This window comes from Peromyscus maniculatus, chromosome 20 (assembly GCF_049852395.1).
Source record: "Peromyscus maniculatus bairdii isolate BWxNUB_F1_BW_parent chromosome 20, HU_Pman_BW_mat_3.1, whole genome shotgun sequence".
Taxonomy (NCBI): Eukaryota; Metazoa; Chordata; class Mammalia; order Rodentia; family Cricetidae; genus Peromyscus; species Peromyscus maniculatus.
The window spans coordinates 24453224-24731156 of NC_134871.1; the positions used below are offsets into that span (position 1 = coordinate 24453224).

A 277933-nucleotide genomic window follows, 5' to 3' on the forward strand; every position below is an offset into this window, starting at 1 on the left:
CCTTGTCTAACGAACAAACAAACAGATCGAACCCCCAGAAGACAAAACAGAACAAAATCTAGGGGCGGGAATTCACAGGACGGGTGAACACCTGGTGTGTTTGTTATAAAGAGAAACGCAGACAGCCGTGATGCCGTGCGGTCCGGTCCTTTATCATATGTGCCCGACGCAGGACTGTAGGAGGAAATACATAGAAGTGCCCCTCCCACCCTCTTAGGAGATGATTCCAGACCACAGGTGGGCCGACCCCATATACTCTGTGATTCCGTACATATGCACAGCTGTAACAGCAACAAATAAACACAAAGAGAGGAGCCATTTTCTCTTTTTAAATCATGGCTGCAATGATTATGTGATTATGTTAAGAACTATTTCCTCTAGTTTTACGGTTTTTCACCTACTTAGCAAAAAACCCTTCAAGCCCAACAGAAATGACACTTTCTGCCAGTCTTCACATTCTCCTGTAACCGAGACAAGCCACTCAGAGATCTCACCCTGCTTTTCTCTTGTCTTGTGACAAATTTATTGCTATCTGTCTTAGTTAAGGTTTTTACTGCTGTGAAGAGTCACCATGACCACGGCCACTCTTATAAAGAAACATTTAATAGAGGTGGCTCATTTACAGTGCGGAGTTCAGTCCATTATCATCATGACGGGGAGCATGACGGCCTGCAGGCAGACATGGTGCTGGAGCTGACAGTGCTGTATCTTGTAGGAAACAGGAAACTGACTGACTGTCACACTGAGGGAAGCTGGAGCAAAAAGAGACCTCAAAACCCGCCCCCACAGTGACACACTTCCTCCAACAAGGCCACGCCTCCTCACAGTGCCACTCCCTTCGGGGGCCTCTTCTTTCAAGCCACCACCCACTCTGTCTATCTCTGTCATGATGTCATGGACAGTTGTGTTGGCAGTTTTTTTTCTGTGGTCCTGCATCAATTACCTCATCCAAGGCCCAAGGAAGTCTAAGAATTGTAACACAAATTGCTAAATGGTCTTTTTTTTTTTTTTTTTTTTTTTTTTTTTTTTTTTTTTTTTGGTTTTTCGAGACAGGGTTTCTCTGCGTAGCTTTGCGCCTTTCCTGGAGCTCACTTGGTAGCCCAGGCTGGCCTCGAACTCACAGAGATCCACCTGGCTCTGCCTCCCAAGTGCTGGGATTAAAGGCGTGCGCCACCACCGCCCGGCGCTAAATGGTCTTTTTATAAAAAAAAAACAAAAAACAAAAAACCCTGAACCAGATATTGGGGTTAAATGCTGAAAGATCAGAGAGACAAAGGAACAAGCCATCTCACCAACTCCACGAATCCTCCGACTGAATGCCTCTGAGTCCTCAGCCGAAAACTCTCCTCGCCAAAAGGAACTCTCAGCCAAAAAGCTTTAGTTCCTGTCTCCTCACGCCTTATATATCTTTCTCCACCCAGCCACATCACTTCCTTCCTAGTGCTGGGATTAATTACTGGCATGTGTGCTTCCCAAGCAAAGGCCTGAGATCTCAAGTACTGGAATTAAAGGTGTGTGCCACCACTGCCTGGCTCTGTTTCTCTCCTAGACTGAGTCAATCTCATGTAGTCCAGGGTGGCTTTGAACTCACAGAGATCCAGACAGATTTCTGCCTCCTGAGTGCTAAGATCAAAGGTATGTGCCACCACTGCCTGGCATCTATGTTTAATCTAGTGGCTTGTTTTGTTCTCTGATCTTCAGACAAATTTATTAGGGTAGACAATATATCACCACAAGGAATAGGGCGTAAGAAGAATCTAAGAGCCAAACAATGAGAAGACGTGCTGTGAGACGCTGTCTTCTGGTCACGTCATGGCTGCTGTACCCAGGAGCTCCCAGCAGCAGTGGCCACTTACTGACACCAGACAGAGCAGGTCAGTAGCCCATTGTGGGGGAGGGAAGGGCTCGTAAGGGTCCACTCCTTCCAAAGGAGTAATAGACAGTTAACGGTTGCTAGAAGATGAAAGTCGTGTTCCTCACTGGTATAGACATGGGTAAATTGCTTTTGTTTAAGTACAAAACTGCCTATCCATGCTCATGAAGACAACTCGAATCAAATTCAGTGGATCACTAATAAACAAAGACAAGAACATAAGTGTGGCGGGTACTTACTGGGAGGAGAGGGATTTCTAGGGAGGGGAAGAGGATGATATGGGAGTGTGATTAAAGGCCTATCTATATAGAGATAGAGATGTAGGTATAGGTCTAGATATAGACATGTGGAAGTATAAACAAACTTAAAAAGTAAAGCAAAAGGCTCCACCAAGACTGTCACTTCAATCATTTCCAATTCTCCATGAGGAGAGCTGTCTTTCAGGGTTTTTTGTTTTGTTTTGTTTTTTGCATATAAAGAAACTTTTATAAATGAGTAAGAGGAAACTCACCAATCCAGCAGAGGACCTGAATAAGCAGTTCCCAGAAAAAGAAACACAAATGACTTTTAAAGTGAAGAATGCTTAGACTAGATGATGGTTAGAGGGGAAAATTTAAAGTTGTATAAGAAATGCAATCTGATCCACAGTCTGGCTTGGCCACAAATAATATTTATGTAATATTAATACTCTAAATGTAACAGGCTCAGTGAACAAAATGGACTTGGAATGTTCTAGCTACAGACCTCTCTGTCACTTCAATTCTACAGCCCCACAGTATCAGACTCTACAGCCTTTCTAAGGACTCTTGTGTTATTAATGAATAGTCTCCCCTACCTCCTGGGGAACCCAAAGTCCATTTTAGTCTAATATCCTAACAGCCAGTTCTGATCCAATTTCTACAGCTCCTTCCCATTTGGGCTGACATGACTTCAAGCTTGTGATGGGCAAAAAGTGTGGGGAGGGATGCCAAATAAAATACAGCCTGCCCAACTAGATGCAAATTCCAGAGAGGAACACATACTTTTCGGGGAACCAGGTCCCAAAAAACACACAGGATTATCCTCATACAAAAAAAAAAAAAAAAAAAAAAAGCACCCATCATTTCAAATTAAAAGTTAGCTAGGCCCCCAGGTATTTTTAGACTTATTTTTTATTTTTTAATCTGAGTGTGTGTGTGTGTGTGTGTGTGTGTGTGTGTGTGTGTGTGTGTGCCTGTGCACATGTGTGTATGCCATCTATGTGCAGCTGCCTACAGACAACAGAAAGGATGCTGGTTTCTCTGGAGCTAGAGTTACAGGAAGTTTTGAGCCTCTCACTGTGGGTTTGGAAATTGAATTCAAGTTCTCTGAAGTACTCTTAATGACTGAACCATCTCTTTGTTAGACCTGGCAACCTTGGGCACAGAGTGAATGTCCTTACACGCCATCTCCCTCACTGGGCTGTCTGTGATGCTCCAGGATGAAGACATGGAAAGGTTGCACATAATGGCATTACGAGCTCTTGACTTGCATGGCATCATCTGCCATGAGTGCCTTCTGGGAAGGTGTCATGTGAGCAAGGCTGACTCACAGGACCTGAGTGGTGACTGGGGATATTTTAGGTGTATTGACCAGAGCCCTGGCTTGTGGAAGACTCTTTGTGGGAGTCTCTTTTCACCCTTCTGGATGGCATTGTCAATGGTGTGTGTGTGTGTGTGTGTGTGTGTGTGTGTGTGTGTGTGTGTGTGTTGAAAGCTTTCTTCTACAGGCTCTGACCCACAGAATACTATACTTCTTCTCCACTTCACCTTGAAAATCCTGCCCTGCCCCCACTCCCCGCCGCCCGAATCTCCTGCTCTACCAGTCTCTAGGTGTGAGTCCTCCCAAACACCTGGTGAGACACATTGGTCTTTAGGGAGTCCCTGGGGAGCTCACTAAATTGGCCTAAGACACACGAGAGGTGGTCCTCTCCCATCCAGTACTAAAAGTAGAGAGGAGAACCCAACACCGATGACACTGTCCAGAGCAAAGCCATTACCTTCTCCCTAGAGCCCCAAGAAATTCTCAGTCACCTCCTTTCTGGACAAGAGGTACGAAGTGGCCTTGGCTAGGATACTACTTGGGGGCCATTCCTTTGCAAACCCTACGTGGATGGTGAAAAGTCTCTGCTTAGGATAAGAGGGTTCTTTATGCCTATTGTTTCCAGCTTTGGAAACTTCATTAACTCTCAGAGGCATAAAAGTCTATTTTAACTGTCTATTACATAACTAAGATGGTTCTATAATTATATTGTGAAGATGATAAAAGAGAAAGTGTTCATGGGGGGGTAGGACTGTCATAAACCAAAACTTTCAGTTGTCATAACACAGAGGCAGAAGGAAGTATCCCAAACTGAGATTTCACAAAACAGATGTATAAGCACAGGAGTTACAAACGGGGAAACAAATACCAGTAGGAAGAACCCAAAATTGAAAATATTTGCCTTTAGGGCTGGAGAGATGGCTCAGAGGTTAAGAGCACTGGCTGTTCTTCCAGAGGTCCTGAGTTCAATTCCCGGCAACCACATGGTGGCTCACAACCATCTAGAATGAGATCTGGTGCCCTCTTCTGGCCTGCAGGCAGAACACTGTATACATAATAAATAAATAAATCTTAAAAAAAAAAAAAAAAGAAAAAAGAAAATATTTGCCTTTAAAAAGTAGAACTGGGGACTGAAACTGAACTGAGGATAATTTTTTATTATAAGCACTTTAGAATTAATTTTGACAATGTATCATTTTGATTGTCATCAAACATTTGAATGATAAATTTTGCAGGTCCTGCAAATTAGTATACAATCAATAAAAAGGAAAAGGAAGGGATTTCCTGGGACTGTACCTTAGTGGTAGAGCACCTGTTAGCATGTGTGAGTCCCAGGGTTCGATCCCTAGTACTCTCTCCCTTCCCCCTACAAGAAGGTTGTGGTGGTTTGGAAGAAAATGCCCCATAGGCCCGTGGGGAGGGGCACCATTAGGAGGCATGGCCTTGCTGGAGGAAGTGCGTCACTGGAGACAAGCTTTGAGATCTCAGATGCTCAAGCCAGACCCGCGTGCATTCTCCTCCTGCTGCCTGTGGATCTGGATGTAGAACTTTCAGCTCCCTCTCCAGCGCCATGCCGGCCTGCACAAGGCCATACATCCCACCATGACGATAACTTCTGAATTGTAAGCCAGCTCCTTATAAAGGAAAACATGGTGTCTCTTCACAGCAATAGAAACCCCAAGACACAGATCTATGAAATAACAATCTCTAACATTTATACAGTATTTTATGCTAATTAGTTGTAATCTCAAATTCTGGACCCATGGTGAAGGGGCTCTGACCGTTTGAGCTTGGTAAGCATGGCTCTGGCAGGCCTTGCCCTTCTCCCCGATTCCCTCTGCCTTGCTAAAAACCATTTAGATTACATTCCTAAAGTTAACCACCAAGGTCTATTCCCTTATTTGGCCACTTCCTCCTCCTGAGGCTGACCACCAACGTCCAGTTATCAAAGTATTGAAGTCCAGCAATCAAAAGCCCCCTTTGGCTCACCTAATTAACATGCCCAATGAAAAGGAAACACTTCATCCTACCCTGGGGGCTTCCCGTGTTACCAATATAAGCTGCCATTTTCCTGTGTGCCATGTGTCTCCCCTCTATCTAGAGGAAATTCTTTGTCTCTCTGGGACAAACACGCCTCCTCCTGTCCCCTGGTCCCCTCCCCTTCTCCACTGTCCTCTACCTCTGTCTCTTATTCCCCTCCCTCTGTCCCTCTGGGGCAAATAAATCTCCTTTGTGCTGAGGACGTGGCCTTGGGAATCCTGAGGAGACACTTTCTTTTCCTTTCAAGCAGACTCACTGAATCTAGGTGGATTAGCATCCTAGGGCTCAGTGGCTAGGCCAAGAGAAAGCGATTACCACCATTCTGTAGGCTGGAAGTCAGCAGTCCAAGCGTGGGCGAGATTGTGTTTTCTCCGAGAGAGCCTGAGGGAAGAGAGAGCTCCAGGCTTCCAGCTTCAGGAAGTGCCAAAACTTGCTTGGCTTGCAGCAGCGTAACTCTGCTCTTCACAAGGGTTGCTCTCTGAGTGCATGTTTATATCTCCATGTTCAAATAGTCCCCCTTTAAATTTCTTAAGATTAGTTCATTTATCTCGTGAATGTTGGGGCGGGGGTGGAGGTGGGGGGGCACGTGTATGGAAGTCAGAGAATTGATGGAAGTCAGTTCTCTCCTTCTTCTCCCATGTGAGGTCCAGGCATCAAATGTGCATGTCAGGCTTGGCGGTGAGTATTTTCACTCACTGAGCAGTCTCTCCAGCCTAGTCACCCCCTTTTAATAAGGAGCCAGATATACCATACGTACTACAGCTGACCCTAACAACTTGACTACAGTTTTTGAAAACTTTATTTTGAAATAGATTAAAATTTTGAGCTATTAGAAGTTAAGATATTGACACACCTTTTTTGAGGAATACAATTTAACCCATAACCCCATGCAAGGACTCAAGGAAGCAGACAATATCGTATGTGAGAATGCTAGAACACAGAGAAATTAAGTAATTCTCCCAGAAGACAAGGCTAAGAATTGGTCGCATTGGAGTTGAAATCCAGCAAGCCTGATGTCCAGATCCTGAGTTCCTAACAACTAGATCCACACTCCAGGAAGCAGACAAAGCAAGAAGCATAGCGAGAGTGTGATATTATTGGTGTGAAAAGAAATGGAGGGTTGGGGGGCTGGAGAAATAGCTCGTCAGTTAAGAGTACTGGCTGCTCTTCCAGACGACCCAAGTTTGCTTCCGGGTTCCCAGCACACGGCAGCTCACAACCATCCCAGCTGCAGTCCCAGGGGATCCGAACTCTCCTCTGGCCTCTGTGGGCTCCAGGCAAGCACACGGTACACAGACATCCATGCAGGCAAAACTTCCAAAATAGGCGATAAAAGTAAACAAATCTTTAAAAACAAACTAGGGATGAAGAGGCTGAGGCACAGCTCTGTGGTAGAGCATTCATCCCCCAGACATACCCAAGGCCCTGGGTTCGACTCCTACCACCAAACCAAACGAACTGCCCACAAATATCTACTGAGTATTTGCAACATGTCACGAGCTGCTCTGGGTGCTGAGGACAGGATGGTGATAAGGAGATCCTGTCCTCAGAGGACGTCCAAGGACAGCGACTCTCTCCCACACCAGGGTCAGATAAGTACATGCATACCCAAAGAATCAAATGCCATAACCTGGTTCCGATAAGAGGTTGGACAACAAGATCCTCCACACTGCAAGGTCACTCTGTCCTTTATCATCACAGCCTCCCAAGTACCCGTTCCAAGGCCGTGAGCAGACCAAGGGAGGATCAAGCTTGCCACCTCTCCCATTTCACTTTGCCATCTCTGACAACATTCACGCTTCCCAGATCAATGCAGTGGATACAAAAACAGACAAACAGACACAGCTCTCTCCTCAAAGAGAACAAGAACTGTTCTAGAGCCAATATGACTGACTGAGGCCCCTAAGAAGATGGAGGTAAATTACCCCGATGTTATGTTCCTGTGCGGAAGCAATTCTCTGAAGTTCTCTATTTGCAGAACAAAGACAGTCACAAATCGAGGCAATTTTAAAATACATTGATGGGTACATCAGAGAAGCAGGTGGCAGCCAGGCAGATGTGCCCCAGATGTTATCTGTTAGGGGTGCTCTTAGCCCTTGAATTGGCGTAAAACAGAGTTTTGCTACGTTAATATCTTCCAAAGATTTTTTTTCCTTAAATCTATTTGTCAGGATGTTAGTTCTGTTACAGAAGGAGACAACGAATAGCTCTTTGAGAGGCTAAAAATAGACCAAAAGAAATAGCAATCAGGCTATTAGATCAGCAGCATTCCCAACTCGCCATCATCACTGGAGTTTTTATGAGTCTATTAGCCTATGCAGACAGCTTCTGTCCAGGAATTCTCCTTAGCACTCACTGCTTCCTACATCATTCCCTCCCCTGCCTACCCCTACTGAGAACTCTATACTCCAGCATGGACACTGCCCCAGTACCCCGAACATAAGGGCCAGTCTGGGTGGCTTAGAGCTCTTCTGAAGGTTCAAACTATGGAGACAAATGGCATCTCAGCACAGAGATAAGTCAGGACTGGAGATAGAGTTCAACAGGCAGAGTGCTTGGCTGGTCTGCATGGAGCTCTGGGTTCCATCCCCAGAACTGTATAAACCAAGTGTGGTGTGCAGGTCTATACTCCAGCCTGTGGGAGAAAGGAGGCAGGAGGGTCAGAAGTTCAAAGTCAAGCTTCGTTACATAGTGAGTTCCAGGCAAGCCTAGACTACATGAGACCCTCCCTCAAAAATGAGAGAGAGTCAAAAATGAGATGAGGGAGGGAGGGAGAGAGAGAGAGAGAGAGAGAGAGAGAGAGAGAGAGAGAGAGAGAGAGAGAGAGAGAGAGAGAGATGGCTCAGTGGCTAAAAGCTTGGTGCTCTTGTAGAGAATTCAGGTTCAGTCCCCAGCACCCACACAGCTCACAACTGTCCAAAACTTCAGTTTCAGAGGATCTGACACCCTCTTCTGACCTCTTTGGACATGAATATATGTGTATGCATGTGCTATACATATGTGTAGTGGAACACTCATACATACATATTTTTTTTTTTCAAGAAAAGAAAGAGAATCAGAATGGAGCATCCTCATCCTTGTTCCTCACCTTTCTTCTCCAGTGGCACCCAGATCCTGTGGCTGTAAAGAGGAAAAGGGGTGTAGAGTAAGCCAGGGTACCCCCTCTTCTCAAAGACATCACAAGACATACCAAGCAAGACATCACACTTCTCCCAAGTGGAATTCTACCTCCAGCTTTCAGAAGAATTTTTTTTCCTTCCTACCACCAACACAAGGGAAATGTGAGTTTAAGCTACGTCTTCTGCTTACTAAATGCTGATTTCTGTGTCCTCCTGTCCAGCAGAGCCAGTCAGCATGACTGCACAGAGCGTCTCCCTGACTTTACATCCCATCTTTACAAAGGTAGCATTGGGATGAGGCTGTGCCTAGCTGGAACACATACAGTGTGAAGAGCAGAGCCTGGCTGTGATGGCTGTGAGCACTCAGGAGGTGCTGGGAGTGTCCCAGCCTGACACCAGAACAGTGTCAGTGTCATTGCAAAGGACCACAGAAACTAGGCTGGGCCTGGTGGTTATGCCTCCAACTCCAGCACTTGGGAAGTTGAGGCAGGAGAATGGCTAGTCTGGCCTACATGAGAGACACCATCTCAAAAATTTATTAATTAAGAAAGTAAGTAAGTAATCAAAATAACACCTACTTCTCAGTTGGAGACCAGAAGCTGGGATCTTCAAGGCCAAGCTCCCTCTGGCAGCTCTAGGGAAGAATGCCAGCTTCTCTCACTGGTGTCTAGTGGTTCCAAGCACTCTTCGCTATTCCTTGGTTTTTTGTCCCACCCCCCAAACTCTAATTGAGTCATCGCGTGGCAAGGTCTTCCTGGTGTAGATCTGTGTCTGTCTGTGTTCTACCACAGAACTACGCCCCCATCCCCCACCCTTGCGTTTCTTATAAGGACACTGGGTCTCTTGGCCTTAGGGTCCAGCCTGATCTAGTGCAACCTCCTCCTAACTAATTACATACAGAATGGTCCTCTCTCCAAACAAGGTCACAGTCTGAAGTTCTGAGTGGACATGATTTCAGGGGAGCCAAGAGAGAAACGTGACTTGCTGTAGACACACCGGCTTCAGGGACTGAGTCTGGGCGAATGGCCACACTTGGCTTCTTTCCTCAGCGTGAATATGCAAGAGTTCACTAGAAAAGAAACGGAAGTCAGGAGTCGTGAATCAGCCTTGTTTCACCGAGGCAGTACAGAAGATGGGGGTAAACACATGGGCCCTCCGGCACTGGGCTTGGGTGGGAGTATAAGTGAACTTACAAGATGACGCTGGTAACTCTTGTAGGTTATTTGTGTATGTTTTCTTTTTGTTGTTGTTGTTTATTTTTTTTTGTTTTTTCAAGGCAGGGTTTCTCTGTAGTTTTGGAGCCTGTCCTGGATCTCACTCTGTAGACCAGGCTGGCCTCGAACTCACAGAGATCCGCCTGGCTCTGCCTCCCGAGTGCTGGGATTAAAGGTTTGCTCCACGACTGCCCGGCTTGTATGTTTTTATATGTGTGCAGATTAGCATGCACATGTGTGTGTGTGTGTGTGTGTGTGCGTATGGAGGCCAGAGGACAGCCTAGCTGTTGTTCCTCAGACACCATCCACCTTGGTAGATTTGTTTTGTTTGAGGAAGGGTCTCTCCCTAGCCTAGAACTTGACAAGTAGCCTCCCCAGAACTGAGATTCTAAGCCAATATGCTTGGCTTCTGCTGCCCCCTCTCCACAACAGAGTCTCACTGTGTAGATCTGGCTGGCCTGGAACTCACAGAGATCTTTCTCCCCCTGCCTCCTGAGTGCTGGGATTAAGGTGCATACCACCACATCCAACATCAAGCTCAGCCTTTAAAAAAACTTTAAAATACGTTTTATTTATTTAATTCAATTTGTTTGTGTGTGTAGTGCGTGCATGTGTGCTTGTGTGTGTGTGTAGTGCATGCATATGTGTGTGTGTGCGTGCGTGTGTGTGTGTGTGTGTGTGTGTGTGTGTGTGTGTGTGTGTTTATACACCGTAAAGGACACTTGCAGAAATTTGTTCGCTCTTTTCACCATGTGGATCCTGGAGATCAAACTCAAGTTGCCAGCTTGGCTATAAGTACCACCTCCCTGGCCCCCACGTCCCACTTTTTAAAATGTGGGTTCTGGGGATGGATTTAGGTCCTTGAAGTTGCAGGAAAACACTTTTCCACCTGAGCCGTTTCCCTAGCCTTCTCATAGGTTATCGCAAAAATCAAAATCCATGATACATGTCACACCCCAGACATGCTCGAGCATGCTGGCCACACTGGAAGGGTTGCCCTTGTTGATACATGTCACACCCCAGACATGCTCAAGTATGCTGGGCACACTGGAAGGGTTGCCTTGTTGATACATGTCACACCCCTAGACATGCACGAGCATGCTGGGCACACTGGAAGGGTTGCCCTTGTCATCATTAGAGTTTCCTTTCAGCCGGTCACAGGATGTAGAGTCATCCTGTAGGACGCTCATCTGCAGTGAGTCTGTGAGCTATGACGACATGCTGTCCACTGCAGGACTCAAGAGTGTGGCTGACATAAACTCCGACGTAACATCCTTCGTTCAACACTTGCACGGCTCCCTGGAGAAGTTTTCCCTTTTTCCTTACTCCTCCCAGGCCACTTATCGCTGAAATAACAGCCCAGTGGCGGTCCAGCTTCACCCAGATGCCAGCCGACATGTGATCTCAGACATCAACAAACGGGTTGCTGGCCTAAGGCGCAGCACTGATTCAGATGGCAGGGTCACAGCACGGGTCAGCCACCCTTCACGACCTGCATGCTAGAAAGACCTTTCTTAAGGGTGTGCTAAACATGAGACTCAAAATAAAACTTGTTATGAAGTAAGCCAAGAGACTCAGATGTAGCTAGAGTTTTCCTGCCTGGCCCACAGTCAGGACAAGTCTTTGTCACCCGCCAGTCCCACACCCGCTCAGACCCAACCAAGTAAACACAGAGACTTATATTGCTTACAAACTGAATGACCGTGGCAGGCTTCTTGCTAACTGTTCTTTTTCTTTTTTTTTTTTTTTTTTTTTTTTTGGTTTTTCAAGACAGGGTTTCTCTGTGTAGCTTTGCGCCTTTCCTGGAACTCACTTGGTAGCCCAGGCTGGCCTTGAACTCACAGAGATCCGCCTGGCTCTGCCTCCCGAGTGCTGGGATTAAAGGCATGCGCCACCACCGCCTGGCTGCTAACTGTTCTTATAGCTTAAATTAATCCATTTCTACAAATCTATACCTTGCCATGTGGCTCGTGGCTTACCAGCATCTTCACATGCTGCTTGTCATGGCGGTGGCTGGCAGTGACTCCTTCTGCCTTCCTGTTCTTTCTTTTCTCCTCTCTTTTAGTCCCGCCTATACTTCCTGCCTGGCCACTGGCCAATCAGTGTTTTATTTATTGACCAATCAGAGCAATTTGACATACAGACCATCCCACAGCACTCAGAGGCTGGGCATGCTCTGATCTGAAATCCACCCTCTCACGGGGCTGGGAGGCCTCTCCTCAGACCAGTCCTAATAATCGGAGAGCTGTTCACAACACCTGCTCTGTTCAGAACCGCTGATGCCCAGGGCAGATAAAGGAGCAGAAGAAGATGCTGGGGACCTGCTGCCTGTGTGATCCCATTTATGTTATAACAACCACAAACCAGTGTGTCCCTAAACCCATAAAGAAGTGCACACAGCAAGTTCACTGACATGAAGTGTGGTTGTCTCTCAGGGGTGGAATTTAGTGCAATTTCCCTTTTCTCTTTCTACTTCTTTTTCACTGTAAGTCCCAGGATCATAAGAGCTTTGTTGGAATCTACAAACACACATCATTTTTATAGCCCAGGAACAACAAAAACTGTATTTTTTCTGAAGACTAATACAGCTTTTCTGAGACACGCAGAGCCTCAGCTAGTCTCTGTGCCTCAGTTCCGGCTCTGTAACTCTCTGTACACCTCAGGTTTCCCATCGTAAAGCAGAGATGGGAGGAGTCAGTATAAGGTTATAAAAATTAAATTCATTAACATGTGTGAAATACTTGGAACTCAAAACACCGGAATATTTAGTGCTATTTGTAGGTGGGTTTTCCCCAGAAACAGGAACAAGAATATGCAGAGACGAAGAAAGAGAGATTATAGAACTGGGCCCCATGATTATAGATACCAGCAAGTTTCATCTGCATTCTGCAAGCTGGAAACCTGGAAATCAGTCCAGAGCCTTGAGTCCTCAGGAGCCGACGAGTCCCACTGGAGCCGCAGGTCGGGGTCCATTGACCCCTCCCCCTGCCTTCTTGCTCCATCCAGACTCTCAGAAGATTGGGGATGGGCATGTCCATTGGTGAGGACCATGCCTTCCACCCAGTTTACCCACCTGAATGCTAATCTCTTCTAGAAACTTCCTCACAAAAGCCTATAAATCATGTCTCACCAGTCATGAGAGTCCTTTCCCGGGTGAAGCCAACACACGCCACTGCAGATGGTGGCGGTTGGTGCTGCTTTTGTTACAGCCCCGCACCAGGCAATGGTGCAGGCAGAACAGGAATTACGGGAGCAACAGCAACAAATCGCTGTTGCGAGGCCGTGAGCCAGACGAGTGATAATTGGAAAGAGAGCGGCGGTAATTGTTGACACACGTCTACTGGGGGCCAAGGGAGCGGACTGTTAGCGCAACCGGCAATTACTTGGCAACCACAAGAAATGTTTTGTTGAGATTTTTTTTTTTTATCATTTGTGTGTGTGTGTCCCTGTGCACAGGTGAGGGCCCAGCTGTCAGAGGCCACCTTTGTAGAGTCCATGCTTTCCTCCTCCTTCACGTGAGTTCCAGGCATTGAACTCGCGTCTTTCAGCTTGAGCAGCAAGTGTCCTACCCACTGAGCCATCTCACTGGTCCAGGAAAAATAGGCTTCTTCTTTTGAGACATGGTTTCTCTGTGTAACTACCCTGGCTGTCCTGGAACTTCCTTTATAGACCAGGCTGGCCTCGAACTCATAGAGATCCGCCTGCCTCTGCCTCCCGAGTGCTGGGATTAAAGGCACATTAAAAGGATTAAATGCCTGGCTAATAGCCTCGTTTTTAAATTGATAAATTTCAAAACCACGTTCACGGGTCATAATGAGACAAGCAGTTCTCATGCCTTTGTGATGCAGGTTGCTTGTACAAGCCAGTAAGGATGAGCAGCCGGAGGGGAGAAGGTAACAGCAAATATAATGTAACTTTTTAGAAACTGCAGGGAGGGGCTCGTCACAGCACACAAGGGCACACACTGGGTGTGTGCAGTGCAGTTCAGGACTCCGAGTTCTGCACGTGGTCCCCAACCTCAGTTCCGTATAGACAATACTTGTTTGTGGCTCTCCCCAGTTCCACTCCTAACTCAGATGCTTCTGCCTTCTGCTGCTCAGGGCATCCGGACTTGAACTCCTGGTCCGGGTTATTTCATTTGCTGACAGCTGATGAAGAATGTGGGGCGGGGGGGGGGGGGGGGGGGAGCGAGTCACCCTTCAGGCTCTGAAGAGAGGACCCTGGTGTACCCTCATCCCTGTGGAAGAGAAGCCCTGGGCATGAAAGCTCATTAAAGACGTACAGGACATTCAGCAACATTACCATTCCACACAGGCCAAGTTAGTCCTTAAATTCCACAGTTTACGTAAGCACTTTTCACTAGCCACGTCAAGGCTGAAGAGGGGACCGCCATCAGTAGGATGAAAAGCCTTATGAACCCACCCCAGAAGGAACCCACTCTTTCAGGCAGATGGACAATTTGCTACCTGATGTCAACTCCTGACAAAAGATACACAGAAGTACTGCTAAAAACCAGACAAATGCAGATTCTCCAAAAGGGACAAGGTAGGCACATAGCTTTAATCCCAACATTCCAGGAAGCAGAGAACTCTGTGAGTTCAAGTCCAGTCTGGTCTCTATAGAAAGAAAGACCCTTTCCAAAAACAAACAAAAACAAAAACAGGACCGTGGTGGCGCACACTTTTAAGCCCAGCACTCAGGAGGCAGAAGCAGCAGCAGCTCTCTGAGTTCAAGGTCAACCTGGTCTACAGAGCAAGTTCCAGGACAGCCAGAGCTATACAGAGAGACCCTGTCTCAAATAAATAAATAAAAACGAACAAACAAAAACCCAAACAAAACAAAAAACACACAATGAAAGTTTTTACTTAAAAATTATTTTTATATACTTGCATAAATTAATTCTTGTAACTGTTAAATATACAATTTTTTTTCTAGGTAGCATGTGGCTCGGTGATATATGTAAGCAGGTTAGTGTTGTGTCATTCTGCTTTCTTGTACTCTATTAAGAAAATAAATAATAACTCAGAAATTGGTGGGAGCCTGGTCAGCTCCCCGAGCCCCACGTCTTCAACCCATACGGCCCAGGGGTCATTTTGACTGGAAGGATCAGGAGCGGCTGTGCCCATGAGTACCCGAGTCAATCACCTAGGAATCTGTGCTGCTCTGCTCCTCACAGCTCTTACGATGGAATCCAACATAAAGGAGCTGCTAGGCATTTGCGAGGCTGTATTTGCAAACCACTGAGCGGCACCCGGAGAGCTGGGAAGAGGCCGTCCTCTGTGGCCTGAACTGTGAAATCGAGCACAGTAGGTTAAAGCATGAATATTCAACAGTGAAGGAGACCGGCAGGGTTGGCTGTTCAGGGCAAGCACTGAGGGAAAACGTAAGCAGAGCCCACCAAGCAGAAATGTCAGCCAACTACGTTTTAATCTTGACTCCTCCACACAGCCATTCCCAATGTGTGAGGAGACCCTTGGAGGCTGTCATGGACACTCCAGGAGTTCGGATTCCATCGATAAGACCTTCCCTAACGGAGATGGGTGTACCCGAGTGTGCCGACACTGTTAAGGATTCATCTAATGTAACTCTGCCTGCTTGCATCCCATGTTTATAAACAGTCTGCTAATTACTCCAGCATCCCCTGTCAGTGCCTCTGCAGGGAAATTCTACAAAGAGAATATGGATGCCATGTATTCTCATCTTCATAATAATTATCTTTGACGTTGTAAGTAAACTTATTGTTATTCAGTTTATAATTTAGCTTCCAATACAAGTAACTACAGAGAGAAACTGGGCTGGCTACCTGCCTGCTTGGGTCGTCTGTTTTGCTGTTGTATGGAAACTCTCCGTGGGCACCCCCTCCTGGTCTGTAAACAGTCTGCTTTAGAGTCTCAGGGCTCACCAAGCACCTGTGGAACCCGTCCCTGGGAGATGAGTCAGTGCTGTATTTTATGTCTACTCCACTTCCTGGTCCAGATGAGCATAGTTGACAGGCTAGGTTTCTATATACCAGAGGCAACCAGTGGACCGTGGATTTGTCTTCTGCGGTCAGTGAATTCCTCTCATCTTTTTCTAAGACATGGACTATAATAGAATTTACTGATATTATCCTATTATTTGAACACAGAAGTGTTAGGTCTGAACACCACGCGCCATCACGCCAGCCAAAGCCAATGAGCGCTGCTTGATACGCCTGAGCTCGGGTTTTTATGAATGACAGTGTTTTTACCGTACTCACCCCCCACCCCCAGCTCTTAGTCACCCAATGGTTTACTTACAAAGGAGAAAGATATTGTTTCCCTCAATCTTTGGATTGCATTGTGTTAGAATGTCACATTTTAAAAACTGCTTTTTGAGTGGCTGATTTGAGTTTCATTTAAAAAAAATTGTTGAATGACTCTTAGCTCCGGATTAGGAGTAGATTTTTAGTGTATGTGCTGCTGAAGCGAGCACAGAGTAGATTTTTAATAATTTCTGAAATGATCGTAAATATAACTTCTGCCATTTTGTACTGCGTATTTATGTGAGATGGCATTCTCGGCAAAACACCAAAACCTCAATCAACGCTGCTAAACCTTGAAGTGGTTCCACATTCTGCAGTATGAAATGTTCAGCCAAGATTTAATTCTTTCTATGAAAAAAAGCTAAGCATATTCATCTCATTAGCATGTAATTTTCTTTTTATCTTTAATAAATGGTGAGTTTATATACACACCAAAGACTTGCTTAAAAATAAATCTCTATGATTTATCACTGGTAAATGTTTGGTATATATACCTACTTTATATCCCTACATACCCTGGGTTGTATAAATTTTCTTGCATGGAGAGGGGTCACCGGAAGAAGACTTTAGAAGTCCTGGTCAAAGATGTCACTAGTCCAGAGTCATTCCACTGAGCCCGGCCCAGCTGAGGGCCATAAAGCCCATGCCTAGCAAACAAGTGCTTTACATTGGTGCACACAGATGTCTCCTCAAGGTGGGAAAGAGTCTACCAGTATCTTCTAGTGAAACTTACCTAAGCCTTCACCTTCTCAAGATAAGTACAGGTCTGAGAAACCCAGGCTTATGCTTGCTTCCTTCCTCCCTTCCTCCCTTCCTCCCTTCCTTCCTTCTTCCCTCCCTCCCTCCCTTCCTTCCTCCTTCCCTCCTTCCCTCCCTCCCTCCTTCCCTCCCTCCCTTCCTCTCTCTCTTTCTCTCTTTCTTTCTTGGTAGTGGATGAATTCAGGGCCTCATGAATGCTAAACACAAATTCTAGCATTGACCTATACTCCCAGTCCTATGTACATTTTGTAACTATTTTTAGACGTTATTTAGTAGTAGACGTGTGTGTGTGTGTGTGTGTGTGTGTGTGTGTGTGTGTGTGTGTGCTCAAGAATGCATGATGTAGGGTGGGGACACTCGTGTGTGGAGGCAGTTCTCTCCTCCCACCTTTATGTGAGTTCTGGGGTTCGAACTGAAGTCACCAGGCTTAAACTGCAAATATCTTTATTCAGAGTCATCTCACTGGCCCCACATTTTATAAAGTAAAACTAGCTGCCTTTTGCATGAAACAGCTAACAAATCAGATTGTAGTCTCATAAATAAGAGTTTTGTGGGACGGGAGTGACAGTCTAACAGTTCGGAGCTCTTGGTCCACAACCAGGGGACCAAAGTTCAGATCCCAACCCCCTCCAAAAGTTGGCCATCCGGGTAAATGACTGGAACCCCAGCTATGAAGGGAGTGGGGAAGGCAGGTCCTGGGGTTTGCTGGCTTCGCTTGCCTCACAGGAGTGGAGAGAGTGATACTGAGTCTGCCTTCCATGTGCGCGCACATAAGTAAAAAGGTTTCTACTTTTAAAATTATATTCTTTTGTTTTAAAATTACTGTGACACACGCCTTTAATCCCAGCCCTCAGAAGGCTGAGGCAGGTGGATCTCAAGCTCAAGGCCAGTCTGGTTTACAGAGTGAGTCCCAGGACAGCCAAGGCTACACAGAGAAACCCTGTCTCAAAACAAAACAAGAAACAACAAAATTAATTAATTCATTACTGTAGATTCAAATGCGGTTATGGTAAGTAACAGAGATGCCGTTATTTCCCCAGTTCTTCTCAGAGAAAACACATTGCCCTGTGCTAGGAGGACAAGCAGGACGCACAGTGACAGAGCTGAGATAATACACATTTCCAAGGCCACGGGCTTATCACCAACTCTCTCACAGCCAAATCCTCCTCTCCTTGGTTCACAGCAACCCCAGATCTGCTCTCCATTTGTATCATTTTAGCATTTCAAGAATGCTACATACAGGCCTGGAGAGACCACTGAGCTGGTCAGAGCACCGTCTGCTCTTCCAAAGGGCCCGGGGTTCAATTCCCAACACCCACATGGCAGCTCACAGTTGTCTGTAACTCCACTTCCAGGGGACCCAACACCCTCCTCACACAGACACACCTGGATCTAAGCAATCCTCTGCCTCAGCCTGAGTATCTAGAACTACAGGCATACGCCACTTCACCAACTTCTGGTTGACTTCCTTAAAAAACTGTAACCAACTTTGACTTCCTGCTATAAATCGGCTTGGATGTGGTACACGTTGTGGAACACTGTCTCCTATAAATACATAAATACATACATACATACATACATACATACATACATACATACATACATAAATAAGAATGTTCTAGCCCTCAGGAGCTGGCTTTTTTTAATTCAGTGTATTCCTCTGTTCATCCATTTTGTTACAAATATCAAAAGATGGCCCTTGCTTGGCATGGTGACGCACACCTTTAATCCCAGTACTGGGGAACAGAGGCAGGAGGGTCTCTGGAGGTGTGAGGCCAGCTTGGTTTCTGTAGTGAGTTCCAGTGAATGAAAAAGGTAAAGAATGAGGGAACGACACTCTGAGAGACAGATGGATGAAACACAAAATCAAACAAATGGGTATGATGCTGCTGGGTGTGGTTGAGGACAAGGCTTGCTGGAGATATGAGGGAGAGAACGGCCAGAGGCATCTGGAAGGGCCTTGAGGGGAGAGAGGGGGAATGGAAGAGGAAGAGGAGAGGAAGGGAGCAAAGAGAGAACCTGGGAACCCAGAGACCAAGAGGCTAAGAGAGCAGACCTGCTTAGCAAAAATGGCTGGGTAAGACAGGCATCAGGGAGGCTGGGGGAAGGGAAGGAAGCGCAGGATTGCCTGGCAGCCAGCGTCCACTTTGATATGTTAAGTAGGCACCTCAGTCTTTTGTCCCGAGTTTGAGCGCTAACATCCAGGTCACCCAGGGCTACATAGTGAGACCCTGTCTGAAAAAAAAAACCATAAAGCAAAACAAAACAAAAAATCATGGCATGGACATATCACAGCTTATTCTATTGTTCATCTATTGGAGAACATCTGGCTTATTTCAAAATCTGGGCTATTATGAACCAAGTGCCTATAAATATTCATGACAATTTTTCATTAACATAACTTTTCATTTCTCTGGGGTAAAACCCCAGGGGTGAGGCTGCCTCGTCACACGGCATTTGCATACGGCGGCTGTTTGCGGGAGAGGCTGTCTTCCTTTTCGTTTGCATCAGCATGTGAGTGTGACTCAGTTCCTTGTGAGCATTTGGTATGGGCACAATTTGGTGTTAGTCATTTTGAAAGGTGTGTAGTAATGTCTTACTGTGGTTTTAATTTGCATTGCCCAAATAGATAATAATGTTGAACATATTTTGTGTAGTTAATTGCCATTCACTTATTCTTTTTGGTAAAATGTCTCCTTGTTGATTTTTCTTTTTTCCCCTTATTTTTTTTAAAGGTTTATTTAATTTTTAATTATGTGTCTGTAGGGGAAGGGGTGTGTACATGTGGGTGTAGGTGCCCATGGATGCCTGAGGTTTCAGATCTCCTGGAGATCTGGAGATGGAGTTTACAAGAGTAAACCAGACTTGAGTCCTCTGGGAGAGCAGTAAGCCTTTTAACCACCGAACCACCTCTCCAGCCCCCTTTCTTCATTTATTTTAACATGTGTGTTGTGCATGCGTGTGTGTGCATGTGTGTATTTGCCTGTTATGATGGACTATATGTGTGCATGTGTATATGTGTGTTGTGTATGTGTGTGTGTATTTGTCTGTTATGATGGACTATATGTGTGCATGTGTATATGTGTGTTGAGTATGTGTGTGTGTGTGTGTGTATGTGTGTGTGTATATTTGTCTGTTATGATGGACTGTACTTTCAGAGTATGAGCCCAAACACAACATCCCTTAAGTTGCTTTTTGCCAGGAATCTGGCCACAGAAAGAGAACACTAAGCGACACACCCACCAATCACTCGGCAGCTTTACACCTTAAATAAGGTTGTGATCTACTTTGAGTTGGTATTTGTACGAGGTCCATCCCATTTTTATTCACTATCATATTGAATCACTCCAGCATTTTTGTTAAAAATATTGAATTCCTCTTGCACTTCTGTAAAGACCAGTTGGACGTATTTGAATGATTCTCTTCGTAGGTTTAATCACCCAGTAGTTTCCTAGTCGATCTCAGCCCGTTCCTCTGCCAACGCCACATAATCTTGACCTATGCTGCTGAACGTTGTTTCCAAGGTCTTTGGGCTTTCCTCCCACTTTGTTCTTCTTTTGAAATTTTCTTTAAATAGTATTGTCATTTTAGAATACTACCGTCTACAAAGCCTTGAGGGATTGGGAGAGGAATTGCACTCAGCCTTCATAGTAGGTTGGGCAGAAGTAACTAACAGCTTTACTCAAAAAGTCTTTCAATCGGTGAACATGGGTTATCCCTCCTTTCATTTAGATCTTTGATTTCTTTCATGAGTAGATTTTCATTCAAGTGCTGTACATGTTTGGGTACTTATACCGAGAAATTTCATTTCTGAGTAATTATAAATGCTATTTTAAAAATTTGGTATTCATGTATCCATTTCTTTTTAGATAATTACTATTATTTTTGATTATGTATATGTGCATGTATTTGTGTGGGGGCATGTACGTGAGGGTAGATGCCCTCAGAAGCCAGAGGTGTTGGATCCTCTAGAGCTGGAGTTACAGGCCATTGTGAACCGCCTGACAGGGATGCTGGGAACTGAACTCAGGTCCTCTTCGTGATCTTAACAGTTGACACATCTCTCCAGTCCCATTTTTGCATGTGATTTCTCGTCTAGCAACCTTAATGAACTTGCTTGTTATCTGTAGGTTTGTTTCATTTGTGGTTTTGTTTTTGGTAGCTTCCTCAAGGTTTTTATGTAGACAGTCATCTCACATACCACCAAGGCTGGTTTTCTTTCTTCCTTTCCGGTCTGTGTGCCTTTCTTTCCTTTCCGATCTGTGTGCCTTTCTTTCCTTTCCGATCTGTGTGCCTTTCTTTCCTTTCCGGTCTGTGCGCCTTTCGTTCCTTTCCGGTCTGTGTGCCTTTCTTTCCTTTCAGATCTGTGTGCCTTTCTTTCCTTTTCTAGCCCCCTGCACTGCCTAGAAACCCCCCACCCCCACCCCACTTGCCCAGTAAGACAGGTAAACACAGGCACCCTGCTCTAATTATTTTTGAAACAATGTCGATTTTTGTTTGCCTGTTTGTGGATTTTTGTTTGCTTGTTTGTTTCGTGTTTTTGTTATTAAGTGAGGGTCTTGTGTAGCCCAGGCTGGCTTCAAACTCACTATGTAGGATTCAGATATGCACCACCACACTGGCTTCACTGGGTTTTAATTCACAGATGGATGTGAGCCTGTGCTTTTCATTCTTCATCTACCACATTAATTTCATTTGTTTTTTTACTGTAGGAGTCTCATGCCTCCTCAACTGGGCCTCCAACTTCCGGATCTAAGCAATCCTCTGCCTCAGCCTGAGTAGCTAGAACTACAGGCATACGCCACTTCACCCAACTTCTGGTTGACTTCCTTAAAAAACTGTAACCAACCTTGACTTCTGCTATAAACCCGCTTGGATGTGGTACTCATTGTGGAACACTGTCTCCTAATCCTAGCAACCATTGCCGTTTTAGTCAGAGAAGCTGAGATTACCCACAAGTGCCTCTCAATAAGGCCAGGCCTGTTGACAGTCCCTCAGAGAAGGGACAGGTGAGGTACGGGAAGGTCATTAGTCCTTACCAGAGGGGCCAGTGCCTTGTTCCCAGCGGCGTCCATCTCTCAGCTGTGTGTAATCTCATGCTCTTAGGCGGCATCATACCATACAGAAGCCCAGAGGTTTACTGAAGAGGGGACTCCATTTATGTTGCTATGGAGATGAACATCCATGCCAGGATGAGACTTTCCGAGTGCTGTGGCTGCTTTGAGGCCACCCACACTCCTGTAAGTGGCCCCTCACTCATGCTCTCAGGAGGCCAGAAGCTCACTGGTTCACTCAGACATTGTTTCCTGTGGCATGCGACCAGAGCTCTGAGGTAAACAGACATCTGCTTACGCCTCCCACCCCAGCAGAGGTTAACAATGTATGTTTTGAAAATGTTTGGCTAGTTGCTTATTGAGGACTTTAGTGTCTCTATTCATGAAAGCAATTGGCCCATGTTTTCTGTTGTCCTGCTTTTGTTGAGGTTTAGAACTGTTATATAAATGAGACACAGGTGGTCTCTGTGTGCTGGCCCCCAGGTTAGTTCTCCACTGTGGCCCACTAACAGGAAACTCAGAATTTCACATGTCCAAATATTTGAACAATAGCTTAAACAGCAAATATTTAGTCATTTAGAACCCCTCCAGCTGCTTCTCACAGTCCATGAAGCCTCATATATAGTTATATAGTTATCTCAGATAGTTATCTTATATAGTTATCTCATATAGTTATCTTATAGTCATCTTATATAGTTGTCTTAGTTACCTTATAGTTATCTCATATAGTTATCTTATTAGTTATCTCATATAGTTATTTTATAGTTATCTCATATAATTATCTTATACATAGTTATCTCATAATTATCTCATATAGTTATCTTATAGTTATCTCATATAGTTATCTTATAGTTATCTCATAATGTTATCTTATATAATTGTCTTAGTTACCTTATAGTTATTTCATATACTTATCACAGTTATCTCATATTGTTATCTTATTAGTTATCTCATATAGTTATCTTATATATAGTTATCTCATAATTATCTCATATAGTTATCTCATATAGTTATCTTATAGTTATCTCATATAGTTATCTCATAATGTTGTCTTATAGTTATCTCATATAGTTATCTTGTCCACACTCACCCACTGATGCCCTCTCCAGCCCTCTGACTCAGAGGCTCCCTGCTGGGCCACTGGACCACATCCTCATCTTTGAGGAATCTTTGGCTCCTCCTCCTGCTCTTCTGGAGGTGGCTATCTCATAAGAAGCCTCTGTCACCCCATGCTCTAAGTTACTGTGTCAGCTCCCTCCAGCCCCCAACAGTTAACTTCATGAAATGAACTGAGACATATTCTGTTTTCTAGATGACATCATGTAGGCAGGTGCCAGTTTTAACTTGGAAGATCTTTTAATTAAAATTCAATTACCTTAGTTACAAAAATGACTCAAATTATTTATTTCCTATTGGTATGCTAGGGTTTCTTGCTTTTTGGTTTTGGTTTTGTCAACTTGATATAAGCTAGGGTCATCTGGAACCTCATTTTGAGAAAATGTCTCCACCTACCTGACTGGCTTGAAAGCAAGCCTGTGAGGCATTTTCTCGGTTGGTGATTGATATGGGAGGGCCCAGCCCACTGTGGGTGGTGCCACCCCTGGGCATGTGGTCCTGGGTTGTATAAGAAAGCAGGCTGAGCAAGCCAATCAGCAGCATTCTGTAAGTTTTCTGCTTGAGTTCCTGCTTTCCTCGGCTTCCCTCACTGATGGACTATGACAGGGATGTGTAAGCCAAATAAACCCTTTCCTCTTCAAGGGCCTTTTGGTCATGGTAATAGATCAAAAATACCTCAGTAATAGGGGTCAAACTAGGAGACCAGGTAAGAGCTCTTGGTTTCTGGTTTTAGAAAGTACCCATGGCCAGGCATGGTGGTACATGCCTTTAATCCCAGGCGAAGATAAGCGGATCTCTGTGAGTTTAAGACCAGTCTGGCCTGCATAATGAGTTTCAGGACAGCCAGCATTATGTGGCAAGACCCTGTCTCAACACTAACAGACAAACAACACGAGAAGTCCCCCATTTCATCGAAATGTAAACACTGTGTGCAGTGTTGTTTGCGGTAATCTTTAGGGCCCGCCTCATTTGGGGGTGGGGGGGTGGGCTTGCAGACCAGACATCTGTTCTACCTCTGATCTATGTTTTGCAGCCTTTGTGTGACATGTTTGATGTGTGGATGGTGTACAATTTGTGTTGTTCCTACTGTTCAGTTCTTCTTGATTTATCCATCGTACTACTGGTCTACCCACTGTGACGATCTTTTTATAGACATATCTCTGGTTCATTATGTTTTCCCACTGATTTCAGTTCTTATCTTTATTACTTTCCTTTTGGCCTTTTCTAGGTTAGAGGAGAGTCTTCCATGTTCGCAGTGCTGAGAAATAAACCCAGGACCTCACACTTGCTAGGCAGGCCCTGTACCACTGAGTTACAACCCCAGACCTTTCTAATGTGTTGTTGTTTTGACGGGGAGGGGGAGAAGCATGACATTCTGTACCCCATGTGGCTTCCACTGACATCACAGAGTGTGGAGAAGCCTGGCTGCTGCTGGCAGAGGTGAAGTCCTACTCTGACACCACCCCAGTGGGCAAAAAAGTGTCTCATTATGGTGGAGAGGGGTAATGTGGAAGCACAGGCTGCCTGTGTGGTATCTGCTGCCGATTCTGGGGAGCAGCTCCTGCTCTCTTGAAGGAGTGGAGTCCTCAGGTCCCTATATGGCCTCTTTCACCCCACCCTGGTAGTGGTTTTAAATTCGCATGGTACACCGAGCATTTGCTTCCCAGCCCAGTGACAGTGGATACTCTGGCTTGTTGAGCCTTTTCTAGCAGTGATGGATGGATGGGGGCCACAGCTTCTGTGGTGTTTGGCTTCAATGAGAGCCCTTTTCGACTGAAAGTGTTCTGTTCTTGCTTGGCTGTCCCTGTTCAGTCCTTGGCTGGGGAGAGCACGCTTTTGTGGGAGCCTTTTTTCTTTTCTTAGCCTGTTGGCATTTCGAAGTTGTTGGCTTGCTCCCTTCCAAATCCAAGATATATTAGGCAAAGAGAAAACACGGGGAACTCGCTGCCATGCTGTTCCTTGGATCACCATGTCTGTAGGTGATCTGTCTCTTCTCTATAGCTCAGCTGTTTTACGTTTCTGATTCTGTTGTTTTTGCTGTGCTGGGGCCGAAGCCGGGACCTCAGGCTACACTCCTGCTCCATTATGTCTGTTTCTATACAACACTCTCGGGTTTCAGTTGTAGGGAAATCGCTTGCAGTTACTGGCCACCTAGTTACTTATGCTGTGTGCGCTACTCGAATGTTGGAAGACAGCCGTTCTGGACTTAGCTCCCTTTCCACCCATTTGGCGGCATGGTCTCTTTTGTTATTCCTACTGAAGCTCTGCCTGTGTAAGCTTTCAGCTGATTCTCCTGTCCCTGCCTCAAACGCCAATAGAAGTGCTAAGATGTGAGCTTTTTTCTTGTCTTTTTTTAATGGGTTCCGGAGTTTGAACTTGGGTCGTCTCATCTGGGCGGCCTGGCAGGTCTGTTCACCCACTGAACCGTCTCACCAGCCCAGCCTTCCGACTTCCTGTTCTTCCTTCCTTGACATGTGGTTTTCATGACAGAGTTCTGAAAGACAGACAGCACACCCAGTTGTATAGTAACAATGCCTGGATATAGACACCCTTCCCAGCAGCCCCAGCGGAGTCTCAGGGAAAGAATTTGTTGCAAGAGAGGCTAAGAAAGGGACTGTTTATTCTGAGTGGCCATGTGACCATGTAACCATCAGTCCTACTGTGAATAGAAGGGGACAGCAAAGAATGGCGGACAGTCCCCATGGTAGAGTGCATGAGCATGTGCTGAGCCTGGGTTCAAACCCTAGAGCTCTCCACTGGATAACAGCATCTGTTTCAAGAGTAAGAGCCAAGCCAGTCATGGTGGCAAGTACCCCTAATCCCAGCACTTGGTAGGCTGAGGCATGAGGAGCAGATCAAGCCAGCCTCAGTTACATGGCTACATAGAGAATTTGTCGTCGCCCACCAGCAGGCTGGCGATCCTTTAGATACCCCAAGTAAGTGTGAGTGGAATCATGAACCCCAGAGGCTTATGTTGAACTCAATTCAGATTGCAGCGTGATTAACTCTTCCACGGTGCGTGTGTGGGAAATACAGAACCACAAGGCTCTTGCAGGGACAATGACACTTGGCCAAGGTACCAAGTTAAGACTATCAATAACCCAGTTTCCCTAACGTTAGCAGAGATCCCAGTAACCAATATACCCAAATTCTCTAATACCCCCTCAGAAGACAGACAACATGAGGATACTTATTTGAAAAGTCTTTTACCATTGTAAAAAGGGAACAAACCAAACATTCAAAGTTCATGATTTCACCTATCTATTTGCCATGACACAGGAGACTAATGACTTAATAGCTGTCTATGAAATTTACCCAAATAAAAATCTACCTCTTGAGGGGCTAGGGGTAGACCTAGGCTGGTAAAGAGTTTGCCTAGAATGCACAAACCCTCAGTTCCACCCCTAGTAATGTGTAAGCCCGGACTAGTGATGCACAGTCATAATCCCAGCATCAGAATTCGAGAGGAACAGGCAGGAGATCGGAAGCACAAGGTCATACTCAGCTACATATCACACATTGTAGCTAGCCTGGGCTACATGAGACCCTGTCTCAGAAACAAAAACAAAATAAACAGCTGGGAGACTGTGTTAGGAAGATTGTTGTGTATCTGAATGCTTGAGACCAGCAAAGGTGTGTTCTCCCCACCCCCTTCTGTGTGTGGGGTGTGTGTGTGTGTGTGTGTGTGTGTGTGTGTGTGTGTGTGTGTGTGTGTGTTTTATAGGAAGAAATGAAAAGTTCACAAAGCTTTGAGTGCAGGAACCAGCTTAAAACAAAACAAAACAAAAGCTTTTAACTGTGGACTGTCATCTCAAATGTAGTTTAGTTGTGGCCAAGGAAGATGAAGACCATGCCAGTCCAAGGACCACAGGACACAGGATAGAAAATTCCTCCCAGAGAATAGAACAACCACCCAATGTAGTGTATGAATGCCTCGGGGATTTCAAAGGTTTTATTGGCCAGAGATGGCTGTGTGTCATTTCTCTTCCAGACTTGAGTACTTAATGTAGTGATGCTGGGTTCTACTGCCTTCCTGCTGTGTCCACAGGAGCTAGGGTGGGGGCCAGAAGCTGGTAAGTGCAATGCAGACTCAAAGCTTCAAGTGGCTACTTCTCTGGACCAGGACCCAAGTGCTGACAACATACAGAAAGTCACATCCAGAAGACTGTGTCACACTTGATGTTGCAGATCCTGACTTTAAAGGAAACACTAAGGGAAATGACCGGGAAGCCATTCCTGAGTGCCTATGCTCTCTCTGGCTTAGGGACCGCGAGGCTACATTTAGAGGGGAAACCATGTGTGGACTGTCTCCTGTCCACAGACTGTATTGCGGTCCCAAAGGACAGTTTGTGACTTTGGACCTGTCTCTAAGACCACAAGTGCCCTTATGAGCGGCCTGCTCTTATTAGCTCTTCATACATGCACTTGTGGTTTCAGACAGGCATGGATGGTACCTGCAGGTCTCCCACACTCCGGAAGATGTTAAAATCACGGAATAGAAGGAGTCGTAAAGTCTACGTCACTGAAAGCAAGAAAAGGTGGATTATGGGATGGACTGCTGATGGGCTGCTGGTATTGACAGCCGAGGGAGCAGAAGAGGAAAAACTAAATCTCATTGTCACAGATAACGCTTTCTAATCCAGTCTCGGGGACTAGAAGATAATGAGCCATGGTCTCAGATAAAGTCTCTGACGGGCCAGTTGGCTTTTCTGTACCAAGCCATAGATGAATCCTACCTATGCAGACCATCACTAAAGAATTCTTCCCACTGCTAACATCATACCTCAAAGTTCCGATCCTACGTGATATGTGGGTATCATAATATGCCTTAATATATGGAAGACTTTTGCATAGTATTTTTCAATAGATGAATCAAGCAAATGGTTTTTCATTAAACTTGCGTCTGTAGTATCTAAGTGGGAAGTGTTTAGTCATTGTTTGTGTATGAATATGCCTTACAAATACTTTCTGGAAGTCCCTGATTATCACACTTCACTAAAAATACATCAGGAGTGAACAGAGCAGGACCTCTTACATGTCTTAGGTTGTCATTTAAAAGTGTCTTTAATGCTAAACCGGAAAAGAGCAAAGTAAACCTAAGATCATAAAAAACAAAACAAAACGAACAAATGAAAAAAAAAAACAGGCTAAAGTTTTTCAGTCACTGATGGACTGTCATGGGCAAGGGCTTGAAACTCCAGATGAGGGGGAGGGCCGGCAGTGGGAGAAAGTGATGGCCAAGGCTTTGTGGGGGCTGCCACCCAAAGATTTCAGAACCTCAAGCTACATTGTTACTTAGATCCCGGAAGCTGGACGGCTGATTTCTAGCTGCGTCAGAACATTTCTTCAGTTATGGACTATGCCAAGAATCTAATGAAAGCAATAGACTTCACTTTCTGTGTGTGTGCACACACACACACAACTTCTGTACACTCCATTTGATTACCTTGGAGATGATTTTTGCTATCTAATAGGATTATGAAAAATAATCAATCTCTCCCTCCCTCACCCCTAGCCACCTCTCTCCGACATAAGCTTTGGTTTTGACGCCCAACCTGGCTGCTAACTCCTGGGCTCAAGCAACTCTCTCCATCACTGGAATATCTGGGATTACAGACACAAGCCACTGCGCCTGACAAAACAATGCTTTTCTAATTGGTCTGATATTTTTTCAAAGCAAGCATAATTTAATGACCACTGTTGTTTATTGTTTTTACTCTTTGGGGGCCCACCAGCCAGCTCCCAAATAAATCACACCCTGAAGCTTATTCTTAATTATAAATGCCTGGCCTTAGCTTAGGCTATTTCTTGCCAGCTTTTCTTAACTTTAAATTATCCCATCTACCTTTCCCTCTGGGCCTCTACCTTTCTCTTACTTCTGTAATCTTACTTTCACTCTTATTCCGTGGCTGGCTGTGTGGTTGTGTGGCTGTGTGGTTGTGTGGCTGTGTGGCTGTGTGGCTGTGTGGCTGTGTGGCAGGGTGGCTGTGTGGCAGGGTGGCTGTGTGGCTGTGTGGCAGGGTGGCTGTGTGGCTGTGTGGCAGGGTGGCTGTGTGGCTGTGTGGCAGGGTGGCTGTGTGGCTGTGTGGCTGTGTGGCTGTGTGGCTGGCCCCTTGAGTCCTCCTCCTCTCACTTCTTGATCTTTCTTCTTCTATTATCTTTCTGCCTGGCAGCCCCGCCCATCCTTTCTCCTGCCTTGCTATTGGCCATTCAGCTCTTTATTAGACCATCAGGTGTTTTAGACAGGCACAGTAACACAGCTTCACAGAGTTAAACAAATGCAACATAAATAAAAGTAACACATCTTAAATAATATTCTACAACAGACCATTTCTTAAAAATGTAAGTAAATAAAAAATTTTAATTTAAAATAAATGTTGTGTAGAAACAAGCTGGAACAGAAAGTAAGGTTTAAGTCTACACAAAAATAATTTCAATGGAGCCAGGCAAAATGGTGCACACCTTATAATCTCAGCATTTGGGAGGCGGGCATGAGGATCCCGAGTTTGAGATTACCATCAGGTAGACCATGAGACTCTGTCTCCGAATAAATAAGTAAGTAAGCAGGACAAGCATTCTCCCTAGTAGACAATTGACTCTGACGTGTGCATGGATGGAAAAGGATGTTGCGTGTCACCAAGACTGTGCCAGCACATGGCACCAGCAGTTCTCTGGCCAGCTGACGGTGGGCTTGGACCTTCATGGCTCTTCAAGTTGAATTTGAGTTGCTTTGCTGTTCCCAACCCAGTGAGGTCATCTCTGGCAAGATCCCCCTTTGTCAAGGGAGAGTCATTTTCCTCCTGAGGCAGTGAGGCAGAAGTAACACATGCCGGGATTCTCAGGGTGGTTACAGTGTAACCGCAGAAACATCCAGAAAGTAAGCGGCTCTCAGCCAGTCAGGCCTCTGCTTCAGCAGCGGAGCACTGGGCTCCTCACCTCTCCAAGCCAGTCCTCTGAGGAAGATTCGGCTTGCAGGGAGTTTTGCCTCCTCCAGCAGAACTACGGCAGTGATTCCAAGACCTTGACAGAGGTGGACCCAAGCTACCTGCCTCAGCACTGAGCACACTTCTTCTACGCATGACTCGTCTATCAGTCCACAGCTAATGTCACAGCTTGTTTCAGTCGGCTAGGTTGACAGTGTTCTGCTCCTGGGGCCCAGGACGAAGCTCAGCAGTGCAGCATGTACAGAGCACATACCAAGATCCTGGGTTTAGTCCTTACCTTTTCAACAAAGGATTGCTACAGCAAAGCCAACAAAAATAATCCTGTTTCATAACATGCCCCATGACAGCTAGAATTATCCTCCCTCTGTCTGTCTGTAGTGTGCTTCCTCTGTCTGTCTGTCTACAGTGTCCTTCCTCTATCTATAGTGTCCTTCCTCTGATGGGGGAATGTCTTTCTGTATGCTGTGAAAATATGTTGCTCTGATTGGTTGATAAATAAAGCTGTTTGGCCAATGGTGAGGCAGAATAGGGTTAGACGAGGCATTCTAACTAGAGAGGAAGAAGGAGAAAGGGAGAACAGAGGAGACGCTGCCAGCCACCAACATGAAAAGCAAGATGTAAAGGTACCGATACGCCATGAGCCACGTGGCAAAGTATAGATTTATAGAAATGGGTTAATTTAATATATAAGAACTAGATAGCAAGAAGCCTTCCATGGCCATAGTTTAAAAATAATATAAGCCTGTGTATGTTTATTTGGGACCAAGCGGCTGCAGGATGCAGGTGGGAGAGATTCCACAAGACTGGAGAAAACTTCTGGCTACATTCCTCCGTCTGTCTATAGTATCCTTCCTATGCAAGTCTGCTTGCAAAGACTTTTCCATGCTTTAGTGAAGTTAGCCTATCTATATTCATTTATTGATTCATTCATATTCTCTCTTTCTCATTTATGGTGCGTGTGTGGGGCATGCAGTTGTGGGGAGGCCAGAGAAGACATCTAATGTTGAGACACAGTCTCTCACGGAACATGGAGCTGATCTGGTGGCCAGGAAGTGACAAGGATCCTCCCATCTTACTCCCCACAATGCTGGAGTAAGGCGTGATCTAGGCTAGGCCTGGTTTTTACATGGGTGCTGGGTGCTCAGGTCTTCAGGTTTGCACAGAAGGCTGTCTAACCCATAGACTCCTATTTTCAGCCCATATGTGTAGCTGGAGTTTTCTCCAGGCCTGCCTGGCCCACAGTCAGGACAAATCTCTCTCACCTACCAGTCCCTCAGCCGCTCAGACCCAACCATGTAAACACACACTTATAAATTGTATGGCCGTGGTAGGCTTCTTGCTAGCTGTTCTTATATCTTAAATTAACCCATATCTATTAGTCTATAAGTTGCCACGTAGCTCGTGGCTTACCGGTACCTTACATCTTGCTTGTCATGGCGGTGGCTGGCAGTGTCTCTCTGACCCAGCCTTCCACTTCCCAGGATTCTCCTCTCTGCTAGTCCTGCCTATACTTGCTGTCTGGCTACTGGCCAATCATTGTTTTATTTATCAATCAATCATCCACAGCACTTCCCCTTTTTCTTTTTTTTTTTCAAAAAGGAAGGTTTTAACTTTAACATAGTAAAATTACATATAACAAAACAATTATCAAGCAAGAATTACAGTTACAATATTAAAGAAGATATCCCATCTATCTGATATTTGTGAGTCTAAGGTTTTATATCTAACTTATCTTTTATCATAACTGAGGAAATTATAACCATTTAGTCTTCAACTAAATCAAAGACACCAGAAGGATGTACTATTACCTGAGAAATGGGAGAAGGATGCAAGCAACTTTTGGGAGTCTTACAGGGTAGACAGAGACAGCTGGCAGCCTGGACAGTCACCTAATGTTCCTTCGTAAATTTGGGGCATCTGTCTTCAGCCCATAGGTCTAGAGTTTCTCAGTCATTTTTTTTCTGTGTCCTGTAGAATGTTTGGCAGTTTCCTCTGTGAAGCAGGAACATGAAGGACCATTTTGTCAAGCAAAGTTCAGTGGTCACCTTTCTATGGGTCCTGCATGTCCAGTTGATCAAGGCAAGAACAGTTTCTTGCCCAAATGGCTATTTTTGCCAAGGTGAAGATAAACTCCATATGGAGTGTCTTCGATGCCCATCCTCCTCTCTGAAGTAAATTGGTGCTGCCAGGAGCAGACATGTCTCATTGTCCAGAAAGTCTAAATTTTTAAAACATTTTAAATACCATATTCTGTAGATCTTTGAAGTGTTTGAGGATTACCTAACTAATTGAATTATATCTATGCATACCTAGAAAACAACATGACTATAAGTTTGACTATCATAGAAGAACAATTATTAATCTGTATATCTTAATTATCCATTACAATTTAAATGAATTACATAAACATAATACCTCAAATGAGAATAGAAATATATATACAGTATAATAAAAATTAAGTTTAAACTTGTATCAATAAACAAAAATCCATAGCAATGTAAAACATTTTAAACAAGTTGCTCTTTAAAAGTAGATTCAATAATCTACCCTTTCATCCTATCATATCTATATCATATCCCCTTTTCTTCTTTAGAAAGAGATCACATTTATAATCAACCTGATTTAAATAAAAATATTGGTTTTTCTCTCTGTCCCACACCAGAGGGCTCTTTTGATATGGGACAAAAGAATTTCTTAACCTTTTTTTTTTTTTTTAGTAATATGTTTGGGTTTAGAGAAGGAGTGAGCCAATTCCATCTCCAAAGCCAGCTTGGTATATTTGGGAATTTGGGCGTAGCTTCTCTTACTACTTCCTGCTGGAGGAGGGTGCTGTATCTTATGGGGACACAAAGAAAATTTTAGGATTATGGAGTAGTCCCCAAGGGTCTATCATCTGAGCCAGTTGCCTTGAAACTGTTCTGGATGTTGGTGTCATTGGGCCATGGTGTCATTGGAGACCTTTCAGGGGGTCTTGGCTGGTCAAACCTGATGTATCTTAATCTGGAACAAATCCATAGCCTCTGGCTTTCTGTGGAAACAAAAGCAGAACCTCCTTTCCAAAGCAACATATCCTTACATCCAAATTTTGAAGTCAAGGTATCTTTAAAATATACATATTGGCTTAACTCAACAACTTTTACAATCAAAAGTTTTTTAGTGGTTAAAAATCCCAAAGACAATACAATCCAGATTCTCTGTGTGTACTATCCATCTTTACATGGCTTATTTTTTATACTACCTTTACTATTTCTTTAAAGACTTTATTTTTAAAAACTATCTATTTCTTTATATAACTTTTTTCTCTCTTTCAAGCCTACGTACATTTTTACACACATTGTAAAGCATTTAAAGTCTTGTTTCATCTGAATCTGTCTTATTGTGAATCTATTGTTTTAGAATGCAGCATTACTAGGGCTAGAATAGCGGCTTTGGCTGGTGGCTCCACCCACCTCAGCTTCCCAACATGGCGGTGGTATGTTTACCACCAGTTCTGGGCCACCACCAGCTCTGGGAGCCATCAACTCTTAGAAACAGTGGTTCTATGCTTCTATCAAAGCAGTGTGTAGCCCAGAAACCTTTTTTTTTTTTTTTTTTTTTTTTTGAACTAGCAACTTGAGAGAGACAACTAGGAAGCTGTTTTTAGCTCCATAAAATCTTTTTTCTCAGGTTTTAGGTGGAAACTCTTGCCAACCCATTGGGTGCCATTTGTAGCTAGAGTTTTCTCCAGTCCTGCCTTGCCCACAGTCAGGACAAATCTCTCTCACCCACCAGTCCTGCAGCTGCTCAGACCCAACCAAGTAAACACAGAGACTTATATTGCTTATAAACTGTATGGCCGTGGCAGGCTTCTTGCTAGCTGTTCTTATATCTTAAATTAACCCATTTCTATTAGTCTATAAGTTGCCACGTAGCTCGTGGCTTACTGGTACCTTACATCTTGCTTGTCATGGCGGTGGCTGGCAGCATCTCTCTGACCCAGTCTTCCACTTCCCAGCATTCTCCTCTCTGCTAGTCCCACCTATACTTGCTGCCTGGCTACTGGCCAATCAATGTTTTATTTATCAATCATCCACAGCACATATATATGTATGTTTTGTTTTGTTTTTTGGTTTGTTGAGACAGGGTCTCACTATGCAGCCCTGGCTGTCCTGGAACTCACTGTGTAGGCCAGGCTGGCTTCAAACTCAAAGAGATCCTCTCTGCCTCCCAAGTACTGGGATTAAAGGCATGTACCATTATATCAAGCCTTATATTTAAAAAAAATAAACCCAGAAAAAATTTATACCTTCTGTCTTAGTTAGGGTTTCTATTGCTGTGAAGAGACACCATGAGCACAGCCACTCATAAAGGAAAACATTTAATTGTGGCTGGCTTACAGTTTCAGAGCTTTAGTTCATTATCGTCATGGCAGGACATGATGGCATGCAGGCAGATGTGGTGCTGCAGATGGAGCTGAGAGTTCTACATCTGGATCTGCAGGCAGCAAGAGAGACTGCCACACTAGGGGTGGCTTGAGCATATATAAGACCTCAAAGCTACCTTCACAGTGACACACTTCCTCCAACAAGGCCACGCCTTCTAATAGTGCCACTCCCTATGGGCCAAGCATTCAAACACTTGAGTCTATGGGGCCATGCCTGTTCAACCCACCACACCACACTTTTCCTACCCTCCCTCCCTCACTTCTTATACCCTCCCTTTCCTTCTCCTTTCCCTCTGCCTTCCTATCCTTTTCTCTTCCCTCCTTTGCCCCCCATGTTACAAGCATTGTGCCACTGAGCTACACCCCAAGCCCAGCAAATGTCTTGTTTAAGGCATTGGTCTGTACACAAACACCAGCGTTAACTCCAAAAGGCTACAGAAAGAAATGTCTGTGTTTTCGTTCTTCTTCATGCTAAAGGGAGTGGGGAAATTCCACTTTGAAGTGGAAGAACCAGGACCGACAATATCGTTCAGTGGGTAAAGGTGCTTGCTGCTAAGCCTGATGATCCAAGTTCAATATATGGCGTCCACACTGTGAAAGCGGAGAGCTGGGTCCTATAAGTTGTCTTCCAAGTACAGGCATTCTGTGTGAGCACACACACTTACAAGCACACCAAGTAAGTAAATAAATATATTTAAGTATAAGAAACCACAAGAAAAGAATAGGCCACACTTGAAGCATATTTGAGGTGGGTGTTTCTCCTGTGTGTATGTCTGTGTGTCATGAGCGTGTGGCGCCCTCAGAGGCGAGAAGAGGGCCTTAGATCCTGGAACTCTGGTTACAGATAGTTGTGATCCTCCAGGTGGGTGCTGGGAAGGGAGCTCACCAACCCTCCCCTCCTTTTTCTGAGACATGTTCCCATTGTATAGCCCAGGCTGGCCTGTAACTAACTCATCCATCTAGCCCAGGCTACCCTGTAACTAACTCATCCATCTAGCCCAGGCTGGCCTGTAACTAACTCATCCATCTAGCCCAGGTTGGCCTCAGACTCCCAGTTCTCCTCCCTGTTTTTTTTCTGGTGCTGGGGTTGAGCCAGCAGGGTCTTGGATATGCTTGGCCAGCACTACCCACTGAGCTACACATACCCCAGCCCTTTCCAATCACACTTAGCACTGAAATCAGAACTAGAGGGATGAAACTTTGGTCCCACTACACTTTCTTTCAACATTTTCCAATTTCAGCAGCGAAAGCAAAAATTCAAAATAATCCAATATATTTTATTTAGTTCTCATCAGTCGTGAATTAGTTTGGAAATCTTTCGCCCTTATATCTGGCTCTGGGTTTTTTAATTAAAAGACCATTTAAGAAAAAAACAACACCTGGGAGTTCAAGGTCAGCCTGGGCAACACAGTGAGACCCCCATCTTAGACAGACCAAGTAAAAGGAAAGCAGCATTTCTGTTTTCTGTGGTTGGCTTGATAAATACATTGTACATTTTTCTCTGCACTGTCAATCTCCTTGAAAATTTGCTATGGAGAATAATCTTGGGGGTTGAAAAGACAGCTTGGTAGTTAAGAGCACTGGCTACTCTTATCTGCTTTTCTAGAGGACTGGGTTCAATTCCCAGCACCTACACGGTGGCTAATAACTGTTCCAAGGGATCTGATACACAGACACACATTCAGGGAAAACACTTATACACATAATTAAAAAAAAGTAAAAAGCTGGGCAGTGGTGGCCCACATCTCTAATCCCAGCACTCAGGAGGCAGAGGCAGATGGATCTCTGAGTTCGAGGCCAGCCTGGTCTACAGAGTGAGATCCAGGACAGCCAGAGCTACACAGAAAAACCCTGTCTTGAAACACCCTCTCCCCTCCCCCCCCAAAAAAAATGAAATTATTCTGGCATTCTGTAATTAACCTGTCTTTGTCATTCCAATGGCTATGAATTTATATTTTTGTAAATCAGCTGGAGGACATTTCAAACCACTTTTGTAGGATAGGCATAGATGCACACCTTAATCCTAGTACTTGGGATGTACAGGCAGGAGAATCAAGAGTTCAAGGCCAGCTAAGCCTGTGTGAAAACTTGTCTCAAGAAATCACTTTCATATAGAGAACAAATGAAATAAAAAGCAATTCCTCCCCAGGAAAAACAAAATACATTCACCCAGGAATGATGGGCATATTCTACTTTTTTTTTCTGGATGATCTCTTGAATAATAGTATTACCATACAAATCAATATTTACTCTTAAGTTCCCACATGCGTTTCACCTGCTTTATGCTTTCCGCAACACCCAATACTTCCTAAAGGTTTGCTGTTGCTCTGCTGGCTGGAGATCAAAGCCACTGCCTTGTCCATGCCAGGCAGACACTCTAACACCGAGCTACAGCCCTCGTCCCTGGTGTCTTAGTTACGGCTTCCATTGCTGTGATGAAACACCTTGACCGAAAAGCAACTGGGGAGGAAAGGGTTTATTTGGTTTACACTTCCATATCACTGTTCATCATCTAAGGAAATCAGGACAGGAATGCAAACAGGCAGGAACCTGGAGGCAGGAGCTGATGCAGAGGCCATGGAGGAGTGCTGCTTACTGGCTTGCTCCTCATGGCTTGCTCAAACTGCTTTCTTATAGAACCCAGGGCCACCAGCCCAGGGGTGGCACCTCTCATAGGGGGCCCTTTCTTATCAATCACTAATTAAGAAAGTGTCAGCCGGGCGTTGGTGGCGCACGCCTTTAATCCCAGCACTCGGGAGGCAGAGCCAGGCGGATCTCTGTGAGTTCGAGGCCAGCCTGGGCTACCAAGTGAGCTCCAGGAAAGACGCAAAGCTACACAGAGAAACCCTGTCTCGGAAAACCAAAAAAAAAAAAAAAAAAGAAAGTGTCCTCCAGGCTTGCCTACAGCCTTGATCTTATGGCAACATTTTCTTAATTGAGGTTTCCTCCTCTCAGATGACTTTCAACTCTGTCAAGGTGGCATAAAACTCTCCAGAATAAGGCGTGAGGAGACAGGAACTAAGCAGCACCCCTCAGAGGTGAGGAACCAGAGGCTTCTGATTTCTCTGTCTCTGTCTCTTTCTTAAGTAAATGAGAATAAAAAGTCCAAATAATAATATTGCCCATAATCCATATTTCCACTATTGAAAGTCCCTTTAAACTTCTGTAATTACAACAAAAATATATACAATTATTATGATTTTTTTCTTGCTTTTTAAAAAAAAAAACTTCTTTATGGTTCTGAGGTTATGTAGTAGTTTAAGAAATGTCTTTCATAGGCTCTGGTATTTGAATACTTGGTGCCCTGTTGGTGGCATTTTTGGGGAGTAAATACATCACTGGAGGCAGGATTTAAGAGTTTGAAGCCTAAAATCACTTCCAGTTTGCTCTTCCTGCTTTTCACTTGTGTTTGAAGACATGTGCTCTCAGCTTCCTGTTCCTGCCACCATGCCTCTCCCACCATATGGACTCTTATCTAAAACTATAACCCAATAAATCTTTCCTTCCATAAGTTGCTTTTGGTTACAGTGTTTATCACAGCGGCAGAAAGGTAACTAAGACAGGATGGAACACGCGACCTCAAGAATACCAGGCAAGTGCGCTCTACCGCTAAACCGCACCTCGGTTCCCTTACTATTGCTAAGGTTCCTCAATGCAAGCGAACCAACAAACAATGCCCTGGCTGCGTCTGGAAAGCTGTTTCGGTGAAGGGCTGAACCAAGTGCCTTCGGAACCCCTCTCCATCCACCTACTGTTCCAGACAGAGCCATTCTTCTCCGTGAGCACCCCGGACAATGTGCCTGACACCCTGGAGGGCCTTTCCTTTGGGGACTCACCTAGTGCTTTTCATCTGCAGCTCAGGGTTGCTGCCTATGAGAAGGTTTAGTTGGCTGCAGAAACAGTTTATCGGCTAGATGGGATGTGAAATAGTCTCCCTGCTGCACAGAAGTCCCTGGATTGTTGATCTGATATGTTTCCATCTTTACGTTTTCAATGCTAAAACTGAACTGTTTGTTTCGGGGTGATGACGGTGAACTGAATGGGCAAAGCAGGGGACAGGAAGTAGGCTGGCCTAGACAGCAGGGCCATGACAGCCAGGGTGCCTGCCATAACATAACAGTGTCTGGAGGGACTGCAGACACTAATGTGTGCCTACTTCCAGCTGCAGTCGGGGTGTGTGTGTGTGTGTGTGTGTGTGTGTGTGTGTGTGTGTGGTGGGTCTAAACTCAGGCCCTATGCCTGTGCCGCAAGCACGTTACTGAGCCTTTACATTCCTTTTTATTTGAAATTTTAAATTTCTTCACCAGCATATATAAATATATAACATATGCACCATTGTAAAAAACTATAAGATTAGTTATTGCAAGCATCTGCCTGACGGAACACATTTTTGTGATACGATAAAAGTTTTCCACATTATAATGTATAATGGGCAGGTTATTTTCCTTTCCAAATTATACAAAGGAACCAAAAGATCTGGCAGGACCAGAATACTCTCAATGGAAAGAAAGCTGAGAAAAGAAAAGTTGAAAATAATAGAAATGAAAAATCAGGAAGAAGGGCAGAATAGGAAATGGGGAAAACTCGGGACGGTTTCACAGACTCCAAAGCCAGCATCTTCAGGGTAGGCACAATGGCCCACACACCTAAGTTCATCACTTGGGAGGCTAAGCAGCAAGCTTGCCTAGAGTTTGAGTCCGGCCTGGTGGAGGGAGAAAACAGACATCACAGCACTGTCCTCTGAGCTCTCTCTATGCACCATGATGCTCCCAACCCTTCACCACATCACATACAAGAAGAAGAAGAAGTAATTTTTTAACCCCCAAAAGAAAAAAGATTAAGAAAAATATAATTTTCTAGATTGTAGGTACATAGCCTGACTAAAAGTTAAATTCAAATATAACTTTATACCCAGTAGAAAGACATGAAAAAAATTCCCAGGTCCTTTTTTTCTTGTTTTTTGGAGACAGGGTTTTTCTATGTAGTGCTTACTGTCTTGAACTTGCTCTGTAGACCAGGCTGGCCTCAAAGTCAGAGATCTGCCCGCCTCTGCCTCCCAAATGCTGGGATTAAACGTGTGTACCACCACCGCCAGCTTCCCACAAACTTTTAAGGAACCCTTGTCAACTTCTCTGATTATGAGTGGGAAATTGATTTTAAATAGCTTCTGAATCCCTTTGAAGAAAAAATAAAGCTACATATATTCTTTCCCATCATACAGTTTCATTAGAACCTTAGAGATTTTTGCACAGCAAAAATTAGTACAATTGGTCTGTTTGTTTGTTTTGAGGCAAGGTCTCGTGTAGCCCAGGCTGGCCTCAAACTCTCTATATACCCAAAGATGACCTTTAACTCTTGATGCTCCTGCCTCTGACCTCCCAAGTGCTGGTTTGTAAGGTGCCGGGCTTGAGCCTGCTCAGAACTCCGCCCACTGAGCCGCATTCTCTAGACCAATCAGGTACGTTTTGACTGTTGGAGTATAAAACATTTTAAGGCAAGCTTTCATTTTGTTCCACAAAGTCTGCCAAATTCTGTCTAAAGCAAAGCAAATCATCCAGTTGTATAAAATTAGACACCACTGACATGTCTTCTTTCATGAAACCTATTATAAGTAGACATTTGTGTGTGAAAATTAAAGTCGCAGCGGTAATAAGAACTGAAAATGAACTAATCGAGTGGTTCCAACTCATCAGAAACAAAAGCCCAGTGAGAGTGCTGCCTTATGGGTCATGCAAACAAAAACCCAAAAGCATAAGTGAATTCTCTGATTACATAATATTTTGGAAGGTTACTGGAGTTGCTGAAGATCAGAGGCATTCAGTTACTATTTCAGACGCCCTTGTGATATTCTGAAGGCTGAAGCAGGGTGTGGTTAGGAGGTCATTTTTCATAATAGAAAACACAGGCACGGACATCTTAAGAGAAAACTATAAAATCAACTGTGAGTCATATCAGTAACATAAGATGGAAATATTTGATAGCGCAACAGCGCTAAGTAGACGGAAGCAAGACGAGATGCATGGTGGGAGGAGCTTAAGTTCCGAGACTTTACATTTTCATGCACTTAATTGGCTAGTTTGTTTTTTTTTTTTGTAAGTATTGTGTTTTTGAGGAATTGTTCTAGGCAGCAAGCCAGAGCAGGAAATAGAAGATTAGAGAAGACCGCAGTCAAGGCGGACAGGCTCAGGCACAGAGCAGTGGAAAGGAAGGTGGAAGGTAGGAGAGAGGAACTGCCAGACTGGGACCAGCTTGAGAGGATCGAGCCTTCTAGAGTGGGCGGCTAGAGACACACGGGCGTGCGGTGAGGGGATTTTCAAAACTTGTTAAGTGGTTGCAGACACTGAGATTTTGTGTGGTTTTGAAACTTTCATCAGGTGGTTTATCACAGAGAGAGAGAGAGAGAGAGAGAGAGAGAGAGAGAGAGAGAGAGAGAGAGAGAGAGAGAGAGAGAAAACAGAAAAGATCTATGACTCGGATTCAGTTTGCGGTCTGCCGCTACAGTATCAGAATGGGGAGACATTAGTATTAATTACCGAGTGCTGCCTAATCTGCATGGAGTCATTATTCGTGCCCGAAGGAACCCAGTGCGGCAGGTACAGACACCACTATGATGCAATGAGGAAACTGGGATGACTGACAGTCACAACTTTGAGTGTCAAAATGTGTCATATGACAGATAAAAGGGACAGATGTGCATAGACGATGTAGTATAGACCCACTGCTCAATTGTATAAGGGAGGAGACATTCAGCAAACAAGGCGGGCTTTCAGAGACTGCGGAGGTCAAGCTAGGGTTTTCGTTGAGCTTACCTTGCGTTCTTTGAACATGGCGGCTCATATTTGTCAGCCTGATGCCTAGGTCCAAACCCTCAGGTTTCACTGAGATGGCTGGAGATCTTTGAGACTTGCTGTTTTGTTTTTCTGTGTTTCTACTCACAGTAGGATTGGGTTCTCTGGGCTCTGGGCCTTTGGGTGTATTAAAATGGCTGCAGGGATCTCCCTACTCTTCATTTGAGCACTGAGTTCTATGGAAAGGGTTTGTTTCCAGAGCACACAGATGTTTCATAGCAACGGAAGCACAGATGATGGGATGTGGGTATACCAAGGGGTACAGCACTTCCGTAGCATACCTGGGCACTGGATTTGACTGATCTCCAGGACACAGCAACAAAAATCTCACAGCAGAGATGCTTCTGCTCTACAATTGCCTTAAGTGTAATGTTTGTGCCTTCTGAATAGCTGAGATGTTCTACACTTGGTATACATTATTTTAAAATCAGAAAGAAATACTGTATGAAGTGTAATGGATAGAATGTAGTCTGTAGCACACATAACTCGCATTAAACGTGCAAGCACCCTGGAGAAGCATTGGCGTCCTCAGCTCTAACAATCGCTCCTCCCTGAGTGGTTTGTGTCTCAGGTTTCCTGCTGAACTGGAAGGTCCTGTGGTTCCAGCTCTTGGAAGACCCTCTCCAGACACGTGGTCATCTCAGGATGAGCCGGCTCTCCCTTTCCACGGTCTAGACTTCGATGAAACATACTGAATGGTGTGTTTGGGAAATTCCTCCCAGGACTGTCCGGTCAGAATTCCTCCTCTTCTCTGAGGCCATTGTTAGGATTCTGCCACTCCAGCTACATGACCCCACACGTGCAGTTCAGTAGCTAAGTAAGGGGTCTTACGTCTTTTGTCATCTGTGCGCTGCGTGATCACGAAATGTGCACAGCATGGTCACGCAATCAGCGCATGCAAGGTGCAACTCCATAAGCCCACCTGCGCATGTGCAGGGGAATCCTTAAACAGCCAGACGCAGACTTCTCCCCTCTCTTCTGTTTTCCCCTCACCCTCTCTCTCTCTCTCTCTCCCACACATGTTTCTGCCCCAGGCCTGGCCACGCTCTCTTCTGTCCACCCCTTCCTCCTGATACTGGGTTTGGTCGTGCCTCATACCTCGAGCCTCATGACCTTTCTGCATCGTAACCAGCAACGCTACCGGTTATTTAAAACCAACAACCATCATCCGTTACCCTCTGGTTTAGTGGCCGTTTGTTCAATTTCTATTGATTGCCTTTAAGATTTTTTTTTTGAGACCAAGTTTTGCTCTTTAGGCCAGAATGGCCTAGAATCCTCTATCTTCTTGCCTCAGTCTCTGAGTTCTGGACTAGGGAGTACAACACAGATCTGGCCCATTTCTCCATCTTTACACATCTTCAACAGGGTTAGGACTGTTGAGTGACTTCTAGTTATTCTGCTCCCCAGTTCTGTATTTGCTCTGTACTGCAATTTCATCTTTGGGACTTTCTGGGCGAGTTGTTAGTGTTCTTGTCTTACCTATTCAGTACTTGTCTGGATTCATCCAAACGTTCACTGATTTGTTCGTCTGCTCTTATCCGAGTCCCATGTCTTCTGACATGCCTCTCCCAGGAAGCCCTGCTCCAGGTTCCCTTGCTGGTGGAGTCCTGGAATACCCACAGTGTATGAGCCTCTACCACAGCAGGTCAATTTTGTGGGCAGCTAGCTGTTTCCTCTCACACTTTGGAGAAAGCATTTCTTTCGTTTCTGCCCATCTATCGCTGCTTTGGCTGTCAGTTCAGGGTTCTTTGTAGGCAACTCATTCCTTTTGCTCTTTGGCACTTGGAAATTTCCTAAGACACGTCAACCCACAAACTTGATTTGCTTTCTCCTGTTTGGAGCTCAGTGTGCATCTGAAATGTTCTATGATAATCTCATTTTCTGCAAGCTTTCCACCAGGACAGCCCAGGGCTGAGACATGTGTATATCTGTTGACTTCTGTTGGAATCCTGTGCCTATCACTGGCCCAGCAGCACATGCTGTGTTAATGTCTGAGCGTGAAGAATTGCAAATCACAGGCACAGAATAATACAGTGAGCCTCAGACTCCAGTGAGGAGTTCATGGTGAGGAGTTCCAGATGTTAACATTTCTAGGCAGTGCTGGGGATCCAGTCCAGGAGTTAATACATGATAGGAAAGCTCTCCACCACGGAGACATATCCACAACCAACCTGTCATGACAAAGGTTCTGTTACCTCCTGTGAAGAATTAGTTTAGAGCAAGCTCCAGAGCTGGGCACTGGCAGGTCAAACTAAAAATCAGAGTGTGAGACTAAAGTTTCAGATCACCAAACCAAGAAATGAATTGTTTTCTGACCTTCGAAGAAATCAGGAAGAAAAAAGGTCACCAAATTTTCCATGCAAACAGGTTTCAACTGGCATGACAATGAAAGTCTCTGCCTGTACATGGAAACTAGCGTTATGTGGTTACAATTATTTTTTAAAAATTATTGTTCTGTTTCCCTCTCCACAAAAGGAAATTAACTTTGAAATGACCAATCTACCCTTTGCTCTCTGTTCTTGCCTATAAAACCGAACCCCTTACTGGGTGTGGTGGCCCACACCCTTAATCCCCACACTCAGAGGCAGGCTGTTAAGTCTGTGAGTTCAAGGCCAACCTGGTCTATAAAGTGAGTTCCAGGACAGCTAGGGCTGTTACATAGAGAAACCCTGTCTCAAAAAACACTGGAAAAAAAAGAAGACGAAAAGAAAAACAAAAACAAAAAGAAACAAATCAACAAAAAACCCAAAATGACCCCGCTGCTCAGCTCACTGGAACATTTATTTTAGGAAGGTGGTGTGGTGGTTTAAATAAGAATGCTCCCCACCCATAGGCTCATGTCTTTGAATGTTTGAGTCCCAGTTAGTGGACTGTTTAGGAAGGATTATGGGGTGTGACTTTACTGAAGGAGGTGTGTCATTGGGGGTGGGGCTGAGGGGTAGTCTTTGAGGCTTCAAAAGCCCACACCTGACCTAGTCTTGCTAGCTAGCTGCTTGGAGCTTGTGGATTGGATGTGAGCTCTCAGCTGCTGCTCCTGTGCCATGCCTGCCTGCTGCCACACTCTCCACTCTGGTGACAATAGCCTAACCTCTGAAACTGGAAGCAAGCCCCCCAGTAAAATGCTTTATTTTATTAGTTGTGTTGGTCATGGTGTCTCTTCACTGCAATAGAAGAGTGTCCCAGACAGGTATGTTTCCCTTTCTAGAATGCCAGTTAAGCTAGTGAAGATCGGCTGGGTGCTTGCTTTCATTCTATCCTGTGACACCCCAATCGTTCCGGAAATGGGGTGCGCGTAGCCCTCCCACTATGCCTCCTTTTCCTCTGCCTCTTTTGCAACCTTTAGATCAGAAACACTTTCCCACCTAGAAAATGGGCAAGAGTCCCACCTTGGCGGGGATCTCCCATCACAGAGTTTATGGATGAAATATTTCACTCCAGCAACAGTTAGCTGTGTCTTTTAAAAAATGATTACACTTACATACTATTTTATTTTATCTTATTTATGTGGGGCGTGTGTGTGTGTGTGTGTGTGTGTGTGTGTGTGTGTGTGTGTGTGTCACAGCACACCTGTTGAGGTCAGAGGACAACTTAAGGGCATTGGTTCTCTTCTTCTAAGAGGCAGGTCCCAGAGATTAAACTTAGGTTGTCAAGTTTAGCGTTGAGTGCCTTTATCTGCTGAGCCACCTCACCAATCCCCCAGTTCCCTTTTATCCTGATATTTACAGGTTCATGTAGAGTAAAGTTTAAAAAAATACCGGGAACTCTTGCTGGGGCTAAATCTCAGCTACATGTTATTTCTTTTCTATTTGGGTGTTAGGGATTGGACCCAGGGTCTCACACATGCTACGTGTGTGCTATACCACAGAACTCTGCCCCTGGCCATATCACCATATTTTAGGGATTCCTCAGTGTCACAAAGGCAACCCTCCTTGGGAAGTAGGGCCTAGTGTGCATATCTACCTTAGACTCTCTGTTTCGATTTGGCTTATACTTATTTGGATGAAATTTACTATAAAAATGGATCTAACAATTGTTTGCTAATGGGGATATTTTGAGGTTTTTCTTGTTAAAGTGTGGTGATATTTCATTTGCTCTCTAACAAATAAAGCTTGCCTGGGGATCAGAGGACAAAGCCACACAGTATATTAAACATAGGTCAGGCAATGGTAACACACGCCTTTAATCCTAGCATTCGGGAGGCAGAGATCCTTCTGGATCTCTGTGAGTTCAAGGCCACACTGGGACCAGAGCCAGGCATGGTGGCACATGCCTTTAATCCCAGCACTAGTTAACCATAGAGGTCTGGAGGTCTGGACAGACAGACAGGAAGTAATAGAGCTGAGCGGAAAGAGGAAGTGATGTATCTGGGCAGAGAGAGGAAGTAAGATGGCAGGGCACAGAAAGGTATATAGGCGTGAGTAAACAGGAAGCAGCTCTCTTGGGCAGAGGATTTACTAGTGGTAAGAACTAGTGGCTGGCGTGTTCTGTTCCTCTGATCTTTCCACTTTCACCCCAATATCTGGCTCTGGGTTTTTTATTAATAAGACCTTTTAAGATTCATGTGACATTAAGGTCAAATAAATGTTGCCCTAGGGTATGTGACTTTCTTGAGGAGTAATTGTAATGACTCAGATAAATACTAAATGACTAACAAGGGAGAAGAGGCTTTGAACTTGTAGAATGACAACCGAGGACAGAAGGAAGGTGGGGGGTAAAGTCTGAGCTCACCTCCCGGTTTTGAAAATCATCAGTTCCTGAGCTCAAAATTCTTCTAGTCCCTGAGTTTGCCCTAGATCAGGTCACAAAATCCCACCAATCCCACGCCACCCTGGAAAGTTCTGCACCCACCCCACCCCCAAGAAACCCTCTGTAAAGCCCGCCTCCTGCTCTGTTCCCTGCGGCTTCTCCCCAGCAGAGGCAGCCCTCCTCTTGAGTCTCCTGTTCATCTCACAGGAGGTCTGTTGTGCGGGTGACTCTGGGGTGATCCTTGGCTCCCGACTGCCAGGATATCGTTCCCTCCAGAGCTGCAATGCTTGCATTGGGGAAACCTCCCCTCTTAGAGCTGCAATGCTTACAGGCCATCCCTTGTTCCCTCTCAAGTGCTGGGGTTAAAGGCCTGCACACTACATCAGGCACCTTTCTGTTCTTGGTCTGCATTTAGCCTCTTGAGTTTCCATTTAATCTGTGAAAAAAAGATAGCATACAGAGAAGGAAGAAATGAAGGATGGATACACGTGTACACTGCAATTATGAAATTCTTCTGGGATGATGGCACATGCCTTTAATTGCAGCACTAGGAGGTGAGGCAGGTGGATCTCTGTGAGCATGAGATCAACCTGGACTACAGACAGTTCCAGGAGACTCAGAGTTACATAATAGAGAGAACCTGTCTAAAAAAGGAGGGGGGAGTACTGGGAGATATTTGATTACACCATGAACCCCGAGTTTGCATTTACATTGATTAAATAAAATTAACCTTGGGTCAGGAGGCTGAGTTAGCACCTAGCTGACCGAACAAAATCATAGAGCATCAGAGGGCATCAGGGAGAGATAGAGAGACACAGGAAGTAGTAGGGAGGAGATTGGAGTGGCGGCTTTTTCTGGTTTGGGGAAGAAGCAGAGGAACGGGTCTTTTGGAGATGCTAGCAAGGAGAGAAGGTTAGCTAGTTGGTGTTTGAATCTTAGATGGTCTTTTAATAAAAAAATCCTTGTAGCTAGAGTTTTCCTGCCTTGCCCACAGTCAGGACAAATCTCTGCCACCCGCCAGTCTCACAGCCACTCAGACCCAGCCAAGTAAACACAGAGACTTATATTGCTTACAAACTGTATGGCCATGGCAGGCTTCATGCTAACTGTTCTTATATCTTAAATTAATCCATTTCCATAAATCTATACCTTGCCACGTGGCTTGTGGCTTACCGGCATCTTCACATGCTGCTTGTCCTGGCTGCGGCTGGCAGTGACTCCTTCTGCCTTCCTGTTCTTTCTTTTCTCCTCTCTGTTAGTCCCGCCTATACTTCCTGCCTAGCCACTGGCCAATCAGTGTTTTACTTATTGACCAATCAGAGTAATTTGACATACAGACCATCCCACAGCAAAACCTGGTACCAGATATTGAGGTAAAAGCTGAAAGATCAGAGAAGCAGCCACAGCCAGCCTCACCTCTCCAACTCCTCAGCTGATCCTGTTCCCAGGAATCCTCAGACTGAAAGCCTCTGAGTCCTCACCTGAAAGGGTCTCAGCTGAACTGCTTTAGTTCCTGTTTCCTCAGGCCTTATATACCTTTCTCTGCCAAACCATCACTTCCTGGGATTAAAGGCGTGTGCGCTTCCCAGTACTGGGATTAAAGGTGTGTGCAATCACTGACTGACTGTTTCCAGTGTGGCCTTGAATTCACAGAGATCCAGACAGATTTCTGCCTCCCAGTAACTGGATTAAGGGTGTGTGCCACCACTGTCTGGCCTCTGTGTCTAATCTAGTGGCTGGCTCTGTCCCCTGATCCTCAGGCAAGCTTTCTTGGGGTACACAATATATCACCACAGCTAGTTGCTAATCAACCTCTTTGAGCTCACAGGTTGTCACCTCAGCCTTTGAGTTTTGAGTCTTATTTATAAAAAGAATGATGGAGGTTTAGTTAAAGCTCCCTTTATCAGCAGCGACAGGGCCGGTGCCTGGGGGAACAGAATTCTGTCAGGCTGCTGCTATAGATGCAGGCCAGTAACTGTGGAGTCTCAATTGATAGCTGAAATAGCAGCAGATTAAGGCGCAGCCACTGTGCCGAAGTTAAAACAACGGGGGGTTATGAATTGCTGATTTTTTACACTTGGAACCTTGAGAACTTTAATTCAGCCAAAGGAGGGCACTGGAGCCCACCTTTAGTCCTCACTGATTCAATAGCCTGGGCCCTGTAACACACTCCTCAGCATCTGGTGGTGGCATCGCTCATAGCACGCCAGTATCTGTGCGTGCTCAGGGGTCACAGACAAGGCTAGGCTATTTTTCCTTCTGACAGAGTATATGAGATCTATTTACTAGTCTGTGGGAGCAGCCACTAACTAAAGCATGTGGTGCTATTTGTGAAGCTGCCGCTCTTGCTGTGAGGTAGTTCATTTCCCTCCTGTAACCCTGTCACCCACTTCTGATCATAAAGCATAAGGTCAGCACATCTGCTCTTGTCATTTCTCAGCTAACTGTAAATACAATGTGACCATTCTGGTGTTTGCAGGAACTAGGAAAATCCTGGCTGGCTGTGGCCACGGTGATGACTGCACAAAACATCTGTTGAATAAATAAATAATCATCCAAGTGTTCTGTCACAGACTTTTTCTGGGGATTTTGACACACATCTATTCACCCCAGATAGGGAGCTCACAACAGACCACAGTTCGGATACCACTGAAGTCCAACTTTGTGAACCATGAGTTTTATTGGGGTTACTTACAGGGCTGTGGGTGAGGGACTTACTTACAGGAGCAGAAATGACCCAAAGACAGCTGCATCACCAATGCCCACCCCTGCATGAGTGACAGTTTACAAAAGCTGGGAAGCTGGAGCCAATTCTACAGTCTGCGGGCAGCTCAACCAGCTGCAGGGTGTCCTCTCCAGGTGATGGGGTTGGTCTAAACCTCTTCTGGGCAGCTCAGCCCCCTTCTGCTTCTTGCAGGCAGCTGGTCTGGTCTTAGCGTCTTCTTTGCAGCTTGGCTTGTCTGAGGAAGACCCTCCCAGGCCTACTGTTTACTCTTGAGATGGAGGAGCCTAGTGAATCTGGTCAGTTTCAGGGACTTCCAGAAGCTATTTTGAGTTGTTAACCTTCTGTCTTAAAGCCTTCCCAGCAGGATGGAATGTTTCAATCCTGAGGAAACTGATACACAGCACCAAGGTAAAAGTTATATAATAAAATAACATGGCTGAGAATTTTAAATGTTAAGATAATTAATATTGACAATATCACCCATAGGGGCTGTTGAAAATTGAATGAACTGATAAACGAAGATGTAATGTTACGTGTTGTTATTATTATACAGATACTACACATATCTAATCTTCCTGGACTCAGAACATGCCTCTGACCGCTGGAGTGCTGTGTGCCCTGGAGAAGTCTCCAGCGCTGTTTCCTATCATCTGTGATGTATGGCTCCAGGAATGTCACAAAAGGTTTTGTGGATTTGTTTGTTGGTTAGTCTGTTTGTTTGTTTGTTTGTTTTTGTTTTTCTTTTGTTTTTTATTTTCTTTCTTCTTCTTTTGAGACAGGATCTCAAGAAAACCACGCTGACCTCAAACTTGTAATGTTGCCAAGGATGACCTTGTGTTCCTGTTCCTCTTGCCTCTACCTCCTGAAAACGGGCATTATAGGCATGTGCCAACACACCTGGCTTACACTCTCTGATGTTATGAAGTCCAATTCAAATGTCAATTTTTTACTATTTGGATGATTGGTACACAGCAGTCAATGGACAGACTATTCACAGGGTGCATGTTATTACTCCAGGAGTGATGATAACATGTTTGAAAATATATACCTTTCAGGATGGGCATCAATATGGGGCCAGAGCATATAGTTGTTGGAGGTATGACTCACACGAAAGTGCCAGGCTAGAACATTCCAGCCACAGAGGCTGGCAGAATAAAATCTGTGGGAAACTGTATTGTAAACACCTGGAAAGCACTTTGGCGGACAACTCTTCCCATGACTCCGAATGGGTAGCAAGCCCAGGAAATTCACATTCCCCAGTGGTTTTCCTAGTAACAACCTTGGACTGGGACTCAGAAGCTAGCTTGAGGGCCCAGTTGTACTTTCTGACTGTGTGGTCACAGGCAAGTCGTTTATCATGGCTTAGCTGGAAAAGAGGAGCTATCAGCCACTCTGCAGGACACTTAGGAGACTGAAGTCTGTATATGTAATGTCACTGTGTAGACAGCAAAGTACTGGACAAATGCATGTGTTAGCATTCTTCCCAGACACCAGGGCCGATGTTCCGATGTAGCAGCACACCCCCTTCCCCAGTAAACGGCAGAAGCAGAGAGAGAAGGGGGAGACTTACACATCCACCAGGGAATTCATGAGCTGGAATTGCTGCTGGCTTTAACTCATATAGGCATGCTAGGCTGGGTCCAACATACAGCTGTCATGGCTGTGTCTGTTTCTGAAAAATAGAGCTGTGAGGCAAGCCAAAGGGATTATTTCCTCCTCAGAAAATCAAGTCAGTGAGAGGAATCCCAATGACAGCAAAGGCCTCACAGGGTGACCATGGTGTTATGGTATGAAAGAAAATGGCCCCCAAAGGGAGTGGCACCATTAGGAGGTGTGGCCTTGTCGGAGGAAGTATGTCTCGTGGAGGTGGGCTTTGAGGTCTCATGTATGCTCAAGCCATGCCCAATTCGACAGTCTACTTCCTGTTGCCTACAAGATGTAGGTGTCTCAGCTCCTTCTCCAGCACCATGTCTGCCTGCATGCTGCCATGTCCCACCATGATGATAATGAACTGATCCTCTGAACTTTCAGGGAGCCACCCCAATTAGATGTTTTCCTTTATAAGAGTTGCCGTGGTCATGGTGTCTCTTCACAGCAATTAAAACCCTAACTAAGACAGAAGTTGGTACCAGGGACTGGATATTGCTCTGATAGGCCTGACCATGCTTTTGTTTGGAGGAATATGGACTGTGGGACTGTGGATCAGAAAAGCATAAGTGCTGCTTGATGGGCCATCCTAGTAGGAATGTGGAGCAGGGAAGACATCGGTGCTGAGTGTGATCTGATGAACTGTGGGGCTGGCGCAAGAGGTTTCAGAGGAGAAGAATATTAATGTGTGGCCTAGAGATCATTCTTGTGATATTTTTGTCAAGAATGTGGCTGCCTTCGCCCTTGTCTGAAGAGTCTGCCTGAGGCTAAAGTGGAGAGTTTTGCATTCATTCTGTTGGCAGAGGAAATCTCAAAACAGCCTAGTGTAGACTGTCATGTGGTTATTAGTGTTAGCTCTGATGAAAAGGAGCAAGCTGAGCAGGGTAAATTACAAAATGTAAAATTTGAGGAGAAAGGGAGTATCAGGAAGTGGAATGGAGCTCAGTCCTGTGTTCAAGGAGACAAACAGATTAAGAAATGGAATAAAGGGAGTGGTGACCCCAGGGCAAGATCACTCCCAGCCAAATTTCCAACTTGCGAAAAGGAATTAGAGAAAAGCTTAGAGCCGTGTGTGGTACGCATGCCTTTAATTCCAGCACTGGAAGGCAGAAGAAGCTAGGGGGTCTCTGAGTTTGAGGTCAGCATAGTCTACAGAACAAGTTCAAGGACAGCCAAGCTTAAGCAGTGAAGGAAAACAGAAAGCTGTTGAAGATGTTATTGAATGAGGGGCTCATGTTCCAGCCCCAGTAAGCCCCAGAACTTGGCAACTTTGGCATCGTGGTTCTGGAGTTAAGGGTAGAAGAAAGGGGCTATGGAATTTGCCTCTGAGTCTTAGGAAAGCCGCTGAGGCCAGGCATGTGTCAGGGGTGTTCCTAAATGGAGGCCCAGAGAGTCCATTGTGTGAAGCTGTGAATTGAAGCCTGAATTGCCCTGGAGACCCCAAGATGTTGGAGATGCCAGAGTCATGAGATACCTGCTGAGGAGAGCTACTAACAGGGAGTGGAACCAGCCCAAGAGAAAGACGTCATCTACAGTCAACAAAACTGAAAAGAGTCGGAGATCTGAAGAGCATTTTGACATCAGACATGGAGATGCAGAGTCTGGAGTTTGCCCAGCTGGTTTTCGGTCTTGCCTTGATCCAGTATTTCCTCACTATGCTCCCTTCCCTATGTTTTGTAACAGTAATGTATATCCTGTGCCATTATATGTTGGAAGTATGTGATCTGCTTTTTGATTTTAATTTTACAGGAGATTACAGTTAAGAGATTGCATGAATCTCAGAAAAGACTTTGAACTTTAGATTTTTAAACATTGTTAAGACTGATAGACTGTGGGGACTTTTGAAGTTGGACTGAATGCATTTTGCATTATGATATGGCTACAAGCCTTTGGATATCTGCAGAGGAAAGCTACTAACTGGGAGTGGAATGTGGTGGATTGAAAAAAAATGGCCCCTAAAGGGAGTGACCCTATTAGGAGGTGTGGCCTTGTTGGAGTAGGTGTGGTCTTGTTAGAGGAACTGTGTCACGGTGGAGGCAGGCTTTGAGGTCTCATCTATGCTCAAGCCATACCCAGTGAGATAGTCTACTTTCTATTGCCTGTAAGCTGTAGGACTCTAGGCTGCTTCTTTTCCATCATGGTGTCTGCCTGCATGCTGCCATGCATTATCATCATATTCCATGATGATAATGGACTGAACCTCTGAACTGTAAGTGAGCCACCACAATTTAATGTTTTCCTTCATAAGAGTTGCCACAGTATGGGGTTGGGGATTTAGTTCAGTGGTAGAGTGCTTGCCTAGCAAGCGCAAGGCCCTGGGTTTGGTCCTCAGCTTGGGGGGTGGGGGATTGCCACGGTCATGGTATATCTTCACAGCAATAGAAACCCTGACTAAGACACATGGGCAATTGAACAAGTGGCTGGAACTGTTTGCTCAGAAAATGGGATTTCCAGGTGACTACAGCGGAGTCTGTTTGTGCTGGTAGGTCGGGAGATTTCTGTACCATGGAACACTGGAGCAACCCAAAGCCAGGGCTGGAGATTCAGGGACCCACCTGGTTCCCCACATAGCCACAGAGCACCTTACAAACCATACAGTGCCCCTGGCTGTGGTGAAAGTGTTCTTTTTGTGAAATGGAGCTAAAAGGCAACCTGGGACAAAGAAATTCCTCTGGCAGGTAGTTTATACCATATCTAACCTACATCTCAAGCCCTATACTAGTTACCTAGCACAATATGCTACAACTCTATTTTTGTTTTTAATTGTGTGTGTGTGTGAGAGAGAGAGAGGGGGGGGAGGGGAGGGAGAGGGAGAGGGAGAGGGAGAGAGGTGGGGTGGATATATATATATATATATATATATATATATATATATATATATATGCAAGTGCTATCAGAAGCCAATAGAGGGTGTCAGACCTTTTGTAGCTGGAGTTACAGGTGGTTGATGAGCTGTATAATGTGGATGCTGGGAAACAAAGTTAGGTCTTCAACATGCTTTTAACTGCTGAGCTGCCTTTCTAGTTCAATTTACTGTATAATCTTACGTAGACCTAAATAGAAATTTGAGGTAGTTGTCCTTCATTAGTTTATTCATTATCCATGTGAAAAACTCACTTGAGGCAGTGTGAGCAATACCAACACACTGGTAGAAAGCCTGGTGGTAGACATTAGAAATAAGTTCATGCAGAGAGAGACCAACCTCCGCACTGGAAGTGTCTCCACAAGGCAAAATTCTACTCCTCAGCAGGGCATTAGCTACTCACCAAAGCAGAGACACAGGCTCCCAGGCAGGATGTGTACTGGGAATCTTGCCACTCTCAAGGTGGAAACTGCCTTTTCTGGGGGGCTGGGGTCTGACCTCACCCTTCTCTGAGGTTGGCTCGCTTGAAAAGAACCAAAAGGACCTGCGCAAGGAAAAGAAGGAAAGGGGGAGGGGTCAGCCACTGAAAATCCCTTATGTCCTAAAAATGCAGCAGGGCCTTTGTGTAAACTTTAAAAGGTTTACACGGTGTGTGTGTGTGTGTGTGTCGGGGTGGATAAAGAAAGACTTGAATTCTTTGTGGGAAAACACATGTCTTTCAGTGTTCAGCTGAAAAGCTGATATTCAATGTTGCTTTTGCTCTGACTCAGTCCTCCCCATGAGGAAGGGTTCTGAGCTGAGAGGGTGCAAGCTTCTAAAGAGCTGCATTCCAAAGCAAAGGAGAATGAAGGGATATGAAGAACTGTCTGTGAAGTGAAGGCCTCCTCCTGTCCATTCTTGATTTTTCTTCCATCATTTCTCCTCAGAGACATTGCTTCAGCCAGACTCTGCCTCTGGGCTGTCTCTGTCATTCTCATGTTTGACACAGTTCTCATCAGAGGCCACCTTCCCTTTTTTATCCTGGGAGACAGAACTCAACCTTTTTCTAACCCTTCCCTATGAAATCTAGGCACATGAATGTGGTGATATATTGTGAACCCCAATAAAGCTTATCTGGGGATCAGAGGACAAAGCCAGCCACTATATTAAACATAGAGGTCAGGCAGTGGTTGCACATGCCTTTAAAAGACAGAAAAATTTGTCTACATGGTGCCTACTTATAATAATTCTCAGCTGGAAGAGATATCAATGGAGAGTTCTCCCACAGGGAATGTTGAATAGCCCAACCCTGTGCCAATATTTTGTACAACAGCTATTGGAAGTAATACATAAACAATTTCCTAAATCTATAATTTATCATTACATGGACAATATTTTACTAGCTGATTCAAATACAGATGCTTTAGAAAGAATGTTTGAAGAAGTAAAGAAATTTTTCCTTTGTTGGGGATTACAAATTGCTCCTGAAAAGATACAAAGAGGAGATTCTGCTATAAGCTGCTAAAATATACAAAGTAGGATTTCAGCTGACATTATGACATTATGACAAAGCCAATACCTGGAAGAAGCTGAGGGCCTTCCAGAGGTCAAGCTGAGGCTCAAGGAGCCTTGGTGACATTTGACTTGATTATCAGCATTTCCTGCTATGAGTTTCTTGTGTGCTATGGTAGTTTTCCATCATTTATTGGGCACCATTTCCCCTCTACTAAAGAAATATTTAGATAACCTTCTGCACTGACAGCTATGCACAGCCAGAACCCCAGCTCAAGCCTCCCTGTAATTATCGTCATTGGCAGCATCCGGCCAGGTCCATCCCCAGACGGAGGAAAGAACCTCATCAGAGATACCGCTGTACTCTCTAAGTATAGTTTGGACAAATCCCTGGCAATAAGGGGTATGGCACTTTTGTCCAAAGCTTTAACATTTTAAATGCTAGGGGGCTAAGTAATGAATTGATTATATGAAATTTAGCATACTTAGAATGTATATAAATATGATTTTATATACATTAGAGAATTTAATCATTCATAAGATGATCAAGCTTTAATTTGTATCCTAATAATGATCTCTAATAGCTTATAGCTTAGGTACAACTTATCCTTAACAGTTTACAGTTCAGGTTGGCCAATCAATCAACAAGTTTTATTTCTTAATTATCTTTAATTAAAGTATACTTAATCTTAACAATTTATAAGTTAGTTGTCTTTGTAAAATTAGAACTTAGGTTTTATACCTGTCAGGTTTAGCCTTAAAAATATTAAGTTTGTACTGGAGTTATTTTAATATCGAAACAGGAACTCTTATTCAAAAGTACAATATATAAGAAGAATGACAATTTAATAAGTTCTTTATGGTGTATCATGAATTAAGATAAGCACAGTGAAAAACCCAAACTAAAACAGAGGAGAGGGGCTGGGGATTTAGCTCTGTGGTAGAGTGCAAGCATTAAGCCCTTGGTTAAGTCTTCAGCTCTGGGGGTGGGGTGGGGGACAAAACAAAAACAAAAATGGAGGAGAATTTTTTTTAGCAGCTGCAGCTGGTCTGTCCAGTCTGTATCAAGCCAGATAGCCGCTGAGAATGGCAAGGTGAGGGGAAAGGTGGAGACACAGGCCGAAGTGAGCTGAGATGCAGATAGCAGACAGCTAGGTTCAGAGAGAAGAAGGCGGATGTTTAGGATTCCAACCCCCAAACGTCTTCGGGGGTCTGATGAATCCATACAGGTTGTAGTAGGGCGTCCCCTAACCAGGACCTGTAGATGTAACCAACCGTCTTATTAAATAAGAAACACAGAACCAATGCAAAGAAGAAAACCAAGAGGGCAGAGCTAAGAGCTAAAACGTTACCCTTCCTCCTGCGGTGGTCCTACCTCTCCGAACCAGAGCTACTTCCTGTGTGTCTGTCTTTTTATAGTGTTTCTGTTCTGCCTTCTCATTGGTTGTAAACCCAACCACATAACTGCCTCGTCACGGCCTGTCTGTACAGATCTCCAGGTTTTCTATGATTGGTATTGAGATTAAAGACATGTGTATCCAATACTGGCTGTATCCCTGAACACACAGAAATTTACCCAGCTCTGTCTATCAAGTGCTGGGATTACAAGCCACCACTGCCCTGCTTTCCTATGGCTTGCTAATAGCTCTGACCCCGGGGCAACTTTATTTATTAACATACAAATAACATTTTAATACAAATAAAATATCACCATAAGGACCTGGTTGGGTTTTGTTTGTTTGTTTGTTTGTTTTTGGTTTTTTTTGCAGTGGGTTAACTGAAGTTCTTGTACTTGGCCCAGATTTTTGTAAATTACCAAGAACTTAATAGTCAATCCAGAAAGAGGAAAGAGAGAGAAGAAGACACTTTTTTTTTTTTTTTAGGAGAGCTGGAAGTTGCCATAAGTTTTTAAACTGGCTCTAGCTGTGAGACTTGCATTGTTATTTAAATGAAGGTTGCTGGAGTGAACTCCTAGTTAGCTGCAGGGCAATTTAGAAGTTTAGGGCTCAAGTTAGCCCTTAGATTCCTTAAATTAGTTTAAGCAAAAAAAGGCTGTTTGTAGCAGGACGCTGCTGTTACTATGGAGAACATAGTGAACTTCATTAGCTCTAGTTTATGCTCTCAGGAGGTCTTGTAGTGTGATAATATTGTGTTGCCTCCTTGTAAGTCCCCAAATGAAATAACAGCAGGTTTCTCCCTAAAAGGAAGGGGTTAGAATCTCTGCTGCTTATCAATCATAGTCTGCCAGTGAAACCATTCCATAAGGTTAGCGGCTTTAGGGGGGTCCCCTAAATCTTTCCTTATGTTTTTTAGGAGGCCTTATGGGGTTCAGATAGTCTGTTGCTTCCTTATCTAAGCCTTTAAACAGACTGGAACTGACTGAAATGCTTTTCACCTTAAGCTTGTGTCCTGTAACTTCTATCAAAAGCTGATTCTCTTTAGACTCATACTCACTCATGGTGCGAGAAAGATTCTTAATAGGAAGGGGGTGTTCAACTACTTACCACAAAGAGGCCTGGGGTTCCTCCCGGTCTGCAGCACCTTTCGTGAGGTCCATCGGTAGTGGGCACTTCAGGGGTCACCTTTACGACTCCCCAGAGAGACTGCCTCTTCTCTGGACAGCCTCCACCAAGCAACACCCCTGCTTTTTGAGTGTGCTTGGTTGATTACACTCCTGAGACTGAGTACCTAAGGGTGCCAGGTCTTGTATAATATTAGAGGGACCAGCCTTAATATTAGACATCCCAGGGGCTCAGGAGGGAGAACTATGAACAGCGAGGGCTATTTTCAGGAAATAGAATCTCAGCACACAGAGCTCTTAGTCCAGTCATTGATTCTTCCAAATCTTCTTCTTCATCCTGTGCCCTAGGAGTCCTGGTATATATACACTTACAAGCAGTATTCCCTTGGCAGTGCAAAGCCAGGCTTCCAGGGACAAGCGGAGGGGTGATAAGAATCACATAGAGGGGCAGTAATTGTTAATTATCATTTGCAACCCCAAGAGGGAAGTGACTAATGGGGAAATTAATTAACTAAAGGCTAAATTTGGGTAATATCTAAGAAGAGGGATCTTATGTGCTCAACTATAATCTTAAATGTAATTGGTAGAAAATGTTAAGAATCTATAAGTTGCTAGGTCAATGGGAGAAAATAAAACCGCCTTCTTTTTTCCTGTGGCTCCTATCTGTCCAAGCTACCTGCAGGGTGGGAGAAAATGTGCTCGGTCTCTAGACAACCTGTGTACAGCTAGATGCCTCTGGTGATAGTTAGAGGGAGATCTGGAACTAGAGGTAAGATTTGGGAAAGGAGGAAGTTAAACTTAATTGGCACATCCACCAGGCCTTCTCAAACGGGTAGTCTGGATGCGTAAGTCTGTTCTTAGAGAGTACAGAGGTATCTCTGATAAGGTTCTTTCCTCCGTCTGAGGATGGACCTGGCCGGATGCTGCCAATGATGATAATTACAGGGAGGCCTGAACTGGGGTTCTGGCTGTGCATAGCTGTCAGTGCAGAAAAGCTACAATAGCACACAGGAAACTCATAGCAGGAAATGGCTGATAATCAAAAGCCAAATATCACCAAGGCTCTTTGAGCCTCAGCTTGACCTCTGGAAGGCCCTTGGCCTCTTCCAGGTATTAGCTTTGTCATATCAGCTGAAATACTACTTTGTATATTTTTGCGGCTTGTAGCAAGATTCTATTAATTATTTAGGGTATAAAATAGGTCTACAAAAAATTAGACCCAAAAAGGTGCAAATTAGGAGAGATCAATTATGAACTCTGAATGACTTTCAAAGATTATTCAGAGACATTTCCCATCTACGAACTGTTGTTGGGGAAAAATATGATGAACTGAGTAATTTGTTCAAAACCTTAGAAGGTGACAAGGCCTTAAATAGTCCAAGAGAATTATCAACTGAAGGTGAGAGAGAATTGGCCTTGGTGGAAAAGAAAGCACAGGAAGGACACGTGGATTGTGTGGATCCAAAGCTTGACTGCATTTTGGTTATTTTACCCTCAAAGCATTTTCCTACAGGAATTTTAATGCAAAGGGAAGATATTATATTGGATGAATATTTTTACCAAATAAACAGAGTAAAAATTGAAAACTTATGTGGAAAAGATCTCTGACTTGATTTTAAAAGGAAAATTGAGACTTTGTCAATTAGCAGGAATAGACCCAGCAGAAATTGTAGTACCTTTAACTAAGGAGGACATCAACAAATTATGACAGAAAGTGAACCTTGGCAAAGGGTTTGCAGGAATTTTTTTGGGAGAGATCAATAGCAAATATCACAAAAGTGATAGAATTCAACCTATAAAGAGAGCTGATTGTATTCTGCCTCACATTTTTCAGGAAACACCCATATTTGAAGCCCAAACATTTTATACAGATGCAAACAAACAAGGAAAGGCAGGTTACAAGTCAGAAAATTTAAGTAAAGTGGTTTAAAGTTCTTATAATTTGGTTCAAAAATCGGAATTGTATGCTATCCTGTTGGTATTAATGGATTTGTCTGAACCTCTTAACATAGTTACTGACTTTCAGTATGCTGACAGGGTGGTCTTACATATTGAGACTGCAGAATTTATGCCTAATGAGTCAGAATTAACTTTGTTATTTATTCAGTTACAAGATATAGTCAGGAATAGGAAGCATCCTTTATATATAACTCACATCAGGCCCTCTAGCACAAGGTAATGACGAGATCAATAAACTATTGATAGGAAATGTGCTGGAGGCCTCAGAATTTAATAAAAATAAAAAATCATGTCAATAGTAAAGGTTTATAAAAGGATTTTTCCATAACCTGGCAACAAGCCAAGGAAATTGTAAGGAAATGTCCTACTTGTTCTTTTTACAATCAGACTTCATTACTGGCAGGATGTAACCCAAAGGGTACTCAGAGGAATACAATCTGGCAGATGGATGTGTTTTACTTTGCAGAATTTGGAAAACTGAAATATGTATACCACACAATTGATACTTATTCAAAATTTCAATGGGCAACTGCTTTGAGTTCTGAAAAAAGCTGATTCTGTAATTACTAATTTGCTAGAAGTTATGGCCATCATGGGTATACCTGCACAAATTAAAACTGACAATGTTCCAGCATATGTCTCTGGTGAAATGAAACAGTTTTTTGCTTATTACAATATAAAGCATATTATAGGTATACCACATAATTCCACAGGCCAAGTAGTTATAGAAAGAGCAAACAGAACTCTACAGGATATGCTAAATGAACAGAAAGGGGTAACAAAATCCCCAGAAATAGATTGCATAATGCTCTATTAACTTTGAATTTTCTCAGTGCTAATGAGAAAGGAACAACAGCTGTGAAGAAACACTGGATAATAAAAAAAAAAAACCTACAGAATGAAATCAGCCTATATACTTTAAGGATGTGCTGACTTCAGAATGGAAACCAGGATATGTGTTACATTGGGGATGAGGTTTTGCTTTTGTTTCTACAGGAGAAGATAAGCTGTGGATACCATCAAAATTGATAAAGGTTTGATTTGAACAAGAGAGACGTCTTAATTAGAAAAGGTGATAGTTCATCAACCAGCATGACCATCCAAATCAAACTAACTTATACCACTAACAAATGCTTTTCATTTAATCAGATATAAATTGCCAAAAGGGAACCTCCCCAAAGTTAGGCTAGGGAAGAGTTTTTGTTTTTGTCTTTTAGGAGAATAAAGGCTAAGAAATCTGAAGAACACTGGACAAATGAGACATCTCAAGAAAAAGGACAAATCATCTAGAACAAAAAATGTCCCAAGAAAAAGAGTAAATTGGCCTATTAGTATATCACAAATAAAATTTCATAAATCTTCCTAAATGTTTATTTCTGCTCTTCTCTAAAGACACTTAACACAAAGTGTTAACACTTAACACAAATGGTATTTTGTAGTTGCAGTTCAATTAAAAATTAAAGCTGGCTTTGGAGTTGGAGCATGGCTCTCTCCTTCTCTAAACCCAAGCATTATGTTAAAAGGAAAATGCAAAATTTCTGTATCATGTTACAAGAAAGAGCCATCTGATATGGGACAGAAGAAAACCAAATAAATAAATAAATAAGAGAATATTCTATTGCCACTAATCTCAAATTTTTGGTTCTATTTTGATTCTTTAAACTTTTCGTAAGATATGAATTTTATATCAAAATTTATAAGGTTTATATATATATTTAAAACTTTTGTTATGATATTAATGGTCATATAGAGTACTAACTAATTCTAGAAAAAAGGCTTCATTTAGCTGCCTATTCATGGCTTTGTATTAGAGTCTCTATGAGTTTTCTGCAGGGAATCATGACCAGGCCTAACAGCAAATTTGAAGTCTCTAGAAAGATGATGGGACCTCACAATGAGGATTCCACATGGACAATAATAATACCACTAAGCTGACAAACATCACCAAAAGATCAGCTTTGAACTACAAACTGCTCAGAACAATTATGAGATGGCTAGCGGAGATGATCCAGCCTCACAGATTATTTAAACAAGGACTTGAGAAAAGCCCTACACTTTTGTATTATGCAGAGACTGGACAACAAATGATATAGCTACCTCTCCTGGAACTTGACAATTAACCCAAAACTTTTCTTTTCAGGATCCCCTAAAGATACCTTCGCCCACAAACAGCAGGAAGTAATCTTAAGAACATGACACCCATATTCACAAGAGGTAGGGCGGGTGGTTTTTGGTCTTTTAATGGGATATGGATTTGGGATAATTTTCATTGTTTGGGATGGTTGGTTACAAGTTGTTATTGTTAATGATCAGGAAAAAGGGCTAAACAAAGGAGATTAGATATAAGGTTCTTGTTTGAAAGAAAAAAAGAAAAAAGGGGATATAGCTAAGAGGTAGATTATTGAATCTACTCTGAAAAAAAGAGAGATAGAAATGATAGAATAAAAGGTAGATTATTGAATCTACTCTGAAAAGAAAAAAGAGAGGATATAGATATGATATAGATAAAAAGGTAGATTATTGAATCTACTTTTAAAAGACAACTACTAGTTTTAAATACTTTACATTGGATTGGATTTTTATAAATTGTGTACAAATTATATATATTTAGATTGATATTGTTAGACAATGCTGTACATATATTTCTAACCTTATTCAAGATATTGTACCTACGCAGTTCATTTAACAATGTAATGCAATTTGCTAATCCTTGAATGTTATTATTACCAACTATTAGGATATAAACAAATGAAAGTTAGTAGTTAAACATTACAATTGAACTTGTAGTCATATTAGCTATGTTTTCAAGGTCAAGCAGAGATATATTTTAGATAGACAGGTAATCTTCAAATCCTTCAGAGATCTACAGAATATGGCATTTAAAATGTTTTAATAACATAGACTTTTTTTTTTTTTATGACTATGAGACATGTCTGTTCCTGGCTGCACCAATCTACTTCAGAAAAAAATATGGACATTGAAGAAACTGTATATGGAGTTAATTTTCATTGTGGCAAAATTTAGTCACTGGGCAGCAAAGTACCTTCGCATCAACTGCTGACAGGAGGCTATCCAAAATGGACAAACAGGATAAAAAACACAGGACTATTGATCCTTGCCAAAACAAGTGTGGTTGTGGCTTTAGCAACAGGTGTCCTCTGAGGCCAGGGCAATATGGCACCATCACTGAAGTGGCTTTGCAATCCAGAAAAGGTACAGTGCCCCTTTCTTCGAAGGCAGCTGAACAGGCAGTGGATTGATGGCTTCTGATGTGCAGTGGAACAGCAGCTGAAACAGTTATTCTTGAAGGAATAAGTAGGCTGATGGGAGTCTAACCTTTCAATGGTAGACTGGCTTTTAACAAAGGAGATGAAGCCACCCACAAATCAAGAAGAATGGGCAGCCGAATTCCAAAAATACCAGCAATTTCCAGAATTTAAAATCCTCAATCATAACCGGTGGAATTCAAGTTTATCAGGTATATGGAATACTTGGACTGAATGTGAGTTCAAACTGTAGGCCTTGTGTATATCCTACTTCATAAGTGAGTCTGTAGGCCGAAGATGATACCCCAATGTGCAGAGAAACCTCGGGTCACTGTCCAGGCAGCTGGCTGTTTCTGTCATAATTCATATTTTAGAAGTTGCTTGTTAGCACTTCCTTTTTTACTAGGTAATATTATTTCCTTCTCGGGTCTCTGAGGGAGTTGAAGATTAGATAGTTATAGTTACAGTTTTCCTTGTTAAGAAATTCAGAAAAGAAACTCACTAAGGGGTGTTAAGTGTATAAGTTTGAAAGAAATCATAAGATAGTTCTCTGTTGGTAATATAAGAGGATAGAAAGTGAATCAGGTACATTTTGGACTTACCAAAATAGGATAGATAATGGAATATTTTCTCTGAATTTGTCAAGTGCAAATGGACTAGACATTGTTGATGTATTTATTGCTTATACATATTATATATAGTTATTGTACTTATTGTATATAGTTTTTCTTATATTAGTTATAACTTTATAAAATTTTTTTATTTTTTATTAGACAAAAAAGGGGGAGATGTGGTGATATTTTATTTGTGCTTTAATAAATAAAGCTTGCCTGGAGATCAGAGGGAAAAGGCCAGCCATTTTAAGTAAACAGAGAAGTCAGGCAGCATAAACCATTCTATCACTTAGCAGACAGGATCTCTGTGTGTTCAAGGCCACACTAGGGAACAGCGCCACACATGGTGACACATGCCTTTAATCCTAGTACCAACCATAGAGACCTGGAGGTCTGTATAAACAGACAGACAGTGACAGAGCTGTGTAGGAAGAAGAAGTGAGGTAGCTGGGCTAAGAGCCAATGAGAGGGCAGAAAAGCAAGGTATATAAGCCTGGGTAGACAGGAAGTCACTCTCCTTGGAAGTTGTGGAGTGGGTGAGGCTGGTGGCTTTCTGTATTTCCCTGATCTCTCTAAGGCTTTAACCCAAATTTCTGGCTCCATGTTTTTTATTTAATAAGACCATTTAGAAATGTGTCTACACACGTGGATCCTGGAGATTTTCTAGTCAGGTAGTATAGCTGAAACAGTGAGTTCCAGGTGTAGTAAGAGACCCCACCTAGAAAATAAGATGGCGGGGCCTGGGGAGAAGACTCAGAAGTTAACAACGTGTACTGCTCTTGGGGATCTGATGCCCTCTTCTGACCTCTGGGTACACACACATACACACACATACACACACACACATTCAGCATTCACTCATTAGGACACACACAGACATAGACATGTAACTAAAAATAAAAACAAGTCTTTAGAAAATAAAATTTAAAACTATTTGAAGTTATAGAGGAAGATGCCTAACACCAGCCTCTGGCCTCCACATGTGCCTGCACAATGAAGAGACCCACACACATGCACACACAAACACATGTACACAAACACACACACAAATAAATAGCCACATTGTGGGAGGATATACCAGGCCTGTAATTCCTAACCCTAGCCGCTCACCAGAACCAGCTGCAGACAGTGTAAAAAACACAGGTTTCGCCCATACCAGCAGACTCATGTCGCAGGGCGGAGCCCTGTAATACCTGGTCCATTTCAAGTTTTTAGTGGCAGCTGCCAAGGCTGCTCTTGGGAATATCCAGACCCCATGAAGCCACAGGGTGGACAATGGATGCATTGCCAGGTTCCAGTGCCCATATAATGCCTAGCACATGTCACAGTAATGAGCAGTTGCGAAATCATCTTGTAAGTCATTATTATATCCGAGGACACCTTCAGCTGCCAAGGCCTACAATGGACCCAAGAGGATCGTATATAACCTTGAGAATCCTCAATAGTCTCGTAGGGCCCCTCGACATGAGAGGTGGGTCTACCGAGGCAGCATGTCACAGCCATGTGTTATTGGGCAGCGTAACTCCCAAGCCTCAGATTCTTCGGTGGACTGGGCCATGGGGTTAAATGACCACCAAGTTCCATGGGTCCTGACCCTTCCTGAACGGCTACCACTGACCGTGTGATTTTAGCCAGATGACTTAGAAGCACTTTTTGTTGAGGTATCTTTTGCCTCACCTCTCTGTCTCTCATCACAGGACCAGCAGCCCTGGGGCAGGAGAGTAGAAACTCTGAATGAAGACTTACACTCAAAGCCAAAACAAACAGAAATGGCAAATAAAACAGAAGGAAGGAAAAAAAAACCCAATGAGAAAATAGTTAAGACAGTTAACTAATGGCCGGGTGTGCTGGCACACATGTATGTGCCTTTAATCAGACAGATCTCTGAGTTCAAGGTCAGCCTGGTCTACAGAGTAAGTCCCAGGACTGTCAGGGCTACACAGAGAAACCCTGTCTCAAAAAACAAAAACAAAACAAAACAAAAATAGAAAGAAAAGAGAAAAAAATAGTTTACTAAGCCCACTTAGTTAATTAAAAGTTGTGCATCTCAATATGAATTCAATACACAGAGAGTGAGATTAATAAAATCAAACATTGATTTTTCCTTTTTTGAAACCACAAATTCACTGAGCTGTGGTTCATACACCATGCAATCAGCCCCCTTAAAGTGCATTGCTGAATGACTTATGGTACTTCCAGTTTATAGCACACTCCTTTGTCATCACCATCCAAGGTCTTTCTGTGGAGCCCTGGCTGCCTACAACTTGCTGTTTAGATCAGTCTGGCCTTGAACTCACAGAGGCCAGCCTCTCTCTGTCCTCCAAATGCTGGGATTAAAGACGTGTGCCACTACACTTGATCTAATTCTGGAATGTTTTCGCTGTGGTTTGGATAAGCATCCTCTAAAGTGGGTCTTCAACCCCTGGTAGGTCAGGAGATGGTGTACGAAGGTGAGACCTGGATGGAGTATGGCCATTCCATTCTGAACAAGCCTGACCTCACCTGAGAGTGAGATCTAGCAGAACGAAGCTAGATCACTGGAGGCAAGTCCTTGGTCCTGTCTTTCCTCTCTGCTTTCCCTCACCATGTGTTCTGCACCCCCACCCACTCCCCACCCCCACCCCATTCTGCAGCCACAGGGAATGATCCACCAGCCCAGGGAATACCAGCTGTGGACCTGCGCTTCTGAAGCTAGGAACCAAAATAAACCCCCCCCCCCTCTTTCAAGTTGATCCTCTCAGTTATTTTAGTGACAGGAAGCTGGCTAACATGCTCCTCACTCCCCTGAATAGCTACATGCTTATTAACAGCTCGACTTCTTCACCTTGAAGCCACCCATCCACTCTCTAGCATGAGGAATTTGTTTTTGATGGAATCATACAATATTCTGCCTTTTGTGTCTGTTTCTTTCACTTATGTTTTCAAGGCTTGCTCATGTTGTAGTGTGTGTGTACATTATATATATGTATATATAGTTGCTTATTTTAATGGCAAACAATATTCCATTGTGAGCGTATGCCACATTTATTTACTCAGTTCTCAGTTGATAGATATGTGGGCTTCCTCCACTTTTTTCTTTCTTATTTACTTGTTGAGATACTTTGCTCGGATTGGCCTTGAACTCCCATGCTGAAGCAGTCCTCCTGCCTCAGTCTCTTGGGGAGCCGACACTCTAGGCATGAGCCACTACGTCTGCTTCTGAACACTGACTAGGAGCACTTGAGTGCTGGCTTCCTATGTGACTGTAGGCTAAATACTCTTGCTTGTAGAACCTTGGGTGATCTTATGGCAACTATGTTTGTAGTTCTGAGAAGCTGTCTAAACTTTCAGTTGGAAAACCAATCTCTCTCTCTCTGTCTCTGTCTCTCTCCTTCCTTCCTTATCCCCCCTTTTTCTTCTCCCTCCACCCTCCTCTTGTTTCGCTTTTTTCTTTTATTCTTTGGTATGAGATCTCAAACCCAGGGCCTCCCACATGCTCTACCAAGCACTCCACCACTGTGACTCAACCTTTATGCCCTGCCCTTTTGATTTCAGTCATTCTGGTAGATAAAAATAGTATCTTAATGGGGAGGTATTTTGTATGAATTTCATTATCAATAATGTTGACCATCTCTCATGAGCTTATGGCCATTTGTACATGTTCTTTCCAGAAGTGTCTATTTATATCCTTTGCCTGTTTTTAAATTCAGTGTCTCAACCCTATTTAGCCATGAAGTGTGTAGGTTTTCCAGCATGGGAGGCCTGACTGCATTTGAGACAACTCAGTGCTCTCAGACAGACTTTTATCCTGATGTGAGCTTTAATTTTTCACCTTCAGAATATTTACATTGGGGGCCTGGGGAGATGGTTCAGTTGGTAAACTATCTGCCTCAGAAGCATGAGGACCTGAGTCCAGTCCTCAAAACCCACACAAAAAGGTGAGCACCACAGCATACATGTAATCCAAGTGTGGGGAGGCAGAGACGGGAGGGTCCCTGGGACCAAGGAGCCAGCCAGTTCAGCCTAACTGGTGACCCTGCCTCCGAGGAGGTGGACAGCACTCCCGGGATGACACTGGCATTGTGCTCTCTACACACGGGTGTAAAAGGTACATTTATTTTTACAGGGTTGTTCAGCAGAATGCCAGCACTCCCCGTGGGCTACCGATCTCACACCCAGTCCCACTGTTCCTTCTGGGCACACCTTCTACCCCCACCATTGCACAGATGGCACATAGTGCTTTTTCACATTGACATCTTTCACATACTTGGTGGCTTTTTAGGTATGTATACACTTGCTGGCCTGTAAGCATTGGGCCAGCCTGGTCTACATTGTGAGTGTGCATTCCAGGACATCCAGGGTTATGTAGAGAGTCCCTGTTTTAAAAGAAAAACAATTTGTGGAATTTTTGATATTCATAAACAATTGATCTTTATTATTCTAGCTATTTTGTTAAACTTTATTATTATTTCAAATTAAAATTTTTATTAAGTTTATTTAATGTTTGTGCTTGTGGAGTCAGTTCTCTCCTTCCACCATTTAGGTTCTGGGACTGAACTCAGGTCATCAGACTTGGCAGCAATACTAGCATACTGAGCCATCTTGCTGACCCTTAGTTCTAATTTTTATACATTAGATTATTTTGAGAGAGAGACACACACAGAGAAAGAGACAGAGACAGAGAGCAGCAGAGGCAGGCAGAGCGGCGGCAGAGGTGTGGTCATAATAAAGACCAGAAACTGAGCTTTTACCCGATGAAGAGGCAGTGAAAACAAGGTGATTAAGAGCTTGGAACAGGGATGCCTTTAATCCCAGCACCCAGGGAAGGAGCCATCTTTGTGGGACACCACCAGAACGGTTCCAAACATTCTGCCTGAAGCCAACGCAAGGCCCAGCTGCTGATTCTACGAAACCCAACAACTTGGAGGTGTTGGTGAGATTGCCCTACTAAACAACCAACTCAGCTGAGATCCATTGGGATCTATAGTCTGCAGTCTGAGGAAACAAGATCAGCTGAGGAGTTGATGAATGATCAAAATGTGACCTGAGAACACAAAAGAAGAAGCCGCCCAGCCACCGAACCAGATCACCACAATCATACACCTACCCTACACCAACTGGGAACAGGTAAGCCCCCATCTCTGGACCGGCAGATCAGGTCTCTAGCCCCTAGGCCCTACCCATCTGAGTCCCAGGGACCTTTCCCTACTCCCGCACCAAAAAACAAACAAACAAACAAAAAACAACAACAAACAAACAAACAAACAAAAAACCCGTACGAACCTAACAACCACTGGAGCCATAAACACACCCTGCACCAATTGATTGGACTAAGTTGCTCCCAAAGAAATAGAGCCTAACAGCACCAATTTGACCAAGAACTCCTAGTGGACCAAGACTACCAATTAGAACAAGAGAGGTACCTTCAGACACATACACTGCCTACACCGAGCAGAAGAAGAGATGAGTAGATGCCAGTGCAAAAATACAGGCAACAACATAAAGACCTATATGGCAACATCAGAACCTAGCGATTCTACACCTGCAAGACCTGAACATACCAAAGCAGAAGAAGCACAAGAAATCAATCCTAAAAATGACTCTAAAAAGATGCTAGAGGCCCTTAAAGAGGAATGAAAAATTCCCTTAAAGAGAAAATAAAAAATTCCCCTAAAGAAATGGAAGAAAAAACAAACAAAAATTGGAAGAAATCAAAGAAAGCCAAGAAAAAGTAATTAAACAGATGAAGGAAACAGTTCAAGATTTGAAAATTGAAATTGAGACAATAAAGAAAACACAAACAGAGGGAATATTGGAAATAGAAATCCTGAATAAATGAACAGGAACTACAGAAACAAGCATAACCAACTGAATGCAAGAGATGGAACAGAGAATCTCTGACATTAAAGACACAATAGAGAAATAGATTCATCAAAGAAAACACTAAAGACAAAAAAGTCATAACACAAAACGTCTAAGAAATTTGGGACACCATGAAAAGACCAAACCTAAGAATAACAGGGATAGAAGAAGGAGAAGAATACCAACTCAAAGGTACAGAAAATATATTCAACAAAATCATAGAAGAAAACTTTCCTAACCTAAAGAAAGAAATACCTATGAAGTTACAAGAATCTTACAGAACACTGACTTGGCTGGATCAAAAAAAAAAAAAAAAAGTCCCTTGCCACATAATAATCAAAACACTAAACATATAGAACAAAGAGAAAACATTAAGAGCCACAAGGAAAAAGTAACATATAAAGGCAGACCCATCAGAATAACACCAGACTTCTCAATAGAGACTATGAAAGCTAGAAGGTCCTGGACAAATGTTATGTAGACACTAAGAGACCACCGATGCCAAACCAGACTAATATACCCAGCAAAACTCTCAATCATCATAGACGGAGTAAACAAAATATTCCATGATAAAACCAAATTTAAACAATACCTATCCACAAATCCAGCCCTACAGAAAGCACTAGATGGAAAAATCCAACCTAAAGAAGCTAAACACACTCATGAAAACTCAGGCAATAGATAATCCCACACCAACAAATACCAAAGAAGGAAAACACACCACCACCACCACCACCACCACCACCACCACCACCACCACTACACACACACACACACACACACACACACACACACACAAATAACAGGAATTAACAATCACTGGTCATTAATATCCATCAATATCAATGGTCTCAAATCACCTATAAAAAGACACAGACTAACAGAATGGATAAGAAAACAGGATCCATCCTTCTGCTACATACAAGAAACACACCTTAACTTCAAAGATAGACACTACCTCAGAGTAAAGGGCTGGGAAAAGGCTTTCCAAGCAAATGGACCTAAGAAGCAAGCTGGTGTAGCTATCCTAATATCTAATAAAAATAGACTTCACACTAGAATAAATCGAAAGAGATCAAGATGGACATTACATATTTATCACAGGGAAAATCCACCAAGATGAAGTCTCGATTCTGAATATTTATGTCCCAAATACCAAGGCACCCACATTTATAAAAGAAACATTACTAAAGCTTAAATCACATGTCAAACCCCAAACATCAGTAGTGGGAGATTTAAACACACCACTCTCAGCAAAAGACAGATCTACCAGACTGAAACTTAACAAAGAAATAAAGGACCTAACAGATGTTATGACTCAAATGGATTTAATAGATATCTACAGAACATTCCATCCTAACACAAAAGAATATACCTTCTTCTCATCACCCTATGGAACCTTCTCAAAAATTGACCACATGCTTGATCACAAAACAAATCTCAACAGGTACAAAAACATTGGAATAACCTCCTGTATCTTATGGGACCACCATGCCTTAAAGTTAGATTTCAACAACAACAAAAATTATAGAAGGCCTAAAATCTCATGGAAACTGAAATAATGTCCACATGAAACACAAATGGAAGAAATAAAGAAAGAAATTAAAGATTTCCTAGAATTCAGTGAAAAGGAAAGTACAACATACCTAAACTTATGGGACACTATGAAAGCAGTGCTAAGAGGAAAATTCATAGCTCTAAATGCACACATAAAGAAGATGGAGAAATTTCATTCCAATGACTTAACAGCACAACTGAAAGCTCTAGAATAAAAAGAAACAAACTCACCCAGGAGAAATAGACGCCAGGAAATAATCAAATTGAGGGCTGAAATCAATGAAATAGAAACCAAGAGAATAATATAAAGAATCAATGAAACAAAGAGTTGGTTCTTTGAAAAAAATCAACACAATAGACAAACCCCTAACAAATTAACCAAAAGGCAAAGAGAGAGCACCCAAATTCACAAAATCAGAAATGAAAAGGGAGACATAACAGACAATGAGGAAATCCAGAGAATCATCAGGTCATACTTCAAAAACCTGTACCCCATAAAACTGGAAAATCTGGAAGAAATGGACAATTTTCTGGATAGATACCACATACCAAAGTTAAACCAAGACCAGATAAACTATTTAAATAGATCAATAACCCCTAAAGAAATAGAAACAGTCATCAAAAATCTCCCAACCAAAAAAAGCCCAGGACCAGATGGTTTCAGTGCAGAATTCTACTAGATTTTCAAAGAAGAACTAACTCCAATACTCTTCAAATTGTTTCACACAATAGAAACAGAAGGAACATTACCAAACTCTTTTTATGAGGCTACAATTACCCTGATAACCAAACTACACAAAGATGCAACAAAGAAAGAATTACAGACCAATCTCCCTCATGGATATTGATGCAAAAATACTCAACAAAATATTGGCAAACCGAATACAAGAACACATCAAAAAAATTATCCACCATGACCAAGTAGGTTTCATCCCAGGGATGCAAGGATGGTTCAACATACGAAAATCTGTCAATGTAATACACCATATAAACAAACTGAAAGAAAAAAAAAAACCACATGATCATCTCATTAGATGCTGAAAAAGCCGTTGACAAAATACAATACCCCTTCATGATAAAGGTCTTAGAGAGATCAGGAATACAAGGAACATTCCTAAACATAATAAAGGCAATTTACAGCAAGCCAACAACCACCATCAAATTAAACAGAGAGAAACTCAAAGCAATTCCACTAAAATCAGGAACAAGACAAGGCTGTCCACTCTCCCCATATTTATTCAATATAGTACTTGAAGTTCTAGCCAGAGCAATAAGACAACAAAAGGAGATCAAAGGGATAAAAATTAGAAAGAAAGAAGTCAAACTTTCACTATTTGCAGGTGATGTGATAGTATACATAAGTGACCCCAAAAACTCTACCAGGGAACTCCTACAGCTGATAAACTCCTTCAGTAAAGTGGCAGGATACAAGATCAACTCAAAAAATTCAGTAGCCCTCCTATACACAAATGATAAAAGGACTGAGAAAGAAGTCAGAGAAACATCACTCTTTACAATAGCCACAAATAATATAAAATACCTTGGGATAACACTAACTAAACAAGTGAAGAACCTGTTTGATAAGAACTTTAAATCTCTAAAGAAAGAAAATGAAGAAGATATCAGAAAATGGAAGGATCTCCCATGCTCATGGATAGGTAGGATTAACATAGTAAAAATGGCAATCTTACCAAAAGCAATCTACAGATTCAATGCAATCCCCATCAAAATCCCAACACAATTTTTCACAGGCTTGGAAAGAAAAATACTCAACTTCATATGGAAAAACAAAAGACCCACGATAGCTAAAAGAATCCTGTATAATAAAGCAACCTCTGGAGGCTTCAGCATCCCTGACCTCAAGCTCTACTATAGAGCTATAGTAATAAAAACTGACATATAGACCAATGGAATCGAATTGAAGACCCTGACATTAATCCACGCACATATGAATACCTGATTTTGACAAAGAAGCCAAAACTATACAATGGAAAAAAGAAAGTATCTTCAACAAATGGTGCTGGCATAACTGGATGTCAATATGTAAAAGATTACAAATAGATCCATTATCTGTCACCATGCACAAAACTCAAGTCTAAGTGGATCAAAGATCTCAACATAAATCCAGTTACACTAAACTTAATAGAAGAGAAAGTGGGAAGTACTCTTGAACGCATTGGCACAGGAGATCACTTCCTAAATATAACACTAGCAGTACAGACACTGAGCACAACAATTAATAAATGGGACCTCTTGAAACTAAGAAGCTTTTGTAGGGCAAAAGACATGGTCAATAAGACAAAAAGACAGCCAACAGAATGGGAAAAGACCTTCACCAACCCCACATCTGACAGAGGATTGATCTCCAAAGTATATAAAGAACTCAAGAAACCAGACATCAAAGCCGGGTGGTGGTGGTGGTGGTGGTGGTGGTGGTGGTGGTGGTACATGCCTTTAATCCCAGCACTCGGGAGGCAGAGCCAGGCGGATCTGTGTGAGTTTGAGGCCAGCCTGGGCTACCAAGTGAGTTCCAGGAAAGGCACAAAGCTACACAGAGAAACCTTGTCTTGAAAAACCAAAAAAAAAAAAAAAAAAAAAAAAAAAGAAACCAGACATCAAAATACCGAACAATCCAATTAAAAAAATGGGCTAAAGAGCTAAACAGAGAATTCTCAAAAGAAGAATCACAAATGGCTGAAAGACATTTCAAGAAATGCTCAACATCCTTAATCATCAGAGAAATGCAAATCAAAATGACTCTGAGATACCACCTTACACCTGTCAGAATGGCTATGATAAAAAAAAAAAAAAAAGACAACCTATGTTGGAGAGGATGCAGAGCAAAGGGAACACTCCTCCACTGTTGGTGGGAATGCAAATTTGTACAGCCACTGTGGAAATCAGTATGGCAGTTTTTCAGAAAATTGGGAATCGATCTACCTCAAGACCCAGCCATACCACTCTTGGGCATATACCCAAGGAATGCTCAATCATACCACAAAGACACATGCTCAACTATGTTCATAGCAGCACTATTTGTAATAGCCAGGACCTGGAAACAACCTAGATGCCTGTCAACTGAAGAATGGTTTATGTGGTACATATACACAATGGAGTACTAATCAGCAGAGAAATAAATGACAGCATGAAATTTGCAGGCAAATGGATGGAACTAGAAAATATCATCCTGAGTGAGGTAACCCAAACCCAGAAGGACAAACATGGTATGTACTCACTCATAAGTGGATACTAGATATAAAATAAAGAACAATCAGACTGAAACCCACAGATCCAGGGAGGCTACATAGCAGGGGGGACCCCAGGATGACTGTGGCTTATAATAAGTTTTGGTTTTACTCAATCACTGGGCAAGCCTCAGTGAAACATTTCACTATTAGAACAAGAATTTGTACTGTATCAAGCTGATAATAGAAAAATAAATAAATAAAAATGAAAAAAGAGAGAAAAAATAAATAATTTTTCTACAGGCATGATGGCATACCTACACTTGGGAGGCTAAAGCAGAAAGAGTGTTAGTAAACTCCACGTCAGTGTGGGCTTTACAGTGAGACCCCCTCTTCAGATCCACGGTTTGCTTATTTGTTGGTTTTCTCTCTTTACTTTTGTGTTGCCTTGACAGAAACAGTTTAAAGGACGAATTACTTCTTTTGGCTCCCAGTCCCAGAAAGCCCAGCCTACAGTTGCTCGGTTCCACATATTGTAGCAGAATATCGTGGCAGTGGGAGCCTTTGACAGAGGAGTAATCTGTACATCACAGTGGACAGGAAATAGCCTGGATGGTGTGCTGCCAAAGATCTGCCCCTAGTGATCTACTTCCTCCAGTGAGGCCCCACCTCCCAAAGTTTTCAGAAACTTTCAAAACAGCATAACTAGGTGGGGACCAAATATGCAAATATAAGTTTATAGGGCACTTCAGACTCTTCCTCAATGTGCCGATATTCCAGCCAGTCCCGGAAGCCAGGGGTCTCGGGATGGCAAACTTGCATGCTGATTTCAGACAATTTTTGCTGTTGTGGTTTGATTTAGCTTAAAACTGTGTAGGAAGAATAACCCCAAAGTCATGATCTCTCTGCCAGTCTTCCTATTGTTGGGACTACAGCCTGTGCCATGACTTTCAGATACACAATTTTGAACAGAAATTGTCCTCTGCTTCTGTTGTTGTCTGTTTGTATTTAGTCAGGCTCCTTAGGATGGCCTGGGCAAGTTATCTTGTGGACAGCAGGCCTTGCAGGTCTAGCAGCTGTGCCTGGGGACATGTACTGCAAGCCACAGGAAAAGGTAATGGGATGCAGCTGCTATCACAAAAGCTACTACTCAGAAAAGTCAAGGACTTTTCCAACGGTCAAGCCATGGCTTAAGAAGTCTTGGTGATATTTTAGCTTTTGTATATATATTAGCTGGCTCCTACAGTGAATTTCTTATAATGCTATGCATGCTTCCAAGAACTCCTAACAGTGTATTTATTTAAAATACCTATCAAGCACCTAAGACCAAACAATCTCCTGAACTAAGGTAACACCCTTGTGGAAGCAAGCCTATTCCCTAGGTCAGGCGGATAGCTTTATTTCTTGTGCAATCTGAGACCCTCCTTTTCTATTACTAACATTATAGACTCCTAACTTCTTACCTAACTACTTCTAGGAATGTAGATTGAATACATAAATTCTCTTTTTGATACACTAACAGATCATTAGTTTTCAGTTGACCTCCTCCTTTACCACTTCCCTTTTGGTTTGTAAAAGAAAGCCTGGTGGTCACTGCCTGAGGAAAACTCTTATCTGCCTTTATGACCCTGTAAGAATTCAAGTCTGGTGACCTTTCTCTGCTGGAGGATTGCTATTGCTTGGGGTTATAACTGGATTCCTGAGAGACCTGGAGAGAACTGAGAGAATAAAGAGTCTGAGAGAAGGAGAGAGAGAGGAAAAAAGAGAACGGAAGAACTATATCGGTAAGAACTTGAGAGGAACAAACTAAGATGGGTAAGAAGTAGATTGAAGGATGAGAAGAGAGTACTAGAGGAACGAGATGGAAGATGAGGAAGAGCCAGATGGGGAAGAACAAGATGAGGAAGAATAAGATAGAAAGAAGAAGATGGGAGAGGAGCTGAGATGGGAAGGAACTAGATAGATGAGAACCTAGATGGGGCAGAACTAAGATGAGAGAATCAAGTTAGAACTTAGAGGGGACAGCAGATAAATGTAGAGAGAAATCGGGCAAGAGAGGAGCTAGCCATGAGAGCAGAATGGAAGCTGTGTAGAGAGAGAACTGACTCAGAAGAATAGTGTATGGACTAAGGAATTTCGTGTACGTAGATTCATTTCTTTTCATCAAAGGTTAATTATCAGCTGGTTGTAGATCTTCCCGGACCCTGGGAGGGGACTATCAGGAGGCTGAACCCCCATAGTCCCCTATAGACATGGAATTGGTAGGGACCATGGGATGGGGGTGTATCTATGTGTTTTTAAAGAAAGACCAGAGCTTAGTACTTAAGCCTCAATCAATGGAAGTTCTCAGAAATATGGTGTCCTTTTACTGTATGATCACCTCCTGCCAGCCAAGCTATGGCTCTTTGGCCACTCTAGACTCTAGGCAGCTTAGAAGCTACAGCCACTGAGCATTAGCTGCCCCTCTGCCTCCGCCTCGGTAGCAGCCTCAGATGAATCCTGTTTTAAGCTTCTTTCTTCTTCTACGTCCTCGAGAGCCCCTTAGTACAATGTTGAAAGCACGTGGTAAGAACAGGCACTTTTGCCTCCAACTTGATGGAAAAAGCTTTCATTTACCATTATATTGATGACCCTGTGGCACACCCTCTCTCGCTTGGCTTGGTTTTGTTTGGTGGGGGTGGCAGTGTCTGAACTATGTAGCTCTGTGGCTAGCTTGGAACTTGTCCTATAGACTAGACTGACCTCAAGCTCGCAGGAGTCCCTTTCTCTGCCTCTCTAGTGCTGGGATTATAGATATGCTACCACACATGGCTGGCTGACTTGCTTTCTTCTTGACACATGGTAGCCAGAGCAGCTTTGAGTTTGAGATTTTCCTGTCTCTCTTTTGTGCTGGGATTCACAGATTTGTGCTATGATGCTCAGCTGTTTATTTATTTATGCTTTTTTATTCACAGCCTAATTTTACCTCCCCTCTCCTTCAATTTTTGAGTCAGGGTCTCTCTTTATAGCCCTGGCTGACCTTGAAGTCACCAAGATCCACCTGCCTCTATCTCCCAAGTGCTGAGATTAAAGGCTTTTGCCACCACACCAGACCTTTTTTACCTCCTATTTTTGGGACAAGATCTTACTTTGTTATCTGGTCTATCCTGGGCTCACCATGTAGTACAATTTGGCTTCAAATTTATGGCAAATTCTGCTTCCATTTCCCATCTTCCTGAGGGCTAGAATTACAGGCACGAACCACCATGTCTAGCTATATCTCTTTTAAAAATAAACCTCTTCATTATTTCTCCCCCTAATCCTCAACCTCAGGAACTGTGGTGGGTGATGCCAACTCCAGCGCTCAGGAGATGGCTTAGGTCAGTAATGTGCTTGCCTTGAAAGCACAAGGACGGAGTTCTAGCCCCAGAACCTACACTGACAAAGTCAGGTGGTGTACGCCTGTAATCCAAGTGAGGGCTAGAGGAACACCAGGCAGACCCCTGGGGTTCACTGGCCAGCCAGCCTACACTAGTCAGTGAGAGGTCCAGGCCAATGACAGTTTGCCACAAAAACAAAACCCAGAGGGATGGTATACTGACACAGGGATCACACACACACACACACACACACACACACACACACACACACACACACACACACACACACACACACACTACTGCTCAGGCTGCTCTCAAACTCCTGGCCTCCAGACTCTCCTGTCTTAGCTTTGGCACTTGACCTCCCAGTGAGTGCCACCACCTGTCTCTTAAAAGGTTTTCCTAAACACCCCTGAACAAATTAAGGTAGCTCCCTTCTGCTGTGGCATGGTCTGTATGGCAAATGTGTTGCTCTGATTGGTCAATAAATAAAACACTGATTGGCCAGTGGCTAGGCAGGAAGTATAGGCGGGACTAACAGAGAGGAGAAAAAGAAAGAACAGGAAGGTGGAAGGAGTCACTGCCAGCCTCCGCCAGGACAAGCCGCATGTGAAGATGCCAGTAAGCCACGAGCCACGTGGCAAGGTATAGATTTATGAAAATGGATTAATTTAAGCTATAAGAACAGTTAGCAAGAAGCCTGCTACGACCATACAGTTTGTAAGCAATATAAGTCTCTGTGTTTACTTGGTTGGGTCTGAGCGGCTGTGGGACTGGCGGGTGACAGAGATTTGTCCTGACTGTGGGCCAGGCAAGAAAACTCTAGCTACACCCTTCTGTTCAGTTTGCTAAAGTCCTTCTCATGACTGGTGTTAGAACTGTGGAGCTGGCTTTTGCTTCCTACGTTGAATGGTTTCTCTCCTTTGTGAATGTGATAAATTACACTGGTTAATTTTTCATAGATCAAATCATCCAACCTATATTTATGGACTAAAATCTTTGCTATTTATTGGTGAATTTTTTTGCTCATATTTGTTGATGATTTTTGCATGCATGTTCATGCAATTTTTTTCTTCTAATGACTGCCAGATTTTTATAACAAGGACATGCTGCTAGTATCTAGAAGTTAATTGGGTAGTATTTATTTTTCCTTCTCTCCCCACTTACCAGAATAATATCTGTAATATTGACATTGACATAGTTTTTCTTCCTTCCTTCCTTCCTTCCTTCCTTCCTTCCTTCCTTCCTTCCTTCCTTCCTTCCTTCCTTCCTTCCTTCCTTCCTTCCTTCCTTGGTTTTAGAGACGGTTTCTCTGGGTATCCCTGGCTGTTCTGGAACTCACTCTGTAGACCAGGCTGTCTTGGAACTCAGAGATCTACCTGCCTCTGTCTCCAAGAGCTGGGATTAAAGGAATGGGCCACCACTGCCCAACTGAGACCCTGTTTTAAAAAACAAAACATTGTAAGACTCAGCCTTTCGACTTCTTTCGTCACATTGATCAGTGTATTTCTGTACTGGCCTTCCCCACTTCCTTGGGGGTAGAATCCAGGTCTCTCCCCTTTTGAGAAAGAAACTCGCTAAGTTTCCCATGATGGCTTTGAGCTCATCTACAGCCCAGCCAGGCCTTGAACTTGCTGTCTTCTGGCTTGACTGCATCAGTATTTGTGATTGCAGCCTCGGCAGCCGCTGCCTCTGTCTCTCTCTGCACTGTTGGTCCAGTGCAGCCTCAGCAGCCGCTGCCGCTGTCTCTCTGCAGTGTTGGTCCAGTGCAAGGTCTTCCACATGAAGGGCAGGTGCTCTGTGGCTGAACTCCTTCCGATGCGCCAGCCCATTCATGCTTCAGGCAGCATGCATACACGTAACACATTTTCCCACTGCTGTCTTATTTTAGAGGTGCAATTTCTAAGGCTGTCCCTGAGCTCCTGGGCTTGAGAGACCTCAGGGTCTACAGCAGCTGAGACTATGGGTATATACCACTAAACCATGCTCTGTCCTTTCTTTTGTTTACACAGGGTTTTACTGTCCCCTGGCTGGGCTGGAACTGTCTATGTAGACAGGCTGGCCTTGAGCTGAAGGCATGTGCAACCACACCTAGTCATTATTTCTTGGTATCTCTCTGAGCTTACACTGGGAAACATTTTCCTTTTACCTGAAGAATGAATACCCCTTTATTAAAAAATTATTTCATTTTTATTTATTTATGTGTGTGTGTATGTGTGTGTGTGTGTGTGTGTGTGTGTGTGTGTGTGAGAGAGAGAGAGAGAGAGAGAGAGAGAGAGAGAGAGAGAGAGAGAGAGATAGCATGCGCACGCCTGTGTGTATGCCCTATGTGTGCAGGTAACCTCTGAGGCCAGAGAACAATGTGAAATCCCCTTAACTTGAGTTACAGGAAGTGCTGTCACTGGCTGATGTGCATGCTGGGAACTGAACACAGGTCCTCTGGAAGAACAGTAAGCGCTCTCAACTGCTGAGCCATCTCCGCAGCCCTATTTCTTTTGGTATGGGTTGGCTGCTAAAATCCTCTCTCGCTGGTTTTATCTTGGAGCCTGGGAGGCCCTCAAACTTGAAGGGACATCGTGTCTCTCCCTCCTCCTGAGTGTTGAGATTACAGGCACTGGTCCCACGCATGTTCTTACATTGTTATTAACACGGGGACAGGGTCTGGCTGTGTCACCCAGACTGGTCTAGGACTTGATTTGCAGTCAAGCTAGCCTGAGACTCCCGTTCCTCCTGGCTCAGTTTCCCAGTGCTGACCTTACAGGCATGTATCACCATGCCCTTTAAAAAGGCCTTTAGTATTCTTCATTCTTTTGATTTTTTCATTGTAAGTTACTAAATTATGTACATATTCTTGAAGTTCTTGGGGCTATTCTTTGACCGTAGAAGTGAGATCTGCCCACAATCTGGAAGGCCCCATATGCTGGCAGATTAGGATTCCCTGAGACACTCACCACTGAGAGCTGGAGCTGAGGGCGAAGTATCCCACCTTCTTCCCTCCTCAGGAGGTTAATTAGGGAGTGTGGTACACAGTTTCCCAGACGGTTCCAAGGAGGACCACATTCCAATTCCCCTTGACTGTAAAGCAGGCACAGCCAGCCTCCATGGAGCTCTCCTCTTAGACCTTATTGGTGCATTCCTGTAGCAGGAATCTTAAAAGTTCTTATTAATAAAATCAAACCTGAGGCCAGTAATTGGGGTCCATGCTGGTAGATCAGAGAGACAGAGCAAGCCACAGCTATCTCACCTCGCCACTTCCTCAGCTGGTCCTGTTTCCTCAGACTGGAAGCTTCTGTGTCCTCATCCAGAATGAATCTCAGCTGTACTGTGTTGCTCCATAGCCTGAAAGCTTAACCAGGCCAAATGCTTAACCAGCCAAAAGCCTCTAGTTTCTGGTCCTCACGCCTTATGTATCTTTCTACTTTCTATCACCACTCCCTGGGATTAAAGGCTGGCTTTCTGGGATTAAAGGCGTGTCACCATGCTTGGCTATTTCCAATGTGGCCTTGAACTCACAGAGATCCAGAGGGATTTCTATCTCTGGAATGCCAGGATTAAAGGTGTGTGCTATCACCGCCTACCTAGTGGCTTTTCTGTTCTCTGACCCCAGATAAGTTTATTAAGGTACACAATATTTTGGGGAAAACAATACCACCACACATTCCCACATGGTATGGATACTAGGATATCAGGGTTCCCTCTTGGGATTCTTGGTCTCATTGATTCAAGATTTTAAAAATGGACTCAAACTCAAATAAGCTTTCGAACAATTTTATTAGACTTTAAAACAAGAGCCAGGTGGTGGCGACACACACCTTTAGTCCCAGCACTTGGGAAGCAGAGGCAGGTAGAACTTGTGAGTTCCAGGCCAGCCTGGTCTACAGAGAGAGTTCCAGACAGCCAAGGCTACATACATAAAAACCCTGTCTCCAAAAATGAAAAAAGTAAAATAAATAAGCTGGGCATGGTGGTGCATGCTTTGAATCTCAGCACTCAGTAGGGGGATCTCTGAGGGTTTCAGGTCAGCCTGGTCTACAGAGTTCCAGGACAGCTAGGGCTATTACATACTAAGAAACCCTACCTCAAAAACCCACATAAATAAGTAATAAAATAAAATAAAAACACAGGACAGGCAGCGTGTTAATCTTGGCAGCTGCCTGGAGGAGAATGAGGAAGGAAAAAACGACCCATGCTGTTTGAGTTACTACCATGGAAACTTGACACACAGTGGAGGAGGAGCAGCCACATCGTCACCCAAACACCACATGACAGGGAGGGGAGTTTAGAGAAAGAGTATGGAGCCCACAGAATCAGGAAAAGCATCCTTAGGTTCTAGCCAGCATCCAAGAAAAAAGCAAAAGGAAAAGCTGTGACTCAACAAACCTCATGGTTGTTATGCCCAGATCGCGGGGACCCCCAAAAGACCACCACGGAGACCGAATCCCATATGTAAAAATGAAGAGTCTTTATTTAAGCTCCAGGGCTCGATCCCTCTGTCTGTCCGACGCAGCGGTGAGAGCAGAGAGCCCTGAACTCAGGTGGGGCAGAGTTTTTATCATAGCAGAGGTTGGGGTGAGAGGATTTCCAGGGTCCAGGACCCTGATTGGCTGACAATTGTCTAGGGGTATCTGTAAATCAAAAAATAGGTGTGTGCTAGACTCAAGGACATCTGGTCACCTTATCTAATGGTTGGGATGCTTGGGATGTCAGGTACTTTCTTACCCCTGGGTAGATCCCTGGGTGGTATCAACTTAAGGCTTTTCCTGGATCTGGGTGGTACCTACCAGTAAGCCTGTCACAGAAGCTGTGCCTAGGGCCCCAAGCCTGTCATGGCTGCTGTGTGGTCAAGTTGTTTTGGGGTCCCTTCACAATGGTAACCTCATGGTGGCTTGTAGGGACTGTGCTAGGGGGCAGGGATTCTGGAAAGGAGAAGTACCCATCTCATTAAAGGAATAATTATTCAGCCAATGTCTTCAGTATCCCTTAAGGTAAATCCACCCCCTAGGAGGTGGTTCCTTAGCCAGGTTATTGACTCCCCCAACTGGAATGTTAGGTCTCTATTCAGCCAGAGATTCTAAACTCTTGACCAGTTTTTCCTTCCTGGGCTGCTATTGCTGCTCTAACATTACAAATGGCGATTGTTTTCTAAACAAACTATTTCCATCCAAATCCTTTTCTCAATGTCTGCTTTTAGGAAAACCAAATCTAAGATATGGTCCATTTTAGGGCTCTAGACCTTCAGGATATAACACAAGGTAAGAGGTGCATTAGCACTTCCCATTGCACTGGGGAGTCCTGGACACCGCTCGGGGGAGCCCAAAACAGCTGGACCACACAGCTGCCATGACAGGCAACACCTGGACCCAGGAAAAGCCATAAGCTGACCCCACCCAGGGAGGGCCTCCATCTAAGAGGAAATACCGGATATTCAAACATTCCCTATACCCCTAGACAAATGTCAGCCAATCAGGGTCCTGAACCCTGGAAATCTTCTCACCCCAACCTCTGCTATGATAAAAACCTCACCTTGCCTGGGCTCGGGGCTCTCTGCTCTTGATGCTGTGTCAGACAGAGTCCAAGCTCCGAGATGGAAAATAAGTCTCTTTGCTTTAAACATGGGATTTGGCCTCCATGGTGGTCTTTTTTTTGGGGCGGGGGGACTGAGATCTGGGCATAACACATCCCTGGTCTCCTAGCTCTGAAGGTCTTTCCAAGCTTGTCTCTGTGGAATGGGGTGAAAGCTGTTCCAAAACACAGGACTAACTTCCCTGCGTCTGGATCCAGTTTAGTAGTTGACCAACATTTTGTCAGTTTTCTTGTGCTTTTAAGTATGTTTAGAGAAGTATTTTGCTTAACCCTTCTAACTTGGGGAATTCTCTACAAAGAGAGAATTAGTTCTGATTATTAGAGACAATGTCCCCCGACTCCTTTTCTTCCTTTTTTTTTTTTTTTTTTGCAGTGCTGTCCATGACTAAGTCTGGTGCTCTGCTGTTGTGCTACACACACAACTCCCTTTAACTATAAACGTCTGTGTGTACATGTGCAATCACAGTATGTGAGATCAGACTGGCCCTGAACTGCTGCCTCAGCTTCCTGGGTAGCTGGGATTATTGCTGCATACCATCATGTCTCGGCTCCCTTTCCAAGCTGGTATTACACTCTACTTTTCAAAGGGCTTGTATTTGAACAGTTTACTGCCTGTCTTGGCCACTCTTCTGCTTTGGTGACTAAGCATTCAAATGTATCCGTCTATGGGGGACATACCTATTCAAAACACCACACGTCACTCCTTGGCACCCATAGGCTTGTAGCCATATCATAATGCAAAATGCATTCAGTCCAGCTATTTATCACAGTCTCAACATTGTTTAAAAATTCAAAGTCTCTGTTGAGAGTCAAGACAATCTCTTAACTAAAATCCCCTGTAAAATCAAAATCTAAAAACAGATCACATACTTCCAACAAACAATGGCATAGAATATATATCACCATTCTAAAAGGGAGGAAAGGAAGCATAGTGAGGAAATACTGTACCAAAGCAAGACCGAAAACCAGCTGCGCAAATTCCAACACTGCATCTCCATGTCTGATGCCAAAGATCCTTCAGATCTCCAACCCCTTGCAGCTTGGTTGACTGGAGCAGACTTCTCTCTTGAGCTGGTTCCATTCCCTGTTAGCAGCTCTCCTCAGCAGGTATCCCACTCCTCTGGCATTTCCAACATCTTGGGCTTGTCAACACAATCCAGGCTTCACTTTCACAGCTCCATGCAATGGCAGTGTGGTGGTTTGAATAAGAATGCCCCCCCACAAGCTCATATTTGAAAGCTTAGTCACCAGAGAGTGGAACTCTTTGAAATGGCCTCTCTGGGACTTCATGCAGGGATACCCCAGATGCACCCTGGCCTAAGTGGTTTTCCTTCACCACAGAGGGAGCTTTCATAACCCCTTCTTGTATTCTTGACTCTAAATCCAGAGCCACATGGCCAAAGCTGCCAAGTTCTGCTGCTTGGTGGTGCGGGAACTTGTCCCCTTCTTTCAGTTACATCTGTGCCAGCTTTCCTATTGTTGATGGTTTCCTTTACTGCTTACATTTTTCTTTAATTACTTTTCACAAGTTAGAAACTTACTTGAGTAGGATCTTGCCCTGAGGTCCTCACTCCCTTTATTCTATTTAGTATCAGGCTTTCCTTTAAACTTTTTTTTTTTTAATCTCCTTGAGCACAGGACTTAGCTCCATTACACTTCCTAGAGCTCCTTTTCTCCTCAAACTGCACATTTAGTATTTCTCTTTGTCTATCTTTTTCCTTATCATTATAGACATTCATATAAGTGATTACTCATAACCACATGTCACAGTCAATATCAGGCTGTCTTGAAATCTCCTCTGATATCATTAACCCAAAACTCTTTAATTTAGCCTCAGACAGATTTTTAAGACAATGGCAAAAAGCAGACACATTCTTCACTAGAATATCATTTAGAATGGTCTCTGAGACTTACTAATAGTCTTCCCCTTTAAAATTTCTTGAGCTGAGCTTCCACACTTCAACTTGCCCTCAGCACTGTCTTCCATGCTCCTACTAGGATGGCTCATTAAACCCTGCTTAAAGCATCCAAACACTTTTCTACCCCAAAGTCACAAAGTCCCCCAATTCACCAACAAGGAGCATTGTCAGGCCTGTCACAGCAATACCCCACTCCTGGTACCAACTTCTCTCTTTGTCACTGTTCTGCTGCTGTGAAGAGACACCATGACCAAGGTAACTCTTACAAAAGAAAGCTTTTAATTGGGGGATTGCTTACAGTTTCAGAGATTAGTCCATTATCATCATGGCAGAGAGTATGGCGGCATGCAGACAGACAAGGAACTATAGAAGTAGCTGAGAGTTCAACATCCTGATGGAGAGAGAGAGAGAGAGAGAGAGAGAGAGAGAGAGAGAGAGAGAGAGATATCGAGATCTGGCATGGCCTTTTGAAACTGCAAAGCTCACCCCCACTGACACACTTCCTTTAATAAAGCCTATAATCCTTTCAAAGAGTTCCACTTCCTGGTGACTAAGACTCAAATACACGAGCCTATGGGGACCACTCTTATTCAAACCACCACACGGCCATTCCTCTACTTTATTTCTTCATGTGATACATGATTACAACTCCTTGTCTTTACTTGTCCCCTTCCCAGATGAAAATTCTCCTGGATGTATTATCTGGGGCTGGGGGAGGGGCAGTGCCAGGAAGGTTACCCATCAAGACCACTGAGGCAGTTTGAACGGTTTGCTTTGAGTGAGGAGACTGGAGTTCCGGTCTCAGGTACAGGAAACTAGGAGTGGATGAATCAGCCTAGAAATGAAAAGATGGAGAAGGCAGGTCTGGAAGAAAGAAACATGGCAAAGCAGAGGGGCAGAGTGTGAGCCCTGTTCAGGAGCCAATCTGAAAGCCCTATTTGTTCAGAGCATCACTGGACGCTCTGCTTACACGACTTTTCTTAATTCCCTTGGCCGGAACCATTTCCTCTTTTAACAGTACTCTCACTGCATTTAGCATGCCTGTCTTTTTGGACTGGTTTTATATACTCTGTTCCTTCTAAATTATTAACTACTAGATGGCAGCGGTAAAAGGTGATCGATGGCAGTGTGGACGATGGAACTGTCAGAACAACAGAATCAGTCTGAGGGTTTTAGTCCGAGCCTCAGCACTTACCTAAGGTGTTTGGGCTCCAGGGTCCTCACATGTGCAATGGTGACATTCTTTACCTCACAGTGTGATTTGTATATTATGAGACATCAGGTACAAATCAGTGCATAGTGAGCACATGACACATTAAAACCTTTCCTTATGTCTACGAACAGCTGTGTGATCGACACCTTTTTGCTTGACATACAGTATTCAGCCGCTACGCACAAAAAAATGCTATGACAGGGTAAATAATGAAGGCCACTTTCTGTTAAGTAGCAGAAACAGGACACAAATTCTGCTTTGTCTGGTTCTAGAACCAGCAGTGTCCATCACATGGACTTGAGAAAATATAAAAGTAGAAATGACAGGATGATTATTAGTCATAGGCCGCTTACACAGTTTTAGTGGCCTTCAAACCACTATTGGTTGATCAAGACAGGGTTTTACTGTGTAGTTCTAGCTGGTCTACAACTCAAAGGTTCGTCTGCCTCTGTCGTCTGAGTGCTGGGACAAAAGGCATGCATCACCGCCCAGCCTACAACACTTTTTAGTCTGACCCAGGTGGATGCTGTAGCTGATGATATACTCATCTTTTTCAAGGAGTGCCTAGTCAATCTTGATTTATAGTTTTTCACAGTATGCTCAAAAGAACTTCCTAATCTAAAATGCATGAAGAGAGGAAAACTGCTCTGCCGTGCGATCATTAAGAATGTTTGTATGCCCGATTTATCGAACTACTGTTACAGACCGGAGAAGAGGCTTCGGGTTTTCAGTTTTTCCCTCGAAAGAGGCAGTTGATATTTTGAAAGGATCACAGAAAACTTTAAGAGGGAATCTGTATTGGTTCCATGGGAAAACAAAAACAAAAACAAAAAACCAACGGAGAGATTCCTGGAGTTGGGGTTCTGATACCCCGGATCACAAGAAATCTCTTCCTACAACAGGTGCGTATCATCTTTCATTAAAGTACACTTAAAAAAAAATCACGAATAACAGGAAACTGGTGGAAATTTCCACACTGCGCAGTTGCACGATGGTAGTGGTGGTGAAACGAGTTTGGAGTGATAAAAGCTGCTGCAAAGTCACGTCCAGGACCCTACCATCAGGTTTCGATAAGGCTCTTACGTAACTGCCGCGCGGAGCCGAGCATCCCCGCTTCCTTAGGGTACCTTTCTCTTAAATGTAACTGCGTCCGGAGGACGAGGAGCAACCCACGACCATTAGGGATCCGGGCGAAGCGAAGCCGGGGGGCGCGTGCCCTCTCGCTCGGCTTCCCGAGCACGTGCTCCCCGGAACACGCCGCCCCGCCCCAGGGGGCCGGGCTCGCGGCCCAGCGCGCCAATAGGCGAGCGCCTTACAGCGCCGTGGCCCGACAACGTTAAGCCGCCCAATCGCCGGGGCCCGGCCGCCCGTTTCCCGGAGCCCCGCCCCGCGCGCCGGGCCCCGCCCCCGCGGCCCGCCCCTCCGCCCCTCCCCCGCCGATCGGCGCCCTGCCTGCGAGACGGAGAAACTGGGGCAGAAGTGAAGATGGCGGCGGCGGCGCTGGCGGCGGCGGTTCGTCGCCAGTGACGCGCGCTGCGGGCTGCTGTCCCTCCCCGCTCCCCGCGTCCGCCGCGTCCGCCGCGTCCGCCCCGGGACCCCTCCACCCGCCGCGCTCCAGGCCGCCCTCGTCCGTGCGCGCCGTGGCCGGCCGAGCGGGCGGCGCGTTGATCCGCCCTCCCGCCCGCCGCGCCGGACCGCCGGGCCGCGGACACACGCTCGGCGGGGAGGCGGCGGGCCCTGCGCGCTCGCGGCCCTCCGTTTGGGGACCGGGAGGAGGAGGAGGAGGAGGAGGAAGAGGAGGCGGTGGCGGCGGCCGTGGGCTCCGCGGACGGGAAGGAGCTCGGGGGGCCGGGCGAGAGCGGGAGCGGCTCGTCCCCGGGAGCGGGGCGCGCAGGCGGCACCATGACGTCCATCCATTTCGTGGTCCACCCGCTGCCGGGCACCGAGGACCAGCTCAATGACAGGTAATGGGGCGGCGGCGGGGGAGGGGCGCCTCCCTCCTCCTCTCCCCTCCCCCACGGCCGCGCCGGGGGCCCTACCGCCCCCTGTAGGCCCGGGGCGGGCCAAACTTGGGAGCCCCGGGCCGCGGGGCGGGGGCCGGCGTGGTGTGGACGCGGCGGCGGCGGCGGCGGCGGCGGTGGCGGTGTAGACGGCCTAGCGCGCAGCCCCCTCCCCCTCCCGCGAGGAACCTCGTTGAACTCGGCGGAGCCGGGGGCGCCCGGCCCAGGCCCGAGGAATCCATATTAGTCAAAGTTGAATTGAGACAGACAATGCGGATGGGGGAGGGTGGAGGTGGGGAAGAGAGGGAAGAGGAGCGGCGGGTTCGGGGGGCTCCCGCGAGCCTCGTCCCGGGGGCTGGGCATCCCCCGGGGAGGCGGGGAGGGGCGATTCCCGGCAGACCGTGGGTTGGGAGGGGTTGGAGGGAGGGAGGGAGCGCCATGATTATTGTTATTATTATTAGATTTGAGCCCCTGCGGTGAGGTTGACTGCCCCGGAGGGGGGGGGGGGATGAAGTCAGGCGGGGGGTGGGGAAGTGGATTGGATTCCTTTTGCCCTCCTTCCTTCGAAATGGTACTGCCAAACTCCTGCACCCGGGCCCCTGTGGTGCGAGCCTTTTTGTTTCCTTTTTTATTCTAATGACAGTGTTTTCTCGAGTTGTAATTTGACAGCTGAAAACTGCGTCGAGTGTCAGAGGAAAACTCTTGGTGTTGCAGTTGGCAATGCTGTTTTCCGTAACACTGGATTTCTGGGTTGCGTTTGCTACCAGCAGAGGAGGAATTTTGATTTAAGTTTTTAAAAAATCTCATAAGGCTGTTTTGATTCGGATTCTTCCCCTTGGCTCCGTCGCTGTGCCTTGCCAGTTGAGGATATTGAGTTGGAGGGTCACATGCTCTCGGGGACCTAAGATAAAGCACGAAAAGTTCCTGTACTCGTGCAAAACCGACTCGCAGGTTGAAGGAGGCCTCCATTAAAGCGTGTCTTGGTGTCTAGGACTTAGATCTAATGATGGGCCAAATGTTTACAGGTCAGAAAGTGAGGCGTTTTAAGCTTCCCTCTCCCTGAATGCTGCGGTCCTGCTGGCCCGTATTTCTTTTGCGAGTGGAAGGCCATCGTTGCCCAAGTTTAGAAGCAAGGTGTAATTTTTGCTAAGTGAACTGATGACTTAAGTTGCGTGACGCCCAGTTTGTCATGCGCTTCCCGGAGAGAGGAAGAGGCCTAACGTGCTACTGGCCTCTAAAGTGTCAGTGTGTCCACGGCATGAGCCGGCAGCTTTTAGATCCTGGACCGGCAGTCTAGTTTCAGACATTGGGTGAGGATTTTTCTAATCTTTAGCCATATTGTTTAAATACATGTTTGTGGAACTCAAAATGCTTTTTGAAAAGATTAACTACTTGGAGTTGTCTTATAGCTCTTTAAATATGGATGCAACCTTTAAGCTATTTCAACATTTTGTTATAGGATCCTTATTCTGTCTTGGTTGCATTGGAGGTACTTATTTACAGCTTCAACGTCAGATTTTTTTTTGGGGGGGGGAGGGAGGGAAATCTGAGAATCAGGCTAGTAGTGAGGACGGCCCTGCTGCCGTTCGGAGAGGCGTGTGGGTCGTGTTTGAGTCCTTTGCCCTGTAACTTAGAAAGGGGCACCAGAGGAGGGCATGCTTTCTGTGGCAGCACACACTGACTTTGTGTACCAGGAACTTGAAAGAGCCTGTTCAGTTGAGTCTGCATGCCAAAACCCTTGTCTTGGCGTTACCAACCTTGTGCTTACTAATTAATTAATTAATTTATTTAGACAGGGTCCTGGCTGGCCTGGAGTTCACTGTGAGTCTGATGATGACCTTGCACTTCTTTCTTCTCCTGTCTACCTCCCTAGCGCTGTGATTACAGGCCGGAGCCACCACACCCAGTTTACAGGGGCCTAGGACCCAGGGCCTCATGCTTGCCAGACAGACGCTCTACCAATTGTGCTACATCTCCTGTGTGTCGGGCATTTTGATTCACTTTTTAGTGTTCTTTTTACTGTAGCTGTTTGAGAAATTGACAGGTTTTTTTAAACCTGACATTTTTCTAGTCCCAGCTTTGTTTTTGACTCTTCTAGAGTCCATGTACTGTATTAAGAATATTTATAGATATTTGTGACTTTTTGCTGTCTGTTTGTCTAGATAGCAGTATGGGATGGAGGTCTCTGTGTTGCCCAAGCTGGCTTGAATTCACAATTCTGCCTTAGCCTCTTGGGTGCTGAGCTTACAGGTGTGTGCAACAACACCTGGGGTGAGTTTTTAACTTTGTCTTTATGTGTATATACACGAGTGCCTGCATGTATGTATCTGTGCAGGGCATCAGGTCCCTGGGACTGGAGATATTATAGGTGATTGTGAGCTGCTGGATGTGGGTGATGGAAATGGAACAACCCACATCCTCAGCAAGAGCAGCCAGTGTTATTGACTGCTAAGCCATCTTTCTAGATCCCTGGTATGAGTTTCTTATGAAGTAAGGGAAAAGACAGGTAACTTTGAGTTCTATAACATGTTCATTAAGGTGGTAGATAAACGAACGCCTTTAATCTCAGCACTCAGGAAACAGAGCCAGCCGGATCCCTGTGAGTTCAAGGCCAGCCTGGGCTACAGAGTGAGATCCAGGGCAGCTATGACTGTTTCGAGGAGAAAGTCTATCTTGAAAAACCAAAAAAAAAAAAAAAAAAAAAAAAACCACAAAAACAACAAAACAAAACAAAACCCTGGTGGTAGTTAAACTTAAAACTGTTCTGCTGCTTAGTGCGTGGCCTGTTGAAGGCTCCTCCTAAGTGCTGAAGAGGCTGCTTTGTGACAGAAGAGTCCATTTCATTTAAATGTTAATCCTGGAGGTGGAATTCGGATCCCCACGCTGGCATAGCCAGCACTATGCTGACTGAACCCCTCCCTAGCTCTCTAGTGAATTTCTTGTTCTAGTTCCTGTTTACCAATGTCTCAGACAACAGAAGAACTAGACCCCCCCCCCCCCAACTGTGGTTCTGAAGCCTGAGGGGAGAGCTGGAAGCGCCCTGCCCCCAACCCCTGGAAAACGCCCGAGAAGTGACATGCCTGCCTGAGTTGTGCTCCTCACAGAGAGGTGAAGAGATTGGTGGGGTGACCCCAGAGAGATGCACGGTGGACTCCCGCTGAGGTCTGCGCACCGGGCGGTGTCCTGACTTGGTGCTCAGCCGTGCGCACACTCACCTGCCTAGAGGCCCTGTGTGTTCATCCGCTGCTAGAAACTTAGTCTTCAGTTACGTGGCTTGTGGACGATATAAGTAGTCAAGCTTTAAAATGGGTGTGCACGTGAGTGTGCCACAGCATGGGTATGGAGGTCAGAGACGACTTGCTTCTCCAGTTTGGATCCTGGGGATCAAACTTAGGTTGTTAGACTTGGCGGCAAGGGTCTTGACCCAGTGAACCATCTTGCTGGCCCAGTATTGTGGTCCAGTATTGTGTACATGTATATATGATGTGTGTGTGGGTGTACAAGTGTGAGTGTCACAGCATGTGTGTGGAGGTTCAGAGGTCAGCTTTCAGGAGTGTGTCCTCCTTTTCTACCGTGGGTTCCAGGGGTCAGACTGAGGCCGGCAGGCTTGCCCAGCGAGAGCATATGCTTGCCGAGCCGGGTCAGCAGCCCCCACCTCCAAACAAGCTCTTACGTAGTCCTTCCTTACATTTGGCGTGTCATTTCTTTGAGGTGATTGGTTCTAGTTTTAAAGAACAGAATTAGCCAGATGTTGGTATCCTAGAGTTTTGACTTCTGCCCGACACCTCTCCAGGTTACCTGCTTTTTTTTTTTTTTTTTTTTTTTTTTTGGTCAGCTGACTTTCTTAACCCTTTCCTTGTGCTAGATAAGGAAGAAAAGGTCTTTTTAAAGCGCTGTGGATATGACGTGGGTTGTCCTCAGATTACTCCTTAGGGTGCAGGTTGATTATAACACAGACCAGTTGTCATTGTAAGCGGGATTCCTGGGAGTGTTGCATTATAATGTGTTGTGTAATCAGTCTAGTCAGGCTTAGTGGTCACATCACTGGGGTTTTTTCTCTAGTAGTTTCTCCCTCAGAGCGCTGGAAGGCTACAGTATAGAAGAGACAGGAGTGTGAAACTGGAAGGCTGGGGAGTGGCCTCAAGGTTAGGGAGGGACAGTTGAGATAGTGAATGAGAAACACAAGTATTCGATGGGAGTCTGGAAAATATGAAGAGAGGGTTACTTAATTGTTGTTTTTTTTTTTTTTTGGTTTTTCAAGACAGGGTTTCTCTGTGTAGCTTTGCGCCTTTCCTGGAACTCGCTTTGGAGACCAGGCTGGCCTGGAACTCACAGAGATCCTCCTGCCTCTGCCTCCCGAGTGCTGGGATTAAAGGCGTGCGCCACCACCGCCCAGCTTAATTGTTTTTATATACATGCAGCAGTGTGAGAGCTCAGCTCATCCTAGAATACCCTCTCCCACAATTTTCCTCCCCTTCCCTTCTCCAGGGTGCTGGGGAATTGACCCTAGGAGCTTGAGGACGCTAGGTATAAGTGCTGTACCACAGAACGACATCTCCATGCCCTGAAACTATTAGTATAAGTGAAAAACAAAATGGGCATGACAGCTCTGCCAGCAGTCTTAGCTAGCACTTGGGAGAGTGAGGCCCTAATTGCAGCAAGTTTGAGGTCAGCCCAGTCTAATTTTGAGTTCCAGGCCACTTGATTGACAGTGAGACCCTGTCTTTAATAAACAAGACCCCAGACTCTTACCCCAAGTTTGCTGTTCCAGCTGACAGCGATTTTACCTTTCGGGCTCCCTGGCGGGACATGCCGGCCGGCATTTCAGTGTGAGTGCTGAAGCCATGCCGGCAGGTATTCCAAACTGGAATCTCAGCTAGGACATTGCTGCTGGCCTGTAGTGGCTCTAGGCTCTGGTAAGAACAGGACTGTTCCCCACAGCCTGGAATGACCAAATTCAAAATGTCAACTATGTGAGGGGAGAATCCTGGGCCAAGATTATCTTTAGTACAGATGAAAAAACCAGGTTCTTAAGTTAGGTTCAAAACATGATGATTGAAAGCTAATGAAAATTAAAGTCGAAGTCAGTCCTTCAGTAAATAGACATAGTTCAAGTTCTGTGAAGACCACATGTAGCTACTCCAGTTCCATTTCCGACAGTGCAGATAGAATGGTGTAGTGAGTAGCCATTCTAGCTTTGGTCTGGAAGTTCCAACCCCCCATTGAGGTTTTGGGGAGGGCCTGAGGACCCAAGATCGGGACATGCTGTGCTCTCCTGTGGCTGGGAGCCCCGAAGTTAGAGGTGGACGGAGGAGAGTTCTCTAGAGAACATCTCCGGACTACTGCTGCGTCTTTCCCAGAACCCTCAACCTACCTATTCCTTCATTTGTAAGTTACGCCATTAAATAAATCTCCTTTTAACTACGAGGAGTGGCCTTAATAATTTCACCAATAGAATGGTCCATCAGAGCACCGTGTGTTGAGAATTAGGGATTGGCTAACTGTAACAAGGCTAAAAATAAAACATTTTTAGGACTGTGGGTTTTATGTCTTTGCACTTGAGCAGGAGCCAAAAGGTGTAGAAGGGTGCTTTCACAGAGGGGGACAAAGGTGGCGGGGGGTGGGGTTATATATAATGATTAAAGTGCCTGGAATTTTCAGTGGTCCCGACCCCAAGCCCCACCAGAAACACCACCCAAGTGTTAGGCTAAGTGTGATAGAGCATAATTAGCAGGAAACCCCACTGATTACTGAGCTTGTCATCTAAAGACATCCTAGAAACATTGTGGTGGGAAGGGGCGGTTAAGTGTAATGAATGGATTAAAGGCAGTTGCTTGAGAAAAGATTGAAAATGGTGTAGGCAAGGCCAACTAGAAGTTGAAAAGACAAATGAGCAGTGAGTTTTACAAGTCAAGAAATTTGTTACTGGTCATAGACCTAGGCACAGACACCAGTGAAAGAAACGTGCTGGCAAGGGGCAGTATGGAGTGAGCAGTGGAGGTGGGCAGACGGTTTTCCTTAACAGTTTGTTATTTAGGGAGCAGGCTTTCAAGGAAATAGGATGATAAGAGGTTGTCGGGTTACATCTAAATACTTTATTTTGGTCTTTTGAGGCAGGGTCTTGCTGCTAATAGTGATCCCCCTGCATGCCACTGTGGGGAGCCTCTAAGTACAATCTTTGTTTTGAGACAGAATATCATCAGTATGTATGTCTTTCCCTCTGGCCTTGAACACTTTATTCTTTGCCTCTGAGTGCCAGGATGATAGTGCATACCACCACAAACGGACCTAGAGTCTAGGATGATCTTTTATTTACACTAGTTTGCCTTTAGATTGCTCCCCAGAGGTTATAGGCATACAAGGCATAAGGCCCCCACCTGGCTTTCCTGGGTCAGCCCAGGATTTCCTTGTGTGTCTAGGTGGGCACTCCTGCTGAGCTGCCTCTCCAGCCCTCTCCCAGCTCTCAGAATGTCCAACTTCCTGACATTGCAACATGACCGTCATCTCTGAAGTTCACCTTGAAAACTGCAGTCAAGTTACCAAAAGTAGGGGACAAGGAGATGCGTTACTCAGTGGTGAAGAGCATGTACTGCTCTTGTGGAGAGGACCAGAGTTCTCAGCACACATGGAGGCGTCGGACTCCAGCTTCATAGGATCTTCATAGGCCACTGCACTCAAGTGCACACATCCCCACAGACACACAAGCATGTTCAGTTTGTAACAATAATGAATCTTTAAGCAGTCTTTTTACAAGTTAAGTTTATAATTTTGTGTTGAACCTCATTCATAGCTAGCCTTAGCCATTGGTGCCCACAAGCACAAGGCATATATATATATACACATACACACATACATACATACATACATACATACATACATACATACATACGTGTATATACACATATATACATGAGAGAGCAATTTTATGTTGCAACAGGATGTACTTGGTATCCTTTTCCTTGTCTGAGAAACAACTGCAGTCACCACTTGTGGCTTTTTGTTTGTTTTATTTTGACTTGATGCCCTGCCATTCTGATCATAATAAAATAAATTTTCCCCTGGCTTGCTTTGATTATGAATTGTTGATTTTTTCTTCTGTTACCAGGTTTTAAAAATATCCCCTGAATGTTAGTATTTAAAATTAGTATTTAAGCCGGGCGGTGGTGGCGCACGCCTTTAATCCCAGCACTCGGGAGGCAGAGCCAGGTGGATCGCTGTGAGTTCGAGGCCAGCCTGGGCTACCAAGTGAGCTCCAGGAAAGGCGCAAAACTACGCAGAGAAACCCTGTCTCGAAAAACCAAAAAAAAAAAAAAAAAAAAAAAAAAAAAAAAAAAAAAAAAAAAAATTAGTATTTAAAAGCCTTGTGGAAGGTTTCAACAGCTGCAGAAGTAGAGAAAATAGTAAACTAAACATTAGGTACTCATCACTCAGTCTCAGTAGTTATAAATCGGGGCCAGCTCATGCCAATCCCGGCCCCACTAGTCCTGTCCGTCTGTCAAAAATTTATTTTATTAAATTAAAATAAAGTTATTTGGGTGTGCTTGAGCTAGTGAGTGTGAGTGTGTGTGTGTGTGTGTGTGATAGAAGTGTGTAAATCAGCTGAGTCATAAAGGACCCTAGGTTTGCGTTGTGCACTGTGTGCATGTGTGTGCAAGTACCTGCACACATGCACACTAGAGCACATGTGCACAGTACACATGTGGGAGTTAGAGAAGTAGGCTGGTTCTGTCTTTCCGCCACGTGGCTCCCCTCAGACCAAATCTGCAGCTTGTCAGGCTTTGGCACTCAGCACCTTCACCAGCTGAGGTGTCCTAATCGGCCTGCACCAGTTAGTTTAATTGATACGTTTTCATTGTATTTCTCAGCACTGCACCTTTAAATACCTAAAATAGATTAGTGCCAAATCTGTCCAGATTTCCTGTTGTCTTTATGACTGATAATTTTGATAATTCTGTTTAGTAAAGTTAGTTGGGGCCATTGAAAATTGTATTTTATGTATGTTTTGCCTGCTTGCATATCTGTGTACCACATACATAGAAGAGGGTATGGGATTCTCTGGAACTGGGGTTACAGCCAGTTGTTGGGCCACGTGGGCACTGGGACTGAAATTCACAAGAGCAACAAGATGGCTCAGTAGTTAGAAGAGTGACTACTCTTCTGGAGGACCTGGGTTCAATTCCCAGCACCCACATGGTAGCTTACAACTGTCTGTAACTGTAGTTCCAGGGGACCTGTCACACTTTCACAGACATACATGCAGGCAAAACACCAATGCACATTAAATAAAAAATTATTAAAAAAAAAAAAAAGCAATCCCAGCACTTGGGAGGCAGAGGCAGGTGGATCTCTGTGAGTTCGAGGCCAGCCTGGTCTACAGAGCGAGTTACAGGAAAGCCAGGGCTACACAGAGAAACCCTGTCTTGAAAAAAAAAAAAAAAAAAAAAAAGAACAAGAACTCTTAAATAGTTTTTGAGACAGAATCTCACTATCTAGCCCTGGCTGGCCCGGAACTGCCGTGCAGGCAGGCTGGCTTTGGACTCTCAGAGGTCTGCTTGCCTCAGCCTCCCTAGTGATTGGATTAGCAGGTGTGTGCAGCACAGCTTCTGTGAACCTGGCCTTCTCAAGAGGAAACACCTTTGACTGTAACCTGTAAGAGGGAGTGTGGACACAATGGAGTTTTAAACTTTGTTGACTCAATCTCACTGGGTAGTCCAGACCAGCCTGGAATTTATCCTGAACCCTTAAACTGTAATCCTCCTCAGCCTCGCAAGTGCTAGGATTATAGTTACGAGCTACCACACACTGTTCCCACTGGAAACCTTCATGCTCCTGACAGCTCAGTACTGTGATTTGTCTTTTTAGTGCTGAGGGTGGAACCTGGTGCTTCTAGGGTGCTAAGCTACCACTGAGCCCCAGCCCAGCCCCGGTATTGCAGCTTGTTCGGGAGGGCGTCTTACCCCAGCTGTTGGCAGTTGTGGTGTGGACTAATGATTTCCTGTGGGAACACACTGGGAGGAAGATGGGAAAAGGTGATGACTTTCTTGCTTTCCTTCCTTTCTCTCCCTGTCTTTCTTTCCCTGTCTCTCTCCCTCTCTCTCCCTCCTTCCCTCCCTCCTTCCCTCTTTGGTTTTTTGAGACAGGGTTTCTCTGTGTAGCTTCGTGCCTTTCCTGGATCTCATTCTGTAGACCAGGCTGGCCTCGAACTCACAGAGATCCACCTGGCTTTGCCTCCCAAGTGCTGGGATTAAAGGCGTGTGCCACCACCACCCGGCGATGACTTTTTTCTAAGTTAATATTTAGAGGTGAAAGTATTAAATAAGCTCTTAGAAATTATTTTTAATTTTTTTATAATTTATTTATTTGTATTTTATGTGCATTGGTGTTTTGCCTGCATGTATGTCTGTGTGAGGGTGTTGGGTCCCCTGGAACTGGAGTTACAGACAGTTATGAGCTGCCATGTGGGTGCTGGGAACTGAACCCAGGTCCTCTGGAAGAGCAGGCAATGTTCTTAACCACTGAGCATCTCTCCAGCCCCTAGAAATGATTCTTTAATAAGGCATTTAATGTTTTATTCTTGCCATTGTAGTAGGAATCCAACTCCAAGTAAGTATGGTAAATTCTCAACTAACCGCTTTTGTAGCGTTTGCCTTCTTGGTGTGATAATCAAGCAGAGGTGTCTGGTGCTCTCTCACTTCCAAGTGTAATTTGTTACATAGCGGAAATACCATGGAAATACTTCAGATGGCGGAGTTCATGAGAATAACGTTCTATTTACTGCTTTTTCGTTTTATTTTGAGACAGTGGCCCTAGCTGGCCTAGTACTCTATGTAGATCAGGCTGGGCTCAAGTTTATATCTGCCTGCCCATGTGTCCTGAGTGCTGGGTTAAAATCGGTCATCATCCCCAGCCTTTTGTCTGTTTACCTGGTTGACGTGTGTGTACGCTTGGGAGTGTGAAGACAGCCTAAGGTGGAGCCTGCCTTCACAGTGAAGATAGGGAACATCCCATCACTCGAAGAAGTCACCTGGTGCCAGTTTCTCCTCTCAGTTTCTTCTCCTTTGACAGATAGTCTGTTGACTCAGTTTTTAGCATAAAAATGGAGTCTTGAGCATTTTACACATTGCTTTTCTGATGCCTTGAAGTGTAGAGTTGATTCTTTTTTATATTAGTACACGAATAATAGTATTCCTTGTGGGGGTACCCCACGATTTCAAGTCTGACTTGTTCTCTTGTTGATGTAAATTTTTTTTTTCTGTAAATTTTGTTCTGTTTCTGGCTGTTGCCTTGTTTTTAAGAAGTTCTTTGTTATATAAGAAAATTATTTAAAAAATCTGGAAGACAGAATAGAAAAGGTCTGTTCTGTCACAGTTCATATTTTGATTTCTTCTCCCTCTCCCTCCTTGTATTTCTGTGTGTCCTTCTGTTTGGTGTACTGGGGATCAAACCAAGGCCTCATGTACATTGTCTCTTTTTGTATATGAATGTTTTTATTTAGTTTATCGTGAACATAATTTTATATACTTGCCTTTTTTTCCCCGAAAAACAATAAAAAATTACATTTTTGATAGCAAATTTTTTCTTTTTTCTTTTTTTTTTTTTTTTTGGTTTTTTTCGAGACAGGGTCTGTCTGTGTAGCTTTGCGCCTTTCCTGGAACTCACTTGGTAGACCAGGCTGACCTCAAACTCACAGAGATCCGCCTGGCTCCTCCTCCCGAGTGCTGGGATTAAAGGCGTGCGCCACCACCGCCCGGCGATAGCAAATTTTCTTATGGACATTATATATTTGGGGCTGGAGAGGTGGCTCAGCTGTGCCAGAGCACTGGCTATTTGACCAGAAGATAGAGATTCCCAGCACGCACGCACTCACGCACGCACGCGGGAGCTCACAGCCATGTTTACCTCTAGTTCTAGAGAATCTGATGCCCTCTTCTGGCCTCCTCAAGTACTAGGCATGAACACAGACACACAGGCTGGCCAAACATACCTAAACAATTAAATGATACATTGGTATAAAGACATCGGATCTAGATTGCTACTTACAAAACAGAGTGAATCCGTATTTTTTCCTCCATTAGTTTGGGCCATATTTTTGTGGTACAGGGTCAGAAGTATTGAGAGCCTACCCATTGTGAGAAATTGCCTCTGCTCCAGTATAAGCTGCACCTTCAGAATTAAGTTTAGGAGCTGTTCCACATCTTCCCTAGGACTAATGCACCAATTTTAAGGTAGACTTGGTGGCTCATGTCTATAGTCATAACACTGGGGAGGTCGAGGCAGCGAGACTGTCGTGATTTCTAGGCTAACCTAGGCTATCGTGAAAGACTGTTGGCAAACCTTCTGTACACCGTCTAGAAAACCCTAACCAAATCGAAATCAACACCCCAAACCAAACGCCAGGGCGACTCCTCACCGTACCTGGAGCTCCTGGGATGATCTGTATTAGCCTCTCCAGGACTCTTCCTTAAGACGGAGGTGGACATTCATCTGGATTTTTTGTGAAAGCCTGCTGGCTGGGATTTGAGAAGTGGAGGTTGGATTTTGTCTTAAGGAACAAGTTACATTTGTGATTAGGAAGTTCATTTGATGGGGAAAGAGACAATGGTAGGGTAGTTTAGTATCTGAAGTGATAAAGATGGTTTGTATGAAAGGCTTTGGGGGAAGGAGTATCAGGTTGTTGCTGATTAGTTTCCTATGTTGTTGGCTTTTTTTGACCAAAGTAGTATGTGGTGGGTGTGGCAGTTAGTTAGTCCAACTGGAGAGGCCAAGGAGGTCTATTTGGTGAGACCCTGTTTTCTCTGTCCCTCCCCCAGCAGAAGTCACTTGTCTGGTTATTGCCCCGGGTCATCATCTTTGACTCTTAAAGAAATGCTGTTCTTCACTATAGACTAGTCTGGTTTAAGTACTCCTCCTTTGGAATCCAAGGTTTTGCACAAGCAAGACACACATTCCACTATATACCTCGTGGCTCCCCACCCCCTTTTTTTTTTTTGAGACAGCCTTTCTCTGTTTAGCCCTGGCTGTCATGGAACTCATTCTGTAGACCAGGCTGGCCTCGGACTCACAGATCTGCTTGCCTCTGCCTCCTGAGTGCTGGGGTTAAAGGTGTGAGCCAACCCCCCATACCCCCTCCCTATACGATTTCTTAAGCTTGTATTTCTAGTGGTGTTTACAGTTAAATTTTTATCTTTTAAGAAACACATTGACACCCCCCCCCCCAGTAAGGTGATTGTATTCTTTTCCCAGGTGTTCTGGTGAGTACCTGCGGTTAGAGAGGCATTGAGGGAGTGCTTTGGTGCTATGGACTGGGTGACTTTTCATTGTTTTTTTTTGGGGGGGAGACGTATAGGAACACTTTGTCTTCTATATTCAGCAGCAGGGGATGAACTTGGATTGCTGCAACAGGCCCTTCAAATCTGTTAGGATGCAGTCACTGCCAAGGGAATGCAGAACCGGGTCAGAGGTGAGGCGTGGTGACAGTCTTGGCAGCTGCCCCCTCTGTGACTTCTGAGAGCAAACGTTTGTGTCCACAGCCGGGAGGCAGTAGGTGGTCAGCTGCCATACCACACTTCAGAGTAGTTGTGCTTTGGCCAAGCTCTGGAGTGGCAGGGTATTGTCTTTTTTGGGGGTGGGGGGTGCCTCTGTGGCCTCTGCTTCAGCAAATGTGAAGTCTTTTCAGTTGCCATGAGGATGTAGTCTTCCTTACAAGTAGTAGTCACTGTTTTATTTAATTTTGGTTGTGGTTTTTAAAAATAGGCTCTTACCATATAGTCCAGGCTACCCTTGAACCCTCGGTCCTTTTGCCTCAGCCTCCTGTTGTTGGTTACAGGTGTGATCATTATGCTCACCTCTCTCTGGTAGTCTTGAGAGGGAACAGCATGGGCTGGCTGGGGAGACTTGCCTATGCATGCTGTTAGTTTTTGACATGGAAACCCCCCTCCACCCCAATACTCTGAAGTAGCATGTCCTCGTTTAATTGTAGTAAGTCATTTCCTCTGGCTGTTTCAGGTACAGAGTTCTAACTGGCTGTGGGAGGGGGTGTAGTTTCATGGTAGAGCTCTTGCCTGTGGTGCACAAGGCCTGGGTCCCTGCTTAGCTCAGGAAAGGAGATCAGTTGATGACAGACAGACAGAAAGCAGGAAGTTCTGAAGTTGCTGAGTCTTCACTGCTTCAGGCTTTTCTTCCTCCTCCCATGTCATCCCCACCCCCATGGGGTCTCTCTGTGTAACAGCCCTGGCTGTCCTGGAACTCACTCTGTAGACCAGGTAGGCCTCAAACTCAGATCCACCTGCCTCTGCCTCCTGAGTGCTGGGATTAAAGGCGTGCGCCACCACCAAGGTTTTAAAAGGAGAATGTGTGTGTGTGTGAACTAGATGGTTCAAGGAGCAGCTTCCAGGCTGTGTTGGAGATCATTTTTCTTACTTATTTGAAACAGTTATAGACTAATGAGTTTCAAGAGTGGTAGAGAGTTTCCATGTAATAATGCTGTGTGGGTTTGTTTCTGGTTTGTTTTTTCTTCCCATTTTGTTCAGGTACTAGCAATAGAAAATAACAGTTTCTTGAGCTGGCAAGATGGTTCAGCAGGGTAAAGGTGCTTGCTGCTAAGTCTGATGACCCGAGCTCTGTCTCTGGAAGCCATGTGGTGGAGGGAGAGAACAGACTGCAAGCTGTCTGTCTGCTGACCTCCACACTTGTCACAGCGTACGTGCCTACCCCCCATAGATAAATGTAATTAAAGTTTTTGAGAATTGTTAATCCTGTGGTAACAGGAAATTTTGTGTTTATTATTTTTGAGCTGAGATAGGGCCTTGCTGTATAATAACTTAGGCTAGCCTAGAACTCAAAGTGGTCTGTCTGTGTCTGCCTCTGGAGTGCTGGCCTGATAATCAGAATTTTAATTGTAGTTCACAGTTCTTTCTGTGTATGAGAATACTTCACATATAGACAGTGTTTGCGTTTGTTTGCAAACGATCGAGACTCGCTGCATGTGAAAGCTGGTAGCTGCTTCCCAGTGCTCTGACTCCATGCTGGAAGGGTGTATGCAGATGGGTGCTGGGGGGGGTGGGGGGGGTGCGGGAGCTGGTGCTGTTGTTGGCCTTTCTGTTCCCTTCTTCCTTCCCTGTAGGCATCGGCTTGATGGCCTTGACAGGTGCTGCAGACAAAAATGGCATGTACAGAGATATGTAAATGAGACGAGAGTCATCTGACTCTTGTTAGTACTTCGTTTCAGTTAGTTTATTGTGAGCACTACATCAGGATTGGGGACATCCATGTGATAGCTTTTAAGGGCTGTAATAAACTAAGTATATACTAAGTTGGGGTTTATACTAAGGCCCCAAGGAGAGGTGAAAATAGAAATAACATCTCCTGGTGTCCATGCATCTATTTAATTTGCTTTTTTAAAAATTTTTGTCTTTGAGACAGGGTCTCACTATGTAGCTCTGGCTGTCCTCAAGCTCATTGTGTAGACAAGGCTGGCCCCAGTCTCACAGGGATCCTCCTGCCTCCACCTAAAGGTGTGCTCCACTACACCTGGCTTGTTTTTTTTTGGGGGGGGGGGACAACATCTTCACTATATAACCTCAAACTTGAGATCTTCCTACCTCAGCAAGGACCAGGGAGGCAGGGGCAGGTGAATCTCTTGAGTTCAGGGTCAGGACAGGGGCTACACAAAGAAACTTTCTTCTTGAAAAAATTCTGAAAAGACAAAAGAAGAAAAGAGATCCTCCCTCCTCAGTCGGAGTCCTGAGTGTTGAAATCAGTTGAGCGAGGCTGAGGCCCTGCGTTAACCTGTGCGGTAGCTCCCCTTGCATGTGCGCACACACACACAGTAACATGGCTGCAGATGCTGCTGTAGATCAGTGTTTTTACACACTGCCTGCTGTGTGTGCGCGCACGTATTTGAGGTAATTGATTTAAAATAGCTTGTCCTCTAATTGAGCAGGACTGGGGGCCTCCGCTGCATGGCAGTTCTAGTTCTGGAGATTGGATGGTGGTGCTTGGCTCATGGGAGTGACAGCCCCAAATGTGGTCACGTTTGCTGAAGGAGGGTGGTCAGGATTCTTCACCAAAGGTACAAGCCTGCTCTTGGGAGGCGGGAAGGTTGCCAGGAGGATTCCTGAGAATGAGGCTGGGACAGTGAATAGGTGGTAGCCAGGGGGTTGATGGAGGGAGGAGCTGTGGGCTGCAGGGCAGGAAAAAGAACACAAGAGCTTTCTCGGCACCCGTGACAGCTCAAAAGTGGGAGAATTAAACAAAAAAGAATATTAGCTGGACGAGTAGGCTTAGGCCTTTAGTCCCTGTAGCACTCTTGAGGCAGAGGCAGGTGATCTCTGTGAGTTCGAGTCTAGTCTGGTTTACATAAGGAGTTCCAGGACAGCCAGGGCTTTGTAGAGAGACTGTGCCTTAAACAAAACATTGAGGGCCAGTGATCTGGCTCAGTGGGTAAACATGTTTGCTGTGCAGGCTTGATGACCTGTATTCAGTCCTGGGGACCCGTGGTAGGAGGAGAGAACCCATTTCTCTGAAAGCCTCCATGCATGTGCTGATGCACGCGCTGCTCTGGCACTCAGGCGCCACACATACAATACTTTTAAAAAACTTAAAAAATTTACAAAATGTTTTCATGAAACCTAATAGCCAGATTGGCTTGGAATTCACAATGTAGCCCAGGCTGGCATCAAACTCACTGTGACTCATCCTGGGAGGGTGGGCATGTGCTTCTTACAACTATTTTATATGTTTTTTGTTTGTTTATTTTGTCTCTGTTATATAGCTCTGGCTTTCTTGGAACTCGCTATGTAGCGTAGACCAGGCTGACCATAAGTTCAAAGAGATCATCCACCTCCTTCAGCCTCCTGAGTGCTGGATTAAAGGTGTGCACCACCATACCTGGCCTCTTTCTTTTCTTTTCCTTTTTTTCTTTCTCTTCTTTCTGTTAGTCTCAGGTATTCTGGGCTGGGCTCAGACTCATTATGTAGCAGAATTCCTGACACTCCCAGCATTCATCATTATGCCAGTTTATGTGGTTCTGGGGATGGAACTTTGTATGTGGTAGGCAAGCTGTGTACCAACTGAGCCCGAGACCCATAGTTATATTCTGATTTTTAGGAGAACAGTGGATTGAGTCTTTAGACTTGGTTATTGTGTGTGGTGGTGGAGGGTGTATGTATGCATCTGTCAGTGCCACAGACTGCATGGTGATAGAGGACAGCTGTGGAGGCAGCTCTCCCTCCCACTCTGACAGAGGTTGCCTTCTTGGGGTTCTTTGGAAGGGATTCTGCAGCTAATGCAGCACGTGTTGTGTCTTTTTAACCTGCTGAGCCGTCTCAGCAGTCCTCCTCCTCCTCCTCCTCCTCCTCCTCCTCCTCCTCCTCCTCCCCCTCTTAAACAAACAAAGCTTTCTATCCTTCTTTGTATGGAATGGAGAAGACATTTCCAACCCATGATCCTTCTCTTTGTGGGTCTGTCATTTTGGGGACAATGATTTCTGTTTTTGACATTTCCAGTCAGGTGCAGTGGCACACCTGGAGTTTGTAACCCCAGCCTGGGCTGGGTTAGACCTTCTCTTTCCGAAATAAATGAATGAATGAATGAATGAGTTTTTCCAGTGTTCAACTGTGAGCGTTTCCAAACATGCAGAGAAATTCTAAACTAACCCGCAGATTCTGATACTACTCATCTTGTAGGCTTAGTTAAATGTCTGCTGTGTTTTCAGTGTGCACATACAGATTCCTCACACTTCACTGAGCTGTTTGAGAACTAGTTAGTATACTTCATCTCCCCTATGTGGATCTTTTTTCTCTACAACTACTTTTCCATTTTTTATAACTTAGAATTAAAAATGGTAGTCATCCAGTAAACAGTGTATATTGACATTTCTCTCCTTGTCTTACCATGTCGATATAAAACATTTTTCAAAACAATTTTTCATTTGAATTTTTATCATGGAGACATTTTTACAAAAGTATTTGGATGTTTTTCTCTTTAGGGCCATATATAATCATTCTATATTCAGGCTGTCTTTTTATCTTTTTGAGAGAGGATTTCCCTGTGTTGCTCTGGCTGGCTTCCGACTCATAGATTCACCTGCACCCCCATTTCATGCTGTGATTAAAGGTGTGGGGGCCTACCGCTATATTCTTAAAGCACCACATTTTCACTTTTCATTAACTTAAACTTTAAAAGTCTGGCTCTCAGGGCTGGAGAGAGCTCAGTTGGTAAATTGCTTGCTAGGTATGCGTGAGGAACTAAGTTCTCTCCCAGCACCCAAGTATAAAACTGAAAAACCAAACCAAAACAACTGAGCACGGGGACACGTGCTGGTGAATCCCAGGGCCTGGGAGGTAGAGATCGGCAGGGCCCTGAGATTCCTGACCAGCTCTCTCACTTATGAGTGAGGCCAAGGGCCCAGGGAGAGATGAGAAATGACACCAGAGGTTGTCCTCTGGTGTCCAAACCCATGTGTATGCAAGCAGGTACTTTCTCACATGGAAAACACGCACGCACACACATGCACTCAGGAACGCACAATCTTAGATACATCTCCCCTTTAAAAATACCAAAGAGCAGGCAGGTCTTACGCTCATCCTGAAAATCCTGACCTCGAATAACCGCCCTGCTCCCTCCAGCCTTCACAGTGCTGGGATTACAGGGTATCAGTGCACTGGCCTCATTAACTTTGAACTGAGCTGTATATTACAGTATTTTCAGTTTCTGTGGTGTATGTTAGGATGGATTCCCAATATTTTCCTAGACCTGGTGAAATACTGAACCTTGTGTGATTTGCAGTTTTACTGTGCAAATATCTGTATCGGGCTATGTTATGGTGAGATAACATCTTATGCTCAGCGACCTCTTAACAAGTCCAGTTGTTAACTTGTTGTGGAAGATGTTTAGAGATGGTTTTCTAAGAGATGCTCACTGGCCAAGGTCTTGGTCTGGTCTGCTTGATGTCTTTGGCAGCATCCCATTGGGTGAGGAGATGAAGATTTGAGGGGTGTGTTACCACCAGTGCCTGCGGAGTTCGCTCGCTCGTCAGTGCTGTGTTGGTTATCAGGGGGATGGATGGTCAGGAGGCTTTTTTGTTGCTGTTGCTGTTCTTTAAGGGATGGTTTTGATTTTGAGCAAAGATTTATTCTTCAGTTGAGTTTGTGGTTGAATGAATTTGAAAAGAATTTTCTTTTTTTGGTAAATGTATGAGGAAGTTCGCAAGTGTAGATTAAAGGAAAGGTTTCTTTTGCTTTGTTTTGGCAGGGCAGGGATGGTACCGAGGGCCTCCTGTGCCTTTGGCAAGCGCTGTGCTATGGATACTGAGCCCCACCCTCTCAGTCCCTGGTTTTGTTTTTAGTGTAGTTCAATTACAGGAAGATATCCAGAGCATAGCTGAAGCTTTATTCATAGGCAGTGGAGACAAAGCCAGAGGAAATGCCCAGCTCCACTTTGATCATCACGCTCTGTTTTTATTGACTGGGCTGTCAAAACTCACCTCCAACTCAATGGATACAAACCACATGGGTCATTTGTTACCGTCCGTCTGTCTGTCCTGGGGCTTTGGAGAGCTGCCTGGCTCGTGTTCTTGTCTGCTGCCTTCTGCAGCTTCCCTGGAGTACGGGCATCGGGAAGTTTCTTGGAGACTTTCCTGGGTGCTCCGTACGATTGCCTTCAGCATGGAGGGAGGCTTCAGGGAAGCTAGACTGGTTATGTGGCTGCTCAGAGTTGGAAAGATTCAACCAGGTGAGGCAGCTTTTTATGTCTTGGGACCATGCAACATCATTTCTGCCTCATTCTCTTTTTGAGAATTGTGTCCCGAGTCTACACACATTCCAGGGAGGAGTAATTAAACTCTGGGTGGCAACTGCATCTAAAAATTATCATGATGTTTTTTGTTTTTTTTTTTTCCCCCGAGACAGGATTTCTCTGTGTAGTTTTGGTGCCTGTCCTGGATCTGGCTCTGTAGAACAGGCTGGCCTTGGACTCACAGAGATCTGCCTGGCTCTGCCTCCCGAGTGCTGGGAAGAATTTATTATTTTTTAAGCCACTATTAAGAAAGATAATAAACAATACTAGTAAAATTAATTATCTAGGAGATTCAGATACCATGAAAAGGTTGATATCATGCACTTGAGTATAGAAGCACTGACAGTTTGATATTCATTGCGTTGTTCATAGCACACCTTGTGACAGTATCATTTATAATGAGCATCATATTTTGAGACAGAAGTATTGAACTTGACAGTGGGCCATCCTAGAGGCCCCCAGTAGCACGTAGGTCAGAGTGCAAGCGTTTCTTTGACATCACTGGTGTTACAGTAGGTGGTTGGTCAGATGTCTCACTGAGGAAGTGTGGACCACTACTCTGTTTGTGATTTAGACTGAATATGGGCCAGTGGTTAGTGTTTATTTCATGTGATTCCTGTGGAAATAGCATTTTCTTTCCGAGGAGAGCTACTTGACTTCATGCGTTGGATTGGTCAGCTTTAGGACTGAATGCTGTTTTCTTCAGAGACATCTGATCTGACATGATGGCTTCACTACGACTACGTTATTAAGTTATTTCTGTGCCATCTGCACCAGCCATTGTCCCATGTATTGAGTATGAGATGGCATTCAAAAAAACCTTCTTCATTCAGTGGTTCCAAAAGGAGCGTTCCAGACAACTCGCAGTTAAGGTGACTTTTGCTGTGATGAAACACCATGACCAAAAGCAAGTTGTGGAGGAAAGGTTTATTTCATGGGCTTCTCTGTATATGACAGTTCTTCATCAGAAGCAGTGAGGGCAGGAACCTGGAGGCAGGAGCTGATGCAGAGGCCATGGAGGGGAGCTACTTACTGGCTTGTTCCCCATGGCTTGCTTATAGCACCCAGGACCAGCAGCCCAGGGTCTACCCACAGTGGGCTGGGTCCTCCCACATGAATCACTAAGGAAATGCCCTATGGTCTGATCTTATGGAGCCATTTTCTCAGCTGAGGTTCCCTCCTCTCTCATGATTCTGCCTTATGTCAAGTTGACATGAAACTGTCCAGCACAGTAGGTTATTACTATAATAAATGTAGCTTTCCAGTATGGGAAAGAAGAAGACACTGCTTGCATTAGAGTTTATTAGAATCAGGGCTGGGGAATGCTCAGTGCTTAGAGTACTTGTCGTCATGTGTGAGGTTCTGTGATCCATCCCCATCTCTAAAAAGATGAGAGTTTACTAGAAATGGATAGTATATACTTTTCCTAAAGGAGTGTTCTGATATTACTTGTAGTCAGTTTTAAAGTGGTATTAATCATACGCCATAATTTTCATGGTTTTGGAGGTTTTAATTGAATAGAACATGCAGTGAACTTGTAGTGAGATTGTGTGGTTGTCACGTACATACAGCACCCTTGGTTGTTTTGTGTTTCATCTATTTGAAGTCAAGAGAAACCCTGTCTTCGAGGCCTTGTTGCCATTGTAAGATGAGGAGGCAAGGCGCAGGCAGGTTCTCAGGGCCTACCTGAGTTCTGAATGAGCAATGATAGGAAGTGTTCAGTGAAGTCAAGACAGCTTTTAGAGTTCTTGGAAGCCAAAGTAAACAATGACTGAGAAATTATAGTGAGTATTTGTGTGTATCAAAGAAAATCTTTCCTTGGTTATGGTGTGAGGCAGTTTTAGTTTTCTTTTTTTGTGCTAGTTAAACCCAGTGGGCAGTGGGATTCATAGTCCACAGAAATTACTCTTATGTGATGACTATTGTCCACTGGCAAAACCTGAAATTGGAAAACAGTCTTGCTTTGTAGCAGTCCTTGCAAGTATGGATGAGTACAGCTGACCAGAGCTCTGCTTAGAGGAAGGAGTCTGATAGATACTGTAGGTAGTGAGGTACCCCCCTCCCCAGAGCCTCGCTGTGTAGGTAGTGAGGTAACCCCCCCAAGAGCCTCGCTGTGTAGGTAGTGAGGTACCTCCTCTCCCCAGAGCCTTGCTGTGTAGCCCAGGCTGGTCTTGAACTTGTGGTTCTGCTGCTTCTGCTTCCTGAGTGCTGGGATTACAGGGGAGCACCACTAATTTAGAACAAATTCACCATGGCAAAGTTTCCTTAGACATTTGAACCAGTGGAGAATTGGGTCATATTAGCTGCTCTTGCTATTTCTCCTTCACCACTGCGGATAAGAGAAAGGACATGCTGAAGAGGAAGAGAGCAGGGATGGATCCAAATACTTAACCATTCCATTCGAAAAGAAGCACCGAGAGGGGCGTGGCTCCACACCTTTAATCCTAGCACTGGAGCTCTGAGTTGTTTGCCAGCGTCGTTGTACAGCGAGTTCTATATAGTCCAGAACTACAGTGAGACCTGTCTCAAGAAAAAGTCCTTAAAGACATTTGAAACGTGACACACTGGAGGTAACTGAAGTTCGGAGATGACTGTGCTTTCAGTTTCTGAGCACAGAGCAGTTCAGCAGCACTGTAATTAATAATCTCAGTAGCCCTCAGTTCACACACTCATACTCCGGCACTTCAGTTAGGATGGAGAAAGCTTCCTAACCAAGCAAAGAGCACTGGCATCAGAAATGAATGTGGTCCTGTTTTAATAATCTGATCATAGAACTATCATTATACTAGGTCCTCCCTGCATCACCTTCTGGTGGGAGAGAAAACACATGATGGTAATCCTCTTCAACAGACTAAACTTTAAAAAATGATTTTAAAGACGTCCTCAATGGGGCCAGAGAGACGGCTCTTCCAGAGGACCTCAGTTAAATTCCCAGCACCCACATAGTAGCTCACAACCATCAGTAACTCCAGTTCCAGGGGATCCAATGCTATCTTCTGGCCTCCATGGCACCAGGCACGCAAGTATACACAGATATATGCGGGCAGAATACCCATATACATACAATAATAATTTAAAAAATTATTTGAAAGTGTGTTTGTGTAGACACATGTAGATAACTATTAGTTTTTGGTATGTGAGGAGGGACTAAGCCACTCCTGAGTGTTACAGATCAAAACTGTGATTTAGTTTAAAGGCCAGGCTTTTAAGTTCTAGATGCTGTGGTTAGAATTTGTCTGGCTTGTCTACTTTATAGAGTCTTGCCAAGCTCATAATTTGAAACTAGTAGACAAGTTTGGAGAGTAAGGCCGAGGGAGTCCTTTAGATTTGCTTCAAGGGGACTCGGCAAAGGCTTGCAAAGTCAGCAGGCCGATGGCGTTCCTTCTCTTTGGAGCTGTGAGTGGTGGCTGTGTCCTCTCCCTAACTCACCTCTGTTCAGAGTCCTAAGCTAGGTCCCGTCTTTTCCATTCTCAGTTGAAGGATTCTAGGTGTTTGTGTGGTGTCTTCCTGGAAGCCCTCCTTTCTCTGAAAGCATTTGGGATGTCTCATGGTTTCAGGGACCCACTGCTCCTGGAATTAGGGGCTTTCTATGTCTACTTCTTGAGCTACATATTTTAGATTTTAAAACATTTTATTTTACATCTGGATGTTTTACCTATATTTATATCTGTGCACCACTTGTGCTCCTGGTGCCATGGAGGCCGGAAGTGGGCTGGGATCACCTGCAGCTGGAGTTACAGATGTTTGTGAGCATCATGTGGGTGCTGGGAATTGAACCCTGGTCCTCTGGAAGAGTAACCAGTGCTCTTAACTGCTGAACCATCTCTTCTCTACAGTTCCAATTCAGATTTTTTTTTTTTAAAATTGAGGCTACTTTAATAAGCTCAAGACAATTTACATTAAAAAAAACATATTCTGAAAATTTCATACATGTCACAATTTGGGCTTTTAAGACAATCCTGTGAGAATTCCTGAAAACCTATGGAAATACCTTGCTGTCTTTTTAAAGGCAGGTTGATTTTGATTGATAAAGATCTTCCTGAGAAGATTTAGTAACATTTTAAGAAAAGATTTTATTTTTATTATTATTTTAATTTGTTTATATGTGTGTCTGAATGTATGCTACATGTGTGTGGGTGCCTGGGGAGGCCAGAAGAGGGTGTTAGATTCCCCCAGAGCTGATGAAGTGATCTTGAGCTAGCCAAAGTAGGAGCTGGGAACTGAACTAGGGTCCTCTGGAAGACCATCAAGTGCTTTTAACCACTGAACCATTTGCTTAGCTCCAGTACTATTTAAACTAGTTAAAGGTACTTAAAGTTGCTATGATTTTTGAGATAGACTCTATGTAGCTCAGACCGGCCTTGAACTTGATCTGCAGCAATGTATACATTTTAAATACACATACTGTCTTTAATTTTCCTACTGCTTTGTAGGTAAGGCCATGATCACTGGCCTGAACTTGGTGAGTCTGAATTATTATTTTTGTTCAGAGGCAGAAGGATTAATACCTACTTTCCTATTTTCAAACATTTTCTTGAATTTTCTAACCCTTTTGCTTTCTCCTGTAGCTTTACAGTTCATTTGTTGCTATTTGCTCTTTTAGTGAGTTTTTCAGAAGCAGTGGGGTTTTGCACATAAAACTAGCATAACCTTGAAGATACATTTTATTCTTTTTCCTCACACCAGCTCTACATACCTAGTGTGGCTGCCTTCTTCCTTTGTTATAAAGTGAGCCTTGCAGCTTTGGCTGCTCCGCGGCTGGCAGTGTCTGCTTACGCACGCACGCACGCACGCACGCACGCACGCACGCACGCACGCACATACACACACACAGTTCTTGGCCATGGTGTTGCGTCAGAAGAGGTTTGGAGCCTCTTGAGCCTTGGCTGCCCAGTAACCCTACACTTTCCTCTGGTATGAACATCTCTGTGTGTGCAGGCTGAGTGGCTTTTAAAAAGGCACTCTTTGGACTCAAGATGGACTTTTGGGAGCCCCCAGTCTTCAGGCTGAAAAGAATTTCAGTCAAGGCTTCCATTTCCTCTAAGTACCCTTTACTGAAGTACTTCATTGGCTTCTTGGGTAGGGCGGGGTGGTGGTGGTGGTGGTGGTGGTGGTGGGGAGTGGGGGGGCAGGTGTCGCCATGTTCTCTGTTGAGAGTGCTCAGCCTCTTCCATAGTGCAGTCTTGACTTGGTGGTTCACATCTACTTCAGGAAGGAAACAAAGGCAGTGCTGGCCTGTGTCTTTGTCCTCTGCCCTCCTCTTAATGAGATTGGCATCTATGAAACACATTGGTGCTTTTTTTTCCTACTCTTGCCCATCAGCTGTCTGAGGAGAGATTCTTATTCCAAGATAATAATGGCTTGATGACAGGAAGATGGGTGGGTTGATTGTCGCTAAGGTTTATTCTTGGAGCTATGTTCTACCCTAGCACTGTTGAGGTGATTTCTAAGAAAATTTACATAAACCATAACAAATCTTAGGATTCTCCCTTCTATGTGTCCTAAAGTGTTTTTTGGGAATCTTAACTATCTTTGGTTGGGTTAAGAAACAATTATTTCTTTATGTGCTCTGTATACTGGAATTATACTGAAGGAAGGCTTTCTGCATTAGGGGTTCATTGTTAAAAACCCCAGTAGGTAGAGATTTCAATGATTGCTTGGTACAAGTTTCAGACCCATTCTGAGTGAGTATATATAAATCTTTCAGTAAGAAACAAGGTTCCTGGTGGTTTGAGTATAAGCTTTCTTGACCAGTCCTCTCCTCTCCTCTCCTCTCCTCTCCTCTCCTCTCCTCTCCTCTCCTCTCCTCTCCTCTCCTCTCCTCTCCTCTCCTCTCCTCTCCTCTCCTCTCCTCTCCTCTCCTCTCCTCTCCCCTCCCCTCCCCTCCCCTCCCCTCCCCTCCCCTCCCCTCCCCTCCCCTCCCCTCCCCTCCCCTTCTCCTCTTTCCCCCCTCCCCTTTCTTTTTTCTTCTCTTCTCTTCTCTTCTCTTCTCTTCTCTTCTCTTCTCTTCTCTTCTCTTCTCTTCTCTTCTCTTCTCTTCTCTCTTTTCTTTTTCTTTTTCTTTTTCTTTTCTTAAAAAGACAGGGTTTCTCTTTGTAGCCCTGACTGTCCTGGAACTCACTCTGTAGCCCAGGCTGGCCTCAAACTCACAGAGATCCTGCCTCTGCCTCCTGAGTGCAAGGATTAAAGAAAGGTGTGCACCAGCACGATTGCCTGGCTGAGTAGCCCTTCTTAATGGGAATAGGTGCCCACAGGAACTGCTTGTGTTAGAGAAGGAAAATCTATGGAAACACCTTGCTGTCTTTTTAAAGGCAGGTTGATTTTGATTGATAAAGATCTTCCTGAGATCTGTCTGCTGCAATATTTCGGTTAAAGAATGCATCTAGAGCTGCTTTTATGGTACATACTTCTAATCCCAGCACTTGGGAGGAGGAGGTAGGAACATCAGGAATTCAGAGACATCCTTGACATCTGAAGCACTGTAAAAAAGTGATCTTGTTATTAAGTATTTAACATTTTAAAATAATACAACTAGGTTGGGTGGGTTGTTCATGTTGACTACTTGAAAAAGGCATGGTGATGCACACCTTTAATCCCAGCACTCAGGAGGCAGAACAACCAGAGCTACATAGTGAGATCCTGGGGGTGGGGGGATGCTATTTAGTTGATTAAATGATAAGAAAAGTGGGTGTTTTGTTTAGCTAAAGAGAATAGTATAGGCAGTTGTCTTTTTTTTCAGAGGACGTCTGGTCTCTGTGTGTGTTCTCCATGGTTCTGGGATAGAGAGCTGGATGAGACTTGGTCTTCTTCACTCTGGTGGCCTAACTCTTAAGTGAGTGTCCCCTAGCTTCTGAAGAGCTTACTAGAGTGCTTCCTGTTTGGTTTCAGTTTGGGGAACCAAAGATTCAGCAGGGTTAAACAGAATGCTGTGGTGAGCTTACAGAAGCTTTACTAAGGCTTGTGAATTGTGAGTTTCTGAAGGCCTGTCCTAAACCAGTCTCCTGGGTTGAAGCATGCCTCTTTAATCTCTCTCCATGGACTTTTATGCTCATGAACGTTTCAGAGGATTCTTTGTGTGTTTATGATATTTAAAAGTAACCAGTCTTCATTTGACCTAGCTAATGTTAGAATCACTTTGGCAATATGATCATGTGGGATGAAATTCCCAGTGTCAGTGGATCAACAGTGGTCTTTGCAGTCAGTGCTCCTAACTGCTGAGCCGTCTCTGTAGCCTCAAGAAGCCAACAGAACTTGATTATATGTATTTTTATTGTAATTATTCTTAATTTGGCTCAGCTTAGATGTTAGAATATAATGTATTTATTGCCAGCAGAAAATGTTCAGTGACCAGACTGCATTTAATTCACAGTGGAAAACAACCTTGCCAGGTACTCTTGTTAGCAGATCAGGTCACTTAAGGAGACATCTGTGCACACATAGTAGGTGTGTGTTTACCTGTGACTTTGTGTACTAATGAGCTCTCTTTCTTTTTCCTGTTTCTGCCTTGGTCCCTTTTAAACACATTTCCCTAAGCACAGTCCAGATTGGGGGAGGAGAGACTGAACCCTGAATGGATGAGACTGAGAGAATTTCCTATACTGTAAAGCAATACTGAGAGTTTTCCTGTTTTTTTGCGGGGTGGGGTTGGATGGGATGGGATGGGGTAATTATCAGTATTTAAAAAACTACTTTCGCTATTACAACACCAACTGAACTAGGTTGTATCCTCCAGAGTGTTGCTTTTCAGGTTAACATTCTTTTGGTATGCTTTTTAAGACCCTAGACTTAGGTTGGTTATATCTAAGATGTGTGTATATAAGGGTATATGCATGTGCTGTGGATATGCTGTGGAGCCATCCTTCTTTATGGCTTTTCACCTTATCTTTAAGACAGGGTCTCTCACTGAGCCTGAAGTGTGCTTGCCAAACCATTGCTCTGCAAACTCGAAGCATCCACCTGTGTCTGTCTGGTCTCCTACATGAATGAGTAGGCTTGCGTCTATGTGACTGCTGAGGATTTGAACCTAGGTCCTCATGTTCACTGAGCAAATGTTTTTTACCCATTGGGCTGTCTCTCTAGACCCTTAAGAAGTGTTTTAAATTATTGTCGATGAGGGGATGGGGTTGGGCTGGCGAGAGTTCAGTGATTAAGGGCGTATGCTGTTCTTCCAAAGGATTTTGGTTTGGTCCTCAGCATCTTCAGGATGGCTCAGCCATCTGTAATTCCAGGTCTAGGGTACCGTCTGGCCTCCTCTGGCCTCCCCCGGTACCAGACATGCATGTGATGCACTGATATACATTTAGGCAAAACAGTCATATATAAAATAAAATTAATAAACTCTTTAGTTTTTGAAAAAGAAAAAAGCAAAAACTAAACACTATTTTGAAATAATGTAGGGCTTAGAGCTAAGGCATGGGATCCCTGTGTAGCTAGTGAACATGTATAATGTGTCTGCTGTTGAGGCTTAGAAGTTAATGTGGGGGGTTTGCCCTCCAGAGTTTGCCAACCGGAGTAACAGTGTAAGTAGTGCTGTGGAGGACACAGGCGGCAGCAGGCACACTGGACCTGAGCACAGTGCCTGGTTTAGTGCGGGCTTCAGAGCGCCTGGTTTCCACTCTCTGGAGGATGGACGGACGGACGGCCGGACGGCCGGACGGCCGGCTCTGGGGGTAGAGTTGTTCTGCTAGGCTGAGGGAGTGCGCTGGAAAAAATAGTTGGAGTGTAATTTAAAGATAAGGATGTTTGGATTATAACTGCTACCCAAGAGATAGGATTAGAAATATTATGTGAGGGCGAAAACCAACCAACCAACCAACCAACCAACCATCCATCCATTCATCCATCCAACCATCCAACCATCCAACCAACCAGACAAACAAAAACCCCACTCTTCATTAGAAGAGAGCTCAAGCCTAAGGACCAGGAAGAGGTGCAGCTGGCTTTCTGTCTTGGAACCTTATTCTGGCTATTCCTTGGATCCTCAGATTCCTACCAGACTTGAGGGCCTATGAGCTTGGCAACTAGTTCAAGCCAGAGTGTGGAAGATTTGAAGTTGCAACATAGTACACAATCCAAGGATGAAAAACATGAGTTTACAATATCGATAATAGCTACTGTTAATTGACCGTTTAAGTGGTTGGCTCCCTCTAAGATATGTAACAAAATTACCTCTAACCCTTCTGTAGGCAGCTCTTCCAGACAGATGGTCACATTTCCACTTAACAGATGAGAAGCTGTCTAAGATCTGTGAGGTTAAAGCAAGCCAAATGAGCAGGGGGTGGGGGATGGGAGTGGGGCGGGCTGGTAGTGTGCAGCAGAGCACTCTGCTGTCCCTAAGAGTGGATAGCAGCTCAGGACACGAAGTGAACACTTCAGAGACCAAGCTGCTACTTCCCCCTGTAGTTCTCAGCTCTTCAGCTCTGACAGTGGTCACGTGTGCAGTCTTCTAGGCATCTTAATGCCACTCAACAACCAGATTTCAATACGGTACTTGATTTCTGTTTATATCAATGTGGTTTTATATATTTTTGAAGTAGTCAGTTACAAGACTTTGTAAGAAGAGTTCAGACTGGACCTGGAAGGATTTGAGGACATTATCTGCAGTTGGCGGAGGTGTTCGGTGAGTGAGGTTGTAGGTATTGGGACAGTTGGCGGGGTCGTTCCTGTGAGTCAGGTTCTAGGTATTGGGACAGTTGGCAGGGTGTTCCTGTGAGTGATTGTAGGTATCGGGACTGGCTGGGTGCTGCACTCTTGGACTAGAAGTCCCTTGTCCTGTTGACGTGCTTGTTCCTGCGTAGGTATAGTTTACTGTTTAAAAAGGAAGCCAAGCCGAGAGTGGTAGCACACACCTTTACTGTCAGCACTCCAGGCGAGGCACATAGATCTTCGCGAGTTCGAGGCCAGTCTGGTCTACGTAGCGAGTTCCAGGACAGCCAGGGCTGTTAACATAGAGAAACTTGACCCTGTCAGGAGGGACAATAAAGAAGTGAGATGAGCCAAGACTTAGAAAGCTATCAAAAATGAATGTGTAAAAAGGCCATATCTTTGACCTGTTCTGCCAAATTTCCTCTTGCCCGCCTGGCATGAGTCTTCTTTCCCTTTTCCTGTCTTGAATGGAGTTTAAAGGAAAATGACTCAGTTTGTGTGTTTGGAGTTCACTCTCCCAGGGATGTCTGTCTTTCAGATGCATAGTTGTTTGGGTTTGTGTCTCCTCGTCTTATATTATCTGTAATATTAAATCTGTAACACTAAATAGGAATTTCTAATCATAGCATTAGATTCCAGGAAGAAATGATTTGTGCTATTAAGAAATTAGTTCTCTATTGTAGTTTGTAGAAGGTTTTTTTTTTTATAATCCACATTTTGTCATTGTCATTCTGTAGGAATCTTTGAAGTTTCAATTGGAAACCATTTTAGAGGACGTAGATGACAAAGACATTTAAAATCCTACATCATGTGTATTTACAGTGGTGTTTTCGAAACTTTTTTTTCCTCTTGAATGCATTGAGGAATGTCTTCTGTCATTTGCTCTGTAAAGTGAAAGTCTTTGGTAGGTTCCTAAGTGTTAGAGCAAGTTTAAGTCCTCCTTGTGAGTAGTGATTCAAAAGGCGGACTGCAAGTTTCTCTCTGACAGCCATCATTTGTGCGCCCTGGGGTCATTGAAGAGTGATGTCAGCTGTTTGCAACTGAGCATGGTTCTCTTTGGGTAGGCACAGAGTTAAAAGGGTTAGAATGATGTCAAGCCAGATTTAAAGAGAGAAAATGTGGACAGGCCTGAGTCCGAGCAAAGAGGGATCAAAAGACTGAGATGAGTTGACTCATCGAGGAGGAAATGGCCCCAACCGAGGGGCAGGAGTGGTCCTTCTGTGTCAGCTATCTGCAGCCGGACGGAGGCCGCAAAGGGCAGCTCTGCTCACTGCTCTAGTGTGAGCTCAGTTGCTAGATCCCCACCCCCACCCCGACCCCCTTTCTTTTTGATACTGGATGACTTGGAGTTTGGTAATGTAGACCTAGCTGGCCTTGACTCTGAGATCTGCTTGTCTCTGTCCTCCAGGTGCTGGGATCAAAGGGGTGTGTCACCATGCCTGGCCTTTGAAAAACATTTTAAAAGTACATAGCCAGGAGGTTTTGGTTGATTTCTGTGATTGTTCATGAGGATGGGCAATTATTTTGTATTTGTATGTTTGTTTTATTTGTTTTCCATTATTTTGTTTGACTTAATTTAATAAACTCTACGTGAACATATGTGTGTGTAGAGTGTTGGGTATGTTTGCACATGTATGGTGTGTGACTATGGAGTAGAGGCCAATATCATGCCTCCACATTCTGTTTTTGTATGGGTCCCGGGGGTCTGAACGAGCAATTCATGTTTGTGTGGCAAACACTTTGTTCTGACATACTTTAACACACTTTAACCGTGTGTGTTAAACTATAGTCACAGCAGTGTAATGTATAGAGCCTGGAGAGTTCACTCTAATGCTGAGACCTGTCTTAATTGATTTCATATTGGAGGTATGATTCAAATGCAGCTTGGGTAAAATAACGGTTCTTTCATGGAAAATCAAAGCATAGCCCAAGCTGTGTCAACGTTCATTCACTGTCTTGCATTTGGAGGGAGACAAGCATTTTACTTTAGAGGGCCCTTGGTAAGGTAGCTGGACGTCTCAGTGTAGAGCGGCCTCCTTACCATTTAGAGTGACAGATGAGTGAACCGTAGGCTGTGGGGACGGAGGGAAGAGTTCTTGTACCGGTGACGACTTTATAGAAACTGTTTTATTTGAAGGAATAGCTGACAGATTGGTTATGCAGCTTGGATTCTAATGGATCCCCCCCCCTTTTTTTTTTAAATGAAATGACTTGTTTTAAGAAAAACACCTGGATGATATTTGTTTGAGTTTTCAGACTAGAATTTGACCTTTTCCAAAAACTGAGAAACTTGCTATCCTCAGCTCTCATTGTAGTAACAAGAGCAGCAATGACTGACACTCTGCAGAAGTATTATCCATGTGACCAGCACTGTGGTTATCGATGAATCAGGCGTGGATTCATGGATCACTTCCAGACTGAACATTACGCTGAACTGTTCAGAAACTATCACTTAGTTCCCTGAGAAGGATATTAAAATGCTCCTGCCAGCAGGGTCAGGCCTCCTGCTTGGAACCCAGGTTCCCAGGAGTCTGTTGGAAAGGAAGTAAGGCTGCACACGTCTACAGCTGCTTGGGAGACCATGCTTGGAGTTGAAAGCCAGCCTTGTCCGGTAGCGAAGCCTCTCATAAACAAACACTCTCTTTCTAACACCCTCTCTACTGTGGTCCAGCCTTCTTAAAGTCTGTCCTTAGTGCCACTCTCATCTCAGCGGTGAGGATGTTTTACCTCCGAGCCATACCTGCAGTCACATCCTGTAGTCACTAATATGCTGCACTGTACAGGCAGATCTGAGAATACCACTGATTTAAACATAGTAACAAAGCCAAAACAGTCCCCTAATCAAGTATTCTTGGGAGAGTAGTTATTTTGGATAGGAATGAAATTTTTGTCAATCTGTAATAAGCTAGAAGTATTATTTTGGGGTTTTTAATTTTAACTTGAAATAGACACGAGGCTACCATCAACAAATCTTTTTGGAGTCCTCAGTAAATGACTAACAAGACTCTAAAGTGATCTTATTCAAAATGTGGGAGCCAGGAAGGTACATTATGGGGGCAGGGAAGAAAAGCTGTTGAGGAAAGCCTTTGAGACTGGAGATAGGGGTTACTTGTAGAGGGATCCCTTGTGGAGGACAGACAGACAGACAAGCTTGCAGCACACCTCCCTCCCCCACCCTTGGCATAACCCTTCTAGGCTTTTCTCAGCTGTCCACAGCTTCAAAGGTAGAATACATAGACCCAGGAAGGAAGGCTAAGGGCAGCGGTGGGGCCCAAAGAGCAGATTCTGGCCAAGGGGCTTCCCTGAGCTTGGCGGGAGAAGACCAGAGAAGAGGTGCTATAGTGTGCATGTTCCCCGTTACAGTGTTGGTAAAGACTTACGGAAGTGGAGAACTGACTGTTCATGGAGGTGCAGGACAACGCAATTAGTGAAAAGCCCATGTCCATGCTTCGAGGTGGTTTTAGCGCTTGTCTGCCATCTGGCTAGTAACACACAGTACCTGTTCCAGAATGAATGTAAGTCACTTTCACCCTTTCTTAGTTTTTATTTGGGTTCTGACATTTAGAGCCGAAAGCCTTTGGAGAAGGACCAGAATGGCTCCAAAGGATCTGGTTTTCAACCAATTCGCCAGGCTGTGGAGGTGCACGCCTTTAATCCCGGCAGGCAGAGCCAGGCGGATTTCTGTGAGTTTGAGGCCAGCCTGGTCTACAGAGCGAGATCCAGGACAGCCAGGGCTACACAGAGAAACCTTGTCTTGAAAAATCAAAAAATTTTGAGATTTTGATATTTATTTATTTAGAGAAGCTCAAGGTCATCAGCCGGGGCTACCTGAGAATCTGTCTCAAACACCAGTCACCCCTCCCCCAGTTAACATGAGCAGATAATGAAATAATCAAAAAACAAAGCTGGACATTTAGATGCACAGTTGTTGGTTGCCTGAAGGTGAGTTTATTGATATTAAGGCCAAGAATCTTGGGTCTGAGATGGATTATGGGGTAACTTAATCTTCACTGATGGAACTGTATGCTGAGAAATGGAAAGACTGCTTTAGTCCTTCTGTGCAGACCTTCAGACAGGAGCCTATAGATAGCTGGGTGCTGACAGTGAGATGTGATATGGGAGAGAAGCTGGGGATGCCACCAGGAGCAGTTGCCAGTCAGTGGATTTGAACTGGGCAGAAGTAAGTCGGAATGGCACCAAGGGAAGTGTGCTGAAGGCAGATCATGCACTCCACATCCCATGAGCAAACGCTCTTCCCATACAATTTCAGGCAGCTGGGGAGCAGCGCTTGGAGCAGGCGGGTTTGAAGAATCGCCGTCTTCCCTGAGAGCCAGAGCTTTGGGGAGTTATTTCCTTGCACTTCAGCAAGAAAGACCTATGGAGTTTGTTAATTGCACTTGGACTTGTGTCTGAATGTTCAGAGGTCTGATATGTGGCAGTAGGTAGGCAGAGTTTAAGAACTGAAGACCCTCACTATGTGTGGTGCCGACCTAGGGTCTGTGCAAAGTTAAATTATCTTTGAAACTAGTGTGTGTGTGTGTGTGTGTGTGTGTGTGTGTGTGTGTGTGATGAGCTCTGGGGCTTTTAGTAGTAATAAATGTTTGTTAGCTCTTAGCAGGTTTTATTAATAAAGTATGTCAGTTTAGTACTTAAAAACTCTGCTTTTTGGATCTGTAAAATTACTTATAAATGTAAAAGAACAGAACAGGTTATTGACCTGGACTGTAGGATGAATCTTGGGTCTTGGAACAGCAGAACAGGAGGGTTTCATAGGCTTGTGCCAACCTGTCCAGTTGTATGTTATTGCCACTCACAGGCTTACCTGTAAGTCTGCTGCTAAGTGAGGTAAGTGAAATTTGATGAGCTCTTTCTTGGCTTTTTAAACAAGAAATGTTACTGTTGTGTTATTGCTATGAGAAGAAATCTGGCTTGTGACTAAGCATTGGAAGCTGGTGCACCAAGATCCTCTTTACTGGAAGAGTGTGTCGTGCTTACTTAGTAAAGGCACTCGCTGACGTTAGTGTAAGTGGGTGTGCTCAGTGGACATGCCGATTCTGGGTTCTTTGCTCAGCCCTGCAGAGAAGCAGATGCTCCTTAAATAGAGCTTATTCTTTGTGCTTGAGGGTTCCCTTGTCAGTATGTTCTGGATCTAACATTTTGTAGAGGGCCAGTATACTTAGAATTGTCCTGAGATTTGAAAGAACAATCTATTTTATGTATGTTCTCGGATTGAGTTTATTAATTAAGTTGATATTTGGTGAAGCATTCTATGTGATTATATAAAATCTATTTGTATATGAAACTTTTCAGTTGGGTAGGATTTTAATGTATTTATTAGATGCTATTTCATTCATCAAAAATATTATGTGTGTGCACACATGTCATGGCATTCTTGTAGAGGTCAGAGGATTAACTTGAAGGAGTTTCTCCTTTTAGCATGTGGATTTTGGGGTCCAGTTTGGGTCACCAAACTTGGCAGCAAGTTCCTTTACCTGCTGTGTCAACTCATGACCCCAGTAAATGCTACTTTGTCATCAACATCAAGTATGTCGATACACGGATATATTTGCTTTTTTATGCATTTGTAAGAATTTGGAGCCTGAAAAGCCCCAGAGGTGACTAATAGTCCTTCCTCAGAACCTGCATAGGTGAGCTGGGAGAAGCCCTCAGACTTCTTCTCAGTATGCAGTGGATGTTATTTCCACAAATGGATAGACATGTCAGGTGAGCCTAGGACATTAATTATGCTCCCCTCCCTTATTTTGCTTTGAGTCAGGGTCTTGTCATATACCTAGCCTGGTTTCCTTGAGTGTTGATATCATAGTCCTGCTTCACCCCGCTTTAACTATGGGTTAAAGAAACATTAAGTATTTCCTTTGTTGTGAGATAATCTTGTGGGCTGGAGAGATGGCTCAGTGGTTAAGAGCACTGGCTGCTCTTCCATAGGTCATGAGTTCAGTTCCCAGCAACCACATGGTGGATCATAACCATCTGTAATGAGATCTGGTGCTCTCTTCTGGTGTTCAAGCATACACACAGAAGACTGTGTACATAATAAGTGTGTGTGTGTGTGTGTGTGTGTGTGTGTGTGTGTGTGTGAGAGAGAGAGAGAGAGAGAGAGAGAGAGAGAGAGAGAGAGAGAGAGAAAAATTATAATTTAAAAAAAAAAAAGATAATCTTGTATTTGCACCTCTGGCTGCCCTGGAACTTACTATGCAGATGACCCTGGCCTCAAGCTGATTTTGACCCCCCTGTTTCTGCCTGCTGGGTGCTGGAATTGCAAGCATGCACAACCACACCCGGCTGTGGAGCGCTGTGCTTTGGTGTACAGGTTACATGTGTGGATAGGAGGCCAGGGACAACACTAAAGTTGGTATTCTTCAGTTTATGTCGGTTTCAGGGCTTGAACCCATGGCCCCAGGCTTTTGTAGCTAGTGCCTTTCCCCTCTGAGCTGTCTCACTGGCCATTTTTGTTTGTATTTTGAGATAAGGTCTCACAGTCTCTGGCTGTCCTGGAATTCATGTTAGTCCGGTGAGTTTGCAAAGATCTACTTGTCTCTGTCTCCAGAATGCTGGGGTTAATGGTGTGCACCACCATGCCATAGCTTCACTGGCCTTCCTTAAATGTGAGTTTTAAGATTAAAAAATTGAACTGATACCAGGAACCATTTTCTTTACCTCTTTGGTAGTCTTGAGTTTATGAGTTATGGGATTATTTTGTAGTATTTTGACATCCACAGAGCTTAGTTGAGTTCCATGAGTATCTACCTTGAAGTCACTGGAGCAGCTCATTTTCAGGCTTCTTGGACCCAGCCTATTCGGTGTTTGTAAGCTTCTTGTATCTTCATAGGTATTTCTTTCTTTAGGTTAGGGAAGTTTTCTTCTATGATCTTGTTGAATATATTTTCTGTGCCTTTGAGTTGATATTCTTCTCCTTCTTCTATCCCTATTATTCTTAGGTTTGGTCTTTTCATGGTGTCCCAAATTTCTTAGACGTTTTGTGTTATGACTTTTTTGTCTTTAGTGTTTTCTTTGATGAATCTATTTTCTCTAGGAGTTCTTGGTCAAATTGGTGCTGTTAGGCTCTATTTCTTTGGGAGCAACTTAGTCCAATCAATTGGTGCAGGGTGTGTTTATGGCTCCAGTGGTTGTTAGGTTCGTACGGGGGTTTTTTTTGTTTGTTGTTGTTTTTTGTTTGTTTGTTTGTTTTTTGGTGCGGGAGTAGGGAAAGGTCCCTGGGACTCAGATGGGTAGGGCCTAGGGGCTAGAGACCTGATCTGCCGGTCCAGAGATGGGGGCTTACCTGTTCCCAGTTGGTGTAGGGTGGGCTTATGATTTTGGTGATCTGGCTCGGTGGCTGGGCGGTGCCTTCTTTTGTGTTCTCAGGTCACGTTTTGCTCATTCATCAACTCCTCAGCTGATCTTGTTTCCTCAGACTGCAGACTGTAGGCTTCTGAATCCTCTCCCGAATGGATCTCAGCTGAGCAGGTTGTTCAGTAGGGCAATCTCACCAACACCTCCAAATTGTTCATTTTCAGGTTTCTTTAGTGTTCAATTTTGAAAGAAGTTTTGGTCCCTCCTCTAATTTGTATATTTTGTGCTAATAAAAAAAAGACGAGTTAGTAGTCTGGGGACAAGTTTTGTGTCTGTAGTGAATGTGGACCTCTGCTCCAGGTCTTCTGAAGGCTGCTGTCGTCACTCTGGAGCACAGTCCCCAGTCCAGTGTGCCTTCATTCTCCAGTTAGCCCCCTCATAGCTTCTGGGTCCACTGTGCAGTACTCTTGGATTTCATCATGTTTTGAAACAGAAATGTGCCCTCTAATTGAACAAACTGGAGTTTAGGGGAAAAGCTGGATCTCCCAGCACCAAGGGAACATGTTGTTAATGAAAGAAAGTACATACACCACCAGGCTGGTAAAATGAGATGCCTTTTTAAGGGTATGGTGGTGCAAATTGCCCCCACAGTTTTGGTAGTGAAAATGGTCTTCTTTTCTTCCTCTTCCTCCTTCCTCCTTCCTCCTTCTTCTTTCTTCCTCCTCCTCCTCCTTCTTTTCTTCTTTCTTTTTTTGGTTTTTCGAGACAGGGTTTCTCTGTGTAGCTTTTGCGCCTTTCCTGGAACTTAATCTGTAGACCAGGCTGGCCTCGAACTCACAGAGATCCGCCTGCCTCTACCTCCTGAGTGCTGGGATTAAAGGCATGTGCCACCACCGCCGGCTGAGAATGGGTTTTGTTTTGTTTTTTGTTTTGGAAAAATGAAAGCACCAGTGAAAAGTTTTAACCACCAGGTAATCTTTGGTTGGTATTAGTTATTGCGCATGCTTGACAAGGACGTGTCCTTGAGCCACTCTCTAGTTGCAGGATAAGTTAAAAGACTCCTGGTTCTAATTTAGTCTCGCACTGCAAGACTTAGAACATTTACCCCTGGGTGCAATGACTTCTGTAAGCTTTTATTTTAATTTAAAAAAATTTAAAGGTGTTTATTTTATATGTTTGAGTATTTTGCCTCTGTTTATGTGTGTCTGTAGATCACATACATGGCATGGAGGTCAGAAGAAGGCACGGGAGGCCCTGAACTAGTTACATGTGGCTGTGAGCCACCAGGCAGGGCCTCTGAAAGAGCAGCCACTGCTCTTAACCCCTGGGCCATCTCTCCAGCCTCTTCTGGAAGCTCTGGATGCTTTTAAATCCTAAGCAGTTTGTTCAAGTGGTTAAAATTTGATCTCATTCATGCCTTGTCAGTTATTAGACATCAACAGTTCCGCAGATGGCCCGTTGATTCACACCCACTTGTTTTCCATCGTGTTTTCAAAAGTTCTCAGTGTATTTGTATAAAAATTATTTCTAAAAACGTTTGAAAAGATCAGACAGTTGTTCAGGTAACACTCAAAGACATGAATTCTTGAACATCTCTGGTTATATTGTAGATTATAAAATGACTTCCGTAGGCTGATAACATTTTGTATGAATTTCGGACTATGTCCTTGAGGGGAACAGAAAAATTACAGTGGACAGTACAAGTTCTTATCTCTGTTACATTGCCCCGTGAGTTTGCCTTTAGTGCTTGCGCATCCGTATTATACCAGAGGTTGGCCTCGGCTGCTGTCGTCTGCTGTGTGTATGTGTGTTTGGAGTTGACAGTTTCTGTGTAGTCCTGGCCGTCCTGGAACTCACCTGTAGACCAGTCAGGCCTCAGGTTCACAGATCCTCCTGCCTCTCTCTCTGCTTCCCAAGCGCTGGGATTAAAGGAGTGTATCACTGCCCCCACCATACCACGGTTTTTGAGACTTGGTCTTTTATTGAAGACGGGCTCCTGGTTTCTCGTACATTTGGTTGCCAGCGAGCCCCTGAGCTTCGTCTGTCTCTGCAACACCCCTACTCCCACCCCCAGTCCTGGGATTCAAGGTGTGCACTGCCAAGCCTGGCTTTTATGTCGGGTCTGGGCGTCCAGACTCAGGTCCTGATGCTTTGCGGCAATCGCTTTACCCACCGAGCCACTTACTCAGCCCCAAGATTTTCTTCTAAGCATGCACAGCAATACTGCCTTAGAAATGGAGGTGCCCTTCCTTTATAGACACAGGCTCCATTCAGTTTCATGTCATAGCGGCAGAAACCGAGACTGTGCCTTATGGTTATCAGGCTTTGGGAAGACTCTGTTATGCCAATTCTACAGAAGTTCATGCTTCCCAGTTATTTTCACTGCATGATATTCATGTACTGTCAAAACTTTGGCCTAGACAACAGTTGTCCCCCCACCCCAACAAGGTCTCACTGTGTAGCTCTGGCTGTCCCCAAACTTATGTAAACCAAGCTGTCCTCAAACTCAGAGATCTGCCTGCCTCCACCTAAAGCTGTGCTCCACTACACCTGGTTTAAACTGCAGTTTTAAAAATGAGTTTTCCATTTAGGCATTTGCTCGGTAACCAGCTTTGCTGCTGGTGTTTGCTATAAAAACCCTAGAAGCCTTTTCCCTGTGTGGAAATAGGGTTAATGTGGTTAATACTGGAGTTGCTGCTGGGCTAGAAAGGGAAAGGGATTGTGATGGCTGCTTGTTGCTATTGGGTTCAGCCAGGACTGGGGCAGGCCCCTCAGCCGGCTGGTTTATGCAGGGCCAGGACCGGGCTTGTTAACACCTGGCTTTTGTGTTTCCAGGTTACGGGAAGTTTCAGAGAAGCTGAACAAGTACAATTTGAACAGGTAAGAAGTTGAAGCTCTTTGAAGTCTAGCCATTTCTTTCTCATGGTTAGATGGGCTAAGCGGCTGCCCTACCATGGCCCTGGAGCCTTTTATTAGGAAAAGGGTTTATTTTATACCTTAGAATAATGTGATTGATGTGATTTGATTAGATTAAGAATCTTTGAGATGTAGCCCTGGCTGTCTGTTGAGCAGGCTAGCCTCAAACTCACAGCACAGCGATCACAGGGTTAAAGGCAAATGCCACCACGTCTTTTACTGTCAGAGTTGGGGTCATTTAAATTCTAGTTTCCAGTAATGCTTATTTTAAACAGTTTGACATGCCATGCAACTTCAGTGGTTATAGTGGATATCATATTTACTAAATTCAGTTTAGGAATTCTTTTTGTTTAATTAAAAGAACAATTTTACTTAACGTACTTTTTTCTTTGTCTCTAGTCACCCACCTTTGAATGTACTGGAGCAGGCTACTATAAAACAGTGTGTGGTGGGGCCGAATCACGCTGCCTTTCTTCTTGAGGTAAATCATTCACCATAAGGTAGAGAAAGGAAACAGTGAAGTCCTCCTCTGTGTCAGTTCTTCCCTTTTAGTCATGGAAAACAGTAGCTTCTTGGAGGATTCACTTTATTGCCCAGTTCTCTTTCTGTGAAGTTCACTGGCCCAGAGAATCTGGGCAGATGATTGACTAAGACTGGAACTTAGTTCATAAGAGAATGAATGGGGAGACGTGTATGCAGTGACTGTATGGTGCTCACTCTGAATTCGGTCAGGCGCTCCTGTTCTTTGTGCTCTGCCATGTTCCTCTACCCAGGCATGTGCTGCTGCGGGAGGGAATTCCTTGTCTTCTGGGTTGACAGTAATAGGCAGAATCTGATTACTGAATAAATTAAATTTATTTATGTCCTCTTTAAACTTTAGTGTCCTCTCTTTCAGAATTTTGCATGTTTTCTTTGTTTTTAGGATGGCAGAATTTGTAGGATTGGTTTTTCAGTACAACCAGACAGACTGGAATTGGGTAAACCTGATAATAATGATGGGTAAGACGTTTTTGGCTTGTGTGTTTGTGTTTATGGTGTTGAGGGTCAAACCTAGAGCCTAGTATAGTAGACAGGTGCTTTACCACAGAGCTACATCCTTCTCTTGTATTTAGTATTTAATATGGTATGCATTTAGCACTTAGAAGGTGTTTCAGAAAACCAATGTTTTGATCTTGGTTATCCTCAAGTGATAACCAAGAAAAAGGTACAGCAGAAAAAATGATCGATGAGTTAGGGGGTCTTCTTGCACTTATGAGGCTGGTCTTGAACTCTTGTACTCAAGATGTTCTGTTGCTCTGGCCTCCCAAGTAGCAGATAGTACAGGTGTGTGCTGATGTGCCTGCTGACTGGACTGACTTTCCGTGCGTGTTACAAACGGGGAACTCAATTTGAAAGTAGTCAAGTTTGGTTTTTTTCCTTCAAATTTGGCCTTTAAAAATTATAGTGTATCAAAGGATGCTTCATAAGATACGACTTCTATGTGATTGTTTCTAAGAAAAACATGCTTAATATTAAAATGTAAAGAAAATTTACTATTTCCTGTTGATTTCTATTTGAAAATTGAGAACAGTTTCTAATAGGAAGGACTGTGTTGGGCGGCTGCCAGCTGGTGCACATTTTAATAGGGAGGAGCCAGAGAGTCAGGCAGGTGGATACTCTCCACAGGAGGTTGCAGTGGGCAGGTCTGGAGGTGTCTTCCCCCAGCAGCCCGGGCTGTTTTATGACTGGTTCTCTCTTGATTTTTTCCTAGGTCAAAACTGAGCAGCAGCAGCTCGGGGGCAGGGAGGACGTCCAGACCTGGCAGGACAAGTGACTCTCCGTGGTTTCTCTCAGGCTCGGAGACTCTGGGCAGGCTGGCAGGCAACACTCTGGGGTAAGTCGGGTCTGATTGCAGGCATTGCTGTTTAGTGCCGACCTCTGTGAGTGCCATGTACTGTGACTGTCACGTCAGTATTATCTAGCCCAACAGTTAGACATGCCAGACGTCTCCTGTGTCACTTAATGGTATTGTGTCATTTGAAAATTTAAAACAGTTTTGTATTTGGCTGTCTATATTGTGAATTATTTTGTGGGGGAGGGGAATCTTAACATTACTTCTTTTTGGTATCCAAATTTGGTGTTGTTTTTTATTTAAACTCCTATACCATTTTATGTGAAGTTTATATACTGTGAAATTAAAGAAGCTATTTGCAAATTAGCAAATATAGGCAAGGGTTTTTAATCATTTAATACTTTGGTTCTTTTTTGGAATTTGAGGCAGGGTCTCTACATAGTCCTGGCTATCCTGGAACTCACTGTGTAGATCAGTCTGGCCTTGAACCCACAGAGATCCAGCTGCCTCTGCCTCCTAAGAGCTGGGATTAACAATGTACCAGCTGTACTTTGGTCTTTTGTTTTTTTGAGACAGAGGGGCTTTTTTTGGGGGGTGGTGGTGGTTTGTGTGTGTGTGCGCGCACATAGTGGTGGTTGTCCTGGATCTCGCTCTGTAGACCATACTACCTTGCAACTCACAGAGATCCGCCTGTCTGCCTTCTGAGTGTTGGTAGATGAAAGATGTGCAAGATGTGCACCAACATCGCCCGGTTTTAAAAGAAGCACCCCTCCCTTCATCCCTCCCTTCATCCCTCCCTTCATCCCTCCCTTCATCCCTCCCTCCCTCCCTCCCTCCCTCCCTCCCTCCCTCCCTCCCTCCCTCCCTCCCTCCCTCCCTCTGTCTCTCTTTCTTTTTTGGGTTTTTTTGAGACAGGGTTTCTCTGTGTAGCCCTACCTGTCGTGGAACTCACTCTATATCTCTGGCCTTGAATTCAGAGACACACCTGCCTGCCTCCTAAGTACTGGGATTAAGGCATATGCTACTACTGCCCAGTTTATACTTTGATTTTGAATGGCCAAAATTTCTGAAAATACCTGGTTAATGATTAGATGATGCCAGTTTACTCAAATTATATGATATTCAATGCTTGATTAAAAATGATTATGTAGTTGGAATGGCTTTCAAAATTTTATATACAGTGTGACATAGGTAAAGTAAGATTTAAAAATTGAGATTTCAAAATACTTAATATATTTTTGTGCTGAACTAAATTATCTGAAGATTGGAGGAAGGTCATTTGTCATGGTTAGGTACATTCTTGAGATTGTTTTGTGTGTCCTTTTTAGCTCAGGTACAGAAAATACATCCCGGATCTTTTAATAAAGCATCCTTATTCTTTGCAAAGATGAGGATCAAACCCATGCCTTGTCTATTCCAAGCAAGTGCTTTATTTCTGACTTACACATCACATCTCTGTGCACACAGTGCATGCTGAAGAACTGAAAAGAACATAAGAGCAAAATGATTTCTTTTGATAAACCTGGAAGAATACATTTCCTTAGGAAATTAACTGTTATCTGTAGTACCTGTCAAATAATACTTTGCTTGAAGATAAACATTTCTTTGTTGAGTTGGGGTTCTGCAGGCCAAGTCCAGTGGCATGGCTGAGTTCTACTTCCCACTGGTTAATAGTGAAGATGATGTCCCACTACAAAACACTCTTCCCCTTTGGAGGTGAACAGTCTCCATCTCACCGTTGTGTTGGAAGATCTTGGGATAACCACATTGCTGCTTCTCCTGGCAGCGGGGTCGTTGAGAGGTGGTTGTTGGTTTTCACCGCTTGTCTCAGGCTTTAGCATTCCTTTGAAAGCTTTTCCCTTTGGTGTTTCGTGTTCAGCAGTTTTGTGGACTACAGATCGCCAGCTGCTGTTTTCTCCCATTAATAATTACTTAATGTGTATACTGGGAAATGTTTCAAAAATCTCCTATTGTTTTTATTAGTTCATTTTAGACCAGGTTGGAAATAAGAGTCATTTATTTGGAAGGAGAGGAGAGGAGAGTTTGTGTTTAGTCGTAAGGCTTGGGAGCTGTGGCTGTCGAAATTGTTGTCTTGTCATTTCACATGTAGGCGGGCTAGCTTTTTCTCATCGGCTCGAGTGCCACAGTCCTTGAGGATTTTGTTTGAACTAATAATTTATTACAGGTTTTGGATTGTAAAAGATAAACAGGTATTTGGAAATTGGAGGTTGAAGCTGGCCAGGTAGGAAGGGTGGAAGGTAGCAGGACTCTGACAAACTGGATGTTTGAGGATGTTGAGGATCACGTGTGGTGTGTGAGCATGTTCATGCTGGTGCTTGCACCTGTGCGCATGCCCAGACAAGAGACCATCAGGTGCCTGCCTCTGTCATTTCCTGCCTTACTCCTTTGAGGCAGGGTCTCTTTCCAGAACATGGAGCCCATACTTTTCGTCTAGGTTGGCAGCCAGGGAGTCAAGTGATTGTCCTGTCTCTTCTACTTATCCCTGGGTTACAGCTGCACACGGGAGGACCATAGTCAACTTGTTAGGGAGTCTGGGATCTGAACTTGGGTCCCCACGCTTGCCCAGCAAATGCTCTGAGTGCTGAGTCACTACTTTAGTGCTCTCTGTCCAGCGTGCCCTGAGGAGTCCAGGGTACTCACCTTCCTTTCCTGTTTCTGTAACTTACGTGGGAAATTCCTCAGACTCTTCCTTTAAACAAACACTGTGGACTTTAAACAGTTTACCAATTATGTGGACTACACTTGGTTCATAGATTTGTAAGCTATGGGCTAATTAATACTGTGTGTGATTTGTGGTCCTTCTGTGTTCTTTGAGTTAGAATTGTAGCACTAATTTGTTAAGTAATTCTACAGAGGAGAGTCAGGGTTTTCCATATGTTTTAGTTTAATATTTTAGAAAATCCTAACTTTATTATGAATAAAAGGAATTACTCATTCGGTACTGTCTTGTTACCTATTAGTAAAACTCAACCAGTGCTATGTGCTTAAGATAACATTCATCTTTGTCTAAAGCACAGGTTGGTTGGTTGGTTGGTTAGAAGAATGTTTAGGAGCAGTTAGGGTATGGGCAGGTATTCAGTTTGATTTCTGATAGGTTCAACAGAGCAGGGAATCCCAAGATCCCTGTAGCAGCAGTTACAGAAGGGGTAACTGAAGGCAGTGCAGGTTCCTGAGCAGAGGCAGCAGACTGTCAGCTGGTATTGTCAGAGTGAGTCGGAACTCAGTTCACACACATGGGTTCTTCTCATAGGCGGCTGTGCTCCACGGTTCCCTTCTGCCTTAGTATTCAGTTTTATGACACCTGCCTATACCTACTCTTGACAGTTTTAGTTTGTGATGCTTGAAGATTAACATGGATGTATATGTGAGCTTAGATAATATATCCCATCAGGTTTCTAGCATTCTTGTTTAGGGGAAAATGGTATGCATTACTTGGTAGAAATAGCAATTCATTTCTTTTGTGTTCGTTAGCCACATGGATTATTAACCAAACTGGGACATTTTTAGATGAAATTAGTAATTAGGTTCAGATAGTAGGCTTAAAGTGTCACTCTTACAGGTAACTGGGACATAAAGTCAATCTGCTTAATATAAAGTCTCTCTGCTTATTCTATTTTTTAGACTCATTGGTGTGGCTCTCCCACTTTCTGCATATATGTATGGGTGTTCGTGTACATGTGCATCTGTGGGTCTGGGTGTGTGTGCAGCCCTGCGTGTGAATGCTGACGGCCTCTTCCTCAGTCACTCTCCTCTAGTTCCTGCAGCATGACCCGGAACTGGGACTCACCTACTTCACTAGGCTGTCTGGCCAAGAAAGTTTGGGGGTCCTCTTATTTATGGACTTAACTGTCCCTTTCCCTTTTGTTTTGGGTAGGTCTTCCCTATCTCCTGAGTGTTGGGATTACAGGGAAACACTACCATGTCTGCCTCCTCCTGTGCAGATGTTCAGCATAGATGAAAAGAATGCCGTCTGTTGTTTAAAGTGAATTCATATTTACGTATTACAAAGTCAGACAGTTACTTTAAAGTTTGTTCCAGAATTTTAGCTGGATAACTAATGTACAAGAATGAGACTCAACATGGTCTCTTAGAGTGGATTGTGTAAAAACTTGAATTGTACCAATTATCTACTCTTTAGGAGCCGCTGGAGTTCTGGAGTGGGCGGAAGTGGAGGAGGAGGTTCCTCTGGCAGATCATCTGCTGGGGCTCGTGACTCCCGGCGACAGACGCGAGTCATTCGGACAGGACGGGATCGGGGGTCAGGACTTCTGGGCAGCCAGCCCCAGCCAGTTATCCCAGCATCCGTCATCCCTGAGGAGCTGATTTCACAGGTGCGGTCTGTCAGAACCTATCCTACAAAGGGGGAGGGGAGGTCTTGACCCCAAAGAGTTAAAAAATGTGGCCTTTTTTTTTTTAAAATTGATTTAGAAGACTGACTTTAGTAAGTAATAGAAAATTAGCATAGCACCATCCTTTGTTTACTTTAGGCCCAGGTTGTTTTACAAGGCAAGTCCAGGAGTGTCATTATTCGAGAACTTCAGCGGACAAACCTGGACGTAAACCTTGCTGTAAATAATTTGCTCAGCCGAGACGATGAAGACGGAGACGATGGGGATGATACGGCCAGCGAATCTTACCTGCCTGGAGGTTGGTGCTTCGCTCTCCTGTCTTTCTCTGCTGCTTGGGCTGCCGCCCCTCGCCTGAGGGCTGGAGTTTTAAAGTGTAACTGCTGACCATGTCTGTCCTTTGGAAGGTGCTGGGTAGTTCTTGCTATGCACTTTGATTATAAAGTCCCTTTTAAAGGAAAATATTTTTGCTCAGTGGATTTGTGCTTGATCCTAATTAAGACATTATAGTGCATGGATTTATCCCTGGCTGACATGTGGGATGTTGTTTTTTGATAATATCATCACTGAGCATTGGCACTTACTGAACTGCATTATATTTTGTCTGTATTTTGTTCCTGTGATGTCGTTAAGTATCTTAAGAGTGGTTTTTAATTTAGTAAATAGAGACTGTAGCAATTATGCATGTGATAGTCCTTAAGATCTATGTTTATAATGTTAATTTTATTTCCTAGATCCTGTGATTTTTACTTCAGTGAAAACAGTCCATGATTTGAATGTATTTTAATTTTTAGAAATCTTTTAGTGGTCTACGGATACATAATCCACAGCTGCTTCCTTTATATTTGTTTTGTTTTTGTTTGTAGAGGATCTTATGTCTCTGCTTGATGCTGACATTCACTCTGCCCACCCAAGTGTCATTATCGATGCTGATGCCATGTTCTCTGAGGACATTAGCTATTTTGGTTACCCTTCTTTTCGTCGTTCATCACTTTCTAGGCTAGGCTCATCTCGAGGTAATTTTGCATTTATTTCTTCTTGACTGTGGGCTGGCTCTGTGGAAAGAGAGTGGTCAACTCGCCTGGATCTGAGTCCTGCCATGGCAGTGGGCCGGGGAGCCTTGGCCTCAGACTCGATGTTTGTGTCTGGAGTGCCACAGCAGTATTTCAGAGAGGGTCTTACTATGCTGTGACTTGCCTAAGTACATTTTTACCTAGTAAGATGGATTTTGATCTAACTAAAAGCAGAATTCTAGTTTACAGCGACATGCAGTAAACCTCCTTAATTTGTTTGATTAAAATGACACAATCATGTTCATTTTAAAGAGTGAAGTATGAAGAACTTAGGACTGACTGGCTAGTATTAAATGAATAGACATATTTGGTTTATTAATATGCTGTTGGTATAAGTCTAAAATCTTTAAAAGGAATGCAGTGCAGATTTTGAACCATTTTAGCTCACATTACGACTCAGTTAACTTTCCAGAGTTCGAACCTGCTTGATTGAAGTAATAGACAAAATAAGCTATAATTACCAATAATTAATTAGTAAACTAGAAAAGATGCCATGTTCTATTAAGGATGGCCTTTTTGCAGATACTTGGTACTTACATATCTGAGGGTGACCATTTAACATGAATATATGTAGTAGCTTAAACTTTACTGCTTTAAAATTAGCAAGTGTTGAATTTTCAATTATTTATTTTCTGACATTAGCATCTCCTAAATATCTGTTTCTTAAGTTGATTCTGTGTAGATATTTTTAGTTTGAATCACTTTTGACTTGGGCCGTGTTTTGTTGTCTTAGTGGTGCTGGGGAACTGAAACCAAAGCCTGCCATGAGCTGGGCAAGTGCTTGACCTTGAGCTACATGCTGAGCAAGCCTCAAATGCTGCACTTTTCTGTGACTCAGCTATGTATTGTCTCTGATCTTTATTTTCTTTCTTTATTTTGGTTTTTTGAGACAGGGTTTCTCTATGTAGTTTTGGTGGCTGTCTTGGCTCTTGCTCAGACCACGCTAGCCTTGAACTCACAGAGATCCTCCTACTTCTGCTTCCCAGTGCTGGGATTAAAGGCGTGTACCACTGCTGCCCAGCCCTGATTATTAAAATATTATTTTATTTTTAATTATTTTATTAAATAAAATCTTTATAATTAAAACAAAGTTTTTTCTGAAAAAGTTTCTTTTTTTACTTTATTTTTCTATTCATTCACTCACTCATTTCATTCATTCATTCATTCATTCATTCATTCATTCATTCATTCATTCATGGTAGGATTTCTTTGTATATCCCTTGCTGCCATTGAAATCAGAGATCCACCTTCCCCTGCCTCTCCAAGTACTGGAAATAAACGTGTGCGACACCACTCCTGGCTCTTTTAACTATTTTAAAAAGTAGCCTACAAACAACCAAAAATGTGGCTATGGCTTTAGATGATTTGAGGGCAGTTTTAAGGACAGTATAAAAAGACTTATCCAGAAAGCGCCCCCCCCCCCCCAAAAATAAAAACAAAACAAAACAAAAAAGCCACCTGTTTTTCAAAACATTTTAGAAGATTTATCCATAAAATCTATCCTGTAAGTTTATCTGTAACAAGGACTTGAGTTTTTACTTTATCCTAATATATTTATAGTTCAGCCTGTTGAAGTTTTTGTTTCTTTATTGGAAAAACAAACTTTGAAGATTTGTAACAAATACTGTTGGTTTGTGCCTTAGTTAGGGTTTCTGTTGCTGAGATAAAACAACATGACCAAAATCAGTTTAGGGAGGAGGTGGTTTATTTCAGTGAACCACTTCCACATCATAGTTTCTGAGGGAAGTCAGGCCCAGAACTCAAGCAGGGCAGGAACCTGGAGGCAGGAGCTGATGCAGAGGCCATGGAGGGGAGCTACTTACTGGCTTGTTTCTCATGGCTTGCTCAACCTACTCTTTTATAGTACCCAGAACCACACCTACCTTCTTAAAGCCCCACAATGGGCAGGGCCCTTCCACATCAACCACTGTTCAGGAAAATCCCATGGACTAGTCTGGTAGGGTCATTTTTTCCAATTAATGTGTTTTCTTTCTAGGTGACTCGGGTCTGTGTCACATTGACATAAAAACTAGCCAGCCCAATTTGCTAACAAGTATTAAATGTTTTGAAATTCTAGTTTATAGGGGTTGAGGATTTAGCTCAGTGGCCCTAGGTTTGGTCCTCAGCTGGGGGGCGGGGGTGGGGGGGATGGGTGGATTCTAGTTTATAAATCAAGGACTCTTATACTAAGTATTTCTAATGATATAATACGAATTTCATATGAATAATGAAATGATTCCAGAATGTTTAAATCTATTTTAAAAAGCCACCAAATCAAACTAAGAATAATTCTGCTCTAAAAACATCGAGCTGCCTCTGCATAGTTTCGAAAAAATACTAGTTTATAATTTTCATCCAGTCACTTGAAGGGTTGATGATTTGAATGTTGCGTGTCAGCCTAATTAGATACTGATGTGTGTACATTTGAGTAGATATAGTGCTGTTAGCTGCTGCGTCCTGCAGGGTGTGTACTAGAGAGTGGCTTACTTTTATCCCACTGGTGTGACCCGATTGCATACCAGTTCTCCTTCTTCCCTTAGAGAGAGACTCCGAGCTTTTGCGGGAACGGGAATCTGTTCTGCGTTTGCGGGAACGAAGGTGGCTTGATGGAGCCTCATTTGATAATGAAAGGGGCTCTACCAGTAAAGAAGGAGAGCCAAACCAGGACAAGAAGAACACACCTGTCCAAAGTCCAGTGTCCCTGGGGGAAGATTTACAATGGTGGCCTGATAAGGTATTTGGAAAAAGTTTTATACTTTTAAGTAGATTCCTAACAAATGCCCCCCTCCATTGAAGGGTTTCTGTTTTATTTATTGTGATTTTTGTAGGACTGTTGAAAGAGGCAACACTTCTAAAGTGCTCATCTGTCTTTTGTTTACAAGCAGACCCCCAGAGCATCTTCCAGAGCATGGCCCAAGTCATGTACCACGTGTCCAGTGGTGCTACTGCTTGCTGTGTTGTGTGCTGGAGTGAATCGGAGAAATTAGGGTGGTTGTCTTAGTAACACATGAGCACTTATCCTCCAGGACAGTTTTCCTGGCGATAATTATTTTAATAGTTGTTATATTCTTTGGTAGAGATTTACTTTTCTAAGTTTGAAATGCCAGATGGACTCAAGTTTCCGCAGGACAAGCTCTGGTCATTGGTGCAGCATGCATGTCAGAACAAGATGAGGGCGCTGTGTTTCTGCAGTTACATAGCTGTTCCATTTTATGACAGGAGGTTTTGAAAGACCCTTCAATGCCATGGTAGTAGACAGAGTAGGCCAGATGAGAACAGGCCTAGGAAAATAGAACAGGAAGTGAATCCCAGAATGTACCTAGGATTTGTGAAGTTGATTTGGATCTTGACAAATTCATCTCTACCACAAGTGAAGTCTGTTGATGGTGTGCGTTCCATTGTCTTAAGTGGTTAATTCATTTTCAAAAGCTTTTATAGAAATCCATGTTCTTCATTTATTAAAAAAACATGCCCAGTTTCTCCCCTCCCTCTCCAGTTCAGTGGGACTAATTCTTAAGCATAGATAAACTGAAGTTTTGGTGCACATCTCTGATCCTGTGTTTGGGAAGGTGAAGCAGGAGAATTAGGAATTGGAGTCCAAACTGGGCCACATGAGACTCTGTCTTAAGTAGGGGGGGAAAGGGTGTGGAGGCAGCTTGGATGTTTATCACCAGCAGATGAAGAGGTGCAAACCTGAGATTATTTTTCACTTCTTTGAACTCAAATTTGGGGGACTAGTAAACCTTCCAAATTTATGTTTTCCATAGTTATCATCAGTCTTAATGTAGTTAATATATTTTTTTGCTACTTAGCTCACATGGAAACTTGAATGTAAGAGGGGCCATGCACTTGAGTCACTGTCTTTAGACTTTTTTCCTGGCAGCTAGAATACTTGAAACACAGACACATCCCTGGTTCCTTCTCCCTGTGTGGTCGTGTAGACCTTTCTGTAGCTAGGGTTTTCACAGTCAGGACAAATCTCTGTCACCTGCCAGTCCCACAGCTGCTCAGACCCAACCGAGTAAACACAGAGACTTATATTGCTTACAAATTGTATGGCCGCAGCAGGCTTCTTGCTAACTGTTCTTATAGCTTAAATTAACCCATTTCTATTAATCTATAAGTTGCCACATGGCTCGTGGCTTACCGGTGTCTTACATGTTGGTACTCATGATGGCAGCTGGCAGTGTCTCCTGACTCAGCCTTCCTGTTCCCAGAATTCTCTTCTCTTTTTGTCCCGCCTATACTTCCTGCCTGGCTCCTGGCCAATCAGCACTTTATTTATACAGAGCGATAGCCACAGCACCTTTTGGTAGTTCCCCCTCTCTCCTGTGCTCTCTCGCTTTCCCTCTCTTCCCTTTCTCCTGTTCTTCCTACCCGCCCCCACTCCCTCTTGTCCCCCTCTTGCTCCCCCCGCCTCCAGCCATGGGGCAGTCGCTATTTCTCTTGTCTGGATTGTTAGAGCGCCGTCCTTTTCCCTAGGGAAGACCTGCGAGTGCTGGAAGGAAGTCAGCAGGCGGGCGCCATAGGCAAGCGGGACAGGGTGCACTTGGTAGCTGCCATCTGCTGAGGGTCTGAAGAGGCCCTGGCTCAGGACAGTTGGGAATGTTGTGCCTAAGTCAGCGCTTGAGAACCAGAGCAGATGGAGAGCATGGATCCATCAGTCTAGCCCTTCCTTGTCACGTGGTTGTTGACTGACTACTCTAGAGGCCTTTGTTTGCTTTGTTAGATAATGGGGCTGTATTGATTGTTGAGACTTTTCCCATGCAGCTCTAAGTCTATTGTAACAGACAGACTATAGCCACTTAGACATTAATCTTGAAATGTGAATCTTGGTAAGATTTTTTAAAAGTTAAACTTGGTAGCTTTTATATTTTTTAAAAATTTACTTTATTATCTCTCTCTCTGTCTTTCTGTCTTTGTCTCTCTCTCTCTCTAACATCCATCATTTATTTGAGACAGAGTTTCTCTGTGTAGTCCTGACTGTTCTGGATCTCACTCTGTAGACCGGGCTGGCCTTGAACACAGAGGGATCTGCCTGCCTCTGCCTCCCAAGTGCTGGGATTAAAGGCGTGCGCCACCACCTGATGCATTATTTTGATAGGATAATGTGTTTCTACATTCTTAGTTTATCAGTATATGAGAAGGTAGTCTTTATTTTGTATACTATAATCACCAGAATTTTATAGCTTGTATTTGAACTATTCATTTTTTTAAAAACTTTTTATTTTTGTATATCAAGTATATTTGCCTGCATCTATGTTTGTGTATTATGTACTTTGTGTCCGTGGAAATCAGAAGAGGGTGTTGGAAGGTTGTTAGATGCCACATGAGTGCTGGAATTGAACCTGGGTCCTCTGGAGGAGTAGGCAGAGCTCTTAACCACTGAGTCATCTCTTCAGCTGTATCCTATTTGCTATAAACTTGGAGCACTTCAGATTGATGAGAACACTTCCTGTCTCTGGCAGTGCTCACGTGACTTGTACAGTCAACAATGAAGCCAGAGCCTGGTTAGAGTTCCTAAATAGGAAATAGTCTCCTTTGAGGTCAAAAATTAATATATCTCCTTCCAGTTTTGGGGAATTACCTAATTCACATTCTTTTAAAAAAATTTTTTACACACTTATTTACTTATTTATTGTGTTTATTGCTGTGGTAGGTGCCACAGCATGCTCTTGTGCATAGAGGTTAATGGATTGCATACCCTGTGAGGAATGTGTGCCCAAATGGGATGAAGTCAACTGAAAATAGCCAGACTATGGAACACGTGTCTGTCAATGGATGAATAAGTCTCTCCCTCCCTCCCTCTCTCCCTCCCCCCCCCTCTCTCTTTCTCATTCATACACACACACACACCACACATTGGGGTGGTCTGCAAAATCTCCTATTATCACAAAAGGGATAGAATTAGAGGAAAACATGCTAAGTGAAACAGTTAGAAACATATATGCTGTTATGATTTCACTTAAAAGTCTTCAAAAAAGAAAGGCCAGAATAAAATTGGTTATCACAGACGACATTAAATGGAAAGGTGCAGTGAAAGGATGTAAAGTAGCATATACACAATCATGACATAAATGTCTAGAAATCTAACTTCCACTGGAGGAGCAGGTAAATAAGTGATGTCAGCTGTCTCGGTTACAGTTCTAGGGGATGAGAAATATAGGTCTGCTCAGCCATGGTGGCTGTTTACTGTAATAGCTGGACTTCCTGTTGAAACCTCAAAGGTGTGCAATAAATTCCACATCTCCATTAGTAAATTTGATAAGCACAAAACTCTGCTTTGACTCTGACAATACACTGTTGTGGGTTGCGTGAATGTGTTGCTCTGTTTGGTTAGTAAATAAAATGCTGATTGGCCAGTAGCTAGGCAGGAAGTATAGGCGGGACAAGCAGAGAAGAGAATTCTGGGAACGGGGAAGGCTGAGTCAGGAGTCGCCAGCAAGACACAGAAGAAGCAAGATGTGAAGGCAGAACCAAGAGAAGGTACCAAGCCACGTGACTAAATATAAATAAGAATTATGGGTTAATTTAAGTGTAAGAGCTAGTCAATAGTTAGCCTGAGGTAATGGCCGAGCAGCTTTAATTAATATAAGCCTCTGTGTGTTTTCTTCGGTCCAAGCAGCTGCAGGACCTCGGGAACGGCGCAGGACCAGGAAAACTTTAGCTACAAATGGTGCCCAATGTGGGGCTCAAACACATGACCCTGAGATTAAGAGTCTCATGCTCTACCAACTGAGCTAGCCGGGCCACTCGTAGCTACTACTGTGGAGTGCAGCTCTGGCTGCTGGCTGGACTGCTTGTCGGGCTGCAAACTCTGGCTGAGCCAGTGCCGTAACCCCCGGCCTGTAAGGCCACCAGAGGTAGACGAATTTCTAAACAGTCTTATTAAATAAGAAACACAGAGCCAAATACAGGGGTGATAGCCGAAGAGATCAGAGCAATAGCCAATAGCTATGACTAGCCTTAGCTCACCACCAAGCCGTCGCTTCCCCAGAGAGCGCTTCTTCCTGTCTAACCTGCATTTTTATTGCCTTCCTGTTCTGCTTTCTCGTTGGCTCTAAGCCCAGCCACATCACTTCCTCGTCACTGCCTGTCTATACAGACCTCCAGGTCTCTGTGGTTGGTACTGGGATTAAAGGTGTGTATTACCAGGCTTGGCTGTGTCCTTGACCACACAGAGACTCTGCCTGCCATGTGATCAGATTAAGGAAGTATGCTACCTCCGCCTGACTTCTGTTTTATGGTTGCTATGACCTCTGATCTCCAGGCAAACTTTATTTATAAACATACAAATATAACATTTCAGCACAAATAAAATATCACCACAATACACACTGTTTAGATTTAAAAGATGCTTCAGTCTTCATTTGCTGAGCTCTCAGGATGGGTTTGGTGGTGGTTGTCTGGGGTTCTACAGAAGGGATGGGCAGGCAGATCAGCACTTAAGTAGCCCTTATTTCCCTCAGTGTCCTGGATATGTTTCCAGATAGTTTAGGGGGATAAGTACTTGAATTGGTACCAACTCTTTGAACATGAAGTTGTGTGCTTTATCTGCTTCTCTGAATGGTGAGGCCGACCTGTGATGACTAGCTCCGTACAGAAGTCATTTGCTGTTGGAACATGCTGTTGGCTGTGTTGCTTCATCTTAACCATGATTTTCACACGGAGGAGTAGGAAAACAAATTCTAGAAGGGGAAGCTTGTTTTATTGATACCTAGAAATTTCTAAAAAATGTCCATTGAAAGTTAGCTCCGTTCAGGCATGAAGACACATGCATATGATCCTAGCACTCAGGAGGATTGCCATGTGTTCAGGGCCGACTTGTGCTTCATAGTGAGTAGCAGGCCAACAAGACAAAAACAAAGTGTCCCAAGTGTGCCAAAATGCAGTTTAATGAGATGAGTACAGGAGACAGGACCACGGAAGAAGCGCAGGCAAAGGAAAGCAAGGGTGAGGTGGAGTAGCCACATGACCAAACGGCAGATCAGACTCCGAGGCCACTAGTCCTTTGGTCTCAGTAAGATGCTATGCTTACCTTTCAGTGACATTTGAATAAGTGCTTTTTCTGTCCCTTCCCTAGGCTGGTGATTGGACTTAGTCATCGACATCATCCCTAACAGATTTTCAGGTTCCGATCAGTCCTGTCTGTCATGGATGGAAGTCATTTTTTATTGGTTTTTAAATGAATAAATGAGTTCCAAGAGGGTCTTGTCATTGTGCTTTTGCGGTTAGGATGGTTCATTGGGGGTTGTACTGCCCTCAGCAGAGCATTTACAGAAGATATTGGCGTTGAGTTTTATGTGTTCGCTGAGCGGTTGGTTGATGTGCTTTTGCTCTACCATGTGTCGCGCTGGCCTGCAGTAATGTAGAGCTTCCACAGGGAGTTCATTGGGGAGTACTTACTGTAAAGGGTGACGGGCTGAAGGTGTGGAGAAAGTTCTCTGGGCATTGAATGGGCAATGCCTAATCCCATTTTAGAGACTGGAGAAAGGCTTCCAGAAGGTGTGACATGTGAACGTTGTTGAGGTAAAGTGGGCACTGACCGTAATCGTGCGTGGACCCCGGGTCCTGAGAGCTCACAGTACGTTTGTGAAAGTGAACACACAGAATTGCCGCTGTGTTATAGGAAGTAGATGTGGTAGACTGACTGGAGTAGATGGAAGATGGCTGAGGTCCACTTGCCAGGGAATTGAGGTACTGATTTTCAGTGACTAAGGTCTTACAGAGTCTTTAGAGAATTACGATGAGGTTGGTGAGGTTTTTGTGTGTGTTTAAGGAAGTGAACACTGTTGGTATGGAAAGAAATACAGGAAGAGGAAAAGGAACATCTAATCAGTTGTGTGATAGGACTGTTGAGTAAACTGTGAAGACCTTAACCAAAGGAGTACTAGTGGGGATGAGGAAGGAGACTCAGGAGTTGACAAGTGTGTCACTCTGATTGGTTGCTGCATTGATGAGAGAAAAGAAGAGTGGAGAAGGCTCTCAGATCCCGCTAGTCCTCAGGGGTGATGGGACTCATTAGTGGAGGTGGGGACCGAAGATGGGGGTGGGCCTGGTGGAGACACTTGAGGAGACCGGCTGGTTGTAGAGTTTGTAGGAGTAGATGGATAAAATAGGTAGAGTATCCATTTGGCACTTGAAAGTACTACGGTAAGATGAAACAGCTTAAGTGAGAATTGAGTTTGTCACAAAGTGGACTGAAGGACAAGCTAGTTTGAATGGTGGTTGTGGGAAAGGGATACAAGAAGGGGCTATGTTCAGTGTGTATGTCGGTGTGTGGCCTTTAAAGAAGGTAGGAAGGAGATCTTTCTCTGGAGATGGGAGGTGGTAAGAGATTAGAAAAGAAAGGGGCTTTTATTATGTAACACAGAGGTAGAGCTCTGCAGGAAGCCTCTCTCTAGGAACTGTCATTGTTTGGGGAGCAGAAGGTGAATGAGGAGCAACAGAGTCACAGCTGAGTCTGATTAAGCAATAGTAGGCTCTGTGCAGTATACTTTGCTTATTAGTTCACACCCCCTCCCAGATACTTGTTAAAATATATTCATTTCAGAGGTGAAAAATGGGTTTAGAGAAATAACACAGTTGACATCACATCACTTTAGTAAGTGGACCTAGATTTCAGATTCCCCTTTGCTGATGCCATTCCATTATATAAATTTATTGTTTTGTTTGTTTTTTGAGACAGGGTTTCTCTGTGTAGCCTTGGCTATCTTGGGGCTCATTCTGTAGACCAGGCTAGCCTCGAATTCAACAGAGATCTACCTGCCTCTGCCTGCTAAGTGCTGGGATTAAATGCGTGTGGGTGGCATCACTGCCTGGCCATTATATTAAATTCTAGCTAAAGGATTGAGAGGAGAGAGATATAAAAGGTAAGATGTGGTGCAGTTCCTACAAGGAAAGCAGGTGGTGGCCGTCTGATGCCCATGGTTTAGAGAAGAGAGGATTTGGTGATGTGAGGAATTTAAATTCTGTTGGGTATCATCTTCAGATGCCATCTGTAAGGTTACCTGGAGTGAAGGGGTTGGTGCAGATGCAGTAAGATTCAAATCAGTGCTCTTTTGGTATATTCTGAAGTGTAACCCGTGCTTCCAGCCCTTGATAGATACCTACCCCTAAGTTAGGTCAGCTGTGTAGTCGATCTGACAAAGGAAGATTCTGTTATTGCACACTTTGCTTTGAGGTTTCTGGGTAACTTTATGGGTCAGTCATTTATGTTAAAAATAATCAATTGTTACTTACATTCATTGCTCATTTTGTTTTTAGATATGATTGCATCCTAGTCTCTTACATTTCTTTCCCCTTAAAAATGAATGAACTTTTACCACGGAAACACCAACAGCAGCAGGGGCATTGGTTTCAGCAGTTTGGACGTATCTGTAGGGAAGGTCTTACTACCTCCACCCCACTCTACTCAGCACACTTACTGACTGAGGATTTTCTGTGGACTGTTCTCAGGTTACAGTGCAAAGAAGAGCTTACCTTTGTCTCAGGCTGGGCAGTGTTCTGGGCTGTGCGCTGTGGTATGAGCTGAGAGGAAGGCAGGGTGGGAGCTAGAATATCAGAGTTGGTGAGACTGAGGGTCTTCCTAGCATAGGCTTGATGTAAGAGGGAATGGATTCTCTGAGAGGGGAGGCGGGGACAATAGCAAGGACAGTTAGTGTGATGTTCTGGAGCAGGCGGCAGGCCAGCATTGCTGAAGGAGGAGGACTGAGTTCTGAAAGGGAGTCAAGGATTGTGAGGATCTTGAGATTGTGGTTTATATGCCTATGTAAGCAGTCTAGATTTGTAGTGACTAAAAGCAGTGTCTAAACCAAGGAATTTGGCAATTTTTGTATTCATAATTTTGTTTTATTTTTACTTTATAGGATGGAACAAAATTTACGTGCATTGGGGCTCTGTATTCTGAGCTTCTCGCTGTCAGTAGTAAAGGAGAGCTTTATCAGTGGAAATGGAGTGAGTCTGAACCCTACAGGAACGCCCAGGTATTTTGTTATAGTTACTCTGGGAATGAGTGACTCTACATAGCAATATAAGAATAGTAATCATTCTTCTTATGCTTTCAAAGAATCCTTCACTACATCATCCACGAGCAGCAGTTTTGGGGCTGACCAATGAAAAGATCGTCCTCCTGTCTGCAAACAGCATAAGAGCCACTGTGGCTACTGAGAACAACAAGGTGGGAAGCGTTTGGTTTGCATCGATGAACATTTATTTCATGGTTAAAGTCGTGGCGTGCTTCTCTGCCCCTTTCAGCTTCTTTCATTCTGATACAGGACCGTATTTAAAGCGTTTTAACATTTACAATAATTCTGTCTCTTAATTTTTTGTTGGCTAATTTATACTATAATTTAACTTTGAAACTATTTACAATCACTTAGTATAACTGTGTGCATGTGGGCACATGGCGCACATGTGGAGTAAGATGACAACGTATGAGAACCAGTTTTCTCCTCACACATTGGTGGGTTCTGGTGCCTTATCCTGCCAGCTTGTCTAGAAAACTGTGTAAAGTGGCTTTCTACTGTTAAGGGAAGAAGAAAGTACCCATGAAAAGCTAGAGAGGAAAGTGCTAAGAGACAGGAGAAAGGGCTTAAGAGGCTATAAAAGATTGATTGAACGTGTTGATGTTCCACTTCAGATGAGGTTAGGCATGTTAGGGTGGTGTGGCTGGAGACTGGCATCATTACACTTCAGATGAGGTTAGGCATGTTAGGGTGGTGTGGCTGGAGACTGGCATTACATTTTAGATGATCAGCATGACTTTAAAGGTATTGAATTCTATTACAAATTCTTAGAGCAACAGTCTGGTGGCCTATGACTGTACTTCTAGTAGTTGGGGATCTTCCAACTTCCAGTAGTTAGAGGCTGGAAGATCTCAAGTTTGAGGTCAGCCTAGACTGGTGAGAACTTGTCTCACTCTCCCAGCTCCCAAAGAGGAACGTGTTTAGGCTTGGTTAGTGCCTTAGAAATGGTAGGGGTTTGATTTACATGTGAAGAAAGTGTTTGAGTTTTAATTGGGAAGCTTTGCATTTTTTTCATATGTATGGTGGGTGTTTTGCTTGCTTGCACATGTGATGGTTTACCATGTGCATGCCCGGGGCCAGGGTGGTGAGAGGAGGGTGCCGGATCTCCTGGCACTGCAGTTGTAGATGACTGTGAGCCTCCATGTGGGTGGAGGGAACTGAACCTTGCTGCAGGAGCAACAAGTACTCTTATTAATCCCTGAGCCATCTCCCCGCCTCCAGGAAGCTTTTCTGAAGCACTTACTTTTGTTGTATTGAACCTCCAAACATTTTAGACCTGGAGTTGATAGAAGACATTAGGCCTTACAGTAGTGTTGATGACCACGGTTCTTTTGGAAAGAGACTTCTTTTACTTAAGCCTCTACTATTATCTTCCTTAGGTTGCTACATGGGTGGATGAGACTTTAAGTTCCGTGGCTTCTAAGTTAGAGCACACGGCGCAGACTTACTCTGAACTTCAAGGAGAACGGATAGTTTCTTTACATTGCTGTGCCCTTTATACCTGTGCCCAGCTGGAGAATAATTTATATTGGTGGTAAGTATCTTTCACAGGGTTCTCATTACATAGAAAGCAGTTTTGAAGAGAAGAGTATCACCTTGAGGTCATTGTAGAGACACAAATTTCCCTTCAGAGCAGTTGCATTAACAGACTGAGAATAAATTTATACAATGTATCCTTGGCAACCATGTTATTAGACATCCTGAGAGCACAAAGCAAAATAAATCACACAGACTCCTACTATGAGTCGGCTACAGCTAGTATTTTCAGGTAGTTTTAATCCTTTCTTCTGTATGTACACATGTACTTTACTTTTACACAGTTGCAAATTATGGGACATATGTTATTTTAAATTTTCATTGCATGAATTTTTTCTTCATTTATATTATATAACTATAGTTAATAAGGTTCAAAGTTTATTCTTTGTTGTATTTTCAGGGGGATACCAGTAAATTTAGATCATCAAAAGTAATTATTTGTAAGAAAAAGTTATTTGTAAAAGAATATTGGTTTTATTTTCTGTAGATTTTGTTGTTGTTGTTTTGTTTTGTTTTTCGAGACAGGGTTTCTCTATGTAGTTTTGTGCCTGTCCTGGATCTCAGTCTGTAGACCAGGCTGGCCTCGAACTCACAGAGATCCGCCTGGCTCTGCCTCCCGAGTGCTGGGATTAAAGGCGTGCACCACTGCTGCCTGGCTTTTTTCTGTAGAATTTAATCCTAAAGCTTTAGTAAAACTGGATCCAGTTATTTCTTAATAAAGTTACGAAGACCGTGAAGCTGGAAGTAGTTGCAGAGGAATACTATTCTGAGATCAGACATTTGCAGAAGCAGTGTACCAGCAAGGCTTGAATGGCAAAATAGTTGTAGATTTATTTAATGGGCTTTGCTGCTTTCTTGACCAGTCTGTGGTTTTCCTTTCAGGGGTGTTGTCCCTTTTAGTCAAAGGAAGAAAATGTTAGAGAAAGCTAGAGCAAAAAATAAAAAGCCTAAATCCAGTGCTGGTATTTCCTCCATGCCAAACATCACTGTTGGAACTCAGGTAAGTGGTTAGAATTAAGCCAGCTGAGGTAAATGGCGTCATTTCTCTTAAAGAAATCACCCTCTCCTTTGCTGAGCAGTTCCTCTTAACCAGCATTTTTATAGTTGAGTGTTACTTGAATATTCTGGGTTCTAGTAGCATGTGTCCATATCTCGTAGCCATGTCATTTTTCTTGCAGCCGTCATTGTGGATTCTAGTCTCGTGTCTGTCTGTATGTGGTTTTCCTGTAGAGCTGAGTTCCTGTATTACCCTGGCTGTTAGAACTGTGTAGTACTTTTTCAGTGAAGAGCCTGGAGTGACCCTTCCAGGAATGTTGGTTGAGGTTGTCCTAGTGATTGACAGCCCAGGGGAGTCTGAGAGTGGAGCAGGTTGGAAGACTGCTCTGTGGGTAGGCTATTGTCAGGAAGAGGTTGTGTCCCATCCTTGCATTTCTACAGATTGGTGCTTCAGGGCTCTATGATGGGGCATTAGAAAGTGATTTTCAAAGTGTAGGGTCTCCTGCAGGCCCCATGTTCCTTTCATTCTTTAATCAGTGGATAATCTCTGAATGCCTCAGCTAGAGCCTAGCAATTTGAATGAAGGAGAAGATACTAAGAACTAAAATAGTTCTACCCGCCTTTGCCTCTCAAGTGCTGGGATTAAAGGTGCGTGCCACCACTGCCTGGTACATTTTATTTTTTTAAAGTGAAGCAAAGTTGGAGTTTATTAAGGGAAGTTTGTGGGGAGCTTTAATAATTTTTGAGATGGGGGTTTCTCCTTGAAGCTCCGACTGCCCTGGAGCTTGGCTTGCAACTTGCTATGTATAAGCTATGTTGGCCTTAAACCTCGGAGATGCTCCTGCCTGTTCCTCCTGTGTGCTAGGATTGAGAGGATGCACCACCATGCCTGGCCTGAAACGTTTTTTCTATGACTGTCGGTAGGTACAGTTATTAAATGTTGGGAAGAGAGGTGTAAGGGGGTGGTAGGAACATACCCCGTAGTGGCTGGTTTGGCCTGCGGTGGAAGATGGTATCCAGATTAGTTCTCCTGAAAGTTTGCTTTTGAGACTATTGATTTATGCCTGAAACTGTAGTTGAGGATACGTACTTGTTCTCCGGGAGAACGAAGCCACCATTGTGGTTTGTTTGACAGTGTCCCTTTGGAGGCCAGCTTTCAGCACACAAGTCCACAAAGCCTCTGGTGATTTGGAGCTGCAGAGCACAGCCTTAGTTCTCCAGTGTCCTTTAGTATGTCCTGTCCTTTAGCTGACATGGAGAAAGGTATAGGTTATGGACACCTGAGCTTGTTTAAACTCTTTTGTTTGTTTGTTTGTTTGTTTATTTAGGAATCTTACTCTGGCTTTGCTGAGGCACTTCTTCTACCTAAGCCTTCTGAGTGCTGGGGTTGTAGGCCTGAGCTGCCACACCCTGCTCCTTTTAAAGTGAAAAGATTACAGTGCCCACTGAGTCTTCTGGCTGGTGAACGGCCCTTCCGAGGGAAACATCCATAGAGACATGTATTAGAGCCTATGAACGTCAGAATTCAGGAAGAAACCGCTCACAGTGGCATGAAAGGAAGAAAAGTCTAGTTTCTTCTTCACAGTTTAGTTTGAAGTGCTGTGCTGTTTTCAGTTTCTCCTGCCTTTCTGTTGACTTTTCCTTCAGTGGAACGGCTGACACTGGCTGTGTGAGCTTTAACGACGCGTTGCTAGCAGACATGCTGATGTCACTGTTCATTAGAAGTGGGAACAGATGATTGGACGAGAAGGGTACAGTGATAGGCCCTTGTTGAGTGTCAGCTCATGTTGGAAAACACAGGAAGCCCACCCACTTTTGCATACATATGAACTGATTGTCATTGTTTGTACATCATCCTGCTTGTGATTTCTTTTGTTTGCTAGGTGTGCTTAAGAAATAATCCTCTTTATCATGCTGGAGCAGTGGCATTTTCAATCAGTGCTGGAATTCCTAAAGTTGGTGTCTTAATGGAGTCAGTTTGGAATATGAATGATAGCTGTAGATTTCAACTGCGGTCTCCAGAGAGTCTGAAAAGTATGGAAAAAGCCAGCAAAACCATTGAAACAAAGTGAGTCCTGGGGCTTCTGTATGTCTCAACTCTTTGCTGTGTGCATGGACACACAGAAATGGGTAAATTGCTGAACTTTCTTTGTACGTGACAGTTTCTTCCTTAAAACATTTGATTATTTGTACGAGTGCTTTGCTTGCTGCGTGTGTGAAAGCCAAGCCAGGTCCTCCAGAAGGGCAGTAAGCACTCTCAACGGCTGGGCCACCCTCCAGCCCTAAATTACATACGGGTTTTGATGGTGGTCAGAACGACACGGCAGTGTTCTTTCTTGATGCCTTTTGTGGGGTGGGTGGGGTGGGTGGGGTGGGTGGGGTAGGTAGGGTGAGTCATTAGCTTGTGTTCTTTCCAGGTGTTACATAGCTCTAACATGGTCCACCTGACTGTTAGGCCAATATTCACTTTTCTCCTATGCGGTAAATTTGTTATGGAGCCTTTACCCTGATGTGCTGTCATCATTATTATAACGTGGAGGAGTGGTTTCTTTTTGCTAAATTTTGGTACATTGGGAAAATGATGTGCTCATACCATATATACAGCTGTTCAAAATTCTGATATAATGATTATAAATTCATTAACTTGTGATATCTTTTTTTCTGATGTTACAAGTGCATGGTGAAACTCAGAAGCACAGGGGTTTGTCAGTAAGCTAAAAATATGCTCTTTTAAGAAATTAAACCTATCGCACTATGCTGTGGGATGTTCTGTATGGCACATGTGTTGCTCTGATTGGTCAATAAATAAAACACTGATTGGTCAGTGGCTAGGCAGGAAGTATAGGTGGGACTAACAGAGAGGAGAAAAGAAAGAACAGGAAGGTGGAGAGACACTGCCAGCCTCCACGATGACAAGCAGCATGTGAAGATGCTGGTAAGCCACGAGCCATGTGGCAGGGTATATATAGATTTATAGAAATGGCCTAATTTAAGCTACAAGAACAGTTAGCAAGAAGCCTGCCACGGCCATACATACGGTTTGTAAGCAATATAAGTCTCTGTGTTTACTTGGTTGGGTCTGAGCGGCTGTGGGACTGGCGGGTGACAAAGATTTGTCCTGACTGTGGGCCAGGCAGGAAAACTCTAGCTGCAGCACTAATACTTAAGATTTATAATTTTAATGTTTTTTTTTTTTTTTTAAGTAGGTGGGCCTCCTAATTACATTGAGATTTGGCCTAAAACTTATTTTAAGACTATGGCCATTGAATAAGACTTTCCCCTCCCTTATAAACTTGTTTCAATAAATTGTTTGAAAGGTTCTGTTTTATTCCTAGTTATAAGGAGAGTGATTTTCTCACTTTAGGCCCGAGAGTAAGCAGGAGCCTGTCAAGACGGAAATGGGTCCTCCGCCATCCCCGGCTTCCACCTGTAGTGACGCCTCCTCCATTGCCAGCAGCGCGTCAATGCCGTACAGTGAGTCTCAGGGCACCGTGCAGGCCTCAGCAGACAGCAGGGTACCCCCAGTGCCCTACAGTGAGTCTCAGGGCACCGTGCAGGCCTCAGCAGACAGCAGGGTACCCCCAGTGCCCTACAGTGAGTCACGGGCACCGTGCAGGCCTCAGCAGACAGCAGGGTACCCCCAGTGCCCTACAGTGAGTCACGGGCACCGTGCAGGCCTCAGCAGACAGCAGGGTACCCCCAGTGCCCTACAGTGAGTCTCAGGGCACCGTGCAGGCCTCAGCAGCCAGGTGCTGTTTGTCTGACTTGTCAGCACACTAACGTTGAAAACCCTTTGTATAGGTACTGTGTGCTCCCTTGCTGTGTTGTTACTGCTGTGCGACTGTTGACGTGGAAAGACAGGACCTAGAGTTCATTGTCTCAGTCGTGTTTGACAGTCGGAGTTACAGATAGGTCGGGTTCTTTGTAGTCGTCAGAGGAGATGCCCCACTACACACTTTGTGTCCCCGTCTTTTTGAGACTCTTTATTTTGTATATTGGTTATGACATGATTTCAACTTTTGCTTAGGATTTATAGAATTTTAAAGCTAGGCTTAGAACTGTGCCTTGGATTTTAAGCTCCTTGAAAGGCACACTTTGAAGTTATATGGTGGTTTTAAGAAGAACGTAGCAGATAGTCCTTTTTAAATGTTGGCATGCCCACATTTCGGCCCATCTCAGTTTGTAGTGATGTTAGTATAGTTAGGCAATAACCAATTGTAGCCCTTCTTTATTTGACGTGGGGGGCGGGGTTTCTGCGTTCCTGTACAAACATCATTACTGGTGTGCTTAGATGGACTCTGTAAAGATTTTTTTTTTTGTTTCTTTTTGGTACTTAACGTTTTGTTGTTGTCTAAGAACGACGTCGATCAACTCCTGCCCCGAAGGAAGAGGAAAAGGTGAACGAAGAGCAGTGGTCTCTACGGGAAGTTGTTTTTGTTGAGGATGTCAAGAATGTTCCTGTCGGCAAGGTTCGTTGAGTACAGATGAGAGTTAGTTACTGACTGCCTCGTTTTAGTTACCTGAGGATGTTGATGGTTCGTGTCTGGACCCCTTTCTTCAAGGCAACCTTTAGATTGTCTCCTTCCAGGGTTCCTTTAGTCTCAATTTTGTGTCACTGACGGTGAAGAGATGATGCTGTGCTGTATTAGTCAAGGCTCTCTAGGGGAACAGAACACACACACACACACACACACACACACACACACACACACACACACACACACACACACACACAGGATTTATTATAATGGCTTACAGCCTGTGGTCCAACTAATCCAGCAATGGCTATCAACCAACAGAAGGTCAAGAATTCAGTAGTTGTTCAGTCCATGAGGCTGGCTCCTAGCAGGTCTGCACTGGACTCCTGTGAGGAAGTGGGTTCTAATGCCAGGGAAGGCAAAGAGCCTGCCAGTGAGAGCACTTTGTTCTTCCCTAGCCTTTATGTAGGCTGCTAGCAGAAGGTGTATCTCATATTAAAGGTGGCTTTTCCTCCCTCAAAAGATCTGGATTACAGGGGCAGCTCCTCAGTTCTAAGATCCAGATTAAAAGTTGGTCTTCCCACTTAAAGTGATTTAATTAAGAAAAAATTCCTCACACGTGTACCCAGCCCCTTGAGTTTCAGTTAACTCCAGATGCAGTCAAGTTTTGACCACCAAGAATAGCCATCACATATGCCTTGAGCATTGGAGGGTGATGTTTTGTTTTTAGGTTAATTTGGGATAATTTTACATGTACAAAAAAGTTGAAGAGAGATACATTACTATTTTTTTTAAATAATATTATTTGTGAGGTGTGTGTGTGTATACTCACATGAGTGTGTACAAGTGTGTGTGTGTGTGTGCCTGTGTGCTGAATCCCTTGGAACTAGAGTTCCAGGCCCTTGCAGGATGCTTACTGTGTTACATATGCACTGGTCCTTATGATTATGAAGCATGTGCTCTCGGCTGCTAAGCCATTTCTGCTGCCCCGATAAACTGCTTTGGATACAGTCATTACTGGAGCTGTGAGACTGCAGACGGAGATAACTTGTAACATTAAGCATTGCTCTGTATGAACCACTTTGTGTTTTCTCCTCTTTTCCCCCTGAAGATTTTCCTTCTAAGAAGCCAAGTAAATAGAAGCCATTTGCTTGAATGCTATTAATTGATCCTTTTGTCCTTGGTCCATATTTTAAATATTCCTACAAGTAGAGAAAATCTGCAAAGTGAGGAGGTTTTTTTTAATCTCTTTTTGGTAGTTTTCTAAAATTGGATGACCTTTGGTTTTCATCTGTACATGATGGAAATGGATGATAACCAATATGGACACTTTCTACAGGCCTTTCTTAGGAAGGCTTTGTCATTAACTTCCGCGTCACTTGAGTTCACACTGGTGTAAACTCGTAAGTATTAAGTAGAAGAGTTGAGATTCAAATGTCCTGACTTGTCTGTCTGCATATGACCCCATCCCCAGTTTGACAGCAGTATGGCCACAAGTTACCTATCTGGAAATTTAAACTTATTAAATAAAACAACAACAACAATAATAATATGCCATGTCTTCAGTCATGCTAATCCCATTTGAAGAGCTTTGCAATTTTCTGGGCTGCTGACCTACATGGATGCAAAAAGGGCTAGGCTGGGTGTATCTGTAATCTCATCCCTTGGGAGGTAGAGGCAGAAGGATCCAGAAATTAGTCAAGGTCCCACTTAGCTGCATAGTGAAGACCAGCCTAGGATACATGACAAAGGAAACAAAGAACGTTCTATCACGTATGCTGCTGAGAGCCATAGAGAAGGAAGCTGAGAGGTCTGGTCAGGAGATGCTTGCACTCGTGATCATGGTCAGCAGTGGCTCTTTTAGTCTTGAATGTGGATGTGCCAGCAGGCTCAGGTTAATGTAACAACGTAGTGCTCATTGAGGATATGTACTTCTAAGGACTGAAGTGTCTTTAGTATTTAGCAGTAAGTCAGTTTGGAAAGCAGAATTTGCATGTTAATTTCATGGGAACTGTTTTTAATGGTTCCCCATTGTATCTGCCTCTTGTTTCCAGGTGCTGAAGGTGGACGGTGCCTATGTTGCTGTAAAGTTTCCAGGAACATCCAGTAACACGAACTGTCCGAACAGCTCTGGCCCGGATGCTGACCCTTCTTCGCTCCTGCAGGACTGCAGACTCCTTAGAATTGATGAACTGCAGGTATCTGCAGGGCTTCTCAGTGCACTCCGCGAGGACTCACAAACTCAGTTGGTTACAGGGAGAGCAGAATTCCCTTTGTCGTTGGCAGGTTGTCAAAACTGGTGGCACACCGAAAGTTCCTGACTGTTTTCAGAGGACCCCCAAAAAGCTGTGCATACCAGAGAAGACTGAAATCCTAGCAGTGAATGTGGACTCCAAAGGTGAGGGCTCAAGTCTTTCCACCTTACACCTGCTGCATCTGGGAACGGAATGAAGTTGTTTGGTGACTTCTTGCCCCGACATGTAGCATAATAGGTTAAATGTGCCTGATTTATTCACAACTGTTGTTGGAGAGGTAAAAATTTATAGATGCCAATTTTTCTTTTCATTTATGTGTCTTTGAAAGGTGTGCACGCTGTTTTGAAGACAGGAAACTGGGTACGGTACTGTATTTTTGATCTTGCTACAGGAAAAGCCGAACAAGAAAATAATTTCCCAACAAGCAGCACTGCTTTTCTTGGTCAGAATGAGAGGAATGTAGCTATTTTCACTGCTGGACAGGTAAGAGTCCATTTTACTTTATAAGAGCAGATACAAGACTGGCATCTTGTGCCACTTAGGTTTTGCCCATTAGAGAGTTAAAAATATTGAGCAAATTCTGTTATGAGAGTAGTTTATTTGAAAATAAATACACATATTGTAAAGTCAATATTGACTCTCACCCCTTTTTTTCCCTTCCTTTTTTTTGAGAGGAGGATTTGATAAGGATCTCTACCTTAGGCTGAATTTGAACTCCTGCTCACCCTCCTAAGTACTTAGAATTTTGGCAAGCATAGTCACAGTAGGTTTGTATAATTATTTTTGATTGGGATCAAGCATTATTATTTTTCATTCATTGTAGGAATCTCCTATTATTCTTCGAGATGGAAATGGTACTATCTACCCAATGGCCAAAGATTGCATGGGAGGAATCAGGGATCCTGACTGGCTTGATCTTCCACCAATTAGCAGTCTTGGGATGGGTGTGCATTCTTTAATAAATCTTCCTGCTAATTCAACAATTAAAAAGAAAGCTGCTATTATCATCATGGCTGTAGAGGTAATTTAACTTTGGAAAATAGACTCGGCATTTTAATTCAGAAGAAATACTGATATCTTGAAAATTCTTGTCCCTTCCCTATAAGAGCAAATAGTTTATTAATAGAACAGAGACAAGAAAAGTCAGTGATTATGTTATAATTTTGTTTAAAAAATAAAGGCATATATGCTGTTGGGATAGCACAGAGGTCAGGGATAAAAATCAGACTGACTGTATAGAAGACTTTTGAGGAAGTGGTATCTGTGAGCGACACGAGAGAGGATTGCTGTCTGTGGTACCAGGCGTCATCTTTAAGACTCTCATTAATGCTAGAAAAACACATTTAGCCAAGAGGTGAGAATTGTATTGGGTAGAGTAGCAGGTGGTCACCCTGGAGAGGGGGACACAGGGTGGCTTGTGTCCTTGCCTGAGGTTCCTGAACTGAATACCAATAGAAGAATTTTGAGGTGGTGAACAGCATTTTTATTTCAAAGATTAGTAACAAACTATTGGGGTTTTAGGGAAGAATGGACAGAAAAGAGATGTTAAAAGAGTCAGATAAAGGCTAGTGTATAGTCCAATTAGATACAAAGCAAACTTGAACTCTTGAAAATGGGAAAGAGGGACAGATTTGATAGACCTGAAGGAAGTAGAAACTGAAAAGCTTGTGACCTCTGTCACAACAGTCAGGGGAGAGCTGTGAGTGATGTGTTTGTGGTGGCGATAAGAACAGCTGGAGTAAAGGTAGAGATGAGGTTGCTACGGTGAAATGGCTGTTGGCTGTAGAAGTGGAGGGGATTTCACCAGACTCCGCAGTTTTAGCTGAGGTGGATTTAGGCAAAGGGGGATGGAGAGATGGGGTTAGGAGGTGTTGAAAAGGGGCTGTGTTGGGCAGCTTGGTGACTTGACCAGAAGGCAGAATTGTGGCTAAAAGGTGATACGGTTCTGGATATAGCTTAGATTTCATTTTGCAAGTAGAATCAGCAAAATTTGCTGATGGCTAAATGCAAGAGATCAAATTCAGAAAGAAAGCAAAAGGTCTTGTTTCTTTTTTGTTGTTGTTGATTCAAAATTATTTATTTGTTTGTTTTTGTGTCTGTCTGTGTGTGCCATGGAGCACATTTGGATGTCGGCACTCAAAGCTTTGTGGCGTTGGCTCTCTTCTTACTTGGGATCTAGAGGTGGAGCTAGAGTTGTCAGGATTCCACGACAAAGCACCTTGGACTGCTGAGCTGTCACAGCCCAGAGGGTTCCGAAAAGAAGCTGCTGTTTATGGAGGAGCATCTAAAGACATTTAGGAAGTCAGGGTTAGACGTGTGACCTTGAGGGGCGTCTGTCACACATCCATGTGGACAATGGAGAAGGAAAAAGAAAAACCTAAGCCAGAAAACTAAGAGATAGAACAAAATGCAGTGATTTGAATGTGGCATGAGCAGAGCTACAGATTTATTTGTTTTTTGTTTTTAATTCCCTGTGCTTATTGCTCTAGGGCAGCATAGCTAAGCATGGTGCTGATAGTGTGAGGCCATGTTAGGTCTAGCAGGTTGAGGATGAAAACCCCTGTAGAGTTGCTGATGCCAACCAAGTGACTAGTACACTGTGTATCATAGCAGTGTATTAACAAAATGAAAAAGTGTGTGTTGCTCAAGTGCTGTGCTTTGGGTTTTGGAGAGACTTGTGAGCATTGTGGCAGAAGTTTGCCCTGAGTGGTAGTTAATTCCACAGTGAAAGCAGCCTTTCTCACCTGTCCCAAGTACTTTTACGATTTACGTTCTCATGTGGACAGTGGCCCTTCTTCCCCATAAAGTTGGGGGAGGAAGACTTTATTGAGGCCGTTTCCTGGCAGATTGTCCTTGTCCTTGACCCTCTGTATTCCCATAGATATCTGCTTGTTTCTAGTAAAAGTTACAAATAATGAGCTTGCTTTTTAAGATAAAACAAGTGCTTTCTATTCTATTCAATGTTCCCTCTCTTTAGTTTTTTACTTGGTACTGTTTTTGTGTTTGTTTGTTTAAAAGATTTGTTTTTATATGTATACGAGTGTTTACAGGCATGTTTGTGCAGTGTGTGGATTCCTGGTGCCTGAGGAGGCCAAAGCAGAATGTCAGATCCCCTGGAACTGGAATTGCAGAGGGCTGTGGGTACTGGGAACTGAATCTGGGTTCTCTGCAAGAGCATCATGTGCTTTTACCTGCTGAGCCAAATTCTCTACCTCTGAAGTACTTCTTTGTGCTATGAGACAGCTAATGATATTTTCTGTGCACACGTTGGAGCACTGTTATGTCTTTGATAGTTAGATCTATTTTCTATTTTGGAAATTACACCCTATCACAATTCCTAAAGAGTTCAAAGTTTTGTGTTCCATGTAGCACACCATAAATAGACACCTTTATTATTGTGTGTACATGATTGGGGCGTGGTACTGGGAGGTCCATGTGGAAGTCAGAGGACAGCTTATGGGAGTTGGTTCTTTTCACCATGTGGGCATTGGGGATTGATTGAGCTCAGGTGGTCAGACTTGGTGGCAAGTGCTTTTGATCTACTGAGCCTTCTCCTGGGCCCGAAGTGTAACTTACAACCATGAGGTGAGAAGAAGTAAGTTGGAATAAAATGTACATCCTTTGTTTAATTGGCTGACAGTATTGTCAGTGTTCTAATTTGAGAGCTTGAGTAAATACCAGGGTGTCACTAAACATGGTGAGTTTATCATACCCCAGGCAAGCCCATTCAGTTCTAGCTGTATGACTGGTTTCCCATTAGCTGCAAAGTTGAGGTAGTTTTGAAAATTGAAAACATTTACTTAAGCATGTTTCACAGAAAGTTTCTACTCTTTTTAGTTGTCACCTACACACTATCCTTCTAGAATACAGATGAATTCAGCCACTTTTGCCAGGCCATTTGCAATCAATTTCTACTTATTTGAAGATTTGATTACATTATAGTGGCCATGAGGCATTTTTGATGTCTGCAATGTTGGACATGTTTGCTATTCATTTCATTGAAGTTTTTTTTTCCCCCTCTTTTGCCTGAGTACAGAAACAAACCTTAATGCAGCATATTCTTCGTTGTGACTATGAGGCCTGCCGACAGTATCTCATGAATCTTGAACAAGCAGTTGTTTTAGAGCAGAACCTACAGATGCTGCAGACCTTCATCAGCCACAGATGTGATGGGAATCGGAACATTCTGCATGCTTGTGTATCAGTTTGCTTTCCAACTAGCAATAAGGAAACTAAGGAAGAAGAGGGTAAGATTCAGAACCAAAACAAGGCCTTGGAAAGAACTTTAAGAAGAGAAATTGACAAATTCCTGTAGAGAACATATGTGCTTTTTACTTTATTTTATATAATCTGGAAGGTCTGACTTTGTCAGGTGGTAAAAATAATTCTAAAGGTCAGATACGGAAGCCAACAGTAAGTTTGATCTGTGTGTCTTGATTGTCTTTAATTCTGTGGATAATAAAGCTGAGATTGTTGACAGTAAATGAACTAATGAATTTTATAAGTACAAATGACTGTTTTAAAGAGTGCTTTTAATTCAGTGTACATGTCTGTGTCTGTGGATATGTGCACATGGGTGGGTACACGTGCCTGAGAAGACCAGAGGCATTGGATCCCCTGGAGCTGGACTTACAGGCAGCTGTGAGTCACGGTGCTGGGAACTGGACTCTGGCCCTCTGGAAGAGCAGTGAGTGTTTTTAATTGCTGGGACATCTCTCCGCTCCCTAAAATAATTCGTTTTTAATTTACATGTACGTATGTTCACCTGCGCACATGCGTGCCAGTGCTGGGGAGGGGGAAATGTTAGATCTCCAAGAGATGGGGTCACAGGTGAATGGAGCTGGGGAACTTGGGTCGCTGTAAGAGCAGCAAGTGCTCCTACCTGCTGCGCTGTCTGTCTCTCCAACCACCCCTTCCCTCCCCGAAATGAATTTACACATAGGAATGTGGTGTTCTCAGCCACCAGAAATGTTTGTCCTGTTGTTTGGAATGTAGAAAAAAAATAAGTTACTGGGTTGTTACATGTTTCTGAAAAGTAAGGTGGCTTTTTATTTTGGCCATGGCGTTTTTAATTGCCTAAATGATGAAGAACTTAAGTGCAACTTTGTAATTATTTTGAATTCTGCTGATGCTATTGCGGTAAGTGCATTTTGAATTGTGATTTGCAAGTTTCATTTTTATCTCATCAGAATTCCTGAGATTTGTTTATAAATACCATACATATAAACTAAGATGGATATACTAATGAGTGAGTCATTTTATTTCATTTTTTTACTTAATAGTTAAAGGTAAATTTGTGTCTACTTAGTTTATATGTTGTTGAAATGAGGCAGAATAAAGAAATAAAGGTCACAGTTCAATCTGTGTCATGGAGAATAGTTACCTGCTATATTAATTGAAGCACTAACACGGAGGAGTTAGTGTCGGCTGGCCAGTCCATACTATCAGTTGTTTTCAAAGTTTAAATCATCATGTTTTCCTCTTATGTTTCAGAGGCTGAGCGGTCAGAAAGAAATACATTTGCAGAAAGGCTTTCTGCTGTAGAGGCCATTGCAAATGCAATATCGGTTGTTTCAAGTAATGGCCCAGGTAATCGGGCTGGATCATCAAGTAGTCGAAGGTAATACAATTTTTACAAGGGAAATTTAATTGGAGGAAAAAGGTCCCAAGTACAGAAAGCAGTGTATCTCTTACTGTCTTGTGCATGAATTGGTGGGTCCTCTTTTGTTTGTTTTTGGCTTCTTCCAATAACACTGGGGAAATGTCTGATAACTAATTAGAGTCTGAACACTAGGATCTCTGACAATTGGTAAATGAGATGATTTCAAAACAGCTCCGACTTCATCATCTTTTGAATGTGTTCTGAACTTTTTATTCTTCTTAGGTAGTTGTTTTCTTTAGATGAAGAACAAGGAACACAGTAGAATCATTGACCAAAACAACAGCAGCAACAACAACAACAACAACAAAACCCAACCCTCAATCTTTTAATTTTCATATTGCTTATTTAGGTCCATTCCTCAGATGTCTTAATGATCTGGGAAGAAATAAAAGGCTGGTGTGTATTTTGAATGTTTGATTTTAAATTTTCAGGTATTCTGAGTTGTTGGGTGGATAATCCTTTATAACCTATGAAAATTGCTAGGTGTTGGATTAGATGATAAACAGACTCAGTAGTTTTCTGTAGGAGAAAGGATAAGTTTATTTTAGATAAGAGAGAGTCAAGCTTCCTGGTTGTTGACAAATGGCCTGTGAAAGCACTGCTCCCTGGGTAGTAGGTAGCGAGGCAGGTGGAGAAGCCTACTTCAGGCAAAAACACAGTTGGCCTGTTTTCTGCTACACACTCATCTTTCTCTTTCAAAATGGTTTTTTCTTCAATTGGCATTAGGAAAGCTACCAAGCTGATAGTTTTCCTGAGCTCAGAAAGATCTAAAAGTGAGACTTAACAACTCGGTGACCAAATTATAATTTTAAATAGTACAGAAACATGTATACTGTACAGAAGGGAAATTACTACCAGCTTACTTATCTAGAACTACATTAAGCAAAGCGTTTACTCTAAAATGGGAAGCAACTTAAATTCTTCATCAAGAAATTAGTCTCTGAATTATTTCAGGTATTTCATTTTCTCAGAGAAATTACAGGTGCCAATCACTTTGGACTCTGATATGGTTGGTCCAATGCCAATACTGCCATCTTTTTTCATATAAGGATTATTTTGAAGGCAAAGACTAAAAGGAGCTTCAAGAGTGGGCGATGCGTCACTCACAGAAATAAATTGGCAGAGTAAGCTCCTTTGAGGAATTTGCCGAAGATTCCACTGCAGTGCTCTTAACCAGTGCAAACTGAGGGCTGCGGTTGACCAGATGACAGCAGGAGGCTATTATCCGCGCCGGGCAGTAGGAAGTCACAGACTGCTTCACTGAAGTGAGCCTCCTCTATCCTACAGTGGAGTGTGTAGGCGATGCCTGCCCCTTGAGGAGTGTGCAGGCTGGGATTCCTGGGCTGTGAGCTCAGCACTGATGCAGTTTCACTGTTGAATGGAATACTGTAATGACGTCAGTGATGCTGTGACTCAAGTTTTGTTGTGTGACTCGATAGTTCCTGAGTACAAAGGGCAGATTTAGTGGAAAGCTTGATTGATGCATCTGATTACAGGTGTATATACTCTAGCGATTGTTAATCTGGAAGACACATGACCTTCACTTTTTTATCACAGTGTTATATTTGAACATGACTGGATTCTAAGGCTTCTGTAGCATGGATATAACGTGCTTACAAAGAGGAAATTACACCATCCTTGAATTCTTCCATATTGTCAGAAAACACGATGACTCCAGGCAAGCCTGTATGAAGGAAGAAATGTCAAAACTCTGAATCTTAGCAGCCAAGGTGGTACCTCCTCAGTATTGTCCTCAGCCACTGAGGATCCAGGTGAATCTCCATGAATTGTGTACAGCATCTTGAAGAATAATTTTCTTTTTGTTTTTGTTTTTTTATTTTTTTAAGAATCTGTATGAGGAGCTGGGCAATATACTAAAAAGTGTTCCCAAGACCTAATGAAGAAAAAGGTTAAGGACAATTTTTAAAAAATGACAAGGAATGACCCCCTCATTTAATATTGAATTGACTACGTCACAACAGCAAAGTTGGGAGTTACAAGTTCAAGATGAGACTTTGGTCCCAATTTCCTTCATTTATTCCTAATGTACTCTAAGCTAGAAGTTGGAGAATACCCCATGTGTCTGCTTTGGCCTATGCAGTGTTAAGTTTTAAAAAATCTGGATGCCTTTAGATGAACATGTATAACATGAACTTGGCAAAAAAACAAACAAACAAACAAACAAAAAAAAAACCACTAGTTTGCCACTTCAGGAATGAGCACTTTCCTTACCAAGCCCCAAACACATTTATTTCCAGGTTATTTGCAGTGCCTCCCTTTTTACTGCATCTTCCCATCTGGGCTTTGAGAACAACATGTTGGCACCCCAGCATCTGTCATCCCAGTGCATGTTCACTGGTGTGCTCTGCCGTGGGGAAGAAACCTGCTTTTTTCCCTCTGAGTGATAACTTTGAACAGAGAAGTGACTTTGACCGAAATAGTCATGGTACTCTGCTCCCTTCTGTCTTGAAAACCTTTCATCTTAAATTTCTAAATTGGGATGTAGGGGAGATTGTTCAATAGATATTTATAATAGTAAATCTTTTAAGAGGTAATACAAAATAAAACTTACTTGGGGGTCTTCCAGTGTTTGTTCCAAAAAGTACACCACAAATACGTTTCTAAAAAACGCATTCTGTTCCTCTTCAAAGAGACTGTCGTGCCCTTAAGTTTTTCTTATAAAAGCAAACGTATGTTGATATGGAAAAAACACATTTACTCAGAGATTAAATAGTTCTTATAGTTGGAGACTCCAAACATTAACAAGATCATTCAAGATTATTTATATTATGCTTCTCTCATAAATTATTAGGTCTTTCACAGTAGAAGTCATATCTTGGGATTATGGCTGCATGGGACAATGAAGTCACCATCTGTTATCTTGCCCTTATAATTGAGTTTCTGCTCTTTATTTAGAAGCTTTAAAACTTGTGGCTCAGTGGAGGGGTTTGTGCTCTTATCCTGAGCGAGATTGTGTGGCTGGATAAGCTTTTACTCAGGTACAGTACAGGTTTGTGTGCAGGAAGGCACTAGTTCCCCTATGAGGTCTTTGTGAGTAGTTATCTTTTTAGTGATGTAAACCACCTGTATAGTGTTCTTTCTTTCTATAGCAGGAAGAAAAACCAAATCAAGCCCTAGACAGTAACATTTTTAGTTTTACTAATTTCTTGAAGGTGTGAGCTGTACTGTTTGTTGAGGCTTTTTGTTTTGTTTTGTTGTTTTTTTGTTTTGGGGGTCTTTTTTGGTATTGAAAAATCTGAATTGTTCTTTGTTTTAAAATTGCTCATGTGGATATTAGTTTAATTACTTTTGAGTTCACAGAAAAGGGATTTAGTAGGCTAATAATCGTTTTGTACTAATCAGTTTTATTGATATTTGTTATTAATTTAATTTTTAGGAAATGGGACCGAAAACCTTTGTTGTAATGTTTAGCTCTAAATTTACCCTAAGTGTGTGAAAGATTATTTCTAATCTTCCTTCCCTGAAACTTTTGTTCCCTTAGCTCTAGTTTGTTGGGGGCGTCAGTTCTTTGAGTGTTACATGGGCACTAGACTCCTCCCTAGCGTTATTTCTACCCTCTGCTGACTCAGGCTGTGATCACAGATTGGCATGTGCACTCCATTTCCCTTGCCTGGGCTTCTCAGATGAGCACTTCTGTACACCTCCTGTCAGGTTAGACATGGTAATGAGTTCTGATTTTGTCCATGTCCTTCTAGTTTGAGATTACGGGAAATGATGAGACGGTCATTGAGAGCAGCTGGTTTGGGTAGACATGAGGCTGGAGCTTCATCCAGTGACCACCAGGATCCAGTTTCACCCCCCATAGCTCCCCCTAGTTGGGTTCCTGACCCACCTTCAATGGATCCTGGTAAGATCTCTTGTTTTATTTAGTGTTTAATAAAAAGGCAAGGTTGTGAAAGGAGAAATGACATTTTAGTGAAATTACTTTAAAAATTGTGATAGTAGAATGGTGAACGCTACAATTTGACTAGTTGAAAATTTGGTCTAAGGGGTTTGTTTTTTTTAGAATTTTCTCTGACATAATTTATTTCTATGTTGGTAAGAGGCTTGTTGATGGCCCCTTGATTGGTAATACATCAATATAAATAAATGATTGGCTCAGTGGATTTTCCATAGTCTGGAAAAGAAATTTCCATTTAACCTTTCTTTTTTGGATTTGACCCTTGGTTTGTGGAGAAAAACCTTAAGGCCTGTTAAGGGAAAGGTTAGGGGTATGTTGCCCATAATGATATGCATCCTGCTGTTCTGTTTACTGAAAGATGGTGACATTGATTTTATCCTGGCCCCCGCTGTGGGATCTCTTACCACAGCAGCGACTGGCAGTGGTCAAGGACCGAGCACCTCCACCATCCCAGGTAAGATCCGACTGCTGTCTTCTTGGGCTGACATACTACTGGATACATGTCTGAATAAAGTTCATACTTTGGTCCCAAGGATTCTGTTTTTCCTTGCTTAAAAAAAGTATTACATGCTACATAATCTTCCATGTATATAATATGGAGTATGGTGTTTGCATACATACATTAAGAAATCAGTTGAAATTTATAAAATGTGTTACTGTGCTTAAAGTATTTGTATTAAGTTAATTTGCTCTTAGGGATATTCTGGTGACTTATTCTATGCACCTGATAGGTTTTTCAGAACTCTCTTACTTTTGCTTAGTACTAAATGATTCTGCTTGATTACAGGTCCTTCCACAGAGCCTTCTGTGGTGGAGTCCAAGGACCGAAAGGCAAATGCTCACTTCATATTAAAATTGCTGTGCGACAGTGCAGTTCTGCAGCCTTACCTGCGAGAGCTCCTTTCTGCCAAGTAAGAAGCTTGACCACCTCTTCAGATGGATATTTAGCTCAGTGACTTCCTGTTTAAATTGATCTTGTGACATAGTAAAAGCAAAATCTATCAGTATATTTCTTCTGCTATATTAATACCACGTTTATGAATCATCAGTATCCAGCTATTAAATTTTCTTTAGTGGAAGAGGTATTTTCTACATCAGAGAATATACCCTGAATGAAGAAAAACCAGCTTTTATGTTAGTAGGATCAGAGTAAATGTTTCTCTGGGGAAAAAAAGCACAAAATGATGTTGACATGGGTAATGCATCACTTAGGAAGCTGAGGCAGGAGAATTGTGATCAGGGCCATCATAGACACAATAGTAAGATTATCTCTTTAACAGCGTCCAGAATAGGCTTTCTGTAACTGAAACAAAAATACAGTTGTGTGTTTCGAATGAACACTCTTTTCTAGTGAACAGAAAGATAATATCTGTTTGTGTTTTTCAGACAGTGTCTCACTGTGTAGTCTTGGCTGGCCTGGAACTCTGTAGGCCAGGCTGGCTATTCGTAGAGATCTGCTTGCCTCTGCCTCCCGAGTGCTGGTTTAAAGCTGTGAGCCATCACGCCTTTCTAAACTTTTTCATTTCAGGGATGCCAGAGGGATGACGCCATTTATGTCGGCTGTAAGCGGCCGGGCTTACCCTGCTGCCATTACCATCTTAGAGACAGCCCAGAAAATCGCGAAAGGTGAGTCACACAGCTCAGGATCCAAAGAAGCTGCTCACTTTTAACTTGAATAGATTCTCGTCACACTTATCAGTGCAGTTATTCAAACCATATTTCTGTGTATAAGTGATATAATTGAAACTATCAAGATAATTTTGTATGTATAAAATTTTGTTAGTACTTTTTTCAAATACATTTCTAATTTTTCATAAAGCAATTGGTTTGAATTTTTGATTACATTTTTAATTGATAATATAAAATCTTCTGAAAAGTAATACAGTGTTGCTTGTGCTTAGTTGATGGATATTATAAAAATTTATAGCAATAATGGACTGCCATATATTGCCATATAGCAGTAATAGACTACATCTGACTTTGAGTTCTTGCTTATAGCAAGAATTGAGGAATATCAGTTTCTGCCATTTAGTTCTTAAAAGATGAATTATCTTTTTTTTAAACACTGGTGTTAATAAATTGCAATATGGTTTATAATTTACTAAATAAAACACAGACTCAGAGTCTTGGTTTTTTGAGACAGTTTCTTACTATTTAGTATAGGCTAACCTCTAATTTGTGATCTCCTGCCTCCGCCTCTAGTGTGCTGGGATCACAGGTGTACACTGTCGGGTCTGACTAAGACTGGGTCTTAGCTACTGGACACAGGACTAAGGATTCTGGTGGCCAGAGTGTGTATTGTCATCACATGGAGTGACAGTCGAGTCAGTTGGAGTGTGTATTGTCATCACATGGAGTGACAGTCAGTTTTGCCTTTTTCCTCCAGAATTGGTTGGATTTTTTTTTATACATTGAGTTAAACAAATGATTTTCAAGTGTGTGGCTATTATGTATTCATGTATGTCTGTGCACCATGTGCGTGCCTGCTCAGGCCTTGAGTGGTTATTTGGTCTCAGCTATTGTGTGGGCGCTGGGTACCCTGCTGAGCATCCAGTGCGCTTAGCACTTGAGCCATCCATCTCCAGCTAGACTTTGGAAATTTCGACTACAAAAAATTTTAATTAATGTGAAGTGGCTTCTAATTTCACTGAATATGTTTTAGGGCTCCTCAGTTGTGGTTGTGATTAAGTCCTTTCCTGATAGATGAATTTCTGTGTTCTTAATATTTTAGCTGAAGTGTCCTCAAGTGAAAAAGAGGAAGATGTGTTTATGGGGATGGTTTGCCCATCAGGCACAAACCCCGATGACTCTCCTTTGTACGTCTTGTGCTGCAACGACACCTGCAGTTTTACGTGGACTGGAGCAGAGCACATCAACCAGGTGATGATGCTGACGTCTCCTTCGTTTCCTTCCCTCCTTCTTTAGAGGTAGAAGTGTGCATATAGGTCTGGTATTTTCTTTCCGTTTTAAAATAATTCAAAGAATTAATTTTGATTTGATTCCTACATAAATAAGGCAAAAAAAAGGATCATTCATTACTCAATTAAATATGGGAGATTGTGAGAATTAGGTCTTCGCAGGTGGTAAACTGTGATCCACGGCTCTTGATTCAGATTTTATAATTATTGTCTGAGATACAGATTATTTTGATGTACTAGTAGTATTTGGTTTTCATCCTTTGATGTTGTCAATTGTGCATTCATCATGTCCTCCTCGTTTCCCAAGCACCCTGCCATCACCCTGCATTAGCTGTGATTAAATTATAATGAGATACGCATGTAATGACTCTTGAAAAAGTGACCCCCATTGTAATTTCAGGACATCTTTGAATGCCGCACTTGCGGTTTACTGGAGTCGCTCTGTTGCTGTACAGAGTGTGCGAGGGTCTGTCACAAAGGCCACGACTGCAAGTAAGTCCAGTTGTGTTTATGTTTGCTCTCCTCGCGTTTCAGTTTATACGTGCAGAAATGTGGTTTTTGATTCTGTGTATTGTCAAATACTTGTTTTCTGTTATGTGTAGTCCTCCTTAAAAATAAGGAATGTGTGATTATTTTTTAAATGCTTTCATCTTTTATCCCTCAGCGGAGTCCTAGCTGGTTTTGTTAGTTTTCACAGACCTGCAGTAAAACTATGCAGCACCTGATGTCTGCAGTGTCTCCGTGTTACCAACGGGAACCCTACTATAAATAGCAACAATATGTGGATATCGTAGGTGATAGAAAGTGGCCATCAGAGCCCTCCATTTGGGCTTGCTGAGATGGATCAGCTGGTAAAGGCACTTACTCCAAATCTGATGCACCCGAGTTTGATCCCTTGGTTCACAGAATGCAAAGAGAGATTCGACTTGTAAATTGTCCTCTAACTCTTACACATGCTCTGTGGCACAAGTGTAGTACCTCTGTCCTTCACTCATGCTGCCCCATAAACAAACAGATGTAAAAATCATCTCAATTTCTGCATCGATGCCTAGTTGCACTATGTGTTTATTTGGTATACTCGCTGCCCTGCCTGGCTTCCAGGGCAGGTGAACCAGGTATTTCATGTTCTTTATAACGGTTAGAGGGTTTATAACGGATGCATATGGAGGGCCACCTAGGGTTCATTGGGGATTTGGGGCTTGAGGAATACAATAGAAGCGACTGTCCCAGGGCATTACAAGGTGCTGTTTTTTTTTTTTTTTTAATAAGAATTTTAGTGTTGCTTTCTGGATTTCACACCATGAAATAATCTTTCTTGTATGTACCTTTAACAGTTACACTTTGCATTTTAACACAAGCAAGTTTCATCATGTTGTAGCTCCTCATTTTAGTGTAGATCTCTATTTAAAGTTTTCCTATATATGAGCTTTTCTGTGAATTCTTACAGACTCAAGCGAACTTCACCAACAGCCTATTGTGATTGTTGGGAGAAATGTAAGTGTAAAACTCTGATTGCTGGACAGAAATCTGCTCGCCTTGATCTCCTTTATCGCCTGCTCACTGCTACAAATCTGGTCACCCTACCAAACAGCAGGCAAGTAGAATTCTTATAATGTGGAACAGGTAGAGGGAAAGAGCTCAGCACGTGCTGGTCCCTCTCACTCTCACATGTTCTGTTTCCAGGGGAGAGCACCTCTTGCTGTTCTTAGTACAGACTGTGGCCAGGCAGACAGTGGAACACTGTCAGTATAGGCCTCCACGAATCAGGGAGGACCGTAACCGGAAAACAGCCAGTCCTGAAGGTGAGTGCATTGAACAGTTGTAACTTGTGTGCACAGCAGTGGATTTTATTTTCGTCTGACCCACTCCCCCTTTTCAGATTCGGATATGCCTGATCACGACTTAGAGCCTCCAAGGTTTGCCCAGCTCGCACTGGAGCGAGTCCTGCAGGACTGGAATGCTTTAAGATCTATGATCATGTTTGGGTCACAGGAGAATAAAGACCCGTATGTATTTGTTAACACATTTTCAAGTGTCTCTGCTTCTGTGTTAACGATGCTTCCTGCAGTGTCTTCTCTCTCCTTGTCTTTTTCCAGTCTGAGTGCCAGCAGTAGGATAGGCCATCTGTTGCCAGAAGAGCAGGTCTACCTCAATCAGCAGAGTGGCACCATTCGGCTGGACTGTTTCACTCACTGCCTTATCGTCAAGTGTACAGCTGATATTTTGGTGAGTTCTTCGATTCTTTTTTTTTTTTTTTTTTTAATAATTTATTAACTTTATTTTATGTGCATTGGTATAACAGTGTCAGATCTCCAGGAACTGGAGTTTCAGACAGTTGTGAGCTCTCATGTGGGTGCTGGGAATTGAACCCGGGTCCTTTGGAAGAGCAGTCAGTGCTCTTAACCACTGAGCCATCTCTCCAGCCCCGAGTTCTTCGATTCTTAGCATCCTCCCCTGATTCTAAGACTTCATGCTGACAACTTCTGATTACAACCATTCAACCCTGTTCCCTCCAAACTTATCCTAAATAATTTAAAATAGCAGCATAAAGTTATGGTAAAATAATGCAAAATTAAGGAAGTAAAAATGTTTAGTGAATCTAACCATATAGACTTTTCCATCACAGCCTAGCCATTTACTGAAATGAAATACAACATGTTTTATATAAAGATTGTTATGAGCAGCATTAAGAAAAGACAAAAACAACACAAAATTGGGTATTTGTAGTTGATGTCTGTTTGATAAACTCTGCATAGGAAAGACTAGACACTAATGAATAGTTCAGTACATACAGAATTACAAATTTCATCACTAATTTGAGTCTCCTTTGCACTTTGGTAAGGGTGCTGTATGTAGTGAGCAAACTGTAGTCTTCTGTTTTTACATATTTGATCGTCTCATCTAAATAATCATGGTGAGTGTATGAAGGACTAGGGAACAAAGGCCGAGATAGTATAAATTGGATCCACGTCTGTCAGCCACACACAGGCAGTTGTGCGGCTTAACCACTAACTCCGTAAATGGTTTGCTTCCGTTTGTTTGAAGACTTGGTTATCCGGGCTGATAAGGTGGCTTAGCCACGATAAAGATACTGGCCCCCAAAATCTGCCAAGCTGAGGTCAGTCCCTGGCATCTACAAGTTTTCTCTGCCTTCCACACATGCGCACACACTTTCATATATACACACAAACAGAAATCATTTTTAACATTTTATTGGGAACCGTTAACATTTAAAAAGTATCAGTCTCTTGGCATTAATAGAATGATTACAACTTTTACAGCTTTTAGATACTCTGCTGGGCACCTTAGTGAAAGAACTCCAGAACAAATACACACCTGGACGCCGAGAAGAAGCAGTCGCTGTGACAATGAGGTTTCTACGGTCCGTGGCAAGAGTGTTTGTCATTCTTAGTGTGGAAATGGCTTCATCCAAAAAGAAAAAGTAAGGCACTAAAAAAAGGTTGGCACTCATTTTTAGTATGGTAATGTTAATATGAGTATGAGAGGACTCAGAGATTTCCGTTTTCCTTTCTGCTATAGCAATTTTATTCCACAGCCGATTGGAAAGTGCAAGCGTGTGTTCCAAGCACTGCTCCCTTACGCGGTAGAAGAGCTGTGCAATGTGGCCGAGTCTCTGATCGTCCCCGTCAGGATGGGGATTGCTCGCCCCACAGCCCCATTCACGCTGGCCAGCACTAGCATCGATGCCATGCAAGGCAGCGAAGAGCTGTTCTCGGTGGAACCATTGCCACCACGGCCGTCGTCAGATCAGTCGAGCAGGTATGGCAGGTCTTAGGATGGAGGTGTTCTGTTTGGATCATCAAAGCTGGCCTTTTGAGTAGCAATTTAAACAATTTTCCTCAAGTCTAATTTTGTTACCTTAGTGCAAGAATAATAACAGTTTGGTATATATCTGATCAGCATATATTAAAGCTGATTATCAGCAACAGAAAGCTAACAAACTCTTGGAAATGGAACACTGGCTACTAAGTGAAAAACGGACCAAGACAGAAATTAAGAAAGAAAATAATAATAGCCCTTTGGTGGTGGCACACGCCTTTAACTCCGGTACTCGGGAGGAAGAGGCAGGTGAATGTCTTGAGTACCAGGCCAGCCTGGTCTACAGATTGTTAAGGACAGCCAGGGCTACACAAAGAAACTCTGTCTCAAGAACAAAAACAAACAAAACAAACTATATTTGAGAGAGAGAGGGAGGGAGAGAGAGAGACTCACAGAAATCAGCCTGGCTCTGCCTCCCGAGTGCTGGGATTAAAGGTGTGCACTACCACTGCCCGGCCCTGATCTTTATTATTAAATAAGGTTTTTAACTGAAAAAGTTTCTTTTACTATGTCATTTACTTATTTTTTCAGGACAGGATTTCTTTGTATAGCCCTTGCTGCCATTGAAATCAGAGATCCACCTTCCCCTGCCTCTCCACATGCTGGAAATAAAGGTGTGCGACACCACTCCTGGCTCTTTGGCTTACTGAGACGGTTTATTGTCAGATTTCTACCAAGTCACATTTTACCTGACCCATCACTGTCTCACCACCGCCAAACTTGTAATTTCCTGAAAGATTTGTCAGTTAAATTCTACAACTTGTCAGGTGTACTCCATTGTCAAATGATTTGGTTAGCCCAGTCTCTCTAGACTTCATGTGATACTGATCCCAATACCCTGACAAGTTCTTAATTACTTAGTGTTGTTTAAAAACAAATTGTAGTTAGTACATTATATATATTGACTTTTGCTTTTTTGTATTGCTTCTAAGTCCCCCAACCCCTCACCCCTGCTGCCCCACAACAACACCCCAAGACCTGGTCTTTCTAACCCGGGCTAGCCTCAAACTCCTGGCAGTCCTTCACCTCAGCTCCCCCAACGCTGGGATGACATGTGCAAGCCGCCGTGCCTGGCAGAGTTAACTTTTAATATGGAAAATCGTATCACTTCACAGTGTTTAGAAATACCTTTTGGACTGGGCATGGTGCTGCACACCTGTGACCCCAGCACTTAGCAGGCAGAGGCAGGTGGGTCCTTTTTCTCTGGAAATCGTCTCTCAGCTTCTCCTGTGCCTCTGTAATAATGCGTCTGTTTCACCAGGTACTGAGCATCCTGGTTGGCAAGTACCGACTGCTTATATGGAGGTACTGCTAGCTTAGTTGGCTTTCAGATCATCCTTTGGTTCTCCTTTCTCAGGAGAACTGAGATGAGGAAAGACAACTGTTTTCCATCTTAACATCTCTTCTTTTTAATGTCGCTTAGCCCATTCCTGAATTACCAAGGACTATTATCACATCTCTAGTTTCTGGTCTGTTTAAATTTCACTTAGCAATTCTTTATTTTATGTGGGGGCACCTACCTGCCTTTTGTTGTTTCTATGTCAAGTTTTTTTTTTTCTCTTTTTCTTTTTCTTTCTTTTTTTTTTTTTTAGCTTATTTCTATCATTTAATAGTTATAGTACAAAGTGATATCGGAAGACAGATAACTTTTGTTAAAACATGCTATGAACAAATGCAATGAAACATATGAAATGATAACAATGAAAGATAAGGATGGAATGTATTCTATGTCAAGTTTTAAGAGAAGGGAATCTTTAAGCGCTCTACTTTTGGTTGTTCCTCTGTTTTAGGATAGGATTATAAATGAGTTAGAAACTAACAAATCAGTAGGTACGAAGCTGGTGCAGAATGGAAATTGTGCCTGTTGTTGGTGGGTGAATGTTGGTGGCAGTGCTTTTGCCATTGGCGGATGCTGGAGGACAGGAAGAATGTGAGGAATGAGCTACGTAAAGGATTCAGGGAGAAAGAGGCGTGCAGTGTGCTGCATTAGCCGTGACAGCTGTCCTCACTGCCTCCCGACTCCTTACAGCTCCAGTCAATCCCAGTCATCTTACATCATCCGGAATCCACAGCAGAGGCGCATCAGCCAGTCACAGCCTGTCAGAGGCCGAGATGAGGAACAGGATGATATTGTTTCAGCAGATGTGGAGGAGGTACTTTTCATTGTTTTAAATGCAGGTGACACACTTTGATTTGGTGGGAAGAGCAGTCACTGTCAATATTAACGGTAGTGTCCCATCCACCCTGTGGACTTGGTTACACTCATTTGTGGCTGTATGTATTGCAGTGAAGTCAGTAATCTTTCGTTTATTGAGTACCACGAAACTGGACATATAAACTTGTTTTTTACCTAAAAATTGAGAGTAAAGATATTCTCAATGTTAACATTAATTTTTAGTAGTTTAGTATTTGAAAAACAGGAAATTGGGATTTTATAATGGTTGAAGTACATAGAAAATTCAACCCTTTCCCTATTCTCTAGAACAGCTTTATACTTCTAATTTTAAGGTTCTGTTTATGGACTGAAATTATAAACTATGGAATATGTTGATAGAATTTTTGATACTAAATTTTCATTAGCAAATGAATTTTGAAGCTGCATAGTATAAACTTAGAATTCCTTATTTGAGAGTGCTCTGCATTTTATTTCACTAATTCTGTGAACAAAACTGGTAGAGATAGAGGTCTGCTATGTGCTGTAATTGTCTACAAATCAGATTGTGGATTTAGGTTGAGGTGGTGGAAGGCGTGGCTGGAGAGGAAGACCATCACGACGAACAGGAAGAACACGGGGAAGAAACTGCCGAGGCTGAGGGCCACCACGATGAGCATGATGAAGATGGTATGCAGGCTGTTTGCGAAGTTCTTAGTAGGAATAAATATGGTGCCTTGAAAGAGAGAAGCCTTACTTGCTCCATCGTTAACCAACTGACTTCTGCCAAGGCACTCTGCAGTGTCTTTTAAAGTTTTAGCAAGTAATATATACATAAACAAAATAATTCAAGTGCCACGCCCCTGCTCCCGCCCCCCACTCCCACCCTGTTTTTGTCTAAGGAACTTGTTTGAGTCATGGTCTCAGTATCCCGGGCTGAACTCAGACCCACAGAAAGAAGGGATGACCTTGAACTTCTCACCCTCCTGCTTCCACTTCCAGGTGCTGGTACTCTAGATGTGCATGACTCTGCCAAGTTTATTGATGGTGGGGATCCAGCCAGGACTTGGTGCATGCTAAGCAAGTGCTCTACCACCTGAACCACATCCCCAGCCTGCCGCCTTTTCTTTCATTCTTTCTTGTTTGGGGCTGGTGGATAGCTCAGTGGTAAGGCGTTGTTGTCCAGCCTGTGACCTGAGTTCAGTCCTAGGGACCTACACAGTGAAAGGAGAAAGCACACCGACACTAGTTGTCCTCTGACCTCTACACATAGGTCCATCTCATTGCCCTACCACACAAATAAATGTAATTAAAAAGTGGTCAGCCAGACATGGTGGCCCACGCCTTTAATTCCAGTACTTGGGAGGCAGGCTGATCTCTGCCGGATCTACAAAGCAAGTTCCTGGACAACCAGGGCTGTTACACAAAGAAACCTTGTCTCGAACCCCCAGCCCCAAAAACAAACCAAAAATCTGTCTGTTTAATGTGTGTATGGTCTGTGAGTTCAAGCATGCGTGTGCACAGCTTGTGTGTGGAGGCCAGCGGCAGTTGAGCACTTTCTCTGTCTTGCCGCTTTGTGAGATCTGCTGACGGATCTCAGATCTCAGAGCTTACACTAGGGCCTGTGCCCACTGGGTCATCTCACTGGCCCACTAGTCCTGTTTCCTTCAAAAATATCAACACTCTGGAAGCTGAGGCAGGATGGATTGATTGATTGATTTTTCTTTCTCTCTTCCTCCCCCCCGCCCCCAACCGAGACAGGGTTTCTCTGTGTAGTCCTGGCTGTCCTAGAACTCGATCTGTAGACCAGGCTGGCCTTGAACTCACAGAGATCCGCCTGCCTCTGCCTCCTGAGTGCTGGGATTAAAGGCGTGCACCACCACCGCCCGGCTTGAGGCAGGATTTCTAATTTAGGCCTGCCTGGGCTGCATAGCAAGAACTGATTCCCCTCACCTCTAAAATAAATTAATCGTACTTGAACAAAGAACTTTGTGGTGGTGAGAAAGGAAAACAATCTCCCCAAGAGAGTAACGCTGTGTGCTCTGTGTTCCCTGTGCAGGCTCTCTAAAAGATCAGGTCATCTGTGTGGCTTTATGTTGACGGAACTCAACTGTATTATTATGATTTTATGTATCTTGACGTGTTACCGTGAAATACAAAGAACGGCTGTTTTAAGTTCTCTTTTGAAGTCAAGTAGATGACAATAGGACGGATGGATTGTGGGTGCTGCCCAGACACCAAGGCTCTGTGGGAGACGCATTGCTGTGTAAAGCTCACTCAGGTCCCCATCGCTGAGCAGCCAGTATCCTCCTGAAGCAGAGCTGCCATCCAGCTCCCTGGGGTTTCCCGCCTGCCTTCCTTCCCAGTGTGCTTCCTAGTTCCTACCCTAGGGGATGCTGGCCTCTCGGACCTGTCTTGATTGTTTGGTGAACTGTTTCTCCCTTCTTGTTTACTCCTTTTCTAGGAAGTGACATGGAGCTGGATCTGTTGGCAGCTGCAGAGACGGAAAGTGACAGTGAAAGTAACCATAGTAACCAGGACAACGCCAGTGGGCGCAGAAGTGTGGTCACCGCGGCCACGGCTGGCTCGGAAGCAGGTATGTCGTCACCGGAGAATGGCGCTGGCCTGCGACTCCTGGAGGGAGGGGTTCGTGTGGGGAGCGGGAGCTGTTGCGTACTTTTCCTTCTTTTTCTGCACTGTTCTTGTCAGTCAGCTTTTGTTTCTTCAGTCATGGATTAACCTTAACATTTATTTATTTGAGAGGGTTATGTTCTAATTAAACTATTTTATGGTGGCTTTTCAGTATTATATATCATCTGGTGCTGTTAAATATAGTATTTTCTTGAATGAGGTGAACATGGCTAAGTTAATTATCAATGAACTTAACAGTGTATTTTGTTTTAAAATTTATAACTTTAGGAGCAAGCAGTGTCCCTGCCTTTTTCTCTGAAGACGACTCTCAGTCCAATGACTCGAGTGACTCTGACAGCAGTAGCAGTCAGAGTGACGACATAGAGCAGGAGACCTTCATGCTCGATGAACCCTTAGAAAGGAGCACCACTAGCTCCCACGCAAATGGCGCTGCCCAGGCCCCTCGCTCCATGCAGTGGGCTGTCCGGAATACGCAACATCAGCGAGCGGCTAGCACAGTGCCGTCCAGTACATCTACACCAGCAGGCAAGTCTGGAACTCAGTGTTAATCTTAGGAGCCATTCGCTATCCAGAAAACTACATAGTGTGGAAACGCCTTTTGTTGAGTTTCAAATATAAGAAGTACATAAATAAACTTGATGATAGTAAGATTTCTTAATCTTTGCATTATTGCTTCTTTTGGACTGGATAATAATTATTATTGCCAGCTCTCTTGTGCATTGTAGGATGTTCAATTACATCCCTAGCCTCTACCTGGTAGAGGCCACCATTCATTCCACCAAGCCCTGCTTCCTCTCTCCTCCCCCGGCTCTAACACCACACTGCCAGTGCTTCCTTTGGTGCGGTCATGAAGTACAAAGTCACTCCTGGCTGAAGCAGTTCTTGCCCACCTTAATCCTTTCCTCCCAGTTCTCTAGTTGTGGTGCACTTTTTTGCTCACGTACATATTGTTGGTTGGTCATTTAGATTTGTGTGAGCACACACAGTGACAGTAGCAGTTAGCAACTGCGTTAGCTCATTGTAATTGTCTTTTTCCTTATAGCCAGTTCCGCGGGCTTGATTTATATTGATCCTTCAAATTTACGCCGGAGCGGCACCATCAGCACAAGTGCTGCAGCTGCAGCAGCTGCTTTGGAAGCTAGCAATGCCAGCAGCTACTTAACCTCTGCAAGCAGCTTAGCCAGGGCTTACAGCATTGTCGTCAGGCAGATCTCGGACCTGATGGGCCTCATCCCGAAGTATAACCACCTGGTGTACTCGCAGATTCCAGCAGCCGTGAAACTGACTTACCAAGATGCAGTCAACTTACAGGTATGAAACCATGCCAAGTTGCTTCTTACAGTGTTTTGCCCATCAATTAGGAGAATTTCAACATAATGGGAATGTTACAAATGCTTAAATGTTGACATACTATTGCTGTATCAAATTTAGCTTTGTTTGGATAGTTTTGACTATTTTAGTTTGATCTTCATAGAACTATGTAGAAGAAAAGCTTATTCCCACGTGGAACTGGATGGTCAGTATTATGGATTCTACTGAAGCTCAATTACGTTATGGTTCTGCATTAGCATCTGCTGGTGATCCAGGACATCCAAATCATCCCCTTCATGCCTCTCAGAATTCAGCTCGAAGAGAGAGGATGACTGCACGAGAAGAGGCCAGTTTAAGGACTCTTGAAGGCAGACGGTATGAAATTCTCTCTCCATGTGCATCTGTGCGTTGAGTCGGCCCCTAAGGCCTAGGTTAGAGCTGTTAGATTGTTGTTCCATTTGACCTCGTCTTTTTGTAAAGGAGAACTGTCTTACGTTACTGGTTTTTGATAGACAGTTGAAGCAAAATACTTTTTAGCCAGGTTATTATTATTTTTTTTAAATCCATTCATGTCATCATAGGAATCTATTCTTAAAAATTATTGTTAGCCTATGTCCTTATTTCCAAATGTTCTGTTTGTTTCTCTGCCTCTTTATAAGGCATATATTTCTGGAAAGACTTGTTTTTGACTAGAACTGAGCATGAATGAAATTTGTACTTAAAGCGAGTGTGGTTGTCAATGCTATGCTTTACTTTTACAACACACATCCCCCCCCCTCCCCCCATCCAGTTAACTCTAAAGTATCTTTATGTCTTTATTATGCATTTCCTGTTCAGTTATAAAGTAGCACTTTTCAGGACTGGGAATCAGCCCGACATTGAAGTCAAGAGGAATAGCTGTGCCATCTAGTGGAAATGACGGGTCTGCAATCAGTCTGCAGATGCCTGGCAGTCAAAACAGTGAGAGAGGCCAGAGGTCGGGGGGACTGTTAAGAGAGGAAGAGACGCAGGAAAACATGGTTGAAACAGGAGTGGGGTGGGGTGGGGCGGGGCAAGATTTATATTTTATACTTGATTCTAAGATAAGGAAATTGAAAATAATTTCTTAATAGGAAAATTAGAAAAATCTAGGAATAGAATTCACATACTTAGCTTTGAACATTTGGGAGTTGGGAACACATTTATTGGATGGGCTGGTTGATAGAGCTATCTGCACTAGGAGAGATTTGGTAGGCAGCCGTTTTTCTGTTCTAGGAGTTCGGCTCCACAGAAGGACAGGTTGTTTGGCTTTCTCGGCCTTCAGTCAGTCGCTCTAAAATGACAGTTTTCTGTGACTGAAGAGAGCTTAGTGATGAACAACAGGGGTTTTGCAGAGATCCTGGGTTCAGTTCCTAGCTCACACGTGGCAGCTTACAATCATCTGTAACTCTAGTTCCAGGAGATCAGACACCCTCTTCCGACCTCCTGGGCAGTGTGCCCACCCACGTACACAGTCTATAGTCAGGCAAACACTCACATACATAAAGTACTCTTAAACAAAACAAACACAGGATTCTGATGTGATCATCTTCTGCCCTTTCCCAGCCTTGATCATTATTACATTATAATCATGTAGTATGTATATAATTTACTCTTTCAAAGTGTATGATTCATTGACTCACTACAAATTTGGAACATTTTCATCATCTCCTTAGGAAATCTTACACACCTATCCTGTGGTCATTCCTATCCTGTTTTCTATCTGTAGATTCTGAACATATTATGTAAATAAAGTCATTTAATACATGGTCTTTTAGGACTGGCTTCTGTCACTTAACACAATGGCTTTTTGGCTCAACCATGTTTAACATGTGTCAATAACTCAAAAATGTTCTGACAGTTGGTTAAAAATGTTAATCATTCACCAACTGGCATTTGGAGTATTACTACCTTTCCAGTGTTGTGCATGATGTTGCACATTTCCATAAAGGTTTTGTGTGGACAAGTAGTTTGGTATTTTACCTAGTTGTAAAATTGCTAGGTCATATGGTAATGGTAAATGTTTAACATTTGAGACACTAGCAGACTTTTCCTAAAAGGGAAATCCTCTGAAGAGCAGCATCTGAGAGAGCTTTAGTTTCTCTCTATCCTTCCCTTCCCCACCCCCTTTCTGGCCCAAATGGAACTGTGCAGCAGAGGACGGCCTTGAACTTGTGCTCTTCCAGCCTCTACCTCGAATGTGCTAGGTCTAGATCACCCAGACCATGGTTATCATTTTCTCTGTATCTTTTTGATTGTAGCTACTCTTGTGGGTGTGATGTAGCATTGAACTTGGAATCCTCCTGCGAGGGGTGGGGACACTTCAGATTGCACATCATTGTGTTGATTTCTGGTGATGCTGGAGTATTTGAATGTGCTCTTTGGTAGTTTTCCCTTTGTCTGCATAGCTCTTTGCACAGCTGTAAATTGCCTCTTTTAGTTTTGATTTAGTTCTGAGTTTATATGTTTTGGGTAAGAATTCCTTATCAAGCAGTCTATTCAAAGATTCTTATCCCTCCTCACTTTTTTGTTTTTAAATGTGTATGTGCATGAGTAAATGTCACTTCTTGCATTGATAGAGGGTACCAGATCTTTTGGAGCTGGAGTTAATGGCAGTTTGTGTTGCCTTCCTATGCATTTGAAGATAAAAATTTGCTCATGTAGCAGCCTGGTGTCAATCACATTTGCTAGATAGCCCTGACCTACTTCACGCTCCATTCTTGAGCCTCCCATATCCCATTCCCAACATTGGATGTTATTTTTAGGCCATCTCTCAGTGTGCTTTTCTATCGCTGAGATAAAACACCATGACCATGTGTTAGCGAGGATCTTACAGCTGATGGAGCCCAGTATCCAGGGAAGCCAGGGTAGGCACTCAGAGCAGGAACCAGGAGGCAGGAACCTGATACAGAAGCCTTGGGAGGAGAGTGCTGCTTACTGGCTTGCTTATGGCTTGCTCAGTCTGCTCTCTTATAGCACCTTGGGGTGGCACAGTGCACAGTGTGCTGGACCCTCCCACATCAAACAGAGGTGAGGAAACGACTCCACAAGCTTACACATAGGCTAATCTGATGGGGCTGTTTTGATGAGTCTTTCTTCCTAAATGACTGGCGTATGTCAAGTTGACACAAAAACTAGCCACCACAGGTAGTGCTTCTCGATGAGTCCCAGAAACGCCAGCAGTGGCCTTAGCTGACAACTTGTTAGAAATGCAAATCCAGACCTAGTAAGACTGGTAGTTAGGGACCCTGAAGTGTAGGGCTATAAATCATAAACCTTTAAATTCTCTATTTTCTTTTTATGATTTATTTAACTTTATGTTTGAGTGTTTTACACATGTGCAGTACCCGGGGAAGCAATAAGAGGGTGTCAGAGCCCCCTGGAAATGGAGTTATGGGTGGTTGTTAGGAACTGAACCTAGGTCTTCTGCAAGAGTAGCAAGTGCTCTTAACTGATGAGCCATCTCAAGTTTTCATATGTGTGAGAGTTCATATTTGTGGGTTTTGTAAACATCTTTTGTTGTTGTTGTTGTCCTATAGACGTGCCACATTGCTTAGTGCCCGCCAGGGGATGATGTCTGCTCGCGGAGATTTTCTCAATTACGCTCTTTCTTTAATGAGATCTCATAATGATGAGCATTCGGATGTTCTTCCCGTGTTGGATGTGTGTTCATTGAAACATGTGGCGTATGTTTTCCAAGCCCTCATATATTGGATTAAAGCAATGAATCAACAGACAACATTGGACACCCCTCAACTGGAACGCAAAAGGTATGCTCATACTTTCCGTGAGTCTTGTTTGAGAACTACTTATTTGGTGTGGTCTCTAAGTTTGGATTAAGGAGATTAGCACTGCAAAAGAGAACAAAGATATTTTATGTAGGAAAGAAACCTCTGTCTAACTGTTCTGTTATTATTTCCCACTTAAGATGAAAATCCAAGAATCCAGTTAAATTTATTTGGTGAGATCTTGTCATATTTTGGATGAGAGTTTATGTAGACACTCAGTATTTAGTGATTTTTATTTATTTACTTATTTATTTTGCCTTCTGTTGAGCCTATCTTGTTACTATGAATTAGGCAGATCATTTTACAATTTCCCATTATCTGAAATTGTATAGTAGTGTTAGGTGTGAGTTAGATTCCAGGGTGAGGTGTCAGATGGTAAAGGTGTTTGCCTAACCACTCGAGAGAGACCCAACTCCTGCAGATTGTTCTCTGACGTCCATGTGTATGCCGTGACAGACACACTTACACAAACACACACCTGAATCAGGGACAGAGTGACATTTCTGATGTCTTCCTTGCACTCTCCTTCGCCTCTGCTCTCTTTCCTATCATACAAATTCGTAATTTAAATGACTGACTTTGTTCTTTTTAAGGACACGAGAACTTTTGGAACTGGGCATTGATAATGAAGATTCAGAACATGAAAACGATGATGACACCAATCAAAGTTAGTGCACAGAAAGTCTCCTGGTGTGCTTTAAGAGATACCTGCCTCAGTGTTTCCCTCCAGGCTTTTCAACTGCATTATTTTCGGTCTGGGTGGGGATTTCTCTTTTCTTCTCTGTCACCTTTACCTTCTCTGTCGTTCTCCTTACACATCCTTGTATTACACATTTCATAATTCAGACTGAATTAATGGGGATTTTCCAGTAGTCCTTCCGTACTTTTCTTTTAGAATTTCCCTTTTTCATTTCTCTTAGTTTATATTTACTATTGCTTTAAGTCTTAGGAAATGTTAATTCCTTCTTTATTAATATTGAGGTAAAATAGATAGAGTTAGGAAAATGTAAATTAATCTTGAGAATAGAAACTAAGAGAAGTTTAATTTTTTTTGTTTTGTTTTGTTTTTGTTTTGTTTTGTTTTTTTTCGAGACAGGGTTTCTTTGTGTAGCTTTGCGCCTTTCCTGGAACTCACTTGGTAGACCAGGCTGGCCTCGAACTCACAGAGATCCGCCTGCCTCTGCCTCCCGAGTGCTGGGATTAAAGGCGTGCGCCACCACCGCCCGGCTCAAGAAGTTTAATTTTTAATGCCACAAAACTGGAGGATCTTGTAGGACAGTGGTTCTCAACCTGCCTGCAGGTCATGACCTCTTTGGGAATTGAATGATCTTTTCACAGGGCTTGCCCAAGACCATTGGAAAACCCAGATATTAACATTACGATTTATAACAGTAGCAAAATTACAGTTACAAAGTAGCAATGAAAATAATTTTATGATTGGGGCTCACCACAACACAAGGAACTATATTAAAGGATCGCACCATTAGGAAAGTTGAGAAACCACTGTTATAGAGTCAACTTGTAGTTTTCTATTATTTTAGTTGGGAGTTAAAGATTAAAAATGAATAGTCCAGTTTCCTGTTTTATTATTGCCAGCTAATACTTTTATTAGCTTAGGGAGAGACAGCTGGTCTGGGTTGGATTTTTGGCTTTTTTCTTTCTCCTTTTGAAAGTCCAGCCATAAACCACCATTTCCGCAGCCTTAGTAGGCACTGCCAGAGTTTGGTTCCATTCAGGAGAAGTGCTGCTAGCGGGCTGACTTACCCGGCACGCTTTCAGTGTGGTCAGCAAATAGTCCAAGTTCAGCCTCTCTTCGTCTCCATGGCTGTCACTAGGGTGCATCCTGAATATGCCAAGAAACTGGCTGTGGTTTGGCTTCCTTCTCTGGATCTAAAGAGAGAGGGTGTAAGAAGCCTGTTGAGTATAGATAGAGTGAGAGTTTTCGTTACGGCTTTTATTCTTGCATTTTTATTGTTGTGTGATGTTTAATGCATTCAGTTATTTTGGATTGTCACTTTAAAAAATTCAGCAGAAGCTAGGTATACCATAGGCATTTAATGTCAATACTGAGGTAAGTGGAGACAGATCAGCCTGGTCTACATAATGAGTTCTAGGACAGCCAAGGCTGCTACACAGTGAGACCCTGTTTCCAATCCAGTTCTTAACTTGCTTTCTTATATAACATTTTATAAGAGATACCAAGCATTTTGGATTGAACAAATTAATTTTCTGTTACCCTTTGTAATTACTAATTTTGTTATTATTTTTAATGTTTAGGTGCTACTTTGAATGATAAGGATGATGAATCTCTTCCTGCAGAAACTGGCCAAAACCACCCTTTTTTCCGACGCTCAGACTCGATGACGTTCCTTGGATGTATACCCCCAAATCCATTTGAAGTGCCTCTGGCTGAAGCCATACCCTTGGCTGATCAGCCACATCTGTTGCAGGTGAACTAACAGGTCTAATGTTCCTTTTTTAGCTGATTTTGAAGTGTTCAATCTAACTATAATATGTCTTGTTAAAATTCCAGCCAAATGCTAGAAAGGAAGATCTATTTGGCCGTCCAAGTCAGGGTCTTTATTCCTCATCTTCCAGTAGTGGGAAATGCTTAGTGGAAGTTACAATGGACAGAAATTGCCTTGAGGTAAGATAGTAAAAGTTTATAGTCTGTTTGTTAGTTAGCACTTGTCCTAGCATCCAGGTTTGAAGAGATGCATTAGTGGAGAAGATTTCTTTTCCCCAGTAGAAGTGCCGGAAGTTCCTCTTCTTACAGTATAATAGAACTGTTCCTTTCATTGACTTACAGTGTCAACTCATTTCAAACATCACATCGCCTTCTTTGTGTGCTTACTGTGTTCCTCCACAGCGTTGGTGATGTACACTGTTGAAAACTTGGGTTTCCAAAATACTTACTATATACGAGCATATGTAATTTTAGCTTCGAATTTCCCTTGATGTGCTGAGCTACTTGAATCAAGAATAAAGATTAATAAGGAAGCATTAGTAATGACACTCAGTAATTCTATCTTTTGGGTACTGTCTAAGGAAACATTTATGTAAGAAATAAGGCTTGAGATTATAAATGTCAAGGGTAAATGTCAGTTATCACACAACTACATGCCAGACGTAGCTTTCAGATATATATATGTCTGATTTGAGAGGTAAAATTATATCCCGCTGTTTTTCTAGGAAAAAAAAATGGTGTCATGTTTAAAGTCAGCATAAGAGAAATATAGCTGAATAAATTTTTATAATTAAGTGGTAAAGGGGAATGTGGTACTAAAATTATTGAAAATATGTAGGAGATTAAGTACCAGAGGGATTACAAAACATTGCTTTGAAGATTTTCTGCGGCTGCTCTGGTGAGTGCACTGGAATTTGTGGTCATCTGGAGGATGCAGGCTGACAAGAACAGACTGCATTTGGTGGTAGACCCTCTAGAAAGGGAACATGTTAACAAATATGTGATTTCTGTGGAGCTCTATTAAAGTTGAAAACATCTTCTTTTCTTCTTAATGTGTAACTTTTAAACCTAAAATTGCATAGGTTCTTCCAACTAAAATGTCTTATGCTGCCAATCTAAAAAATGTAATGAACATGCAAAACCGGCAAAAGAAAGAAGGGGAAGAACAGAGTGCGCTGGCTGAAGAAGCTGAGAGTTCAAAGCCAGGGCCGTCTGCTCATGATGTTGCCGCCCAGTTAAAAAGCAGTTTACTAGCAGAGATCGGACTCACTGAAAGTGAAGGGCCACCCCTTACATCATTCAGGTATGGCTAAATGAAGTAATGCACCTGTTATTGTTACACTTTTAATTTTTACTAGAGATTTCACATTTTGTAAATTTGTATATATAAGTATTATAATTTTTGTTACTCTTCTGTGATTTCCTAATTTACGATCAGATAGTTAAATATTGCTGAATTTTCTGGACTTTATGACTTCTTAAAAATTGATCTTCTTTTTCCTTTATTGAATTTTCAAGATGCTACTTTTCTTACGTTTAATACTGTCTTAAAACTTCTCAATTACAGACTTGTTATCAGCAGTTTAGATGAGGGAAATACTAGAAAGAATAGAATTTTCAGGATTTGTGACTCATGTTTAATTTGGGTTCACAAATAGTATCTTTGACAGAGGTATGTTTTTGTTTATTAATAAGTTACTAGCATATACTGTTGCTTAGTGTTGGTAATCACCAAGGGGTTTGCTGACTCTTGTTTATGCTTTAGTTTTTGGCTAGAAGTATGAGATAATATTTTTTGCTTACAAGTTAATGAGCTAGTTAATGAAATAAGGGTATGCTTAGGAGTTCTAGTGGATGAACAAGATACACTGTGTGGACACTGTCTCCCAACCATAAAGGCTCTGGGGTAATCTCTATACTGCAATAGCCTAGATTTAGATAATATGACAAGATGGTTAGAACATGTAGACCAGGTTGGAGAAAAGAATTAGAGGTCTGAAGACCAGTTAGTAGTGGTTCCAGCTGGTGAGGAAAGAGGGAGTTACGGTTAGCAAATTAACTTCATGGATGGAAAGAAAAGCACATCAGAGGAAGGTGGACTGTGTCACTTGGGAGGAACAGAAGTGGGAAAAATGTCCTTTACGTCTGTGCAGTGGGGAAATGGATGGTACTGGTGGATAGAAATTACTAGGAAATAGTGTTGTCATGAAGCCATGGTCAATTTTGTCTGTGTTGGGCTCTAATTAAGATCACTTACAAAGATAACAAATGAAAGTTCTAGAGGGTATTAAAGTGGAGATGGCCATTTGACTCTGAGGAGGGGAGGTAAATGAGATGGAAGTTGAGGATGGAAGATGCCTTGATGGTGTGACCTGGACACCTCAGGAGCATGCAGCCGTGGGAAGGCTCCTCATGAAAGAGCCTGTGAGAATGTTTAAAGACCGAGAAAGGCAGGCACTGCTGTTGACCAGCGTGGCATCTGGGGAGTTGACTGCTTTCTCCCCGTCTCCCTTCTCCAGGCCGCAGTGCAGTTTCATGGGGATGCTCATCTCTCATGACATGTTGCTGGGACGTTGGCGCCTGTCTTTAGAGCTGTTTGGCAGAGTGTTCATGGAAGATGTTGGAGCAGAGCCTGGATCAGTGTGTATTTTGTGTACTTGAATTCTATTCTGCGTGATAAGAACATGTTTCAGTGAATAATGTTTTGTTGTTTTTTTTTTTTCCTTATTTTACTTTAAGATCTTAACTGAACTGGGTGGTTTTGAGGTAAAAGAATCAAAGTTCCGTAGAGAAATGGAAAAACTGAGAAACCAGCAATCAAGAGATTTATCACTAGAGGTAAAGGTATTTAGATTGTCTCATATCTGTATCTCATATCTCACAACTTTTATTTTGTTGTTGTTTTGGTTTGGTTTGATTTGGTTAAATATTTCTTCTTTCAATTTAAAAAAAATTTTTTTTAATTCATTCTACATACCAACCACAGATCCCCCTCTTTTCCCTCCTCCAAAAGGGTAAGTCCTCCCCTAAGGGGACAGCAAAGCCTGGCACATTCAGTTGAGGCAGGACCCAGCCCCTCCTCTCTGCGTCAGGGCTGAGCAAGGCATCTGACCATAGGTAATGGATCTAGAAAGCCAGCTCATGTACCAGGGATCCTGATGCCACTGCCAGGGGCCCCTCAAACAGACCCAGCTACACAAGTGTCCCGTATGCAGAGGGCCTAGTCTGGTCCCATGCAGATACCATAGCATCAGTCTAAAGTTCGTGAGTTCCTGTGCGCTTCGTCCAGTACTTCACAACTTTTGAAACACATGGATAATAAATAAATATTGCTCAAGGTTATGTGCTTATAATTAAAATTTTAAAGAAATGATTACAAAATTTAGATCAGTAATTTTGGGGGGGGGGCACGGTCATTGGGAATTTGTTTCCTAGCATCTTTTGGTTTTTCGAGACAGGGTTTCTCTGTGTAGCTTTGCGCCTTTCCTGGGACTCACTTGGTAGTCCAGGCTGGCCTCGAACTCACAGAGATCCACCTGGCTCTGCCTCCCGAGTGCTGGGATTAAAGGCGTGCGCCACCACCGCCCGGCTCCTAGCATCTTTTATAGATGGAGGTTTTTTTTTTTTTTTTTTTTTTTTTTTGTAAGAAAGTTTTGGACTGAAGAGATGGTTCAGTTGGTAAGGTGTTGGTCATATAGGTATGAGGACCTGGACCCACTTAGGAAGCCAAGTGTGGTAGCATGTACCATAACCTTGGACCCTAGCACTGGGGGTTAGAGTCAGAGTCCTTGGTCACCTAGTCTTGTTGACATCAGTGAGAGCCTCATCTCAAAAAAAATAAGGTAGAAAATTGTAGAAGAATAAACCCAATGTCAACCTCTGGCCTTCACGTTTGCATGGGCAAGCATACCTGTACACGCATATGCACGCACACACACATTTCATTACATAAACATAAGCTAAAAAATTCCTGGTATATTGAATCCCATATTGATGCTTACAATTTGTTTGTTCCCTCTATTTTTATGTCTTTTTAATATTATCTATAGTAGCCTTCCTCGTTACCTTCCAGTGTGTCTTAGGAATTTCCTGCCACAGCCTTACATTGGCCATTTCTTTAAGAAATTATATTGTAAGGTTAAAAATAGGCTCTGATCTGAGGTTACATATTCTAATGGGTTGGTTGTTATTTCTAGGCCTTTAAGAAATCACTGTGAAATTCATACTGAGACTTTGAATTCAGATTGGAGATATCCTTCCTTCCATACTGAATACACAGCTGCTCACCATTGGTGGGTTGTTTGTGTGTATCCCACAGTTAGTTTGCAGCAGTCTTGGAATTACAACCTCACTACTAACACCAGTAAAAGGTTTCTTTTTGTTGTTTTGTATCACCTAAGATCTAGGACTCCCTGTGTAGCCCAGGCTGGCTTTAACCTTCTGGCAATTCTCCTGCCTCTGGGATTATACAGGCATGATCCACCACACCTGGTTTAAAATGATTATTGATAGTAACTTAAGGTTAATTTGTAGCTTTATTGTCTGTAGATAATATCCAAGTGCAAATGCTTGATTCTTCGTCATTTTACTGTCAGAATTTTTATAAGAAATGATATCTACATGTAGTTTTAATTTGAATTTCTTATTTTAAGGAAAATTAAACCTTTCATGTATTTAGGATCTTGGTTTTCTTAGGATTTCTTTTTTATGAATTCTTGGTGAATTTTTGCCCATTTTTAGTATAAATTTACTTTTTTTTTTCAAATTAAAAAAATTTTTTTTCAGATGGGTATGGTGGCACATGCCTTTAATTTCAGCCCTGGAGAGGCAGAGGCAGGTGGATCTCTGTGAGTTCAAGGACAGTCTGGTCTACAGAGTCAGTTCCAGGCCAGCCAGGGCCACACAATGAAACCTTCCCTTTAAACAAACAAACAAGCAAGCAAACAAACCAGCAGTAGAGTAAAGCTCTTTTAAAGGTCCGTGCTTACACACGTATTTCTTGGTGTGTGGTACCGGCCAGAGCGGGTGCAGAGGTGTTGCCAGCTCCTCCTCCTCCTGTTGTGGCTCTTCAGGGACTGGACTTGGGTTGTTAGGGTGGTGGCCGGTGCCTGTAGCTCCTGAGCCACCCTGCCAGCCCCTCGAATTGTAGGAGCTGTTTATCAGTGCCTTTAGGTGATGTGTCCTCAGTGCACGAGTATGTCTGTGTGCTGGAGTCTGCAAGTATTGTTTTCTCCATCCAGCATGTCATTTTTCACACTTATATTTTCCGTCACTGAGGGAGTTATGTGTGTTGGGGCTTCAGTAGTGTAGGAAGTTCGTTATTCTGAGGCCCTCCTATAGAATAAATTCCAGGCTACCCTGGATTACATACCAAGGCATCTCAAAAGAGAAAAAGTTCACACCTCTGATCCATTTGGAATTTATTCTTGTGTAACAAATGAATAGGATTGACGTTCTCTGGTGGATCTTTGTTTTTTCATTTATTTATGTATTTGTTTGTTTAGTTTGTTTTTCTGAGGCAGTGTTTTTCTGTGTAACCCTGGAACTAGTTCTGTAGACCAGGCTGGCCTTGAACTCCCAGGGATCCGACTGCCTCTGCCTCCTGAGTACTGAGATTAAAGGCATGTACCACCATGCCCCCAGCTTCTGGTGGCTCTTTGAAAGAATGGCTTTATATTGAGTTAAATTCCATTAGCCTGATTTAATGCAGGACAGTCTTTGCTTTGGAAAGATGCATATGTAGAGTACAAAAGCTCCTGAGACCTCAGATTTCTTTGTAGTATTTAAACTAGCAAGGGAAAGTTGAGGTTGTAGTTAGAGGTAGAAAGCCCCGTGGTTGCAGCACCGATTGACTGACTATTTGGTGCACTTGAACAGGTTGACCGGGATCGGGATCTTCTCATTCAGCAGACCATGAGGCAGCTCAACAACCATTTCGGCCGAAGATGTGCCACCACACCGATGGCTGTCCACAGAGTCAAGGTCACCTTTAAGGATGAACCAGGAGAGGGCAGTGGCGTAGCACGGAGTTTCTACACAGCCATCGCACAAGCATTTTTATCAAATGAAAAATTGCCAAATCTAGACTGTATCCAGAATGCCAACAAAGGTACCCACACAAGTAAGTACTCTACAAATGTCAAGCATCATAATTATTACTCTTGTTTGTCATAACAGTGGTAATCATGGCCATGTATCTATACATTTTATAGAATTTTATTCGAGAGTATGATTTAGTGTTGACAAAACTGCTTGAATTGACAGTTTGCTTCTTACTGCAACATGCTCTTCAGTGTTTGTGATCACTAGCTTCTCACCTCAGTTGTTACCTGTTTGGAGGTGACAGGCTGTGAGCATGATACAAATCCAGGAAGAGAGTGGGAGTCCTTCCTTCCTTCCTTCCTTCCTTCCTTCCTTCCTTCCTTCCTTCCTTCCTTCCTTCCTTCCTTCCTTCCTTCCTTCCTTCCTTCCTTCCTTCCTTCCCTCCCTCCCTCCCTCCCTCCCTCCCTCCCTCCCTCCCTCCCTCCCCCCCCCTCTCTCTCTTTCGAGACAGGGTTTCTCTGTGTAGCTTTGCACCTTTCCTGGAACTCACTCTGTAGACCAGGCTGTCCTCGAACTCACAGAGATCCGCCTGCCTCTGCCTCCCGAGTGCTGGGATTAAAGGCGTGCGATACCACCGCCAGGCAGTGGGAATATTTCTTTCACCCTTGTATTGACAGCTACTTGAAGAGAAAACACAGTTCTCTAGGTAGGCTATTCTGAGTTTGAGTCACAAGTATGCTCTGATGCCATGAGGTAAAGAGCATGAGACCACGTGGTCAGGACTGAGCATTGGAATTTCATAATAGCTAATGTTCTGGCAGTCTATAATGTTCAGAGCCCAAAGCGGAGACTACAACCGGTGTTCACTCAGCAGCTCTGACTGTGTGAGACACCTCAGCACTGTTATGATTAAGTCAGTCCAGCAGTAGTTGTTGCATATTATTTCATAGTTTGACATGACAAGGGGAGAATAGTTCACCAATGTTAAAGTGAACTTGTATGATGAGCCGTGTACATTCTATACAACTATCAGGAACCTTCAAAAACCAAGGAGCTGTGAGAGAGGAGAATCTGAGTTCAAATCCCCAGCACATTAAAAACTGGGCGTAGTTGTGGGATGGCAAGTTTCAGTGAGAGAGCCTGCGTCAAAAACGTCAGCAGGACACATCTGATGTAGTGCATGCGCACACAGCACACACCCCAGAGAAGAGGTACTGGCAAGGAAATGATCTCCAGCAGCCTCCTGTTTGTGGTCTCATTTCAGCGCTGACTGAATGGAAAAACTTGTTGTCTTTTGTCTTTATTGTAATGTCCTGCCTTTCATCTTGTAGGTTTAATGCAAAGATTGAGGAACCGAGGAGAGAGAGACCGGGAAAGAGAGAGAGAGAGAGAAATGAGGAGGAGTAGTGGCTTGCGAGCAGGATCTCGGAGAGACCGGGATAGGTACAGTGGATTTCAGTATTTACTCAATACGGGCATTTTAGATAAGTGGGATAGGTAAAGGCTTGCAGATCAGTGTAAGATTTGGTGGTGGATGGAAAATGAAAGGGTCTGCTTTAGCAACCCTGGGACATTTGAAAATAGACTGCCTTTTTATTTAGTCACTAAAGTTTGACATTTCAGTACAATTACTACTTTCCTAGTTTAGTTAGTTGTGACAAACTGTATTTTAATTTTCTCTTGTTGAAATGGGCTACATTTACTTTTGTTTAAAATTTCCAGGAATTATGGGTAGTCTCTTAGAGTCTGGTCCTGCTCCATTAAAATCAAATTATATGTGACATGTAGATTTTTAGTGACAAACCTAGGTAATCTTTATTGCTCAAACATGTTGTATTTAATGTTGTACCATCCTGCTGTCGTGGTTGGCACTGTCGATGTGTTCTCTGGTTTTCTGTTGACCGAGATGTGCTGACATTTTGATTTGGTCAGAGGCAGTGGGGTCAGAAGCCTTCTTCTTTCGCAGAGACTTCAGGAGACAGCTTTCCATCGATACCAGGCCGTTCAGACCCGCTTCTGAGGGGAACCCTAGCGATGACCCCGACCCTCTGCCAGCTCATCGGCAGGCCCTTGGAGAGAGGCTTTACCCCCGGGTCCAAGCAATGCAGCCTGTGAGTCCTGGGCACTGTCCTCCCGCTAACTAGATGTGGGCTCTTTTCCTGTCACATTGTCACTATGAAGCCAGGACACTGTTGAGGACTGTGCTTGCCTGGACAGTGATAGGAATTTTAAAAGAAAGCGTTGCTTGGAAGTAACTCTACTTGAATCTTTTCCCCCACAAAACTTAAGTTTGAGGCAATTCAGTTCTGCCCAATTTGAGTTCCTTTTGTGTTAAAGAATTAGCTGTGATTTATACTCATTTACATATATTTTATAGTTTTACTTAAATAAACCATTGTTCCTTTTTGAAGTAGATACAATCTGTTAGCAAGCTGTAGCTAAAACATGGCAGTCCTTTACTGCTGATAAAGATAGCTCAAGATTTCAATTGAATGTTTTATTAAATTTCTCTCAAAATGTGGAACCTGTAAACTAGTCATGTTTTTTTTTTCCTTTTTAGTCTTTATGTATTATGTTCATACATGCAACCAAAAGACTAATAAAACAGAAAATCAGTTGTATTTCTTGCAGTAAGTCAGTCAGCCTTAAGTAATAGGCGCCTTTCTCCTCACCTCCCTTCTTTTTTCTGTATTCATTGAAAGTGGTTTTGGCTCTCTGAGGAAGACAAAAATTATAGAAATTACATGTATGTTTACTTGGAATTTAAATACATTAAAAAATACAGAGAGACTATCATATAAATATTCCAGGCCCAACAAAACTGCTAGTTTGTGGACTGTGTGTTCCTTGTCTAAGTTGTCTGATTAACCTTGAAGTTTCATAAAAAGCCTTGCTAGTTCACAAGAAAATTTTTTAATTTGATTTCCTTCTCTTGATTGTAGCTTTTCACAAGCAGAGTTGATGACGTAACATTTATTCATCTTTTATAGGCATTTGCAAGTAAAATCACCGGCATGCTGTTGGAATTATCCCCAGCGCAGCTGCTTCTCCTGCTAGCAAGTGAAGATTCTCTGAGGGCAAGAGTCGATGAGGCCATGGAGCTCATTATTGCCCACGGACGGTAATGTGTGCAATTGGAGCAGCATTTCAGTTTAAACATTAGCTGTGTTATTTCCAGAGAGTGTGTTTTTCATCATATCCTAAAACTTACAAAGGTCTGGAGAGATACGCTAAAGTTTTAGCATTCCAATAAAGACTGTGTGTGTTGTCTTATATCAGGGATCGCAGCCATGTCTTGAATTGTATGTAGCAGCTAGTGGAATTGGGGGTTTGTTTGGGGGTTTTGTTTTTGAAACATGTCTTGGCATTATAGCCTAAGCGCTGGCCTCGGGCTTGCTCTGTAGTGCAACTCTATAAGCACTAGGATTATCAGCATCTCCCATGGTTTGGGTTAAATTGATTTTTAAAATGTGTAATAAATATGAGCAGATACTTTGATACTAAATTTCCGACATTTCACCTCCATGGAATGTAAAAGGGTTTCATTTATTTTTAGGGAAAATGGAGCTGATAGTATCTTGGACCTTGGATTATTAGACTCCTCGGAAAAGGTACAGGTAAGAGATTTTTTTTTTTTAGTATGTGTTAATGAGCAGTTAGAACAATAAAAGAGGAAGAAAACAGGATTTAGGAGATGTCTTTGTAAATAAAATAAATGATTTACAGTACAGAAAGAGCAAGATATGTGGTTGAAATATTTAGAATCAAATTATAAAATTGAGTTAGATATTAACATAGTACCAGTCACTTGGCTGTTTATGGTTGAACACAGACTGACTTAAGGTTTAGTTTGGAGACTGAATAGCAGAGGAAAGAGGCAGTATAGAATCTTAGGATCCACTCTTCGAGGAAGTTGTTGGTGCTAAAGATGCATAGAAAACAGCCTATCACTCTGTGGGTATGGTGTGGTTTGTTTCTTGTATTTCATAATTAATCTTCTAGCGCTAGCTAAAAGGAGCAAACTTACTATAATTTCTATCATTGGTCACAAAAGAAATCAGTACAAAATGCAAAAAAGAGCTACCTGTGAATTCTGAACAAATAAATAGTAGCACGCAGATCGGAAAGAGAAGCCACAGCTTGACAAATGGCCATTACACTGTCTTTTCAGCAGGAGGGCAAAGCTGAACCTTGTTCTGTCTTACCTGAAAGATAACAAAGGCTTTTGAGAATTACCCTGCATAGGAAGCGCTGCCCAGGTATCACAGGTTGTACACATGCAGGATACACTGAATAGCATAATGAACAGTTTTGAAATAGAATTGGCATCATAACTCCTGTTGTGTTGAAAACTCTTCTCCCTCTAATGCAATTTTTAATACAACTTAGAGTCACAACCTAATACTCAAAATGTACCAGCTACAAATCTTCCTAAGCCCAGAAACTACTCAGTCAACAGAGAACCAGACAGGACCAACCAGTTCTCCTCAGAAAGGAGCCTGTAGATGGTGATAGAGTTCTAGTAGGGAAAACAGGGTTTAAGAAAGAGATCCAAACAAGACTTTGGAGTAGAAGTACAATCTCTCAAAGGAAAAAAAGTCACTGGATTAGTCCAATAACAAGATGAGAATGGCAGGTAGAAAACAGAGTTCAGGTATTGTCTCGGGGCTGTGGCAGTACTAAAGATCTAGTGACATGATGCCTTTGGAAAGCAGTAGGAGGGAGGGTGGTATAGAAAACTACTCGAAGCAATGCTGGAAAAGCAACTTTTCTAAGATTGTAGATGTACAAATTCAAGGTCAGTAGACTTGAAGCAGACTGTACTAACACTGTCCGGACGCAGTTAAATACTTAAGAGGACAGTGATAGTAGCATCTCGTCATTCACATGCTGAGAGAACTGGCAATCCAGAACTCTGTAGCTAGCAAAAATACCTTCTCAGCATTAAGGGGAAAGAGTGGGGTTGTTGGTTTTGAACGGAGGGTCTCACTCTAGCCCAGAGTGGCCTGGGACTTACTCAGGAGATCCTCCTGTCTCAGCCTTCCAGTGCTGGGATTACAGGCCTGTGCTCTCATGCCTGGTTATGCAGTAGAAGATGAACCCAGGGCTTAGTGCTTGCCAGGCATGCACTCTCCAGTCGGTCTGAGGCCCAGTCCCAACTGGTTGTTTGGAATAGCAGACATGAGGATTTAGTATACATAAGGTTTGTCTATTACAGCTCAGAGTCTACCTTTACTATTGTTATACACTGTATTTAAATATGAATTCTGCTTTTCTTTTGCTTTGAATGATTTCAGAGAAGCATTCCATATATTTCTTTTCTCAAATGAGCTCCGCAGCCTCATCTCTCCTAACTAACTCTGTTCGTAGGAAAACCGAAAGCGTCACGGCTCTAGTCGGAGTGTAGTAGATATGGATTTAGATGATACAGATGATGGGGACGACAATGCTCCTTTGTTCTACCAACCTGGAAAGAGAGGCTTTTATACTCCGAGACCTGGCAAAAACACAGAAGCACGGTTGAATTGTTTCAGAAACATTGGCAGGTAAAGGAGCTGCCCTCAGTCTTTAACCCGGGGAGTCGGACCCAGGGCTTTGTCCCATGCTAAGCATGTTCTCCACCACTGAGCTACTCCTCCAGCCCCAAGCTTGCTGTGCAGCCCGGGCTGGCTCAAATGCCTGATCTTCCACTACCTCCAGGGCTGTGGGTTAGGTAGGGCACCACACACCCTGGCTAAAAAGACATTCGCTTTAAAATTGGATATATACTCTACTTTATACTAGGTAGAAATGAGGATTTCTCAAAATATTATATATATAAATTTTTTTATGTATGTGTGGGACTAATTCTATGATTGGTTTTGAATTTAAATTATATTTCTGTTCTTATTTTTAGGATTCTTGGACTATGTCTGTTGCAAAATGAACTATGTCCTATCACATTGAATAGGCATGTAATTAAAGTGTTGCTTGGTAGAAAAGTAAGTTTGATGCATATAACTGATTTTACAATTGTAAACATTTCTTTTGCAAAATAAAAGATGGTACACTGTATAGTATTCAGTTTGTGGTAAAGCATTATAATTGTCAAAGATTTAATGATATAGCTAGTCTTTGTATATGGGGAGATGGCACAGTAGAGTTGCTAACAGTTTTGGTTGGTTCCTGACAAACCTGAATCCTACTGAAGAGAAATCCTCTGACAACTTTATAAAAATACAAGCACTATGCTTGGCACACATTGTTAAGGAAGCCAAAGCCACTATAATTGGTCACAAGTGGGTGGTAGTAGAGTCTAGAAATAGTCTTAAACAACATTCTAACTTGAAAAATACATGTGCCACAGAGGGGCCAAAGAGCCAACATACATGATATTCATATGGCTTATAGAATTAGATTATTTTCTTTATGTGTTGATATCTGATTGCCTGGCAAGATTAACATGTACTGCTAATTACTCAGCTGTATCACAACAATTCCTAAAGCTATTACAAAGAAATCAGACTCTTTTTCAGAGATGGCTGTACCATACATCTACCGTAAACTGAATTGCTAAAGCTGTAGTCTACTAATACCCCGCTAGTGGTTTTTATTAGCACATAGTAGTTATGCACAATGATGAGTTTATTGTGACATTTTCACCTGTGTACACAATTGATTTTGGTCATAGTCTCATTCTCCTCGCTTTGTTTTGTCTCTTCCTGCTCCCTTTAGTCCCTTCTTCTGCTTTCATGTCTGTCTGTGACCACGTGGTTTATGTTTGTGATTTAGTGGGTGTCATTAAGGTTGTTTATAGGAGCATGGACACTTGACCAGTTAAGTCAAATCACTGAAGAAAATGGTCTGTGTTGTTCCCCCACCCCATCAACCATTAATTGTATAAATTGCTAGAGAGATGTGGGCACTGTGAGGTCTCATGAGCTTGTTCTGATTTTGATAGTTCAAGAGCCTTGATGAGCTCCACAGTCACTTTCTGCACAGCTGCTTTCTCTGGCTTACACACACACACACACACACACACACACACACACACACACACACACACACACACCCCTCCCAACCTGCTTCTTACACAGTAAACTCTGAGCCTTGGGCAGGGTGACACCGATCTCCCGCTTATGGCTGGACAGTCAACACGCATTCTTGGTACTTTGACCAATTGAGTCTGCAGTCAACAGACTGACAGCAGCACTAAATGTATGGCCTAGACAGTTCAGAAGACATTTTATAAGTGTGCCCTTCCATTCAACAGAACAGTTACAGAAACCTTTCCACCAGGGCCTAGGACCTGACCTCCTCATCATGGGTGTTTGGTCACATTTTAGTACTAAATTAATTGACTTTAACAAATCACTGACTATTGTTTGCTGTTTAAATGAGTCTATTATAATGAGAAGTGTATGTTTTCTTTACTAGCTGGGACCACAATTTAACTCTTGACAAATCCAGCTAAAATGCTTTTGTGCATAGACCTTGAGTGAAAACCGAAGCTATTAACAATAAAAATGTTAGTATGTTAACTCTTCAGTTCATGAGACCTGGTAGACTTTAGTTTGACTCAGTGATGTGACCTTTGTAAGTCACCAAACTTCTTAGAGCAGTTAGATGGGATTTACTAACCTGTGTTGTGTGGAGACCATCACGAGCACATGACATAGTCAAGAGCCGCCTTAGTCACACGTTGGCCACTGTTCCATAAAGAAAGCTGGCTTTCCAAATGATTCTTAAAGCATGCTCTTGGCTCCACCTCATAGCAGTTAACTTATTATTTCTGTTACAAAAAAAAAATAAAATGAATTGTCAAAGCTAGAGGTTTATTAATTTTTTCTCTCTTTAAAGCAGTTTTATGTATTTTGTGAAAAATTATTTATCACTGTGCTTTTAAGTTAAATAAAATTAGGGCTAGGATATAGCTTAGTGGTAGAGCATTTACTTAGCATGCACACAGTTCTGGGTTCAGTCCCTGTCATTTCCCCTCCCCTCAAAGATAAAGCCATCAGAGATTGTCATTGACTATCGGGTCAAGAAGAGAGGCTTCTGTTGAGACTGTCCTGTGTGACTATTCCCTTAGGTCAACTGGCATGACTTTGCTTTTTTTGACCCTGTAATGTATGAGAGTCTGCGACAACTGATCCTGGCGTCTCAGAGTTCCGATGCTGATGCTGTTTTCTCAGCCATGGATTTGGCATTTGCCATCGACCTGTGTAAAGAAGAGGGTGGAGGACAGGTAAAGCAAATCACAGTTTCCTGATGCTTGGCTTGTTTTATAAAGAACGATTGGCTCGGACCAAGAGAAAACCACTGAGGCAGGGTACATGCATACATACAAGAATGAGCACTGTAAGAGGTGAGAGAGAGGAGTCAGGGATTAGTGAGACAGAGACTTGTGCTCAGTTAGGCCGACAAGGTTTGCACCTCTTAGATAGGTATTTGTCAGAGGAAGATTCATCCTTTAATCCTAAAATTAAAAAAAAAAAAAGTTCTCATGAGCTGTTATTATTGTCAGAATTGTTTTTAAATGTCACTGCTGAATCGTTCACAGGTTGAACTCATTGCAAATGGTGTGAATATACCAGTCACTCCTCAGAATGTCTATGAGTATGTGAGGAAGTACGCAGAGCACAGGATGTTGGTAGTTGCAGAACAGCCATTACATGTGAGTATTTTCTAGAAAAGTATTATGTCATGTGATGAAGCTGTTTTTATTTTCTTGGATTGTGGTGAATTAGCCCAGTAATCTGTCTACAAAAGGCCCAAATTTTCAAATGTAAAATCGTTTAAAGTTGAGAGTTCAGACTAAGTACTCGTGTTCTTTTGGATAACTATGTAATGATCAGAAAATAGCTGTGGTGAGCAAACGTTGACTGGGGGGGGGGGGGTCTCGTGAGTGGATCCTGTCACCACCGTATTTACTACCCTAACTGAGAAGGCATCATTAGACTCGGTCAGTCATATTTACTAAATGCAAAGACACGCTAGCAACATACGCAGAGGAGGCTGTATCAAGCAGAGCCTGAAGGGTTCCAAGTCCAAGCTTCGCCAGCATTTGATTGGGGAAGCCTGAGATCTTGGCACAACCCAGGGTTCTTATTGGTGGCTAGTCCTGCAGGTATTTCTTGGCTGCACACCCAGCCATGACCACTGAAGTTTTAGAGGAAAGCATGTTTCTACTATCATATTGTTAACACAAATAGTTTAGAGTGCTTAACAGAAGGTACATTGCCCTAAGCACAGTAATGGAGGGGGCATCCCCAAAGTGAAGTTCTCAAGACAACAAGCAGCTCTGCGTTCAGGCCCTTCAGAAAGCAGCACAGCAGACCTGTGCTATTAATGCTTTCCCTTTCCAGGATAAGGCTTGTATAATCAAGAGTGGTGGGGGTTCTTGTGCTGGGAATTACACCAAGTTAGTACTTCCCTCGCTACCTTCCAGCTGCACACTGGCAGGTCACTAGTACTTTATTTAGTGCACTGGTTTCTCTCTCTGCAAAATGAGGGCAAGATTTAACAATTGATGCATGGGAGGTACTTGGAACAACACGCTCGCTCGCGCACACACACACACACACACACACACACACACACACACACACACAGGTACATTTTCAGTAAGTGTCTAGACTTTGGGTTTGAGTCTGGGAGGCTTGTTGTGAATTGTGCTTTTTTTAGGGTACACTTTTGCCAAATTGAAGCAAGGCAGTGATGCTTATCTACTGTGCCACCTGTACATTATTATATAATTTAAAAAGTAATTTCAATTACATCCTGGGATGTAAAAATACTAGGTGACTTCTGAACTGTAGCCTGTTTGCTGTGCTCAGCTCTTCCCCTGGTGTCTTGAATCTGTAAAGAGGAAAGTCAAAATACAGCTCTGCTTTTTTTCTCTCTTTGCTTAGGGAACTAGCATTTTTTAGAGGATGTAGCTAAAATTTGATGTTGAGCTTTAATAATATGAACAGATGCCATGGAAAGTAAAGTACTGATTATAATAAAAGAAAAAAATGTCAAATTCTCTAGGCAATGAGGAAGGGTCTACTAGATGTGCTTCCAAAAAACTCCTTAGAAGACTTAACAGCAGAAGACTTTCGGCTTTTGGTGAACGGCTGTGGGGAAGTCAATGTGCAGATGCTGATCAGTTTCACCTCTTTCAATGATGAGTCAGGTAGGAAACGGCATGTCTTCCTGAAGAGAGGAAGCTGGAGCATGCTTAGTGTGTCCTCAGAGGTTTGGGATCTGAGAGTCTTTCCCAAGCCCTGTAGATAGACAAGTTGGTTTTTAGTATTACCTGTAAGGGTATGATTAAATGAAGTTTAATATTTTGATAGCTTAGAATTAGGTTATTCTTTTGTTTTTTTATGGGAGGCCTAGGCAGGAGAATATGAAGTTTGAAGCCAGCCTCAGATACATAGTGAGAACCTGCCTAAAAAACAAAATACGTGCATGCTTGCACACATGCACGCACACACAACCCAAACAAAAAGATGGCTATAATTTAGAGCACAGTAAAATTGTTTGTAGTGAGAAAACGACTTTTGTATACTAAAGTGACAAAAATAATAAATGTTTTCTGTGCCTCAGACAGTGAAAGAATTTGATTCCATAATGTTTGCTGTGTACAGTTGTAAGTGGGTCACTTTATTGTAAGGACACAAAGTCACAGGATGAATCTAGAAGGAAAAAACAGTGGTGATAAGCTTGATCTCAGGGTTTGGTTTGCCCTGAAGTTTTTTTTTTTTTTCAAACATTCAGGGTAAGTGTAGACTTTTGAGCTTTTAGAAGTTGATTAGAAAGTTGATTGGGAAGATTGTAGTTATACTACAATTACTACATACATAATTTAGATTTTTTTTTCCTATATTGTTAAGTGGCTTCCACCAAATTATAAATTTTGTTTTTATTATTTTTGGTGTTTTTGAAACAAGGTCTATGCAGCACTCTTGCAGCTCATTGCGTAGACCAGGCTGGTCTTGAACTCACAGAGATCGTACTTGCCTCTGCCTCTGAGTGCTGGGATTAAAGGTGTACACCAGCTCAGATTACAGAAAAATTGAAATTTTTTTTCTCTTTTATTACTTTCATGCTCAGCGGTTTTTAGTTTTGTTATATAGTGGGTTTTGTGACACAGTTTAATGTCAGCACGTAGAAGGACTTGGTTCATTTAAAAAGCACAGCTAGAGCTGGGAAAAGAAGCAGCGTATGTCCGGAGGTCAGAGGAGCAGCACTCGGTGTCCGTCTCTCCTGTCATCTGGGAGTGAATGGGAGTCTGCCTCTTACAGAGATCCATGGCACGGTGGTGGCTTATGAACGCAGGAGTTTAGAAGCACTGGCTTAGGGTCACATGAGAAGACTCGAGTTTACAGATGAGCTTTATGTCATGGACTGTTGATTGGGTGATGACAGTTCACTTTTCTTTTACTCGTTTCAAGTCAGGATTCCCTGATTAATTTCAAAGGTTTTAAAAATACAGATAGTTTCCTCTTAGGAATTAGATGCCTTAAATTGTAAAGTTTGTCTCTTTGTTTATATAAGAAGTTTACCAGTGTTCAGAAGAAACACCATCTAATACAACACACTGACTTTATATTCTTAGGAGAGAATGCTGACAAGCTTCTCCAGTTCAAGCGTTGGTTCTGGTCAATAGTAGAGAAAATGAGCATGACAGAACGGCAGGACCTTGTAAGTTAAAGGACGGAAGAAGCACAAGGGGGTTGTTGTGTTTGGCTTGGGTGTTTTAGGAGGTGGGTCGGTGGGTTTCCCTCGTGAAGAATATAGTTTACCAATAAAAGTCATGTGAAACTGTCAGTATTTCTCTTAACTATCGATTTTGATTGATCATGTTTTTTAATTTCTCCTTTATATATGTGGGTATTTTACCTGCATGCATGTCTGTGCACCATGTGTATGTTGTGCCTTCTGAGGCCAGAAGAGAGCATCAGATCCCCCTGAGACTAGAGTTATAGATCATTTTGAGTCATCTTTTGGGTGCTGGAGATCAAATCCAGGTCTTCTGGGAGAGCATCCAGTCAGTGTTCTTTGCTGCTGAGCCACCTCTCTAGCCCCAACTCATTCATTCTTGAAGAAACTTTTTACGTGAAGCTTTTTCTTACCTGTTAAATGAGTGGATGGGACCAGCTTTGCTTTGGTACTTCTAAGATGAAGTTCCTTACACAGTTATATTTTAGGAAATATCGACAATTACTGAAGTTTCTGAGCTACTCTGGAAAGTTAGATTGACTTTAGTGCTTAGTTGTAAAAAGTAAATGCCATAGAAATACCATACATGGTTTCTACACTCCCCCCCCAGAGTGTGTGTGTGTGTGTGTGTGTGTGTGTGTGTGTGTGTGTGTGTGTGTGCGCGCGCGCGCATACATGTTCCTAAATACATAAGTAAAACCTGCTCGGGCTGTATAATGTTATGTAGATGTATGTTTTCAGGGTAGACATTCTATTCTGTTTTGGATCACCAAGTAGTGTGCTCTCTCTAGGAAAGACTGTTTATTCTGCTCTCAGCATTTCTTGGTTGTCTGTAGTCATTTGTTTATGGTTGACGCTTCCTGGACTTCTCCCCCTCCCCACCCCGTCCATTTTAGCATATCTGTTGTGGTCAGCTCATAGTTGGGCAGTTATGTTTGTGAGACTTTGGTTTTAAACATCAGAGTTGTGGTTGTTTATGCTGCCAGAATTAAGGTTGACTATAACCTCTAAAAGCCACGATTGTAACTCTGTGTTCTTATTTAGGTTTACTTTTGGACATCAAGCCCATCGTTGCCAGCCAGTGAAGAAGGTTTCCAGCCTATGCCTTCAATCACAATAAGACCACCAGATGACCAACATCTTCCTACTGCAAATACTTGTATTTCTCGACTTTATGTCCCACTCTATTCCTCTAAACAGATTCTCAAACAAAAATTACTACTCGCCATTAAGACCAAGAATTTTGGTTTTGTGTAGAGTATAAAAAGTGTGTATTGCCGTGTAATATTACTAGCTAATTTTGTAGATTTTTTTTTTCCCATTTGTCTATAAAAGTTTATGGAAGTTAATGCTGTCATACCCCCCTGGTGGTACCTTAAAGAGATTAAATGCAGACATTCCTTGCTGAGTTTGTAGCTTAAAGGCCTGAGAAGCACTGGCACCTTTTGTCTATGATGGTTTGCTAGTCGCCATCTTCTAGGTCTAACCCCAGCCAAAGATGACAGCAGAACAACATAATTTACACTGTGATTTATCTTTTTTGCTGAGGGGGAAAAATGTAAAATGTTCTGAAAATTCACTGCTGCCTTTGTGGAAAGTGTTTCGGCAAAGGTTCTTGTATAGAGGGAATAGGGAATTTCAAAATAAAAAATTAAGTATGTTCTGTGTTTTCATTTTAACTTTTTTATGGTGTTTAATTTGTGGTTGGCTGCAATTCTGTATCATGTGTATGGAACTTGTAAAAAGTTCTTGACATTCAGATTTTAGAGAGGAAATCACTTTTACCTATAAAAACCACTTCTATTGCGAGTTATTTTAGCCGCATTGAGCTCTAGGATATTAAATGATACTACTACTATTTTGCATGTAATTTGTTCAGTTGAGAGAGGGTACTTTTTCTGTACATAGGACGGGGCCAATGCACAAGACTTTCTCACAGTTACCTTCCTTTCTTTGTATCCCTGTTTCAATGCAGTCAGACAGGCTATTGCCCTTCATCCTAACCAGACATTTGTGCTAAGGTAATTCAGTTATGTGTGCTCAGCTGGGCACTTTCTGATAACTGTAAAATGTTTTATAAGATCATGATTACTGAAAATACATTTTGGAAAATTTTAAATGTTCGTGAGCAGCTTAACTACTTTTGTATCTAGCCTTTTTTTAAGTATCTTGTTACATTTTACTTTTTTAAATAAATTACAGAAGAAATGTCAAGTAATATTGAAGAAACAGTTTTTATTTATATAGTTGTACATTTTTTAAGCTAGGGGCAATGCACTGACATGGTTATATTCATACATTTTTTTAAAGTTTATATACATATGGACTATAAGAACGTTAAGAAAACCAGTCCACATTTTACAGTTAGCAGAGAATCCTGAATGGCACCCAGCCAGGCCCTTTCTTTTTACAAGTAGTAGTGAAGTGTGACCATTAATTGGCACAGAAAGTTTGAGTTAACTAACTGAAAACTAAATGACAGTTTTGTTTTGTTTTGTTTTGTTTTGTTTTGTTTTGTTTTGTTTTGTTTTGTTTTTAATGACTATGTGGTCTATGACCAATGCCCCTTATATTTTGTGGACTTAGCAGTTTTATTCAGTGGGATAACAAGGAACAAAAAGTCCCTCTAGGATTTCAAGTAGTCACTTTAAATGTAAAAAATGATGGAAGTTCTCCTGTCCTCACCTATGGTTTAAATTCCTATTTAGGACCTCTGGCCTTGGATAGTTGTCATGTTTAAAGGGACTGTAGTTTTATTATATAACTTCCTTCAAAAGACTGAACCACATGGCATTCTCAACCTGTTAACTAAAATATATTAAACTGAATCATAGTGAAGGTCACTATATTACTTAAAACTTATATAACAACATGCTGTATTAGATGTGTGTAAGTTAGCCAAAGTGAGACATTGGTTTTTATGTCTAAATATTATTCTGAATTAAGAGCTAACAAGCATCAGTATGTTTTGAAAGATACAGAACATCAACATAAGTCACACAACAGGCTTGATCAGTCGTAAATGAACAAATTAGACTAGGACACCGAAGCCCTCGTTGTAAATTTATTCTTAATAGTTACTGAAAGAATGAAAATATTTAAGATAATGCGACATGTCTGAGGTCTTCCAAAATCAAGATTTTGGTTAAAATGCTTTTAGTAATAGTAAAAGCAAAGTGAGGTTTGTTATTTTGGTTTTGTTTTGTTTCTTTAGTAAAGCATAAAATGATTCTAAATGTAAAATAAAGTCATACAAAATAAGGTTCTCTTTTGGTCTTGTTTAGCGATTGAGACAGAACTGGAGGCAATTCAGGAAGACCAAGAATGAACTTGACTGGTGGGGAAGCTTTGCTTCTTCTCGCCTTCCCCACAGGGTGACCATCAGGATGGCTCTGTAATGGCTTACTGGGGTGGGCTTCAGAGGGTTTTCAAAAGAAATGATTTTACTACATTAACAACATAAAGATCGGGTTATTTTGACGAATGTAATGACAGCTGCAAGGCTCAAGCTAAAATTGAAATCATCTTTGAGGAAATAATTCACACACTTTTATGGCAAAGATTTACTTGTGGTTTGTTAATGCAGACACCTGGGCACAGTCCCCTGTCACTTCTCTGATATACTAAATGGTGGAAGCTAGCAGTCTTCATCCGTAATAGAACAGCATCCAGGTGAATTCTAACACTAAAAGAAGAGCATTCCATTTCACTCGTGGATATAAATACACTAAAGTCAAGCCTTTCCTACTTGAAATCTATGAAAAAAAGTACAACTGTTGATCAGTCCTGGCTCCCACTTGATCATGGTTGGATGGATGTACCTTTAATGGACTGCCTGGGTAGTGGTTGAAAGTACTTTACAATGTATGTTTACATCAACTGAAATGGGTATGAACATGCAGATAAAACTTAAAATAACCATTCCCTTACCTCACATGTGACCTAGTCTCATGTTACCTTGCTTACAATTCAAACACACTAGATTGCTGATTACATTAACTTCCTCTTCGTTATTTTTAATAAGTACTTGCTATGTGCTAAGCACTTTTCCCCATTGTCCCGTTACTGTCCTCAGAGATTGATTTGATGAAGGTTGTCCACTTATGAAGTATTAGACTGTTAAATTCTACCCAGGCACAGAGTTTGCAGTCTTAACATTGGACTGCGGTAGTAATTTGTGGAAGGTATAATAATGCAACTGAGTTACCAATAATGAAGTGTGTCACTAGGCTCTAGCTGCACTTGACTCAGTTTGGAGCCTTAGATCCTGGGGCCATTCTGATGTTCTGACTGTGCTATCTTGAAAAAGCTGTGATTCATAAACTTGCTAAAGATTTAGAAACAAATAGACTTATCCTTCAGTTACTTTCCCCAATGGTATCTGGAACTTTAAAGATGTGGGGATGCTCTAAAGTTAACGATGTTATATATCTTTTAAATCCAAATGTCTTAAAATGAAAAGCGTATAATGAAAAACTGATTTTATTGTCCTAAGTTCTTTAAAGAATTGGGCTGCAAACCCAGAAAGATGGCTCAGTGGGTAGAGGCACTTGCTGCCTAGCCTGATGACCTGAATTTGATCTCCAGAACAGGGTAGAAGGAGAGAGCCAACTGCAAGTTGTCCTGTGTACCTTGGCATGCATGGTCACACACACATACAAATAAAAAAGTACATATCATGGATAACGACTTCATGAACCTTTTCACATGTGTCTGAATGCTTTTAGTTGTAACATCAAATCAATAGGTAAGTCACATTTTGATGCAAATAGGATTTCTCCAGGAAAAAAACAACAGTGTTACTTGTATTTGAAGTGTTTGGTATAAAAAATGAAACTTGACTATTAAAGTTAAACTCTGGCAAGCTTGTGGCATGGTAATGATTAGGTAAACTTTATGTATCACACAGTGAGTAACCTGTAGAATCTTTTTAAACAAAGTGCCTCATGCTCCTAAGTAGTCAGCAGCATGCTTAAAAGTTTTTCATTTGTCTCATGGATTCAGCTTATAACCTACAGAAATGAAAGGCTTATGCGGTTGTTGCCACTTCCGTATTCATTTAGGGGACAAGCACAATTGTGTTATAGTTTATTAGAAAAAATATGCCTACAGAAAAACAATAATTCTTACTACCAAGATAGGGATTGGGGTAACAAATGAGGCACTGTATTAGTTGCCTCAATATAGGCACTGAACGAGAACAAAACTGAAAGCATAGGTTTGGCATTTGGTCACCAGATTTCTCCTTCATGGTAAGTAGAAGTGGCAAAACCTAGAACAGGGAAGATAACAAACGTTAGAAATCCAGCACAGGGAGCTGTTCAGTGTAGAAATACTGTGCAACACCAAGCTGGTCTAAAATACTTGAACATTCATTTGTTTGACATGCTTCCGTCCTTACACAGTTCAGAGCCAGTCAACATTTGCTTCAGTATAACTATTTCACGAAAACATTTTATGTACTCTGAAAGAAGGCAGTGATTACTGTTTACTTTTAAAGGACAGATGGTATAGTTCATAAGTACATGCTTAGAATGTATGAGACCTTGAGTTTGAGAACCAGCACACCCAAAGCTAGGATGCTAAAAATTCTGTAACCAAAAATCCAGACGTGGAGGTCAGAGGACAACTCTGTGGAGTTGTTCTCCTGACTTTAGGTGGGTTCTAGGGATCAAACTCAGGTCACCAGCCTTGCATAGTAAGCTCCTTTAACCTGCTGGACCATCTCGATTGCCCAGCATGTTTTCATTAATGAACTGCAACAGCCAGTTTTAACTTAGGACTGTAGTTATTCTTTGTTCTGTGTTTATCCTCGAAGTGCCAGTTCCTAAAATGTATGGGGAGATGTTCTTCATACAGTTCTTGAAACTTAGAGCAGACAACCTGTATTGACTGCTGGTTCATTTGATGCAAATGCTTTATTCAATATGGCTTTGAAGTTGTCAGAGCTACAATAGTGAACATAAAGCAAGCCACACTTAGAACTGAACTTTTCTTCTTATCAAGAGTCCATTGCTAAAAGGCATTGCTGATTGCCCAGTCTCCCATGTTTTTAAACTTGTAGTTTATAATCCTATAATACTTGCTGAATATCTTCCACAGCTACTTGCTGATGAAGGCATCTTGAAAAGATGTCCTTTAGAAAAATGAAATTTATTCTTACTCGGTGCATAATAGGTGTTTTGCCTGCATGTGTGTATGTACTGCTATACAGTGCATGTATGCAGTGTCCATGGAGCTTAGAAGAGGGTGTTGAGTCCCTTGGAACCAGTTACAGAAGGTTGTCAGCCTCCATGTACGTGCTGGAAATTGAACCTAGAAAGAGCAGTTGGTCCTCTTAACTGCTGAGCTATCTCCCCATCCCTGAAATTATGTACAATGAATGCGTGTGTTTTTAACATATATTAACCCATTCTTTCATTCCCATTACCTTGTTTCAAGATGGCATTATCCTACACATAGCCTATTCCAAGCGGCTCTAGTCCCTACACCTCCAAGTGTGCACCCTCCTCTCCATTGGATGGATTTCTGAATAGTAAATATGGCTTGTTAAATAGAACTCCATAGACTTCAGGAGTTTTAAGACAAAGAGTTTGGTGTTTGCCAGTTTTCTGCAAGGACTTTATTTTGACTGAGAAGAGAGCCTCAAGGCTTGCGTTGTTCCCACCCAGTGAAGTGTTTACAGGGGACTCCTTTCCCCATATTGGACTTTTGTCCCACGCTTCCCTTTTCTGTGTTTAGAAGTGACTGGCTGGCTATTTGAACTGGCGGTAGATCTTTGTATTATGTGAATTATGTTTTGTCAATGGAGCTAATTGAATTAATAGGCAGCCTACCAATGAAACAACACAGCACTGTAGATAAAATTGATGTGTTCCTAAGGAAAGAAAGTGTGGATAGTATGTAAGAAGGGAACCTACTACTTGTTCAGAACTGTGTTTCTACAGACCAAGAATTCATTTTCAGTTTAAAAACTGCAATTTGGTTCCACTGCATTCTGTTATCTCACTTTCTCCTTCCCCGAATACTGTCTTTAGAGACAGTGTCTCTTTATGTATCAGGCTGGCCTTGAGCCTCAGCTCCTCCTGTCTCAGTGAACCACCATTCTTGGCTCCTTCGCATTCATTGTACATAAAGTAACTCCTATACATTCATAAGCATGTGCACACAAGATACATAACTTGCCTTACTCAGCTATTAAATGGGGGAACCAGAATTTGTGCCATGAATGGTTCCAGGCTCTATGTCCTTTTTCTGTTTCATGTTTCATTTTTTGTATATTCAACACCTAACACTGTGTGTGCTTTAGCTTGAACTGGTGTTCATAGTTTCTGTCATTAAAAATGAGCTTTCTTCCCCTGCCACATCTTCCTTTCTTGCTGATTACTCTCAGCCAAGACCATCTGTGTTTACCACATGGGTGTCTGCCGCCACTCCAAGACAGTCACATTGCACCTTTTTATCTCCATGGGCTGAAGACTCAAGATTGGGCTGGAAGAGGAGCCACAATGCTAGGGAAATAAACTTTTACTGCAGCCAATGAGACTGCAGTAAGTTTTTATCACGTACATTGGTGTTTGGCCTGCATGTCTGTGTAAGGGAGTCAGAACCACTGAAACCTGAATTACTGACAGTTGTGAGCTGCAATGTGGGTACTGGGAATTGAACCCAGGTCCTCAAGAGCAGCCAGGCTCCCAACCACTGAGCCATCTCTTCAGCCCTGTCTTGTCTATTTCTGAAGTTGAAATTGTATTTATTTCTGACCATTGCTTATGTCTTGGTCTTCAGTTGCTTTAGTACTTCAGTATCTGCAGGGGCTATTTGTGGAAAGTCAAAAGATGGTTGTCTTGGACTCTTGAACTACAGTGAGTAACATGTCAGCACTAAGGACAGAGCGCCCCAAACCGCCTTCAAATACACGCATTCCCTTTGGGTGGTTAACGGCTGCATCTAAACACTCGTGTCTTCACGCCAAATTACTCTTTGGTGGTTTTAAATGAATGAACCCTTGCTCATAATTTATTTACCTTGCAACCTTTGTAAGTTATCTTTCATGAGAATTTCCTCACAGAATTTAATATACATAAAGTTTTCACTCAGCATTTGATCATGTTGCCTTAACAAAGGGTAAGGGTAACTACCCACTCCAGGGTAGGTTTAAGAGCTTACAGCAAGTTTTCTGCCCTACTTGACCATACTAGAGATGGCTAACCACAAAACAGGTGCAAGCTGAAGTCATAGCAAGACTCCTTCCAGAATCCACTGAAAATCTCACTTCCTTTTTGTGGTCTTGTTTGAGATGGAATCTTAGTATATTTGGAATTTTTTTTTCTGTCGTAGTTACCATATCCTGAAAGCATTATATTAGTAATTCAACCAAGAGTACTGCCACCATCATTGTCCTCCGTCCTCTGCCCTTACAATTCAGAAGTGTTGCATCTGTCACGTTAGCCTTTGTCTCGAGAAGTACATGTGGCAAGGATAATGGAGTCTATTTTTGGCTGCATAACCTTGGTTATTTATCCTAAGGTTCAGTTTCTTAATCTGTACCATGAGCGAAATTGCAGTATAGACTGCAGAGAGATGTCTCAAAGATTAAATAATAATACCCTAATTCACATAAAGGGTTTTACAGAATAGAATCCATCACTCGGTAGAGGTTTCAAGATATTTCCCTGAATATAGCTATTTTTCCTTCTCATTCTCAAGCTCCATTCACACACATTTTCTCCCTCCAGTTCCTCCTTTTGGTCGCTGGAACACGAAAGAGTCCTTTCCCCTTGGAGTTTTTACGGTGTCGCCTCCCACCGGGCTCTCCACATCCCGCCCAGTGGGCGGCTCTGCAGCCACTCGGCAGTCTGTGGGGACCGAAGGAGGGCAGCCAGCCTACCTACCGGGTTGCTGGCGCAGCACGAGGGCTAGCCGGGGAACGTCGCCCCGGCGTGCCCGGCGCCCGTGTGCCCGGCAGTCTGCGTGCTCTGGGGCACGGGAGGCGGACCTGACCGCGGGCTCCAATCGACTCTGCAGAGTTCAGAGCAGATGACAGGCTGGGCGGGAGCGTCCAGGCTGGGGCAGCAGGGCTGGGCAGGGCCTGGGACGCCACAGTCGCCACCGGTGGACCAGTGGGGAGCAGGCTTGCCTGGCGCGGCCACGGCGTGCTCGCCTGCAGGAGAAGCCGGAGGGCGGAGGGAGGCCGCTCTCAGGGGTGGGCGGGGCCGGCCGAGGGGGCGGTTCTCAGGGGTGGGCGGGGCCGGCCGAGGGGGGCGGCTCTCAGGCGTGGGCGGGGCCGGCCGAGGGGGGCGGTTCTTAGGCGTGGGGCGGGGCCGGCCGAGGGGGGCGGCTCTCAGGGGTGGGCGGGGCCGGCCGAGGGGGCGGCTCTCAGGCGTGGGCGGGGCCGGCCGAGGGGGGCGGCCCTCTGGGGAGGGGCGGGGCCGGCCGAGGGGGCGGTGCTCGGAGGGGCGGGGCCGGCCGAGGGGGCGGTGCTCGGAGGGGCGGGGCCGGCCGAAGGGGGCGGCTCTCAGGCGTGGGCGGGGCCGGCCGAGGGGGCGGCTCTCAGGTGTGGGGCGGGGCCGGCCGAGGGGGCGGTGCTCTGAGGGGCGGGGCCGGTCGAGGGGGCGGTGCTCTGAGGGGAGGGGCGGGGCCGGGGTGGGTGGAGCCGCCGCGGGAGGCCCCGCCATGGGCCAGCGAGAATCCAGGACAGGAGCGACGGGGCGGGCCGGAGCCGGAGGAGGGCCACGGCGCAGACCAGTGGGCTGCCTGGAGCCGGTCCTGCCGGGAGTTGGCTTGCGGCGCTCAGTTCCTCAGCTCGGGTAGCTCTGGCGGAGTCTGCGCGATGGGCGACCCGGAAAGGCCGGAAGCGGCCGGGCTGGAGGAGGATGAGGTAAATGCTGCAGTCGCTTCATCCTCCGCCCCAGGCTCATGCCCGCACTGTAGGCTGCCGGGGACCTGCAAGTCCTGGGGCTGCTGTAGGGTACTGTTTTAGTCGTCGCCGTCAGAAAGCCAGTGCAGGCCGGAAGGAAGCGCCCTCGCTGCAGGCCGGGGGTGGGGGGTCGGGGAGGTCGGCCCCCCGCTCAGGGCTGGTCCCGGACCACCTCAGGCCCTGCCCGGGAACGCCCCTTGTTATCCGGCTCTCCAGTCTCCCTGTCTGCAGCCCTGGCGACTGCGAGGGGCTGTGGCGAATCTACCCCAGAGATGCGAATCATCCCTGTGCAGTTAAAGAGCCGAGGAGCGTGTGTGCACTGGCGCAGGTGCATGAGGGGGAGCGGACGGGGCGGGCCGAGAAAGGCTTACAACGAAGAAAAAGGAGGTTAGGAGGCTAGTTTTGCTCAGACTGAACCACTAACTGGATCTTCGGGGTGTCTGCCTCTTCATTGCAACGGTGGAAATGTTGCTTCCTTCACAAAGAACGAAGTGCTTTATGCAAAGTGCCACGGTGCTTAATAAATCTAAAATTAACTCACTCATCCTCTGCTTCTGTGCTAGCAGAAAGAAGTACGTAATAACACAAATAAACATTAGATTATAGGAGTGCATAGTAATTTAAATTATTGTATAATTTCCAGTACCCCATTTTTGGGGGCAAATATTTTAAGACATTGGAATATGAGTAATACTTTTGTGTCCCTGTGTGGTGTCTTGAATTTAATACTGTGGCAGTTTGGAAGGAATATAAAGTTTCAGCCCACAGACTGCTTAAACTGGCATTTCTAGACAAAGATGTAGATTCCAAGTTGATTTTTATTTTGTAAACATTTTGTAATAAATTGTGACTATTCCTTATTTTTTTTCTCCTTGAAACAAAGGTACTTAGTACCAGTTTCTCCACCTAGGTGAAAATTCAGACTTCTCTGGTTTGCCAGTGACATCAGGAGCCATTTTGGCTTAACACCTGGAAGTTAACTTTTTTTTATTACTCTTGATTCATAAAGACAGAACAGAATTTTAGACTAGAATGAATTTTAGTGAGTATTTTTAATGAGTCCAAAAGTTTTTTGTGATGCAGAGATATCTTAAGCACTTTGTTTCTCTGGATATGATAGAGCAGTGTGGGCTATTTGTATCCGAATCATCTGGAGTAATTAATAAAAGCTAAGTTACTGGGCCCACAACCCGCATTTGTAACAAGCACTTCAGGTGATGGTGGTGTACTTGATTTAAGTGTCATCCTAAAGGGTCAGTAGATGAGGTTTCTGAGTTTCCTTTGTTAGATGTAGATTTTGTATGTGAATCGACAGAGAAAGGGGTCCATAGCATTCATCAGTTCCTCAAAACATCCAAGATTAAAAAGCTCAGGCCAGAAAACCCTGCTAGGGCTCACTGCTAGGACTGGGTTCAGCTCCCCAGGTTGTTACTCCTCAGCCTGGGTTCCATCAGCTTCAGATTTGTTGGTGATACAAGAACGAAATGATGCTTTGAAAAAGTACATGACTGCAGCAGCATGCACGTAAGTGGAGGAGACGCACGAGGTGGCCACACGCCAGTGGCGGAAGTACGGGAGAGAGGTGAGGCGTTCGGGTGCCAGGCTAGATTAGGTCAGTGTAGGTGCCTTTTGGGGAATCGTGACCTAGATCTCTGTCTCAGCAACTCTTCAGCCCGGATGACCAGAAACTAAGACAGAAGAGACTGAGCACAAGTGTGGGAAAGGTGGAATCTTGCCGAGGATGATCTACTGCCCAGCTTTATTTCAGGTCCTATCACTTCATCTTGGTGCAGTTACAGCTAAGTTGTCTCTCTACTGCTGTCAGTCTTTCCTGCCATCCAGTCCTGCGTACCTTTGCCAAGTCTGTATTAAATTAACGGTTTGTTGTGACTTCCTAATACTAATTCTACAAAAGGTCTCTCAAGCTCTCAGTTCCCATAAAAAATAGTAAGACCCACTAGCAAGGTCCTATCAAAGTCAAGCTTTTTTTAATTTCAATTTACACATCTTAATTTATGTGTTCATGTTCTCATTTCCATTTCTGAAATTCATACATTATATGTTACAAAATCTATTTTCTTCCTTCCTTCCTTTCTTCCCTCTTTCCTTCCTTCCTTTCTTCTTTCTTTCCTTCCTTCCTTCCTTCTTTCTTTCCTTCCTTCCCTCCTTCCCTCCCTCTCTCCCTCCCTCCCTCCCTCCCTCCCTCCCTTCCTTCCTTCCTTCCTTCCTTCCTTCCTTCCTTCCTTCCTTCCTTCCTCCCTCCCTTCTTCCCTTCCTCCCTTCCTCCCTTCCTCCCTTCCTCCCTTCCTCCCTTCCTCCCTTCCTTCCTCCCTTCCTTCCTTCCTTCCTGCACCTACCCGCTTCTCTTCACACTGAGGTGTACCTTACCAGGATCAGATTTCTTTAGTTCCAAACCTATCATCCTAAACTTTCTTATACTGCAATTTGTAACTTAATGAAATGTAGTTATGTAACTGATTATGAGTGTGAAAAGAAACCTACTGTCAGGAAAACTTACATGGAGAGCTTTGGGAAACTCAGTAAAAGTGAGTGGTTATAAATAATCATTCTGTCAATCATAGTGGCACACAACTATGATCCCAGCACACAGGAAGCTGAGATGGAGAATCAAATCTTTGGGGTTAGTCTGGGCTACATAGTAAGACACACCTCAAAAAACAAAAGCAGATAACAGCAAGAATATTCTAAAGTATGGTTTCTTACCACAGGTCCGCTGAGGGCATCTTGGAGAGCCTTACATGAACCTCTTCAAATTTCATAAAAATATTCACTATGAAATTTGAACTGGTCCAGTTCAAAGGTTTGTGTTAGTTAACCCTCTTCTCTCCACAAGACAAAATATTTAATAATACCTTCCTCATGCAGCTCCTTTTAATCCTTCATGAATTCATGTCATTGATATTTGTGAATACTGCTGTGCCTGAAGTATTCTCATCAGTGTGGAACAGGAATCCGATGTATACAAATGTCACTTACATTCCATATGTAAAAAGGCTCACAGATCCTGAGACCGACCAGTTACTTATTAGGATGCAAAGTTCCACGATCACAGTGCTCGGTGCCAAAGGGTTACTGCTAAGTTCTCCTCCCAGCTCTCAGAATGCCCCATCCTGCAAATGGAGTGACCTCAGTGATGTGATACAGGGCACGGGAAAGATGCAGAATAGGAGTCAAATGCGATCAGTTTATTTAGAGAAGAATTAAAAGAGCAATATGCACCACACAGATTCAAACTCCTTGTTGATTGGGCTGGGAAGATGGCTCATTTGGTAAAGTGCCTGCTGGGTAGCATGAGGGCCTGAGTTCGGATCCCAGCACCCGTCTAAAAGCCTGGCACTGGTATGTATCTCTAACCCAGCATTGGAGGTAGGTACCGAGACGCTTGTTCACTAGACCAGCCAGAAGCCTATCAGTGAGTCATGGTTCAGTGGAGAGCACTAGACAAAGACACCTGATAGTGACTTCTGGTCTCCTAATACACCACACACACACACACACACACACACACACACACACACACTCACCTGTTCACTCTAGACCTATGCCTTTTCAGTTTATCCTCAGTTCTAGCTAATGTTGTATTTGAGCATTTATCTCTTGACTCTCCCTCTCTCCTCAGCGTCTCACTGTAGCCCAGGCTGACCTTGAACTAGCAATCTTCCTGTCTCTACCAGCTCCTGAGTGTTGGGATTACAGGCATGTGCCAGCATGTCTAGCTGAGACTTACCTCTCCAGCCATTCTCTAACAATGCGTTAAAGTTCCTATCTGGGAGTTGTAAGAAGGTTCTGGTTGACAAAAAAAAAAAAAAAAAAAAGGCTAATCAGAAGCATCTCAATAAGCAATAATAACAAAATAATTTTAAAAGAATATAGCATTTGAGACCATGAAAAATACATTGTTAGCTTGTGGTTGATATGTGTGAGACAACCACTAACCTGACTGATAGCAAGGATGTTAAAAAGTCAAGACAAGTGAGAGCAATTTTGTACTGTAAAAAATATTCTAAAATGCAAGTAAGAATACTAGTGGTATATGGAAATGTTAAGATGGATAAAGGAGATAACATTGTTGGTAAGGAGTTTTCAGCTAAGTATTACAGTGTTTCAGATAAGATTAGAAAAAAAACATTAAAAATGTAGCCTGTAACAGTGACTCATTCACATCAGCATTCTAAATCAGAGTGGTACTGAAGGGACATTTTATTCAAAAACTTGGAAATTTCCCCACTGGTACGGTTTGTTGGTTTAGCATTTTACTACATTAGAGTAGCAATAACCATGATCATCTGAGACCCTACTATGCACCTGGTGCAGATTAAAGGCCTTTGAATAATCAGAACAGTTTATTATTTTATTTTATTTTGAGACAGGGTTTCTCTGTAGCCCTGGCTGTCCTGGATCTCTCTATGTAGACCAGGCTGGCTTCAAACTCACAGGGATCCCTGTCTCTGCCCCCTGAGTGCTGGGATTAGAGGTGTGGGCCAGCACCGCCCGGCAATCAGAACAGTCTTATTCGATGAGTGTTTGGTAGCTGCAGAAAGTGAGGCTTAGAGAAATTAAACAACTTCCTGTCATCATGCAGCTCACCCTAGGAGTTGCCCACTGGTCGGTCAGATCACTGAAAGGATGCTGTGCCTCTACTGCTTTCCCAGCCTGTGCTGCCTCCCAGACTTTGCCCAGATGTGTATTTAAGCTTGAGTCAGAGAGAAATTTGCACATGAAAGAAGTGTTTTTACTTTGTTTATCAAAAGCAGTTGTCTTCGGATACGAGCGCAGTTGCGGTGAGGTCAAATGAAGAGCCACTCCTCAGAAAGAGTTCCCGCCGGTTTGTCATCTTTCCAATCCAGTACCCCGATATTTGGAAAATGTACAAACAAGCACAGGCATCTTTCTGGACAGCAGAAGAGGTATGTGTCATCGCCTGCATCTCATTCATGTCCTGTGTGTTCACGTCTTCCCTTACATGAAACATTACATAAAGTATGGCTCAGAATTAATATAGATTATTGGTTCTCATTAATAATAAATATAACTAATTATTAATCAACTTAAATTGATCATAATTAGATTAGTGTCTGTAAATAAGTTTCTTGGTACGAGGAAATGCCATCTCATTTGGCCAGATTTTTGTTTTTGTTTGAGACCTGATAGCAAGGATGTTAATAAGACAAGACAAGTGAGAGCAATTTTGTACTGTAAAAAATATTCTAAAATGCAAGTAAGAATACTAGTAAGGTTCCTCGTGGCTTTACCCAGCAGGTCTGCATGGAGAGGATGATTGGACCACGGGCCTGAGTGCAGGTGTCTGAGATGGTCTGCACTTGGCTGTGCTGGGGGAGGGGGTCTTTTGCTCCACCCCTTGGCATTTCTATAAATACCCTAGGGCCGAGACAGTCAGGGCCCATGGAATAGGTTCCAGGCCCTCTCGAGGCTATCCTGTATTTTCTGTCTTTATCTCTCCCCTCTAAATCTTCTATCTAATATTTCCTGCTGCTCCTACTCAAGAGTACTCTGGGGAAATGTGGGGGTGGTGGGTAAACGCCCCCCTCACACTTAGTCAAGATCCCTTTGCCTTTACCTTTAATATATTGTAGACCATTTTCTATTGTTTAAGCCTTATTTATTTTTATTCTATGTGTATGAGTGTTTGCCTGCATGTATGTGTGTGCACTCCATGTGTTCTGGTGCCCTCAGAGACCAGCCGAGATTGCTGGATCCGCAGGAACTGGAGTTACAAGTGAGTGTGAGCTGTCGTGTGAGCGTTGAGAACTGGACCAGAGTCCTGCAGCCGCAGCCGCACATGCTCGTGGTACCCAGTGAGCTCTCCCTGCAGCCAGTCCTGCTACAGCTTTTGTTTTTAAATGGGTTCTTAACTTGCTATGACTGCATAAGACCAGTGTTGGGTTTTCGCTTGCTCGTTTGCTTGTGTTGATGGTTACTCATTTATTTATGGCTGCATGTGTTTGTGGAAGTGAAATGATGTCACCAGGCTGGGCCTTTGGCAGCAAACACCTTTACCTTCTGAGCCGTTTCTCCAGTCCTAACACCAGCTTAGACTCACGGTCAGCAGAATAAACAAAATCACAGCTGCAGCTTCAAAAGGGAAGTGTGAGACCCAGGCAGTCGTGTGCACCCCTCTAATCCCAGCACTCAGGAGGCAGAGGCAGGCAAAGCCCTGAGTTCAAGGCCAGCCTGGTCTACAGAGTGAGTTCCAGGACAGCCAGGGCTACACAGAGAAACCCTGGCTCAGAAAAGCAGGAAACAGCAACAACAAAAATAGAAGGGTGAGAGCCTTACAGACCTGATCTTCTGGAACAAAGCTGCAGTCATGTGAACAGCTCAGCCAGCCAGGCTGAATTCAGTCTGGCTCTGCCTTCAGCTGCAGCAAACCACAGCTGCTGCAGCGGGGCAACCACTGTTCCTTACTATAAATGTGACTGTTTCCACCTTCACAGTGAGTTCAGCACGTCAGTTAGACAATACCTGCTGGTTTAATAAGAACAATTAGTTATGCAAATGATTGCTGTGTAATTTAAGTAAACACACAAAGTTATTGTCTTTATTATTTAATTATTTCTTATTGTTTGTGATAGCTGCATAATACCCTCATTCTGTATATGTATCCAGTGGCATCTCTATCTCTGGATAGCTGTACCTATGTGAATAAATGTCTTTGGATCTGTATGCCTGTCAGTCAAGAGACCAAATCTGGGCTAGCAAGATAGCTCATTGGACAGAAGCACTTTCTGAACAAGCCTGATGGCCTGAGTTTGATTCCTGGAACCCACTGTGGAATGAGTGGAATAACTCCTGCATTTTCCTCTGATCACATGTGTTATAGCACACACATGATCTCTTTCTCTCCCTGCTCCCACCGCTCATACACACACATACAATCAATCAGTCAGTCAGTCAATCAATCAATCTGTCAATCAGTCAATCAATCTGAAAGCAGACCAACTGTATCTATGGAAATAACACCCTGTGAAGAATGCAGGGTTTGAGGCCAGGCTGCTTCAGTGCAAATCCTCCTCTGCCCCATACTGTCTGTGGAAGGAGCTTCATCTTGCCCTGCATCCTCACTGCTAAATCAGGCCAATAGTATATGACACATTGGTTGTTATGAGGATCAATGAGGTAGTTATAATCATATTTAACATTTGATAAGCACTAAATAAATATAAACTGAGCTGGGTGGGGTGGTGCATGCCTTTAATCCCAGCACTCAGGAGGCAGAAGCAGGCAGATCTCTGTGAGTTCGAGGCCAGCTTGGGCTACAAAGTGAGTCCCAGGAAAGGCACCAAAGCTACACAGAGAAACCCTGTCTCAAAAAACCAAATAAGTAAGTAAGTAAGTAAACTGTGATTTCATACAAAGAATGGGAAATTTTAGCCTAAAACTTAAAGGTACCAGTGTCTGAAATTTCTCTTACACTGTTTTCAGATACTTACATATCTTTGTTCTGCTGTCAACATTGTTCTATATTTTAGACACAGAGCAAAACAGCCAACTGAAACAACAAATACTCAGGGTTTTATGGTAGGTCACCTGACTTCCCCTGCCTGTGGTTTTTAGAGAGCTCTTGTTAGATGTGGTTCAGAAAACAAGTAGAGCGCACAGTTGGTCTTTTGGTTTGTCATGTTCAAAAAAGGGACTTGTGATGTTTGGGTTTCTGAAATTCGCTGGAAATTCACTGCTTCATTCAGAAACTGTAATAAATGTCTTATGACCAAGAAATACTAATTTAAAAAATTAAAGCACATAGGTTGATGCATATTTTGCAGGAAGACTCAAATACATGTTTTGAAGGAAGTCAAGGATATTTTTAGTCCCACATATTAGACAAATTATGTAAAAATAGTTAATTACTTTTATAGTATAGTTTTTAAATCAGTGGTTGAATTTAATTCTCAAATACGAGGCACTGACTCAGAAGACAAAGTATAGGCTTAGGAATTTTCTAAAAGTCAGTCAGGCAATTCTGATAATCAGCTTTCTGTTACTATGACAAAAATACTGAAGAAAATCAAGTTCTAGAGTAGCAGTGCCACAGGGCAGCAAGCACGCCTTTGCTTTAACACATGACCCTCTGGGGCACGGTGAGGATCAAAAACTGTAGCAGCCAGTCTGCAGCCAGTACTTAGATGGTGAAACTGAGGATGCGCTCATAGGAGAGAAAATAGACAGGAAAGGTGATGTTTTTAGAAGGAAATATAGCCATTATTATTTGACAATAAAGTAAAATTTATAGGGCATTTTAAAGCTCAGAGTTTAAAGAGGCAAATTTAATATTTAAGACTAGACATATTGCAGTATTAAGTTTAATACCAGGAATATAGTATATGAGAACAAGAAAGAGACCCCCGAGTTAACCTGAGTTGAGCTGATAATAGAATGGAATTTGACATTTTGCTGATATATTTTATAAAGTGAAGACAAATATTTCCCCTCCCCATCCTATTGTATTTCTAGAACTTAGCCTAGTTTCTTGGCATATATTGAGTGCTCAGTATGGCAGGAAAGGATACACTGATTAAAGGTTAGAATAGTAGTCTTTTTTTGAAAGGTCAAGAAGATTGAAACTTCGTTATATAATTAAAAGAGCCAAGCCAGCAGAATTTTCCAAAGGACAGTTACATATTTCAAATGTTTGTCACATTATTATGAGACATACTTGGAGGTTTTCATAAGACAGGAGAAGAGCTATGCACTGGTTTGTCTTCCCCAAATTTGTAAGTTGGGCCATTCATCCCCAGTGGGATGGTGTTTGGAGGTGGGGCAATGGGAGGTAATTATGTAATGAGGATGATGAGGTTAAAGATCTCATGCGTGAGATTAGTGCCTTTATAATGAGAAGGGAGCTTTCTCTTTGTCTATGAGCATATGGCAAGAAGGTGCCCATCTAAAAAGCTTCTTCAAAAATTTTACCGTGGGGGCTGGAGAGATGACTCAGGAGTTAAGAGCACTGGCTACTCTTCCAGAGGACTCAAGTTCAATTCCCAGGACCCACATGGTGTCTCAAAATTATCTGTAACTCCAGTTGCAGGGAATCTAACACTCTCTTCTGGCCTCTGTAGGCACCCAGCGTGTTCACAGTACACAACACACATGTAGACAAACATATCCATATACATAAAAAAAAAATCCAGACATACTGCTACCCCTAAGCTGTCTTAGATTGGGTTTCCATTGCTGTTATAAAATACTATGACCAAAAGCAACTTAGGGAGGAAAAGGTTTATTCATCTTATGGTTTATAGTTCATCACCCAGGGAGTTCAGAGTAGGCACTGGAGGCGGGAACCTGGCTGCACACTGGCCTGCTCCTCATGCCTTCCTGAGCCTGCTTTCTTATAGCACCTGCCGCCACTAGCCTAGGGGTAGAACGGCCCCAGTGAGCTGGGCCCTCCAACATCAACCATCAATTAAGAAAATACTCTACAGGCTTGCCCACAGGCCAATCTGATGCGTTTGTATGGAGCCGGGGGGCACAATTGATCCCTGTTCAACTTGACACAAACACATCACTTTTAAGCCATAATCATTCATTTCTTGGTCTTCATGTTAATAATAGTATTACAATATAAAACATTCCAACTTTAAAAAGCCCCATAGTCTTTACAAATTCAAACACTTTAAAGGTTCAGTCACTTTAAAATATCCAAAGTCTCTAAAAATATCCTTAGTTTCTTTAAAATATCCAAATTCAGAAACTCCAAAACTTTGAAATCTTTTACAATTAAGTCTCTTAACAGTAATCTCTCATAGCCGGGCGGTGGTGGTGCATGCCTTTAATCCCAGCACTTGGGAGGCAAAGCTAGGCAGATCTTTGAGTTCAAGGCCAGGCTGGGCTACAAAGAGAGAGCCAGGGCAGGCACCAAAAACTACACAGAGAAACTCTGTATCGAAAAACAGTGATCTCTCATAAAAAAAAAAAAAAAAAAAAAAAAAAAAAAAAAAAAAAAAAAAAAGTTAAATACTCAGGAGGGACAGAACAAGGGATAGTTACAACCACATCAAAGTTGAACAGCATAAGAAGTTCAGTGTTGGTCATCTGGGATTCACTCACGATCTTGGGCTCCCCCAGAGGGCTCGGGCTACTTCTGCTCTACCCTCTGCCACACACAGGCCTGTCTGCAGGCCTCCACAGCTTTCCTGCCCTTGGTAGCTGTCCTATGGTACTGGCATCTCCTGAGCACTGGGCTCCCCACTGTACCCATGCCACACCTTCACCAATAGCCTTTTCTAGACTCTCTTCAGAGACTCTAACCCTGCCGGATGGTGCCAGGCTCCATTTCTTTCCATGACCCCTTCATCCTGGGGCTTCTCCTGTAACTGAGGCTGCACCTTCCTTGATGGCATCACCTGGCCTTTTGAGGGACTCTAGTCCTGCCACACAGTGCCAAGCTTCAGCTGCTCCTGAGGACTCTTTCATGCCTTCAAAACCAGCACCACCTGGGGAACTCTTATACTACCCAGTTGGGCTGCCATGTGATGCAGCCTTGGTCCCAGCAGGACCACAAGTTGTATGTGCTGATCCTGAGGAAATATTCTCAGCATCCTTTGATGCTGGTCTCTTCTTAATCATTGCTACTTTCACAGCTCCAGCTAGCCAGTAAGGAAAGGTTTCACTTCAGTGGTGCTGGTCTCCTGTTAATCACAGCTGACTCTTCAGCCCCAGCTGACCAGGAAACACAGATTCTTAATTCAAAATATTGTACAGCCCAATAGTCTTTTAAGGGACTCGTAAACTTTCTTCTGAAACTTCATATACTAGGCCTCCGTTGTCTGTATCACTCTCAAATTGAGGTTCCCTCTTCCAAAATGACTCTATCTGTGTCACCTGGACATGAACTTAGCCAGCACATGCTTGGATCTTGGACTTACAGCTTCCAGAACTTTGAAAAGTAAATGTTTGTTTTTAAGCCATCCAGTCTATTATCATCATCATCATCATCATTATCATTATTATTATTACAGCAGCAAGAGCCAGCTAACTCAGTAAGGTACATTTAAGGACCACTTGAAAAGTTTGGATTTTGCCAAATTTTAGAGTCCATCACTTTCTTAGTTCCAAAGAATAATTTTAATAAGCATTTTCAAAGGTATTTCTATTCTAGGAGAAGCCTGTCTTAATTAGGGTTTCTATTGCTATGAAGAGACACCATGACCACAGCAACTCTTATAAAGGAAACATTTAATTGGGGTGGCTTATATTTTCAGAGGTTTAGTCCATTATCATCATGGTGGGATATGGCAGTGTGCAGACAGACATGGTTCTAGAAAAGGAGCTAAGAGTTCTACATCTTGATTCACAAGCAACAGGAAGTGAACTATATTCTACACTTGATGTAGCTTGAGCATATGAGACCTCAAAGCCCACCCCCACAGTGAAACACTTCCTCCAGTAAGGCCACACCTACTCCAACAAGGTTATGTCCTAATAGTGCCTATGGGCCAAGCATTCAAACACATGAGTCTTTGGGGGCCATACCTATTGAAACCACCACAAAGCCATATCTGTAAACTGCTTTAAAACCCAGATTATTGTCTTGCTGACATGACTTCTCAGTAAAGAGGAGTGGCTGGCAGTAGCATAGAGGCTATAATTAGTTAGCAGGTGCTGAATCTGTCTAATACTATAGTAAGTATTGTATAAAACCAATGACTGCTGAGGCATTAGTTTATCTACTTTAAATACTTGACTAGTTTCTACTTTCCTTTTTGTTCATTCATTCACTTGGTGCTATGCTTAATTAATTTTAATAAAAATGTATCCTGGCCAACTAAATTAGCAAAAAGAAAAAAAAAGCAGATTCCTTCACAAATGACCTTCTTTCCTCATTCCCGCTCTCTCCTCCCTCCTCCCCTCTCCACTTCCTTGAACATGCTAAGACAGCTTTGTTTGTTTAAAGAGATTTTGCTGGATGTGTTTAGGGTATAGATCATGGTGTTGTAAAATATGCGCGCGCGCACACACACACACACACACACACACACACACACACACATGCACACACTTGCACGCAAGCGCACACATGTGTATAAACTTTTTCCCATTAACAAGTAAACGTATATACTGTCTCATATACTTATCCATTTCCTCCTGTGTGGCAAGAGCAGGTATAATGTACTAATTAGGTAAATGTTCTAAGTACAGCACATTATTGTTAATGTAATAGCTATCTTATTTTGAGTTTTGTGATTTTTAATGTTTTTTCTTTCTGATGTAGCTCTTCTTAACTTAAAGTGAAAATTTCCCAAACTCTTTAAGTGAAAAACAATTGAAGTGTTTTTATTCTAGGTTGACTTATCAAAGGACCTCCCTCACTGGAACAAGCTTAAATCAGATGAGAAGTATTTCATCTCCCACGTCTTAGCCTTTTTTGCAGCCAGTGATGGAATTGTCAATGAAAACTTGGTAAGATTTTTATTTTACTGTTGCTCCTATTTTGTACTTGAATGACAGTGTTAGTAAGATCACCATAGGTCCTGCCCGAGGAAAGAAAGATGTCTTAATAATAGACTAGATGAAGCTTACTTCCATTTAAACAACGTATGGGGTATGTGTGCATGTATAGGCAGAGGCCAGAGGAGGACATTGGCTGTCTTCCTCTGTTGCTCTCTGCCTCATTTCCTGAGAGAAAGTCTCTTCACTGAACCTGGTGCTCACCATTATTTAGCTAAGTTGACTGTCCAGGGAGCCAAAGGATCCTCCTGTCTCTGATACCTCAGCACGGGGGTTACAAGCTCACAGACACATGCCCAGACTTATGTGAGTGCTAGGGAATCCAAACTAGGGTCTTCATGCTGATGAAGCAAGCATTCTTACCCAGTAAAGGTGTCTCCCCACACACCAAAGTTTTATTTTTGAGTATATTTTTTCTCATTAAGTTTCAGAGGAGAAGATAGTTAACTGTCAAATGACTAGCAATATATTATGGAATCAAACATAAATTATACCAATTAAAACTACATATAGTGTGGGGCTGAAGATATCCCTGACTATTCAGTGTTTGGCTAGCATTATAGAGGCCCTGAGTTTTAGCCTAGCAATGTGAAAACAAAATCCAAAATTGCACAGAATTCGTAAACTTGATTTTTTTTTGCCCCTGATAACAAACTTAATGGAGAATGTGCCCTTAATAGCCATCTGCAGCTCTGTGTAGATATAGGTTCTGCCCCTCATATAGAAATTGTGTTACCATCAGTCAGGAGGAATAGGTTTTTGGTAAGGAGAGTAGAAGTAGGAACATCCAGGATGGACCAGAACTTTAGCGGACCTGTCTGCTATTAGGGAAAAAGCTCTACAGGGCAAAATCACTGTTTTTGATAGGTATTCTAAAATTGACTGTTCAATAGGCAGTGTTTCCACTTCAAAGATAAATTTGCTCCATTGCTTAGGAACACAGTCCATGAAGTTGTAGGCATAGCCCAGTGGGTACCTGCCTAGCAGAAGCACAATACTGGGATCAGTCTCCAGCACTAATTAGCTTACAGTACTTGTAAGATGCTGCTTTAAAAGACCCGTAAAGGCTGATGATGGAGTGCTTGCCTAGCATGAGTAAGATGCTAGGTTTAATCTCAGAGCCACACACATGCATGTGCGTCATGGTGTGTATGTGTGTAGAAATCAGAGGACAACTCTGAGGTTCCAGGCGTGGAGCTCTGGTCATTAGGTTTGGCAGCAAGCAATCTTACCTTACGATCCTTCTCACTGATCACTTTTTTTTTTTTTTTCTGAGACAGTGTCTTGCCATGTTTCTCAGTTGGTCTTGAAATCATATCCTCCTGTCCAGGTTCCTGAATGCTGGAAAAGACAAAGATTGTTAGGTGCTTTAGCTCGTGACCAGGGTTTTGTGAGAGCTTGCTCACTGGTCTCTGTGTCCCGTCTTTCTGTAGGTGGAGCGTTTCAGTCAGGAGGTGCAGGTTCCAGAGGCCCGCTGTTTCTATGGCTTTCAGATTCTCATCGAGAATGTTCATTCAGAGATGTACAGTTTACTAATAGATACTTACATCAGAGACCCAAAGAAAAGGTATTACTATTGTGTGTGTGTGTGTGGGGGGGTATTTGTGAAGGTTAGGTTTTTGTTTACATTAAAAGTAGAATTTATTCCAAAACTACAATATTAAAAGATTATTCACATATAGAAGTTCATGAGTATAGTTTTCTTTTTTTAAAAGATTTATTTATTTATTATATATACAGTATTCTGTCTGCATATATTCTGCATGCCAGAAAAGGGCACCAGCTCTCATTACAGATGGTTGTGAGTCACCACGTGGTTGCTGGGAATTGAACTCAGGACCTCTGGAAGAACAGCCAGTTCTCTTAACCTCTGAGCCATCTCTCCAGCCTGAGTATAGTTTTCTATTGCTCAATAATGTGTTAGATTAAAGACCTGGCATAGAACCAGTTAGTCTTTAGATAATTAATACCATCTTAAAAGCTTGTTTGTATTTGTAAATTGAATATTGGCATTTCATTGATTTTTAGATCAGCTTATATCCAAGTCATTAATCTGAGTTTCACTTTTATTTCTGTATTCATAATTATGAACATGTAAAATTATAGAAAAACTAGATTTGGTAGTATACTGTAAAAGTTACAAGTATTGTCTCTGATTATTAAAACTTAGTCCAATTAATAGAAACAAATGAATAATTTTTCCATGTTTTTTGTTTTTATAGGGAATTTTTGTTTAATGCAATTGAAACAATGCCGTATGTTAAGAAAAAAGCAGACTGGGCCCTGCGCTGGATAGCAGATAGGAAGTCTACTTTTGGTATGTAGCGCTAACTTGTATGCCCTCGGCTTAGCCGCCAGTGGTTGTGATGCGTGAGAGCGGAATGCAGGGATTTCAGTGTGCTAGTGCACTGTGCTCTAGTGATCACTAGTGCACTGGAATCACTGTGCAATGACTGGTTATCACTAACTGTGCTAAGGAAGCTGTTACTTGTGTTTAATACATTAGAACTTGGAAAGGTAAGATCTCACCATGCACACTGACAAGTAAAAAAGTCACACAGAACCCAATCAAGAGTGTTGTAGTCACCTACCTTTTGTGCCCGTTTCAAAGAGTGCCAGGGATTTAAAGCAAGTCAAGTCCTAACAATCACCGGAAACAAAGATCTAGTTTCTAAAAATGCAAAATTAGTATAGTCAACCACGACCAGAAACAGTTTGCAATAACAAGCTTAGTTTACACTGGTAAGTTAAATGCAGATATACTCCAGATGAGTTGAGACCACTCCCCTTTTGTATGAGGCAGGGCCTCACTCTATGTGTAGGTCAGGATGGATAAGTTGAGACCACTCCCCTTTTTTATGAGGCAGGGTCTTACTCTATGTCGAGCTCAGGATGGCCTCTAACTCGCTTGCTCTCCTGCTCAGCCTTCTGAACACTGAGACAAGCATGTGTCACTCAGCCTAGCCTTACGATTTTTTAAAATTAATTTTTGTTTGGGAAGGACGGGCACACGTGTGCCAGGGTGCGTACGTGTGTGAACTGTGGAGAGAAAAGGAAGAGTGGGACGTGCAGTTGGTAGCCCTCCTTTTTGGTAGTGGAACTCTAAGTCAGTGGTGTGGGGATGATTTGCTGGGCAGCACACTTACTGTTTTCTTGAGCCGGCAGCCGACATGCGACATGCGGCTCTGAGGGCCACCTGCGCCTTAGCACTCTCAAAGGCAGCTAGCTCTTCTTGGTGCGGGACTTGGCCCAGCCTTTGTGGAGACTTCTTGGTAATGGCTACCCCAAGCAAGAGCCAGGAGAGCAGCTGTTCTTTCCCTGCTTCTAAAATCTTTTTTACAAGTCTGTCGTTTTTAGCTGAAGGGAAATTTAAAAAGAATCCTTTGAAAATATCCCTTTGTTTTAAAGTTTATATAGTATGCTGTAAAGAGATCCAGTTCTCATAAAGCTAAAAATTTCCAATTATTTATCTGTGTTGTTTTTAATTGAAACATACTGTCCGGTTTAAGATTGGCAGATAGATATATTAACCCTTAATCTATGTTTTGAAATTACATTTGTAAACTTCAAAAAATAGTAATTATACAATTTTAGTGCACTGTACTGTGGACCCCGCTGTACTTAAAATATATACCCTACTAAACAAACTATGAGGCATTTACCTTCATTACAGTGTTTAGAATAAATGTCTTGGTTGTCTTTTTGTTTCACACATATTCTGAAAAGTTTATAAAATGTATCTGTATCTCTTATAATCGTTTTCGTGCATCAGTATGTGTTCATGTGTGAATGTGCTTGTATGGTGCAAGCACATGTGTGTGTACATGTCTGTGGAGGCCAGAAGCTGATGTGAGTGTCCTCCTGAATCCTTCTCCTCCGTCCTTCCTCTCCTCTCCGTGTATGTGTGTGTGTGTGTGTGTGTGTGTGTGTGTGTGTGTTATAGGCATTGTATATGCATCTGTGCACATATGTGTGCAAGTATACACCTACGTGTGAGTGTAAAAGCCAGAGGTCGATGTCAAGTCTCTTCCCTTATTGCTCTCCAAAGATTTACTCATTTAAAAAACTTTGTGTAGCCGGGCGGTGGTGGCGCACGCCTTTAATCCCAGCACTCGGGAGGCAGAGGCAGGCGGATCTCTGTGAGTTCGAGGCCAGCCTGGTCTCCAAAGTGAGTTCCAGGAAAGGCGCAAAGCTACACAGAGAAACCCTGTCTCGAAAAACCAAAAAAAAAAAAAAAAAACTTTGTGTATGTGTGTATGCCTACATGAGTTTATGTGCACCATATGTGTACAGGTGCAGCAGAGGCTAGAGAAAGTTGGATTCTCTGGAGCTGGTGTTGCAGGCAGTTGTGAGCCACCTGATATGAATGCTGGGAACTGAACCTGGCTCCTCTTCAAGAGCAGTAAGCATCTGAGTCATTTCTCCAGACCCTTAATGTATTTTTAGTAATGGATACTTTTATTTATCCTTTGATAACTTCATACATATACACAATATTTGATCATATAGCTCCCTGAATCTCCCCTTCTACATGTTCCCTTCTTACCTCCGTGTCTTCTTATTTCTTTATGGTCCACCAAGTCCAGCTAGTGCTGTCCACGTGTGCATGTGTGGGACCCATCCACAGAGTATGGGCAACCTACCAGCAGCCAGACACCCCAGCTGCTGTCAACTGCCAGTAGAGTCTCAGCTATTGTCATGGGGCCTCATGAGCAATTCCTCATTTTTAATTAGCATATGTTAATTGTGCATAATAGTGGGTTTCATTATGACATCTATATACATATACATAATGTATTTGACCATATTCACACACACACACACACACACACACACACACACACACACACACACACACACACACGTTAGCCTCTCTTGTCCCCTCCCACTCTGCTAATCCCCTTCCTCTCCTCAAATGGTCTTCCTTCTACTTTCCATGGCTATGCTTGTGTGTGTGTGTGTGTGTGTGTGTGTGTGTGTGTGTGTGACAGAGAGACAGAGACAGAGAGAGAGACCCAATGAGTTCATTAGGATTGTTTACAGAAATGTGAGGGAGAGTCTGCTTGTAAGAGCATGGCCACCTTTAGCCAGTAGCTGTCCACTGAAGACAGGGTCTGGCATGAACCTGGAGCTCACCCCTTGGGCAGGTCTCTTCAGGGATTCTCTTATACCCATTTCCCCAGTGCTAGGACTGCGTGTGTGCCTGCCACTACTGGCTTTCACACGATGCTGGGCGTTCAGACTCCAGTCCTCATGTTACTTTCCCAGCCCCTCCTTAAAATCTTTTAATTCTCTCCAAAAATAGTCTTCTGTAGCTGTTTCTTATGGTTCTTATTTTTCAGCATTCACATAGATGCCCAGAGTGGTTAAAATAGCTCTCCTCTTATGTTTAATTTTAGTCCAGTTCTCTTACAGATAATTGTCCATATGGCATTACTTTAATACTTAAAAATGTCAGTTATTATTGTCTGTTAGTTGCAAGATAAAAGTACCATAAACTAATATTCAATTAAGGATGAGATGAAGCAGTGATTATTTTTGTATTGTAATATTTATTATATTCACATGAAAGTTTTCTGTAATTCCTTTGACAGTACTCAGTCAGCACTTATTTATTTATATTTCTGTGTTTCTTTCAAAGCAGCTTTTTAAATGGCATCTATAAAGATAAACTAGAAGTTTTTCTCATGTTGGAAGTTATTAATAGACAGTTTGGTTTCACGTCTCTTTGCTGTGGTTGATCTGTTCGGTGTGAGATGAGCAAGGAAAGAGCAAGGACAGACAGACTCCTCTAGAGACAGCCAGAAACACTTCAGTCGGCCTGCTTTCTGAGATTTAAGTGTTTTTTCTGAAATTAGAAAGTGGATTTCAGCATAGAAATTGGACATGTCTATATAATGGATTTAAATCTTAAAATTTTATTTATTTATTTGTGTGTGTGTGTGTGTGTGTTATAATCCAAAATACCCTAGAGACAGTGTCACAGCTATGATATCACTGAAGATATTTAGGAATGAGTTTCTACAGAGTCTTTGCCTAACAGTGAATCAACTTTTAAGTTCGCTTTTCTATCTTTAATAGAACATTTTTTTCCTATAGGTAAATTCATTGCCTTCAGGTGATTTTTAAAATTATTCTGCAAGGATAACAATGTTTTTGAAATGTTTACAGCTAATCTTTTAGCAACAATAGGCTGCTAACAAAATATAAACCTTAGCAACCACTCCTCCCATTAGAGGAAGACAGCTATCATAAAGTTTATCTTGCACTTCCCATTATCGTATACACACATATGTACACATAGTGAACTCACACACGTGTGTCTGCACTCACAGACACATGCTCTTTACAGGCAAATCACCTCTCATTTATTTATTTATTTGGTGTATGGAAATCCATTGTGTGTGTGTGTGTGTGTGTGTGTGTGTGTGTGTGTGTGTGTGTGTGCGCGTGTGCAGGCTACACCACCTACTCAAGTCCACGTTTTCTGCAGGGTTTGAAACAGACATGTCTCCTTGAGCAGGCAGGGGTGGAAAACCTCTGCCCTGGAGACCTTTGTGCAGAGCACTGACTTGCTTGTTTGTTTCTCAGGAGGGCAGTGTGATGCTGCAAAAAGCCCCATGTATGTGTAAACTTGCAAATGTCCGCACCGTCTGGTTAGGAATGGAACTGTTCTGTCTTGCAGGGGAGAGAGTGGTGGCCTTCGCCGCCGTGGAAGGCATTTTCTTCTCTGGGTCATTTGCTGCTATATTCTGGCTGAAGAAGAGAGGCCTCATGCCCGGACTCACTTTTTCAAATGAGCTCATCAGCAGGGATGAGGTGAGGAAGGAAGTGTTCTTCCACTGAGTTTCTGTTGTGTGTGGTCGTTTATTGTTCTTTCCCCTGGAGAAGATGCATGCAGCGACACAGTTTTCTGCTAATGAAAAGGAAATGGACACACACTTCTTCTGTGGCCTGTGAGACTTGTTTTCCTTCCATGGCTTCTACTGTTCCTCCTTGGTCTCTGCTTATCCTTAGATGTGACTGGACTTCTGGATTCTTGCCTCAGTCTCATTATTTGTGACTTCCTGGCTGATTTTATTTCTTGTTGTGGAATCAGCCACCATCTAAATGTTCATAACTCCTCAAGCTTTATCTGTATTCCACATACTCTTTCCCTGTGGGAGCCCGGTCTGGGGTTCCTCGTGGCTTTACCCAGCAGGTCCGAATAGAGGATGATCAGGACCACGGGCCTGAGTGCAGGTGTCTGAGATGGCCTGCACTTGGCTGTGCTGGGGGAGGAGGTCTTTTGCTCCACCCCTTGGCGTCTCTATAAAAACCCTGGGCCAGAGACAGTCGGGGCCCGTTGGAATAGGTTCCAGGCCCTCTCGAGGCTATCCTTTATTTTCTATCTGTTTATCTACGCAAGATTCTCCGCTATAAATCCTTCTATCTAATATTTCCTGCTGCTCGCACTCAAGAAAACTCTGGGAAGCTGTGGGGGTGGTGGGTAAACGCCCCACATTTCCCAAGTTCCAAACCTACATTCAAGTGCATGCTGGGTGTTTTTTCTGGGAGCCTCCACGTGTATCTCAGAAGTCAAGATTCATTGTCATCTCCAAACGATGTCATCTCTCCATCACAACCCTGACGTCCTGGGAGCTACTTTAAACTGCTGTTTTCTCTTCCTGCACATCCATCTGGCTCTATCTGCAATACCTTCTCATTTTCCTCCCATCTTTATTATTATTTTCACTCTTTGATCACTGTTTCAAAAGAGGCAGCTCAACATTCCTGGTTCCATTACGTCAAGCTGGCCACTGCTGCTTTGATGGACTGCTCGTCCTCATGGGCTCATAGCATGCATGTATCTCTCTGCTTGGTCAGATTCTAGGCTTTTTAGCATGGAGACTACTCCTATTTCTACTTATTTCAATGTTTAGTCCATGATAACCGTCCGGTTCACGTTAGTCCACACTCACCGGGGTGCCTCAGCTTTTCATTTTCTTAAGTAACCTTCTCAAGTTACTTCTCTGAACCTCCATTTTCTCAACTATAAACTCTAACAGGGGTTATTACAGTGTAAGGAAACAGTATGTGTGAAAAGCGTTTAAATTTTTTAAAGATTTATTATTTACTTTATGTGTGTGGAAGTTTTGCCTACATGTATGTAGTGTGTCATGTGCATGCCTGGTGCCCTTGGAGTTCAAAAGAGAATGTTAAAGCCCCTAGAACTGGAATTATTGATGGTTGTGAGCCACCATGTGGGTGCTTGGAAGCCAAACCTGGTTCTTTTAAAGAGCAAGTGCTCTTAACTCCCATCGTATTGTGAAAATTAACTCCCAGCCCTGTGAAAAGTATTATTTAAGTACATAAATGCTTCATATAATTATATTCTTCTGTTTGATGTCTTTAACTTTCTGATAACTTAGACAATAAATGCCATAATTATTATAGAGAATTTAGCAAAAAGGTCAACAAACTCAGAGGTAATAATGTTTATTTATTGTGTTCCTTTATAGACTTTTCTACATTTAAATCTGTTTCTCTTTCTCCAGCACCCCTGTGTGTATATATCATATTTTTATAATTTGTGGTTTTTTCTGTTCTTTTGTTTGCTAGAGAGGGGATCTCACCATGTTGTTGTTTTAACTTCCTCACGGTGGCTGCATCGTAATCTGCTGCTGTTTCAGCCAGCAGTTGCAGCCCTGCAGTTACCGGCCTGCTTCTCTAGCACCCGCTCTGTCACTGCTGCTGAAGGGAGCTTTAACTAAGCCTCTGTCGTTCTGTTTATAAAAAAGGCTCAAGATTCAAAGGCTGGGGTGAAAACCTGCTATTCTCAGAGATGCTGGGTCACAACTAGCTAATCTTCCTTCCTTTTGAAGGTGTGTGTGTGTGTGTGTGTGTGTGTGTGTGTGTGTGTGTGTGTGTGCAGGCTCCAAAAGACTTGTGCTCCCTCTTCCCCAAACCAGAAAAGGCCACACCACTCCAAACCCCACCCTATGACTTCCTGTCTCTATCTCTCCCAGATGCCCTCTGATGCTCTCTGATTACTTTCTGTCAACTAGTTGTTAGTGTAGCCTCCTGACCCAAGGTTAATTTTATTTAATTAATGCATATGCAAACTTGGGAGTTCAGTGTGATCTAATATCCCCCAACACCAAGCAGCCCAGGCTAACCTTGAATTGGACATTTTCCTGCCTTTACTTCTTGAGTGTTGGGGTTACAGGCATTAGTAGCCACATCCTTTTTTTCCAGCTGGCAAATGTTGTGAGCCTTTTTCTTTATATTAAGCATTATTTCAAAACAGTTTGTTAGGGTTGTAATATTCTGGTGAATGAATGTATCATTTATTTGATACTAATTAGAAATTGGTTCTTGAATTTTGTTTAGCTTTTTTTCATTTTGAGATGACATTGTATTGATTGTGTAACCTAGCTGGCTTGAAACTTGCTATGTAGACCAGGCTGGCCTTGAACTCACAAGAGATCTCCCTGCCTCTGCCTCCTGAGTAGTGGTGTTAAAAATATTCACCACCATGCCAGGTTGTTTTGCTTTAATAAAGTGAAACTTTATTCTCTTCTGTGGTGGTGTTATCTGCTGTGTATCCGCCTCATCACTTGTGCTCCAGGCTGTCCTCAGCGTTTATTTTCTTCTGTGGTGGTCTTATCTGCTGTGTATCCGCCTCATCACTTGTGCTCCAGGCTGTCCTCAGCGTTTATTTTCTTCTGTGGTGGTGTTAGCTGCTGTGGCTTCAGGTGCTGTGCGCCCTGCTCTTCCGTTTGCTTTGCACCAAGTTCCCTTTGCTCTTGAATATAAACCCAATATAAACACTGTCTTTCTGGAGTCTCTCTGAGCTTCAGTTGCTCTTTAAGTGCTGCTGTATTGGCTACTTTTCCTGTTGCTGTGAGAAGCAGCAGCTTAGAAAGGAGCCTTGCTTTGACATGCAGGTCAAGGGCATGCGTCCGTCCGTCCGTCCGTCCGTCTGTCTGTCCTAGCAGGGGGGCGCAGGCAGCTCCAGCTGGCCATGTTGTATCCCGGTTATGAAGCAGAGAGTGATGCACGCCGGTGCTCAGCTCACTTTCTGCTTTTTATTTGGTCGAGGACCCAGCCTGTGGAATGGTACCACCTACATTTAGGAGCAAATCTTCCCACCTTCATTAGCCTAATATAGAAAAATCACAGACATGCTCAGAGGTTTGTTTCTATGGTGATTCTCAATCCCATCAAACTGGCAACCAAGATTTATCACCATAACTAATTACTGTTTTTCAATCATTCTTTTAATTTTTGACATTTAAAAACTAATCAGTTTGGCCGGGCGGTGGTGGCGCACGCCTTTAATCCCAGCACTCGGGAGGCAGAGCCAGGCGGATCTCTGTGAGTTCGAGGCCAGCCTGGGCTACCAAGTGAGCTCCAGGAAAGGCGCAAAGCTACGCAGAGAAACCCTGTCTCGAAAAACCAAAAAAAAAAAAAAAAAAAAAAAAAAACTAATCAGTTTTCATGTTGTCTCTTCTTACATTGTTTTCCTTTCCAAAATGTTTTTGTTACAAAATTATTTGGTTGGTTTATAAATTGGTATTCATGTTATAAAATGTTAATAATATAAAATGTTAATAAACTAAGATTTATTATCATTAAAAGTTTCTATTATAAGTTATCGACTTGGTGTTCAATGCAGTTTGGAGGTGAGAGGCTCCTGGTCTGTTAACCCTTTCATCTCCAGGAAGTTCCCTATTCCTACATCATACAGCACACTGACACATTATACGCAAGTAGCTAATTGAAGTTCTCTGACGGTAGTGATTGTCTTCTGTTTAGGGACTTCATTGTGACTTTGCTTGCCTGATATTTCAGTACTTGGTGAATAAGCCTTCAGAAGGAAGGGTCAGGGAGATCATTATGGATGCTGTTAAAATTGAGCAGGTAAGTGGGAGTCCCATTATCACATGACTACATTCTATTGTGTATTCATTGTTTGCTTTATTTTTATTGTATTTATGTGCATGGATGTTTTGCCTGCATGTATGTCTATTCTTCACATGCTTGCCTGCTGCCCAGAGTCCAGAAAAGGACAACAGATCTCCTGGTTGCATTTGGTTGCGAGGTACCATGTGAGTGCTGGGAATGAAACCCAGGTCCTCCAGAAGAGCAGCCAGAGCTTTTAACTACTGAGCAGTCTCTCCAGTCCCCATAGTTTGTTTTTAAAATTTGTTTTAAAATAGTGCCTTATGATACTCTGTGGGCTATCCTTGAACTCCTGGGCTAATGTAGCCCTTCTTCCTGATGCTGGCACTGTGCCACTGTGCCTAGAAGCATTTGACTGCTACGTTGTAGTTTGTATGTCAATATCGGCAAATTAACATAGTCCAATTTGACAGTTATTTTAGTTACTTTTCCATTGCTTGATAAAACATCAACTTACAAAAGGAAAACATTTAATTTGGGGCTCAAGGTTGCAGAGTCCATGACCATCATGGCAGGGAGTACAGCAGTAGGCAGGCATGGCACTGGAGCAGTAGCCGAGAGCTTATATCCTTATCCGAAGTAGGAAGCAGAGAGCGCTCACCCCCACTGACACACCTCCTCCAACAAGGCCACACCTCCTAGTCCTTCCCAAACAGTTCCACCAACTGACTACCAAGTATGAAAATATGTAAAACTATGGTGGCCATTCTCATTCAAACCACAAAACATGATGTATTGTTACCTCCATTTATAATTTGATTAAAAGTCAGTCTTTAATATATATATCAGGGTTTTCTGTGTGCTTGGTTTATTTCAGGGCTATATTTTTGTTTTAAATAAATTAATTATATTTAATTTATCTTTTAAATATGATTGCATAGTAAACATTTTAATTGTTGTAGCGTCTTAGTTTTATATTTCTAACTACTAGAGAGGAATGGTAATTTTTGTTTTATAGTTTCAGTAACAAAGCAGCCTTGCTACCTAGGTAAAGCGCAACCCAAACATTCACAAAATGCATAAGTAAGTGAATTAGTAGAGTAAAACTTAATTTATGGCATGCAAAGGTTGTGGCTAGAAGCAACTTGATAGTCTACTTAAAATGTATTTTTATCACTCTAAAGAACTAACTCGAAAATGAAATTTGCTTGACTTGTTTTTGAACAGTGCATAGGTTATAGGCATGGTTTTCATGCTGTGAGGGGAAAGGTGTATGTATATTGGCATCTTTTTACCATTTTGAGGATGAATTTCATAATTAATATGCTTTTATTTTTCATCTATTAACAGTTTACCACTGTCTTTAAGTACAACTGGATTTCAGTATATCTCCCAACCTCTAAATTCATATCTGTCAATTCTTATATTCTCTATAATCGATGTCTTTTTCTTGGCTCAATTTTGTGATCCAGCTTTCCATGGTGTAGTGGTCTTTGAAGAAGTTTTGTCTGGATACTTTAGGACAAAATATCACCATTTCTCTGTTGAGAAAATCTAGGAATCAGGTCCTTTACATACTACTTTAAAAGATTCAATAATTTGCTGTTTTCTATTTAACTTTGGCCCTTGGAGAAAGTGAAATGCTATAATTAGTAATATCCCAAACATTTGTAGACAGATGACCATCATTTGTCATGTAAATTTATCCTGGCATACTTGCCTGGAGCAAAATCAGCGTCTAGACTATAAAGAAAACTAAACTCTGTCCTGCTCATCTTCTCCATGAGATTGTTCACGGCTCAGAAGGTGCGGTCTTTCATAGCAAGGAAGGGTCTAGCCCAAGTTTCAAGCACAGCTTGTTCAAATTTTGGCTGACCAAAAAGTAGAGTTGGGACGGAAAGAAAGTCCTCAAAGCGCATGCCCAGGGACCCATTTCTGCCAGCCAAGTCTCAGCTCTAAAACCTTCCATGGCCTTTCTAAACAGTGGCACCAGGTAGGGCCAAATATTCAAATACATGAGCCTGTAGAGGACATTTCAAATTCCAACCATAATACTCTGTATCTGGGAATGTATACTTATTTATTGTTATGCTTTTGTGCCTGCCTTATTCTGATTTTGTTTGCTCTCCAGGAATTTTTAACAGAAGCCTTGCCTGTCGGCCTCATTGGGATGAACTGTGTTTTGATGAAACAGTACATTGAGTTTGTAGCTGACAGGTTGCTTGTAGAACTTGGATTCTCAAAGGTAAATAAAGTGTTGTAAAGCATGTAACTAACTGTCTTAGTTTTGTCCTATTGCTGTGAAGACACACCATGACCAAGGCAGCTTATAAAAGGAAGCACTTAATTGAAGGTTTGCTTACAGTTTCCGAGGTTAGTCCACGGCCATCACGGGAGGGAGCATAGTAGAAGGCAGGCAGGCAGGCCCCAGAGCAGGAGCGGAGAGCTTATTCCTTGGTCCACAGGCAGGAGGCAGAAAGAGAGCAACTGGCCCTGGTGTGGGCCTTTGAAAACACCCTCAGTGACACCCTCCTCCAGTAGGGCCACTCCTAATCCTCCCTAGCTGGCTCACCAGCTTAAACCCCACATTGGAATATCCGAGCCTCTGTTATCCATTCTCATGCAGACCAGCACACAACCAATAATGTTACAGGCAAGTAAGCTCTCTGGGTTGTTTGACTGAAAGTGTTTGTAATACACTAGTCTACTCTTAAAATACCAATGACAAGTTAGATGTGTGATGTTCATCTCTAATTCCAACATTTCTAAGGATTGCAAGTTTGTGGCCAACCTGGGCTACATGGCCCATTTCTGACTGACAAGTAAATAAAAATGTGTAGTACACAGATTTGTTTTGTAAGAAAAAAATGGTTTTTCAAAATCCTTGAAACCCTCAGGACCTTAGAGGAGCAGTGTGGCCCTGTGGGTGGCGGGGCAGTGGGGACCTGCCCTCTGGTTTTTGTCATGTCCGCTCCTATTGTGGAGTGTAATTTGGATTCTTCAGAATGTCTAATGACATTTCTTTTCTTTTCAGATTTTTCAGGCAGAAAATCCCTTTGATTTTATGGAAAACATTTCATTAGAAGGGAAAACAAATTTCTTTGAGAAACGAGTTTCTGAGTATCAGCGCTTTGCAGTCATGGCGGAAACCACAGATAATGTCTTCACCTTGGATGCAGATTTTTAAAGCCCTCCTCATCTAAAACAATATAGTAGAAGCCGGGGATGGTTGCGCACACCTTTAATCCCAGCACTCGAGGGAGGCCAAGGCAGGTGGAGTTTGAGGACTGTCAGGGCTACATATAGAATAGAGATCTGTCTCAAAACCAAGATAATAATAGCAAAAGCAAGCTAACAAAGAAAACCATGTAGAAACCTGTCATTGGTAAATAGCAATTTATTTTTCTGATCTTTTGAAACCGAGCATCTCCTTTAAGGGAATGGGAGTTTGAGTAGAAGGAAATGTAAAACTAAATTCTAAACAATTGATTTATCTAAATGCACTTCAGTTATTTATACAATGAGAGCGTGTGACCTAAATGCCTGTTTTGTTTATTTGTTTTGTCATGAGCACAAAGAGCAATGGGAGCATGGACATTCTACCCTTACTCCTTTGTGTGACCTTGGTGGGTCAGTTACCCACTGTAAACTTCAGGGCACTTATCTGTAAAATGTGTGCAATAGCAAGTCCCAAACTCATGGGGTGACAGAAGGGTTAATACACAGAAATAAATTTCCCTCCACTGCCTTGACTACTAATTAATATTAATGATAAGATTAACTGCAGTGACATTGTGATGAAATACACTCCAAAGTGATTGTGATTCTAGGTTAGATGGAGATTTAGAACTCATTAGATTTTTGTGCTTTTAATGCTTGCAGGAAGAATATAAAAATATGAAATCCTTAGAGAGGTCACGATTATCATCAACCTCTCTGCATTTCTCAATCTGCAGTAAAGAATGTAGCTTGTAATTGCTTAGGGTGGAAGGCTATGGAGGAGAATCCAGAAGTGACCACAGTTGTGGACCTTGTAAACAAAGTGATTCTTCTTCAGGAATTAAAAAGATAACTATTGGCAGGTGCAGTCCTGGAATGTTTAGAACCAGCATAGATGGGCATTTCCCAAAGTCATATTCTCAGAACTGGTAGATCTTCCGGAGTTTTTGTGATAGAAAAAGAGATTTGGTGGGAAATGCTGCACACTTCATCCCTTCTTAGAATGTCCAGTCAGCACAGCAGCTGGGGTGGTGTGTACAGAAGCCTTCACCTTGCTGCCCACAGGTACTCACAGGAGTCGGCCAACAGCTCCCACAGCAGAGTGCACTGGGAAAGCCGGCCCAGAATCATTTATACACACTGAAAATGGACAAAACAGGGAAGGGTAGGACTATTGAACCATTTCAGATTTATGCCAAGCTGAGAAAGCTGTTTAAGATTGGCCTCATCTGTGTGTCTTTATACTTTTACATCTCTTTACAATGTTATAAAGGAATGTTCTTTTAGTGGAAGTGTGTTATGCTGTATAATAAGACGATGGGGGAGATGGAAGTCCTTAGGAAAGATTCAGGAAAGGCCAGGAGCCTGGACACCTGGACAGTGTGCCCCTCTTCGCTTTCAGGAAGCCCCAAGAGGAAACCTAAGCCCCATCAAACCCTGGTTCCTACTCAGTGAAGTGCCTGCTGCCCAGACATGAGGGCCTGAGTCCAACACCTACATAAAAACCATAGCAGCACACACTCATACACTTGCCATACACTTGCACATGCACACACATGCAGACACACAAAGTACAAATAAAATCCTGGAAACTGAAATTCAGAGATTTCTGTCTATATAAGTTTTTATTCCATATGTTCTTCAACTATCTGGTTGATCAAAACTAGGAATTATAGATGAATGCATGAGAGACAGCATAATTCTACTGTTGGAGGGAATATCAAAAATGAAACATTTTGGCTTATGGTCCATACTGTTTTTTTGTTGTTGTTGTTTTGCCATGTGCTTCCAGCTGGTCATGTGGTCACCCAGCACCCTTCTAAGCTTGACAGAGCAGCCAGTACTAAAGCATGGGGAGAGGGGCGATGGGCCCAAGAAGCTGAAAACCTTAGCTGAGATTCCAGCCACTGTCCTTACACTGTAAGATTCTGAGGCTGTCACAACCTTTAAATTTTGTCCATTGTGATTGCTTTGGCCTATTCCTTTATTAAAGTGTCACAAACTACCAAGCATTGATACTTATGATCCTTCAGAGTACTTTAGAGGGTCTAAAGGATCCTTTCAATTATCAAAGGGCAATGGGTATTGGAGTGGAATGTTTCAAGGTATCTGTCTCCTGTCGTACAAAAACTTCTCAAACCTAATCACCCCAGACTGAAAGAAAACAGTTCTAACAGTGTAAATTCTCAAAGTTTTAGAGCCAGATCTTCCTCATGAGAAATGACAGGTGCCTTCATGTGATACATTTAATAGTAGCAAGCAAACTGTGTTTAATAGAAGTCTTAATACTGAGAACTGAATTTGTAATACACTGTTCCATTACTATATTCAGTATCCTATGCCCTTTCAGTTCCTCCAAGTTGCACATTATATTTATTATGTTTAATAAAGAAGAATCCGGAAGTTAGAGGATGTCTTTTTAGTATCTCACAGGTAAAGAAAATTTAAGTTTATGGCTTTTCTCTTTTTTGTTGTTGTTGTTGTTCGAGACAGGGTTTTTCTGTGTAGTTTTGGTGGCTGTCCTGGAACTCGGTCTGTAGACCAGGCTGGCCTCAAACTCACAGAGATCCGCCTGCCTCTGCCTTCCAAGTGCTGGGATTAAAGGCGTGCGCCACCACCGCCTGGCGGCTCTTCTCTTTCTTACAGCACATGTGTTCCAGAGAAATTTAGTTTATCATAGAACTGTGTTTTTATATTTTAAGATAATAAACAATTTTGTTATAACAATAGTTTTAATACATGTTTTAGCATGTAGAATCATGACATAGAGCAACTTTGGATGAGTTTATTCCAGTGCTTTATGCAGAACTGAATTTCAGTAATAAGCAGTTATTTTATGATGTAAGCCACTCCCAGCCATGCCATTGTTTGGACATGTTATAGCTGTTTCATTTTAAAATATCCAGATTCTTTTACCACTTTATTATATTTCATTTTCCTTCTTTTAGCTGGAGTCTCATCATGTGGTCTGGCCTGCATTGCACTCTTGATTCTCCTGCTCCAGCCTTCCAAGTCCTAGGACTAGAGGTGTGCGCCACCATGCCCAGATACTACTTTATTTTTTGTGCATGAAGAAATGTGCGTGTTCAAAAATAATTTAATATTCAGAATTATGTATTTTATATATAATTAAATCTATTTATGTCATTCTCATATACTCTCCAGATTTAACTTTCACAGCTAAGCAAAGAACTCCATGTTGCTTCAGTGATAAAGAAACTTTGGTGGGCTTCATTAAAGCCAAATCAGCTCTAAAATCAAGTATCGTGTTGTGAACTAATTGGGAGAGTTGGCAGCCAACTCAGGAAGACCCTGGGTGAATAACTCAGGAGTGAGATTGTCTGTATTTCTCATTGCCTTTCTTTCAATGAGCTGCCCCTTTTCAAACTGCCCTGGGCCTGCAGGAGAATCTGATATTCCTGAAGGCCTAGGGGGAAAAGATGTAGTCCTTCAAATGTGTGACTTAATTTTGTTAAAGAAAACATGTAAAAAGGGAAGACTAGAGGATGGCATTTTTTTGTAAAGAAAAGTAAGTTCATAATATTTTAAACATGTATTTAACTATTTTACAACCTTGTTTTGACTTTTCCAAGTGTCTGATCATTTAACAGAATTACTTAGCATCTATCATGTATGTAAAAAGCTTTATAGCCGGGCGGTGGTGGCGCACGCCTTTAATCCCAGCACTCGGGAGGCAGAGCCAGGTGGATCTCTGTGAGTTCGAGGCCAGCCTGGGCTACCAAGTGAGTTCCAGGAAAGGCGCAAAGCTACACAGAGAAACCCTGTCTCGAAAAACCAAAAAAAAAAAAAAAAAAAAGCTTTATTAGACATGTTGTCCCTGAATATATTTTGTTAAAATACACTGTGGTCGCTGGGTGGTGGTGGTGGTGGTGGCGGCGGCGGCGGCAGCGGGGCACGATTTTAATCCCAGCACTCGGGAGGCAGAGCCAGGCGGATCTCTGTGAATTTGAGGCCAGCCTGGGCTACACAGTGAGATCCAGGAAAGGCTCCAAAGTTACACAGAGAAACCCTTTCTCAAAAAACCAAAAAAAAAAAAAAAAGAAAGAAAGAAAGAAAATACACTGTGGTCAGTCATACTGACCATGGATGTAGAGATTCAGGGGTGTTTTTTTTTTCACCAAAAAATTATCACAGTTTTGTAAAGTTTGTTGAAATAAACTGTATCATTATATCATTTTGTGTGTGTTTTTATGGGTAAGACATTTTTTTTATTGGTGCAGACTACCTCAATCGGAACCAAGGGGAGTGTATTGTTTCTAATATGTGTGCAGGTTAGTACACATTATATAGTTTGTCCAGCTGTTCCAGCCACCACAGTTCTTACACTAAGCATGACCCTCAGGCCTCTCACTTGTCTGCTCCCACACCTTTGTCTTCTGTTTCTTTCAGTTCTTTTCTCCTAGCTGAGAGTCTCCATCCAGTGGGTTCTCAACCTCTGGTTATGACCCACTTGGCAAACCTTTCTCCAAAAACATTTACATTACAATTCATAACAGTTGCAAATTATAGTTATTAATTAGCAACAAAAAATAATTTTACATTGGGGGTCAGCACAACATGAGGAACTGCATTGAAGGGTCACAGTGTTAGGAAGGCTGAGAGGCACTGCATCCATCACATTAATAATAGTAGCATTATTATCAATACCCTGACCTCTCTTTCTCTCTATTTTATTAAGTGCAGAAAAATTCAACAAGTTCCTAACACTGTTCCAGCGGAACAATCCTAGTGTTCTGTATTTGCACACTAGCAGTCAAATGCTGTGAAGAACAGGTCATACATGGGGTTGGTGAGATGACTGAGTAGAGGAAGTTTTTTGCCATGCAAGCCTGGTGACCAGTTAGATCCCAGGAACCTACATAAAGGTGGAAGGCAAGGAGGACTGACTCCCGGACAGTTGGCCTCTGACCTCCACAAATGCCCTGCACCCCCACACTCTCACACACTTACACAATAGTAAATGAATAACTTAAAAAGTCATATTACAAGGCGAGTTAGATTGATTATGAACTCATGATTGCCTGCCTCAACTATGGCAGTCTTAACTTCAGTTGTCTGTTAAATCCACTGTCCTAACTGGGGTCTCTATGGCTGTGATGAAACACCTGACCGAAAGCAACTGGGGAAGAGTCTATTTGGCTTACACTTTCATATGTTCCAACTTCCTGTTCATCACTGAAGGATGTCGGGACAGGAACTCAAGTGGGGCAGGAACCTGGAAGCAGCAGCTGATCCAGAGGCCATGAAGGAATCTGCTTACTGCTGGCTCCCCCTGACTTGCCCAGCCTGCTTTCTTATAGGACCAGCAGCCTAGTGATGACACCACCCACAATGGGCGGGGCCCTCCCCGCATCTACCTCTAATTAAGAAAACACACTACAGGCTTGCCTACAACCTGGTCTTACAGAGTCATTTTCTTAATTGAGGTTCCCTCCTCTCAGATGACTTTAGTTTGTGTCAAGTTGAAATAATCTAGCCAGCACATCCACCATTGTTTTCTGTGTCTTCTCTCCTCCCTACCAGTACCCTCATTTCCAAGCCCCTGAAACCCTAAGTCTAGAGCCTAAGAAGTTGGCCATAGAATTCTGTATAAACTGATGACATGACTGCTCTGTGGTCTGGTTAAAGGGGAGGTTTTTAATCGCAGACATGAGAGAGAATGGCCAGAGGGTCTGGAGGAGTCCAGAGCAGAGAGAGAAAGTAGTAGACAGAACATGGCCAGCAGGCTGGACCTGGCCAGGAGAGAAGCAGCAGCAGGGAGAGAAGGAGAAGAATGGAAGAGGGGGCATGGCAGAGCAAGTGGGGGAAAGGAAGGAGAGAGGAAGGAGCATAGCCAAAATAGCAGCGTTAGAAGGAGAATGAGTAGCTGGGGGCAGGGAAGCCTGTGAGCTGGGGAAGTTTAGGGTAGGGGAAGAGGTGAGAAGAGCTGGGGTGCTAACATGGACTTTGAAATGTGTAATAAGTACTTGTGATGCTGAGAGACCTGGAGGGCAGCATGTGCTTGTGTGCTAATAGGCACCATAGATAGCCATATGTCCCTCCTGCCTTTTGGAATCTGGGGAAATGGAGTTTCCTTTGGACCTGACATTCCAGCCTTGTTGATGATAAAGGGTGATGCAATCTCTTCTGTAACTGCTTCTCAGCTGAAATTAGGATGTCATTGTTGGGTGCCCATGAAGCTGGGATGTAGGTCAAAGGCCAGGCTGGAGAAAGGATTTAGGCAATGGCAGAGGAGATTTGTTTTGCTGCCCAGGTTCTGCAGGACCACCTCGGGCTGTCAAAAGTGCAGGCTGCGTTTGAGCAGTCTGGAATGTTGGTCTAAAGCAGGGCCTCAAACCAGTAGGCAATGGCAGGAGACCTGAAGAAACTCCGTCAGAAGCATATGGTTTGCATTGGCTTTCCCCAAGTTCAGGGAGCTCAGGTTTTGCAGAACCACCCGGGGCTGGCAGGTTGCAGGCAGTTTGGAGCATTTTGCAGACTGTGTTTGATTCCTCGATGGTGTCTGTCGGCTAAGTGGAAGTCTGCTGGGACAGACAGAGAGACAGAAGGTAAAGCTCAGGAGCTTTGGGGAAAGTCTGTCTTGGGTGTACACTTGAGACTTCCATGCCCTTGGGAGTTGGGGTGGTGGTGGCAGAAGGAGTCCCGAGACCAGGGGAGTGAAGGAACCCACACTCAGGGATAGGTGGGAAAGCCGAAGCTGTCGACTGGCAGGAGTACTTATCCGGAGTCCATTTGACCCGTGACGGGGGTGTCTGGATCCAAGAATTGACTCCCTGAAGCTTACATACATTTTTAAAATTTGCAAAAAGAGATAAAAGTTCTAGATATATTCGCATGACCACCATCTATAATCTGTACTGAAATTCACATTGTAAAGAAGCAGTTAACACGTGTTATTTTGAAACCCCCAAAGACCACTAAGGAGCTGGTTTCCAATGCAAGCACATAAGGGTCCTTTTATTGTCAGGTTTGAACCTGGACCACAGCACAGCGGTGGTGGCGGTGGCGGTGGCGGCGGTGGCGGTGGCGGGGCGGGAGGGGGGGAGGCAGGGATAGAGAGTTTTTATTAGGGAAAGACCACAAGCTGGGAATTACATGCTTTGGCATCTTGGGATTGGGTAGAAGGTATATGGGGCAAGATAATTTCTTAAAACTATTGGTCTAGACTTTCGAGTCAAAACCACAACTTGCTGAACAGGATTATCTGGGCTGCTCAGCAGGATTATCTGGATATCTTAAGAGCCATAGACCACAGACAGAATGTCTGCAGGAGCATACTGCTATGTACCTGTTCTAGTTACCATGGCACATTCCTAAGGTCCTTCCTGGAACTGAGAACAGCAGGTGTCTAAGATGGTGCCCTTCCCTAAGATGGAGTCTGTATTGCCTTCACAGTGTCTGCAAACAGCTGGAGTAGACACATGACTTTGAGCCATAGCAAAGATTTGGGGACCCAAAAGGATGGTTCTGGTTTAAAAGCGTGACCACTCTTTTTTCCCACTCACATATATATTGGGTTTTCGAGACAGGGTTTCTCTGTATAGCCCGACCTGTCCTGGAACTCACTCTGTAGACCAGGCTGGCCTCAGATTCACTGAGATCCACCTGACTCTGCCTTCCGAAGGCTGGGATTAATGGTGTGCACCACCACTGCCAGGCTCCATTCATATATATGACAGAGATGTTTTCAGCATAATGAGAAGCCCTTTTTCTCCCAACATAATATTTTTATTAATTATTTGGGAATTTCACATCATTCACGCTGGTCACACTCACTTTCCAGTTCTCCCAAGTCCTCCTCCACTCTTAAAAAGAAGAAAAACAAACAAACAAACAAACAACTAGTCCAATTTGTGCTGCCTGTATACAATGGCTAGTCCCTTAAAGAAAACTGAGTCCTTCCCCACCCCACCCCATCAATTGTGGAGAGCTACACTTCAGCTTCCTTACCACAATTTTTAAGAGTTCTCTTTGATGGCTTTCTGTCTAGGCTGTTTCTTTTTTTGGAGGTAGGGTAGGGTGAGGGTGGGGGTTGTCACAGAAGCCTTCCATCTCTCTCTCTCTCTCTCTCTCTCTCAACTGTGAGTCTGCAGTCATCAATACCACCACAATGGTAGCTTCCTTGCCCTGTACAGTCAACGGGAGCTGGCATTATGGGCTTCCATGTGGTTTCTGGAAGTAGCACAGACCATGGACATCTGCATGGTTTCTGGCATCAGCATGTGCCAATGGACCTCAGCATGGTACAACGGGTTCTCGACCATGTCGAGAGGAAATGTAGGGACAGGAGATACAAAAGAAAATACACCAAGTCTAGATTCTGATCAAGGTGCAACTTTATTTTCTTCCAGAAAGGTTTATATAGTTCCTGCAGGGTGGGGGGAAGCAAGAAGCTGTTATCTGCATAGGGTGGGGCAAGCTAACAGGATGTTTGTAAAGGATGTTTACAGGGTGAAAGGGTCAAGGGCTCTGACTCAATGTCCTGTTGCTAGGCAACCTGACTGTAAGCTGATCTAGTTCCCTGTCTTATGGGGGGGGGGTTGTATTTTTCCACTAACTAGAGATTCTGTCCTTGTCCCTGACAGTATACTACATGGTACAGGACAGTCTGTTAGTTATGCCGCGGCGCTGCCCCTCGTGGCTGGTCACCGCCCGCAGCGACCATGCCGTCGGAGCAGCGTGCTGATTAAAAGAATCATACCTATGGTTACCTTTTTAGAGCTTTATTGGGGGGGGGGAGAGGGGAGAAAGAGAGAGAGAGAGAGAGAGAGAGAGAGAGAGAGAGAGAGAGAGAGCAACAGAGACAGAGAGACACAAAAGGGGGGAGGGGGAGAGGGGAGCCGACTGGAGGAAGGAGCGGAGAGGAGAGGGGACAGAGAGAGCCCACAGAGGGCTCACCCTCCTTTTAGGCTGGGAAGCCGGCAAAGGCTGATGACGTAATTAAGGATCAAATCCTTACACAGTCCATGGATCACGGACATCGACATGATCCTCTGCCACACCACTGAACACCGACACCATCATATCCTTTAGTGACTAAACAGACCGAGGTATCCTTTAGAGGCAAAACAGGTCCAGGGCAACATGGGCCATGGACACATAGATACCAATATGATCTCTGGCAGCAGCCCAGCCTGTGGACATCTGCATAGCCTTCGGTGGCAACACAGGCCAGGGACATCATCATAGCCCCCAGCTGCAATAGGACCAAAGACCCAGATGTGGCCTCAGTGGCTACACAGGCCACTCTCATCGACATGACTTCCAATGAGAAGCACTTTTAAGTGTATATTTAGAAAACAACCAAAGGAAATTTAAATTTTTGAGCCTGTGACTATAATAGGAACCAGTGTTTTACCAAGGCTAGATTAATAGTTTATCAGACTTCCATTAGTTAACATGTTAAAACTCTGAACTTTTAAAATCTTAACATCAAGTATCATTGTTAAGTCTCGATTTTACATACTTTATTCTTTAGACCCACACAACTTACATAAACTCCACATCTTCAGACCTTTACAACTTGCATTTACACACCTTAAATCACTTTCTTAGACCCTCACAATTTAAATAAACTTTTAAAACTTTTTTTTCCATCCAATCATTTACCACTAAACATAGGCGATTGGTTATTGAGAGCAGTCATGGAAAAGCAAGTTCTTTTAAATAAAGGAATAGTAAAAAGTAATTTTTTGTTAGTAACAGCAGCATGATAGCTTGAGTTTCTTTTACATGGAAACCTGTTTTGTGAGTTTGTCTCTTAGTGTGAACCTGTGAATGTGCCTTTCTCAGCAGGAGACCTAGTAGCTCTAGAAAAGACAAGGCCTGATTTTTGCACGTGAAATGGGAGCTGCAGCCTTGGAGGGGAGGAGCTGGCTGCTTGATGCTGCTAGACCGATAAAGCAGCTACAGCTAGCCATCAACACCGTCGGATCTGAGAAGGATACATTTGAGAACAATTGAGTATGATCCAAATGGCCTCTGTATCAATTAAAATGTCAGAGACTTACCCACTACCTGGCTGCTACTCTAGACTCCTCTGTGGTAATCACGATGGTTGTGGTGGGAGCAGACATCCCAGGGCAGCACTGGTCTTCAGCCACCAGGTACAGAAGATCCAAGAGTCTTTCCTGTGGATGAGGAACTGGAGAGACTGACCTGCCTTGGTAAGGCAAAGAGGGGCAATAAATTCCCCAATATTCTGCTTGTCCACAGTTTGGGCAGGGTCTTGGTGGCAGGCAAGGTAAAGGACAAGTCCTCACCATGGGCACTGGTCAGCTCTGCCACATCTGAAGCAAGTTCCAGGTAGACCTGTTTGTGCCGTCATCTTTGGAGGTGACTGTCCTGCCACTGTAGGAGTTGGCATTTCTGTTTCTCACAGGAAGTGTGTCTATCTTTTCCTGCTCCTCCTTTCTATGAAACACCGAAAATGCCAGAGTCAGCAGATCTCTCTGAAGGATTTGAGGGCCATCATTTAGTATAGTAAGATACTGGTTTAAACAGCTCTGTTTTTAGTTACTTGTTTCAGGCTTAAGCTTGACAGCCTGTTCAGAAGGCTAAAGGTTGTCCCTGTAAATGAATTACATTTGTACTTAGCATGACTACAAGCATAGTTTTGAACACATTGAAGAATTTGATCATTATAAGGTGATTAGCCATTAACTTGCATGTTATCTTTAACAGTTTACAAGTTAGTCAGTTTTCTAAGATTAGAATTTTACAGTTTTATCCCTACCAAGTTTGAGCCTTAAAAATTTGAATTGAAGATTTAACTGGAGATCCTTTAGCCTCAAAATAAAACTTTGAACTATAGATACAGTTCACAGAGAGGCTGGGAAGCTTATTTTCCTGATCCTTTCATAGTGTACCCCTACAGAAATCACAGTTTCTTGTATGACTCAGTTTGTCCAAATAGGTAAGGATAGCATTCAGGCATCTGCACTGGCCTGCCCCTGGGGACCTGGCAGGATCTATCATCAGCTACAGCCACTTCCTGTACCTGCCCTGTATTCCCTTCTAAAGGGCAAGCCTCTCCTGCCCCTCTCCCTCCTCTGCTGTCCCCTCAGGGGCCGCGTCTGTGCCCCCTTCCTTACCCCAATAAACCTCCCACGTGAGCTCTGTTGTGTGACTTTCCTTCCTGCAACCTTTAAACTGCAGCACTGGTGCCTAGACTCTGGCAGGCTCTCTTGGCAGTCCCTTCCACCCACAGGCGGTCTGAGATATGTGGGATCCTGTTCACAGTCTACCTGTAACAGACTCACTTTCCCCCTAATCGATGCTAGGCCCTCCACCCAACAACGCCTTGATTGGTCAGTTCCCCTTCTCCTGGTCAGTGTAAACACTTCCCTGGACCCATGGGAAAGACTGTTGAGCATCAGGCACCCCTCTGGTGTCCTGGGAGGCGGAAGAAAACCCAACCACAGTCCTTTTTTTTTTTTTGCTTTTTGGCTTTTTGGCTTTTTGAAGACAGGGTTTCTCCATATAGTTTTGGCACCTTTTCTGGAACTCACTCTGTAGCCCAGGCTGGCCTTGAACTCAGAGATCCACCTGCCTCTGCCTCCCAAGTGCTGGGATTAAAGGCATGCGCCACCACCGCCCGGCCTCCAACCACAGTCTTTAAGGCTACAGTTCACCCTCTTGGCTGACACTCGCCCTGGCCATTTCCCACGAGTGAGGCTTATACTCTCAAGCATGGTTTCTCATCTTTTGGCCCCGTCCACAAGTCCTGGTACCAGGCAACCACATCTCTCTCGGGCTTGGAGCCTGTTCTTGTGTGATGATGTGCTGAAAAGCTTGTGCCTACTCAGCCCTTGGCCCCTATTCTTTGCATGACAAGGTACTGAACAGCTTGTGTCTATTCAATCCAATCCTCCCTGGATTCCTGGGACACTAGGAATTTCAGGCTTTTGGATCTTATTTCTCTGTCTCACTCATGGGAACTACAACTTCCATATCTCCAAGTTCCCCCTGGGATGCCTTTTGGAAAACCTCAAACTTCTACACATAGCACCCGACTTAAGGGCTTAAGTTATCCACTTTTGCAATCAAATCTGGTCTCAATACCCTTTAGATATCAATCCAAATGGCCGCTTACTAGAATCATACATTCTGATATTTTACGGGAACGGTGCAACTTCTGCCAGCAATCAGATAGGTGGAGGGGGTACCCTATGGCCAAGCTTTCTCATACCTTCACTCCAAGCCCTCCCTCTGTTCTTTCTTCCTCCTGTTCCTCTACTCAGCTCCTGCTAGCTAGGAAGCCTGTTAAAGTGCATGCCCCCTTTTCATTGAGTGAACTCTCTCAAATAGAAAAAAACAACAATTTACATCATCACCTGCTGCCAGGTCCCTTTCCACCATCAGTGACATGTGCACCCTTTAAAAGGGCCCTCCAGGCACAGCTCACCCCTCTGTCTCTTCTTTCCTCTCTTGCTTCTCTTCCTCTTGTCTGCCTGCCTCTCTCAAGTCCGACAAGGCCTTTCACTTTCCTCCTCTCCCAGTAAACCTCTTGCACTAACTCTGCTGTATGTGGCGTGTTTGCTTAATGGCAGACCTTGGCAGGGCCCGCCGAAAGGTACCCACCCACTTCACGCTGGGACCCTATCTGCCTGCTCCACCTGCAACAGATCTGCTTTCTCATTCACTGATGGGTTTGCTTTCCACTCAATGCCAATACCTGCCTCTGACCATTTCCCTTGATGTGAGACTTTGTTTTCTTGAGCACAGTCCTCTCCTCACCTCCTGGCTTTTCTCAAAGTCCTGGTGCCAGGTGACTGTGTCTTTCTCAGGCTCAGAGCCCTCAGCCCCTATTCTTGGTTGACGATGTACTGAACAGCTTGTGCAATTTGATCACCCCTGTATCCCTGGGACGCCAGGATATTCAGACTTTTGGATCTCATTCTCAGGAACTGTGTCCTCCACCATACCTCCAAGCTCCCCCTTGGGATGTCTTTTGGAGACCCACTGACCACTCCTTTCAAATCAAATCTGGCCTTAGTATTCCTTGAACGAGGCAGTTGGGAACTGAGGAAGAATTCTCTACTCTCTTTTTCTCTGCTCTAAGACCTGCCTGTGTCTGTCTACTCTCCCTCGCTAAATGTCCTGTCTATGTTTGTTACAACGTGGGAGTCAGAAATGGAGAAGCCAGCTTCGTCTTGCTCAGCACACACTGGTTCTCCCTTTTGTAGACGAATTTCTAAATGGTCCCATTAAATAAAAAACACAGAGCCAAATATAGGGGTGAAAGCCTTAGAGAGATCAAGGAAATAGGGAAAGCCACCAGCCAGCCTTACTTCACCAACTCAGCAGCTTCTAAATGCTGTGATTTCCTGTCTACCCACGCCTATATGCCTTGCTGTTCTGCCATCTGATTTGCTCTCTGTTCAGCTACATCACTTCCTCTTCCTACCCAGCTCTGTCACTTTCTGTCTGTCTGTACAGACCTCCAGACCTCCATGGTTAACTAGTTTTGGAATTTAAGGTGTGTGCCACCACACCTGGCTCTGTTCCCTAGTGTGGCCTTGAACACACAGAGATCCTGCCTGTCAAGTGATAGGATTAAGGATGTGTGCTACTGCTGCCCGACTTCTTTGTTTACCTGAAATGGCTTGCGATTTCCTCTGATCTCTAGGCAAGCATTATTTATTAAAGCACAAATAAAATATCACCACATTTCAGCACAAATAAAATATCACCACACTCTTTCTCTTTATTTATTCAACTCCTGTTTAGTGTGTGTGTGTGTGTGTGTGTGTGTGTGTGTGTGTGTGTGTGTGTGTGTGTAACTTGGATTCACTCTATATGTGTGAATGTAAGCTGGATTTTACTCTGCCTGTATGTGTATGCAACTTAGATTCAACTATTGTTTAGGAAAACATTGTTTATGGTTTAAATAGCAACCACATGGCTCTCCTCCATCTTGGCTGGTGACCTCATCATGATGTAGACAGCCATGTGGCTGGCAGCCATCTTTTACTAAGGTTAAGGAGTACATATCACGTGATACTTCTCAGTCTTAATGAGCTCTCTATTCATTGTGTCTCCTTTTAGACTAAAAAAAGCAACAAGTCTCAAATATTTCAGATTGGTATGGACTGTTGTATGATGATAGAAATGTAAATTCTAGTTTAGAATATACTCTATGTGGTGGTAAAAATTTAAGGTTATAAAGGTCTATTCAGATTAACAGAAGCTGATTTAGGGATTTGCACCTAAGTGCTTATGTCTTTGCAAAATGTTCAACACCAAGCTTCTAGGGAATTTAGAGAAGTGGCAACATATGCTTGATAAATAAGGTATTTGATAAATAAGATATATATTGTATAATGGAGTTTCTGGTCCCCCGAGAGGTCCTTTCCCAGAGTTGGGCATTTGGACAGAGGCCCCCATGGCCTGTCAAGGGCAGTGCTGGCCTCTCTTCTCCCTCAGTCCCTGCTCACAGGCCACACCCCATCTCACAAGCTCCCTTTCTCCTGTTCCCATTTCCCCTGTCACTTTTCCTTGCCTTCTCAGGAGACAGCCTTAGCGGTTTGGAACAAGCCTGTTCTGTTTTTACCCACAGAGTGGCCGTTTTGGTTTCCTTACTGAGCCCCATTATCTATGGTGAAAAGTTTTATTTTGATTCTAGAAGAGCTTCAGTTCAAAATCACTATTCTTAAGGCTAAATCTGACAGGAATGATGATGGTTAAGGATAATTGAGAAATACAAGCTAATGGTCAGTCACCTTAATCAGGGATGGAACATAAAGTCTTATGAAAGTTGCTAACTTATTGCAGGCTGTTAAGGAACACAAGTTAATAGTCAGTCATCTTATAAAAGATCAAATTCTTTAATTGTAGTCATGCTAAGTGCTGATATAGTTGATTACAGGGATAAGCCTTACTTAGCCCCTGTATGTTTTCAAAGTTAAGCTTAAAACAAGTAACTAGAAACAAAGTTTGTCAAGATATACCTAATAGATAGACAATCCTCAAATGCTTCAGAGAGCTGCAGAATATGGCATTTAAAATGTTTAATAAAAAAGCTTTTCATGATAGAGAGACATGTCAGCTCCTGGCAGCACCCCATCTCCTCCAAAGAAGATGGATGGGCACAGAAGAACCTCCACCTAGAACTTGCAATAAATGTGGCAATGCCAGCCACTGGGGCAAAAAAACTGCCTTTCACCTCAACTGCTGCCAAGACCCTCTCCAGACTGTGGACAACGGGACACTGGGAAATCAATTGCCACATTTTGCCTAGACAAGGTAGGCTGGTCCCCCGACACATTCCTGCTCCACAGGAAAGTCTGATCTTCTGGGCCTGGCAGCCGAAGACTGATGCTGCCTGAGACCTCTGTCTCCAATGACCATGGAGGACCCTGGGGTAGCTGTCTAGGTAGTCAGTAAGTCTCTGCCATTTTTAATAGATTTGGAAGATGTTTTGTCCGCACTTCTGCTTACTCAGGTAAATGTAGCCTTCTCAGGTCTCTGATGGTGTTGACGACTAGGCTAGTGATAACTTTGTGAGTTTAACAGCAGCAACCAAGGCTTCAGCTGCCTTCTCAGTTCTCTTTATGTATAAAATTTAGGCCACAGCTCTCTCGCTCTCTCTCTCTCTCTCTCTCTCTCTCTCTCTCTCTCTCTCTCTCTCCTAGAGCTACTGCTAGAACCAGACACAATTTACCTTGTTACTAGACTCAGAAAACAGATAAACTCACAGATTTTGATGTAAAATTTTACTATTCCTTTATTTAAAGGAACTCTCTTGGCAGTGACTGTTCTCAGTGGTCAGCCATCTGTATGTCCTGGTGAACTGGACAGAAAGAAGGTGCTTTAAGGCTTGTTCATGCGAAGATAGGAAAACTTAAGTGGTGATAAGGAGAAAGTGGTTTGAGAAATCTGAAACATTTCATTCTTTTATGGTCCTCAAATTTTTGGGTCCCCTATGACTCAATGGTGTAAATATTCTGCCTTTTCTACAATATGGATTTCAGTGCAGATTACAAATAGTGGGAATGCTAATGTGTCTAAAACTTACCTTGTGAGCTCCAGGGATCGACTTGGATCTACCTCGAACAGGTCAGATGTGCTTGAGATAAGTACTGTCAATCAACAGTCTAAGTTTCTCCACCTTTCCATGGTCTTGGGACTCCTCTCCCTCAATTACCAGGACCTAAGAAAAAAATTTCCCCCTAAACTCAACTTTATCTTCTGCTCTGCCAGCATCTTGCCAGGTCCAAGCTGCACTGGATGGTCCCACAGAGCCTAGACAGAGAAACAAACCAGCCAGCTATTCCAGGACTTGGCCAGCATCCCAGCTTTCTCAGATCCCCGAAGATGCTGATGCCCCCAGGTCAGCAGGAAGCAGTCTTAAGAGCACAGCATCCTCATTCCCACCTCACCTGCTACCCCTTCCTAATTCCTCACCATTTTATAATAAAGAAAAGGGAGGAATGTTAGCATTCAGGCATCTGCACTGGCCTGCCTTTGGGAACGGGCAGGATCCATCATCAGCTACAGTCACTTCCTGTGCACATGTGCTACATCCCCTTATAAAAGGCAAGCCCCTACCACCTCTCTCTCTCTCTTCTCTGTTCTTGCCCTCGGAAGCTGCTTCTGCATCCCCTCTCCTTCCCCCAATACACCTCTCAAATGAGTTCTGTTGTATGGTGTGACTTCACTCCCACCTCCTTTAAATTACAGCAGGTAAAGCTTTACCAAGTTAGCAAAGACGAAGAGGCTAGACACATCTTTAAGTTAGTTTCTGTAGCCTGGATAGACCTGAGGAATTTATAAAACCATATTTATCAAGCACATCTTGTTTGTAAAACATATGTCGTTCCTTATCTAAAATTTTCCAGAAGCCTGGTGTCGAGCACAGTTAGCAAAGATCTAAGTGGCTAGACATACATCTCTAGGTCAGTAGACCTTTGTGACCTTAGGAATTTGTAAATGTTATTGATCAAACATATCCGATTCACTAAAGGTATGTTGTACTATTTTATAGACAAGATTGAATCCAAGTTACAGATGCAGTGTGCTGTAGCTGATCTATTTCTGAAACAAGAGTTGAATCCGAGTCACATACAAGCATGCTGTAGCTTGTATGTAACCTATGTACAGATTTTTAAAACTACTAACCCTTTGTTATAAGTTTTACGCTTTTTGTTAGAGTTTACAGACTTTTTAAACCACATGCTTACAAATCCTGAGATAAAGTTTACACCATAGTCTTACAAACCTTTTGATAAAGTTTCTACTTTAGCGGAAGTATTAGAGATATAAGAAGGGAGTATTCCAATAAAGCTGAGAGAAGGAGTGAGATAAGCAGGTAATCCTAGAGGGAGAGGTTTATTTATTTACAGTACACAGTGCTTTCCCTGGGCTGCTCTGCTGGGCTCTCCTCCTCCGTCACAGACTCAGGTGGCCCTCTTGACCCTGAACAGGAATTTTGAAAGAAACTTATGAACAAGAATGCTCGAGTCAGTGGTGGGGCACAACCCAGCTCCAGAGCAGTCTTTTCATAGAGTAGGACAGCATAAAACAATTTTTAAATACTATCCACATCCAAAAGACATTGAATTTCTGTCAAGACTTGAATTTAGCAGAGGGAGAGATGGGCAAGCAGAGCCAAGAAGGCCTAGCAAAAAGAGATTTCTGAGAGTGGAGAGCAGAGAAAGTTTAGAAATAAGAGATGTAAGGACCAATTATTCGTGCAGTCACAGAAGTTGTTGTAGTCTGTGAGAATTTGGAGCTCAGGTGTGCTGTCTTTGGCCACTGAGCTGTATCGAGGCCAAGCCATTTGCAATAAGGCAGTGGAGCTTAATGGAACCTCTGGGTCCAAGGAGGAAAAAAGATTGGAGAAGGCAGTGAGGAGTACAAGAGCCAGTGGCTAAGAAGTAGGAAAAGGGTCATAAAGAGGAACTCCACCAGAGGGAGGATTCCAGTAAGCTCCAGGAGTGAGCTGGAAAACAGAAATCTCCAGACGTGAGCTGAGAACACGTGGGGAGAGAGACCAAGGATGGGGAGAGGGTAAGTGTTCTGGTGACAAGAACTTCAATCTAGGGCACCTCCAACTGGACTGAGAGACTTTTCAGAGAGAAATGTCCTGAATCACAAAGCAGAGGCATCCCTTTCCATATGGTGGGTGCCTGGTAGGGTGAGAGAAGCTGCCTGGCACATTGGCAGGACTTTTAAGCTCCAGGAGACGACAGAGACAGAGCAGAAGACTCTGAGATGGCACTTAACCTGAGTACCATGACAGATAGAGCCTTTCCACTTTCTGGACACTGAAGAGGACATAATCAGGTCCCAGGAGCCAGAAGGAGTGAGTGGCGCCCCGACTCACAGTGGAGAAACGCAGCAGGTGGAGGAAGAAGCAGCTGAAGAGGTGGACTCTGAGATTTAGAGTTGAATATGGTGGTTGTCCGAAGCCAGCAGAAACAAATGACCCATACCTTAGGAGAGTCTATCAGCAGCTTGGTTCAGTTAGAAGAGGTTGGGCCTCCCTCCTGGGTATTTCGGCACCAGATTATAAACTGATTACATGACTGCTCCGTAGTATGTTTTTATTATAGATATGAGAGACAGAACAGCCAGAGGCATCTGGAAGAGTCCAGAGGAGAGAGAGAAAGTAATAGACAGAACATGGCTAGCAGGCTGGACCTGGCCATGAGGGAAGCAAGAGCAGAGAGAGAAGGATAGGAACAGAGGGAGTAGGAGCAGGGCAGAGCAGCTGCAGGCCAGGGAGGAGGAGGAGGGGGCATAGACAAAACAGCAGGGTTGTGAGGAGCATGAGGGCTCATACATAATCAAGCCTGTGAGCTGGGGAAGTTTAGGGTAGGGGAAGAGGTGAGAAGAGCTGGGGTGCTAGTGTGGACGTTGAAATGTGTAATAAGTACTTGTGATGCTGAGGGACCTGGAGGGCAGCATGTGCTGGTGTGCTAAGAGGCACCATGGATAGCCATATGTCCCTCCTGCCTTTTGGAATCTAGGGAGATGGAGCTTCCTTTGGATGCAACAAATTCAAATTACAAAGTTTTGTGTATGGTTTTCTCTGTGGAGTCATTATAATCAGAGAGCAGTGTGCAGATACCTGGGCCTAATGGTCACTTAGTCCTGGAGTCTTCTGCTCCCATTCTACCTGTGTGTTAGGAGTGGGGTCCTCTGGGGCTTCCCTAACCCTCTGGTTTTCTAACTGAAACTGAAAAAAGAGGATCCCTTTTACCTGAGGATAACAGTGAGGAAAGTTTAATTCCAAAACACCTTTGGAATTAAACTATTTTTCTATTCTCAGCATCCTTTCACAGACAAGATAATAAATAGCTACTTTTTGCAGAACACAGGTCAAGTTAAATTTTGCAGACAATAGATCAAGTTTCTTGATTCACAACTAAACTGATTGTAGTTTTATTTTTATCTTTTAAAATCAATTTCTGGAATTAAAAAAAAAAGATTAGAAAGAATCAAGGTTTATACATTCAGAAGTGTTTTAGTTGGGCCCATCAGAAAACAGATGGTAACTCAAATTAGGGTAATTCAAGGAGGGCTTGATCAAAAGACAATTTAGAGTTGTAGGCAGGAAACCATAGGAGGTGTACAGTGCCTGGGGCTAGGGTGGGAGTTAGTGCAGAGCAGGAACATTACTCTTGCCTCTAGCCCAGCAAACGAAGCTGATTGAAGGAGGGGTTACTTCAGAGGAGGGAAATGGCAGTGAGAGGGTGACCTTAACTGGGTGACTGTCACATAGAGGGAGGCAGCAGCCCAAGATACTTTTGCTGAGAAGTATCCCAGGAATAGACAGCCTCATTATTTGCCCCTTCCTTCCTGTCTCCTCCCAGAGATGCCCATCAGCCCATGTGGTAGTGTGAATGTAATTGGCCCCGTAAGCTCATTGGGCGTTACATTATTAGAAGGTATGACCTTGTTGAAGTACATATGACTTTGTTGGAAGAAGTGTGTCACTGCGGAGATGGGCTCTGAGGTCTCATATGTGATCAAGCCACACCCAGAACCTCAGTTGACTTTCTGTTGCCTGCCAATCAAAGATGTAGAAGTCTCAGCTCCTACTCCAGCACCATGTCTGCCTCCATGTCACCATGTTCCACATGACGATAATGGACTAAACCTCTAAACTGTAAGCCACCCAATTAAATGTTTTCCTTTACAAGAGTTGCTGTGGTCATGGTGTCTCTTCACAACAATAGAAACCCTAAGACAGAGGTTGGTACCAGGGACTGGGGTATTGTTGTGATAGGCCTGACCATGCTTTTGTTTGAAGGAATATGGACCTTGTGACTGTGGATTATAAAAGCCATTGAATGCTTTAAGTGCTGTTTAATGGGCCATATCAGTAGGAGCATGGAAGACAGTGGTGCTGAGTGTGATTTGATGAACAGTGGGGTCTGACTGGCTCAAGAGGATTCAGAGGAGAAGAATGTTAGTATGTAGCCTATAGATTATTCTTGTGACATTTTGGTAAAGAATGTGGCTGCTTTTTTCCCTTTTCTGAAGAGTCTGCCTGAGGCTAAAGTGAAGAGATTTAGATTAATTCTGTTGGCAGAAAAACATCTCAAAACAGCCTAGTATAGATTCCATTATGTGGTTATTAGTATTAACTCTAATGATAATTTATAATGAAAAGTAGCAAGCTGAGAAGGGAAAAATATAAAATGTTCAATTTGAGAAGAAAAGGGGTACAGGAAGTGGAATGGAGCTAACTCCTTTGTTCAAGGTAATAAACGGATTAAGAAATGGAATAAAGGGAGTGGTGACCTCAGGGCAAGATCCCACCCTACTAAGTTCCCAACTTGTGAAAAGGAATTAAAGAAAATCTTAGAGCCAAGGTGCATGCCTTTAATCCCAGCACTCAGAGGGCAGAGGCTGACACATCTCTGAGTTTGAGGCCAGCCTGGTCTACAGAGCAAGTTCAAGGACAGCCAAGTTTAGGCAGTGAAGGAAACCATTGAAAACAGAAAACTGGTGAAGATGTAATTGAAAGATCTCTGAGTTCAAGGCCAGCCTGGTCTACAGAGCAAGTTCTAGGATAGCCAAACTTAGACAGTGAAGGAAATCACTGAAACAGAAAGCTGGTGAAGATGTAATTGAACAAGGACCACATTCTATCCTCAGCAAGCAGCAAAACTTGCCAGCTTCAGCCACATGAGTTCCGGCTTTACAGTCAAGGACAGAAGAAAGAGGTTATGGAATCTTCTATGACTAAGGAAAACCACTGAGGCCAGGCATATGTCAGGGATGTCCCTGAATGGAGCCATTGCATGAAGTTGTGAAGGTGAAGCCTGGATTGCCTTGGAGACTCTAAGATGTTAAGCATGCCAGAGCTTTGGGATACCTGCTGAGGAGAGTTGCTATCAGGGAGTGGAACCAGCCCAAGAGAAAGAAGTCTGTTGCAGTCAACAAAGCTGAAAGGAGTTGGAGATCTGAGGAGCACTTTGACATCAGACATAAAGGGGCAGAGTTTGGAGTTTGCCCAGCTGGTTTTCAGTCTTGCTTCAGTTCAGTTTTTCCTCACTATGCTTCTTTCCCCATGTTTTGGAATGGCAATGTATATATCCTGTGCCATTATATGTTGGAAGTATGTGATATGTTTTTTGATTTTGATTTTATAGGGGATTACAGTTAAGAGATTGCATGAATCTCAAAAGAGACTTTGAACTTTGGACTTTAAAACATTGTTGAGACTGTGATAAACTATGGGGACTTTTGAAGTTGGACTAAATGCATTATGATATTGTTACAAGAATATGGGGGCCAGGCAGTGGAATGTGGTAGTTTAAATGTAATTGGCTTTCATAAGCTCATTGGGGGTGGCAATATTAGGAGGTGTAGCTTTATTCCAGCAGGTGTGACCTTGTTGGAGGAAGTGTGCCACTGTGGGGGTGGGCTTTGAGGTCTTCTGTGCTCAAAACATGCCCAGTATCTCAGTTGACTTTCTGTCGCTGAGAATCAAAAGATATAGAACTCTCAGCTCCTTCTCCAGCATCATGTCTGCCTGTATGACACGCTCCACTGTGATGATAATGGACTAATCCTCTGAATTGTAAGCCAGCCCCAATTAAATATTGTCCTTTATAAGACTTGCCATGGTCATGGCATCCCTTCACAGCACTAGAAACCCTAATTAAGACAGCCCAAATCAAGTAGAACCAAGCCTCAAAGAGTAAGGTAGAAAGTAGGCCAAAGAGACAGCTAGGCAGTATCTGCCACAAAGAGTGTTGGACATTACTAGTCCTTCTGTCAGTCTTATGAGGAAGGAAAAGGCATCTAAACTGCAAGAAGAACTAAAAGGAAATTGAAAGATTCTAGAAACTCACTCATTTGGAACTAGAAAACTGCTGGCTGCTTCTGAGTTCACATAGTAAGAAAATCTTTTGAGATAAATAAGACTTACAAAGATATGGTCTTAGCAAAGCTGGAAGGCGTGGGAGGAGGTGCTTGGCAGGAAGCACATGTTTAAGGTGGATAGACAGTAACTTGTCTGTACTTCTGCAGAGGGACACAGTGAGCCGTCCCTCTGTTGACTGGGTTTGTCTGTTAAACTGACAATAAGGTGGTATCCTTAGGGAATTGGGGGAAGGACAGAGAGGGGAAGGTGTGAGGGAGTGACCGGGGAGGAGGGAGGACAGATAAGCCTGCTTTGCCCTCTTTTCCTCTATCAGCATTGGCTGCTGGGCACAAACACAAAAACACAGGATTGTTGCCTTAAAACAGGGGTTAGGGTTTGCATGGATCTTCCTATCGTAAAATGCAGAGGATGGACAGACTTCAGCTGCTAGATTGATAGATATGGGAACTCAGTGTGACGCAGAGAGGAAAGAGAAGAATGCAGGTCAGCAGCACAGGAATGAGAGGCCTGGGGCCCTGACTAGGTCTAAGAACCGTCGTAAGGCATATGATCGATGGGAGGCGGGGAGACTCACCAGCGTGGGATGCTACCGTTGATAATCTAGGGGGTGGCACAGGTCTGAGGCGTGGCAAGCCTGAGGCACGATGAGAGAAGTTCAAGGACGTCGAGAGCTTAGGCCTCCAGGTTTCGTACTTTAGTTATCTCAGAGAGCCAGAGGACATTGTGTTGGAAGAGCAGTACTGTACGGAGGGTCAGGTGAAGAGAGAACAGCTGAGGTCTACATCTCAGAAGGGCAAAGTTGTTACAAATAACTGGATGTTCACAGTCAGGTGTAGCTGGAGAATTCTCCCCAGCTCCTGCCACGTCCCCTCAGTCCTGGAGCCCACTTATAAAATAAACACACAGGTGCTTATATTATTTAAACTGCTTGGCCTAATGGCTCAGGCTTCTACCTATCTAGTTCTTACATTTTAAATTAATCCATTTTTATAAATCTATACCTTGCCACGTGGCTTGTGGCTTACCGGCGTCTTCACATGCTGCTTGTCATGGTGGCGGCTGGCAGTGACTCCTTCCGCCTTCCTGTTCTCTCAATTCTCCTCTCTGTTAGTCCCGCCTATACTTCCTGCCTGGCCACTGGCCAATCAGTGTTTTGTTTATTGACCAATCAGAGCAACACATTTGACATACAGACCATCCCACAGCAGTCAGGAGGTAACAGTGGAGGTCAAGGAGAGCCTTGCCCATCTTCCTGTCATAGACCCCAGTGTGGAGAGGCTGTAGGGGGAGAGGCCGAGCGGGGAGGAGTTCCCAGAGCCATGCCTGCTTTGGATAGCAGAAGAGAAGAGGAAGAGACACTCACTAGTTTTGGAGTGGACAGATAAAGCTGAATCAAGAATGGGGCATGAGGAATCGTTGTGGGGCGATGGTGAGGTGATGGGCATGGGGAATCATTGTGGGGCGATGGTGAGGTGATGGGCATGGGGAATTGTGGGGCGATGGTGAGGTGATGGGCACGGGGAATCATTGTGGGGCGATGGTGAGGTGACCTGCTAGTCTGGCAGCTTGAGTGTGGTGGAGGGGCAGTGATGAGCCACCACACGGATGGAAAGGCAGCTGTTCTGATTTCCACGGCCTCTGGGGAGACTTGGTCGTGACAGGGCACTCATGGTCCTCCTGCACTTTCTGGGCTCTGTCAGGCTCTCACAACCGCACCCCGTTTCTGTTCACTTCCCCGTGTTGTGAGTTTGCAAATCCTAGAAACAATGGTAATTGAAGGATCCTCCAGCTGCATCCGCAAGGTGTCTGAGTAATGGTGGAGATGCTGGTCATGATCTCAGTGGTCCCTCATCAAGAATGACAGTGTTCCAGTTCTGTGAAAAAAGCTTTATCGTATCTTGAAATTTTTTGTTTCAGTAAAATTAACGTTTATGGAAACTTTAGCACTTACAGGGTGCTAAATCATGTCATTGAAATCACCTCACTGGCTCACTAATTCTAAGAACTAGTGCAACAATGTTATGGGTAAGATGTAGTGGGTAGCTGTTCCAGCTCTGACCTCGAAGCACCGCCCCTAGTGTGGCAACAAGTAACTGCCACACCTGCCTATGACCTGCCCCCGGGGTGTGGCTGAGACGAGACCCCTTAAGACCCGAGATATATGCGTGCTTGCTCTCTTGGCTCCTCATGATCCTGGATGCTGGATTGCAGACCAAGTCAGACTTCTCCAGAGAACCACGTGGACTGCACCTCATCTCTCCCAGATCCTGTAACTGACCTGTTATTGGCTGTAAGTTACCCCTGAAATAAACCTCTTTTAATTACCAGATAAACTATGTGGAACTGTCTCGTTAATTGATGCTCTATCTGGTGCCCAATGTGGGGCAAATTCCTGCCCCTCCTGGGGTCCCAGTGCTTCACAAACGTGTGGGTACTGCCCCTTTCCCCCTCCCAACTCACCGGCACCAGCTACAGCACTTGCCACTGGCTTTACCTAGTGGGTGCTAGTGGGAGAAGACCCGCCCTGTCCCAGCCCGCTGCTGGAGTGGAAGGTGCAGAAGCCCAGCTTACATCAGCTTCCACCTGAACCATGCCGCCCAGCCGGCTCCGAGAGCCGCTGCCCCCTGGCTGCTCACAGGCACTGAGAGGGGGCTCTGCCCCCCCCCCTCCCCGCTGCCCACTTGCCAGCCCTGGGGCCTCCCCGCCCGCCCATCACAGGCACATTCACGGCCCCAACTCACGGGCCAGTGATAGCCCCCAAAGACCCCACACTCCCCGTAGCCTCTGACTGCAGCAGGGAGTGTAGTCCCTGACCAGTCCTGGTGCCATGCCCCTGTCTGTCATCAGCTACCTGTGGGCCACCACCACTGCTGCTGCCACACATCCCTCCCCTGGCGGCTTATGCTGCTGTGTCCCGCAGCGCTCAGCTACCTGTGGGCTCCTGTCAGGCGCGTGACTGCGCCTGAGCACTTCCAGCTCATCGGTGTATTGCCTCATTGTTGAATACAATCTGTTGTGGTCCTGGCAACCCTACCTAGTACTCAAGGGTTGCCTGGGTGAGTGCTTAAATTCACAGGACCTGAGTCAGCTTACACTAGACCTGCTATAGCGTCACACTGGCGACACCTGCTGGCCAAACTGTGCTACTACACCCAAAAACCATCACAAGGACAGAAACGCAAGGTACAATTTTACACCTTAAAACGGATAAATAAATAAATAAATAAATGAATGAATGAATGAATGAATGAATAAATAAATAAATAAATAAATTTTCTTTTCATATTTTGAATATTCCTCAAAATATGGCAGATAACATTATTCCACAAAGATTTAATAACCTTTTTGCTTGTATGATGGATGAAATATTATGGGAAATATATGATCTTCCTGGGATGTATTTGGCATACACCATTCTTGCATCTACCATAATAATTCACATAGCATTGAAAAACTGGTTTAATAATAATAACAGAGACGAGTCATTATTAGGACTGATACAGGTTATGTATCAATGAAGGTAGCAATGAAGATTTACATAAAAAGTTTCTTTCTCTGGAATCTGCTACCCAGGATTTACAAGGTACCAATAGAGACCTGAATAAACAGATTCTTTCTGTGGAATCTGCTAACTTACTACAAGAACTTCAGTCCATTAATAATAAATGTACAAACAGATTTGATTTTATTGATAGTAAATATAAATACTTAATGGATTGAACAATAGCTCTCCAGGGTGATGTTGTTGCTGCTCAGACACTTTAGAAGGAAGAAAGATTATTATTAACTGATAAAATGATATCTATGGAATCATGTGTTTTGGAAGAATGTAAAAGGTTGCATGATTCCATAAGAAATCTGGAATCTCTTGCAACAGAGGAGATTCACTCACTGGGACAGACCCTAGGTGCTCGTTTGCAAGCCCTGGAAGAAACTCTCAGTAAAGGTGACAAGGGACCTAATAAGCATAAGGGCAAGACCATACAGGTCATAACATCTCCAGGTGGCTCTCATACAATGACTTATCCTGTTATCATCCATGAGAGGTGAGTAGATGACAGACACCCTGAGCCTTATGTGGAATATATATTACAACCTATTCCAATGAGAGATTTTTTTTTTTAAAAAAATATGAAGGAAGCAGTAGTCACATATGGTGTACACTCAACATTTGTAAGACAGATGTTAAATTCATGGTCTACCTCACATAGAATCATATCATATGATTGGAATCAGTTAATTTCAGCTGTTCTAGAATATAGCCAGAAGTTACAATGGAAAAGCTGGTTGAGAGAGGAGGCTAGGAACATGGAACAACAGGGTAAGATCAGAGGTTTTGAGATCTCCCAAGATCAAATTCTTGGTGAGGGACATTTTGCTGATAGTAATGTACAAGCCTCTTATGATGAGCATACAATATCCCTCCGCCGTACAGCAGCTCTAAATGCTTGGGGGAAAATTCCAGAACCAGGAAAACCAACTGAGGTATACACAAAGATATTCCAGGGACCACAAGAATCTTTCCCTGATTTTTTTTTTTAACAAAGACTGACCACAGCTACAACAAAAGCTGTGTCAGATAAAGGATTAAGACAAGTATTAACTGAGTCCTTGGCATTGACAATGCTAATACAGAATTCAAAAGAATACTTACACCATTAAAGGTCAGATCAGTTCCTTTGGAAGAATGGATTCAGTATAATGATGATGAGTCTTCTAACCATAGTAAAAAGGCTTAGATAGGAAAGGCAATTTCCAGAGGTAAAAGAAGACCCCAGGGTACCAAATGCTTTAAATATAAGTAAAAACTGTACATGGGGTACTCCTAGAAGTAATACTCTTTCTAGATATTACCAAAATGGGAGACCCCAACCTTCTGGATTATGTAGAAGATGTGGCAAAGGCCAACATTGGACCAATGAGTGCAGATCTGTAATAAATATACAAGACAATCCTTTAGTGGTAGAAAACACCTCAGGGGGCCTCTTGCAGGCCTCCAAATTGAACATGGTCCAAACATTTCCAGCTACTGTGGAGGAAATTCCTCTCCAGGACAATTAAATAAATCAATACTTAAGATAAAAAAAAATGATACTGCATTGGATAATAGAACAGCTCTGATAGATGAATCAAAAGTTCCAAAGAACACAATAAAATGAATATTTTGGCAGACTTAAATAAATGAACAAAGACCAAAGCTTAGAATTAAAATTAATGGCATTGTTCTGGAAGGCCTGGTAGACATAGGTGCAGATGTGACTATAATTACACCAAAATCATGGCATCTGAATTGGCCTCTTCAAGAGGTAGATGTCCAATTTCTAGGGATTGGAACACTATCTCAGATAAAACAGAGTTCAAGATGGGTTGAATGCATAGGGCCAGAAGGACAGAGAGGAAGGCTGAAGCCATATGTGGCAAATGTAGCAGTGAATCTTTGGGGCTGAGATCTGTTACTGTAGCAGTAGCGCCTGCGTTACCACTAACCGTTCACCATGTCTGAGCGAAGGGCTGCGGATTAAAAAATAGAGACAAGAGACAGCGAGTCATTCGTACGTTTGGATGTCGAATGCCGTTTATTGAAAGAGGGAGGAAACCTTAAATACAGGCTTACAACACAAATGGAGGATCCCCTGAGGGCAGAAGTTCGCTACCAATGGTCTACATTCTAGACCCAAAGTTCTGCATTCTTGCATCTAAGTTGTTTACACCAAATACAGGATGCACCTAAGTTGTTTACATCACAAGCAGGATGTAGGAACAAAGAACCTCCGGTAAGCTCTCCGATGATCCTAAGCCGAGAAGGACACCGGCAGGGAATCTGAATAGGAAGGACACCTGGTCAGGCAAGCAAGGCAGCAGCCACTCACAGTCGGGGGTCAGGGCCCATGGCGCCCACAGGTCCCCCCTTTTTATTAAATGAGCTTCTGACTTAGGTTGCGTGGGACCAGCAGACCACCTTACCCGTCATAGAGACACTTGCCCAGGCCACACAAGTGCTCTGTCTTAGGTTGGAGGCAGCGGCCCAAGCATTACCCGTCTCTGAATACTCATTATCATACAGACTCAACCATGTGAGCTGTAGAGTGACTGCCGCCAAAGATCTCAAAGTGGCACTGGGCTTGCAATCTGTGCGACACAGAAAAGACCAGCAGGAGTCCTAACCCACCCATAGCCAGAGGGCTACAGGCAATTGAACCATTCCCTATTTAAACGAGCCTTACCGCAAATAGGAGTCCTGTAAGGTGGTATCCTGAGCAAATGGAACTTGAGTTTTAAATAATTTACAACTTACAAAGCCAATTATAATGTATAAAAGTGGAATTAAATTTATCATGCCCAATAAGAAGAAAGATTAACTAACTGTGGTAGCTACTTTTGCTGCCAGGGTCTCCATTGTGCTAGCTGTAGTAATCAATTATGAAATAGCAATCCCAGAAACAATAGCAGCAGTGGCAACAGCGATGTCAGAGTCTCTTCTGGAGCGTGTGAGCATCATCTGTGTCTAGCTGCCACGGTCCACTGGTATGGACACGGCTCCAGGAACACGAACCACCAAGGCCCATTTTTCTTGATCCCAGCACTACTTAGGCTGGCAGGTCTGCAAGAGAACAACTGAGAGACATAAAGAAAACAGAAAACAAAAACAGCAAACAAGGAGCAGAACTAATGGCCTCAGTAATGGCTACATTCAGGCTCACAAATTTTGAGGTATCTTCAGAAAGGCTAGATGAATTTCAGGAGGCAAATAAATGTTGCACAGAGCCATTCCTGAAAAGTAGGTACTACACCAGCTTGAGGGGGGTTGCAAAATGCGAAAAGCTTAGCTGGCATGCTACTGTTAGCAAATGAAGTTCATTGACCTTCAGAGTTATCCTTGATCTCCAAGGTGTGATACATTCTCAATGTTTTTTTAAAAAAGTTACCATACATTACCTTCTGAAGAATCCAACCACATGGCTACAGTTCCTAGGCTTACAATAATGTTTGCCAAGGCTGGCCATATTGGGCTCTCAATCCCCATTGGCATCAGAAGGGGAGAGTTTTTTACGAAGGCCCAATAGGTCTCTGCCATGTTGGGATTCAGCAGCAGCCACAGAGCGTACACAGCGTTCAGGAACCCACAGAGGAATTTCATTGTCCTGCGGAAAGACACAAACAGATCCCCGGGCCCACACCAACACTGGATCGGGTCCCCTCCAAGTGCCAGTAGAAAGATCTTTCCATCGCACCAGAGGATGATTTGCAACAGGAGCCCTCCAGTGCTTATCTGCAGCAGATACTCCAGCAGAATCCACCGATAAAAAATTTAAAATATATAAAACAAGGGAAAGAATAGAATGTGGAGAGGAGAGATGAGCCCCTAACTCCCCCCTTTTTACTTTAGCAATATAAGTTTTTAAGGTACGATGGCAGCGTTCTACTATAGCCTGCCCTTGAGGATTATAAGGAATACCAGTCTTATTAACAATAGAAAAATCTTGGCAGAATTTTGAAAATCCCGTACTACTGTAGGCAGGACCATTATCAGTCTTTATGCATTTTGGCACTCCCATGTAAGCAAAAGCATGAAGACAATGATTTTTTACATCCTTAACCTTTTCCCCTGAATGGACAGAAGCAAAAATTAGAGAAGAATATGTATCAATAGACACATGGACATGTTGTAATTTTCCAAAGGAAGGCACGTGTGTGACGTCCATCTGCCACACATGATTAGGTAAAAGTCCTCGAGGATTAACTCCCAAATGAGGAACAGGTAAAAATTCCACACAAGTAGGGCATGATTTAACTATCTGGATGGCTTGTTCCCGGGTTATGCCTGTATGATAACGGAGAGATCCAGCATTAAGATGATAACGCTGATGCAACTGAGTAGCCTTATCAAAGGCAGAACAGACTAATGTGACAGCCATACGAGTAATGGCGTCAGCCCTCTGATTACCTTCACTTAGAGGTCCAGGCAATTGAGTATGAGCTCTGATGTGGCCCACATAAAGGTTATGAGAGCGAGACCATATAAGTCCTTGCACTTGCAATAAGTATTCATGAATGGAAGAAATGGATGGTATGTAGGCTGTTGTTTCCAAAGGCATAATGGCATGTGCCACATATTGACTATCGGTATAAATATTTACACTCTCATTAGAAAACATCTGTAAAGCAAGCAACAGCGCCTGTACCTCTGCCACCTGGGCAGAAGTGCCCTGGACTTTTATTCTCTTTACTATATTACCAGAAACCACCACAGCAAAACCACGTGAAGTGCCATCAGTAAATACCACACGGGCCTGAGGAATAGGAGTCATTTGTACTATCTTGGGAAATATAACAGGATGCAATTTAAAAAATTGACACACATCATTGGAGGGGTAGTGAGTATCAAACTGACCCTGCATGGAGCATGTCAATATGGCCCAATCATTATCATTAGCTTGCAACCATGCTACTTGAGACTGGGTGTATGGGGTCACCACAATATCTGGCTCCTTACCAAAAGTTTGAACACTGATCTTGATTCCCTTAAATATAATCTGAGCGACAGCTTGTGGATAAGGAGTGATGATTTTTGCTGGAGAAGCTGGGGAATGTACCCATAAAATAGGACCTGTTTGCCAAAACACTCCAGTAGGTGAATGAGTAAAACAAAATATCAAATACAATAAGGGAGAATTAAGATCTATATACTGTACGTGAGCCTGTTCCAGGGCCTCTTGCACACGTTGTAGGGCTACACGTCCTTCAGCTGTTAATTTACGGGGAGATGAAGGGTCAGGGTCGCCCTTTAAGACATCATACAAGGGGCGAAGCTGACCTGTTGGAATTTTTAAAGTGGGCCGAAGCCATTGAATATCTCCCAGAAAGGTTTGGAAATCATTAAGTGTGCGTAGCTGATCCATACGCAGAGTAATCTTTTGTGGGCGTATGCCCGTGCGTAACAATTCATGACCTAAATAATGATAGGGAAAAGATACCTGTACCTTTTCTGGGGCTATCTGTAAATTAGCCAAGCTAAGAACCTCTTGTAAATAAGAAAAGGCATCAAAAACAAGTTTTTTATCTTTAGCAGCCATTAATATATCATCCATATAGTGAATTATATAAACACCTGGAAAAGCTTTTCGAACTGGAGCTAGGGCCAAAGACACATAAATTTGACATATAGTAGGACTATTGGCCATTCCTTGAGGCAATACCACCCACTGATATCTCTGATAAGGTTCCTTAAGATTCTCTGAAGGAACACTGAAAGCAAAGCGAGGACTGTCCTCGGGATGCAAAGGAATGGTGAAGAAACAATCCCTCAAGTCAACCACAATTAACTGCCAATGCTTAGGAATTGCCACAGGGGCAGGCAGGCCAGGCTGTGTTGCTCCCATGAGAAGCATGGTTTTATTTACAGCTCTAAGATCCTGTAACAGCCTCCATTTTCCTGATTTCTTTTTAATAACAAATATAGGTGAGTTCCAAGGTGAAGTGGAAGGAATGATATGTCCAGCATCTAACTGCTCCTTAACCAATGCATACGCAGCCTCCAATTTTTCCTTAGCAAGGGGCCACTGCTCCACCCATACAGGGTCATCACTCTTCCAAGTGATTTTTATCGGTTGTATTATTGAAGGCTGCTGTGCAGTGACCCCTACGGAAAAGATCCTAATCCTCTAGTATCGCCAGGACCCCTAGTGACACAGTTTTTGTCTGCCGCAGGGAGCGGGTCTCCTTGCAACATTTTCCCTAAGCCTTTGCCCGGGCAGTAGCCCTGACTCTTCAGCATCTGTTGTACAGGCTGTGTAGTAAGCACCGCTCCCATGCCATCCAACACATCCCGTCCCCACAAGTTCACTGGAATGTCAGGTAGCACAAAGGGTTGAAAAGTTCCTGCATGACCTTCCTCATCCTTCCAATTTAAAAGTAGCTTGCTCTGTAATGGCGACTGAGCTGTGCCGATACCTTGTAGGTGAGAGGTAGAATCTTTAAGGGGCCAAGCTTCGGGCCAATGTTTTAAAGAAATAACTGAAGTGTCAGCGCCAGTATCTAAAAGACCCTGAAAATTGTGATCATTAACTTTTAAATTTAGCATGGGTCTTTGTTCTAAGGTGGAAACCCAGCACGCTAGAGGGCCCGTAGAGCCAAATCCGCCCTCACCTCTGTGTGGTTTAAGAAAAGGATTATTAGTATGAAAGCGGGGCATCAAAAGCAGTTGTGCTATGCGAGCACCCTGGGGAATAATAGTCACCCCTTTACCAGCCTCAACCATGATTCTAATTTCCCCTTCAGAGTCTTCATCTATCACTCCTGGAATTACTCTAATACCTTGCATAAGAGCGCTACTCCTGCCCAGAATCAGTCCTAAAGACCCTGCAGGTAGTGGACCCATAACTCCAGTACCGAGAGCCTGGGGACCCATCTGAGGTGTTAATACTGTTCTGGTGGAGGAGCAGAGGTCCAATCCTGCGCTTCCAGGGGTGCCTCTGATAAGGTCTTGGACAAAAAGGGGTTCCTTCGAGGAACAAACTGGATGGGATGGTGGGAAACTGGGGATGGGACAGGTGTATCCAGGGCTCCGTACACCTGGCTTTGGGGGGTCCGGAGCGGACCCCGCTGCCCGTTTCCCGACGGCGGTAACCTATTTCCCTGAGCATCAGCCTTAGATCGGCACTCATTACTCCAGTGATGCCCCTTTTTACATCGCGGGCAAAGTCCCGGTGTCTTTGCCGTTGCTTGGGCTCCAGGACAATTTTTCTTAACATGACCTTGCTGGCCGCATCCAAAACAGGTTTTTGGGCGGTTTCCTCCAGAATTAATCCCCCTCATGGCTGAGGCCATTACCTGTCCCATGATGTGATGCCCATCTATATCTCTACATAGTTTAAGATAATCATTTAAGCTCTTATTTTTATGAGGCCTAATGGCCTCCTTGCAATATTTATTGGCATTTTCAAAGGCCAGTTGCTTTACTATGGGCATGGCTTGATCAACATCCCCAAACACTCTCCCTGCTAGTTGAAGCAGGCGATCTACAAATTCTGCAAATGGTTCTGACGGCCCTTGAATGACTTTAGATAGTTGTTCACCAGCAGCTTTATTAGGTAGCCCTTTCCACGCTCTGGTAGCGGCCACACTAATCTGTGCATAAACTGCAGGATCATACAAAATCTGTGCTTGTAAAGTGGCATACTGCCCTGAACCCGTGAGCATCTCAAGATTACGAGCCGGGAAGCCTGCAGCAGCATTTCTATTAGCTGTAGTTTGACAATGTTCTTGAAACTCACTCCTCCAAATTAAATAATCCCCCCCAGAGAGAGCGGCGCGACACAGCTGCATCCAATCGCTAGGGGTGCAATTTGAGGCAGAAAAAGATTCAAGTATAGCGATGGTAAAAGGAGCATGGGGCCCATATGACATCACAGCTTCCTTGAGCTGTTTGATGCTTTTAAAATCTAGAGGATTGTGCTCCCTTTGTCTCTGCCCTTGAGCATTTTGAGTCTCTATAACCGGGTAAGCAACTCCCCCCGTCAATCCCTCCATGGGTGCGGAAGGAAGGACCTCCGTGTTGCAAAAGTCAGGATTATAGGTTGGAGGTCTATCCTTGCGAGAAATCTGTGATTTCCCTCTTAGGCATCTAGCATCCTTTTCTGATCTGACTTCTACATCATCACCCTCTAAAGATGACTCTGCAGAATCGGAAGACGACTCTGCCGAATCAGAAACATCAGAAGTTTGAAGGGTTCTGAGAGCCTCCTCTATCTGAGACTCCTCCAACACAGTTTTAGCTTCATTTAAATGTTCTTGGACTTCAATATCATCACTAAGCAATGCATCCTTAACCAAGCGCCACAAAGAAAAAGTAGCTAAGGATACGGAATCATGTCCTTCTTTATGCAAATATTTCTGTAAGTCAACCTTGACCTGTTCCCAATCTGGTATATTAAATCCTCCGGAGACCAGAAACCAAGGACTAGCATTCTGGAGGATTTGAACAAAATCTTTAGCCGTCTTGCTCTTAATGATAGTGCCTTGCCGCCTCAACAGTCCAATTAATTGTTCCTCGAGGAGCGACTGTGAGCTAGTAGCACCCATTCCAATCCACTCTTACCGTAAAATGCCGGCCGGCCTTCCAAGAGTGTCCGTCAGCTGGTCCTTTCTTTCTCAGATCTCGGTAGGAACCTCCATTTGTAGCAGTAGCGCCTGCGTTACCACTAACCGTTCACCATGTCTGAGCGAAGGGCTGCGGATTAAAAAATAGAGACAAGAGACAGCGAGTCATTCGTACGTTTGGATGTCGAATGCCGTTTATTGAAAGAGGGAGGAAACCTTAAATACAGGCTTACAACACAAATGGAGGATCCCCTGAGGGCAGAAGTTCGCTACCAATGGTCTACATTCTAGACCCAAAGTTCTGCATTCTTGCATCTAAGTTGTTTACACCAAATACAGGATGCACCTAAGTTGTTTACATCACAAGCAGGATGTAGGAACAAAGAACCTCCGGTAAGCTCTCCGATGATCCTAAGCCGAGAAGGACACCGGCAGGGAATCTGAATAGGAAGGACACCTGGTCAGGCAAGCAAGGCAGCAGCCACTCACAGTCGGGGGTCAGGGCCCATGGCGCCCACATGTTACAACAATGGAATACCCAGATTAAAATTCCTACAATCTCAGAAAGGCAATACAGACCAATGCATGTTTCTAGGAATAATATTATAACATACTATAAAAAACAGCCACCAACTGTTCAGGCTGTTGTTGTTCAACTGTTGTTGAACTCTGAGAAGTACCAACAGCCCTACCTTTAAAATGGCTAGCTGATAAACTCGTCTGGGTTAGACAATGGCCTTTGACAAAAGAGAAGCTACAAGCTTTAGAACAGCTGGTTCAATAGCAGTTAAATGCTCAACACATTGAAGAATCTGCCAGCCCTTGGAATTCTCCTGTTTTTGTTATTAAAAAGAAATCTGGTAAATGGAGAATGGTAACAGACCTAAGGGCAATTAACAAGGTAATTCAGCCAATGGGCTCTTTACAATCTGGAATTCCTTTGCTTATTTTGTTATCTAGAGGATGGCCTCTTCTAGTTATTGATTTAAAAGACTGTTTCTTTTCAATACTCTTACAAGAAAAAGACAGAGAAAGATTTGCCTTCATGGTGCCTACTTAATAATAACTCTCAGCTGGTTAAGAGATATCGATGGAGGGTTCTCCCATAGGGAATGTTGAATAGCCCAACTCTGTGCCAATATTTTGTACAACAGCTATTGGAAGTCATACGTAAACAATTTCCTAAATCTATAATTTATCATTATACTGATGATATTTTACTAGCTGATTCAAATACAGATGCTTTAGAAAGAATGTTTGAAGAAGTAAAGAAAATTTTGCCTTGTTGGGGATTATAAATTGCTCCTAAAAAGATACAAAGAGGAGATTCTATCAATTATTTAGGATATAAAATAGGTCTACAGAAAATTAGACCACAAAACATGCAAATTAGGAGAGATTGATTACAGACTCTTAATGACTTTCAAACATTATTTGGAGACATTTCCCATCTACAAATTATTGTTGGGGTAAAAAATGATGAACTGAGTAATCTGTTCAAAACCTTAGAAGGTGACAAGGACTTAAATAGTCCAAGAGAATTATCAGATGAAACGGAGAGAGAATTTGCCTTGGTGGAAAAGAAAGTACAGGAAGGACATGTGGATCATGTGGATCCAAAGCTTGACTGCATTTTGGTTATTTTACCCTCTAAGCATTCTCCTACAGAAATTTTAATGCGGAGGGAAGATATTATATTGGAATGGATATTTCTACCAAAAAGCAGAGTGAAAAATTAAAATCTTAGGTGGAAAAGATCTCTGACTTGATTTTAAAAAGAAAATTGAGATGTTGTCAAATAGCAGGAATAGACCCAGCAGAAATTGTCGTACCTTTAACTAAGGATGACATTGACAAATTATGGACAGAAAGTGAACCTTGGCAAAGAGCTTGCAGTAAGTTTTTGGGAGAGATTAACAGCAAATATCCCAAAAGTGATAGAATTAAACTTATAAAGTGTTGCGGTAACGCCTGCATTACTGATACTCGTTCACCATGTCCGAGCAAGGGGCTGTGGTTTAGAAAATAAGAGACAAGAGACAGAAAGTCATTCACCCCAGCAGAATGTGGAATGTCGTTTATTGAAGGAGGGAGGAGGCCTTAAACACAGGCTTACAGCACAATGGAGGATCCCCGGAGGACAGAAGTTCACTACCCAGTGTTCTACATTCTTGCATCTAAGCTGTTTATACCAAATGCAGGATACACAAACAAGGAACCTCCGGTGATCCTTAGGTGAGAAGGAAACCGGCAGGGAATCAGCATAGGGAGGACATCTGGTCAAGGTCGGCAAGCAAGGCGGCAGCCACTCACAGTGGGGGCCAGGGCCCACAATAAAGAGAGCTGATAGGATTTTGCCTCACATTATACAGGAAACTCCCATATCTGGAGCCTGTACATTTTATACAGATGCCAACAAACAAGGAAAGGCAGGCTACAAATCAGAAAATTTAAGTAAAGTGGTTCAAAGTCCTTATAATTCTGTCCAAAAATCGGAATTGTATGCCATTCTGATGGTATTAATGGATTTTTCAGAACCTCTCAACATAGTTACTGACTCTCAGTATGCTGAAAGTGTGGTATTACATATTGAGACTGCAGAATTTATCCCTGATGAGTCAGAATTAACCTTGTTATTTATCAGCTACAAGAAATAATCAGGAATAGGAAGCATCCCTTATATGTAACTCACATCAGACCCCATACAGGTCTGCCAGGGCCTCTAGCACAAGGTAATGATGAGATTGATTAGTTACTAATAGGAAATGTGCTAGAAGCCTCAGAATTTCGTAAGAAACACCATATAAATAGCAAAGGTTTGAAAAAGGGTTTCTTTATCACTTGGCAACAAGCCAAGGAGATTGCAAGAAAATGTCCTGCTGGGCAGTGGTGGCTCATTCCTTTAATCCCAGCACTCGGGAGGCAGAGCCAGGAGGATTTCTGTGAGTTTAAGGCCAGCCTGGTCTACAGAGTAAGATCCAGAACAGGCACCAAAACTACACAGAGAAACCCTGTCTCAAAAAACAAAAACAAAAACAAAAAAAGAAAATGTCCTACTTGTTCCTTCTGTAGTCAAACTCCATTACCTGCAGGAAGCAAAACAAAAGGTACACAAAGAAATGAAATTTTGCAGATGGATGTGTTTCATTTTGCAGAATTTGGAAGATCAAAGTATGTACACCATACCATTGACACCTATTCAGGATTTTAGTGGCAACTCCCATGAGTTCTGAAAAGGTTGACTCTGTGATTACACACCTACTAGAAGTTATGGTCATCGTGGGAATACCAGTACAAATTATGACAGACAATGCCCCAGCATATGTCTCCAATAAAATGAGACAGTTCTTTCCTTATTACAATATAAAATATGTTACAGGTATACCACACAATCCCACAGGCCAAGCAGTCATAGAAAGATCTAATCGAACTTTAAAGGATATGCTAAATAAACAGTAGCAGGGAACAAGGGAACAATGACTCCTAGAAATAGACTACATAATGCTTTATTAACCTTGAATTTTCTCAATGCTGATGAGAAAGGAACAACAGCTGTAGAGAGACACTGGACCACAAAAAAAAAAAGAAAAAAAAAAAAGAAAAAAAAAAAAACAAAAAAACAAAAAAAAACTCCTGAGCTAAACCAACCGGTTTATTTCAAAGATGTGTTGGCCTCGGGATGGAAACCATCCTACGTTGGGGAAAGGGTTTTGCTTTTGTTTCCACAGGTGAAGAAAAGCTATGGATACCAACAAAATTAATAAAAATTTGATTCAAACAGGAGAAACCCCTTGATGAAGAGAAGTAAAAGCTCATCCACCAATGTGACATCTCTACAAGTTGTAAGAAAAACTCAACAAACAAGGGTTGGGGCAGGGTTCTGTTGTTGTCTTTACAGGATAATAAAAATGCCCATCTCCCAGAAATCATACGGCCTTGGATATCCAAACATCTACAACAGAAGGAAAAAAATCTATTGGTACCAATATACACAGGGTAATATCTCACTGTCTAACATCTATATCTCTAACTCTAGAAAAGTTGTGGTTCCAATTCAATTATATATCACGCTGGCTTTGGAGTTGGAATTTGGCTCCCTCCTTCTCTAAACCCAAGCATATTGCTAAAAGAAAAAAATTAAAAGAGTCTGTCTCCTATCAGAAGACGCATCTGGTGTGGGACAGAAGAAAACCATAAAGGGACCATTGTCACCAAGATTCTGTTTCTCTCTATGCTTATTCTTGATTTCTCAGACTCCTTCCTTATGTGTCCTGTCATCTTTAAATCCAAACTTTCATTTTGATAGTAATAATGTTCAAGTTTTCCACAGTAAAAAATAAGTCTTTCCAACAGCAATCTCTGAAGTCTCCAGAAGGAAGATGGGGCTCTACTACAACAACCCTTCCCAGTCCAGGATGATGCCATGGTACTCACAAACATTACTCAATGATCAGCTTTGGACTGAAAACTCTTCAGGACAGTTCTAAGATGAGATGGGCCATCATACTAACACTTCTAGCCAGAATCTTGGACAATCGTATCCATTTCTGAGACTGACTCTATGGCTGGCCCTATTGAGACCTAACAATCTAAGATTTCTTACAGTACCCCACAGAGATACTGTTACCCCCTAAACAGCAGGAAGTAGTTATAAGATAACGATGCCCCCTCCCAAATGTTTCATTTTTCTCAGGGTTATGAATGGATGGTTGTAGGGTTGAGGGTGGAACAATAAAATTTGGACTCAGTATTCTTTTTTTAGAAAAGAAAAAGGGGACTGGGTAGGTATAGGATATTAAGGTAAATTATTGTATTTATTAGTAAACTAATTTAGTAAAATATCAGCCTTAGATAATTTGCACTGATATGGATTCTTATATTGATACAAATATCAACTACTCATATTCCTATTTAATATAATTTGTATATTGATACAAATACAAAACTATGTTTGTTGTATTGTGCACATTTCCTACTCCTGTTTGAAATATTGATACAAATATAAAATTATATTTGTTATACTGTATGTATGTTTTACCTCTGTTTAGGATATTTTGTATATTGATATATTTATTTAGGATTATTGTCATATTGCACTATATATACATTTCTACCTCTGTTTAAGCTATTTTGTGTGTTGTCACAATTTTGAGGTCATTGTCTTTATACGGTACATATGCTTACAGACTGTTTATCTTGTTAATGTGAAGCCTTAGTCCATAGGTTATTTAGGTAAAGAAGACTTACAGAGCTATAGTCACCCATGCTTGTCATTTCTATAGTTATGTTAGTTAGGTTCTCCAGATTTACAGAAACATATGTCAGATGGACAGGTAATCTTCAAACACTCCATAGACCGAGAGAATATGGCATTTAAATAACTTAGAATTCTGTTGGCGTGAGACACGATTGCTCCTGGCAGCACCGATCTGATCCCAAGAGAATGCTGGGCTTCTGAGACATTTCCATTTGGAAGTTTGTCTTCTTCTTGGCACAAAATAGCCCATTAGGCAAAGAACTGCCCTTGCCTCGACTGCTGACAGTATGAACACTGTCCCTTCTGAATGAGCAGGACACAAGGAAAAGTGACTTCTGAACTCTGCCAAGACAGGGTAAGATGGTCTTTCAAAATTCCTGCTTCTGACAATGGTCTGACAGATACTCTAGGCCTGTAGCTAATTTGAATACTGAGAAACATTAGGTGACTGTCCAGGCTGCCAGCTGTCTCTGTCTACACTTGCAAGACTCCCGAAAGTTGCTTGCATCCTTCTTCCATTTCTCAGATATTATTATATTCCTTCTCATGTCTTTGATGGGACTGAAGACGAACAGTTATAGCTACAATCTTCTTGTATCTTAGCTAGAACATACTAAGTATTAGAAACAGGATCTTCAGGATAGGACAGCTTTTGGAATGATCTCTGTAACGTGCCATTTACTTATGCTCCAGACTTCTCTGGACTTCAGTATTTTAGTATGTGTCTCTCATTTGATGTTATTTGTAGCTCCATCTTGTCTAGGTCATTATCCCTTATTCCTCCTGGACAATATTTGATAATCATTCCTATTGCATATAGATTTGTATTAGATTAGAACTTCCTTATTTAGACAAAAAGGGGAAATGTAGTGGGTAGCTGTTTTAGCTTTGACCTCGAAGCACTGCCCCTAGTGTGGCAACAAGTAACTGCCACACCTGCCTATGACCTGCCCCCGGGGTGTGGCTGAGAGGAGACTGTAGATGTAACCAACTGTCTTATTAAATAAGAAACACAGAAACAATGTAAAAGAGAGAGCTGAGAAGTCAGAGCTCAGAGCTAAAATCTCACCCTTCCTCCTGCTGTCCCAGCTTCGCGAAAAGAGACCTACTTCCTGTCGGTTCATTTTTTTAAAGTATGTTGTTCTGCCTTCTCATTGGTTGTAAACCCAAACACATGACTGCCTCATCACTGTCTGAATGTACAGCCCCCTAGGTCTTAAAGGCATATGTCTCCAATGCTGGCTGTATCCCTGAACACACAGAGATCTTATGGGATTAA

General features: G+C 43.2%; 2 protein-coding genes and 1 long non-coding RNA gene across 9 annotated transcripts; 2 read left to right on the forward strand and 1 right to left on the reverse strand.

Annotated features, from left to right (window-relative positions):
- Nucleotides 1-4575: 4575 nt before the first annotated feature.
- Nucleotides 4576-8104, reverse strand: LOC143269734 (uncharacterized). Its single transcript, XR_013046374.1, has 2 exons — nucleotides 5789-8104; nucleotides 4576-5067 (listed from the first exon to the last, which is right to left on the reverse strand). It is a non-coding gene; the product is annotated as an uncharacterized LOC143269734 (long non-coding RNA).
- Nucleotides 8105-87512: 79408 nt separating this feature from the next.
- On the forward strand, nucleotides 87513-202097 carry Ubr5 (ubiquitin protein ligase E3 component n-recognin 5). 4 transcript variants are annotated; one of them, XM_076555868.1, is made up of 59 exons: nucleotides 87513-87686; nucleotides 126312-126356; nucleotides 126792-126873; nucleotides 127315-127391; nucleotides 128143-128265; nucleotides 132383-132575; nucleotides 132732-132891; nucleotides 133457-133606; nucleotides 136186-136397; nucleotides 144532-144648; nucleotides 144732-144842; nucleotides 146070-146224; nucleotides 147109-147226; nucleotides 149106-149290; nucleotides 150587-150696; nucleotides 151579-151691; nucleotides 153755-153898; nucleotides 153987-154098; nucleotides 154284-154438; nucleotides 154779-154976; nucleotides 157992-158202; nucleotides 159449-159575; nucleotides 163334-163485; nucleotides 163898-163993; nucleotides 164327-164450; nucleotides 165068-165165; nucleotides 166271-166419; nucleotides 166858-166949; nucleotides 167905-168051; nucleotides 168141-168259; nucleotides 168337-168463; nucleotides 168554-168683; nucleotides 169739-169899; nucleotides 169998-170237; nucleotides 172327-172450; nucleotides 173028-173139; nucleotides 174914-175045; nucleotides 175369-175626; nucleotides 176144-176412; nucleotides 176576-176787; nucleotides 179970-180200; nucleotides 180812-180885; nucleotides 182496-182668; nucleotides 182752-182865; nucleotides 183768-183988; nucleotides 185205-185325; nucleotides 185425-185523; nucleotides 188563-188806; nucleotides 190059-190170; nucleotides 190694-190838; nucleotides 191718-191848; nucleotides 192284-192344; nucleotides 194098-194273; nucleotides 194624-194708; nucleotides 196799-196954; nucleotides 197270-197383; nucleotides 198742-198886; nucleotides 200315-200400; nucleotides 201463-202097. In XM_076555868.1, the coding sequence occupies exons 1-59, from the start codon at nucleotides 87625-87627 to the stop codon at nucleotides 201673-201675; spliced, it is 8403 nt and encodes a 2800-aa protein (XP_076411983.1). In that variant the 5' UTR covers nucleotides 87513-87624; the 3' UTR covers nucleotides 201676-202097. The 4 variants fall into 4 exon arrangements, with proteins under 4 accessions (XP_076411983.1, XP_076411981.1, XP_076411980.1 ...); XM_076555866.1 differs by having other exon boundaries at nucleotides 87521-87686; nucleotides 175369-175630; nucleotides 176148-176412; nucleotides 192284-192338; XM_076555865.1 differs by having other exon boundaries at nucleotides 87522-87686; nucleotides 175369-175630; nucleotides 176148-176412.
- Nucleotides 202098-210060: 7963 nt separating this feature from the next.
- Rrm2b (ribonucleotide reductase regulatory TP53 inducible subunit M2B) lies at nucleotides 210061-239341 on the forward strand. Of its 4 annotated transcripts, none has more exons than XM_006982810.4 (9): nucleotides 210061-210298; nucleotides 215110-215265; nucleotides 222662-222778; nucleotides 224260-224393; nucleotides 225049-225143; nucleotides 229512-229645; nucleotides 233627-233731; nucleotides 235845-235958; nucleotides 236748-239341. In XM_006982810.4, the coding sequence occupies exons 1-9, from the start codon at nucleotides 210251-210253 to the stop codon at nucleotides 236898-236900; spliced, it is 1056 nt and encodes a 351-aa protein (XP_006982872.1). In that variant the 5' UTR covers nucleotides 210061-210250; the 3' UTR covers nucleotides 236901-239341. The 4 variants fall into 4 exon arrangements, with proteins under 4 accessions (XP_006982872.1, XP_006982873.1, XP_076411984.1 ...); XM_006982811.4 differs by having other exon boundaries at nucleotides 210076-210298; nucleotides 215113-215265; XM_076555869.1 differs by lacking the exon at nucleotides 210061-210298 and adding an exon at nucleotides 210470-210665.
- The last annotated feature ends 38592 nt before the right edge of the window (nucleotides 239342-277933 follow it).

Coding starts and splice junctions, on each gene's coding strand:
- Rrm2b (XM_006982810.4), top strand. CDS start 210,251: ATGGGCGACCCGGAAAGGCCGGAAGCGGCCGGGCTGGAGGAGGATGAG. Junction 233,732..235,844: donor ATGCTGTTAAAATTGAGCAG/GTAAGTGGGAGT, acceptor TTTGCTCTCCAG/GAATTTTTAACAGAAGCCTT. Junction 235,959..236,747: donor TAGAACTTGGATTCTCAAAG/GTAAATAAAGTG, acceptor TTTTCTTTTCAG/ATTTTTCAGGCAGAAAATCC.
- Ubr5 (XM_076555868.1), top strand. CDS start 87,625: ATGACGTCCATCCATTTCGTGGTCCACCCGCTGCCGGGCACCGAGGAC. Junction 170,238..172,326: donor TCGTCAGATCAGTCGAGCAG/GTATGGCAGGTC, acceptor GACTCCTTACAG/CTCCAGTCAATCCCAGTCAT. Junction 175,046..175,368: donor CACGGCTGGCTCGGAAGCAG/GTATGTCGTCAC, acceptor TTATAACTTTAG/GAGCAAGCAGTGTCCCTGCC.